Source organism: Misgurnus anguillicaudatus, chromosome 13, assembly GCF_027580225.2.
Source record: "Misgurnus anguillicaudatus chromosome 13, ASM2758022v2, whole genome shotgun sequence".
NCBI lineage: Eukaryota > Metazoa > Chordata > Actinopteri > Cypriniformes > Cobitidae > Misgurnus > Misgurnus anguillicaudatus.
In genome coordinates, this window is record NC_073349.2 from 11,762,120 (window position 1) to 11,980,049 (window position 217,930).

Here is a 217,930-nt window from a genome sequence, read left to right on the forward strand (position 1 = left end):
AGTCCTGTGGGTGAAAATGCCTTGTTGATGCTAGAGGTCAGAGGAGAATGGGCCGACTGATTCAAGCTGATAGAAGAGCAACTTTGACTGAAATAACCACTCGTTACAACCGAGGTATGCAGCAAAGCATTTGTGAAGCCACAACACGCACAACCTTGAGACGGATGGGCTACATCAGCAGAAGACCCCACCGGGTACCACTCATCTCCACTACAAATAGGAAAAAAGAGGCTTTAATTTGCACAAACTCACCAAAATTGGACAGTTGAAGACTGGAAAAATGTTGCTTGGTCTGATGAGTCTCGTTTTCTGTTGAGACATTCAGATGGTTGAGTCAGAATTTGGCGTAAGCAAAATGAGAACATGGATCCATCATGCCTTGTTACCACTGTGCAGGCTGTTTTCTTGGCACACTTTATGCTCCTTAGTGCCAATTGGGCATCGTTTAATTGCCACGGCCTACCTGAGCATTGTTTCTGACCATGTCCATCCCTTTATGACCACCATGTACCCATCCTCTGAATCAATGTCATGTAGAATTAAGGCAGTTCTGAAGGCGAAAAGGGGTCAAACACAGTATTAGTATGGTGTTCCTAATAATCCTTTAGGTTAGTGTACTTAGCATTGTAGTTTGTATGACGGTTTTGCTACCTCGAACCTGGTGACATAATCCTGAAATGATTGTAGTAGTAATTATACTACACTTACACATTACACAGGTGCTTTTCGAAATGTTATTAGCACGCGCATTTGAACCCAAAACTTTTAATGACCTACATTGAATGTTTTTTAATGTTGCTCCATAGACTCTAAATGTTCTGGTGAGCAGCGGAGGCGCTGGTGAGTCACAGACGGTCCCTACCAAAGTCCTGGATTGTGACACCATCACTCAGGTGAAGGAGAAGATCCTGGAGCAGACGTTAAAGGGCACATCATACTCCCACAGACCCACTGCAGACTCCGTTCATCTGGGTAAGAGTCGCTGGATCTGATCTCATATTTTAAGACAATGAAACAATCATCAGATAAAAACGAATGACTTCTGTTTTTGTTGGTGTAGAATGGAGAGCAGGAATGGCTGGTCATCTGATCTTGTCAGATCAGGATTTGACATCAGTGGTTCAGGGGTCCTGGAAACGCCTCAACACCTTACAGCACTACAAGGTCTGTTAAGCTTAAAGATTGTTTATTTAGAGTAAAATAAAAGATACACTTTTATAGGTCAGTGCTGATATGTATGTTTTCCCTACAGGTTCCCGATGGTGCCACAGTAACACTAGTGTCACGACAGTCCAAGCAAATCCACCATGACAGCCATGACTACATACCAGGAGAGAGTGAGTCTCACACATTTATTATCTAGATGAATTTCATTTAATATGTAAGATATTTGTGATCCTGCCTATGAAAACTCATCCAACATAGTGTAAAGATCATTCTGTGAAAAATTACCTTGATATCTTTAATATTGACTATGATATTATTTTCTCAGAGACTCCAATGTTGGAGGATGGAGATGATGAAGGAGTTAAACAATGGCATCTGGTGAAGGCCAATGAGGAGGCAGAACTTCCCAAACACAGACGAGGCAGTCTGAGAGATAAAGACCGTGAGAGAGCCAAGGCCATACCGGAGATCTACCTCACACGTCTGCTGTCTGTAAAGGTACCACATACAAATGCGACGCCCCTTATAGAGTACCTGCTTAATGGGAAAAGCATGGAGCGCTGCATCACTCTCACTCTTTGTTTTTAGGGTACACTGCAAAAGTTCGTAGACGATCTGTTCACTGTGATTTTGAGTACCAGTCGACCGGTTCCTTTGGCTGTGAAATATTTCTTCGACTTGTTGGATGACCTGGCGGCACAGCACAACATTACAGACCCAGAGACCATTCACATATGGAAAACAAACAGGTTTGTAAACTCCAGGTTTTTGATGAGCAAAGAATTATGAGTATTTTGGGTCACAACTTATTTTTGATTCTGTTTTACAGCTTACCGCTGAGATTCTGGATCAATATCCTAAAAAACCCTCAGTTCATCTTTGACGTTCAGGCCTCTGATAATGTAGACTCTGTGCTGTCAGTCATTGCTCAGACCTTCATGGACTCCTGTACCATCGCCGACCACAAACTGGGCAGGGTGAGCCAATCAGAATGAAGCATGATGAACCCAAAATATAGTATTTTTGATCAAATTAGTATTTTTATGTTTCATGTGTTGCACACGCAGGATTCCCCGATCAATAAGCTTCTGTATGCGCGAGATATCCCACGCTACAAACAAATGGTGGAAAGGTATGCATTTATATTATAAACAGAGGTCAATATATTTATTTCGTAAGACGTAATGTATAAGCAGCTGGTTGTTATTGCAGAATTATTACACAGCACTCTAAAATGCTTGATTCTGATTGGCCAGTTCTGACATTTGCAGATTTATTATTGCCAGATAGTACAGTTTAATATTACACAAAAATCAAGTATAAATATGTATTTTATTAACTTATATGACATTATATTTACAAATTATAAAAACAAATAGTGTGTTTGTGACATTTGTCTTGTCTCATCTTAAAACCGGAAATAAACGGATTTTCCTCGCAGAAGGTCTGCATTCATTAAAAATTAGCAAATAAAATATTTCAAATCAATATTTAATGTTCCTTACCTTACTTATGAGGTAAATATCAGTGTAATAAGCAGGATAATGTACAGACAGCCAGTTGTTATCGTGAAATAAACCCCTTCAGTGTGATACAAGACCTTCCACTTTGCGTCGGGTCCTGATCACACTGTTGGGGCTTATTTATGTGATATCAACCTGTTTATTACATGGCTATTTACCTCATTAGTAAGGTAAGGAACATTAAATATTTATTTTATTTTATTCGCTCAATGAATGCAGACCTTCCGTGCGTAAATTCCAAATTATCTTGTCAATTAAGAGAACACACTTCCCTGCCAAGTTTTTATGGCAATCCATATTTCTGCTTCGTCCACTAGGTGGCACTCTTACACAACTTATAAAACACTAAAGTATCCACTGATCCAAATACAGTAAAAAATCTGTGTATGTTTTGATCATCGTTCTGAATCTAATCTACAACAAAAGTTCTTTACAAAAATGCAATTTTCTCAGCTTTTAGGTCTGTCAAACGATTAATCGCGATAATCACATTCAAAAGAAAAGCTTTTGTTTGCATAATGTATGTGTGTGTCCTGTGTGTAATTTTTATGTATATATAAATACACACATACATGGGGCGATGACCTGACATTAATTATTTTGTGTCCATATGTATAAATTACATGTAAAAGGGTTCAAATTTTAAAATAAATTAGCAGATTTCTTGCATACATTCTCGTTTTTGAGGACCAAGTCTAAAATTTCTGGTTTTATTTCATTTTGACAGAATATTTGGGGGATAATTGCAAATGTCAATGTGGTGTAACCGGTCTGTGTCAATTGATGTAACTAGTATTTTTTTAAATGAAAATATAAATATATTAATTAAAAATGTGGAGTAAAATATAATGATCTAGTTTAGTGTAATATGATATTTTTACATACATTTTTACATCATTTGTCCAAGATTATTTAGAAAACAGAGCTGTTTTCAGCATATGTCAGGACAAATATTACAAAAACGCATTAAAATGTACATTTATAAATAATGAATAAAATGATATTTTAAAATTATTTTTTTATCATTACGCTTACATGCCATCAAGGTGGATAAAATATTTAATATTTTTCATTCTTTGGTGCAACTGACGGTTACACCATTTGACATTTTCAGGTCCATTCAGTCTTAACTTTTATAAAAATGGAGCAAATGTAATTTTGTATTGCATAAAAATAACATAAATACACTATGTGCATTGAAATAAACCTGATGCATGCTTTTAAAACAAGTTTTTTAAAAAGATTTTTGAATTTGTCATCTTGCCAAACGACCAACATATAAATATACACATTTCTTTTAAGTATATATCATATAAATACATATATAAATAATATATATTTGTAGTAATAAAATATAAAATATTTATATAATATACACACTCACGTAAATGTTTCTTAAATATATTTTGATAAATATATATATTTTTGTGTATTTATATGTACATAATAATTACACACAGTACACATGCATATATTATGGAAACAAAAAAGTTTATTTTGTATGCGATTAATCACCCTATCAGCTTTTTGCTCAAAATATGGTATTTTTGAAGAAACCTACCCATATTTGAAAGGTGATTAAAAAGAGAACAAATGAAGATAAGATGAAACATCTTTATTGTTTGTTTGAAATAATTAAAAGACATGTTTATATTTAAGTTTTGTGTAATAATAAACTGTACCTGTCAAAATTATTTGCAGCATGTTATTCGTTTTGACCGGTTGTTATCTGGGAATATGTAGCAACCGGCCAATCAGAATCAAGCATTCCAACAAGCCTTATAAAAATGTTTTAATATGCAACTACTATATTTTTGGCACTCACACTACCTTGATGAATGTATTTCACCAGATATTATTCAGATATACGACAGACCATCCCTGTCAGTGACCAGGAGATGAATTCTTCACTAGCTGAACTCTCAAGGGTAAGGATATTTAGCTTTCCTATACATACTTCACTTCACTGTATCTGATGTGTATAAATAATCATTAATAAAATCTTTGCCTATCTTGCAGAATTACTCAAATGAAGTGAATCATCTGGTGGCATTGCACGAGTTATACAAGTATATCAACAAATACTATGATCAGGTGAGACTTGATGCTTGTGGTTATATAGGGCTGGACACTCAATTGCTTCTAGACTAAACTTGTTTTACGATCTATGATCAGATTATCACAGCATTAGAGGAGGATTCAACGGCTCAGAAGATGCAGCTGGGATACAGGCTTCAACAGATCGCCGCAGCTGTGGAGAATAAAGTCACTGACCTTTGACCCGTGACCGCGAACAGACACTTTGAAAGACTGAAATAAAGACAGCCAATGAGAGAGCAGAGACCCTGCCCGGAGCAATGAACTCTCACTTCCTGCGGTTCTGAAGGATCCTGAGAAGAACAGAGGGGAAATTGAGATCTTTAACGCTGTTACAGTCGAAGACACAGCATTTGTAGATGTTATATCTGTCTTAGATATTACACACATACACTGTTGCTGGTCTGTAGAGTTGCTCTTTCTCTTTGCTTTTGCTGAAGGTTTCATGCATTCGCCACACGGGGTGCCCGACAAGATCTGTACGCTTTGCCTGAACGTTTTCTTTTTCTGTTGGTGTGATGTTTCTGATAGAGAAGCATCCGGTTTGCTAGTGCTTCAGATTTTTTATGCATTATCTGAATATTGCTCAAAGCAAGTCTTACGCAGACCAACATAAAGTTTGGGAGGGTGTTGTAAACTGCCACGCTCAATGTCTTAATAATAAGAGTTTATGAAGGATTGTTTATAAAGGACGTCTAAATTAATGATGTTACGTGATCCTGGTCTGAAAAATAATTTTTAGGATGCTTTGTTTTTATCCAAAACATGTTTATTTGTGAGAAACACTGGTTAAAGGGACCTCACCCTGACAGAGCCGTATGTACTGTTTTCATATGGCATAGATTACAGTATTATATTCATTAACATGCATGGGTACTCACAGAGATAAGTGGTTGGCACATGCATGTCGCACGTGTAGACCTCTTTTTTTTTTTTTGAGTCACATTTTATCAATGATGTAAATGGAAGGTTAACCTGATTAACACACTTGACAATTGATTTAGGTAAATAGGTTGTGTCATGTAACGTTCAACATGCTTGGTTGTAAATTTTACATAGTCTTCGATGGTTTATTCTTCAGTGTTAATGTGTGCTGTTCTGATGTTCTTGTTGGCTTACATCACTAAAACAAATATGGTTTACCTGGCTGTCCTAATGGGTACAGATATCTCCATATGGGTGATTGTGTAACTGCAGGTACATTTGGTGTCAAGTCATTTTTTCAACTGGTTATTATTTTAATAATTTGGTACCCATTATGACGAAATCACAAAATGTCACAGGCCATAGCAATATAATATTTAATGTAAAACATATCTTATTTAACTGAAAATCATGGTTTTCTTTTTTCTGAATTAGTGTCAACTCTGTTACTGTCAACGTCTGTTACCAGGGTTGTGTGTGTGTGCGTCTGTGAGTGTGAGAGAGATATTTTGTTTTCCTCTGTACATGACTGCCAGTTCTGTTGCATACTGTCAACACTGTTACTCTATTCTGGTAACAGAGTTAGACAGTGGCAGGGTTGACAGTTGTGTATATGTGAGAGAGAGAGAGTTTGTGTGTCTTTTGTGTGTTACTCTACCTTGGTGGCAGAATTGACAGGTATGTATATGAGAGAGAGAGAGAGTGATAAAGTTTGTTTCTCTGTGCATGACTGCCAGTTCTGTTACATACTGTCAACACTGTTACTCTTCCCTGGTAAACGAGTTTGACAGTAACAGTGTTGACAGTTATGTATGTGAGAGAGAGAGTTTGTGTGTCTTTGTGTATGACTTCCATTTCTGATAAATACTGTCAACACTGTTACTCTACCTTGGTAACAGAGTTTGACAGTAACAGTGTTGACAGTTATGTATGTATGTGAGAGAGAGAGTTTGTGTGTGTCTGTGTATGACTGCCAGTTCTGATATATACTGTCAACACTGTTACTCTACCTTGGTAACAGAGTTGTAACAGTGTTGACAGTTATGTATGTGAGAGAGAAAAAGTGATAAAGTTTGTGTTTCTTCGTGCATGACTGCCAGTTCTGTTACATACTGTCAACACTGTTACTCTTGCCTGGTAAACGAGTTTGACAGTAACAGTGTTGACAGTTATGTATGTGAGAGAGAGAGTTTGTGTCTTTGTGTATGACTTCCAGTTCTGATAAATACTGTCAACACTGTTACTCTACCTTGGTAACAGAATTGACAGGTATGTATATGAGAGAGAGAGAGTGATAAAGTTTGTGTTTCTCTGTGCATGACTGCCAGTTCTGTTACATACTGTCAACACTGTTACTCTTCCCCGGTAAACGAGTTTGACAGTAACAGTGTTGACAGTTATGTATGTGAGAGAGAGAGTTTGTGTGTCTTTGTGTATGTCTTCCAGTTCTGATAAATAATGTCAGCACTATTACTCTACCTTGGTGGCGGAGTTTGGCAGTGGCAGAGTTGACACTGACTAATTCAGACAACATGAAATTATCATTTTCAGCTATATAAGGCACAGGAAGTATTATATTCACCCTGGCTTGTCACATCTTGTGATCTGTGGAGATTAGTACTAAATTATTAAAAATATAACCATTTGGGACACCAAATGTACCTGCAATTACATAATCACTCATGTGTGTACGGTACATCCCTGCACATTTGGCTGAAATGGTTACGACTGAAGTAGTTTTTTTATTTTTAAGCGATCATGATCAACATTTCTTTTAAACTTTTCACAAATTGTGTGATTTTTTTTTTTTACACATCATGACTAACATAGAGTTGCTATTTGGAGATGTGCTTTTATGTGCTTTCAGCAATACAAATTAGATCAGATGCCAAATTGTAAATGGCTAAACTACCTGTTTCATCTTTCCTTATTTACAGAAATAGCTAATGTTTGGTAATTGTACAATATTAGTAAATGAAAAGGTAATGTAAACCAGTTGCCCAGCAGTTACAACCTGGTTAATCCCCGAGTGTTTTTAGTAAGCACAATTCGTTCCCTGCTTAAGATGATTTGCTGTATTTTGGAAAATGGTAGGTAGCTGGTTTCTACTAGTTCAGAATGGTCAAGCCAGTGGTTTGAAGCATGGTGTCTGCTCGACCAGCCAATGTGCTGCGATTGGATGGCAACAAACCAGCTACCAACCACCAAAACACAATAACTGGCATAAGTTGCACACTGTTGGAGTCACATGCTGTTCGGCTGTTTCTGCATTTATGATCATGGCTCGTTCAGCTGTTCTTTTGATGATTGACAGTTCAGCTATCTGTGTTTTTACATAGTGCGAACACTGAATGCACAAATGTAACCTGAACTAAATGCAGCTGCTGCCTCTTACACTGAGCATTGCTTACATACAGTAATTGATTTGATTTCTATATATTTATTTATTTATTTTGTGTTCAAAATGGATTGATGTACAGACCAAATTTCTGTAATTATGACATCCCCCCAATTGTTTTTTTTTTATAAGATTACCTTTAATCTGTGGCTGAGAGCTATAGGTTTCAATATCTTTGAACATTAATGCAGGATTCTTTTCGCTGTAGTTCACTGTTATGCTGGCCTTTTGGTTTGTATGATACACAACTGATTGTTTTGTAAGTCTTGCAAGGGACGTGCTGGCTATTCGAGGCTATTGTAAATTGTTTGATCTCCTCGCTCTTTTTACCTGTGCATTTCTACGCATTTCTGTAAATAAAATGTGCGATCATAAATGTTTCATAAGCCGTTAAACTGAAGCAAACGTCAGTTTTTATCAGCTGTTCTGTAATACACTGTTGAAAAAGTTTCATTTTAAGACAGAATGGTTAAATCTTCGCATTAAAGGTTTAGTTCACTTAAAAGTTCAAGTTCTGTCATTATTTTGTTAGCACCGTACATGACTTAGTCTCTCTGTATGGACCAGAAGGCATGAGGCAGGATGTCAGCTGCTTTTATCAGTGAATCAACATGAATTTTAGTCTCTTCCTCATAGCTATTACAGTAAAAGATTTTGAATACATGTCACAAGTTGACTTTCTTTGGGGTTGGAACAATGTAAACTGTAATAGTTTAATTGGCCTTTTTCAACAGGTTGGCTTGTGTAAGTTTAAATGTGACCTTGAACACAAAATCAGTCTTAAGGTGCACAGGAGTATTTGTAGCAATGGTCAAAAATACATTATGGGTCAAAATTGTGCTATTTTTATGCCAAAAATCAATAGGACATTAACAGTAAAACTGTATTTACCTAGGCATAGATGAATAATACAAACTCTGTGTATGGTCATGAGCCTCAACATTCTTTCCTTCTTCTTATGTAAATCTCGTGCATACAAAAGACTGCTGGAAAACAGGCCAATCTCAACATAACACTAACTGTGACGTTATAGTCGAGATGGACACCCCTAACATTAAATGAAGTAAAATGTCAGTAAAATGTTGCTATGCTAAAAACAAATTTGTGACTGCTGATTTAGCGCTATATGCTAGTTAATGCTATATGATGAAGTTTTACTTTTGACATTACAGTTACGTTTTGCAGGTTCCAAAACCTAATGGAAACTCCAAACAATTAGTTGTTTCTCAAAATCTGTATTTTGGTCTGATACAGGCTTAAACATAAGGTCTGTTTACACACACAAAGCTACTAAAAAGAGCCGTTCTGCGAAACAGCCAATCAGGGCAAAGCTCAACATTATTATTCATGACCCTTTCAAATAAGGAAATAATAGACCATTTTATTCTGGGGGCAAATCCTAGGGTTGTAAATAGACATGTCTGGATAATTTTGCTCTTAATAAAGCCACATACACTGAAAAAAATGTTATGTTGAATTTACTTAATTTTATTATGACAAGAAGATGCACACAATTAATTTATCTAACTCCAGATATATTTTTTAAGTTGAGTGTACTTTTAATTTATCAATTGAGTGTACTTATATTATATTATAGTAATTTCAGATTAATTATATTCATAATTATTTCAAGTAGAATTTACTCAATTTTTTTATGTTCAGTACACTAAAATTAATTATGTGCAACCAAATCAATTTAATGGTTTAATTTCTACATACTAAAATGAAGTTAATCCAATCGCTTTTTAATCTCTTATTCTATTTAACTTTCCACATTTAACTGCCACATTATGTTGAGCAAGTAAGAAGAGACTCAATAGGTCTCAGTACTGGCATAAGCACTGTTTACATCATGATTTTCATCGTGTCACTTATTGTCTATACACATGCAAAACTCAAAACAGAAACAGAAACTCTTCTAAATCTCAAAGATAATTTAACCTGAAACACTAACAAGTCTTCCTTTTTTGTTAAAAACACAAAAAAGCGTTTAATTTCAAATTTTATTCTCCAAATGCAGTCCCATGCAAAGCATGCTGGGAAGTACAAGCCCACTGCCTAGTTTGTTATATTTACTTAAATAATTCAAGTAGTTTCAACACAAAATTTCCTTCTTACAAATTTGGGTGGATTTTACATAATAAAATTAAGTGAAATTTACTCAATAATTTATTAATTTAGAATTAACTTACATTTTTTGTGTTATTTTTACTTTTTACATTTTTTTAATAGAATTTAATAATTTCTTAAATTTAGTAAAGTTAAATTTACTAAGGCACAGAATCATTTTTTTCAGTGTAGCTTCTATAGGTAGATATCAGAAAACAATTTTAACATATTGTATCAATGCATTCTTTGGCACCTTTAAGTAAAGATCATGTTCCATGAAGATTTTTTGTAAATGTCCTACCGTAAATATATCAAACGTGTATTCATCATTTGTAATATGTGTTGCAAAGGACTTCTTTTTGACAACTTTAAATAAACCCCACTGCTTCGCGGGGCTTATTGCTTTTATAAAACAGTTACTTTATATGCATAGCAGGTTTTCATCAAATAAAACACAAATAAGTTGTAATTATATTAGTACAAATATTAGTCTTCCGCCAAACAAAGTAGTTCCTCAGATTCAAGTGTGACTGATACAGAGCGCAGTTCACAACCAACACAGACGCAGCAAAGACACAATGAAAATATCATTTAAGACTGTGATGTTTATTTTTATAAATCAACATTCATCTAATTTTTAACATTTATATCGTGCAACTGTTGAAGTGATGATCAAATATGCTTGGAAGCATGCTGAACTCTTTCCCCGTCAGTGTTTTTTTTTAAGTTGCCACCCAGTTTTAGTTTAATGCCTTACAGAAAAATGATCTTCTAAAATATCAAATGAAAGAACAGACCATCTGCTTTCAAACAACAACAAAAAAACGTTTCATCCTACCTTCATTTGTTCTCTAATCACCTCTCAAATTTTTAGCTAAAATATGGTCAAATATTGTCTTATCCTAACAAATCATACATCAGTGAAAAGCTTATTAATATTTGAGATGATGTATAAATCTCAATTTCAGAAAAATTACCCTTATGACTGGTATTGTGGTCCAGGGTCACAAATATGTTGCACCATTGACCCGTGAGGCACATTTCATTCCTGTGGAATGACAGACATACTTGAATGTAAACTTGAACTTGCTCTACATATCTCCATACAGTCTCTCTCTCTCTCTCTATTAGAGCAAATGTTTGTATGTCCACCAGTAAGATATTTTCAACTTTATCATAAAGCCCCCTATGGCGAAAAATAGGATAAAATGTAACATTTGTCCACAAAGTGTCCTACACATTACATTAACATTTAGGCATTCAGACGTAAGGAAACAATCAAGTGATTTGGCAATAATGCAAGAAGTGTTTCAAATTAAAGAAAACAGACTTATATTTTTAGTTTAAAGTTTTCATTTCTCAGGACCGGTAAGTGGTCCTCAGGTCATGATTGTAATGACATACGCCAACTTTTGTGTCAATATGCCAAATCCTTTACAGTCTATGCATTTGGCAGATCCTTTAACCAAAGTGACTTACCATGCATTTTATACATTTCTTTATATTGTTTATGAACCAGTTTTTTATTTAACATGTTTTTTGGTAGTGAATCCCTCAAATTCTTTCTACATATAACTGTTTTAATCAAATAGCAAGTTCAGTTTTGCATTTGCAAGGATAAGAATAAACACAGATTTACTTTTGACTCATGATGCAATCTTGAACCAGTGCTCAATTTAGAGTGCAAGCCAATGGGGGACTGCTCGAGAATTGAGGGAAGACCTTCATTCATGAAAACTCAAAAATCTGACCAGCTTTAATGAAACTTTCATAATATATTCATAGACTCTAGTTTTGGTTATATGTGTAACATGTCATATGTAAAACCCATTATAGTCTATCTATTTACATTCGTGTTTTATCCCCCTAATACTTCATAATCCTACTGTTTATCATCAGATCTAACACTATGAGTAATGTGTCAACAGACTTCATTTAACCCAGACAACTACTGTATGTCCTTGCATCGCTCTGATTGGTGACTATTTTTAAACTCTAATTTTAAAACAAGACAATCTACAGGAACCACAGTCAGCATAACTGTACGGCACGTGATGAATTCCTCTGTCTTTTTATAGATGCTGATGTCACGTTTGAGTTTATATTCCATTCCAAATATACTGCTTAATATTTACTGCCCTAAATACTGTTAGAGACAAGCCCTAACCCCATTACCTCAATATCTCTAATGGTTTCATTTTTAAAACTTCTCAGTATACTTCAAGAAATCCTGGGTTATTTTCAAACCAATGTTGGGTTGGGTGAAAAAGGCACGAGTTCAGCTGGTTGGGTTGCAATTTAACCTGTGCTGGGTTGTTTCAACCCAAAATGCTGAGTTTTAACCCATTGTTGGGGCAAATATAAACCCAACAACTGGGCTCGTCCCTTTCTGACACAAGGCTGGGTTGAAAATAACCCAACATTTGTTCGAGTGTAATGGTACTCTGAAATGATTTATTGTAACTTTGGTCTTCTTTGTGGGTTCCCATACAGTAAAAAAAAAATTTCTCTGGGCAAAAATATTTTTAAAATATATGCTAAATGCATTTTGTAGAAAGTAAAGCTTCATTAAAGTATATTTTGAAAATATATTTAGTTTAAACCTTCATATATATTAAATATTAAATTCAAGAGCAACAAATAAATATATAATTTTACAACCCATACGACATTTTCCTGGACAAATATAAGTATGTATAAAATATAAAACTTTATAAAGTATAAGTGGCAGCCGGTGACTTCTTTAATCGTGCACACGATCCGAGCTTTGTCACAACATGTATGTAGCCCGTCATGTGTGTGGTTCGTCATTTCAAAATATGTGTTCGGCGCGTCAAGTGAACCTGTGTGCATCACGTGTCTTGTCAAAATAAGTGCCTGCTGCAGATGCATCTAAAGGGTTTATGATAAAAGAGACGCTCGCGTTTGCCAGATACTCGCATAATCTCATGCGTAATAATCAGAGTTTACTGTTAAGGGAGTGTCTTGCGTGTATTTTGTGAACGTGAGCATCTCTTTTATCATAAACGGTTTTGACGCGTGTGCACCAAGCACTTATTTTGACAAAACACGTGATGCACATGGTTTACATGATGCAACAAACACATGACACTCCAAACATATTTTGAATTTGCGCCCCTCGGAAGAGCAGCCACCACTGTAAAGTGTATTTTTTTATATTTTAAAATATATAAATTAAATATATATTTATTTTTTACGTATTTTTCCAATAAATGCTTTTATATAAATACATTTTATATTTCAAATTATACAAAAAATTGCCAGAATATATAGGCCTATTGGTAAAATATATTTCTGTAAACACAGTCCAAAATATATTAAAAATTATTATTTTAGCCATTTTGGTATATTTTTAAATATATTAAAAATTATATTTGAATTATGTTTGCTTTATGTGTTTTCTTTTTTTGTTATCTGGTGTCATCATAAAGTTTGGTTTGTTTATGCTTCAGTTAAAATGAGCAGGACACCTGTGCCCTCAGAATATCTTTCATCTCTATGTGTGTGTGTGTGTGTGTGTGTGTGTGTGAGAGAGAGAGAGAGAGAGAGAGAGAGAGTTTATAGAGGAAATCCCCTTCAGCATGAAGCCAGAAGCCTAAAGCCAAGACAGAAGAGCATCTACCAGCAGCTTCTTACTTCTGATGAAATCATGCAAACAAATGTAGGATATCAGATCTGCTCTAAATCGTGAGTACAACTAGTTACTAGGTCAACATACAGTACATGTTTATGGATATTTAACTATAAAAGCTGTCACCAAAAACAATCTCAGTTCTGCTTGTTGGCACTACAAGTGCGATTATGTGTGTTAAGCTTTTTATTTTGAACGAATACAAGGAATTTGCCCTGCATAGATTTAATGCAGTAAGAATCTGCAAAACTATTTTATAAACACAAATCATTAAACAATGCATGCATTAAATTTTTACTATAGAAAAATATTGGCAAACCTACTTTATGGCCAAATAGTTTGCACGGCAGGTGATTATGCACAACTTTAAATTAGCCATAGAGGAAAATCTCTTTCATCTTGTCTATGAAAGGATTACATGAGCGAGATCAAAAGGTTTGGTTATATTTGCATGTCTGTGGTCATTCTTTGGCAGCTGATCAGTGTTGGTAAATATAAAACCCCTCACATTATGTATGACTGTTTCAATTATTATTTATTTTGACTTACTAGAGATAGTGTATTGGGAAAGAGTTTCAAATGATAAATCTCATCGGGTTCATGTATGCTAAATTTATTAAAGTGTACATATCCCAAACAATACATTATTGTAATGGTTCATACACTGCAAAAAATTATTTTCAAGAAAAAAATATTTTTTTTCAGTAAAAATATCTAAAAATTCTTACATTAAGATGCTTTTTCTTGATGGGCAAAATGATCTAATAAACTAAGTCTAGTTTTTAAACCAAAAATATAAAAAATGTTGATATTTTTACTGAAAACAAGACAAAAATACTAAGAAAATATTTTCTTGAAAATCATTTTTTTGCAGTGTATTACCATAACCCTGTATGCATGTCAACTTGATTTCATGATGGTATGATACTGATAAGTTTATATATTGATAAGAGGAACGTTTGTTGTGGAGGTCAAGTTTACAAATCTGTTATTCCCAGTACAATGGTCCAGTTTCTTTTCACGTTTCACTGTATTACAAACACCTAGAAATCTCAATGAGGTCAATAAAACCTGCTGTGGGAATATGCCCCTCATGGCATCTAGACCGAAAGAGGCTTAAAGTATTTTCAGGTCATGTTGGATATCTTCCCATAGACCCTGCTGTAGTGTAAGGGTGTAAACTGTCACAGCAAAGAGTGTTGAGATCTAAAAGTGGTGCGGTCGTATCTGACCTTCAGTGTGTCCGCCTGTACTGCCGTTTTATGATCCTCTAAAAATACTCATTGCAGATTTAGTCTTTTGTATGTGATCCTTTACGTCAGTCTGTCACTGTATGTTTTCTCTTATTCAAACGTGTTTATGAAGCACATCTAATAATGTCTAGATCTCTCATTTGACCCTTTTTGTTCATCCAAATATGTTTGATTTTGCATGTGTGAATATTTATGTCAGTCTAATGTGGTAATATGTGGGCAGGTCTCATGTGGACTCTAAGCAGAAAACAGTGAGGAGATATGAACATCTTGAACCCAATTGCCAAGAAGATCAAGAAGATTCAAGCGATTACTGCTATGGTGAGCCCGAACTATCCTGTGATTCATCTTAATGGTACATATTAGGACCTTATAAAAGGGTACCATGACCTGTCCCACAATGTAAATAAATGCAGCATAAAGTAAAAACATCTTGGTTTTGCAAGTCAATTCAACCTATTATTTTAAGTTTTAGTTGTTTAACTTAACTTTAAAAATGAAGTTAAAGTAGCATAAACATATATGTTTTGACAAAAAAATACATTTTGAGTGTGCAGTGACAGTGCAGTGACAGCTTGTAACCAGTATTGGGGGTTTTTTTGTAATTTTTTGATAGTATTTTTAAGTAATAGTAGCTCTTCTCTACAAGACTGACTTAATATTATCATCATTTATGTCCATAGCTCAAACGTACGGAGGACGTACGTAGGGGGACATGGAAGAAAAGTTAAATAAAGTTATGTTTCGCATGCGCACGTAAAACGTTCATGTGCTCATGCGAAACCTTCATGTACAGTGTTTTTTTAAAGTTTAGTTTTTGAAACTTTCGCGTGCCCACATGATAATTTCACGTGTGCACGCGAAACTAAACTTTAAAAAAAACTATGCACATGAAACGCAAAAGTTTCACGTGAGCACATGAAACTAAACTTTAGATTTTTTTTACTCCAATGTCACCTTAGGGGCTCGGTACAAATGGCCCAGTGCAATGCAAAAAGATGAATAACCCAAAATAAAGTAATAATAAGAAACTAAGAGTAAAACGTTGGATCAAATAAAAAATACTTGGTAACATCTAAAAAAAACATTTTTTCAACTTATATGTTTAAATGAAAAATATTTAAGTGAAAATTTTATTTGAAAAAACTTAAAAAACAAAAACAGTTACACACTGTAAAAAGTTGGATCAACAAAATACTACCGAGCCCCTAAGGTGACATTGGAGTAAAAAAATCAAAAGTTTAGTTTCATGTGCTTACGCAAAATCTTCATGTGCAGAATTTTTTTTAAAGTTTCACGTGCGCACATAAAATTTTTGTTTTCACGTGCGTGCGCAATAGTCTACCTACTACCGAGCCCTACGCATGCTCACGTGAAACTTACATGTACTCACACGAAACCTTCATGTGCAGATTTTTTTGTTTTTTTCAAATTTAGTTTCGAGTGCGCACGTCAAACTATCGTGTGCGCATGTGAAACTTTTGTTTGCGCATGTGAAACTTTCACGATAGTTTCATGTGTGCGTGCGATAGTTTCACGTGCGTGCGCGAAAGTTTCACGTGCGCACGTGAAACTAAACTTGATTTCATTTTTTTCTCCATGTCCCCTTAGGGGCTCCGTAAAATACTTCAATTGGTAACACTTAAAAAAAATTTTATTCAACTTAAAATTTCACTTTAGTTTCACTCATTTTTAAACTTTTTTTTTCAACTTTTACAGTGCAGTGTAATATTGATACATGAATTAGAAAAGCACAAATAACAGTCCGATAAGTTAACGATGGTATCCTTTTCTGTTTTTTTATAGGTGGGTATCATCCAGTCCAGCTGGGAGATGTTTTTAATAAAAGATACAAGGTTCTGTCAAAGCTGGGTTGGGGTTATTTCTCAACTGTGTGGCTTTGTATTGACCTCAGGTACTGACTCTTAAGGATGTTTGTGTATAGCCTCCACTGTGTTCACATCAGAATCTATGTGCTTCATTGTTTCATAATATTAATGTGTATCTGTGCTCATGTTTGTGGCTGTACAGGTCAGGCAGGCATGTGGCAGTGAAGGTGTTAAAAAGCGGTGCTGGATTTACTCAGGCCGGTCAAGATGAAGTGACTTTATTGCGCTGTGTGAGTTCTTTAGTCGATTGTTTCTCTCTTTTTGTATGTGTACGCCTCAAAATCATTGTCTGCTTTCTTTAGGCCAGTGGTCCCACAGCCCGCAACCCTCTTAGAGAACGCATAGTGCAGTTACTGGATGAGTTTAAGATAGCTGGAGTCAACGGGATTCATATCCTTTCATTATATTCAAATCCGCTCCTGAAGGACCACAGCAGAGTTGCAGTTGTCTGTAATTTTTAGGGAAATTTTTTGCTCACATGTTGCCCTTTCATAGCTCAGAAGATTCAGTACTCATTTAAATATCAACTTAGTCTCAGATGTTTCCAAAATTGCTGAGAAAAATAGAGACAAATGAGACTCTGTTTAATACGTTAAAGGAACACGCCCAGATTTTGGGAATTTAGCTTTTTCACTGTATCCCCCAGAGTTAGATAAGTCCATACATACGTTCTCATCTCCGTGCGTGCTGTAACTCTATCTGACGCAGCCCCCGCTAGCTTAGCTTAGCACAAAGACTGGAAGTAAATAGCTCCAGCTAGCATACTGCTCCCAATAAGTGACAAAATAACCCGAACATTTTCCTGTTTATGTGTTGTGATTTGTGTGGTCACACCGTGTACGGGTAGCAAGGCCATATGAGACACAGCGATCTTCCAACAGTATACACACTGGGAACTACATTCTCAGAAGGCAAAGCACTGCCACTTGGGCGGAGTGATTCGCTTAACTCTGACCAAACCCTCTGCTCCTCACCAGGGGCTTCTAGGTTGCTGCGAGCAAATCACTCCGCCCAAGTAGCAGTGCTTCGCCTTCTGAGAATATAGTTCTCAGTATGTATACTGTTAAAAGATGGCTGTGTCTCGTATGACCTTGTTGTTTGTACACGGTGTGACTATACAAATCACAGCACATAAATAGGAAAATGTTTGCGTTGTTTTGTCGCTTGTTGGGAGCGGTGTGCTGGCTGGAGCCGTTCGCTTCCGGTCTTTGTGCTGAGCTGGGCTGGCGGGGGCTGCGTCGGATAGAGTTGCAGCACGCACAGAGATGAGAGAGATATTTATGGACTTGTCTAGCTCTGGGGGATACAGTGAATAAGCTAAATTCCCAAAATCTGGGTGTGTTCCTTTAAGGGGTGGTTTCCCATACAGGGATTAGACTAGTCCTAGACTAAAATAAATGTAAGAGCTGTCCAAACTGAAAACCACTTGCACTGACATATTTGAAAATACATCAGTACCATTTGTTTTGCCTCAAAATGCACACAAGTAATGTTTTTAGTAAGGCATGTTTGTTCAAACTAGTTATATTTCCTAATTAAACTAAGGTCTAGTCCTGGCTTAAGCTAATCCCTGTCCGGGAAACCACCCCTAAGAGTACAGAGCTGTAAAATTATACACTGTAAAAAATATTTGTTAAATAAAGTAAGTGCTGCCTTAAAATGTAGTTAATTTAACTTTAAAATATTAGTTAACAAAAAAGTTGTGTAAAAATGTTGCGTAAGCTACTATTTTTAAGTTTAATTAACTAACATTTTAATACAGAAGCCGAGCCGAGAGAGGTTGTGTACTATATTTATTTTTGCTTGCTTGTTTTCTCGTGATCACAACTTAATTTCTCGCTATCTCGAGATATCAAAATTTTTTTCTTGTGATCTCGACTTAATTTTCTTATGATCTCGAGATAACAAAAGTTATATTCTTGTGATGTGATTAAAGCTTACGTGTACTCGATAGAACCCATTGTTTTGTTTGTAGACAGCTAAAGCACATTTTGCTGAATTAGCATGGATGAACAATTTAAATTTTATTCGCACAAGCTAAAATTGATTTGTCAATACTGACAATTTAATAGTGGTAAATTTAGGGACTGTCTCCAAAGTAACTCCATAATAAACACGTTTTTACTTTAAATAGCATGTGGTTACGGCGAAGACCCCAACTCATATCTGCAGTCCATTTCAAAATACACAAAATATTATGGACAGGAAATTACATTATGACATTTGGATTTTATCAGGATAAAGAGAAAATAACTTTTGTTATGTACAAGAAAACGAGCAAGCAAAAATAAAAATATCAATGACCTCTCTCGCATTCCGTATTTTAAGGCAGCAGGAACTTTATTTTTTTAAGTTAACTCAACAAATCTTTATTACACTAGTTAAATTTTTTTATTTTTTTTTTTGATGATAAATTGAAATCTTTAATAATTGACTTTTAATTGTAGACTTGACAAATCTCTTTTCAGTTTGTGATATTGTTGAGAGCTCTGTTGTAGATATTTTTGCGATTTTTCTCTGTAATGCAGGAGACCATTTTGATATAATTTGCTCTCCATGTAATTTCACCGATTTCTCAGAGAAATTGTTCAGATTATAAAGATATTTCATCTGTTATTTTCTTATGGGATTGCTTGTTAGACTTGTTTGATTAGGGTTGAGCTAAATTCTGCAGAATTCTGCAGAACTTATTTTGACACCATGTCTAAAGTGCTCCTCAAAAACTATAAAATAACCACCAATCAAATAATAAATGCATAACATTTTCCTATAGTAACATTAGCAAACCCACTTTCATATTTTATTTGCATAGAAAGTAAAAATTCCAATATACAACGGTACATCTTACAATAAAAGGGAGCATTATTATTAAACTTTGACTTTTTGAGCAGATATATGTTTAGTATTGGAGCTGCTGGGTCCAGACCTGCGCTGTTGGCAAGTGTGTTTTGGTAATCCAGGCCTCTCTCTCACCTGTGTCAAACGTGTCATCACTCAGGTGAGTTATGCTATTTGAAACATCATAAAGTCATATACAGTATAAATCACCTATCATTTTAAATAACCCGGGACTCTGTATCTTTTTAAGGTGCTTGAAGGGCTGGTGTATCTACACACCCACTGTAAGATCATTCACACAGACATCAAACCTGAAAACATACTGCTGTGTCTCGAGTCGCAATCCTCACCTCACACTGCAGGGGGCGCTCGGTCAACATACTCCTCAGACATTAAAGCTGCAATACTACAGATTCCTGGTAAGAAAACCATAAAACGTAGATACATCAAATTGCATCACTGTAATGAATGTAACAGTTATACACAAACAGGATCAGCTGTGAATCCTGGAGCTTTGGAGAACCTCAGGGTGAAGATCGCAGACCTTGGAAGCTCATGTTGGGTGGTGAGATGTATTTCTCAGTTCAAACTAAATTTGTTTCAATTGTTTTAAACTATATCTTTATCTGGTTTTGTATCGGTTGCAGTATAAACACTTCAGCCAGGAGATCCAGACCAGACAGTATCGTTCACTGGAGGTTCTTCTGGGTTCTGACTACGGGCCTCCAGCAGACATCTGGAGCACGGCTTGCTTGGTAAATTTTTTGTTAGGAAAAAATATATTTATTGGATAATTTATTTATTTATTTTTGCACTCCATGCTTTTTCACATGATTTTTTATTATCATTTCCTAACAGGCATTTGAGCTTGTTACCGGCGATTCCTTATTTGAACCCAAAGCAGGGCCGAATTTCTCCTTAGCGGAAGGTAAGCCTTTTATAAGCAATTCGGAACATTGCTATTGAGAAATAAAGTGAAGATTTGAGGTATTGACAGCAGCTATGATTTGTAGATCATCTGGCTCATATTATTGAGCTCTTGGGAAAGATCCCAGCATCCGTGGCTCTGTCTGGCAAACACTCCTCTGAATATTTTGACCGCAAGGGTGAGTTTAACCAATGTTGCAATATTTGAGTCTTAAAGGAATAGTTCAGCCAAATATTAAACATCTATCATAATTTATTCATCCTCATGTCATCACAGATGTATATGCATGTGTGTCAGAACTTATATGTGGTGGGACAAGACACACCCACTTCTTAAGATCAATGATATTGGACCCACTCACTTTTTCGCCAATTTAGCACATATGTCTGTTCACAAATTTTAACTACCTTCGCCTGCCATCCACTTCAGTCCGTGGCAGTACAAGGTAAACAAAGTTTTTAGGCTAAAGCAATTGTTTAATTTAAAGGCACCAAAATATGAAAAAAATGTCTACTCCAAATGTTTTGGACCCACCCAAATTTTTTGGCTTTCAAACCCGTGTGTATACAGTTGAAAGAAAAAGTATGTGAACCATTTGGGCTTACTAGGATTTCTTCATAAATTGGTCATAAAATGTGTTCTGATCTTCATCTAAGTCACATCAATAGAGAAACACAGTCTGCTTAAACTAATGCCGCACAAACATTATACGTTTTCATGTTTTTATTGAACACAACATGTAAACATTCATAGTGCAGGGTGGGAAAAGTATGTGAAACCCTAGGCTAATGACTTCTCCAAGAGCTAATTGGAGCCAGGAGTCAGCCAACCTGGGGTCCAATCAATGTGATGAGATTGGATGTGTTGATTAAAGCTGCCCTGTCCAATAAAAACACACACACCAGTTTTGAGTTTGCTGTTCTGAAGAAGCATTGTCTGATGTGAACCATGCCTCGCACAAAAGAGCTCTCAGAAGACCTACGATCAAGAATTGTTGACTTACATAAAGCTGGAAAGGGCTACAAAAGTATCTCTAAAAGCCTTGATGTCCATGTGTCCACGGTAAGACAGATTGTCAACAAATGGAGAAAGTTCAGCACTGTTGCTACACTCCCTAGGCGTGGTTGTCCTGTAAAGATGACTGTAAGAGCACAGCGCAGAATGCTCAATGAGGTGAAGAAGAATCCTAGAGTGTCAGCTAAAGACTTACAGAAATCTCTTGCACATGCTAACATTTTTGTTGACAAATCTACAATAAGGAAAACATTAAACAAGAATGGACTTCATGGGAGGACACCTCGGAGGAAGCCACTGCTGTCCAAAAAAAAACATTGCAGCACGTTTGAATTTTGCAAAAGAGCACCTGGATGTTCCACAGCACTACTGGCAAAACATTCTGTGGACAGATGAAACCAAAATTTAGTTGTTTAGAAAGAACACACAACGCTATGTGTGGAGAACAAAAGGCACAGCTCACCAACATCAAAACCTCATCCCAACTGTGAAATATGGTGGAGGGGACATCATGGTTTGGGGCTGCTTTGCTGCCTCAGGCCCTGGACAGATTACTGTCATCGATGGAAAAATGAATTCCAAAGTTTATCAAGACATTTTGCAGGAAAACTTAAGACCATCTGTCCGCCAACTGAAGCTTAACAGAGGATGGACGATGCAACAGAACAACGACCCAAAGCATAGAAGTAAATCAACAACAGAATGGCTTCAACAGATGAAAATACGCCTTCTGGAGTGGCCCAGTCAGAGTCCTGACCTCAACCCGATTGAGATGCTGTGGCATAACCTCAAGAGAGCGATTCACACCAGACATCCCAAGAATATTGCTGAACTGAAACACTTTTGTAAAGAGGAATGGTCCAAAATTTCTCCTGACCGTTGTGCAGGTCTGATCTGCAACTATAGCAAACGTTTGGTTGAGGTTATTGCTGCCAAAGGAGGGTCAACCAGTTATTAAACCCAAAGGTTTGCATACTTTTTCCACCCTGCACTATGAATGTTTACATGTTGTGTTCAATAAAAACATGAAAATGTATAATGTTTGTGCGGTATTGGTTTAGGCGGACTGTTTCTCTATTGTTGTGACTTGGATGAAGATCAGAACACATTTTGTGACCGGTTTGTGGGGAGATCCGGGTGAGACCAGGGGGTTCACATACTTTTTCTTTCAACTGTATATGACTTCCTTTTTCGATCGAACACAAACAACTTATTTCATGTTAAAATGCCATCTCGTTATGTTTTAATATGGTACCCAATGTGGCGAAGCTTCAAAAAGCACACATTCATTCAAATATGGTGGCATGTCAATAGCATCAAATCTGGTTCTCGCATATCTTGCAACTAATCATGCAGGAACCAATGAGATTAGACGTTATTTGTGTAATATATCTGTGTGAACTATCCCTTTAATGCACAGATCCTTATGTTTCAATAGATTTGAGACGTAGGGAAATCTATGAAGTTCCAAATATTTGGGTGAACTATTTCTTTAAATCAGTGGTCTCCAACATGGTGCCCGTGGGCATCAGGTTGCCCGCACTGAGTCTGTTAGTTGCCCTCCACATTCTATTAATAGCCTGACTTTCAACTCTTTCCCTGTCATTGACGAGTTATCTCGTGAATTAAGAGAAAACATTTGCATAAAAAAAAACCATGTTCCTGAGGTTTTATGTTAATCTGTAATACCGCGATTATTCAAAATTCCTTCACAAAAAATGCAATTGTTTCAGCTTTTTGATAAAAAAAAAATTTTTTTTAAGAAAAATACCCATTTTTAAGAGTTTATAGGCAGAGAAAAAATATAAATAGGATAAAAGTTTTTTTTCCCATTTTGTTTGTTTGTTTATTGTTTGTTTAAAAGCAGAGGGTCTGTTCTCTCATTTGATATATTTGTATGTTTTTATTTTTTTTAGAAGAAAAATTTCTGTGAAAAATCAATTTTCAAAAAATGGCTGGCGAGGAATATGTTAATATTTATTTATTACATATATTTTATATTAGCTTGGCTTCTTTTATGTATGCCAAATAAGACATATCAACAAGTAAAATAAAATAAAATCAACAAGTAAAACAAAAAGTTTTGCATAGATTACATTAAAAAGTAGCCCTCCAGATTGTTTTATCCATTGTGGTAGCCCTTGCTCACAAAAAGGTTGGAGACCTTTGCTTTAAATCAATGTTATCCTAGTACAAAACACTATAAGCTTGTGTGTTTCTTTACCCACATTCTTAATTTTATAGGTGAGTTGCTGCGAATCGCTGCACTTCGTCCATGGGGTCTATTTGAAGTGCTTGTGGAGAAATATCATTTACTTCTCAGAGAGGCGTCACTATTCTCTGACTTCCTGTTACGAATGTTGGACTTCGTACCAGAGCGGAGAGCCACAGCAGCTCAATGTCTCAAGCATCCTTGGCTGCAACTGTAACCATACATTCCTCCCCTGTCATGTACTGTAATGTAATATGGTGCTGTTTTAGCCCTTGATTGGCTTTAAACTTGAAATTGCATTGTGCAATAGATCTTTGTTACTATTAAAGTGTTAATTTACGTTTAATAAAAGAAAACTACCAAATTAAAACATTTTATAAAAACAATACCTATGTAAAACACTACTGATGAGACCTTTAACACGGATAAAATGTGATTATTACATTTTTAAAGGTGCCAAAGAATGCATTAAAATAGTATTTTAAGTTGTTCTTTGATGTTTACATAGAAGGCATGTAACTTTATTAAGTGCCAAAAATATCCAGAAACATTTTTACATGTTCATTTACAACCCTAGGATTTGTCATTTGAATGAAAGGTCTGTTTTAGCCCTACTTGGAAGTGTCATGAATAATAATGTTGAGCTCTGCTCTGATTGGCTCGCTCTGCTCTGAGGCTCATTTCAGTAGCTCACATAAGTAAACATTTTAAGAACTTTGTTATTAATTTAATGTTGGGGGCATACATCTCGACTGTTTTCCAGCAGTCCTTTGCATACACAAGATTTACAACCCCAAAACAGAAAAAGTTGGGACACAGTAGAAATTGTGAGTAAAAAAGGAATGGAATAATTTACAAATCTTATAAACTTATATTTTATTCACAGTAGAATATAGATAACATATCAAATGTTGAAAGTAAGATATGTTGAAATGTCATCCCAGATATTGGCTCATTTTGGATTTCATGAGAGCCACACACTCCAAAAAAAGTTGGGACAGGTAGCAACGAGAGGCCGGAAAAACCAAATGTACATATAAGGAACAGCTGGAAGAGGGCCAATGTTTAGGAATAGGAATTTTGTCCTATTCTTGTCTAATACAGACTTCTAGTTGCTCAACTGTCTTAGGTCTTCTTTGTCGCATCTTCCTCTTTATGATGCACCAAAACTTTTCTATGTGTGAAAGATCTGGACTGCAGGCTGGCCATTTCAGTACTCAGATCCTTCTTCTACGCAGTCTTGAGTTTGTAACTGATGCAGTATGTGGTCTGGCATTATCATGTTCGAATATGCAAGGTCTTCCCTGAAAGAGACGATGTCTGAATGGGATCAAATGTATCTAGAACTTGGATAAACCTTTCAGCATTGATGGTGCCTTTCCAGATGTGTAAGCTGCCCATGCCACACGTACTCATGCAACCCCAAACCATCAGAGATGCAGGCTTCTGAAAAGAGCGCTAATAACAACTTGGGTTGTCATTGTCCTCTTCAGTCCGGATGAAATGGCATCCCAGTTTTTCAAAAAGAACTTCAAATTTTGATTCGTCGGACCACAGACCAGTTTTCCACTTTGCCAAAGTCCATTTTAAATGAGCCTTGCTCAGGGAAAATGCCTGTGCTTCTGGATCATGTTTAGATATGGCTTCTTTTTTGACCTGTAGAGTTTAAGCTGGCAACAGCGAATGACAAGGTGGATTGTGTTCACTTACAATGTTTTCTGGAAGTATTCCTGAGCCCATGTTATGATTTCCATTACAGTAGCATTGCTGTATGTGATGCAGTGCTGTCTTAGGGCCCGAAGATCACGGGCATCCGGTATGGTTTTCCGGTCTTGACGCTTACGCACAGAGATTGTTCCAGATTCTCTAAACCTTTGAATGATATTATGCACTGTAGATGATGATAACTTCAATCTCATTGCAATTTTTCTCTGAGAAACTCAGAAAACTATTTTTCGCTGCAGCATTGGGGGAATTGGTGATTCTCTGCCCATCTTGACCTCTGAGAGACACTGCCACTCTGAGAGGCTCTTTTTATACCCAATCATGTTGCCAATTGACCTAATAAGTTGCAAATTGGTCTTTCAGCTGTTCCTTGTGTGTACATTTGAATTTTCTGGCCTCTTGTTGCTGCGTGTCCCAGCTTTTTTTGGAGTGTGTGGCTCTCATGAAATCCAAAATGAGCAAATATTTGGCATGACATTTCAAAATATCTTACTTTCAACATTTGATATGTTATCTATATTCTACTGTGAATACAATATAAGTTTATGAGATTTGTAAATTATTCCATTCCTTTTTTACTCACAATTTCTACAGTGTCCCAACTTTTTCTGTTTTGGGGTTGTACATAAAAATAAGAAAACAAACATGTTTGAGGCTCACGATATGTCATTACCATGTCCAGAACTCTTATTATTCATCTATGCCTAGGTATAGTTTTTATTCTATGACACCTTTATTATTACCTTTATTTAACCAGAAAGAAAACTCATTGAGATTAAAAATCTCTTTTCCAAGAGCGTTCTGGCCAAGACAGGCAGCAGCACAAATTAACAAGGTTACAGACATAACAACATGAAACATGTAACATAAAACATAGTACAATAAATAGTAAAATTACAAGGTTATAAAATATCCAAGGTTTCATATATATATATTATCTCATGTGATAAACAACAGCAAGGATCATTCCAATAATCAATCGAAGCATTTACATCCATTTTGAGTAGCCTCCAAGTCATTTAAAAGTAGTTTAATGTGTATTTTGGATAAGTTATCATACAGCTGACTAAATATGAACAGAATTTGTTTTTGTAGACACTTCACTTATTTCAGTGCTGTGGCTGTCTTTTACATGATAGTTTTGTGTTTGTTTAAGGGCACATCATTATATCACTTTCTGGGGAAATCTAAATGTCTTCTATCACTGTTTGTCTATTTGCCTTTAATTTTGTTATGCCAGTATAGTATTCTCAGACTATAAAACATGTCTTGTTGTTGATATTTACAGTAAGACACTTAAAAAGTCTGTAGGTTTGAATCGGACTGTAATATTCAGTATAAGCACTAGTAGTTGTCTGTAGTAGTAGAAGTTTGAGTTGGTTTGAGGTTAAAAACGTATTCAGCGGATTGAACTGGTGTAACAGTCTCATTCTAATTGTATTGTCTATTGTATTTGTTTTATAAACCAAACTGAGTCAGTTTGCATGTGTCACCCGTTTCTTCACTCAGTTTGACATCTGTTTCTTTGTCAATGACCTCTATAATAATCGCAAGCTTTTTGTCTGAGCTTATCCATAAATCCTCCACTTTACTTCTTACTTTCTCTTTCTTTAAGCTGTTTGTAGTTCTAGTGCTTACTTATCTCCTTGGATTCCCTGTGGAATAAAGGGCCTATAACCAACAGCTCTCCAACGCAGTCTATTCTTTTTCAGTTCACCCCACAACAGGTTGCACTTCTTCATTTCCTCTTTGCAGGATCTTCTCCTTGTAGTTGTAGTAGTTCATGGTAAACAAAAAGACACCAGTATCAACATCATCACACCACAGGCACAGAAGAATCCATGAATGTCCACAAGTAAACCTAAAGATGAAACTAATCCATATACGAGCTTCTTGTATTTTATAACATTGACAAAAATCATTTAGACTACCAGATCAATGGGCCGAGCAGAGAATCGCTGGGTACCAACCAGATCCATCTGTACTTAAAACTTAAGGGCATACTTTCTCAAATCCCAGACATAATATCACTGCATATAGTAAGAGACTTTGGGAAAGAATAGAAAAAGCTGATTGAGAAGAAGGATCTAGACACCAACCCAGCCCCAGTCTCCACACGTGTTAAACATTTTAAGGTAGGTCAATTGGTTGTTGTTGTATATAAAATATAAAACTCAACTGCAAAATAATCTAAACAAAAATCTTACCTTTTCTGCTTTCTGCAAAAACAGCAGGCATGATGTGCTTATATGTATTTATTCTTATCTGATTTTACTTTACTTATCTTATTACGGTTTCTGAACTTCCCTCAGTTTGTGTCGTTGTGTGTTCTTCACCGTCTCTCCAGTAGAGGTCATTGTCGTGCCAATTAAGTAAACAGCGTTGCTTGCGGCCTACTGAAAGCCAAGCGCGTGCATTTACAATCGTGGCCTAAACACAATATTCACGGATTTATTTTAAAATAATGTAAATATCTATGTTTTAAATAAGCATGTACTATTTTGTACATTTACAATATTAAGGAAGAGCGCCGTTTTAAGGTGGTTCTCCTGACGTAGTTAACTATTACGTTTAGGCCTTTTATAGTCTGTTGTATACGTTTGTTTAAAAAAAATCTAATTCTGTGACTAGAATGAGTTACTTGATTATATTAAGAGACAGTTTGTCTAGTCTTACCAGTGATATACTGCATCAACTAACAAACATTAAAGGTAAGGACATTTAAATAGCACATTTATACACAAATAATTCAAAGTGCATTATATGTAAATGATTTACAAAGATAAATAAAGATGCATAATGAATACACATAACAAAAAAAAGCGAGCACATTTTGCATGTTAGGTTTGGGCACTGGCAGACGCTTTTATCCAATGTGATAGTTCATCTAAAAATCATTTCTCATGTTGTTACAAACCTGTACAAATCTCTTGATCTCACAAAGGAATATATCCTGAGGTCCAAATCGCTCATGGGCCTCATTCACTTCCATAGTATTCCTTTATCCTACTATAGAAGTGAATGGGCCTCATGAACGATTTGGTCCTCAAAATATCTTCCTTTGTGTTCATCAGATCAAAACAAAACTATACAGGTTTGTAACAACACGGGTGTAAATGATGACAGAATTGGTGAACTATTTCTTTAAAGCAATCAATCTTTACATTTTTTGTTTCCTGTTTCTGACATTTACTTTGCTATGGCAATGCACTAAAGCTACAGGAACACATATGACTAGACAAATCGCAAAAATAACATTTCTATGTTAAAAATTTGTATTATCAGTAACAAAGTGTTATATGAGTAATTGTTTTTATTACATAAAACATGCACAGAAAGCTATCGAGTCTGCACTATGGCTTTTTTTCCATAGCTGTGTCTCCTATTTCTCATCTGGCTTCAGTGGGGGAAGGGTTTAAACAAAGGCCTGCCGCATAACAACAACACCAAGCCCAAATAACTTCAGGGCTTTCCACAAAACTCGAGATTTACGAGCATATTCTGACGTTTAACGGTTAATCTGAGCGAACAAGGTGTTTTTTGGAGCGAGTGAGGCCTAGTTCTGTCTCTTTTTTTCTCTCTCTCTCTCCACTGTGCTCTTTCGCCTGCACTCGCAACTGATCCTGCCAGTGCTGAACAAAGATAATTAGTCAGGAAGCGCTTCGGCCAATCAGACGAGGCCTTACATCCTGCTTGTGGGAGGGCAGCCAGTCACGGCCCTGCTCTGAGCAGACAGGCCTGAGCTGTGAGTGTGGAGAGGAGAGCCCTCCCTTGTCCTCCATGTTTTATAAGTATTGACATTACACTCTTTCAGCCATGCATCCACAAAGGTAAGCCTGATATTTTATCACGTCTTCTCCTTTGTTGTCATTTCCTGTTGTGATCCACTGCTAATAACACTGTAAATTGCAGATTTGACTTTCCAGTGACTGGGAAGGCCTTGCACAGGCCTCTGTTTCAGAAAAACAGGGCAGAGGAAGGAGGAGGGAGAGAGAGACATTGAAAGAGTGTCAGATTCTCTCTCTCTCTCTTTTGAGCTTTGGCCTGTGTTCGACTTGGTCACATGGTTGCATTGCAAACTAAGTCACCTATCACTTATTGCTGAACTGGCAGTCATTTCACTGCGTTACAGAGCCGGGCCCACATATAGCTCATCTGGTGAATGTGGGGGCAGAAAGGATCATGGGGTTGATTTGGGGGAGGGGCGGGGGTTGGGTGATGTACTTTTGTAAAGCTGATTGTCTGTGTGTGTCACAAGCCACGCCATAGAAAATGGAGGCATCTGTTAGGGGCCTATTAGCAAACTGAGACCCAGCTGTGGTCATGTTAGACAGGGGCAGGATGGGTAATTTAGGATGTGATCTACCAACAAGGGTTAGAAACCATTCTTTTTATATTTAGCCATCTGTATGCATAAATATACAGGTTGTGGGACACTTTAGGCCTTGCATTTGGTAAGGATTCATGTTGACATTTGACCGTCTTTTATCATTTAATCAATACTTACAGTAAAATCTGCTTGTTTTTGGGTCAGAGCCTCATAAGAACGTCGATTTTAGACATTTGTATGTGTTTTGTCTGTTGCAGCGTGGTTGCTGTGTCAGGTATGCGTGTAAAAATACGTGCAGCGTTTCTGGTAACGTCTGTGGGTTTTCCGAGCGTGGATTATTTCTGGAGGTGTTTCATTGGGTTCATGTAAATCAGGCAAAATATGTTTTTTCCATAGACTGTATTTCCATCACCAAGTTAGCATGTTGCTGCTTGTTATTTTTACGTGGTGTGGAAAAGACAAGAGATTGCTTAATACTTTACACAAAATACAATATTTTAGAATAGTTGACATTATGTTCTTTTACAATACTCAATACTTTTGCACTGCATATTTGGATACATTGCCTGTGTGTGTGTGTTAGGGTTTCACTGATACAAAATTTCTGAGCCATTACCAATATTCATTACTTAAAAAGTGACGCATGTGTGTGTGTGTATTAGGGGTGCACCGATACACAATTTCCATACCGATATAAGATTTTTTTTTTAATGGCGTGTGAGTGTGTGTTAGGGAATGCACAGATACACAATTTCTGTACCGATATTCGATTATTAAAAAATGACGTGTGTGTGTGTATTAGGGATGCACCGATACACAATTTCCTTACCTATATAAGATAAATTTTTTTAAATGGCATGTGAGTGTGTGTTAGGGAATGCACAGATACGCAATTTCTGTACTTATATTTGATTACTTAAAAATTGTGTGTGTGTTATGAATGTACAAAATTTCTGTTCCATACCGATATTCGATTACTTAAAAATGATGTGCGTGTGTGTGTGTATTAGGGATGCACCGATACACAATTTTACATTCCGATATAAGATTTTTTTTAAAATGGCGTGTGAGTGTGTGTTAGGGACTGCACAGATACGCAATTTCTGTACCGATATTCGATTACTTAAAAATAGAGCCTGATATTATCAGCCGATATTAGGCATTTTCCAAACTATCGGTATCTGCATTCATGATGGCCGATAAATGAATATTTTTAAAAACCGGACGAAACAGCCTTTAACCATGTCATGAGTGTTGCCGTTGTACAGTTTGTCCACCAGAGGGTACTCTACAACCTCCCTGTTGGCAACACTCGTGTATAACGCGTCACATCCTGCAACCTGCTGATCCAGCCAGAGTTGGGCAGAGAGAACAACGGTTAAGTGAGTTCATGGTGAGTTTGTCACGAGACAATAAAAGAAACAAGTTTCTTTTTAAAATGCATTATCATATTATTTTAGTTAAAACTCATAAATAACTACAAATAAGTAATGTTAGGGAAATCTGTTAATGTTTTGTTGCGCGTTTCTGAAAAAAAATATATCAGCCGATATATCGGAATATAAGATTTTAAAACGAACAAACTTTTGTATCCGTATCGGCCTTCAAAATCCTTTATCGGTCGGGCTCTACTTAAAAATGATGTGTGTGTGTGTGTGTGTGTGTGTGTTAGGGATTCACTGATACATAATTTCTGTGCCAATACCGATATTTAATTTCAATTACTTAAAAATTAAGTGTGTATTGTGTTTCAATTTCGTGTGCGGCAATTTCATTGCCGATATCAATATTCGATTGCTTAAAATATACGTTTGTGTGTGTGTGTGTGTGTGTGTGTGTGTGTGTGTGTGCTTGTGTGTTTTTTTGCACGTGTGTATGTTTTTGGAATGGGCACGCGTGTGTGGGTGCACGTGTTTGTGTGTTTTATGAATTCACCAATACAAAATTTCTGTACCATACGATATTCGTTTACTTAAAATTATGTGTGTGTGTTTGCGTGTGTGTTTGCGTGTGTGTGTGTGTGCGTGTGTGTGTGCGTGTGTGTGTGTGTGTGTGTGTGTTAGGGATGCACCGACAATTTTTTTGCCAATACCAATATTTAATTTCAATTACTTAAAAATGAAGTGTGTATTGTGTTATACACAATTTCAGTGCCGATATCAATATTCGATTGTTTTAAAATGACGTGTGCGTGCGTGTGTGTGCGTGTTAGGGATGCACGATACAAAATTTCTGTGCCAAAACCCATTATCAATTACTTACAAATGACAAGTAACAATATAATCTGCCATGCTCATCGGCTGTTTTTTTAACCATAGTTCGATGTCCAACAGTGAAAAATAGCTTTTGTCTGCCGATACGATTATAGGCAGATATATTGGTGCATATGGTGAAGTAAGAAAATAGCATCACCTCACACACACACAGACAGACACAAACCGCTCTCAAAGCTTCGTTCACAAGACAAAACAAGGGATCACAATGCACACGGGACCAAAATCCTCCCATTGCATTCCCTATGGACCCTTTTCCTTTCTAAGGATATTTATGGCTGTGTATCAAGGAAACCCATCTAGTGCGTATCATATTTCACCTGTTTATCAAACAACAATCGTTAGCAAATGAATTTGCTGTAATTATGAACAATTAATTAAAGCGTCATCTAGCATTGGGATAAATGTTTTCTTTATGCTCAATTTTGCATGTAAAATTTTTAATTCATAACACTGCGACTTGGGTTTTGGTCTGGAAAAAGAGAACTGTAAACAATTGTAGTGATTGGCTTTGGGCCATTTAAAGGAAATGACCTGCAGTGGTTATGTTGCATGTGTTTTATTCAGCAAAATCATATCAACGTGGAAATCTGTCAGAGGAAATGACTGTACCTATTCTCACATTAACCTCTATCGACGTTGCCCTTTAAATGACTCGCAATGAAGTCACGATCCAGGCCGAGAGGAGGGTTGGCCTCGCCTGAACGGTGAAGCATTCGTTTGCACGTTGATATACTCGAGTGCATCGCCTCTTGTTTTTCTCAGCCGTGGCTCCTGAGACTGACCTGTATGGAAGGGTGTCTGTCTTTCTCTCCATGTTTACTGTAAGCTCCTGTGCCATTGACGTGCCAGAGCCCGCGTCTTTGGCCTAGAGGGAGGGGGGGAGGGCGAGCGTGAGCCGGGCGGTTGGGGGAAGGGAGGCTTTTCTCATTTCCTGCGAAGAGAGAAAAAAAGACCTCGGCTCACTCTCTGACCAGTTATCTCCACATTCACAACCGTCTTGCCTTTTTATTTGGTCGGTTTGCGAGAACCACTGATTTGTTTGGTCTATCTGCTGCATATACCAACAGTGTTTCGTCTGCTCCGATCCTTCCAGAAGATCCAGTTCTGTGAACACCGTTGGAGGCCGTTTGGTGGCAGACCGGAGGTTTTCTTTCTCTCCATTGGATCAGCAGAACGACTTCCTGTTTCTTTGATCTGGGTGTAGAGATTTTCTATCAGTGCTGATCAGTAGTTTGGATTTGAAGCCATGCAGTTGGCTTGACATTATTTGACCTTTCTGAAGCGAGAGGCCTGGTGGATGGGATCATTTTGGAAGAGTCAAAAATGGAGAGCCGTCTGGCCCTAGATGTGCAGTTAGCATCACAGGCCTTTCATATTTAAGTCATATTTTACCAGAATAACATTTTTACTTTCATATATGCAATTTTTTAAACAAGCTGGACTACTTGCTTGTGAGAAAGGTGAGTATTATTAATGATGGATAATGTGCCATAATTTTTTTATGAAGGTGACTGGATCTTTTGAAGACGGCTGTTGTTTGTGGATTGTTGGGCCTGTATTGACCAACCCTCATACGAGGTCATGCCATGGCCTGTCAACGAGAATCATGCCATCAAAACACGATTATTTGAAAGCTTAAGGTCTCATCGTAGCTTGATCTGTTCAAAGCTCTTAATCTTAACATAATGGAGGACCGTTGCTTGCGTCTTTTCTTCTTATGGTTCTGCACAGAGGCCAGGATCAAGGCCTTTCCATTGTACGGTTTTGTTTCTCGGGTGGGCCGTGGACCGCCTTTCCTCTTTCACCTGTCATTTACACGGTTCTTTTTGGCATCTTTTCCGTGATTCACGTAATTGGGAAGGTTTTTGTTTATTGAGCATAGTGTTTTTCTCCTATATGGGAGGAGTAATGCCTCACTGTGTGTTTTCATGAGATGTTCATCATGTTGTTTATGCACTATAATAAAAAAATTTTTTTATTTTTTTGCAAAAATAACATTTAATTATAGTTAATTATGCGCGAGTTTAAATGCACAGTTTATTTGGTCTGAATGGGGAATTATGCTCGCCCCTTTCTCCGCACGAGGCATTTATACTCTACGCACTCGCTGTTGTACTGGAAACGACAGGGGGTGATTCGAGTAATCGAGTTCAAAACCAAAACAAAGTAGAGTATAAAAGTCGTTCACTGGAACAACCCTTGCAGCTAAATTTATAAATATGTGAAGCACTTTATTACTTTTTTATTCCAATGCCCAATTACAGTTATTTGCTTACGGTCATTAATAGGAAAATGTGTTTTAATGGTTGATTGTTACACTATTTTTTTTTACTTCTGCGAGAAGCTGAATGTGCCGGCTCAAATTTGGGTATTAAAACCAAAAAATTAAATTTGACATTTGTCACACCTGTTCAAAATGGTGAAACGTTGAGACCTCTCTGGTAAGGAAAGAGTCCGCATTAAAGTACTTCACATTGTTGGATGGTTTTTCAAACGAATAGACAGGTGGTCTAATACATTTGTTGAAGTCGCCATGAGATTGAAATGAAAAAATTGATTGTAGTCTTTTTCATAGATGTTCCGATACCCTTTTTCTCTTCCCGATACCGATTCCGATACCTGGACTCGGGGTGTTGGTCGATACCAAGTACTGATCCGATACCTGGGTGTGTATCTGAATATACAGCTGTAATCTACTAGCCCTGTATAAATTGATTGAAATATTTAATAGTGTGCAACAAATACATACAGTGAATAAGAGTTTTTTTATTATTTGAAATACATTTGGCTGTAATATTTTTTTTATTTTTCTTAATTAAACAAAAAATTCAAATGCAGCCACAAATCTAACAGTGTAAACTGAAAGGGTATTTTTGTTTTAGAATATAACTGTATAAAAAAATTTGTGACAAATAAATATAGGGATATAAAAATATTATATGTGAATAATGTAAGAAAATAACCCCTAAAAACCAAAAAGTCCAGAAACAATTTTGTTACAATAAAGTGCAGCCACAATGTAGTGAAATAAGAGACTTGAGTAATAAAGCAGAGCTCATTCTTCTTTGCTTTAGCCTTTGCGTAACCATCGTGTTCTTCAGGGTGATGCGTCTTCAAATACTATATTAAGTTACTCGTTTTTAATACTTGTGCCACCCATCGAAATTGCTCATGGCATTTTAGACATGTCGCCATTTTACTAGTCTGAAATACTGCCAAACTGTGGACATACGGCTAGTTTTTTTTTATCTTCGCTGCTCTAAACAGTGGTTGCTTGTAGAAGAAGAAATGAGTTCCAATTTGCAGCTTTAGCCTTAGCTATAGCGGGCCGGGCATAACTAGGTCTTGATTTAAGAAAATGGTATCGGATCGGTACATGGGTTCAAGTACTTGCAGATACCGATGTCAGAATAGTTTGTGGTATTGGCGGCATTTCCGATACTAGTATCGGTGTTTTGTATAAATAACTTATCTGTGCACTTTTTTTATTCATGTAAACTTATATTTAATCAAAAACGTTAACCTCCTCCCCTTTTGGAAACGACCTCTTTTATTTACCTGTCACGAGGAACAGCGCAAGGGTGGGGCTATCGTTAAGTTGTTTTTGCATGCAATTAGCAACATGGCCCAACTTCCAACAATCCTATCAGTTCTCAAAAGTGTTGGCCGATATGCCCCATTTTGAGATCGTCTTGTCGTCAGCCTGTGATATCGCCGATACACGATAGTATCGGGGGGCGGGGCGTTAGTTTACTCATTTATTTATTTGTTCATTTTTTACGCGTCTAACAACCTGTCTGGTGCAAGGAAATATCAGAGTCGCACTTATTACAAGTTCAGGTGCTAGAAGGAGTCCATGCCACACGCGTTCAGGTTCGAGCAGGAGTCCAAGACGCGCGCATTGAGTCCACGTAAAGTAAAGCCCTCTCATGCGAGAAAAAGCATGCAAATGCGCTTGTTAATGTGAAACTATGATGATGATAATAATAATAACTATCGCCAACTATCGTCGTTAGTTGTCAACTATGAAAGCCTGCTATTAAGGATGATGATCGTTAATACACGATACTATCGTCTATCGGCAAACCCTAGTTCTCGATGGATAAATCAATTCCCGCCTTACATTTGTCTCATTTCAGAAGCGGTTTCACTCTGAAATACGTTACGATACCCAAAAGAAGACAATCACTACTTCCATTTCATGGTGACTTTAAGCACTGTAAAAACCTGTTATGCATTGCGAGGTTAACACATAAATTCAAGAATCATGGTTGAAGTAGTTTTCAGTCTGTTTTCTGTGTTATGCTAATTTTAGCTACCAATGGGAGTACAAACAGTGTTCACACCTACAAGCAAACATGAGCTTAACGCTGGAGTATAAATACACATCGTATATTTAAAATCCTTGCAGGATGTAACGTAAATCAGCTTTTGGACAAGTTTACCTGAAATTTGCTGAAGAACATTTAAAGAGACAGAAATGCAATGTTTTGAATATAGCTATGTCAATAGCTGATGGTATTTATGATTTGATTATAGTATGTCTGAATTTGGATCATGATACCCAAATCCTTCTGGATAAGGACTAGACTAATGAGTCTGAAAACAGTCTCTGGAGCGCTAATCTCCGGTGGGGGGATCTTTTCACGGCTGTATTCCCTGTGAAGGTGTTTGGTTCAACTGGAGGTGTTGAGAGATTTCTAGTCTCAATTAAACGAGCTTCTGTCACAAGGTTAAATAGGTTAAAATTGGGTTATAAGTGCACTCTACAAGGCAATGACTGGTTGCAGGGTGGGCCGTACAAAGCCATAATCACGAAAGACGTTCCTTGCCTACAAGTAGAAGTGATTTAGATGGAAAGAGGAATGGAAAAGGGCTGCTATGAACAACAACATAACTCTGGAGATTAGATTACATCATCCACGTCTTTTATCTCGGGGGGAGACCTCATGAGATTTCTGTTTCTTATTCTGTGGCTTTCTTCTGTGTTGATTGTCTCTCCTAACCGTATCTCCCTCTTCTTCATCTAGTTTGGCTGAGGAGGAAATAAAGACAGAATCGGATGTTGTCGAAGGGATGGAGGTCTCCATGCCACCCAAAGGTAATGTGTTTTTTTTTAATCTACGTAATGTTTTCTACTAACACACTTTTGCTGTAAATGTGTGTTGCATGGTTAAAATCTGCTGTAATGGACTACAAACAACAGATTATCAGATTAGCGCAAGAGTTGTGCGTTTGATCTTCCACATCAAATGTGGCATTCGACCTAATTTTGTCTTTGATCACGGCAAAGGATTATGATTTGGTCTTTGTGATCATAGCATAGTCAGACATGATATAGTACAACACTTTCTTTTTTATTCTTTAAGATTAAAGACATAGTGCTTATGTGGTCTCTCTTTGTAGTCGGGCATGTGGAGGTTGCAGGCAGTCTGTGTCGTTTATTCATTGAAAGGTCACAATCGCAGGGAGAGGTTGCCAGGAAGTCTATTGTATTATTCGGGTTTGCTTTACATATTAAAGAGGCTGTCGTTCTTTTGTCAGCAGTCCCTGATCTAGGATCAGCGGAGCAGGCACCGGCTCCTCAGAAGAGGAAAGCACCCAGTCCTCCACATTCCTCCAATGGACACTCTCCTTCTGACACGTCACCTAGTCCCACAAAGAAAAAGAAGAAACCTGGATTAGTCAACACCAATAAAGACCAAGTATGTTCCCATATCGGCATTCCCTTCTTCCTGGTGCCCATGTGATTTGTGTTGGATTTTATAACTAGATGAACAAAATAATGTTATGTTCAAATACTGTGGATTTAAAATTTGTGATGCACCGATACAAATTTCGGTGGCAATACTGATATTCGATTACTCAGAATGATACACACTGAAAGTTCAAATTATTATGTTGGAGAAAAGTGCGCATGTAAACGCGTGAATTGTAGTATTTTCTTAATCGAATGCAAAAATACCCTGTGCACATGCGTAGAACAATTGTGCTTAAAATCACATCTTATATTTACCTCTCATTTACGTATCACATGATTCTCGTTACAGAAATAGCAATGCCAATATGTATCATTAAGGTAATGGTGTCACGCGCCTTGCGGCGTTCATGTGTACTTTCATAACATTACATAAAGCAATAATAGTATCGGAACTTTCTCCAACTAAACTTTGACTTTGTACATTTATCCAGAGATAAAGCGTGAACTAGACGAGAGATGCTGTGCGCTGCGTTGCCATATCCTCTGCTTTTTGGTGGACCTTAGATTTGGGCTACTGTTTTATAACAGTGTTTTCACAAGTTGATTTTTTTTCTGTGGGTTAAAGGTGCAGTGTGTACATTTTAGCGTCATCTAGTGGTGAGGTTGTGAATTGCAACCAATGGCTCAGTCCACTGCTTACCCCTCACTACGGTAGCCTTCACTGGAAAAACATGTAATTGATGGAGACAACTTAGTAAAAAGTTTGTCCGTTAAAGGCTTCTATAGAAACATGGCGGCACAAAATGGATATTTCCACCAAGAGGACCCTCATTGAATGTAGATAAAAAGGTCTTATTCTAAGGTAATAAAAACATAACGGTTCATTATAAAATGTCTTTATACACCCCTGATAATATAGTTTTGTATATTATTTTGCATTTCTGTCAAGAGATCCTTTTAAAAATTACACACTGCACCTTTAAAGATCGAAGGATTTTGTTGATTAGTTATTGGTGTTTGGGCTCTGAATAGTCTTTGGGATGCTAATTTTGAATATCCATTGGGCTCGTTATATACGTGAATCTGGCAACCGTGGCTGTGCACTTGTGCAGACGTTTGGTTCGGATTATATACAATGTACATGTAAACTAACATTTTAATCAGATTGAAAGGTTAAGGGTACATGTAAACTGTATCGTAACCTGCAATCGGATTAAATTCAGTCGGATAAACAAAATTTTGTGCGTGTAAATATAACGGATGATGTAACCCAATCCACAGTAATCACACGTCATGAGTTCTGATGTGTTTTGGATAGTCAGGAAATAATCTGCCATGTCGATGTCCGATAATGGGAAATTGGCTTTTATCGGCCGATACCAATTGTAGGTCGATTTATCGGTGCATCCCAATTTAAAATGTCTGCATCATTTTAAGAAATTCTAAACAGACCATCAGGTTTAAACCCAAAAGTATTTTGCTACATTTAAGTGTAACTACTACACAAAATAATCAGGATTGATAGTGGCTTGTACTGTACATATTTTGCTGATGTGCAGTTTTACATGAAAAACAACAAATGCTTCGATTGATTTGCATGAACCCAGTTGATCCCTGTGGGAAATTCTGTTTAATAACCTACAGTGGCTTTTAAAAGCTTTCAAACACTTAAAAACATGAATTTCTTTACAGTAGACACAATTAAATATTTAACTCTACTATATCAAGTAGAGTTATTTTAGGAACGTTAGCACAGACAAAAATTTAAATGTTTTTTTTTTTTTTTTCAAAATTGAGGCAAAAGGTATTTGGAACTGGAACAGAGGTGTTAACATTTTTTGCATAATTTGTTTGCAGATTGCAATTTGATACTTGAAGAGCTCAGATGCAAAACCCTCTAAATATGTCTGACATGTTTTCTTGTAAATTAACATTTTCTCTTATGTTAAAGTTCAGTAATTTCACTTTAATGGCAATGAAAAGGTTTTTAGTCAGTAATTAAAATGCCTTATTTTCATATGTCACTTGAGTCATTTTATTGGTATTTAACAAATTTGACCTTTTTTGGAAAAAAAAGACATGGTACAAAAATTTAAGTTAGAAAATCACTAAAAATACGACTTTGCAAATGATAAAAGACAGAATTCAAAAGTTAAAAATGAGAATCTGAACCATACATTAGGGGGCGCTGTGATGTACATGACTGCCACATTTGGGTTATATTCAGGTCCAAGTACTCACAAGTGACTCAAGTTTGAATGTAATCCACAATCGATTTACATTTGAGGACTTTGTGGAAAATCTAAAAAATTTGGAAGGAGGAGTTTCGAACGGCGGGAGTGGCAAGTTACGAGTCAACACTTTATACAACACTGACTGAATAACTTATGATTCACTACATGTTCATGTTGTTTATATAATATGCACTTAAGCGCCTATTTCCAACATAACACAAAAGTCTTACTTACCGCATGCAACTCATGACCCGGTTGGGACTTTTCAATGAAATCCAGCGTTAAACAAACATACGCGCAAAACTCGGCTGCTATCCCGGATAATAAACTATATCCATTGTTTCCATATGGCTGGCTTTCTTCTCCTTACATACAAAAACTCACTTCTTCCTTCGTGTCATTGTTGAGTTTTGATATAAAACAAAGCTGTCGCATGAAGTGATGCCTGTAACTTAGCGTCCACTTTTTTTAGCGTTACAGACTTAGCTTCCTCTTTCTCTGATTGACGTGTGGGCGGGGTTTTCCGGGGAAAGTGCCCATAAAAACAAGTGATACGTATAGCTTACCCCTGAAATGTCAGCTGTACCCGTAATCGTAAAAAACTTTCCGAAACTTGTACGAACCCTGACTAAGTGCATACGGCACAGAAATACTCTGTAACATGTCCAACTGATTTTATGACACTTTGCATTTGTTTAGCATGAGGAAACGAACTCTTAAACTGTGTTAATAAGTCAGAATGCGTGAAATACCGTTTGAACTCCCCCTTTAATAAAGCCACAAACCTTCTATGTAGATATCAGAACAATTTAACATATTATTTCAATGCATTATTTGGCACCTTTAAGCGGTATTTGATGAACATATAATACGTGCCGAGAGCATTCGGTTAAAATCATGATCTAATTGTTGACAAAGATGGTGTTTAGATGGCATCTGTGCTCTTCATTTTGTAATCTAATACAATGACTATAACAGGCCTGCAATTAGTATGAATATTGTGACTAAATAGAAAGTCTTTTAGTAGCCACTGTATGTTCACATTATTTATGACAGCAAATAATGACAGTGCTCTTATGATTGAATGCTCTGCAGTCTTGGTGATTGTGTGCTGCAATGCTAATGAACAACGTTTCATACAGGATGCCAAACGCAGATTTGAATGTTGGCTCTTGAAAGCTAAATTTGGATAATTTCTAATAAGCACTGATAATTTAATATATTAAAACAAAACAAAAAATCCACATGAACTATCCAAAAATAGTCAAAGTATTACACGGTCTTTGTGGCATTGCTATTGACCCTTGATGCTGGTAATCTGTATTTGGCATCTTCGGCTTTGTAAATGAGCAAATTAGGATTTCGTTCCAATACCAGCCAAACACGCTTGATCTCAGACACCTTAGATCGTGGTGTGTTTATTGAAATTTGGAGGGAAATCCTGCACAATATCCTCCCGATTGCATTCCGCTACTTTTGACCCAGTGGTCACGTGACTGCTTACCTGTCTGTCCTTGATTTATTTTATTGCCTTGCTACGTGTCCCCTGCAAGTGTTGTGGCTTGTGTTTTGACCCCCTGCCCTGTCTCTCTTGCCTGCATTTCAGTGTGAGCTTAGACATGGTCCCTTTTACTATGTCAAGCAGCCCGCACTCACCACAGACCCTGTTGATGTTGTACCGCAGGACGGGAGGAATGATTTCTACTGCTGGCTGTGTCACCGCGAGGGCCAGGTGCTCTGCTGTGAGCTCTGCCCACGCGTCTACCACGCCAAGTGCCTCAAACTTGCCGCCGAGCCTGAAGGCGACTGGTTCTGTCCAGAGTGTGAGGTATTCAGAGTAATACGACTAAATGTATTGCGTCTGCTGTGTTGGATTGGTTTAGTCTTGTTGTGTGTGTCACATGACTGTACTTCTGTCAGTTCAAAGGTTCTGTAAGCAAAATTATTGTCGTAACGCTAATATCTGCCACACATCCTCTTTACATAATCTTGTCCGTCAATACCATCTCAACTAATCTTTTATGCCACAATGGCATACAATAAATTTTATCCAAAATGGCGGACAGAATTTATATGCTTGGATATGTTCCGGTACTGAAACAAATAGATATAAAATAAGTATAATAATATCTGAATGGGAGTGAAGTATTTGTGTGTGTGATTCTATATATTAAATACAATCATTTCACTATTTGCTTCAGAAAATAACAGTGGCTGAATGCATAGAGACTCAGAGTAAAGCGATGACCATGCTTAACCTGGAGCAACTGTCCTACTTACTCAAGTTCGCTCTGCAGAAGATGAAACAGCCAGGGGTGAGTAAACCATACCTCAGAGTCGGACGCCTGTAATTCATCGCTACTGCCTTTCACATTGATGGTATCAGTTTAAACGTGGCTGGGTTATATTGATTCAGCCCTTGCGCCGGTGGGTCTTCATGAATGATTTATCTTACAGACCGAGCCGTTTCAGAAGCCCGTGTCATTGGAACAGCACCCAGATTATGCCGAGTATATTTTTCACCCCATGGACCTGTGCACGTTAGAGAAGGTATGTGGAGGTTTAATTATGGCAAGAACCTTCTGACTGTCGTGTTTGTCAGCTTACAGTCGCCCCAAAATTATTTGGACAACCAAGTCCCATTGCACCATGTTTTAGTCCCTTTAAAAGGAATAGTTCACCCCAAAAACTAATTTATCTCATATTTTTCTCGCCCTTAAGCCATCTTATATGTATACATGACTTTCTTTTATCAGCCAAACACAGTCAGTTATATTAAATAATATCCTGGCTCTTTTCAGCTTTATAATGGGATTGGATAGTGCCCTATTTTTAAAGCTCCAAACAGTGCCACCATCCACCAAAAACGAATCCATACTGTTAATAAATGTCTTTTGGAGGGTTGGTGTGTTTCTGTAATGTTGGGTCAGACATCGCATATATTTTTTTGGCATTTTTGTATATTTTAAGATATATTTAATGTTTAAAAACTATATTTGCAAAAATATATTTTAGAATGTATTTACGTAAATATATATTTTTATATATATATTTTATTTCTAGAAAATAATGATAGTTTTTACCATTTTTTATATTTTATTATTATTGATTTAAAGCATTTAAAAATATATTTCGCCCTTTAGTCGGGAAATACGTTCACATACATGGAAGAAAAAGTTCAGTAACACTTTACAAAAAGGTTGTATTAGTAAACATTAGTAAATGCATTAACTAACATGAGCAGATATTGGACAATATTGTTTTTTAGCATTTATGAATCTTCGTATATGGTAGTTAATGTCAATATAGTTACCCGTGTTGGGTTATGGTTCATTAACTAATGTTAAGAGTTTCAATGTTCAATGTACTTTAAAAATATATATATATATATTATTTTTTTCCTTAGAAAATAATTATAATTTTTGTCATTTAAAAAAATATATTTTTATAATTATAGTTTAAGCATTTAAAAATATATTTCGCACTTCAGTCGGGAAATACGTTCTCATACATGAACAAATATTGAACAATATAGTTTTTTAGCATTTATTAATGTATATATAATTTTTTTTCTAGAAAATAATTAGAAAAAAATGATAATAAATAAATATAAAATAAATAAATTAAAATAAATTTAAAGCATTTAAGAATGTATTTTGCCCTTCAGTCGGGAAATACGTTCACATACATGAAAGAAAAATTTTTGGCGACACTTTACAAAAAGGTTGTATTAGTAAACATTAGTAAATGCATTAACTAACATGAACAAATATTAAACAATATAGCTTTTTAGCATTTATTAATCTTTGTTTATGGTAGTTAATGTCAATATAGTTACTTATGTTAGTTCATGGTGCATTAACTAATGTTAAGATTTCATTGTTTGATTTAAAAAAATGTGTTAGTAAATGCTGAAATTAGCATGAACAAAGATGAATAAAAGCTGTAAAAGTATTGTTCACTGTTAGTTATGTAACATTAGGTAACAAATTTGCTTTAATTAGCATAAATGTATGGCTATTGTATGGTAACAAATGTATTTACTTGCCCCGAAATACATTTTAAAATATATGTAGAATACTGTATATGAAGGTTAAAACTAAATATATTTTTAAATTCAAAAATACATTTCAATAATCTTTACTTGAAAATGTATTAAACATGTATTTAAAGCAGTATATTATCAAATATTTTGCTGTATAGGGTCAGCATTTCACCTGACCTTACCTCTCTCGTGAACACGTATACCGCCAGTTTATAAAGAAATATAACCATTTCCTTACAAAACCCATCACTTCACAACTATATGGATTTCTTTTTTAATGGATGGATGCACTTTTTGGAGCTTTAAAAATGGGGCACCATCCAATGCCATTACAAAGCTGAAAAATGAGCCAGGATATTTTTATATAATGGAGTTCATACACCTAGGATGGCTTCAGCAAGAATTGAATACAGGCTTGATTTCATTTTTGGGTGAACTATTCCTTTAAGTTCACACAGATGTGACATTAACTACTAACACGTTCCACTTTGTTTGACAGCCACCCTATAAAAATGAACCACTATAAATGCAGTTTTACTATGAATAAAACTAAAAATCCATGGTTATTATAGTGGTTATTATAACCATGGTAATTCTACAGTAACCATAGTTTAACCATATTTTTTGAAGTAAAACCATGGTTTTACAAATGGTAATATACCTTTACATATGGCTACTAGAGTTACACTATAATAAAACAATGTTTAATTTTCAAGAAGACAGAAAGTGTCCAAATAGTTGCATGAACGGCATGAAATATTTCAAGGCCGCTGTATATAAGTGTTAGTAAATGAGAACTGTCTGTGTCTGCAGAATATCAAAAAGAAGATGTACGGTTGCACTGAAGCTTTTCTGGCCGATGTGAAATGGATTCTGCACAACTGTATCATTTATAATGGAGGTCAGTGCTGGTCTGTTGCTATTTTTTATTTATTTTTTGGCTTTTTATCAGTTCATTTATTAAGATTTTTCACCATGTCATTTCCCACTTTTTCAGGGAACCATAAGTTAACAGCAACTGCTAAAGTTATTGTCAAGATCTGTGAACATGAGGTGAGTGTATGTAGTGTTATAAACACTTGTGAGACAGTATGTGGTGGATACGTACACTTTCACGTAAACCTGTTTAATGTACATTTTTATAAAATAAATGTGAGTTTTGCTAAAGTCTTCCCTCCAATTGATCCTCAGATGAATGAAATTGAGGTTTGTCCAGAGTGCTACCTGTCTGCCTGTCAGAAGAGAGACAACTGGTTCTGTGAACCCTGCGTAAGATGGCGTCTTTTCTATACGTTAATATCTTATAATCTCTATGTAGAAATAAAAGGATGATTAATATGGATCTAATCAGCAATATTTTTGTTATTTTTCTAAAGTCTCAACCTCATCCATTGGTGTGGGCCAAGTTAAAAGGTTTTCCCTTCTGGCCTGCTAAAGCCTTAAGAGACAAAGATGGTCAGGTGGATGCGCGGTTCTTCGGCCAGCACGACAGGTTAGCCTGTTACTCCATTTTTGTTATGTTTGGATACACCTGGATGGAAATAACATGCTTTTTTGTTCGTTTCAGAGCCTGGGTACCCATAAACAACTGTTACCTTATGTCTAAAGAGATCCCGTTTTCTGTAAAAAAGACCAAAAGTATCTTCAACAGCGCCATGCAGGAAATGGAGGTCTACGTGGAGAACGTGCGCAAGAAATATGCCGTGTTCAATTACGCTCCGTTCCGGACACCGTACACACCCAACAACCAGTTTCAGATGCTGCAGGACCCCAATAATCCCAAAAAAGGCCCTGTTAAACCCGAGAAAACGGACAAGGTCAAGTTTAACTTCGATATGACTGCATCTCCCAAGATGACCCCGGGTAAGGCGGTGATGTCAGGAGGAGGGACGGGGCGTCGGATCTCTACGACAGACATGCCCAGATCTCCAATGAGCACCAACTCATCGGTCCACACCGGGTCAGACCTGGAGCAGGACGATCGAGGGCCGAGAATTTCTTCGAGTCACTGTAGCGCGGGTGAAGACTCGATGGATTACACAGGTGCTTGACTAACTAACTCACTGCAAAACTGTGTGATAAAGCTCAAGGTTGAACTAAAAGCATGCCTTTTTGCCAACAGCTTCTCCTGCGTCTCTAAAAACAAGCGGCAGCCCCAAACCATCACTTCCCACACCGGTTAAACAGGAAAGGACTTCGGGCACAGGGGGTATCCTCAACCTAAACCTGGGTACATCTCCAACCCACCACATTCCACATTGCTTTTGAATTAACTATTGTTGAATGTTAAAGCAAATTGCGTATGATATTTTGGCAGATCGTATTAAAGCCGAAATGGACCTTAAGGAGCTCAGTGAGACTGTACAACAGCAACAACAGCAGCAAGCGTCTGTGCTCCTCACCTCTCCCAAAAAACCAACCAGGAGTTTGGATAAAACCATCGAGAGCTGCAAGGCTCAGCTTGGTAATGAACACTGAAATTTGAAGTTATATTTGTAAAAGTATATATAGTCAAAAACATTTGACGCTTATGATATCTCTAACTTAATCATGTAGTGATGTCATTGGTGATATCATCAGTGTCACATTCACTTGCTTGAACTTGTGCATTTTCACGATAAACTCTGTACTCTTATGTACACACAGGAATCGATGAGATCTCGGATGATGTTTATCCGGGTGTTGAGCACAGCGACTCGGACGAGTCCGATAAATCTGACTCGAGCGACAGTGAATACATGTCCGACGATGAACAGAAGCCTAAGAACGCTAACCACAGCAACAGCGTCCACAAAGACTCAAAAAAACCATCAAGGCATCCAACCGCTCAGGGAAAAGACCAAGACGTTGCCCCTTCAATGCCAGCAGCGGACAAGAAATCCTCAGATCTCCAAACCAAAGAGAAGATAAGTGGTGCTACAGAAAAAGATACTCAGGAGAAGAAGCCCCCAGCGCAGACCACAAGAGCGAGTTCCCAGGCTGGACAAGAAGGAAGAAGTGCCGGCCCGGAGCTGGATATGGATTCAGACTCCGAGCGCGAGCTGGTGATAGACCTCGGTGAGGAATCTGGAGGAAGGGAAAAGAAGAAAGCCAAGCGGGATACTGCAGCGGCACCCGTCTCCACACCTAAAGACCAACAGACAGGTGTTAAGACTGAAGGTAGATATCTCATTTTTTGGAAACAACAAAATTTCTGGTGTCAATTGTTCAATCACATCTCATTTCTGTCTAGGTAAAGCCTCGGCGTCAACCAGCGTATCCGCTTCTCCATCTACGGATAACACCTCATCTTCCTCCAATCTCGTTCCGAAAGACGCATCCACACCTGCCATCAAGCCACCAGCGCCGGTCACCACTGTATCTACCACTCCAGCCACCACAACCTCAGCCGTCGCTTCAGTTCCAGCAGCCTCTAATGTGGTAAAGAAACAGCGCCCCCTGCTGCCCAAAGAGAGCGCACAGCCGGCTCAGCGGCCTGCTGTGTGGAACCAGACCAGCGGTAAATTCCAGACATCTTCTCAAAAGTGGCACATGCAAAAGGTTCAGAGGCAGCAACAGCAGGGTGGGCAGGTTCCCCAGGTGCCGGCGCCGGTGTCGAGCGAATCACAGCCTCAGACACCAGACAACAGCTCAAGCACCCGTCGCCAGACCAGACAGTATGTCAAGGGTACGTATAAATTGTGTTTTCTTAAACCCTTGAGCTGAAAAACGAATTTAATACAATGGCCGCATTCTTGGTTACCCTGTTTAGTATTGGGATGCAAAATTCATGAAATGATATCTCTATGGTTTCACCAGCTGTTCAACAGAAAGATGCCTCTCCTGTTAACGCTGCATCCGGTTCCTCCACATCCAGTTTGGCCGGAGATTTCCTCACCCCTCCTGCCTCCGCAGATGTGGCCGCTGACATTGCCAAGTACACCACAAAGGTAATACACATGATCACTGAAGAGTTTATCATTAGAAGTCTATGAGAAGCGAATACTGTAGAGCAGGGTTTCCCAACCCCCCTGGTGGTTTGCAGGGGTATTGCATGAGATTCAATAGTTGCTAAATAAATTTTTTTAAGTGTTAAATAAATTGTTTAAGTGTTATAATTGGGTCCCCATTGCTTCTATCAACCTAGAAAATGTGATAAAGAACAACCCAGTAACTTAGTGCAGATTAAGGGGCCGTTTTATATGATAGATGATGATCCCTTTTTGACATCAATAGGGGAGCCAAATTCCCATGACCTATTTTTTCACATGCTTACAGAGAATTGTTTACCAAAACTATCCAACCACGACAGTGCCATTTAGTGCAGAGAGAAAATAATAACTGACAGATAATTGACAGCACAATTGAGTTTCAATTTAAACAAACATCCATTATGGCGATCAGTGTTTGCATTTCATCAGCTCATTTGCCATTAAAGGTGCCAAAGAATGCATTGAAATAGTATGTTAAATTGTTGGTGTAGAGAACCTTAGGGGGCTACCTAAACAAACTTTTATTAATAAAAAAAAAAACACATCAGAAATCTGGATTTAACTTTGTTGTGTTCCATTGTAATGGCAGATGATGGATGTGATCAAGGGAACAATGACAGAGATTTACCAAGATCTCTCCAAAAGCACAACTGGAAACACGATCGCAGAGGTCTGTGCACATCATTTTCACCTGTAAATTGATTCTAACTGTGTGTTTAAACGTGTAAACATAAAAAAGATCCTGAGGATTTTTATAGGATGCAAGCTGACATGAATGAGTCTGACTGAACTCTTCTGGTTTTTCTCTGCAGATTCGGCGTTTGAGGATTGAGATTGAGAAGTTGCAGTGGCTGCATCAGCAGGAGCTGTCGGAGATGAAACACAATCTGGGTAATCTGCCACATTGTGGAACTATTACGCAAAATTTTATAGCGATGGTTTCATCGGACGCATGATACGCGCCTGGCCCGAATTGAACTTCTGTTCTGTGTTTGTCTGGCTAGTAGCTAAACTGACCTCTGGAATAATACCTTGTGGAAAATAAACAGTAACGTTTGCACAGGGTAGTGGTTGATAAGCTTTGGCTATGATTCGATTTGAGCAAAGATAATTTACTTGTTTTTTTATTTTATTGAGCTTTTTATCAAAAAATCTTGAGGGACTCTGTTGTTATTGATTCTTTGTGGAAGTGTACCTGAATAAAGGCCACGTAAGCCTTTTATTTATGTTGTTGCTGCCGAAACCGTCTATAAACGAAGAACTTTGTATACATTTTCCTTCACTATGAAAATGGCGGGTTGTTTCAACCCTAAATATTTAGGCTGGGTCAAATATGACCTTGTTTATATGAATTTAACCAAACAGTTGGGTTGGTTCATGTATTCAACCAAGTATTTTGGGTTGAAACAACTTAAACACAACAATTGGTTTTTCCATATTTTACCCAGCCACAGATGAAGCAACCCAGATCAATATTAATTGATATTCATACAAAAATGTGTGGGTCCTGGAGCATTTAAATATATGTAGCCGCCGACAAAATTGAGACCACTCCAGTTTTGCCTTTAAACATAATTTCTACATCTATTACACCCAATTCCGTCCAATGTCTGTTGAATTTCAACAAAAGCAAACATCATGAGCGACATAAAGTCACTCAATGGTGAATGTGATTTCACCAAGTAAGATGTGATCCTGGATCAACACCATTGTTGGTCCTGGAACAACATTTTCATTAACCAATCAGATTGCAGGATTAAGATTTGTGTGCATGTTAGGTTTAGGTTTTGGTTAGGGGCTTTTAAGAAATACTCCTCAAACTATTATTTCACACTAATTTGAGGGTTTAAAAATGGTTAGGGTTTGAGTCAAGGGTAGGTTTGGGTATCTTTGATTGAAACGTTGATCCAGGATCAACAAAAAATGTTGATCCAGGATCACATCTTACTTGGTGAAATCACGGCGACCGTCACCCAACAGCCCAAAACGCATTAAAGATGTAATAAAAAATCAGGGTTAGTCCATCAAATGTATATTTTTGAAACTTTCCTAAAATACATGTAATAGCATTGAGAAAAATTAAACTTGTTTTCTCTGCAGTATTCAAGATTGGAAAATACTATCAATTTTCTGTAAATAAATGCAAATAAAAACATTATTTTTATTAGGAACTTGGTGGAAATAGTTGGCAGAATGAAAAAAAATAATTTCACTTAAACACATTCCTATAAATTTAGAAAAACTGAAAATAATCTTGAAGTGGTCTCTTAATTTTCCGTGGGTGTATATAGACGGTTTCTGCAGTAACAACATAAGCAAGTGGCTTTCGTGGTCAACACGTAACTTCCGGTAAACTCTGCTAAGAATAAATAACAACAAAGTCCTTTTAAAGACGTTTATTTATATAACAAGCAAAATAAACAACACGTAGATTACCTAGCAAACCAAAACGTGCTATTTTCGATGAGGTATTTGTTCAAGAGTTCAGTTTCAGCAACTAGTCAGACCGTTAAACAAACAAAAACCGGAAGTAAAGTTCTGACCAGACGCGTAATCGCGCACCTCACGTGCGTCCGATGAAACCGTCTATATAACCATCGAAGGTTGGGTTATAAATAAACCTTTTCTGGGATTTTGTTACCTAACCATGGGTTGAAACAACTTTCTAAATCCTGCCGAGCATTTTGGTCTCTGTTCTCCTACTCAAAGATACACCTGTGTTGTTAAGTACTTTCTACAGGTACATCCCTCTGTATCAAAGCCCCTTCCTAATACAGTAAGAGCTTTAAAATCTTAATCTTTCTAAATTGTGTTTGTGTGTGTAGAGCTGACCATGGCTGAAATGAGACAGAGTTTAGAGCAGGAGAAAGAGAGGCTGGTGTCAGAGGTAAAGAAACAGATGGAGGTGGAGAAACAGCAGGCGGTGGATGAGACCAAGAAGAAGCAATGGTGTGCCAACTGCAAGAAAGAAGCAATATTTTACTGCTGCTGGAACACAAGTTACTGTGACTACCCCTGCCAGCAGGCCCACTGGCCCGAACACATGAAGTCCTGTACACAGTCAGGTATACATTCATTTCTTTTGCTTTATTTATTTGTCATTTTTATTTTATATGATCTGCCAAACATAAAGAAATTATTTAAAATGTATCTAATAATGCAAAATAAATCTGTCAGCCACTCATGTGGTCACGTGACAACAATGTTAACACATAATATTAGCATTATCATAAAATATTACTTGACAGGGTGATCAGGAACCTTTACGCTGAATAGAGGGATTTGACCAATCAGAATCAAGTATTCCAGAGAGCCGTGTCATTATGCATTGTTGTTTTATGGTTATCGTGAAATAAACCCTTACAAGTACTGCGTTGGAAAATCGCTGCCTTCCATGCTATAGAGTAGGCGAAAATCAGTATGCAAGCTGTGTAGTATGTCAGAATTTAAGTGATTTAGGTACCAAAAATTAATTACTGGTCATTTAATTTGTACTTATTTAGAACAACCAAAACCATAATTTACTTATGAGTCACATGTGCAATGAAAATATGGTTGATGCAGTATGTCCGAAATGTATTCATACTGCAGCCAAACATACTACTGTATGTAAAACAACCTTTTTTGCGCCCCATCCATGGTCCAGGTCCCCTTAACACCCCCACCCCAAAATATTGCCTAAATGTCTTTCCTCCTGCCTTCTTTCATTTTATTGGCTGGGATTCATTCAATTACCTGGAATTAAAGGCGGGGTGCATGATCTCTGAAAGTCAATGCTGACATTTAAAATCACCTTCCCCTACCTGAATAGAATCTTGACCTTCTTTTGATGGACCCGCCCCAGACATACGCAACCCAGGCAACGATGTAATTTAGTAGACACGCCCCTTACTGCTGATTGGCTACAAGTGTGTGTTGGTAGTCGGCCTGACTCCCTTTTCCAAAGTGTTTTTCAAAAATCATGCACCCCACCTTTAAGAAACTCCTGTCGTCTTTAATCTGATTGGTTGGAACTCCTGCTCGGCTTTGTAATTTGATTGGCTAGAGTTTGCGCTCGGCTTCTGTGAACAGAAAACCCTGCCTTCTGTAATTTGATTGATCAACTTTTTTAATTTGAGGGAGCGCTGTTAGACCGCTGGACTGAGCAATTGTGTATTTTGAAGGAGGTAGAAATATAACAGCAGCTAGTTACAAGTGGGCCCAAAGAAAAAACACAGGTTTGTGATTGTTATTATTATTTCTTTATATGTGCATAACAGCCAGCTTGCCCAGCGGCCCACCGGGAAAACTCCCGGTATTCCAGATGGCCAGTCCCCTCCTGAGTGGGGGCAACCAGTCAACTTCTGACTCTCTCCCACATGCCCCTCAACGCTAAGTATAGGCAGCGATTTTAATCTGTTTATTAAAACAGCTTCATTGGGCATACACAACAGTGATAAAAATATAACTGTAACTTAACTGTTAAAATCTGGAAGCTATAGAATAAACATATTTATTTATAACTTGGTTATTTATTAAAGCCTTAATCTTTATAATTATTCATTAATAAAGAATATTTCATCATCATTAGGCACACAGCAGTCATATTTCGCATCATGGGGATTAATATATAATTTTCTATTTTTTTCTAATATTTTATAAAAGCCATAAAATGTACAAATGTTAATTATTAATAAACAATATGTAATGTAATAACATATTTGTAAGTAAATTATTAATTTTCACTTTATTTAATAAAATGTATTATATCACCACCGTAGGCATACATGGCAGTCATAATAGTTAATACATTGGATTGCAATTAAGAAGTTTACATTTACCGGAATGTGTTTTTATCGTAATACAAAAAAATCAATTGGTTTTTCATGATTCATTTTGAGGTATTTTCTTGATGATAAAGAATATTTATAATAATTATAATTGACATGTGTGGCTTTTTCAAATGCATGTAATAACCGACTCAAATTCTCCGTGATTTAAGATTGATAAGGACTTACTACTGATCAAAGGGCCGTAGTACATGAACGATTCAGAATCGATATCAGTCAGGTATATTAGTGTGTGTCGCAATTTATCGTTACACCCTTACAAATTAACAAGATGTACCAATTATTTAACGATATCTTTTTGCGCATGGATAACACGTGGTTCCTAAAAGACCGCTATGAATGCATGAGTTACAAAATGAAACTAACAGACATATTGCAGAATATATTCTTTTGCAAGTCATTTAAAGTTTAATCTTGTCTTGCAGGAGTTTAATCTTTGATGTAAAACTCACATGTGCCTCCCAAGAATTCTGAACTCCCTTTTGACATATCTTGCTTGAGCGCCCCCCGATGGTCTCTAAACGCCCCCTAGATAGTGTATTAAAAATAAAGCAGTATGTAGTTCATCTGATTCAGTATGTGCTGTCGCATTACATGATTTCGGATGCAGTCCTGACCCTTTACGCTGAATGGGGAATTTGACCAATCAGAATTAAGTATTCCAGAGTGCCGTGCCATTATGCATACTGTTTTAATAGGCGTTAATTATACTGCACTCTATCCACCTTATTTTCTATGTAAATATGGGCGGCGCCATCTTTGATCTGTTTTGTGTAAGATTTTCGGTGAACCACTAAAGCTAATGGTAGTCGTATTGCGAGGAACACGAGTGTGCCTTCTTGACTGGATTTTTAATGTTTATTTTGAAATCCAGGAAGACCGGCATAATTTGTGCAGTTAGGGTTGCCATGATAGCTGATACAAACGCAGTAAATCTCTACAAAACATTTGTTTTAACCATAATCCATGCACTCATGATCTGTATCCACACATCCATCCAGTAAAACCTTTCATAGAAACTACCAGTAAACAATAAATACAATAATTGTTCAAAAACAACTAATATTATGCTGATAAAAAATATGCTGATTTAGCTGATTTATATATTCTGCCATTATATATATTATTACAAAAATGTAATTACAGTACAGAATATATACATATTATATATATGGCAAATACTTCTTAATAGTTAATGTTTCTAATAGTTTGTAATGTGTTTGCGCATACTTTTTGTGTGTAAAATAAGCAATTAATTTCATAAGTTCATGTCTTCATCTAGTGCATGAGAAGCAATGTAATAATATTTTCATAAAACGAAAAAGATACTGAATACATGTATTAGTTTAATATGTTTATTATGGTTTGTTCAAATAACTTATAATGTGTTGAATGAGAAAGAAATTGCTGCTGACTGTCGGATCGTGTGAAGCTCAATGTGTTGCCATAAAAACTCAAACAAGTCAATATAAATATAAATTGCTTTTTAAAAAAAAACTCTCACTTGAGGGACAGTTGTGAAATTTAAAACATCGCCTGAAAAGGTTAAAAACACAAAGTCTTGGTATATTCCATATACAAACACTCGACTGAATTTCCCATTGTAGAGATACTGGTATTTTTATATTTGCGCATTGAAGACCCCTGAGCAACAACACGAAATGATTGAATATATCTTCATATATCAAGCCACTTCTTAATTTCACCCTCACACTGGTTCATACATGGCAGGTAGTAGATATTAACTGTTTAAATCATGTTTTATGCGCGCTCCCGTTACACTGTTTTCTACCGGCTGGCTATTGAAGCGGACGTCTCGCACAAAGAAGGGAAATACGTCACATCACTTACTTCCGCGTTCGAAAATAAGGTGGATAGCACTTCATGTACATTTACACATTTGGCTGCCGTTTTTAAACAAAGCAGCATGCAGTGCATTACATGTTATACATTTTATCTATATGTGTGTTCCCTGGGAATCAAATCGAATGTCCTGTTGCGGTATATTCAGCAAATAGTGGGCTGGTTTATTATTTAAAACACAGACGCTCTTCTTGCATTTCTAATCAATTGTTTCTCTACAGCCACAGCTTCTCAGCAAGAGACCGAAGCAGAAAGTACTTCAGACCCAGTGGGAAAACCTGTAGGACAGTCCCCTAAAACCCAACCTTCACCGGCAGGTGGCAAAACATCACCCGCGAACCGAGGACCTTCCCCTTCAACAGACAACACTAAAGGCAGCGCTTCCGTTGCTGTGTCGTAACCACAGAGTTGCCTACATCTACATCTTTTTTATCATCTGAATAGTGCCATTCAAGACACCACTGGACAACAGAGCTTGACTGTGTTTTTTGTAAGTGTGGTGGTCAGGACATGATGTCGGCACGCTTCCTCTTCACTACATCACACGCAACATTAGGAGAAATGCCTATAAAAGTTTGATTCATTTCAACGTACGTTGTCATTTCGTATTTGAACTCGTGACTTGTATAGTACAAAAAAGACATGCCCTTTGATATAAAATATGCAACTGTTATACTGTTCTTTTTTATACGTATCAACTTTTGTAAACTTCGGAAAACAAACATGCGTGTTTGATAGATTTCTTTCTGTAAATGTGAAAGATGCACTTAAAAGTGCCTCTGGAAAGGTTGGTTTACTTTATAACTAGGCAATGACGCATAAAGAGAGTGTTTGTACAAGGTCAAAATATTTTACAGAATGTCACTGTTAGCGTTTATGGAACGTCACTACATTTTTTTGAAAGATTTAAAAGATTTATACTCTGCATTCCTTTCTTTCATGAAAAGGCTTCTCGGTTAAAAAGTAATAAACAAACAAAAATCCAGAGGACTAAACGAAAAAGATGATACTTATTGTGGGCATGTTTCTTTTTTCATGTCTTGTGGACTGTTGTTTACATACTGTAAATAAAAAAGACTAAGCAGAGAGGATATCTGTAAGAAAAATAAAGTCTTACGTAAGACAAAAATATTAGTGTGTGTATTTATATAAGCAGCTGTATCAAGAATTATTGTTTACACTCTTTGTTGTGCATTTGACAAAATTCAAGCAGGATTTTACAGTTTACCTGTATTTTAATAATTATATAAAAAATTAAGGTACTCAAAATCAGGGTCATTTCATTAAATATTCATAAGGTTCCTCAAATAAATTTAAAAACATAAGAATTATATGGTTTAAAAATGTGTATAAATTTGTTTTCTTGCAGTATTCAAGATTTGGAAACATGCATCTTTTTGTTACTTTGTCAGGTTCCAGTTTTCTGCAAATAAAAGAATTTTTTTATTAGGAGTTTGACAGAAATACACATTGAATATGTAAGGAAAAATGAAAAGCCATTGAATTACTTGAAAATGACACACACGCCAATTATTCTGCTTATACCACGGTTACCACAGACATTGCTAAGATTTGCCCTGATGGTTATTTTAAGACATTTGACATGTCAGGTGTGTTTTATCGAAAAATAATGCATACATGTGAAAGATTTCACAACCAATCAGAATAAAGCATTCAACAGCCTTGTAGTATAAAAATATATACATTTTATAACACTTTAATAACACATTTTCATTATTCAAAATGGGTATTGGATAGTCTGGGGTAACTCATTCATTTTTATTTTTGTAAATGGTTTTGTGATGTAAGATCATTGGTGCCTTTTGTAACAGGACTGAAGTTTTTTTTAAGCATAGATTTAACAAATACATTAAATATAGCTGCATTAAAAATGTTTTAACAGCACGAGGACACTGAGCAAATTCTTAAAAAATTGTATTTTTAAAACAACATCTATAGATAACAGTATGTTAAGATTGACCCTCACAGTTATAGCTACAATATTATAAAATACACCGATTTTTTTTTATGGCCTTCAGAAAATTACAGATGATGCAAGGGGGAACATTTTGGGCTGAGTAAAAACTTGGGGGCCCAACTCAAATGTGTATTTTGCCTAAAAAATAAATTCAAACAAAGATGGGGCATGGAGGTACAAATTATGCAAAAAATATTTTGCAAGAAAGATTGTATGCTGTATATTTAAAGGTAACAAATAGAAAGAAAGCAATGACATTATCACACATCAAATCCAATTTATTCAGTGTTCTATGTTATTTTAATTCTTTCTTTTTAAACTATATAGTTTAAATTTGCATTTGATTAATATGCAGGAAGACCGTTTGCTTAATGTATTTTAGATTTCTTTTGCATTTTATATATTATTATAACGTTAAATAAATAATGTCCATGAATAAAGAAATGGCACTGATTTAGTGATTTGGCCCTATCTTAGGTATTAAGTTAAACAAGTTTAAAAGGTAAATGTTATTATTATTAAACTTACATTTACAAGTAATAATGTGAAAAAATCGATTCATGATTGATTTAATACTCTTAATTTGTCAGGTATTTTCCCACAATTCTTATTCTTGTCGATGAATCTCTACGTGATGACGTAAAACGTTCAAAGAACAAACCGACGCATGATCTGAGAGAAAGAGGCGCCGGCGAACAAGAGGTAAAACTGGTCTGAGAGATCCGAATTACCGTTAAATGTTTGTTGTCATCCTTTATTTCATATCGTTACGACAGAGATATAGTATTAATTGTTTTATATGTAGTACAAACGTATATAAAGGAATAAGATTTATTTTTAATGAGTACGCTGAAATCAGCGGTTAGCTCCGGTCGCTAACGGAAGCTGATGCTGCTGGGGCTGATGTTTTATGGGACAAAGAATTTACGCAGTTTGTCTGATATTTTGCCGGTCTTGTTAACTATGGGACCGGTATTTGGTGTTTTTAATAATATGTGTATTATTCTGGACTTCAAGTTATGATAAGTACCGAAATATAGGCCTGTTAGAACTGGTTATAAAGAAGAAGGCGAGGCCTGGGTATGGATGAGCAACAGAAGGCGGTGACTCGGGCTGTGGCTTAAAATCTTGCGATTTGCCTACATAGACAGCATTTTGTCCATTTAAAACCAGTTCTAGTCTAAGCTGCTTTTGTGAACAGAATTGTTATCAGGAATGCTATCTAGACAGAGGCAGCTTACTAGGTTTTAGGCAGTCAATGTAACTGAGATATTGCTGATGTTTTTACCGCATCTGCTCAGTTGTCTTGAGACTCATTGGCATTATGCCATTTTAGTACATTACAAGCAAGCTTGACTCAGAAATTAAACCTTGGAGCACTCGCTCACTAGCCACCCTTGTTATAAAATATGTGCCTGATGCTTAACTTGTCACAGCAGTGCCAGTGTTTCAATATTCCACATCAGCTTTAATAATAAAATCATCTTTTGGCAGAATAATAGCTTATAATAGTTTCTCTTTGACACTCGTTAATAAAGTTAAACTACTTGTCTTGACCAGTTTATTTATTCATATAAATGTCTTATTTGTTCCCTATTGCATTGTAGGACATGGCTGTTAATGTATATTCCACCTCGGTGACCAGCGACAATCTAAGTCGCCATGACATGCTCGCGTGGATCAATGAGTCTCTACAAATGAACTTTACCAAAATTGAGCTTTTATGTTCAGGTGAGTTGGGATTTTGGGTCTTATTATTGTCATTATCACTTGTGTGTTCAGGTAAAGAGTTTTAAGCATCATCTTTATAAGCTCAAAATTAAATCTCAAGCACAGTTTTACTTCTGTACTGTGGTATGTTTTTATATTAACTCTTTCCCCATCAGCATTAAAAAAAGCCAGCCAGCGCAAAAACTCGTCATTGGCAGGAAAGCATTTTCTCTTAATTGACGAGATAACTCGTCAATGGCGGGGAAAGAGTTAAATAGGATATTCAGTGAGACAATATAGTACATATGGGTTTATTCAATGTGAAAATTGGTTGGATCGCATAAATTGATGTTTCATACAAGAATGGATTTGGACCCGAATGCAAATTTTCTAAATCAGTTCCTAAATAGGTATGGGGCAGAATTTACTATTTTGAGTAAAGATGGCAGACACAACATTTATTTGGAATAACATTAACAGATGAAGCATTAATTATAAGAAACATTCATTTAAAAAAGTAAATGGTTTGTTTTTGCACTGTCTGATGTGTCTAATACTCTGTTTTCTCTGCAGGTGCAGCCTATTGCCAGTTCATGGACATGCTATTCCCAGGCTGCGTACCACTGAAGAAAGTTAAATTTGGTGCAAAGTTAGAGCATGAATACATTCACAATTTTAAGATATTACAAGCTGCTTTTAAGAAAATGGGAGTTGACAAAGTAAGTTGCTTTTCGGTTAATTTCTCTTCCCAAATGGTTATACAAGCAGTGTTTGTCTGGTCAGATTGAGTAAAGCAGAAGTTGAGAGCTCTCACAGGTTTTTTATAGAAACACAGCAAACTTTTATATCTATTTATTTTCTCTGTGGATCAGTTTATGTTTGATGTCTTGATGGGATTCAGTTGTTGTGGAAAAAAGCACCCAAAACCAGTCATAAGGGTCACATTTTTTAAATCAGGACATCTGAAAGCTGGATGAATAAGCTTTCCATTGATATGTTGTTGTTTTTTTTAGGATAGGATGAGATACAGCTATTTAAAATAATTTCTTTGAAATATTGAGAAAATCACATTTTAAAGTTGTCCAAATGAAGTCCTTAGTAACCAACATTACTAATGATTAATTCATTTTTAAATACTTACGGTAGGAAATGTACAAAATATCTTCATGGAACTTGATCTTTACTTAATATCATAGTGATTTTGGCATTAAAAAAATCAACAATTTTGTCCCATACAATGTATTTTTAGCTATTATTACAAATATACCAGTGCTTCTTAAGACCCATTTATTTGGTTTGATTTGGGTTGTTGTACAACATCGTCCTCTAACAGCTCTGCTATCAGTTTAATTTCACAGCAGTCCAGAATTAAACATAAAATCTCACTTGTTTATTCCTTTTACTTTTACCGCTGAAACCTCTGTTATAATTCAATAAAATAGTGTGCTTTTTTCCTATTCAGATTATTCCAGTTGATAAACTGGTAAAGGGAAAATTTCAGGACAACTTTGAATTCGTTCAGTGGTTTAAGAAGTTCTTTGATGCCAACTACGATGGCAAAGAATATGACCCGGTGGAGGCACGGCAGGGCCAGGACGCTATGCCTACACCCAACCCCTCCATGCCAGCCCTCAGCAAGCCCAAAAAAGTCTTGAATGCAGGTTGGTCACATTGATTATGTACTGTGTTTACACTGTGTAACTAGCCATATAGGCAGAAGTGATAGAATTAGAAATGTGCGAAGAAAAAAAATTTGATATCCTCCCAATCATGTAAATGTTAAACATGTGACCCTCCCTGTAAAAAAAACTGTTATTTACTGTTTCCTACAAAAAAATCCTACAAAATGTAAATAGCCTTAGCCCTAATTGTGAAAATATAACCTTGATACCTTTAATATTGACCGTGTAAGGTCATGTCAAAGATTGAAACTTTAATGCTCCTAAGAGCTCATACATAGATTTTGAGACTTTAGACTGGATTTCACAGATAGGGTCACACATGTAAGCTATACTGCATTTGTTAACATCCTGCAGATATTATAATATCGAAATATTTTCATTAATTCTTCAATAATGCATAATTAAAAAAGCCTATCATCCATACCAAACGTGTCCCTGATCATTAACTTATTTCAGTGCATCCATCCACTCCTAATAGGACAAGCAAACCAGCAGCTGAAATTGGTATGAAGCTCTGTCTTGGCACGTGGGGTCTTCATGTTGTGTAGGGGATTAAATGGTGGCCAAACACAGCTGTCATTCTCTTCTCACTTGGGTGTTGATCATGTGGTGTTACAGCCATCCAGCACTGAATGTTGTATGTTTGTGGCAGAGTTTAGTCTGTTTCTGGTGAAACCTCCCAGTGTTTAGAGAGAAATCTATATCGACCACTAGCCTGGTTTCCATCACAGTTTGCGCAAAACTTTTGCAATAATTTCCAAATCGCGATAAAAAAAATTGGAAAACGACAGCTTCTTGTAACTAAAACGTAATTCTCAGAACGCAACATGGAGTTTAAATCATAATTTATTTTACTTTCATAATATCATTTTGAAATATGGCATATTCAACCATAAATAGATGAAGGGTGGGGCTTGATTTTTAGTTGTGAGCATGATGGTCTCTTACTCTTGATTGTTCCCGACAGCACCACAGAGAGCGGCCGTGGCCAAGGTAACACCCAAGATGGCGCCTGCCTCTGCGCGGAGACCAGGTGCTGGTGGTGATGAGGAAAGGGCAGAGCTTGTACAAGAGGTGTGCTGTAGTATCCCACTGTCAAGTCATATTGCACTTTACTGTTACCACTTTTCTAAAAGTATTTGTTTGGTTTCTTTTAGTTAAACATGTTGAAGTCTACGATTCAGGATATGGAGAAGGAGCGGGACTTTTACTTTGGCAAACTGAGAAACATTGAGCTGATCTGTCAGGAGAAGGAGGGTGAGGGAGATCCCACCCTGCAGAGGATTGTGGATATTTTGTATGCCACAGATGTAAGTCCAACACATTCAGTCTGAACTCTGATAAATCATTAAAGGGATAGTTCACCCAAAAATGAAAATAATGTCATTAATGAATCGCCAAACTCGTAAGACCTCCGTTCATCTTTGGAAACACAGTTTATGATGTTTCAGATTTAGTCCGAGAGCTTTCTGACCCTCCATTCAAAATCTATGTACAGTATACTGTCCATGTCCAGAAAGGTAATAAAAACATCATCAAAGTAGTCCATGTGACATCAGTGGCTCAGTTAGAATGTGTTGAATAGGGCTGGGACAACGCGTCGACGTAATCGATGACTATTTATGCTGCGCTGCTCACGCTCAATTAAAGTGACAGTGCTTTGTTTATGGTTTAAATGCTTGTGGATTGACGCGAAAATGTGTAATTTTACCATAAAATCAAGAATGTGATGCCAAGTGTGTTTTAAACAGTTATGACTTTGAGCAATTTAACAGAAAGCAATGAAATATTTAAAAACACACTGTTGCCATAAGACTGCGCTGCCATTCACTCTCTGCCCAGCACTAAATGAATCCTCATCTACCTTAATAATCTTCAGAGAAATAGATACATATATAAATCAAAATCTTATGCTTATACTGTTGAAGGGAAACACGATCGATTGCATCATGCTGTCAATCACTGAGTGAAATGTTTCATTTTATCGTAAACTTAAGAGAAACCTATAATGTACAGAATAATGTTACATGTGCTTCTTAAGTCTATAATTGTGTTTATAACTGTCATTACACGGATTAAATAAATCACAATTATAAAAATTACACTGACCATCAAAAAGAGGTTTTGCACAGAATGCATGTAAAATAATGTGAACTTGAATTTTTTTACTGTTATTTAACTGCACAATATTCGCTGCAAAAGTTTTATTGAATACCTCTGACTAAAAATGCATTGCACTTGTTTAGTATTTTTTTATTTTGGATATTTAAGAGCCATAAACATATATTGCAATGTTAAGGATTTTTTTTATGCAGATATGTAAATCAACATGTATAAATTGCTATTAGTCCATTAATGGGGAGATAATCGAGTATCGAATCGAAATCGACTCGGACTGGAAAAAAATGAATCGTTAGATTAATCGATGCATCGAAAAAATTATCACTAGATTAATCGTTTATCCCAGCTCTATTGTTGAAGCATCAAAAATACATATTGGTCCAAAATGTAAAACATTACGACTTTCAGCATTGTCTTCTCTTCCTGGTCTGTTGTGAACCATGTGCACGACACTGCAGTGACACTGCTGACGTGTTATATGGTGCGCCCCAGCTTTTTTTGCACCCGAGCTTCATTTACAGTCTTAAAGAGACGCACGCTGACAAAAAAAATCTTTGCAAACATGTCTGAGGATAACACATCAGCTAGCCTGGTCCAACCAGACTCTCGTACATTCATTTAATTTGTACAGAGAGTCTGGCCACGCTCCATTTCAAAGCGTTACTTCCGTTAATGAGGGTCCTCTCTTGAAGTTTAAAACTATTGGATCTGCCCAGAGTCACAAAGGATCTGCCATAGGTGATCGCTAACGTGTGGTCGTGACATATCATGCGCCGAAACCGTGATCAGACCAACAAAACTTAGCAAACCTGGTTCTTGCTCCGGCTTTAACTTCTGTATATTCGGCAGATTTGCAACAACGGACCGAATAGCTTTTCTTACGTCTTTCTCCGCTGCCATTACTGAACTACAACTTAAACTGACGCACAACCTCAACGTCATCGTTCTTAGCCAACCCCCTCTGTTTGCTGATTGGACCTGCAGATTTTTGCAGGAGAAAACGAAACTCTACACAGCAGTCCCAGACGTAATACTGAAGCGAAATGAAGCACGTAGGAGGGCAGAGCCAGGCTAACACATCAGCAGCGTCGTATAGTAAATAAAAAGATTTAGTGTCCCATAGTCGTTAAAATCCTGGAATATTTCTGGATCCTGGAACTTTTTTTTTTACTTGAAATCTTAGTTGTAATGGCTTCGTTTAAAGCTAGAAATATAGTTCTGTTTTTACTATGGCTGTCAATTGATTAAAATATTTAATCAAGATTAATCGCATGATTGTCATGAGTTAACTCACGATTAATCACAAATTAATCGCGCATTTTATCTGTTAACTGAAAAAGTAATCAGACTGTCAGTTGAACACAAGAGAAAAGATGCTCACTGTTTCAGGAACTAGAATGCTGTGAGGGATGTTTCCTGGGTTTAAACATGGAAATGATTGGAATTTTTTTGGAAATGGTCCCAGGATCAGCATTTTTTTAGGCAATCACTCCATTTGATGGGCAAATTAAAACTTGACTTAACCTTAGGGTAACTTGGCTGATCACTAGCTTTAGTGGCACGGGCATGTTAGTACAAATTTTTTAAGCATGGAGAACACATTTACCCCTGAAATATAATCCAGAAAAAGACATTAAAGACACCTCTCTTATTGAAGGAGTCTTATTTCTTATCCACGACTTATTCTCTCCGTCTGTCTCTTTTAGGAAGGATTCGTCATACCAGACGCTGAGTCAGAAGACCAGGAGGAGTTCTAATACTTGTGACTTGTTGCAGTTTTACCCTCCATACTCCTGCCGTCTCCATACAGCCCGCTCTCATCCTAAAAGACTCCCACATCATTATGAATTTGGACTTTTATCTGAAATCCATATTGAAACATATTGTTTTGTCTGCTAAAGCATGAGCTGTTTCAGTTCTCTTAAGAGATGGCTGCCACGATCTCCCCGTTTCGCTACGAGGAGTTTGTAAAATACAATACTTAATATTGCTTTACCTCTTTCAGCAACCTCAGACACCCGCAAGCATATTTATCTTATTTTAAATGTCTCGGACACTTCAGTCTGTAGTGGTTTCTCCCCCTCTGTGCAATGGTACTGATCCAGTACCTTACACTGACACGATACAGAGGGACACAATAGTGTGTTAGTACCGTTCTGCCCAAGCGCCCCTCTTCCTAGTTTCCATTCATTTTTGGTGCTTGCTTTAGCATACGGCAGGTAGCAGTCACCACCGCTCCAGTGTATCCTTAGTGACTGTGCCTTATACAGACTGTCTGGAGGGAGTGGACCCAGTCTGATGTTTGTCTTTTGTTTGTTTTATGGATGTAGTGATGTATCGTTATGGTCCAGCATGAGTCAGGTTTTGCTGTATTATGTACTAACACTCAGTTTGTGTCACGTGGATCTTATTGGATCTTCGTGTCATGAAAATCTTATTTTATTTTTTCATTTAAAGAATTATATCCATATGAACATAGTTGCCACTACATTGCTGGACCCGAGGCCAACATTTTAGTTGACGAGACAAACACTGCCTGTCTCTGCATGGTCCTTGCAGTTTTCTACCTGTTTTTACTGCCTTATATTTAAAGCATTTTTTCTATCCTTTCATTCGCACTGTCTTGGCAAATATGTGTTATTCAAATTAAAGTTTTAAAGATTTAAAGTTTTCTTTTTGTTCCTTTTTAATTATTATTTGTAGAAGTTGCAGCAGAATTTATTTCGGATGGAGACTTGAGAGCGTTTTAATTACAGAAGACAAAAAAATACATTTAGGGACTATTTTAAAATATTGCACTCTTAAGACCATTCCCCAACATTGTCAGGCAAATGTAATAATAACACTAGGTTAAGGTAAGCGTACCTTTTCTGCAAAATAATGTTGAAAGACCTGCATGCCATGGGATGTCTGTGTTCTGAATTGATGAATTATGAGTTGGCTTAAGCATTGACCGCTTGTTTCAAGTAATGTTTGAACTTTAGGATTGTGTCTAGGGAAAATCATGACTTGACTTTGGATCACTGTGCAAATTTGGATTTTCTCTGACGTGTAGCTTGTATCAGTTTTATGTACACTGGTTATTCTCGATCAATATGAAAATTTCTCTGTGTGTAGTTACTTAATGTTGCATTTTAAATGGATAGCACGTGCAAAACCGGCAATCGAGAGTTTTTAATGGTGCTATTAAATACCTTGACCTCTAAGAAATTGCCTGTTTGTGCTAGAAAATCCTCCTCGCTGGTTGCTTTGGATCATTGGATTGCAAATATTGCTGAAATTGGATGGACTAAACTGTGCTGGATCTATACTAAACAGGAGAGTAGGAAAATCAAACATCTTTCATTTATGTATGAGAAAAGAGTTGTGACGAGACTGTATGTAAATTCATTTTCACCTTTGCTTTTGCATAGGCACAAGGTGGATGCAAGTAGCATCTGTAGCAAAGTCACATTGTTTTATCCACAACTATACTCTATCTCTCTCTCCCTGTTTTTGTACATGCAGGCTGTTAACAGTTACACATTTTAAACAATTTGTTCAAGTCAATTTCTTACAATAAAACAAGATTTACATGCTTTTGGTTTTTATCTCTTCTCATGTGGATCAATCTACAGTACTTTTTTTTTTTAAAGACATTTTGCTTTGTTTTCAAAAGTGTATCAGTATGGTATATACCGATTATTGTAGTTTTGCAGAAACTGTATACTAGTCAAAGTTTTTTTTACATTTATGATAATAAACTCATTACTTGCAATAGTACAAAAGTATAAAAAAACTGTGCTGTGGCCAACAAGAATGTTAAGCAAATTTACAGACTAAATAAATATCTTTGAGTCTATAGATTGTAAATATATTCGAGATATATTGGGATGTTGGTGTTTCATTCATTGTTAGCATAAATCACTGACCCATAAAAACGTCCACCCCTTATACAGGAGGTATTTCACCACTAGGTGGCAATAACGAACTTATCTTAATGACACATTCATACTAAAAATACAAAAACCACGTCAGGAATGAACGTTTTTATTCGGTTTATTCACTAGTAAATTAAGGTGTGGGTAAGACGAGCTGTTTAAAAATAAAACTTAAAAACTTGTTACCCAAAGGATTTGGCAAGTCTTTTGAAAACTACTTTATGTGTTTGCATATTGATGCAGTTGTATTTTAACATCAATAATGTTGAACAGATTTACAAGAGTAACAATGAATTTTGATCCATCTCATGTCTTGTGTTATCTATCGTAACTAAACATAATAATCATTAGTATGAATTAAAGGTAACTATTTCATTCATTAAGTTCGAAAAGCTTCACGCATCTTCCGTTAATAAGCGCATATTTCGTTCAAACGTTGCTGCGCAGCTCGAACGGCGAATGACGTCAAAATACCGCGAGATCTGTGTTTTCGAATTGCTCTCGCAGTATTTAGATGTCATTTGCCGATCAGTCTGCGCAGTGCATGGGGTCAGATGATGCGATGCGACCGTAAAGACGGCGTGGGAGCAAGCGTGATTTTCACACGCCTCTGAAACAGGTGTGCAACTTTACTCTGTTTACTCTGTCATCAGGCTGCTTTTATCTCTTCTAGTTGTTTCTTTTTCCTGACAGTGTTGGCTTTTCTGAAATGTTTTTTTTTTTCTGTACTATAATCATCTGTGACTTGAAGCAATTGTTTGTGACACCGCCTGCACTCATATAACAGTTTTTCGGTAGACAGGGTCGATTGCTGTATTTGTGACAACTCTGTTGTATGTGATTCCATCTGTTGTAGGTTGTTGTCTTGCTATAGTCGCCATTTCTGTTACATAGGTTCTGACAGACTGTTGTTTATGGCTGCTATTCTCAGCAATTTTGTCTTTTCTGTCATTATCGGGTCCATAGAGCTTGCTTGGGGAGGTTATTCATCTCGAATACTGACGTCACAAAAATGCATTTTCTCTTCAAGTCCGGAAGATGAGAAATTTCAGTGTTATAGATGTGAAATTGTCAGTCAAAAATGAAAATATAATTTCTCAGAGAATGCAATGTATTTATAACCAATATATTGAACCCCTGATGACAGAGTCCAGACATGAGAAGTATCTGTCTGTACTTAGTTTTTTTTAGATAAGGGAATAAAATAAGGGCACACGTGTTTGGGAGAGAACATACTTTGTAGGAGTTCTGTGAATTAAAATGCACAAACCAGAATCAACAAAAACCGTTAAATGGCGAAAGGATGGTTCTTCAAAGAACAAATAAAATTTTTTTGTATTTTAATTTATTTTAGAGCTGGCTAACGATTAGTCGCGGTTAATTTTTTGCAGAATAAAAGTCTTTGTTTGCATAATGGTGCGGTTTCCCGGACAGGGTTAAGATTAAGCCAGTACTAGGTTAAGTTAGGGTATTTAAAGAGCCCCTATTTCATTGCTTAAAAACAACGCTATTTTGTGTATTTGGGATAATACAATGTTTTCACGGTGGTTTATGGTTAAAAACACATTATTTTCCACCTAACGTACATTTTTGTAGCTCCAGATTTCACTCTTTTCACACGGATTTTGTACAAAACTTATCGATTTGAAAACCGCTGTGTCCCTGATTGGCCAGCTAATCTGTAACGTTGTGCTTGGCCTAAATACCTCTGATGATCTCATCTATCTACTCTTATCAGGGCTTCCCACAGCACTTTGCAGTTCGGGCTGCCCACCTAAGCTACCGCCTTAACTAGGTTTTCCAAAAAAAAAATCCGCTGCACAAAAGGCCATCAAGTGCATCTCGTAGTCGTAGAACACACAGTTGCTTAGTGCAGCGATCTACACCGTGCACAGTGTCAAAATGTTGACAAATCAAAATTAAAGTTTCTGTTCACAGCCGCAGTGAACGACTCCCAGCCAATCGAATTACATGACCGAGCAAGAATTTTAAGTTTTAAGAAGTGAAGTCGGTGTTTCTTAAGACAAACATGAATTCCAGACAATCACACTACAGAGCTGAGAAGCATTCCAACCAATTAAATGAAAGAAGGCGGGAGTTTATGTTCACTATGTTTGAGTGTTTGTATAGTGCTTTACACATGAATGCATATTGTTTCAAAGCTATTTTACAGAAAATGCGTCCTTATATTAAAAAATACAGATAATTAGCAAACCCAGAAATGCAAACTACTTAAATGGACAGTAAGTAGGATTTACTCCCATCTAGTGGTGAAATTGTATTTTGCATTCAAACGAAAAGTGCTCTCCAGCGCCTCGCTTTTCCAAATGGGTGATGCAACTACGGTAGCTGTTATGTACTCACTGATCTCCTTGTTCACGTGTTCTGAATGAAAACGCGCTGTGGAAACCCGTTGGTAGGCTAGTGCCTTTTGTCCCTCTCTGCTATTATAGTTTATCAATACGGCGGAACGACGTGGAGACCTTCTAGGACTTACCCGTTCAATGTAACTAAAGAGAAGAAATTGTAAGCTTACAAAGAAAAGTCAGATCACTAGCAGAGGTCATTTGACACCAACGAGGACATATTTGTGAATAAAGACATTGATTTTGATTAATAAAACGCTTAAAACCCTACTTACTGTCCCTTTAACTTTTAATTTAAAAATGAAATTTAGATTATTTGCCATGTAACGCTATTGCTGCAGTGACTGTCAGTCAAGCAAATAGAAACAACAGATGTTTATAGCATACAGTATAAGATAAAGTATTAATGTGTGTATATTGTGTATTAAATAACAATTGGAAGAATTTACGAGAGGCCAGAACTGTTATCACATGTAATAAAATGGTTAATAAAAAGCTTGAAAACGTAAACAGAGACCTCATATTGGTATTTAAGCCTCTAAAAATGGACTTCTGATAAGATGTAAAATTAATAAAGTTTGTGTAGATAAATTACTCTGTATTTGGGTAGATTCGATGAGAAATGTATAAGTTCACATCAGAAAGTCTTATCAAGGGTGAAGATTTGGTTTGAACATTGGGGGGTTTAATTAACTTTTAATTAATTATTTTGTTGAGTCAAGTTGTTATTTTGTGCTTGTTTTGTCAGACCAGATTGCATGTTCTTCTAGTGAGATCTGGCAATACTGCCTATTGGTCACATTTGTTTTCTATGATTGAGTGTGCACATTCTCTGTGAAAATTATATACTCCCTCACACTGAAGGCTATATAGAGTTGTCGAAATGCTTCGCCGCTCATTTAAAGAAACTTCCGGACTTTTGTTCCCTCTACCCTCTCAGATTTGGTCTTCTGTCGTGCAACTTCAAAGCAGATGAGCTTGGCAAAACTAATGGAAAAGAGAAAAGAAGCACTGTTTTGCTAAATTGGATGTTTAGGGGGCGCAAAAAAAAAAAATGGCACAAACCTGTAAATACATGCTATTTAGCCAGACATCTACGCGTCTAGTTTTCTACACACACGCATGCACTTACATGCAAACGTTATAGCGTCTTCAGGCAGTATTCCAAAACAATAAATGCTCATATTAGGAACTATATGCCCATAGGCTGTATTTATCTTTGACAGTGATGATGATATTTGTTTGGATTATGAACATTATTCAGAATGGTGCCAGCTCTCTGCTAAAAATACATTTTTGTGCGATAGCCTAGTCTGTTTAAGAGACTTCAATCCAGTATCCATTGTGCCCATAAGACTCTGGGATTAGGACCTAAAATCCATGTGTACAACTGCAACCATGTTTATTTCGGAAACATTCATCATGGATCTCTGCTAGTGGCCAAATGATATTTAAAGCCCTGTCTTTGCTATTTTAATTTATACCAGAAATAATGAATGAAGAAAACGTAAACTGGCAGGTCACCTTAGTATGTCACAGTACTTGCATACTCTTAATACACACATACGGGTGATTCTCGTGAAATTAGACTTATGAGGTGTCATGAAACATTCTGATAAAAAAGGAAATGCAAATTAAAAGTATCAAAATAAGAAGCATACAGTTACAAACATCTCTTCATGTACTGGCCCATGATTACAAACCATTTTTTTTTACAAATTTAAGGGGAATAATTTCATTACCGCAACGTGTCCATGACTGGATTTGGGATCTTTGACATGGAAATATTTATAATTAAAAAATCTAAAAAATAAAAAGCTTCAGTGCATGCTATACTATAAAGATTTACAGTAAAGAAACATGTGGTATTTGGTGATCATTGGTAAATGTAGAGAATTTTCTCATCCTCCGCAACAATTTTCAATCATTGTTTAAGCCCTCAAGGAACTAACATTTTCAAAAAAAATTGTTGGAAGGGACATAATTGACTGTGACACTCAAGATGGCTACCAGTTAAACAGTTCTTATTTTTTTTCTCCAGATAAAAGTTGAAATTTTCTTTGTCATAGTACCTGGACAATTTTTTAGTTCTCATTACCGAAACATGAGTTTGTAAATGCATATATTTAATGCAATATCATGTTGCGTTAATGATCATTTTTTATAATGATAATCTAAAGAATTTTAATAATTCTATAGGAATTTTTTTTTAAATCCTCTAAAAATAATGGTTATAGTTCAGACCTTTATCTTACATGTGCAACAACAAAACAATGGCTTCAAGGGCTTTTTTACAATTCTGATGCTGGACATCTTAAATCTGGATTTTGTGAGAATCACCCACTCGCATGTATGTATGTATTTACCCATCACAAAAATAATACACAGATTATTTAGTGCATAATATATAAGTAGGGAAATTGGGACACAGCAGCTGTTTTTTATTGGTAGAGCAATACCAGATTGTCTCACGTCTGCCGTCTCTCTTTATAAATGCAGAACTACAGGTGTTGAGATCACAGTTAAAATATTTACGTGTGGATTGAGGGCTCTGACAGGCAAAGCAGGTGGTGTTTTGTGTGTGCTAGACAAGGTTGACTCTTTCATTTCAGCATTTTTTCCCATTGTCTCACAGTAAATGCATCCGTATCTTTATCTAGTCATGCAAAAGCAAGTCATAGTTACTTCTCAAGTTTAGGGTTGGAGCCACATCCCCACTTGTTTGTGTCCTTAAGGGGATACTCCAGCCAAATGTCAAAATTACGATTTGCTCACCCTTAAGCAATTCGAGATACAGATGTCCTTTATTAACCCATTGAAGCTATGTGGATGCACTTTTCTGGGCTTTAAAGTCAGAAGTGTTCCCTGATCCCTGTTTTCTCCTATTATAAGCTTGGAGGAGCAAGGGCATTTACTTGGCATCATGATGGCAACTGGCAAGCTTGTATTTTATTAACAGAAAATATACAAATATAGCTTTCTTATCATATGCACATTTAGTTCATCCAAAAAGTCCATCTTATGCAGGTGAAAAGGTACTAGAAAGCATGACACAGTCATAGATCTAAGCTTCAATGCTTGCCTGATCATGTCTGTGGTCTGTTGTTTGAAGTAGTATAAGATACCACATCAGAGCTGTGTTTTAGACACAACACGGCTTCCTCTGAACTTCATCAAACAATCTCACAGACTCTTAACAAATAATTGTTTGTCTGAACGAGAAAATTGTATGTTTGCTAACGAAAAAATGACTTTGATTACTAATGATACATACTAATGTAGACACGCTGTTTAACTAGCAAATGTCAGATAAATAATCTTGATCTGTTTGAATTTCTTTGGGTGTCCATGAAGTTTAGTTGAATTAGGTGCAAGTTTCAGGGCTATTAGAGTCAAGAGGACTAGTAATACTCAAACAGCCTCTTTCATCTCTTGTCTTTCAGTTGACTCTCTTTGTAAAGGAAGTATGTCACAGCTGGACGGCATGTCCTTCATCTTTCTTTTGTTAGATTTGTATACGGTTCATTCAGTGTACCGGCCATGTGTAATGTGTTCTCGTTTAATAGTGAATTAGAGTTAGGTTGACTCTAGACTTCCTAAGTCAAACACTTAACTGAACCCTGACGGTTAGTTGTGATACTCCTCAGAGAGTGAAGTTCAGAGGTCAATATGTGAAGGACAGACAGTGATGAAGCTGAATATCAGTTTGTCAGTGTTAAGCATCCTTCATTAAAAGAAAACAGAAAAAGGTTGTAGGATGTGTTTTTGTTAATGGAAAATATGTATTTGTATACAGTATATGTGCTGTATGTATGTATGTATGTATATACATTACATTGTGTTTATACCTTGGGGCTGTTGAATGCTTTTTTCTGATTGGCTGAGAAATGTTCCATGGGTGTTGATTATTTTTCAATAACCGCACACCTAACCTTTAAAATTTCTTATAAATAGACACCAGAGCAATATTTTTGGTAACCTTGGTATAAGCAGAATAATTGACTCCGGTCCTTTGAATTATTCGGAAATAATGCACACCCGCAGTGTAACAGCACCCTGGTTCACGTTGTGCCGCATAACCACCTTAGGTGTGCATTATTTTCAAATAATTCAATGGCTTGTTGTCAATTATTCCTTACCTATATGTTTAGAGATGCACCGATATATCGGCCAATAATCGGTATCTGTTAAACTTTCAAATACCATCTTTAGGTTATAATAACATAACAAATTCAAATCCATAATTTGATTTTCAAAGATTTATTATAAAAACTTTTATTAATTAATAATAATTATTTTTTTTATTAATTTTAATTATTTTCCCCGCTTATTATGTAAATTTACGTATAAAGTGGCCAGGGGTTGTCGGGCTTTATAAAGAACCAAAACACCATCAGGGTTTTCACGGGTCCTTCAAATCCTTGAAAGTTTGTGTGTGGAAAAAATTCAAGGCCCTAAGAAGTTTTTGAAAATATACATGCATAGATAGATACAGGTCATTGAAAGTACTTCAATCTATTTTATGCAAGCAGTGCTAAAGCTAAACGCTTTAAATTCTTATATCTTCTATATGCGAATGTTGATTACCAAAATGCTTTTTTGCATAGTTGTGTTTCACACATGAAAACGTCTCAGGTTACGTATGTAACTGTTGTTCCCTGAGAAGGGAACGAGACGCTGCGTCTCCCTTGCCATACTTGTTTCACCCTGTCTTTGTCATTAAGCCTCACCATTGGTTGAAATGATATACACATTCAGACGCACTTACTGGAGGCATCCCCAAAGTGTCACCGCAGTGACGCAGTGCGAGTTCCCTCAAAAGGGACAAAGTAACAATGGATCACGATGTAACTTTGCTCTTACTTGAAATGTGTCCCCACATTTAGTCCTTGAATTTGGGGGTATTGGACCTGGAAAGTAATTGAAAGGTCCTTGAATTTGAAGTTGATTATTTACTTATCTTCACCTCCTTGAAAAACTCAGACCATGACATTACATTACCCATGAGACATGCAATAACTAATGAGATTTGGCGGCTATGGCAGAGTCTGTTGGTTATCGTATGTCTTCAAAAGGCTTAAGCACACATGTCTGCACTGATTTGAATGCACTTTTATGGTGCTTTTTTGCCCTTTTTTGAATTGGCCACCTGGTTAAATTTGTACGAATTGCTGTGAGATACGGCTGTGAATATGAGTTGGTTGTTTGTCATTTAAAGAATCTTGGCAGATGCAAACTGGCATTGGTAATAAGTTGAAAATGTGACTGTTGCCTCAGAGAGTTTCAGTAATTTTAACTTTATCCATGTGTCCCTCAACACGTTACTCTAATCATGGTGCCGTGACATCAACATGTGACTCTTGTTAGCTGCTTTTGTGTGCTCAGATTTTAGGCTTTTTATGGGTGTGATATCTTTGTGTGTGTGTTTTACGACTTTTGAGAGAGGCGCTGGCCAAAATGACGGAAGAAGAAAACACCTGCCTCTCTCTCTCTTTTTTGCTCTCTGCTGCACTGCCATTTAATTAAACCTCAGGTGCTGTAGACTGGAAAACGAAAGCCTGAGATTGTGTGAGGCATGTGAATGAGCTTTTAGGAATCCTCAGAGTCATAGAGTTCACGCTGGTGTAATGCTGCACGCTCTGGTGGAGCTTCAAACACTGCTAGTTTGTTGTGACATTTGATTTATCCTTTTAACTTAACACTGTAACTTTTAAAAAAGGACAAGCATCCATTGTGTTAATAAAATGCAATAATTACAATAAAATATCCTTTGAATGTAAGTACAAAGATATTCTTTAAACTTTTTGTGGTACAAAGTTTTTTGGAGTCCCAGAGAACCAGTTGATTTCATCATGTCATTGTAGCGTGCTATAGCCACAGTACTATTAATAAAAATAAATGGTTTATTATAGTAAAAAGTTTTGTAACCATGGTCTTTTCGCAGATTAATTTTCATTTAATTGTATTATAAATGTCATGGTTATTATAATAATGTCATAGGAAATTTGTGGTTACTTTTAATACAAATACCATAAACTTCGGTTACTGTAGTAAAACTATGGTTAGGGGCACCTTAGACAAAATTAAAGCATTGAAAATATCGAAATTTAAAAAGTAAACAAACATCATAAAAAGTAAACTCTAAAGCGTTTATTGAACACCTTTGTGCTATAATTGATCAGGGGTTCATCACTGACGCATCACCTTTTCATTGGGACTGTAGGGTGAGAGAGAGAGAGAGAGAGAGAGAGACCTCACATGCACTGCCCCTCTCTCTTTACCCATTAGCAAAACATAGGCTACGCACTGCACTGCACAGTAAGTCATAGAGAGAGAGAGAGAGAGAGAGAGAGTTGTGAAGGTGCCCATCGAATCAAAGTGCATTTTCTCTATTTTGGTGGGTTACACAGAGAAAGGAACCTCAAAAGCCTGTCGTTAAGTCGCTCTCTCCAAATGTGCGTCGTCAACACAATAATAAAGTCTCAGTGGATATCTGTATGAGTTTCCTCAGTGTCGAGCGCGCGGCACAGGTGAAGATGGCGAAGGGACCGTCACGCGGAATGTCGCTCTTCGCACCGGCGCTCGTGTGTTTATCGCTGCTGCTCGTGCGCGGCTCGTCGGCGCAGGATTTACCCACCGGCGGCGTAAACGGATTCAGTTTGCATCCACCGTATTTTAATCTTGCAGAGGGGACAAAAATCACGGCTACGACGACCTGTGGAGTGGACGAGAACGGACACCCGGTTCAAGACCTGTACTGCAAACTTGTCGGGGGGCCCGTGTCCGGAGACCCGAGTCAAACTATTCAGGTAAAAGTTGGGGGCAAACGTTATTTTTCTCATGGATATAGGCAATTTTTTTATTTTAAAGCACAATTTTCACGAAACAATGGCTACTGTAGTTTATACATTAATATTTAGCCTACTAAAGTTATAGTAAGGTGTAGTAGGCTAACATTCGTGTTTATAAACGTTTAGTGAAGATTAAATTATACTACAGTATTTACTTGTTTTTCGATACACTGAAGTTAATACTACAGAATATTGTAATATACAGCAAAGTATAGTAATTACTATAATATAACGCAGTAAGTCTGTAGTATGCATTTACTGTAATGTACTACTACTGATGTATTTTACAGTTTTGTTTCAGGATATTTGCTTGTGATGGTATTGGCAATACCACAGCACTTTGTTTTCATGGTACTTAATGATTCCCATATTAGTTTACCCTGTTATTTTCTTGGTACTTTAAAATAATACCTTAAAAATCTTAATGTTCATAATGCTTGATGGTAACACCGTCCTTTTTTTGGCACTGAGTCTATGTTAACTTGTATGTAAACAGAACAACAAGCCATAGGCTACTGTTTTTTTATTGAGAGCACCTGCTCAAGGTGATGGTGCCAACAACTGGCAAGAGACCTATAATGCTTTACCACCTCTGAAGCCTCATGAGCGTTTGGAGGCATGATTTGGCTTGTTGGAGGGTGGCTGAAATGTTTAAACATTGTAAAGATTAAGATGCAACCCCCGTGTAGCAATGCGACTAGGATATTCCTTGAGGAATGTGTGGCATTCCTACGTTAGACCTTGAGGGAGAGAGAAATTTGTGCAACATACTTATATAATGTTGCAACCTGTTGTTGGGTTGATTGATTTATATCAAATAGTATCTTTAACTTAAAATAAAACTTGTTAATTCAGATGCTTGTGAAAACCCAGCTAAAGTTATTATTTAGTGATTTACAGTTTTCTACATAAAATGGTCCTAGGTTTCCTAGGATTCTGTATGCAAATGTTGATTGCTTTTTTGCATAGTTGTGTTTGACACATAAAATGTCTTGGGTTACGTATGTAACTGTTGTTCCTTGAGAAGGGAACGAGACGCTGCGTCTCCCTTGTCATACTTCATTCGTCCCTGTAACGCCGTCTTTGGCAATATTTCAGGTTGTGATATACTTCCTGGCCCCTGCGTCACCCTGTCTTTGTCGTTAAGCCTCACCATTGGTTGAATATGATATACACATTCAGACGCACTTACCCCTGGAGGCGTCCCCAAAGTGTCACTGCAGTGACGCAGCGTGAGTTCCCTCGAAATGGAACTGTAACAATGTATCTTAAAAGGTAACACAATGTAACCTTGCTCTCACTTGAAATGTTTCCCACGTTTAGTCCTTGAATTTGAGGGTACTGGACCTGGAAAGTCATTGAAAGGTCCTTGAATTTGAAGTTTACTAAAGTGTGGGAACCCTGTAAGAACATTCTGATCTTGATATATTTAATACTAACTAAGACTGAAATGTGAAATTAATTGTTGAAATCAAATTTTTGATGCCTCTAATATTATCAATGGAATATAATGAGACTTTAGCTATCAGTGAGTCACATTTTGTTTGGTACTTACCCAAAAATAAATATATAGTTTTGTTTTACTACAATTAAACTGGTGACTTGGTTTGTTGTAATAGTAGCTTTGGTATTTTCTTAGATAATAACACAATTTTGCTTTATTTATAATCAAAGGCAATTTTGACTCATGAATTGCTCAGCGATTCAGCATCTCTCAATCTCTTATTTTTTGTGTTTTTTATTAAATGACTGTTATTTCTGGCCCTTTATCATCTATAGCTGTTACTAAGAGCAGTTTGATTGCCAGCAGTTGGATGACGGGAGTGAATTTATCCTTTCACATGTTTTAATGAGACTCCTGTCCTGACCATTAAACTCCCACAATCATCGGTCTACATAAGCAGAAAGTGTCCTAAGATGCTCTGACCGTTGCAAAGGATTATTGTTATATTGACAGCAACATGCTTTATCGTTTTAAGTCTGCAACTCTGCACTGCAAATAATGATTTTGACCCCATTAAATTAAACATAATTTAAATTTGCTCATTTAAATTATTAAATAATAATTTTTGGTTTTAATGATAAAAGTAAGTTGTTTCTAAGCATATCACATGTTTTTACCTCCTAAGACCCGAGCTTTGGTTTGATTTGCATTTTAGATTTTAATTTTATTTTAATCAGCTCATTTATGCCATTTTACAGGGCCAGTACTGTGACATCTGTACCTCCGAAGACACAAACAGGGCTCACCCTATCAGCAATGCCATCGATGGTACCGAACGATGGTGGCAAAGCCCTCCTCTTTCCCGCAGTACAAAATACAACGAGGTCAACGTCACACTGGACTTAGGACAGGTATGTTACCTCTGCGTTCCTTATATCTGCCCAACTCTTTTATCACACACCCACACGCACGTATTGAATTAAGATTACTCAGTGTACAGTAGGGACATCTGATACTGAGGGCTTTTGTGGATTGCACATTGGTGTTGAATTTCAAGGGTGGATCCAAACTTGAATCTAATCTATTCAAACTTGGACAGGATTTCATCTGCAGTTTTTTTTGCTAACAATGTCTTGGCAATGTTTATCATAGATTGTTGTTATTGCAGAATAGATGAATAGCTTTTGAGAGTCTCCTACACATATTCAGCTTCTGATTCAGCATTTCCAGTGGCTTCTGCATAAACAAGTGTGCACTGCTAAATATGTTGGCACCACCCCAAAAGTGGACAAAAGAGATTGAGGTGGGAATGGACATGTGGGTCTCTTGTCCACTTGTGATTCGATCAACCAAAACTTATCTTAATATCTTGCTATCTCTCAATTTTTCTTTCTAATTTTTTTCCTGAATGAAGTTATGTACTGAATTGCTGTCGTCTGTTATGTGCCTGCTGTTTTTCAGCATTACCTTAAAGGGTTAGTCCATTTTCTTAAAAAAATCCAGATAATTTACTCACCACCATGTCATCCAAAATGTTGATGTCTTTCTTTGTTCAGTTGAGGAGAAGTTATGTTTTTTTGATTTAAACATTCCAGGATTTTTCTCATTTTAATGGACTTTAATGGACCCCAACACCTAACAGTTTTAATGCAGTTTAAAATTGCAGTTTCAACTGAGTTTTAAAGGACTCTAACAATCCCAAATAATTTTTCTTGCCAAAAATGACAATCGTTTCGCTAGATATTGTGTTGGGGTCCATTAAAATGAGAAAAATCCTGTAATAAGAAAAACACAGTAAAAAGATACCTCCCGAAGGCCTACCAGAGAGAGAGAGAGAGAGGTTTATGAAATGTATATGTTAATGGAATTCCAACTCTTTATCTGAGATTTTGGGAATGCAGGTAGAGGGAGGGTCTGTGGCTGCTGTGAATGAACTTATCTGTGTGTAAACAGTCAAAGAGAAGGACTTTTTGTTAGACAGGTATGAGGCTTCTTTTGATCCCCCAGAGCCGAAGAATTGCAATGGAATGTTAGTTAACCCAACATCTGTTTCAACCTGTTCAGGGACCCTCCTCTTTACAACCAAAATTCATACCTCAATCTTTTTTTCTTTCTGTTAAATGACCTCAGGCACTCAAGAACTTTGCTTTTTCAAGAATTGAGTTCTCACCTGCTGCTGAAAAAAAAGTAAAACTCAATAATATTCATCTGGTTGTACTTGTGATAAAATGTAACCTCTTTGCATCGGATAAAAGCATCTGCTAAATGTATATCCTAAATGTAACCAGGTTTTTCTTATAAGGATAATTCACCCAGAAATGTCATAATCAAAATGTATACATTTTCTGAAAAATGTTTGTAACCAAGCGGATCTGGGGCACCATTGACTTCTATAGAATATTCTTTTCCTGCTATTGAAGTCAGTGGTGCCCCAGATTTGTTTGATTACATACATTCTTCAAAATATCTTAATTTGTGTTCAGAAGAACAAAGACATTTATACAGGTGTGAATCAACTTGACGGTTAGTAAATGATTACAGAACTTTCATTTTCAGTGAACTATCCCTTTAAGGGCCGTTTTACTAACAGCGATTTGCATTGACAAACTGATGTGAAGTCATTCATTTTAATCAGATGTCATGCTGACATTGGTTTGACTGAAATGTCTTCAAAGGGTGGGAGGAGGGGGGTTTGGAAGACAGCGTATAGTTGTAGGGATAAAGCTGTTTTAATTTTAGTGGAAGTTAGCCAACAACTGAAATTGCTTACAGCACCTTTAAGCTGAAAATGAGCTCCTATTTTACTCTCTCAGTCTCGGTACACAGAGCTTACAAAAGAGGCCAACAGACAAAACTCTTTCTCATAACTAATAGCACTTAAATACCTGGAAAATGGCCACGCTAATGTACTTGGCTAAGACTACTGATCTTATTTGCGATTACCCTGAAAATAATTACAGGTTAACAACTGAATACTTCAGAATATATGTAATGAATCATCTAGTTTCCATCCCATCAGGAAGGTATGAATTAAACCTTGTATCAATATAAAGACCAGTTAGGGTAACAATTATCACTTTTTAAAAGATATACCTTATAAATTTATGACATTTACATTTCTAAATATATTCCAAGCGTAAATAACTTGGCTTACTCTTATTTTCAATCCATCCTTGGGTCAAAAAGTGACTAACCCAATCTGTTAGGTTGTAATTTAACCTTTCAACACGCTGTTTGTTCAAATATTAAAATTTTCTGGGTTAATTTAACCCAAAGTGCATTCTTGTGCCCTCTTTTATATATGAAACAATATTTAAAAATAGATGTAAGCCTGAGCTATGTACACTGTGTGTGTGTTGTGGGGCGTGGGGTTGAATGCGATTCAATGGGGACTAAAGTACCCCATTGTGTGCCATGTGCAGTGATGGGCATGGTGCCAGCTGTAAGGGCCATACAGAAGTAAAGTTTAACTTTTCCTGCAATTGAGCAAGTCTCTCTCTCTCATCCACTTTTACTTTCTCTCTATTTATATGTATAACTGTTAGGAAAGCAATAGAAAGAAGTCATTGAATGTTTCTTCCTCTTTATTTAGAATGTTCACTTGTGTTAGCCTTTGTTCGGGTTTCCCAGCATCTTTGATATGGTTTAATGTGATCTGGAGCATGAGCTTTATTTGGTGCGTATATCAGGATTTGCTGTTTTCCATATATGATTGCTTGGATTTGTTTGACAATTTTGTGGATTTTTTAAATTTAGGTCTCTCACAAATGTGTGCATGAATTATTTGTGGCAGAAGTTTCAGGTACTTTAGTTTTTTATTGTGTCCAACTTTGTATGACAGTTAACTTGATATATGAAATTGTGGTCTGATTATGGCTCAGGTCCATGTTTTCATGTAATTAAAAAAGTTAGATCCCCCCCCCCCCCCCCGTTTTGTCACTCTTTATGTAAGGTATGATTTATGTCTGTTGTACAAATGGTGCAGTGTTAGGTAGGCCAAAATGTAACCACAATGGATGGTAGTTTTCCAATTTCCAAGTGTGTTATCCTCCCTCACATACAAGATCCGTCATGTTATGTGTGTGTGTTTCATAGTCTCAGGTAAGGGACAGCCCAAGCGTGGCTTGAATACTTTGGTAGACAAAGTTCCCATTGTGTACTACTAATGTCTTCCCTTATTTTCATTCACTTGAAATGATGGCACTGTTTTTATGTCAGAACTTTTAAACCATATCCAAAAATGAACACTGAGGGAGTCACTGAACTGTATGACCAAAAAAGTAGGATAGCTTTAAGATAAGGAAAGAGTTTATAAAGAGGTTATTCTTTGTAAAAGCTTGGCGTTCATCACAAATGTGAAGATTTTGTAGATCCACGAGAAGGTTTGACAAGAATATCTTGCATGTTAGAGTAAACAGTTACCTCATTAATTCAGAAGTAATTAGGAAACAGCAGGGATTGGAATTTCAGCCTCACTGATTCAACATTCACATCGATCACGGCAGAGGTTTTGTTTGCGGCTTTACTGCAGTCCCGACATCCTTGTCGGAGGTGACCTCATTTACACCTCCGATGCATCTATCTTTGTTGACACCTCACACATAGATGACCTCTGCTTACCTCCTATTATTTATTAAAGAAGCCATATTTTCCCCTTTTGTGGCATTTATTTTTCTTGAAATCTGCTTATAATGTTAGTCAAGGTTTCTTATACCAAAATGACTCTCCCTGATTTTGCTTCTGTACATTGAAGACTTCTTTATGCAAATGACCTCTTTTATAATTGTCGAGCTTCTGTACCAGTGAAGTTCATTTTGTTATTCATCAGGATCACTGTGCTGAATACTGAAAAGACCGCGATATATGAATGTGGATGTTCATATATCCCTGGATGTTCATGACAAAGGACAGGACATTTATTTAATTGGTTGGTTTGTGTTTTTGTGGTGTCGTACTGAAATCTCATTGGTTCAAAACTCTTCTCCACATGATCAAATATGTAGACATTGTCTAAGAGCATCTTCTTGTGTGATAGACATGTTTGTGTTTATGCGTGTTTTGACTCCATTTCGCTTAAAAAAAACAAGGTTTACAGATTAGACGCTTCCATCTTAACTGTTGTTTACGTACCCACTAGACCTAATCTCCGTTTCATCGGGAGCCAAGCACATGTGTAACCTCAGGTGTGGAGGGTTGAAATGCCAGTTTTATGTTCAGGTTTATTTTTTACAGTCTCTTTCAATGAGGCCGTTCCTAATTCTGGTTGTCCTATAAACAAATGAGTAACCGGGTGATTCTCACGAAAACTTGGTTTTAAAAATGTCAAGCATAAAATTGTAAAAATTGCTTAAATTTACTTTTTTTCCCACCAGACATTGAAAAACAAAGTCTGGAGTAAATGGGAACATTAATTTAAAAACTTTTACTTATCATTTAACACTTTTTGTAACATAATTTAAAAAATTAGTCCTAAAAAATCTCATTACCGCAACAGTCAGAAAACATCAACACTCACATATTTTCAAAATGACATGACAAACCTGAAAGAACATAATTTGGAGATTCTGCACATGCATTTAAAATCAAAGTATTTTGCTTCTATTAATTAAATGAACATTTAATAAGCATCTGTTGCGGTAATGATAATCAAAATGTCGTGTAAGCATTCTGACAAGACAATATTTCAAATTAACTGTAAAAAAATGATCTTACCTGGTAGCCATCTTGAAGTAACTGGTCCATGTGCTTGGTCACTCAAAATCAAACTTTATTAAAATTCTGTATGTGTGCTTAAACTGTTCTCAAAAAGTGTTGCGGAGGATGAGAACATCAGGCATGGACACATCATTTTCCTAATTTTTCTTCATTATTATTATACATGAATATTCAGTAAATATTTTTTCTGTCATCTAATGTAGTCTAGCAAAACATCCATTTATTTTTTTTCTTAATATTTTTGTGTTAATTTGATTAAATTACAACATAACGCATGTTCAAACACAGCCGGACACATTGCGGTAATGAGAATTTCAGCAGAAAATGAGATAAAATTTACAATTATAAATTCTTATGTTGAAATCACACATTGTGCAAGGTAGAACACAGTATTGTGTTAATTCTGATGCTTTTTAATGTTACTATATTACACATTTTAAAGCTAAAATCATTAGTGCCGTGGTGTTTCAATGGTTTCGTGAGAATCACCCAACCGTCCTCGCAGTAAATGTCAAGAGATGGATGACGTTAACTTTACTCTTATTCAGTGGCGGCTCGTGACTGCTCATCCAAGGGGCGCCAATTTTATATATGTGTTCGGAGTGTCATGTGTCTTGCTTGTGTTTTCAAAATATGTGTTCTGCACGTCGAGTGATCCTATGTGCATCATGTGTTTTGTCAAAATAACTGCCTGCTGCACACGGGTCAAAACCTTTTATAATAAATGGATGCTCACGTTCACAAAATACACGCAAGACACTCCCCTAACATTAAACTCTGATTATGCATGAGATTATCATAATTTTATCATAAAGCCTTTAGACGTGTCTGCAGCAGGCACTTATTTTGACAAAACACGTGATGCACATAGGATCCCTTGGCGCACCGAACACACATTTTAAAAAAGGAAACACACACATGCCGGGCTACATACATGTTGTGACGAACTTCGCATTGAGCGCCCTCGAAAAAGAAGTCACCGGCCCATTTGTAGTCACTCTTTAAAGTCACTCGTCATTTGCATAAAGTTGAACTGTACTCAACTTTGTCCCGTCCTGGTCCTCAAGGGTCATTGTCGCTCGTGGCGCTGGATGTCGCAAGCTTTACTCTATTACCGAGCATTCACACCCCTGATGGTGAGAGCGTGAAAGTGGCCGGAAGTCATTTATTTTCAATGTGAGCTGGTGGCGAGCACTGGCGTGCCGAGTCTTGGACGGTGTGAAGGTCGAGGAGAGTTGAAATCAGGTCAACTTTATGGTAATAAGCTTTGACTCGGTTTGGCAGCAACCAATCGAAAGGCGAAACCAATAGAAGTCCTTCCTTTTGAAAGGATTCCAGAGAATGCATTCGATTGTCCCAGCATTGGGTAATTTTTAACCCAGCATGTGTTTTGTCCAATATTTATGGGTCAAAAATAACCCAGCCATTTTTAGAATGTAGGACTGAGATCAAGAATGATTTGAATGATTTGGTCTCTCAACAGATTCTCATGTGTGATCATTTAGTGTTTTGGTTTAAAATCTTAAAATATTGGTCAGTGTGCCCTGAAACCATTCCATCTTGCTTGCTTTGACCTTGTCAACCAGTAGCACTGATTTTCATATCTCTCTACTTCCTGACTCCAGAACAGGTTGTTCTTATCTCCTTTATTGACGTAGCCGCAGGGCAGAGTTTCCTCCACTCCTCTCTCAAATATTAGCAGAGCGTTTCACAAGCATTTTTTTGAGACGTTGGGGGAGATGATGGAAAATAAGAGAAGTTTATTCCATCCCTAATGAAGCGTTGAAGAGGTTTGAGGAGTTCAGCGAGAGGAAGTTAAAGATTAAAAGAGATTAACGGGACAACAGTCAAGAATAGAAGCTGCAGAACGTTGCAATGAAGCATTCTCGGTTTTGCAGTGATTTTGGCTCAAACCTCTGGGTTAATAGTTGAATTTCGTTCGCATTCCAAAGAAGGAAAATACTTTTTCATTCTCTCAGTTGTTTTTCGTAAACACCAATGAGATGAAATGGAGAGCAAACCGGGACTCTGCTTAAACCAAATCAAAAAGATTTTTCTCCTGCGAATGAAATGTGAATCAGACATTTTAGAAGAGATCAAGATTTTAAACTGTGCTAAGATTGGGAAAGAAATCAAAGTATGAAACCAATGTGAGTGATTAAAATAAGTTAAATCTTTCAAGAAAAAATACCTGAACTATGCATGCACATTCATTTTATAGCTCTGTATTTGTATGACAACCGTTGTATCAATTGTTTTAATTAGAAGAAACATTTGAGATGGTGACTCTAATCTGATGTTATGTAATGGTAATGACAATGTTTTTTATTTTATAAATAAATATTTTATATCATAATCCAACAAAATCAGAACTGTCTATAAAGTATCATGTTAATGAATTTCAAGAATCTTCAGGTTCCTCATCGCTATGAGATTACAGAAAATGTGTTCGGCATTTATTCGGGATCGTTTAATTTTTGGTTTATTCACACTGCCAATGATTTTCCGGAATCTGTGTGTGTATTCGCACGCATACCGTAAAGATCCCATGAAGACACGTGACTTATTTAAAGTCTTGTACTTGTTAAGTTTTTCCACAGCATCTGAAGTTTGCAACCTGATCTCACGAATTTCCGTGGCCTAGTCACGGAAATTTGTGCTCATTTTTCCGTGGCATTCTCACGGATCTCCGCATTTTTCTGTGGCCCTGCTACGGACTGTCTTTTTCCGTGGCATTCTCACGGATTGGTTACTCAACTGTTTTGTCCTATTTTCTTACCATTTTTGCCATTTTGTAATGTTTGTACACAGTAGGCTATATATATAGTGTTAGCAGCATAAAAAAAACCTGACGTTTTTCCGTGCACGAACTAGTGCGCGTCGAGAGGTTAAGTTCTGGTTGCAATGACACGCACGTCCTCACTACAACATGCGCCATAACGCATTATTTCTGCATTTTGTTCACAAAGAATGCTTTACGCTTTACAGGAGCAATTCCAGAACATTTATGGGATGCATTTGCATTCACACAGAAGCCTCTTTGCCAGTTTTACAGACATTTTCTGGGACCAAAGTGCTGTGTGAATGAGGTTTTAGATAGTGATGGGGGCTGTGACGGTGAATTCAAGCAGAAATGTGGCAGAGTTCAGCCACAACCCCTGCTACATGTCAGGGCCTGTGTATTCAATCAAGAAAAATACCCACCTTCACTTCTCCAAGATCTCACAGCTCTGCAGTCTTGACGCTTTAATAGATGGGTACGCTGTGACTTGTCTTATCTGAGCCCTGTGTTCAAGATGGTGCTTTCACAAGTGACATGCCTACAGATAAAGTTTTAAAACCTGCTTCCTAAGTGTACTGATTACCTATCAGTGACAAACCAGAGCAGACCACAGGTGGTCAAATCAAAGGTGAAACTATTTGTAGATCTCAAACTTGCTTTGACTTGATGTTGGAGATCTAGAGTTGAAGCTAATCAGATAACACAGCTGATCCCTTTGGGTGCTGCTTAAGCTCTGAGTAGACGGTTTCATCATGGGTATTTTAGGTCATTTTAGTGATGATTTTTATCACTAAAAATGTTTTTACACTAAAAATGGTGGACATGCTTAGGTGGCCAACTGAATAGCCAACAAAATATTTTTTTTGTGTTCAGAAGAAAGTCAATGATGACAAAAGTTTTTCGGTAATTTTTGGGTGAACTATTAGCCAAGGTGCTCTTTCAGTCCTAAAAAGGCTGAACTCAGACCAGCTGGTACTTTGGCATATCTTTGGCCAGTTCATGACCATAAATGACCAGCTGTAATGGTCCTCGCTGGATTTTCCAGTTTGGTGAACTGTGTTTTTGGGTAGGTTGGCATGAGCACAATCGTCTTTAGACTTTTTATTGTGAGATTACTCTCTTTGCATTTCATCAGAATTTTCCCGAAATTGTTCAGCCCTCAGCAACTCTTAGTCACTGGAATGAATTGACATTATGGAGCCAGGCTATTAATAGGATAATGTTAATGCATTCGGGTGGCACACAAAAGTTTCTTTCTGCACTTTGAGAACGGTATCTCCAATAAATAGATGTGAATCATACTTAGTTTGATGTACTGAATTCTTACTTTCTCCGTTTGTTCTTCTGTTTTCTCGCCACAATGATGAATGATAGAGTTTATTGGAATGTCAAGCACAGTTTACTGAAAAGATGGGAAGGGTTGAGTGAACAGAGTCCTGGTCCGGTTAATGAGAGAGTAAATGTTTGTTTTTGCCAGGTCAACGAGAGCTGTTGTTGGAGTCTTTCATCCATTCAATGGTTCATTGGTTGGGTTGGGCCTGAGGGGGAGCTCTGTTTGTTGCGGATAAGGGGGTCACGTTGGTTAAGGGGGCAAATAGAGGGATATAAATACCTTTCCCCCCTCCTTTTGCCCTAAAGGGGGGAGTTTTCACTGGCCTTTCCCCTCCTTAAGACCCCACTTTTAATCAAGGCCGAAACTCTGCATTTTAGAAATCCGAGAAAGAGACATTATAAAGTGTTATGGACGGTGAAACAGCAAGTGGATTTCAGGGTCCATTACTGCCAATGAAACTGACCATAGTGTGTTTTATCTGTGTGTTCATAGCTCTTAAAGGAATAGTCTACTCATTTTCAATATTAAAATATGTTATTACCTTAACTAAGAATTGTTGATACATCCCTCTATCATCTGTGTGCGTGCACGTAAGCGCTGGAGCGCGCTGCGACGCTTCGATAGCATTTAGCTTAGCCCCATTCATTCAATGGTACCATTTAGAGATAAAGTTAGAAGTGACCAAACACATCAACGTTTTTCCTATTTAAGACGAGTAGTTATACGAGCAAGTTTGGTGGAACAAAATAAAACGTAGCGCTTTTCTAAGCGGATTTAAAAGAGGAACTATATTTTATGGCGTAATAGCACTTTTGGTAGTACTTCGACTCGCCTGAAAAGTCCGCTCCCCTTCTCACTCTCATAATGGGAGAGGGAGGGTATTACTGCGCCGAGTCGAAGTACTCCCAAAAGTGCTATTACGCCATAAAATGTAGCTCCTCTTTTAAATCCGCTTAAAAAAGCGCTACGTTTTATTTTGTACCACCAAACTCTTAAATAGGAAAAACGTTGATGTGTTTGGTCACTTCTAACTTTATCTCTAAATGGTACCATTGAATGAATGGGGCTAAGCTAAGTGCTATCGAAGCGTCGCAGCGTGCTCCAGCGCTTACGTGCACGCACACAGATGATAGAGGGATGTATCAACAATTCTTAGTTAAGGTAATAACATATTTTAATATTGAAAATGAGTAGACTATTCCTTTAAGGTCTCGGAGATAAAAGAACTGTCAATGCTTTACGCTTTGGCATGGATCTTAAAAGGGATTATTGGTTGTTAATGAGTAGTGACCAATCACAAATGCCAGGTTTAGTTGTGCCAGTGTTTTTGAGCTAGTTAATTGTAAATGTCGGTTAAATATAATACAGTAGATCCAATTACACTTTGTAACCACAGTTCTGACATGCTTTTGAACTGGTTTTGTAGTTTGCCCCCAAAGCATGACATCCCAGGAGGGTAAGACAGAGATAAATGCATCCCTCTTTCTATCTGAGATAAACAGTGCAGATAAACAGGCTAGAAAAGACCTCCATGTGGGAAGCCATAAAAGGCTGAATGTAAGAGGAGGGATCCAAATACAGATGACGAGAGACAACAATTCCTGAATTTGACTTGGGGGTACACTCTTGTAAAAGCCCAGCACCCCTCAAACACTGCGTTTTGTGAGACTTGTCCCTTTGAAATGCACCAGAAAATATCACAAATGTAGTAAATAAAGCATAAGATAATAGCTAAATAATTGCTGCATTCATTTTTCACGTAAAAGAGTTTTGAGTGATCTTGTCCGAAACTTTAGAGGTGCTACATGTAAGATTACTAGAAGCTTTCTTTCTCAGGAGAAATCTTTACATGTCAAGGATGTAGTAAAAAACACAGTTGTTCTTGTGTTGTTGAAAAATTTCACATATACACAACAACACTGTCAAAAAGATCAGCGGTTATATTCACTATGAAAAGTCAATATTATTACAAGTGCCAGGCCAGTAGATGGCGATGTTACTTTGTAAAGAAACACTACACACCTACGCACATATTCATTCTTCTACAGAGCCATAAATACAAACAATTAAGATAAAGAATTAATAGGGCTGTGTTGAAAAAATGGATTCACCGATTCTGAATTGATTTTCATATTAATTTCTGAAGATCGATCCGTAACTCAGAGGATCGATTTAATAATTAATAACTTAAACTTGCTGCGTCATTGATTCACACATGCGTGGAAGGACATTAAAACAATGAACATGGCGGTCAGTAACGTTAAGCAAGCGCAGGGGCGTCACCACAAGATTTTGCCGGGGCTTCAGCCCCAAATGTTTTGAGTCAAGCCCCGAATGTAATGACCTGGGCTCATTTCAGTGAGTTCACACGCCACACCTTGTATTTCTCACGCTGAGAGGTAAGAGATAAATTGTCCTGCTATATACAATTAATGGACGAGGCGCAGGCATACGCAGGACAGTTCTGTCGAGTTCAGCTGCTTCGAGTTTTTTTAAGTGTGCTCAACTTGGTTCTATGCTAGCTAGAGCGGGTGATCTAGGCTAGTGATCCCTGTATTTACATAAAATGTTCTGGGCTAAGCCCAGGATGTCCTTCAATGCTGAAAATGCCCCTGAGCAAGCGGTTGTTTTGAAAACTGTAATTCAGGTAACAGCTGGAATAAATGCTTTTTTCAAAAACACTTATCTAAATCTCAAAGATCGGATCAGATCGGATTGAATTAAATCGAATAATGATAATCGATTCAAGATCTTGAGAATCGGAATCGAATCGATTCTTGAAATTTGAATCAAAACCCATCACTAAGAATTAAGCATCGGGCAATTTTGTTTAGATGGACGATGAGGTGGGTTTATTACATCCAAGTGCTCTTGGACTACAACAGCGGTGGGGAACCCTGGTCCTATATGGCCACTGTCCTGCAGAGTTTAGTTCCAACCCTAATTAAACACACCTGAAAAGTCTAATTCAAGTCTTCAGGATTACTTGGAAATGAAATTCAGATGAGTTTGGTTAGGGTTGGAACTAAACTCTGCAGGACAGTGGCCCTCCAGGACCCAGGGTCCCCCACTCCTGGACTACAAAGTGGCAAAATCTTAAAAACTTAGTTAGAGAAGCGTTGTAGGCCGCCTTGTTGTTTTGGTTATACTCATGAATGCCTATAGACTGCCTTAACATATGCGCATGACATCATCGTTATCACAGATTCACGTTTGCCTAGTTTAAACGAAGACGGCAAGGCGTCATTATCAACAACTTCAAAAGTTTGCATTTTTAGGACCCCATTGTTGTGCAAACAGCCCCCTAAGTTACAGTCTCCATTTCTCTTTCTTCATGTCATTGCTGTCTTTGTGAAAAATTTGAGACTGAAAATGATCTAATTTGTGATTTTTCTTTGAAAATATGATAAGCTTGTGCTCTACTAGTTTACTAGTCTAAAATCGGTGAGCTGGATCTCGCCCCTGTTTCATTTGAGTGGTCAATCTGAAAGACTCAAACTCTTTTCTTTGATGTGGATGCAGATTTAAGGCCACACTTAAACTGACCACAGCTCAGGGTGAACCATGTCTAATGAAAGCTCTAATGGTGATTCATGAGGAGCTTCCATGAGGAGTTCCCAGAGGAGCACAAAAGACATTCCCACTGTGCCTGGCAGGAGGACTCTGCCTCTTGTTTCCTGTTTCCTCTTTTCAATGGAGATGGAGGTCCTTCAGTGATTCAGGGCACTTGGTGCTTGATCTCTGCTACACACAGAGTCCATACATCCACTTTTATTCAGACACTTCATTGAGCAGGGGGAGAGAGACTTTAGAGGTGAAGTTCATCAGTTCATGAGAAAATCTCAGCATGGCTTTTTCTATATAGTTGTGTTTTATTAGTTATTGAGGAATAGAGGTTTTAAAATAATTGTGACCCTTTCTATATAGACTATAGACTTGTATAAAGACTTAATACTGGATCAAACTTTGATTTCAAATAGTTTATTTTACAGTTTTTTGAAAGGGTAGCCTACTGCACCAGTGACAGCTTCCTTTTCTTAGACATTTGGCATATTAAGACTTATTGGCACAAAAACGTTGTTTTTATGTGCTCCCCAAACTTTAGATATACTCAGGACAACCAGGAACTTTGTACCAGACCAAGGAAGTTTCTACGAGGTCATCTATACATAGCATATTACCTAAAGATTTGAAGGCCCTTAAGTGCAAACCAATTAGGCTTGGTTTGTGGTTTTGTATGTTTTAAAAAGCCTTGAGAAGCCCATTGAGACCAGTGTATGTGGGAGTGTTAGAGCAGATGTTAGAAATACAGATAAGACGCTCCGGCAGGGATGTTTAATTAGAGTCTGCACAGCATCTGGAAAACCGAAAACACCCACCGATCTTTCCCAGACAAATGCAGGAGATGCCAAAAGCAAAACCAGTAGGTTCAACAGTGAACTACCAACAATTAAACACTTAACCTCCTGGTATGGGAAAAAAACATTTATAGCTCACTCCCTCTGACTTCCCATGTCATTCAAATGCAGCAGTAATTACACTTGCCTGGTTTTTACTTAGTCAGCAAAATGTATAGATGCTGATGTAAAGCAACAATTCATGTGGGATGAATCAAAATAATATTTGTTCATATGTTTCTCTTTTATAACTCTTTAAAAATATATTTTTATTGAAACTACTTTGTCTCTAGATTTTCTTATGAAAAGCATTAGATTTGTTGTTTTTGCAATGGTATAGTGATAATAATTTCTCAGTCTCTTTATTAGAATACAGACAGTAAATATGAAGAGTTTCATTGCAAAACGAGATAAATCCGTTTTTTTAATTGTTCAGAAATCTCGTTTTTTGGTTGTGCATTCCAATTAATATCAATTCAACTGCAGTTGGTTTGTTTTGATTTAAATTTTCATAACTTAAAAAATACAGCTAAGTAGCAACATAAAACAAAATAATAACATGATAACAAAATAATAAACATGTTTGACAAAAAATTAAAAAAATGGATTTATCTCGTTTTGCAATGAAACTATTCATATATGACATTTGTATTGATTTTTTTAAAAACTGAAAAAAAAAATGCTTTTCTAAGTGACAAGTATTTACTGTGACCTTTCTTTACACTTAAAGGAATATTCAATTTTCTTATAAAAAAAATCCAGATAATTTACTCACCACCATGTCATCCAAAATGTTGATGTCTTTCATTGTTTAGTCCAGAAGAAATTATGTTTTTTGAGGAAAACATTGCAGGATTTTTCTCATTTTAATGAACTTAAATAGAGCCCAACATTTAATACTCAACTCTACACTTAACAGTTTTTTTCAACGGAGTTTCAAAGGACTATAAATGATCCCAAACGAGGAATAAGGGTCTTGTCTGGCGAAGCGATTGTCGTTTTTGACAGGAGAAGTGAAAAATATGCACTTTTGGACCACAACTTCTCGTCTAGATCCGGTCGTGATGCGCCAGCGTGACCCCACGCAATACGTCAAGAGGTCACAGAGGACGAACGCGAAACTCCGCCCCAATGTTTACAAGTGTGGAGAAAGAAGACCGTTCCTACGTTGTTGTATGTGGAATAATACTAATTAATGTCTTTGTGTCAGTTTATTGTTTATAATGGTCCGCAAATGTGCGTTTCATATATGTAACACGTGACCTCCCTAAGTCACTACGCATTTACGTTAGGTCATGCAGGAAAGGACCTAGACAAGAAGTTGTGTTTTAAAAGTACATATTTGTTATTTTTCTTGTCAAAAATGACAATCGTTTCGCTAGATAAGACCCTTATGCCTCGTTTGGAATCGTTTATAGTCCTTTGAAACTCTGTTGAAAAAAACTGTTAAGTGTTGAGTTAAGTGTTAAATGTTGGGCTCTATTTAAGTCCATTAAAATGAGAAAAATCCTGCAATGTTTTTTCTTAAAAAACATAATTTCTTCTCGACTGAACAAAGAAAGACATCAACATTTTGGATGACATGGTGGTGAGTAAATTATCTGGATTTTTCTTTTAAGAAAATGGAATATTCCTTTAAGGGGACATTTCACAAGACCATTTTAAGATGTCAAATAAATCTTTGTTGTCCCGAGAGTGTGTATGTGAAGTTTAAGCTCAAAATACCATATAAATAATTTATTGTACCACTTTGTAGGTTTGAGCAAAAATTTGTCGTTTTTTGATATGTCTTTTAAAATGCAAATGAGCTGATCTCTGAACTAAATGGCAGTGCTGTGGTTGGATAGTCCAGATTAAGGGGTGCTATTATCCCCTTCTGACATCACAAGGGAAGCCAAATTTCAATGACCTATTCTTTCACATGCTTGCAGAGAATGGGTTACCAACACTAAGTTACTGGGTTGATTTTTTTTCACATTTCCTAGGTTAATAGAAGCACTGGGGACCCAATTATAGCACTTACACATGGAAAAAGTCAGATTTTCGTGAAATGTCCCTTTTAAGCAATTGCAGGAACTTGTGGCTCTATTAAACCCTAAATGGAATGGAACCTAATTTCTAATTCTCATAATGACCTCTGCCTCCCCAAAAGAGTTCAAGATGTGCGTAGTGCCAAGAGAGGTAAACGCTAAATACTGACTTTTGCCTGAAGAAGCCATTTGTTCTGAACATTATGATTTTGGTTTAATAGCCAAAGAGGGCAGATCGTCTCTCTTTCATCTACCACAGTGGCAGGACACATTTCAAATAGTTTGGCTTTTGCGTCTTCTTTCTCTGTTTGTTCAAAAAGAGAGATGTTTATGGTCAGGATCTAGGACAGAGACGATCAAGCGAAGGTTTGTCCGGACGTCCGCCAGACTTAGTCAGGCACGGACACATATGCAGTACAAATGATTTCTCATTCAAATGAGTACTTTACCAGAATGCCAGGGCAGTAATAATTCATGTTATTTATAGACCATTCACAAATTAAGGATAGAAAAGTGTTGACACACACAGTGTATTAACAAATATTTTTACTGATAATATTAATCGGTCATAAATTCTAACCTTCAGATAACAGTTAACCGGCCAGTATGAACATCCCTATCTCTGACTTTAGATTGCAAATTTTGGTTTCATGGAAAATCTGAGCACATCCCTTGTACACTGTGAAAAATTCATTGTTGCACTTCAATTTTTAAGTTTAATCAACTTAAATTAAATTTCATTTAAACTTTCTTGAGTTTCTGTAAATTGTACGAATAAAGTTGAATTAGCATAAGTATTTTTTTTCATAATTTATAGCAACTACTCTCTATTCAAAGAAGTTGAAATTAATTGTAGTGCTGGGAAAAGATGAATTGCGATTAATCGCATTCAAAATAAAAGTGATTTTTTGCATAATATATGAATATGTGCTGTGTGTAATTATTATGTATATATAAATACACACACATTCATGTATTTAATAAACATTTACATGTGTGTATATATATGTATTTATATTTTTATATATTCTATATTAAGTATATAAATTAAAAAATCTGAAATGACTATATGTATATGTGTGTGGTTAAATATACATAATAATTACACTCAGTACACACACATTTTATGCAAAAAATTACTTTTATTTTGAATGCGATTAATTACGTTTAATCTTTTCCCAGCATTGTAATTTCAAATTGACTATACTTAAAAATGTAAATGCTACAAGGAATTTTTACAGTGTAGGGACTTGCAAGACACGTACGAGATTGCATGGGTCTCATGAGGAAAGTCTTAAGTAAAAGCTTCCTTTTTCTCTCGAATTAAGAGAAACAATTAGAGATACAAATTGTAGAGATACTAAAGAGGCCTTTCCAATGAAAAAGCCAAAACACATGGAGATAAAGGGGGAGGCAGGCTAAATCACAGGCATTCTAGGAGCTTTAGATCTCAGGCGATTATAAGACATAACAGTAATTACGCTTGGAATTCACAAACCACGCCCCCTCCCATACCCTGCAGTCGCCATACCCAAACCCCGTCCTGGTCCTTAGAGGACCCCCTAATCAATGCTTTTGGAATGCTGAAATTATCCCAGACTGATAGTAGTGTAGGAGGGGAGGGTGAGAGTCAGGCATGCGGAGCAGGTGTGAACAGATGACCACCCTACAAACCCATCTCACCCTTTTTACACGCCTCAGGGCTAATAACACATGCACGCACGCACACACACATCATCTCTGACAGTCATCTGTCTCAAAGCCAAGAACCAAAGAACGGTGTGTTTTATTTTCCATATGTTACCGAAGTGTCAAGGAATGAGGTAAAGCTCACAGTTCTTGTGCAAGAAACACCAACACCTGTATGTGAATGTTGCTGTTTGTTATTTAAGTTTGCACTTCTGGACATGTTTATAGCATGTGGTTTAAACTCAGTTTTTAGGTTCTGACTGTTAAGTTTTGTTTTCTGTGTGCATATCACTCACATCATATCAGATTTAGTTTGGAAATACCTTAAGCTTCTTCGGACAAACATCAAGGTTAAGACAACTACATGGTAAATTTGTTTGCAAGGCAGAAAGCTATGTAGATCGTTTCTGCGCCCTGTATGTTTTGTTAAGGTGCAAAATTTGGAGTAAAGATTATGTTGGCGCTTGTTCACACTTACAGTAGCTTGCAATAGTGCATGGGGTCAAACAAGATGCTATGGCACACAGCCATGCATTTGCATGCATGCATTTTCAGCAGTCTAGCTAGAACAAATCTTTTGTTTGCCAAACTCTCATCTGCATTACGTGTCTTTTCGTATTCCTTATGTTACATCACTCTTTTGTCTTGTCACAGTGACATCACTGCCCCGAGGAGCTAAAAATGTGTTACAAGAATCATTGGCCCTCATTTATCAAAAGTGCGCACACCAAATTTCCAGCGTACACCTGGCGTACACCCAAAACCACGGTGCCTTTGAGATTGTGGTTTTTTTTTTGCAACATGAACTTCAATGTTTAATTTGTGTGACTTTACCAAAGCATTTGATTTGTATGCATATTATTATTAAGTTGCGAGCCGCTTCAGGTAATACCATCAGAGCGCCTTTTTCCGAAAATTCCGCTCGCTCAGCACCGCTCTTTAAACCCAGAACGCCCTTTGATAATTTGCTAGTTCAAGAATCTGTAAAAACATCTAGCAGTAAGTTATGGAATTCAAGCTTTATACATAAATGTAAAGTAAAAATCAAAGTTAAGATTGGACAGGAAGAAAACATTGAAAGGAAGTGCGGAGAGACGTTAAAACGTAAAAGTTAGCAAATATTCATCCTGGAATCTGAAGCGGCACATTGCAAGCACAAGGATGTGCTACGAAAACATGGTAATAATGCATCAAAAGGTAAGCTAGTTACATACCATTCGATGATAAATAAATATCTACACATGAGTAGGTAAGGTAAAATGCTTGTGTTGAATGGAGCCATAAATCCGATCATGATGACATGCGGACAAAATCATGGCCACGAATGATCTTTTATGCTACATTATGGACACTTCTTTTTCTTATTTAGTCTAAAGTATGGCCATAAATTTAGAATTCGTTCCCAATATTCAACAGTTTGTTCCTTGGAATTGATTATTATAATATTTCGTTATTACTATTACAATTATTATTACTTCAAATTATGAATAGCTTAGAAAAGCATGTGGATGTCGTGGAAACAAATTGTTAATTTGAATTATATCCGGAGCTCCGTATCAAACTGGATCTTAGCTAACAAACAACTGTATGTAAATACAGAAAAACACACTACAAAAGTTACTACATCATTTAAAAATATTATTAAAAAAAACTTAACCGAACCATTAAAGGCACACCAGGCAAGTCTGAATATTATTTCTCTACTAGCTCCCCCTAGTGTCTGGGAGTAAATGCTTTCTATATATGAGACTTTACGAGACTGAAGGATACAGCGAACTTGCAAGTGGGGTATTCTTCCTACAGACGGTAGGGGGGGGCGAGAGGGTCTTCATTCGTCATGTAATGAGTCATTTAACCATATACCGACTCACAAAGATAATTTATTAACATAAAAATGCTGCCTTGTGTCCCTTTAAGAAGACATAGAATTTAGAAGTAGGTGGCGGTAAATAATAATAATGATAAATAATTATTCTTCTAAATATCAATAAGCGTCATTAATAATACAAATAATAATACAAATATTACAAATTGTTATGCAATTATTAATGTGTCTTTAATCCCACTCTTTAAACTCCCAAATAAAACAATTTTGTTTCTTTTCACTTCCCCGGTTTCCCTTCTTTTCCGTCTTCCGTGTGTCATTGTCGTAAAATGTGTTCGAAATATGCGGTCAGGTCAGTCATTTGTGGATGCAGAACCACGCACAATGTGCACTTAGCATACACCCACACAACAATAAGGTCATTTTCGCCATTCGACACCAACGACGGATACGTCAAGTATAAACCAGTCTTCAGAATAACAGTGGAGTGGGCTGACTGACAGATAAAGCGTGCTGTGAACTTGACGAGAAATCCTCTGCTTTTTGGCGGAGTTCAGAGTTGGGCTACTTTTAAACCTTTAAAAGTAGTTAGATTTTTTTCTGCGCATTAAAGATGAAAGGATTTTGTTCATTAGTTATTGGTATTTATCCTCTGAATAGTCTTTAGGATGCTTTTGGGCTTCTTTTAAATGGCCATTGGGCTGGTTTTGATATGGAAATCTGGCAACCCTGGCTGTGCGCTTGACGTTTGGTTCGATTAAATAGGATGTACTGTACATGTAAACGAACATTTTAATCAGTTTACAATGTTTAGTGTGCATGTAAACTGTATTGTCGTAACTTGCAAAAGGATAAAATTTAGTCGGATTGACAAAATGTTGTGCATGTAAACATAGCCACTGATGTCAGATTGTGTTGCCGTATGATTTTTTTCTTCTTCTGAGTGATCAGATATCCGGATGATAGGGAAAAGCTTTTAGACTTATATTGGAGGGTGGCCTAAATCATACTTGGGTACCAGAATATTTTTGGAAAATCCCAGCAACCACCTACTGTACCCACTGTAGAACTCACTCCCTAGTGCAGTGTTTCCCAACCCTGGTCCTCGGGCACCCCCTCCCAGAAAGTTTTAGATGTCTCCTTATTTAACACACCTGATTCGACTCATCAGCCTCCTTCTAAAATGGTAAACATGTGTCCCTAACAAGCTGATGAGTTAAATCAGGTGTGTTAACTAAGTAGACATCTAAAACTTTCTGGGAGGGGGTGCCCAAGGACCAGGGTTGGGAAACACTGCCCTAGTGCATAGCAACACACCTAGCACCTGCTTAGCAACTTTTTGACAACACCCTGGCAACCTTTGACATCATGGTAATGAGTTTTGCCCAAGGGAGCACTCAAAATTCTTGAAGAAAATCTAGTTAGGTTTTCTAATGCAGACTGCAGAGGAAAAGGATTCAATAAATGGAGCCATGGTTGATGTATCAGTCGTTTGCATGATTTAAGAAATCCATCACTCGTGGACAGAAGATACTCTACTGTCTGTGACTGATGCTTTGTGTATCTCTGTGACAGTAAATTAAGAGCTGCAAACATGGCTCTCGCACTTGGATCTGTCTCTGGAGAGCAACAGCTGTCTTAAAGCTTTGAACCCTGCTGTCTCTGGCGTGACCCATCACAGGTTCATTCACCCACCCATGTGCATACCAGCCAGCATGCCGATGTTCATTTGAAGCATTTGCACACACATACACAAAGATGGATGAATTTAGGACATCCATCTTCAGGACTTCTGCAGCTGTTGTGGCATCCAGCGTTTCTATGGTGATACCTCCTCCTCCTGCTCTAAGCATAAGCAGACCATTATTCCCTAGCTTGTCCGGCGCAGGAGTCGGAACACAGAGGTGGCTGAATGTCTGCAGAGGATCAATTCCCACCATTCCCAGAATCCCTCCAGAGCAACACTGACGCCTCAGCACAGACGGTAACTTGCGTCAAGATAGGATGTGGTGTGAGGATGAAAAATGAAGCAATGCAGATGAATAGGTGTGAATTGTGCTCAATTCCACATTGCTACTAGCCTGGTCCAACCAGACTCTCGTACATTCATTTCAATTGTACAGAGAGTTTGGCCACGCTCCATTGCAAAGCGTTACTTCCATTAAGGAGGGTCCTCTGTTGAAGTTTAAAACTATTGGATCTGCCCAGAGTCACTCTGAATCTGCCATAACCAATCGCTAACGTTTGGTCGTGATGTTTATCTTGCACCGAAACCGTCCGGAAACAACAAGTAAGAATAATCAGACAAACAAAACTTAGCAAACCTGGTTCTTCCTCCGGCTTTAACTTCTGCATATTCGACAGTTTTGCAACAACGGACCGAATAGTTTTTCTTACGTCTTTCTCCGCTGCCATTACTGAACTACAACTCAAACTGACGCACGACCTCAACGTCATCGTTTTTAGCCGTCATCTGTTCGCTGATTGGTCCTGCAGATTTTTGCAGGAGACAATGAAACTCTACAGAGCAGTCCCAGACGTAGTACTGAAGCGAAAGGAAAGTTAAGCGGAAGCACGTAGGAGGGCGGAGCTTGATCTGTAAAATCCAAATACATAGCTACACAATACACTTACTGGCATAAACATTAAATTTGAAACTTTGATAACAACTTGAATTACTTAGACGTTTCATGCTATAATGGTTTTAGAGATGACATCTCTGTATAGTGTTAATATCACATCAGTGCAGATGTGCTTCAACAGGTGTGCCAGCTAATGGATACCCAACTGTAGCAGAACTGAATGTTGATGGCCTCTCACATGGCGGTAACAGATGAGTCACAGATGCGTAACACATAGTGATGAGTAGCTTCTGCCCACCTGTCTGTGTGGTGAACGGCCATGACCTCTTAACAGAACAACATTTCTGATATTGACTCTGAATGTATGCTTTCTTTATGTAGACTTTTATCTGTCACAAATCCATGAAATCAGTAATTTCACTTTGATAATTGTATGCCCCCTTTCAGCCCCCACCATCACCTCATCCTACATACCATATCTTGTTGGGCTTGTTCAATCATGCACGGATAACCTCATGCATTCATACATACAGGAGGCATCGATAGCGCGGAAACATTTTAAAGAATAGAAACATTTTACAGAAAAGTTTTGCACTCTCATGATAAATATAAAAATGTTACATACACTATATTGCCAAAAGTTTTGGGACACCCCTCCAAATCATTGAATTCAGGTTTTCCAGTCATTTCCAGTGAAGGGAACTGGAATCTTCATCGTATGACATTTTTATGACAAGACATTTTGGACAATTTCATGCTCCCAACTTTGTGGGAACAGTTTGGGGATGGCTCATTCCTGTTCCAACATGACTGTGCACCAGTGCACAAAGCAACGTCCATAAAGACACGAATGAGTGAGTTTGGTGTGGAGGAACTTGATTGGCCTGCCCAATAGAACATCTTTGGGAACATCTTTTGGGATTAAAGCGGGGGCTACAAGCGAGGCCTTCTTGTCCAACATCAGTGTCTGACCTTACAAATGTGCTTTTAGAAGAATTGTCAATAATTCCCATAAACACTCTCCTAAACCTTGTAGAAAGTCTTTCAAGAAGAATTGAAGCTGTTTTGCTGCGTTCACACCAGCCGCGGTAGAGGCGTCAAGCGCAAGTGATTTCAATGTTAAGTCAATGTGAAGATGCGTTGACGGGCGTCTGGAGGTCTCGCGGCGCGAATGAGCCGTTTAGCGCGGTAGACGCGATTCTGCCTCATTCAAGTGTCTAGTTCGCGCGAATTGAGTGTTGCCGCGGCAAACGCGCGAGTTGACAGTTTTTTTTACTTTCGCGGAAAAACGCGCTGTGATAACCAATCAGGAGCTTACTCTTCTAGTGACGTGAGTACAGGATGTGAGCGGAGTTGCAGAAGCCCCTCCCATGACGCAAATTTCCACTTGACTGTCTCGATGACTAGAATTTCACGCGCGGCTTTCACGGACAAATGAAGCGAGTAAGCTAAAAATGTTCAAGCGACAAACTAGACGTGGTAGACATGAATTTGACACCTCAAACGCGGCTGGTGTGAACCCACGGTTATAGCTGCAAAGGGTGGGCAAACTCCATATTAAACCATATGGATTAAAAATGGGATGTCATTCAGGTTCATGTGCATATAAAGGCAGGTGTCCCAAAACTTTTGGCAATATAGTGTATATTGTAGCATTTCTCATATTGTTTAGGATGAAATGTGTTATTGTATTGCTCACTTTTGTAAATTGCTAAATAAAGTGTATAAATGTACCCAACGGACCATGACACTATTTTAAAGTTTACATTTATGCATTTGGCATGCGCTTTTTATCCAAAGCCACTTGCAGTGTATAACAAGTTATATCTTTTTCTCACTATGAGTGTTCTTTGGGTTTGAACCCATGACCTTTTGCATCTACGCTGTACAGGAACACCTGTATCTAACCTGTGATCTAACCTGGTTTCAGTGTCCATTTGACCTGTTGTTATGTTGACCAAGGTGTTGACTGTTCCTTCAGGTGCTTAATAATTGGCCAAGCACTCACAGTCACTAAACCTGTGTCCTCTAGCTACGTTTCTCTGTTCTTATCACTATGGTTACACAAGGAATGCAGAAAGCATTCAATGGAAGAATTTGTGTAATCATTAAGCCCGGGGGACTCTGGACATAACTGGACTTTTATTGTATATTTCAAACGCACTTGCCTCACGCTAAAGCAAACCAAACAAAATAAAAGGCTGTCATAACATAAAGAAATCAAATTCAGATTGTCATCTCCCAATACATGTTGGAGGAGCTATAAGAAAGAAGATCACAGTCATTCCAGGCATTTTCTGCAGGTTTATTTAGGTAAAAAACTTGGAAACTTGTACTTGGGAATGGATCTGTTTATAGTAGAGGTGTTACGGTTCACAGAAGTCACAGTTTGGTGCGTACTTCAATTCGCGTTTTGGTACAGGTCTGGGAAAAAAGCATTAAACACCAAATGCCTGAAATCTTTTTATTTATTAATAGTTTAAAAAAGGAATAAAATTGACATGTCATAGCAGCTACTTTAGGCTTTCGAACAGCTCTTAAGAATCCCAAGTAGATTACATACAAAGTCAATGCAAAGATGCGAATAGACACAAATTTGCGCGGGACGCTGCGCTTAACTAAGGGATCAGTGTTGTACCTATTTTTTTAAGCTAATCTCATGCTCATCTCGAGCCTTCCTGTCTGTTGTAAGAATCACGTCAGATCTCTCATCACGTTTCTGTATAGACGCACACAGGCCACTTGGATTATAGCTCTTCAGTCTGAAGTTCATGTTCATACACAGCCCTGTGGCCATCACCATATCAGACAGACGGAAGAAAGAATCAGATCTCCAGATCAAAGCGTCCACCTTACCTTCTCCGCCACCCCCCTCAAATATTTCAACAAATGTTGTTTTGTTCGCCGTATCTGCGAAGTGGCTTGCGTTGACAAAGGACCAGACGTGGCTGAAGTGGTTCTTTGTAGCACAGGTCTTGGGGTTGTGTTGCATTAAGGGGTTGTGGAAAAGTTAGTACAAGGGGGGATGGTTTGTGCATGTGGTGGGTTAAGGGGGATAAAATGCTGTCACAATTAAGGGGGGTTAGAGAGGAAATAGATCGATGTTTCAACATTAAGCCTTCAGCTTGCTTGAGGAAGAAGCCCTTCCAGAGAGATTAGAAGAAGAATGCTTGATATTTCTAGTGGGACGATCCACTAAGGATCTGTCTTATTTTTTATATGTATGTCACAGATGAATAATGTTGTGTTGCCATTTTGTATTTTGTATTTAGTTTCATGGCTACGGGGAACCAAAGATCCCATGAGAATGTAGCTTTCGTGTTTTGAGAAAAACTGAGATAGCAGTATCACAAATCAGTTGCAAACTACTGCCGTTGAGCAAGAAGCTTAGAGATGACCAGCTAAGTTTGGGTTGAAGAGATAAAGGTTGTTTGGGGGGTTCTGGTTAAAATGGGAGTGGATTGCAACCACTTTTAAGCTTCAAAAGGACTTAAAAGTGTTATTAATAACTCCACATGAAGCGTGTCTTATATTTGGAGAGTCTTGAAGGCATGGGAATAGATAGATTTGATGAACTTAAACTTAAAAAATATTTTTTTAAAGAAAGTATTGACTCAACAAAGAGAATTGTGTAGGCCATGACCATGGTAAAATAGCAGATGTTAGCTTTTTTTGGCATGGTAGATAAGTTCAGATTGTCAAATGGTATGTACGTAAAATGTGTTAGGGATAATGTAGCGGCAGCCGGTTGTTATTGCAGGAATAAGCCCCAACCCAACTTCAGTATCACACTGAAGGAGCTTATTTCGCAATAACAACCGGCTGCCTCTGTTATCCAACTTATAAGTAAAATAAGTAACATTAAATATTGATTTGAAATATTTTATTTGCTCATTTTTAACAAATTTAGCTTACTTTCGGTTTTAAGATAAGACATTCAAATGTCAAAAACATGCTTATAACCAGGGTTCCCACGGATCCTTGAAATCCTTGAAAGTTTGTGAATCTGGGGAAAAAAATTCAAGGCCCTGAGAAGTTTTTGAATATAAACATACATAGAGACATGTCATTGAAAGTGCTTGAATCTGTTTAGTGCAAGAAGTTTTCGGGAAAAAATCCATAGTATTCCCTGTGTAGTGTAGGATAACAAAATAAAAATTCTAGACTGTTTAAGCACACGTGCTAAACTGTTCTTTTTAAATGCTTATATCTTCTGTATGTGAATGTTGAGTCATACCAAAATGCTTTTTTGCATAATTGTGTTTGACACATGAAAACGTCTCGGGTTACGAATTAAACTGTTGTACCCTTAGAAGGGAACGAGACGCAGCGTCTCCATTGCCATACTACCTGCATCCCTGTAACGCCGTCTTAGTCAAAATTTCAGATAGCGAAATAATTCCTGACTCCTGCGTCACCCTGTCTTTATCGTTAAGCCTCACCATTGGTTGAATTTGATATACACATTCAGACGCACTTACCCTTGGAGGCGTTCCCAAAGTGTCATGGCAGTGACGCAGCATGAGTTCCCTCAAAAGGGAACTGTAACAATGTATCTTAAAAGGTAACACCATGTAACCTTGGTCTCACTTGAAATGTGTCCCCACATTTATTTCTTGAATTTGAGGGTATTGGACCTGGAAAGTCCTTGAAAGGTCCTTGAATTTGAAGTTAGCTAAGGTGTGGGAACCCTGAATAACAAACCTGCAAATGTCGTGACTGGCCAATCAGAATCCAGCATGAATCAAGCATCCAACGTATTCAGAATTAAGCATCCAACGAGTCATGTAATAAAAATGGGTTAAAGTTGTACATCATGGGATTATTTTCTAGTGTTTCTTTTTCTCAAGCCTGAAACTGAATGATTGTGTATTGATGAAGTCGTGCAGATGGCATGCAATGAGGAAACACAGATCACATATAAAACTATTTAATTTGTGTCTTTGATCAAGTCAAGGGTGGGAGACCATCTGTCAACCCCAATGACCTCATCAATTCATCAATCACTAAAAACAACATTACTTAATGACATTATATTAACTCAAAGCCACAATACGATTATGAATGCAGGGCTACTCCCATCGTACAGCCTGGGAATGGAATTGATTTTAATAGAAAGTAATGTTTGAGTTCATATGTAATGAATTAATGTGATTGCAAAATACCCAAAAAAGGTTAACAGGTTGAGTTTCAGTTGTATTTTTACTATTGTCTTGTGAGTTTTCGTTGTTAGGGGATATTTGTCACGTCATATTTAACATTTTACTAATTTTCTCTCTTTTTTTGTGTGTTTTCCAGCTCTTCCATGTTGCGTATGTGCTTATTAAGTTTGCCAACTCCCCACGGCCGGATCTCTGGGTTCTGGAACGCTCCATTGACTTTGGGAAAACTTACCAGCCATGGCAGTTTTTCTCATGTATGTATAACCAACACGACCATCCCATTTATTCACTGTTGTGATGTTATGTTCTTTTCCTGTTTTTATTGTACTATTTGGTTTCAGCAAAGCTCTATGGACATACACACAGTCTTTTGGTGATTGGAGAGGAATGCATTTTCAGAATAATAGTGTGGGTTAGTTGAGAAAGGTCAGATTTTGGGCTATTGTGCCCGTTCTCTGAATTTGGGATTTGGTTGTACGCACAAGCTTTGTTGTGTTGTTGTGCCACTGAAGGCTATATCAGTAGTACTGTAGGTGGCAAAACAATCTTTGTCACAGTCAAGGAAAAAATATACACAATACATTTCTGGCTGGCATTTGCATGCATGAAAAAAACTGTTTTGCCAAACCACAATCCACTGGCCCTGCAATCCAAGTGACAATAGCAAATTTGTTTATGCTGGTTAGTGTGTTAGTGTTATGTTTTAAAGGGATATTCAGCTGATCTCTGGGTCTGGCGCTAGCACTTTTAGCATAGCTTAGCACCATCCATTGAATCTGATTAGACCACTAGCACCACGCTCAAAAATAACCAAAGAGTTTCAATATTTTTGATGAAAATAGTCCCCTGCCATTGAAAGTAACCAAGGGGACTATTTCCAGGCAGGGCGTAATATCACTACGCCTGCTGCAGCCATGATACAGCAGTAAAGTCCTTGATTATTACACCAGAATGAGAGTATAGTTCATAGCCATATCTGCCTGCAACTTTTAATTTTCTTAGTATACGATGTAACTACAGAAGAGTCAAGTTTTAAATAGGAAAAATATTGAAACTCTTATTTTTTAGCGTAATGCTAATGGTCTAATCAGATTCAATGAATTATGCTAAGCTATGCTAAAAGTACTAGCGCCAGACCTGGAGATCAGCTGAATGGATTTCAAAACGGCAAAAATCAAACGTTCCACTCCAGGGGAGCTGGAAAATTAGCATTTTTTTCAAAAAAAGTGGAGTGTCCCTTTAAATCTACTGTACTGTTCTTGTTTTAATGTTCACCTCGGCAAAGCTTCATTTAGCCATTTGGTAACTAATCGATTTGAAAAATAAAAATAAGTAGTTTTGCACCAATTTACTACAATTACACATTCCTGGCCATAGTGCCGATTGTTGTCTATATTTATAAAAAAGTTGTTTTTACTTTGTTGATTTCAGCTTCGAAGAGAGATTGTATCGAGCGGTTTGGACAGAGGACTATCGAGCGTATAAACCACGATAATGATGTCATCTGCACGACAGAATACTCACGTATAGTTCCTCTGGAAAATGGAGAGGTATAGACAACCGACATACTTTACTCTTTTTTTTCTCTCACAATTGTAAATTCCTTTGATAGCTGATCTCTCTCTCAATTGTTTCAGATTGTGGTGTCTCTAGTGAACGGGCGGCCGGGTGCCATGAACTTCTCCTATTCTCCCGTGCTGAGGGATTTCACCAAAGCCACCAACATTCGCTTTCGGTTCCTGCGCACCAACACACTGCTGGGTCATCTGATGGGCAAAGCTCTGAGAGACCCCACAGTCACACGAAGAGTAAGTTACGCTCCACTTTCCAAAATTGGTGTTTATTTCCACAAAAAATAACACTGTGTGTTTTTTCTGTAGTATTATTACAGTATTAAAGACATCAGCATCGGTGGAAGATGTGTTTGTAATGGCCATGCTGAGGCTTGTAATGCTCAAGACCCCAATGACCCGTACAAGTAAGTGAAAGCTTATATGCAAATGTTGCCAATATGAAATGCACCACTTATCTGTCACCATCTGCGCATGGTTACAGTGTGTTTATTTTAATAAAAATGCCCCGAAGATTAATGTGAGGTTTAGGTTTAAAGGTAAGCCTGGGGAATAGAAATTAGCTCTTTATAAAAACAGTCAATGGGAAATAACCCCCGGCATGATAGAAAAGCAAACGTATTTGTGTGCCAGAAATGACAACTACAGTAACTGTGCAACCATTCAATCTGCCTGAAGGGACACAACATTGAGTTCCACCTGCACAGCAGTCAGCTTACACAGGCATATACATGCTGCGCTGACTGCACATATCTCTATGCTTGTAACCTCAGAATATCAGTTGTTCTTAAGATCTAAGCTTTCATAAGAGCTATTGCATAATCCAGAGTCATAGAAAACCAATGATAGCACAGGGAAATGGTGGATCACTGGATGTTTTATGTGAGATCAATGGTTCTTCATGTAGGCATGTGTCTCAGGACAGTGAGTGATGGTGGCTGGGTTGTGAAGCCTTCCAGGCGTCTGGATTTATGAGCTTGATTAAAGATTGTCATGCATTGGCTCAGCCAGCACACTTGTAATTATCTATGTATGTATTTAAAGGGTTAGTTTACCCAAAACTGAAAAGTTTAGGTTGAACCAACCATCCCTTAACTTGCTATGTGAACAATAAAGAGTCAGTTCACCATTGGCTCACTTTGAGGGTTGACCATAGACTGTCTCCATAGACTTCCATTGTAAAAAATAGTGATGCCAAAATATCTAAAAAATGGCCACACATCCTGCGCCGATTACTTAATTTGGAGCCTATGGCTGCCTCTGCATACTGTACAGTACGTACTGAATGAGATGAAGTACCTACTTACTGACCGTTAAAACAGTAGGTATTGTATAGGATGAATCCTGGTAGTATGAATAAGACTCAGACGTACTACATCCGCCATGTTGATACATCACGTAACATACGTAGTAATCACGTCATGCTATTCCAGCGCTAAAACAGCCACCTGCCTCTTCTTCTTCGTTGCATAACTTCTCTCCCGGGGCATCATGGGATCGTGAAGTGTCCATCGTATGCACACTTCAAAATCTAACCGGAAGTAATGGGTCTTCCGGGTACTTTTTGCCTGCTGTTTTTGGAATACTATGAATTCGGACATACTACTCGCCTCGCCTACTGCTTTTCGCCTACTATATAGTATTGAAGTAGGCAGTTTCGGACGCAGGAAAAGTCTGTGATCGTGATGTGGAGCCACGGTATCAAGGTCCCGCCCATTTTCCCATTTGAATCAATTACAGATACACAAATCAAGTCGTCACACCTCTTTTTAACTAACTTTAACTAACTAACTTATTTCTATGTTATAAAACAAACATAGAAATACATCAACAGGATAGGAAATAACTAAAATAATAGAAACGATAATTGGGAAAAATTTATTTTAAATGTAATTTTTTTTTTTAGCTTGACTCACATCCCATTCGTTTACACAGAGAGGGCGGGGCTAAACGGGCCGTTCACATTATAACTGTAACTATAAAAAGTATAGTTTTAAAAATTGGTTTATTTTAAAGAGAATAGCAAAGTTCACACCACAATCATAACGATAAAGATACAAGGAACAATATTGTTTGGATCACTTACTGAGCCATTTTCCCCCCAACTGATGAACGATAAACCATTGACAGCCATTGGAGAAGTGGCGGGACAAATATCACAACAACCAACTGATGCATCGTACAACGACTGATAAACAAAGCCGAAGTATCACAGCAACCAAAGCGCTCAGCTAAAGAAAGCTGGCAGTCGGCGCCCGCCTGGCTAATTTAGCCGCGTTTAAAAGTTTTGGTGTGCACGCCCCCTAAATGCAACAAGACAGCATATTTATACATTTAATAACATGTGAACAACTACAAGTGTTTTTATTAAAGGAAATATGCTATATTAGTTAATGCCATTGAAGGGAAATGAGTTGCGCGAGTACTACGTCTCGTGAGCGAATTAGCATAAAGTTATTGTAAATGGACTGCATTTATGTAGCGCTTCCAACAGACCAATGGCAGACCAAATCATCCGGTGGTGTGAATGCTAATATAGTTATCGTTATAGTTAACGTTATAATGTGAACAGCCCTTAAGACCTATGCTGCAGCCAGCCACCAGGGGGCGGTCAAAAAGTTTTGGCTTCAGTTTTCAGGACGTGTGTTGGTCGACACTATGAACAAGATGACTTTGAATATTTAATTTAGGTCAGTTGTAAAATATTGTGTTTAAATTGTTTGAAACCGCGAATAAGTGGAAACATTTCTATTTGTTCAGTATGTTTTACCAGTTACTTAATTTGTGTAATTGGTTTGCTGAAATGAACTGAATTCCTGGCTGCTTTTGATTTACTCTGATCACGTTCCAAGATAAAGGTCGGAAGTTAAAGTGTAGGGAAATCTTGTAACATCTTTATGAATGTTGAATGTCTTCGGACATGAAGCAGGTCATTCAGTTTATCTTACTAAGGTTTATTTAACATTTTAGGAATTGTAAAAAGTTTTTCTCAGCTCTTTGCACGCGCAGCAATGACGCAGTTAAGAAATATCCACCGGTTGTAGTTTTTTGTTCCTGCTGATATATAGTCTGTTACCCTATTAGGTCATTCTGCAAATTCTTGCAGCAGTCTGTATGAGCGAATCTGAACCACCTGGAAGGTGTCAAATCTGTCAGTTTGAAAAAAATCCTTTCAATGCATAAGACATATCAAAACTATGAGGGTTAATAGAGATCACCAACTAGAAACAGATGCTAGCATTTCATGTGGATGGGAATTTAACCTTTCATTCATCTCTCTTAAATCTGCAGCGATTTCCTGTATCAGGAGGTTTCAGTGCATGTATGCATGTGCGTGTAACTGATATTGTGATCTAAATAAAATGAAGATGCTTCGAACGCAGATGTTTTCTTTTGAGACCAATGCACCTGTACATTTCAAAGCAAACGTACAATGCACGTCTTTTTTGGAGACTTCCAAGTCTGCTTGGAACAAAGATACATACTACACTCATACTATAAAACACCATACTATTAAAAATAGTTTTAACAGTACATTTATGCAGTGATAAACATTTCAAACAGTAGCTCGGTACATTGTTTTGTCATAAAGTTTGAATGTAGAATAAAGAGTGAAAAATCACAAATATTTTTTTTTCTTTTCTTACATGGATTGAATGACGGTGAAAGTGAGAAGGGTCAATGAGAAGTTTAGACACTTGAATATAAACACTTTTGTCTGGATCTTTGTTGGCTATCGACATAAAGTCTGCTTCAGTATCTGCATATATTGGCCTTTTAAAATTTAGATTAAAAAGTTTGCCGTATCAAATACATTAACTCTGTCCTTTACTCTGTCCTAAGCTTTTCAGTATTTATACTGTAACTAGTTTGGTTTCCTTTTCCCTGCAAATGATGTGAAATAGCTGACCCTTTGCATTTTCTTAGGTCATCAGATTTTTGTACCTGAATAAATTACAATAGCCCAAAAGCATTTTGGACAAACAAAAAGTACCACAAACTCTTAATGTTGGTCTTTTCTTCTCTCGTAGGCTTCTATGCGACTGCCAGCACAACACTTGCGGCCCATCGTGCGATCGCTGTTGCCCCGGCTTCAACCAGTTTCCATGGCAACCAGCCACTACTTACAGTGCCAATGAATGTGAAGGTAAGTTTTACTGTTTTCGTCCAACAGCAAAGCAAACCGATTTAGTCCCTGCCGGGTCTCACCTCGACACACAGTTCACAAAATAAAATTTATCTCAGGGCTGATGATGTTTTTTCCTTTCTTGATAGAAAAGCATAATTTTCTGTATTCTTTCAAACAATGCTGTCCATCTAACCACTAACAACTAAGACTTTTTATGAAGTTGAGAAACTTAAAGTTCTAATGAAATCAAAACAATTTTTATTTTTTTAAATGTAATATTGCAGTTTATTATAAAAATGTGTCTGTGTAAGTAATAATTTTTTTTTAAATTCATGTGCCCTCATAAGCTTAGCCTGAAACCAGACTATTCTCATAGAGAATGAGACGTGGTCCACATATTAATTTTCTCGTATCTGAGGCATTGTTTACGAATGTCCAGAGCCATTGATTGGGCGCTACAAATGTCTATCAAATGCATCTGTACGTATCTCATAGCCAATCGTTTTAATTATACCCGATGACGCATGTAGAGAGACATAAATTCAAGCGTCAACAACTTTTTTCGGTACATGTGGACACAGCTGAAAGCTATGCAACTAAACCGGTAGCTGTATATTTATATTGAAAAGCAACACAACTTATAAGTGGCACTGTGACAACCACAGTACAGGCATAATGACAATATGATATTAATAAATAACACTTACCATTTATAAGTTAAATGGACTTCGTCGACGATGAGGCCTAGCAGTTTGGTCCTATAAAACTCCGTGGCTAACATGTCTTGCCATATACAAACTTCCTTCTTGGATTTATAATTGTTTAACGCCAAAAGTAACTCTATTTTTAAAATAAACTTGCGTTCAAAACTACTTCGAACACTATCTAAGGCTGCATTGAAAATTAACTTTGGGTCTGTGCCCGCGTTGGATAAACAAAACTGCTTTGGTGTGTCACATAGACTTCATCATCGTCTTGGTGCCCCCTCCCCGTTCTGTGATTGGTTCCCTATTTGAGGCAAAAAATTGGTCCATGGTTTCCATGCTAGACTTGCAGCATGAATAAATTTGCGCGGAAGGCAGCATGAAGAAACCCAGGCAATCATAAGCTGAAATAAAATTCTGAAAATGTACTTCCACCCTTTTTGTGACAAACGTTCGCTGATGACGTCAGTTAGATGGCATGGGCGAGAGCATTCGTTTACTCCGCCCCCTCCAACTTTTAGTCTGCTGCCAGTTCCAATTCTGAATGAAATGCCTACTTTTCTATAGCCAATCAAAGCACAGTGGAAAACATAAGCCATGCCCACCATTTTCCTTGCGTGATATTCAGTTTCACTCTGAAATATGTCACAACATGGAAGTTATGTCGACCGCGACTTCCGGTTCATGGGGACTTTAAGCTTTGCACTTTATATACAGACAATCAGAAAGTTTTTCTTATAACTTAGACTCATTGTTATTGTGTCATGTCAGTAACATTTACATTTTTATCCTACATGAACAAATACTGTATTATTTACTGTAGTTAAGTGTAGTATACAGTACAGTATACTGTATATAGTATACTGTAGTGCATTATATTAAGTACTAATTTCGTAGTACTACATATAGTGAATTGATAAACTGTAGTACATGCTGTCGTATAGTTTAGTGTTTTAACCTTAACATACGTAGTAAATACTAAAGTAGGAATTTTACTACAGTTGTGCTATAGTAAATACTTAAGTAGACTATATTAGTATTTTTTCATAGGGACCTTTTGTAAATTAGTTTAATTTTCTTTACACTCAATGGAATGGTTATCAAACATTAAATTCTTAGATTTAAAAGCAAGGATATTTCAATTTGACCTTCTTGTAATGTAAATAATTCTGAACTTAGTCTAAACAAATACGCCAAAGAGACTCCACAACTCAAAGATAGTCTAAGTAAAGGATATAAATACTTTGTGCTGCGAGGGGAAACTGTCTGGAATCTCCGTCAGTAAGACATCACAAAGTGTGAGTGAATAAGGAAAGCCGTCAGTCTTTGTGAACACTGTCTGCCCATTGAGATCTCAGGCAGACATTAATCCAGTTTGGCTTCTCTCACACACAGTAAAAATAAGTCCCTTGATAGACTTCAGTCTCGTTCTATGGGTGTGTATCTGTGAACTGGGAGCAGTTTCAGTCTGGAAAACGTATATTGTTGGATATCCGCTGTTTCTTGCTTAATCTAATCTTTGAGTTCCCAAATATATAACCACCCCTTTGTGAGAGACCCTCAGACACTATCTAAACCCTGAGCGAGGTTTATAGCACATCTGTGAGTAAACCCAGAGAGACTGTCCTCTCTGTCAGAGCTGTTTCATCTCACACCAGGTCATCATGTTGTCATCATGATGACATTGGACTGAGCCTTTAACAAAACACAGCTAATCCACAATACAGGATCTGTCACAGACTCTACAGGAGAAGCATGCATTGTTTGATTTTGAGAGTTTGGTGTTTCTTGCGTTTTTAATGATGGATTTGTCCATACAGTGTAAAATATTTAGTTTTAAACTACAGCCAGTTAAACTGTTAAATGTTTAAGAGGCTGTTTATATCTGGTATTAAGATTCGCTATGGTCGATCAGGTCATAAGTGGACGTGAGAGATACATTCACATTAACACCTGTTTTTTTTATCCGTCTCTTGTCCACTTTTGAGCACTTCTGTCCTAATTACTTTGGGGGGGGGTCTGTGGGCGAGTCCCTCTGCGAGTCCTATAAACGCGAGCGGAAGAAATTACGGGTTTAAATTGATGCATACTAATATTAAGTCAGTGTTTTATACATGTATATGTAAAAGCTTTCTCTGATATTTCAGAGTAGTCGATGAAATAAGCTCATGCAACTTCCACACGCTCACAAAATGAAAAAAAATTTGAGGCGGAGAGTAGCCATTTTAGTTTTATTAATGAAATCCTAAAGATGGCGCTGTACACTGTGTGTTTGCGCTAGAAGTCAGGTCTGATGTAAAAACATTGTGCTATCTACATCACGCTAAATCAATAGGCGGAGAGTAGGCGTTTTTTTTTTGTGGCTGCTCAAACACATTCGACCACATGCGCGCCTACACAAAAACAAGTAATTCGGTCGAAAGTGTTTTCGGCTACCTGAATGTGGTCGATAGTGGACAAGCTCAAAACGTTTCACACCCCGTTTATACCTGTATTTAGCGTCATCCACTTGTGATTCGATCAACCAAAACGCATAATATAAGGTGTAAACAGCCTCCAAGGCTATGCTTACACGATAGCAATGTAGTAAAAATTGAAGTTTTTTCTAAAAAATGAAAGATTTCACGTACACACGACAGCACTGTCAAAAATATCTACGTTTACATAGATCCTGAACCTGACTAAATATGCTGCAAGGACAGTAGATTGTGCTGTTACTTTGTAAAGAAATACTAAACACCTGCACACATACGCATTTTTCTACAGAGCGATAAATGTAAACAATCGAGCAGTTTTGCTTAGATGGACAGTGAGGTTGGTTAATTATTACAAGTGACCCTGCCTGGACTAAAGTGCCAACATTTTGTTAGAGAAGCATAAACAAGCGGCTGTCGTGGTCCGCACGTAACTTTCGGTAAACTCTGCTAAGAATAAATAACAACAAAGTTCTTTAAACGTAGTTTATTTATATAACAAACAAAATAAACAACACACAGATTACCTAGGAAACCAAAACATTTGTTATTTTTGACGAGGCATTTGTTCAAGAGATCAGTTTAACAACTAGTCAGACCATTAAAAAAAATGAAACCGGAAGTAAAGTTCCGATCCAGACGCGTATCTCGTCAGCGCACGTGCGTCCGATAAAACCGTCTATATACTGAATTTACACATGCGCATGACATCATGGCTATAACAGATTCACTTTTACGTAGTTTACACACGCCAAGACATCATTATCAAAACTTGCATTTTGAAATTCATCTTCAAAGGTTTTAATCGTCAGGACCCCAAAGCACTGAGGTTTAAATGAACAACCAAACCGCAATAAAAACTTGTTAAAAACGTTCTCATGTAAATGGCCTCTCAATGTTTAATAAAATAAAACAGCTGGTCTCACTGCCTAACTACCTAACAAGTGCCATAATGTTGATGATTGTACTTGGCTAGTACTATTATTCAAAATTGTTTATTGTATGATTCTATTTATTTTTTATTCATATTTACCAGTGGTTATTATTATCTATATTACTCTTTATTATACTATCTAAACTGTGGCACTATTTAGGCAATAACAGTGGTCTATTTAAGACGCTGTCCGTTATGTGTGTCTATATGTTTGCTCTCCTGTATGTAGTATTATATGCGAGTTGATATATGTTATTATTTAACTGTTTGTGATTTTGAAGATCCAGCGTACACTAGAAAAATTTCTCTAAGGGGACAATAAAGCATCGTATCACATCGCACCCTATCACACCGTACATTGCACCGCATCATATCGTATCGTACAAATGCCCATAACTCACTCTACAATATATACAGTATTAAAGTATGTATAATTCATTATTTATTATAGGTAGTCTTTGTTTAGAGATGGTTAGAGAGTCGGGCTCGTAACCCAAAGAGTCGACGGTTCAATTCTCCCGGCCAGCAGATAGCGACTGAGGTGCTCTAGTGCAAAGCACCCTTAAATATTTACTATGGTAGAGTTCAAAACACTACAGTATCTAGGAATTTTACTACAGTTTACTATAGTAATGTTGACTAAAATATTTTATAAATTTGGACTGCACCTCTTAAACAAACGCAGACATACTTTTCATAGGAAATAATTATAGTTTGGGAGATTTAAATATATGTCACTGGGAATAATTATGGTAATTTGGCAGAAAATATGTTGGTACACACAATACCACTTTTGTACAGTGCTGTATGTAATTTTGTCATTATGTTTTCATTTGTATCTTTCACTATAATCTATCATTTTTATAGTTTTTCCATGCCAACTTCACTCCTGGCTAACCACTGTTACCTTTTCTCTCTTTCCTATTCCTCTGTGGACAATCTGAACCTTTCAGGTGGACACTGATGTATGTTCAGCTCTGTGTGTTTCTGTATTTTGCATGTGATTGTTTTAATCTGTCTTGCTTATATGTCATTCTTGACTGATAGACAAGCCTTTAACCTCAGCATGTAAATTCATCATCTCTGATTCCTTAAAAGTGATTGTATGGTGTTGTAACCGTGTTGTGTGTGTATTTACAGCATGTAACTGCCATCGACATTCATCGACGTGCCACTATGAAGCCGAGGTAGAGCAGCAGAGAGCCAGTCTCAACATGCAGGGTGAATACAGGGGCGGAGGAGTGTGTGAAGACTGTCAGGTGGGCTCAAGTGAAGATGTCTATGTACATAAGGACCGTCTCATAAGAAAGTCTCATTTTATCGTTCTGTTTCTCTCACAGCATCACACCACAGGTTATAACTGTGAGCGCTGTGTACCTGGCTACTACAGGTCACCTGACCACCCTCTGGAGTCTCCATTCGCCTGTTCAAGTGAGTTTTTAATCATGCACACCTTTAGGTCAAAACTAGATATACAGTCAAACATCAGATGTGTTTCTATGTCACAGAGTGTCAGTGTGAGTCTGAGTTCACTGACGGCACATGTGAAGATCAGACTGGACGCTGTTACTGTAAACCAAACTACACGGGTGAGAACTGTGACCGATGCGCTGAGGGATACGAACACTTTCCCACCTGTTACCGTAAGTCTGCCTTCAACTTTTAGTGAGGATCTGTTTATCTTCTATCACACACAAACAATCATAAGCATTTCTTGCACCTAAATGAAACAACTGCCAATTGTTACAATCTGATTTTGTTTTTTTTTCTGTCAGAGGTCTACATCAGTGGAGAGGCCAAACCTGCTGGAGAAATCATCAGTAAGACACTTATTTCACTTCGCTTCACATTGCATTGCTTTGCTTTACTTCAGTTCACACTGCTTTTCTCCACTTAACTTGCTTTATTTTGCTTTACTTCACTTTGCTTGGCTTCACTTCACTTTTCTTCACTTTTCTTCACTTTTCTTTACTTTTATTCACTTTTATTCCACATTGCTTCAGTTTGCTTCACATCCCTTTGCTTCACTTCAGTTCACTTTTCTCTGCTTCACTTCACTTTTTTTACTTCACTGCACATTTTTTGCTTCACTTCACTTTGTTTCACTTCACTTTAGTTTGCTTTACTTCGCTTTATTTTGCTTCACTTCACTTCACTTGCTTTGCTTCACTTTACTTTGCTTCACTTCGCTTTATTTTGCTTCACTTTACTTTGCTTCACTTCGCTTTATTTTGCTTCACTTCGCTTGCTTTGCTTCACTTCGCTTTAGTTTGCTTTAATTCACTTTACTTTGCTTCACTTCGCTTTATTTTGCTTCACTTCGCTTGCTTTGCTTCACTTCGCTTTACTTTGCTTTAATTCGCTTTACTTTGCTTCACTTTGCTTTATTTTGCTTCACTTCACTTCTCTTGCTTTGCTTCACTTCACTTCACTTTGCTTTACTTTGCTTCACTTCGCTTTACTTTACTTCGCTCACTTTGCTTTACTTTGCTTCATTTTACTTTTATTTACTTTTATTCCACATTGCTTTAATTCGCTTCACATCCCTTTGCTTTACTTCAGTTCACTTTTCTCTGCTTCACTTTACTTTTTTTGCTTCACTTCACTTTTTTCACTTTGCTTTACTTTGCTTCACTTCGCTTTATTTTGCTTCACTTCGCTTGCTTTGCTTTACTTCGCTTTAGTTTGCTTTAATTCACTTTACTTTGCTTCACTTCGCTTTATTTTGCTTCACTTCGCTTGCTTTGCTTCACTTCGCTTTACTTTGCTTTAATTCGCTTTACTTTGCTTCACTTTGCTTTATTTTGCTTCACTTCACTTCTCTTGCTTTGCTTCACTTCACTTCACTTTGCTTTACTTTGCTTCACTTCGCTTTACTTTACTTCGCTCACTTTGCTTTACTTTGCTTCATTTTACTTTTATTTACTTTTATTCCACATTGCTTCAATTCGCTTCACATCCCTTTGCTTTACTTCAGTTCACTTTTCTCTGCTTCACTTCACTGTTTTTGCTTCACTTCACATTTTTTGCTTCACTTCACTTTGTTTCTTTCACTTCACTTTACTTTGCTTCACTTCGCTTTATTTTGCTTCACTTCGCTTGCTTTGCTTCACTTTGCTTTAATTTGCTTTAATTCACTTTACTTTGCTTCACTTCGCTTTATTTTGCTTCACTTCACTTCTCTTGCTTTGCTTCACTTCACTTCACTTCACTTTGCTTCACTTTGCTTTACTTTGCTTCACTTCGCTTCACTTTACTTCGCTCACTTTGCTTTACTTTGCTTCATTTTTTCTCTGCTTCACTTCACTTTTTTTGCTTCGCTTTACTTTGCTTCACTTCACTTTATTTTGCTTCACTTCACTTCGCTAGCTTTGCTTCACTTTACTTCGCTTGCTTCACTTCACTTCACTTTGCTTTACTTTGCTTCATTTTACTTTTATTCACTTTTAGTTCACATTGCTTCAATTCGCTACACATCCCTTAACTTTACTTTACTTCAGTTCACTTTTTTTGCTTCACTTCACTTTGCTTCACTTCGCTTTATTTTGCTTCACTTCACTTCGCTTGCTTTGCTTCACTTCGCTTTACTTTGCTTTAATTCGCTTTACTTTGCTTCACTTTGCTTTATTTTGCTTCACTTCACTTCTCTTGCTTTGCTTCACTTCACTTCACTTTGCTTTACTTTGCTTCACTTCGCTTTACTTTACTTCGCTCACTTTGCTTTACTTTGCTTCATTTTACTTTTATTTACTTTTATTCCACATTGCTTCAATTCGCTTCACATCCCTTTGCTTTACTTCAGTTCACTTTTCTCTGCTTCACTTCACTGTTTTTGCTTCACTTCACATTTTTTGCTTCACTTCACTTTGTTTCTTTCACTTCACTTTACTTTGCTTCACTTCGCTTTATTTTGCTTCACTTCGCTTGCTTTGCTTCACTTTGCTTTAATTTGCTTTAATTCACTTTACTTTGCTTCACTTCGCTTTATTTTGCTTCACTTCACTTCTCTTGCTTTGCTTCACTTTACTTCACTTCACTTTGCTTCACTTTGCTTTACTTTGCTTTACTTCGCTTCACTTTACTTCGCTCACTTTGCTTTACTTTGCTTTATTTTTTCTCTGCTTCACTTCACTTTTTTTGCTTCACTTCACTTTGTTTCACTTCGCTTCACTTTGCTTCACTTTGCTTTACTTTGCTTCACTTCGCTTCACTTTACTTCGCTCACTTTGCTTTACTTTGCTTCATTTTTTCTCTGCTTCACTTCACTTTTTTTGCTTCACTTCACTTTGTTTCACTTCGCTTTACTTTGCTTCACTTCACTTTATTTTGCTTCACTTCACTTCGCTAGCTTTGCTTCACTTTACTTCGCTTGCTTCACTTCACTTCACTTTGCTTTACTTTGCTTCATTTTACTTTTATTCACTTTTAGTTCACATTGCTTCAATTCGCTACACATCCCTTTACTTTACTTTACTTCAGTTCATTTTTTTTGCTTCACTTCACTTTGTTTCATTTCGCTTTACTTTGCTTCACTTCGCTTTATTTTGCTTCACTTCACTTAGCTTGCTTTGCTTCACTTTACTTCGCTTGCTTCGCTTTACTTCGCTTTACTTCGCTTTACTTTGCTTCACTTCGCTTTACTTTGCTTCAATTCGCTTTACTTTGCTTTATTTTGCTTCACTTCACTTTGCTTCACTTTACTTCGCTTGCTTTGCTTTACTTAGCTTTACTTTGCTTCATTTTGCTTTACTTTGCTTCACTTAACCTAACTTTACTTCGCTTTATTTTGCTTCACTTCACTTTGCTTGCTTTGCTTCACTTTGCTTTACTTTGCTTCACTTTACTTTGCTTCACTTTGCTTTACTTTGCTTCATTTTACTTTTATTCCCTTTATTCCAAATTGCTTCAATTCACTTCACATCCCTTTGCTTTACTTCAGTTCACATTGCTTTTCTCTGCTTCACTTTGTTTCGCTTCACTTCACTTTTCTTCACTTTGCTTTACTCAGCTTCAATTTACTTTTATTCACGTTATTCCGCATTGCTTCAATTTGCTGCACATCCCTTTGCTTCAGTTCACTTCGCTTTACTTTGTTTCACTTCCCTTAACTTTGTTTCAGTTCGCTTTACTTTGCTTGCAATTCACTTTACTTTACTTGCTTTACTTTGTCTCACTTTTATTTGCTGCACTTCCGTTTATTTTTCTTCAACTTCAAGTAGACTAAAATGAACAAGCTGAATTGACTTCACATGTAACATGGGTATGTTTTGTTGTGTAGACTGTGAGTGCAGCGCTGCAGGTACTGAAGGGAACTCCTGTCGGCCAGACCCTCGCACCAATACATGTGTGTGCAAACCTGAATTCACTGGAGACCATTGCGACGCCTGCGCTCATGGACATTTCGGCCTTAACTGCCAACGTAAGACACAATTTAACATACTATAAGGGCTGTCACCTTTAAAAACATATGCTACCTTTTGTCTAGATTACAGCTGTGCTGCATCGTGGGATGCTTTTTATAAAAAATTCAAGTAATTTCTTTGTTTTCTAGAGACTTGTTGGCTGCTTTATTTTACTGTCAAAGTAATTTTTATATAGACAAAACATATGTGTCTTGAAAACAAACTGCATGTGGCATTAACTTGGACTTCTCAGCATATACTGTATATATTTTAACAACGTGAATATGTGCATGTGGAGTCTTACATCCAATCAGCTGTTCAGTTCTGCCCAAGTTTGTCATTTCTCTCTAAGCCACGGCTGCAGGTGACAAGCACAAATGCATTGTCACATTTGTTGTCTGTTTGCTAAACTGCTGTTGGTCTTGTGCATATTTTGAGAGTTTATGAGCACAGTAAACCACCCAAAGACAAAGGCAACTCACTTATACCCACATTCATGTTCGCTTCCCTTCCCCCCTTAGGCTGCCAGTGTTCAGGCCAGGGTTGCCAGGATGGGTCATGTGATGCAGTAACGGGTCAGTGTACGTGTCACCACGGGTTTCAGGGTTATTCATGCGAGCAGTGTGCGCCCGGCTACTTCAACTACCCACTGTGCCAATGTGAGTGCTTGCCAACTCTAATCACACTGAACACAGAACTCCAAAATCCCCATGAGCACTGCCAAACAGTGCACTTTACAATGAAGCCACTATCACTGTTTCCTGTTGAGTCATTTTAACCATTTTACAGCTGAAACAAAACTGACTATATTTACTTACCTAAAACTTTCTTTAAAGGTTATTGCAAAGATAAAGGTTTCCTTTGTAATCTTTTATAAAAATGCGCTTAGGATAATTCATCACAAGATCAAGCCCCGCCCCTTTTGTCAGAACATTCTGTTATACTTACAATCATGCCATGTAATAGAAGTCAAATGTGTTATGATCACACTTAAATGTTGACTGTAAAACTGAAAATATGTTTTATGCACATGATCTCTCTCTTTGTCTGCAGATTGTGGCTGTAGCATTGTAGGCTCTACTCCTGAGATGTGTAATTCAGCTGGTCAGTGTTTGTGCAAACCGGAGTTTACTGGTCCTCGCTGTGAGCAGTGTCGCTCTGGCTCCCACTCGTACCCAGACTGCGAAGGTGAGACACACACACAGTGATTCAAACTCCCTGTCTGTGAAATACAAACAGTAGACGACGCCAGGCCGGATCCGCACCTAATTCTGCAGATCCGGGCCGGATCCGGTGTAGATCCGGCCTTGAAATTTGTCTGCTGTCTGGCTCATAATCTAATGATAAGGAGCATCAATTTTGATTTCGCTCATTGATTTCACATTGATTTGAACACGACCTTAACTCTTTCCACGCCATTGACAAGTTATCTTGTCAATTAAGAGAAAGCATTTGCATGAAACAAACTTCCTTTGATGAGTTTTTAGGATAATCTGTAATTTCACATCACAAAAATTATAAAAAAACTGAAGCAAAACATTATTTATTAATTTTACATTGCGTTTATGTTTTTATGAACATTTGGAATCTGATCTCTGAACAAAATTCCTTCACAAAAATGCAATTATTTCAGCTTTTTGCTAAAAAAACAACAACCCATATTTAAGAGTTTATAAGAAAAAATATAGATAGGATGACACATTCTTTTCCCATAGTTTTGTTTGTTTTACTATTGTTTGAAAGCAGAGGGTCTGTTCTTTCATTTGATATATTTATATGTTTATATATTTTTAGAAGAAAATTTTCCTGAATTAATTTTATTACTTTTAAAATCACAAAAAATGCTGAAGGGGAACTTTAAAGAAAAGTGTAGCGCGAAATGAGTTAATCAGTTAGTATTGAATATATCAAGGATATATTTGGTTACATTATGGGTGCTTCTCAATATGCTTTCTCGTCTCCTCGCTCCTACGTCCTACATCCTACGACCCGGAAACTGATCGAGCTCCACCATCATGTAGGACATCTCAATTCTTTAATTGCACCGCCAGGATTATTTATGTATAAACCACCGATCTATATAAGTGATCATGTGATTAGGGGGCGGTTTCCCGGACCAGGATTAGCTTAATCCAGGACTAGGCCTTAGTTTAATTAGGAAATATAACTAGTTTTAACAAACATGCCTTACTATAAACATTACCTGTGTGCTTTTTGAGGTAATACAAAGGGCACTGATGTATTTTAAGATATGTAAGTGCAAGTTGTTTTCAGTTTGGAGAGTTTTTAAAAGTGTTTAAGTCTAGGACTAGTCTAATCCCTGTCCGGGAAACCGCCCCATAGACATATATATTAATTTTACAGCACTTTTAAGAATGTCTTTATTTTAATGTAGTAAGGATATGAACTATAGCTCAAGTACAGTATTGTTCAAAATAATAGCAGTACATTTTAAGGCATTGGAGATCATTTTAGCTGAACAGCCTATCATTTTTTGCACCTCTTTATAGGTTTTCCCCTCTCCAATCAACTTTTTAATCAAAGTACGCTGTTCTTCTGAACAATGTCTTGAACGACCCATTTTCTCAGCTTTCAAATGCATGTTCAACAAGTGTTGGGTTCATCCTTAAATAGGGGCCACCTGATTCACACCTGTTTCTTCACAAAATTGATGACCTCAGTGATTGAATGCCACACTGCTATTTTTTTGAACACACCCCTTTCAGCTAATTCAACTAGTTGCCCAGTTGCACGGCCTTGAGGGCGTGCGTGTCGTGGGTGCTGGGTCTTGTTTGTTTTCTGGGAATCTGCTGAACCTGCTGGTGGCTTGTTTGCCATGTAGCAATAACAGGGTATGCTGGAGGCCTTGATTGTTCTGGTTAGTCACATTGTGCTGCTGTTGTTTTGAACAATACTGTATTATTTAACTTTATTTTATTAAATATTTGGGTTGTTTTAATGCACTTGATTATTTGATAACAGATAATAAACATTATAAAGAGAGTAAGGAAAGAGGATATCATTCACTTAATACTTCGTCTCATCCATCCTTGCATCTTTCCTCGCTTGCATCCTGGGAGGGTGGAGCTAAGACGCGAGAAAAGGAAGCAAGGAAAGGAAACGAGGATGCACAAATAAGAATTGAGAAGCACCCTATGTATGATGATTTTATATAGCAAGCAAGGACTTTAGCTGGGTTTTATAGGCAGGGTCACATATTTTTAGTCTTCGTCTAAACTCGTCCACTTTATCTTATTTTTTACATTGAATTCCAGGGTGCACTTGTGACCCCCGTACGTCTCTGGACCCCAGCTGTAGCGTCTCAGGACAGTGCTACTGCAGGCCCAACTACAGCGGGCCCAAATGCGACCAGTGCGCACCAGGATACTACGGTTATCCCAGCTGCATACGTGAGTTTGATCTTTGTTTAGTGGAAATTTGATTTAATGTGTTAGCGCAACCGATGCTTCGAAGTAACGTGATTTAAGGTTTATCTTAACGCTTTCGCTTTTTTTAGCATGTCAGTGTTCAGCGGAGGGTTCTCGATTCAGTTCCTGTGATTTAGTGTCTGGTCAGTGTGTGTGTCTGCCAAACATTGTGGGGCAGAGGTGCGATAGCTGCAGTCCTGGATCATACGACTTTCCAACCTGTGAAGGTAATCTAGCGCATACCAATGATCAAGTGATTTAACTATTATAGGTGACCCTGTATGTCCTATATAGCATCAAAGTTTGATTTCATTCAAAAATGACTTTAGCTGGGTTTTCACAGACTAAGTCACATCGAAATCTTGATTTTTCTTTGGTTCCTTCCCTGATTTGTGCTTTAGCTGGGATCTGTAATCCATCAGGCTCTGTGCAGAATGAAATCCTGCCATCCGTGGTGAATATAAATAAGCTTTACACTACATTAAAATTTAATACATCCTATATTTCATTAGTTTTAAAACAATTTTAAATTAATTTTGGAGATTGTAGTCTCATTTACAGTCCTAATGTTTTTTGTTAAACCTCAGGGCTCTTGTACATGTCGGCCCTATGTAGAGGGGGTGGCGTGTGACCGCTGTAAGCCTCTTTACTGGAATCTTTCTCCTGATACACCATATGGATGCTCAGGTAAGCATAAAAGCATAATGTGTGTGTGTGTGTGTGTGTGTGTGTGTGTGTGTGTACTTGTATGGTCGTCGTGATTTCACCAAGTAAGATGTGATCCTGGATCAACATTTTTGGATGATCCTGGATCAACGTTTTAAAAAAAATACCCCAACCTACCCTTAACTCAAACCCTAACCATTTTTAAACCCTCAAATTAGTGTAAAATTATAGTTTGAGGAGTATTTCTTAAAAAGCCCCAATCCTAAACCTAAATCTAACATACACACTAATCCTAATCCTGCAATCTGATTGGTTAATGAAAATGTTGATCCAGGACCGACAATGGTGTTGATCCAGGATTACATCCTACTTGGTAAAATCACGTTCACCGTACTGGTATGTATTTATGCACACAAAATCCGTTTTAAGGGGCAATTTTATTAATAAATACGTTTTCCATTGATGTATGGTTTGGATAGGACAACATTTGGCAGAGATACAACAATTTGAAAATATGGAATTTGAGGGTGTAAAAAAAGCGAAATATTGAGAAAATCGCCATTAAGATTGTTCAAATGAAGTCCTTAGCAAAACATATTGCTAATGATAAATACATTTTGATAAATTTACAGTAGGAAATTTACTTTACTAAAAATCTTTTTTAGCTTTTGCTACAAATATATCTGTGCAACTTATAAACTGGTTTTGTGGTCCAGGGTCACATATAGATATACATTTTAAGTGTTAATGTGAACTCTGTCTGTTTTGTAGTTTGTGATTGTAATACAGTAGGAACTCTGAGCGGGGTAGCTGAATGCACTCAGGTACAAAAACATTTTCATACCATCAATAATTTTATCATCTTACAAATGAGTTTTAAAGAACACACTTATATCAAATATGTATGTGTGTGTGTGTTTCAGAGTACCGGCCAGTGTTACTGTAAACCCAACGTGTGCAGTGGAACCTGCTCCGTATGCAAAGATGGATACTACAATCTGCAAAAAGACAACTACTTTGGGTGCCAAGGTACAAAATCAGCCATAAACATTGATTATCAGTATATCAAAAAGGAGATAAAGAATAATCCTAGTCCCTGTTTGTATGTTTAGGTTGTCAGTGTGACATCGGAGGTTCGGTTGGACAGGCATGTGATGACAGATACGGCCGCTGTCGTTGCAGGCCCAACGTGGAGGGACCCAAATGCAACCAGTGAGTATCACGCGAAAACGATAAATTGTGTAAAGTTCATAAATGTGAGTGACTGGTTAATCGGTGTTTGTTTAGACCCCGGCCAGATCATTATTTCCCTGACCTGCACCACATGAAGTTTGAGGTGGAGGATGGCACCACCATGGATGGGCGTTCGGTGAGGTTTGGTTACAATCCTCTGGAGTTTGAGAGCTTTAGCTGGAGGGGGTACGCACAGATGTCCGCAATACAGGTGAGATATATGTACACACAGACATCACAGAGAAAAATATATATATAATCACAAATTTTATTATTTAGAATTTAATTTGAAATTATTTATTTATGCCATTTTTATGCATGTGTGTACAATATTTGCCTTGCACAATACAACACAGAGATGCTAAGTTGTGTCATTTGTGCTGTTTCTTTGGCTTGGCTAAGGGCTTTGATTAAGGTTTTTGCTTGCATATATTGGGCTCTTTGATTGGCTGGGTGCTATGATGCTGGTGGTGGTTTTAAGCAACAGCTTGCATTTGTCTCTTTCTGTCTGTCTGTCTGTTCTGGGTCGATCTTTCTTCCTCTAGCCACGGGTTCTTGTTGAGGTGGTGGTTGGCTCCCCAGACCTGTTTCATGTGGTCTTGCACTATGTGAACCGCGGTGGCATGGACGTCAGGGGGCGGGTCTCTGTGATCGAGGATGGCAGGCACTTCATGTGTGGTAATTGTAAGTTTTCCCCTCTGCAGAAACCATTTGCTCAGTCCTCTTCTTTTCCCACTTCCTATAAGAGATTGGACAACTGGTGACTTCCTGTTCTCATTGATTGAAGTCTTTCCCATCTTCCTTCATCCTTTTTCTCCTCTTGTGCTAAAGACACAACAACCTGCATCTCATATCCATAACAACCACACACGCACCTTCATCACCTTCAGAAAAATCCATTAGTTAAGGTCTTTAACACAGACCATGTTATTTGCTCTACACTTTCCCCCCTCCCCTTTCCCACTTTTTTCCTGTCCCCCCTTTCTACCTTGTCCTTCATCTCAGAATACAGTTAAAATGATGGTGCACGTACGTGAAGCAGACGTGTATCTCACGCGCTTCATCCTCAGATACATAAACACGCAGCCGGTCGTGTCGAACGGTAAAATCACAGTCTATCAGAGCAGCAGAAGAGGTATGTCCAATGGTTCACCTTTTATGAAACTTTAACTTAACAAATTAAGCTCAACAATTTCAACTTGTCTTTCTAAGTTATGTCAACTTATCACAAGTCAAAATTAAAAAAAGTAAGTTGAATTGTCTTGCATAATTAAGTTGTTTAAAAGTTCAGAAAAACATTTTTTTTCAGTTTTTCTACATTTTAGATAAATAGTAAACTCGTCAAAACTATTGAATAGCACAAATGTAACTATGGGAATTATATTGTGACTAAAAATCCAAAATAAATAAAAAATTATGTTTTTTGTATCAAGCAGCTTCTGAGATGTTTTAACAGTATTAAACAATTTCCATCTACTCTGAGCTCTTATGCTAGGTACACACCAAACATGGGGCATCGCGTTACTCGCTCTAGATTACTCGCTGGATAAAATTTTGTGTCATGCAAATTTTTCGCTCTAGTTGAATATTTTCAACTTGGGCAAAGACGCGTTTAAGGTCAAATAGCGCGTGTTTTTGCAGCAAATGCGCCACCCATATCTTGCCATTAGCATCGCCCCACGTGAGGATGCATCTGATTGCATCTTTGCATTGACTTTGTATGTAATCTACTTGCGCAAATCGTTGAACTCTCATTTGGTGTGAACCCACAGTTGTGCTGCGTTCAGACCAGCCGCGGTAGAGTCGTCAAGCGTGAGTGATTTCAATGTTAAGTCAATGTAAAGACGCATTGACGCGCGTCTGGAGGTCTCGCGAATGGCGCGAATTGAGTGCTGCCGCAGGAAACGCGCGAGTTGAAAAATTTGAACTTTGGTGGAAAAACGTGCCGCGTTAACCAATCAGGAGCTTGCTCTAGCAGTGACGTGATTACAGGAAGCAAGCGGAGTCGCAAAAGCCTATGGAAGGCCCTCACATGACGTGAATTTCTCGATGACTAGAATGTCACACGCGGCTTTCATGCGTGAATGAAGCGAGGAACTCAAAATGTTCAAGCGGCAAACTAGACACGATAGATGCGAATTTGACACCTTAAACGCGGCTGGTGTGAACCCACGGTTATGGGCTGTTTATTTAAAGGAAAACACCACCGTTTTTCAATATTTTACTATGTTCTTACCTCAAATTAAAACATACCTAGCTTTTTTCAATGTGCGCACTTAATCTTTGTACAGCGCATCGTGAATGTGTTAGCATTTAGCCTAGGCCCATACTTAGGATCCAAGTGCATGCATCGATAAAAGATAGGTATCAATTCGTCTAAGTTGATGTAAGGACATAGTCAAATGTTGAAAACGGTGGTGTAAAATTAATTTCAAAATTTAAACATATGCCTTCAGATTAAAATATTTTTATATCATAAAAAAATCTGTATTTAACTACATTAACAGTTCTGATTTATTAGTATTAACTGTGCTGACATACTGTGCGTTTCACAAGCTTAGCCACATCCACGATAACCAGCTCTTTATTTTTATCTCTGTAGGCTCTGAGCAGTCCAAACAAATCGTCTTTGCACCCAGTTTAGAACCCACATTTGTCAACGTGCCCCAGAACAGTTATGTGGAGCCATTTGTCTTGAATCCTGGCACCTGGACTGTTATTATAGAGGCAGAGGGTATTCTGCTGGTAAGACATACTCTCCATTATACTAAATGCTTGTATCATTCCTAAAGAAGCATTAAACTTTTACAATCATCTATCACTAAAGGACTATCTGGTACTGCTGCCCAGCGCATATTACGAAGCTCCCATCTTGCAACTGAAAGTGACTGAACCCTGTACATACAGCCAAACGCAGGATGCCAGTCAAAAGTCAGTAGCTATTTTTTGTGTACATAATGTAGGTCATACGCTGTACCTATTGTGTTGAAAGCGACTCAAGTAAGTGGTGTTGGGTTGTGTTTAGCTGTCTGCAGTACATGTATCTGTCTCTGGATGAGTTCCCGTCTATCTCTGGAAATGAGGCAAGCTGTAGGTCTGATAATCATCTGCCTCGGCCCTGCCACAATGAAAAGATCACTCCTCGACATCCAAGCATGGCCATATGCAGCGGCAATGATATAAGTTTGTGTGTGCGTTGCTGTGTTGCATTTAGACTGTGTCATAAAACCTAGTCACCTGGAAAATGCTACCTAGGTAGACCACTCACTACTGTAGGTTTGGGAGCTACAAAGCTATGGTGCTCCTAGTATTGCTATGTGAATGAAACGCAGCTAAAGCCATTTATTTGTGATTTACTGTTTCCTACATAAAATCATCCTACGTTATGTAAAGAACATCCTGTGAAAATATAACCTTGATATTTTTGAATTTTGACTGAGTAAGATCTTCAAAGATTGAAATCATTGAGTGAAACCAAACTTTAAATCTCCTAATCCCATATATATATAGATTATGAGACTGGATTTCCTGGATGCTTTCACAAATTTACACTCCTATAAATGTGATGACTAGCATGATGTATGTCTGTGCGTTTTCAGATAAGTGTTCAGCTGCGGGGTCGTGTGCCTGTTCCTGGAGATTATGTTTTGGTGGTGGAATACGCCAGTGAAGATGAAGCCCCTCAAACACTCGTTGTGTCTGTCAACTCACCAGGAGAACGAACTCACCAAGAACAAATAACACTTCCACACTGCAAATACAGGTGTGTGTGTGTTAGGGCTGTGATGGTGACAGTATTTTACCACCGTGGTGGTAATGCATCAATTCACCATGGCGGTTATAAGATGTGTGTGTGTGTGTGTGTGGCCGCACACGTGCATGCCCGTATGGGTGATTCTCACGAAATCCAGACTTAGAAGGTGTCCAGCGTCAGATTTGTTTAAAAAAGCCCTTTAAGCCAATTTTTTTTGCACCTATAAGATTAAGGTCTGAACTTACTATAACCATTATTTTTAGAGAATTTAAAAATATTTCCAATAGAATTATTTAAATTTTTTAGATTATTATTATCAAAAATTTTCATTACCACAACATGATATTACATTAAATATATGCATTTACAAACTCATGTTTCGGTAATGAGAAGTAAAAAGTTGTCTAGGTACTATGACAAACAAAATTTCAACTTTTATCTGGAGAGAAAAAATAAGAACTGCTTACCTGGTAGCCATCTTGAGTGTCACAGTCAATTATGTCCCTTCCAACATTTTTTTTTTGAAAATGTTAGTTCTTTGAGGGTTTAAACAATCATTGAAATTGTTGCGGAGGATGAGAAAATTTTTCTTGGACACATTTATATTCCTTATTATAGTCTCTACATTTACCAATGATCACCAAATACCACATGTTTCTTTACTGTAAATGTTTATAGTATAACATGCACTGAAGCTTTTGATTTTTTAGACGTTTTAATTATAAATATTTTCATGTCAAAGAACCCAAATCCAGTCATGGACACGTTGCGGTAATGAAAAATTTCCCCTTAAATGTGGAAAAAAAAATTGGTTTGTATGATGTCATTTGAAATCATTTGCAAAATAGTACATGAAGAGATGTTTGTAACTGTATGCTTCTTATTTTGATACTCTTAGGGCTCAGTCACACCAAAAGCGTTTATGGCAGTTGCAGGCGCCTTTTTTGAATGATATTCTATGGGCAGGGCGCGTTTGCGCGCTGTTTATGCGCGCCGAGCGCCTTGCGGTTTTCTGCCGCCTGCCGCGCACGCGTTTTTGAAGGAGCGCTGAGAGCGGAGGAGCGCCTGACGTCATTCGCGTCTTCCATTGTCCAATCGAATGAGGGGAGAGGCGGGCCTTACGTTGTGGCGAGGGAAGTTTACAGTTGCTTTGAAGAACCGGACTCCACTCGCTCACTCTCTCTTGCGTGTTTGTGCTCCTCTTATCCTCAAACAAGGTCAGAGCAAGCGCCCTCTTTTTAAAGTTTCTGCTAATATGACAGTTAACAGCAAAAGAGCGCTCACGCTTCAATATTTGATTGACAAGACAGCTGACTCGGTGGTTGCTTAGCAATATGAAAAGCCGCGCTGCACTGCTCTTTTTTAATAAAGGCAGTGCGTCGCGCCTTGCGTTTGCAAGCGTTTAATGCGCTTTTGGTGTGACTGAGCCCTTACTTTGCATTTACTTTTTTTATCAAAATGTTTCATGACACCTAATAAGTCTAGTTTCACGAGAAACACCCGTATGTGCATGCGCGCATTGATGCATATAAGCTTTTTAGGGACACTCCACTTTTTTGAAACTTTTTTTGGACTTTGCTGCCGTAACACGGGTGCAGCAGGTGCAATGATATTACGCAGTGCCCAAAAATAGTCCCCAGCTATTGAAAGTTACCAAGGGGACTATTTTCGGGTGCTGTGTAATATCATTGCGCCTGCTGCAGCCATGTTACGGCAGCAAAGTCCTTGATTATTATAAAAAAATCACAACTTTTAATTTTCCGTCGCTCTTAGCACATGATGTAACTACAGAAGAGTCAAGTTTTAAATAGGAAAAATATTGAAACTCTTTGGTCATTTTTAAGCGCGATGCTAGTGGTCTAATCAGATTCAATGGATTATGCTAAGCTATGCCAAAAGTGGTACCGCCAGACCCGGAGAGTGGCTGAATGGATTTCAAAACGGTAAAACTCAAGTGTTTAACTCTAGGGGAACTGGAAAATACGCCTATTTTTAAAAAAGTGAAGTGTCTCTTTAACTGTTTTTAAGGCAGAATATCTTTTGAACGTTGGAGTCAAGATAGTACATGACATTTATTTTTAAAGAGCACATATAATCCTGTATTTCCATGTCATTGTTGAGTTGCCTAATTGTTATGTGTTTGTAGTTTCCTGTGTCGCGCCGTGTCTGTAGACGACATGAATCGTGTGGCGGTTTTCACTCTCTCCACTGAAGCTGATATCCAGCTCATGGCAGACATAAGCAGTTTCTTCCTGGTGAGAGGATTTCTCTGCTCGCTACCATTAAAAGCAAAGTGTCTCTATCACAAACATGTATAATTTACATCTGTATTTGTTTGATGTCCTCTCCAGCACAAAGTGTTCCTCATCCCACGTGCTGAGTTCACCATGGAGTACCTGAAGCCCAAAGTTCACTGCATTAGCACACATGGACACTTTTCTCCAGATAGGTGAATGATTACACATACGTCTGGACACATACTTAACGTCCTAAGTATGTAGTCTATATACTGTAGGTATTATGCTCCTCTAAAACCTCCTGTGTTTTCCCTATCCTTCAGTGGTTCCTGTATCCCGTCTCGCTTCCAGGATCCTCCTCAGTCTCTGGTTCTGAAGGAGGGTCAGGCCTCCTCTGTGCCCGAGCCAGTTTTGGCTTCAGCCCCGGACCCCTCATTCTACGGAGACAGACCCTCAACCTCCGTACCACCAAATGCAGCTGATAACAATGAACACATGTTACTGGACTCTAGTCAGGTACACATCACTGCATGCTATACTTTTGATGATGTCATTTTCAGTAAATCACCTAATTGTCATGTCTTTGATTTCCCAGAATGCAGTGGTGTATTCGACACGTGTGCACACATTGGGTCGTTATGTCTTCATTTTGCACTATCATCAGCCCTTGCACCCAACCTACAACCTCCAGGTGTACATCAACGGAGGACGCATTTGGCAGGGTGAGCAAATGCGCACACACAGTCAGGGCTTTTTTAGCAGGTGTTTCTTAGTGCCACTGTTTTCATGCTCTTATTTTTTGTTGTAGGTCATGTCAACACATCATACTGTCCACATGCCTATGGTTGTCGTAGTGTTGTTATGTCAGAGAACCAGATTATTCTGGATGTGACTGACCATGAGGTCATTGTGACCCTGCGTGTACCAGACAAAAGGACATTGTGGCTGGTGAGTGTCTGTCAGCACTTAAAGCATGTACCTGACAGATATCACTGAAATAACAGGGTTCCCACGCGTCCTGGAAAACCTGGAAAACCTGGAAAATGAAAGGCCAATTTTCCAGTACTGGAAAACACATAAAAAATGGGGGGAAACGTCAAATGTCCTGGAAACGCTTGCGTTGTCCTGGAAAATTATTTTCCCTCCTGGTAGGATGAACGCAAACGGGTTAAAAATGTTATGCATGAATGTCTGTTTTGACCTGCCTTTAATGTGTAATATTGGGCTGGAGCGCTTTCTTCCTTCATTTCCGCATGTAGCCAGCACACCGCCCCACGTGACACATACCTGCCAATGTACGCGTTTGCGTAGCAAGTGCGCAATTTGACGACATAGTACGCTGGTAGGACTTGCCCCTCTAAACTACGGACATGTGAGTTCTGTGGCAAATATGCACGTGCGGTACTCCTGTCTGACAACACGATTCAGCAGCATGGTGAAGCAGTTTCAGCTAATCATTGTAGAAAAGTAGAGAATAACAAGTCTACTGAACCTACAACGTAACATTCCCGTCCCTCTCCTCCTCCCCTCTGCCTCAGCACCGCTCTACTCAATGACACTGCTCTGCCTCACTCTCTGTACCCCGTTCCCCATTTGCTGCAGTTGGGCTTAAAAAGGTAATGTGTGTGTGTACGTGTGTGTGTATGTGTGTGTGTATGTGTGTGTGTGTGTACGTGTGTGTGTACCTGCCAGCTTTTGGTAAATGTGAACCGTTACACGTAAGGATTCACTGTGAAAGCATTCGAGTCGAAGTCTAAGTGAAAAAATAATGTGTTCTGTACAGTAAGTATAATACATAAAATATAGGGGTGTGACGAGATCTCGTGCGATTAAATATGTATCGCGAAATTAATTATGTCACAAGATTTCTCGGGGAGGTCAAATGCTGGCCGTTTCTTATACAAAATGCTGCATCCAGAGGTTGCATTTGTAGACTGCATACGTCATAAATTAAATGCATTATATTCTGTGTTTTACTGCGTTTGCTTTTTAAAGTAAGTATCATTTCTACTGTAAAGAATTGGACAAATATTAAAGATTTAAATGGATTTAAACGTTGTTTGGCTAAAAGCATCCGTTTAAAATTAAAGTATCTGAAGTGGGTCATTTACCGCCCCCTGTAGGCATTTGTTATAGTACATAATTCTGTTTTTTTAGGCTATATAAATGTGTTTACTAGTTTTGATACTTTATTTGGACGAATTATTATTGCATTGTCATTATTATGTAATGTTAAAGGTTATTATTTTATTACCAAAAATATCAAATGACTTCATTATCAGTTAGCAAAATAATTGTTAGGGACAGTCCTAGATTAGTTAAAACATTTCAAAATAATGTGATTTCAGTTTCCCAATCATTTATTTTATCATTGAGGATTTCTTAAAAAAAATGTAAAAATCTCATCTCGTTCTCGTGAACCCAATCTCGTGTCTCGTCTCGTGGATTTAGTGCCTCGTCACACCCCTAATAGAATATGAAAGATATGAAAATGCTAAGGTATGAAAAGTAGGCCTAATTTCAGTAATCAGTCAATATAAGTAGTTTTAGACTTTCAAATTTCTGTTGTCCTTTATAGGCAGGAGTTAGTGACGATGTCAGGAAGACAGAGCAAATTCAAAACTGAGTGAAAGGAAAACCCCCAGTTCAGGGAATGGCTAGAAAAAGTGTCTATGAATAAAATGAATAAACATTTTAAGCAATCTGGTTAAATGTACAAAATATAAGGTACAATTGTAGAAAATAGCAAAGCTTCTCCAAAGCTTGGGATATATGATATACTTCAGATCCATTTCATACACCAGTAGGCTAAATGGATTTTGCATTTAAACACATTTAGCTTTACAAAAGGTCTATCCATTTCAGCAATATAATTGACAAAACAATTACAAAGATAGGATAAATCAAAATAATTTAGAGTCAAAAACACATAACTCATCAGTTTATGCTATACCAGATGCGTAATGTGCCTTGGTGCGAGCAGATGCAATTAATTTAGAAGTCCGATAATAGTTAATATTTTCTAACGTTAGTGACTGATTGCGAATACAGCTTGACTGTGAGAGTTTGGATTTTTAAACTGATATCAGCAATGATGATATGATACTATCACTACTACCCAGCCTAAGTTGTGATAACTTGACTCACACTGTAGCAGCTGAAAATGTCCTGAAAATGTCCTGGAAAATCTTTTCAAGAAAAGAGTGGGAACCCTGAATAAGTGTACTGATAAATCACATCTCTCTCTACGATAGCCCTTATTGTCAATTAGAAATGCTATGTGCTTGTGAATTGATATTCATGTTGATGACATTGGGATGCCTGTTGTACATTTTAGGACTATGTTCTGGTGGTACCGGAGAGCAGTTACAGCTCCAGCTTTTTGTCAGAGGAACTTCTGGACAAATCCTATGACTTTATCAGCAACTGTGGACAAAACAGCTTTTATATCAAGTAAGATATCTGTACATATGGAAGCACATGCGCTGTTTAAATGTTCTAGTGTGTGTTGTTATTAATCTTTACTTTTTTCTCTCTCATTTCAGTCCTTCCACAGCGTCTCCATTCTGCCGTAGCTCTGCTGCGTCTCTGTCCTCATTCTTTAATAACGGTGCTGTGCCCTGCGGCTGTCATGAGGTGGGCGCAGAGAGCGACACTTGCGAGACCTTTGGTGGACAGTGCCGATGCAAACCCAACGTGATTGGCCGAGACTGTTCTCAGTGTGCCACAGGCTACTACGGCTTCCCCAACTGCAGACGTGAGTATCAACAAAAAGATGTATGGAGGGCTGAATGGGTGGTTGGTTGGATGGACGAATTAATGGATAGATGGATGGTTTATTGTGTGGATAGATGGTTGAATGGATGGATGGATGAATAAATGGATGAATGGGGAGATGGATGGATGGATGAATGAATGAATGGAGGGATAAATAAATAATTGGAGGGATGATTTAATGTGTGGATGAATGGTTGGATGTACGGATATTTAAATAAATGGATTGAAGTTTGAATAGATGAATGGATGGAGTAGATGGATGAGTAAGCTGCTGGATGTATAGGTTGGTGGTGTTTGTATAAGTAAATGGATGGATAGATTAGTTGGTTGGATGAGTGGATAAATGAATGGATGGACGGTTTAATGTGTGGATAGATGGTTGAATGGATGGATATTTAAATAAATGGATGGAAGTTTGAATAGATGAATGGATGGAGTAGATGGATGAGTAAGCTGGTGGATGTATAGGTTGGTGAGTGTTTGGATAAGTGTATGGATGAATAGATTAGTTGGTTGGATGAGTGGATAAATGGATGGATGGATGGTTAAATGTGTGGATAGATGGTTGAATGGATGGATGGAAGTTTGAATAGATGAATGGATGGATTAGATGGATGAGGAAGCTGGTGGATGTATAGGTTGGTGAGTGTTTGGATAAGTGTATGGATGGATAGATTAGTTGGTGGTTGGTTGGATGAGTGGATGGTTTAATGTGTGGATGGATGGTGGAATAGGTGGTTGGATGGATAGATGGATGAATAAATGGATGGATAGATGGTTTAATGTGTGTGTGGATGAATGGTTGAATGGATGGATGAATAAATGGATGGTTGAATTGATGATGGATAGATTGAGGGATGGATGGTTGAATGGACGTATGGTTGAATAAATGGATGGAAGGATGGATGAATAAATGTATGGATGGTTGGCTGGATGGATGGATGGATGGATGAATGGAGGGATAGATGGTTTAATGTGTGAATGGATGATTAAATGAATGAATGGTTGAATGGATAGATGGATGGTTGCATTTATTGGATGGATGGTTGAATAAATGGGTGAAAGTTTGAATTATGAATGGAGAAATGGATGGTTTAATGTGTGGATAGATGGTTGAATGGATCGAAGGATGATTGAATAAATGTATGGAAGTTTGAATAAATGAATGGATGGAGCAGATGGATGGGTGAGTGGCTGGCTGTATAGGTTGGTGGGTGTTTGAATAAGTGTATGGATAGATAGATAGATGAGTTGGTGGGTGGTTGGATGAGTGGATGGATAAATAGTCCAATGTAAAAGTGAATGGCTAGATAGATGAAAAAATAGATGAAGGATAGATAGATGGAAAAATAAACAAGTAGATGAATGGGTGGATGAATAGGTTGGTGAGTGGATAGGTGACTGGTTGGTTGAATGAGTAGGGGTAGATGGATGAGTGGATGGATGGGTAGATATAAGCTAATTAAATGGGGGGGATAGGTGGATGGATGGATGATTGCCTGGAGGGCTATGTAGATTAATAGATAAGAAATTGAATGGGTGGTGAGTGGATAGGTGGGTGGATGAATATATGCTAACTGGATGGGAGGATCGTTGGATGGGTAGATGGATGGATGATTGGGTGGATGGATAGGTAAATGAATAGATGAGAAATTGGATAGGTGGTTGGTTGGATGAATGGATGAATGGATTGGTAAGTGGTTGGTTGGATGGATGGATGAGTGGACGAATGGGGGAATATAGGCTAAATGTGTGGGAGGATAGGTGGATGCAAGTGGATGAATTGATGGATGGATAGATGCATAAGAAATTAGATGTTTGGTTGGTTGGTTGGTTGGATGGATTGATGATATTCTTTCCTCTCCAGCATGTAACTGTGGTACACGTCTATGTGAGCCCATCACTGGTGAATGTATCTGTCCTCCACGAACCCTGGAGCCAGACTGTGTCACCTGTCAGCCCCAGACATTTGGCTGTCATCCTCTGGTGGGGTGTGAGATGTGTAACTGCTCCAGACCTGGAATCACCTCACAGGACATCACCTGTGACACAAACAACGGCCAGTGCAGGTACACAACACACATACTGCCAACACTACTTACTTACACATCATTTAAATTTCAGGATCCGTATTTGGTCTGTCTGCCAAAGAAAAACTTCACAATTCTGACAGAAAATAAATACTGCTGCGTTTCTGCTCTATTGTAAAGAATGCATCTTTTTGTTTACACTTTTGGATTGCAAGGGAGACAACATAACTGATCACTTTTTTGTGAAGCGCTGCCTAAAGGGCTGTTATTATTAACTGCTATCTCTCTTCACAAAAATAGTGTCTATATAAGGATAAAGTGGAGAAATGTTCCCTCATTAGACCATGTTTAACATTCAAAGGGAGGAATTTTCCATCACAGTCCGAGCTAAACATGATCTGCTCTGAATCTCTCTATTCATGCCTTCACTATGCGATAATGTCACAAGTTCTCACAATTTACACATCATAATCTCTTTCTTTATCTTCTTCTTTGCTGTTTATCCACTATTTGATACAGTCTCCATACGGACCCTGTAACACAGAGGGCTGAGGATCTGTTAGGGTCAAGAGATTATTTTTATATGATCAGGATTTTGGAAACACACCAGAGTTCCAAACTTGGAAGCAGCATGTTCATACATAGACAAACTGATGATGTTACAGCTGCTGCTTTATTATGACTGTTGATGCAGTCATGCATTGAGTTCACATTAACTTAAAATAGTCTTGAAAATATATGTTGAAAATATTAGACAATATTTATGGATGAATACAACTTTCTTTTTGGATTGAAATTCAAACTCAAATATGTTGGGGTTAAGGGGATCCCAATCATGGCAAGGAATTCCTGTCTTGCTTTTCCCAGTTTGTTGCTGTGTAATTCCACAGTACACTGTCACATTCCATAGTCACATTTCCACTTGACTGTGAAAGCTTGTTGATTCTGCCCAGACATGACACAGTATATATATCAGAGACCAGAAACATGTCAGTATGGCAGTAGGCTCACTCACAGCTGCAGTTGGCACTGACATGGTGCTATGGGCTCTGAATTAAACGAAACCTTAAAGGCGGAGTCCAAGATGTTTGAAAGCCAATGTTGATATTTGAAATCACCTAAACAAACACGCCCCTACCCCAATAGAATCTGGACCTTCTGTTGATAGACCCGCCCCACACATACGCAAACCGGCATTTGATTTGATTTGATTGGCTATAAGTGTGTTTTGGTAGTCGGCCCGTCTCCTTTTCCAACGCGTTTTTCAAACATCGTGGACTCCGCCTTTAAAGGATTAGTCAATAAAACAAATCCAGATTATTTACTTACCACCATGTCATGCAAAATGTTGATGTCTTTCTTTGTTCAGTCGAAAAGAAATTATGTTTTTTGAGGAAAACATTCCAGGATTTTTCTCATTTTAATGGACTTTAATGGACCCCAACACTTAACAGTTTTAATGCAGTTTAAAATTGCAATTTCAAAGGACTCTAAATGATCTCAAACGAGGCATAAGGGTCTTATCCAGCTAAACGATTGTCATTTTTGGCAAGAAAAATTAAAAAGATGCACTTTTAAACCACAACTTCTCTTCTTCCTCCAGCTGTGTGACGAGTCAGCGCGACCTCACATATTTGCGTAGTGACGTAGAAAGGCCACGTGTTACATATATGAAACGCACATTTGCGGACCATTTTAAACAATAAACTGACACAAAGACATTAATTAGTATCATTCCACATACAACAATGTCTGAACAGTCCTCTTTCTCCTCACTTGTAAACACTGGGGCGGTAGTTTCGCAAACGTCATCCATGACCTCTTGACGTGATGGTTTAAAAGTGCATATTTTAAATTTTTCTTGCAAAAATGACAATCGTTTCGCTAGATAAGACCCTTGTGCCTCGTTTGGGATCGTTTAGAGTCCTTTGAAACTGCGTTGAAACTGCAATTTTGAACTGCATTAAAACTGTTAAGTGTTGGGGTCCATTGGGGTCCATTGAAATGGGAAAGATCCTGAAATGTTTTCCTCAGGAAACATGGTTTCTTCTCGACTGAACAAGGAAAGACATCAACATTTTGGATGACATGGTGGTAAATTAAGTAAATTATCTGGATTTTTTTTTACGAATATGAACTAATCCTTTAAAGCTTGATTGATCATGTTTCTCGGACGGATAGTCAAAATACGTCATATCATTTACAAAAATTTTAATGCATTGTTCTCTCCCCAGATGCAAAAACAATGTCGTCGGGCGTCAGTGTGACAAGTGTGCCCCGGGTTTCTATGGGTATCCAAACTGTAGACCGTGTAACTGCAATGAGGCGGGAACTGAGAAAGAAGTGTGTGACCCCTTCTCCGGACACTGTTTATGCAAGGTGATTTGTCCATTTTTATCTTATTTATACCTTATACCATTAGGCCTGTTACTTTAACGTCTAAGTAATGAAACAAACAATTATATTAATGAACTCACTCTCTCTCTCAGGAAAATGTGGAGGGATCTCGCTGTGACCGGTGCAAACTGGGAACGTTCCACCTGGACCCCACTAACACCAAAGGCTGCACCAAGTGTTTCTGCTTTGGAGCTACAGACCGTTGCCAAAGTTCTGATAAACGCAGGAATGAGGTGCACATTATACATGACGCATATTTTCATTTAACCTCATGCAAATTAGGTAGTCTATAAATCATTTTGCACCCAATCATGTAAAATAACTTGTTACAGATCATGGATATGCGTGGTTGGGTGCTGTTAAGAAGTGATAGACAGGAAGTGCCTGTATCTGTGCACAACGATCAAGAGCTGATAGAGGCCGATCTCAGTGACGTACCTGACGTCTCACAGGAACTCCATTGGCTCGCTCCCAGCGCTTACCTCGGTGATAAAGTGAGTCTGTGCATCAAAACACGATCTGTTCAAATCCATACATCATCATATACAGAAGAACGTGTGTGCTTACTAAACAGATAGCATCTCTAAGAACTATTAAAACTTTGTTAGTCATCACTTTAGTCAGTAACTTGGTACAGAGGCTTAAGGCATCTGATCTTCTGTAGACACTTCCTATGCTTTGTCTTTGGTGTCATTGCAGCTGCTGTGAGATGGGTTTCAACCAAATTTATGGTGTTGTGGGTTAAACACTTTTGTTATCTATGGCTCAGACAGTAAGGGGCCAGACAGACTGTTCACAATAAAGCTTTAGGCATCATAAGGGTCAGACAAACACAGCTCCACATTATAATGTGGAGGACACGCACAGTTTGGTCTGATAAGTGGAGACACACAATGTTTGGTCTGGTGCTAAATGTCTTTGATGCACAATATCTGATCAAACACTGGTTTATTTAAAATGGCTTTGACTACACATATAATCTTGTATTAACCTGCCTGTAAGCTGCTTTTAATTTTGCATGCAGGTATCGTCTTACGGAGGATATATTCGCTACCGCTTGCACACGCAGACGATGCGGGGTGATGCTTTTCTCCCGGCAGAGACCTCTCGTCCTGATGTTATACTTAAGGTACTGTACCTGACTGTAGGTTCACCTACTGAAAAGTATTTAAAAACAATTGCGATATGATTTCTAAGCAACTAATAGATAAATTGATAGATAGATAGATAGATAGACAAACAGTTAGGCAGGCAGACAGACTGACATGTAGACAGACAGACAGACAGGTTGATAGATAGTTAAATAAATAGACAGACAGACAGACAGACAGACTGACATGTAGACAGACAGACAGACTGTCATGTAGACAGACAGACAGACAGACAGGTTGATAGATAGTTAAATAGATAGACAGACAGACAGGTAGACAGACAGACAGACTGACAGGTAAACAGATAGACAGGTTGATAGATAGATAGACAGACAGAGAAACAGAGAGGTAGACAGACAGGTAGATAGACAGACAGACAAACAGTTAGGCAGACAGACAGACTGACAAGTAGACCCACAGGTACTAACAAACAGTTAGACAGACTTACAGACAGGTAGATAGATAGACAGACAGGTTGATAGATAGATAGACAGACAGGTTGATAGATAGATAGATAGATAGATAGATAGATAGATAGATAGATAGATAGATAGATAGATAGATAGATAGATAGATAGATAGATAGATAGATAGATAGATAGATAGATAGATAGATAGATAGATAGATAGATAGATAGACAGGTATATAGACAGACAGACAGACAGACATGTAGGCAGACTGACATGTAGATAGATAGGCGGACAGACAAACAAACAGTTAGGCAGGCAGACAGACTAACAGGTAAACAGACAGACAGACAGACAGACAGACAGACGGATGGATGGACACAGACAGACAGACAGACAGACAGACAGACAGACAAAATGACATGTATATAGACAGACAGACTGACTGACAGGTAAACAGACAGACAGGCAGACAGGCCGATAGATAGATATGCAGACAGACTGACAGGTAAACAGACAGACAGACACGTAGATAGATAGATAGATAGATAGATAGATAGATAGATAGATAGATAGATAGATAGATAGATAGATAGATAGATAGATAGATAGATAGATAGATAGATAGATAGATAGATAGATAGATAGATAGACACAGACAGACAGACAGACAAAATTACATGTATATAGATAGAAGACAGACTGACAGGTAAACAGACAGACAGACAGACAATCAAACTGACAGACATGTAGGCAGACTGATATGTAGGTAGATAGGCAGACAGACTGACAAACAGACTGACAGGTAAACAAACAGACAGACACGTAGATAGATAGATAGATAGATAGATAGATAGATAGATAGATAGATAGATAGATAGATAGATAGATAGATAGATAGATAGATAGATAGATAGATAGATACAGACAGACAGACAGACAGACAGACAAAATGACATGTATATAGATAGAAGACAGACTGACAGGTAAACAGACAGACAGACATGTAGATAGACATACAGGTAGATAGATAGATAGATAGATAGATAGAAAGATAGATAGATATGTAGATAGATAGACAGACAGACAGACAGAAAGACAGACATGAAGAGGGATAGTCAGACAGAAAACAGTGAATCTCTAAAATATGTTTGTATATAAAATGTATAGATAAATAAACACAGTTAAAGTCAACAATATGTTCCTTTAGATGCAAAATGAAAGAGTTTATGATAAGTTAATGTGTGTATGTGTGTGTACAGGGAAATCAGATGACTCTGGTGTATATGGAGAGGGAATATCCTTCCCCTGAAGATCCCCATGAAGGAATTGTCCATCTGGTTGAGGTGAGTAGATAACCACATGCCACGAAACAACATCATACACTATCTATCCACAAGCGGAAATATTCAAAGCATCTATTGTTCCTTTGACTTGTTTTTTTTTTCTTGAAGACCACCCTGTCAAAGTACTGTTTGTACAGGATTCTATACATGTCTGTACATGAAGACCAAACGCTTCCACAAGTGCTCAGTGCTTATAATTTCAGCATCCTGTCTGTCATTGCAGGAGAGCTTCAGGCATGCTCAGACGGGTAACTCCGTGTCCCGTGAGGAGCTGATGATGGTGTTGGTGGCCCTGGAGTCCCTGCAGATCAGAGCGCTTCATTCTCAATCTGCCCAGTCGGTGTCGCTCCGTGCCGCTTTGCTGGAGGGGGCCGAAAACCTGCCATCCGGTCGCCATGCCAACAATGTTGAGATTTGTCTTTGTCCAGGAAACTACCTGGGAGATTCCTGTCAGGTAGCGTGCTTTAACACACAACATGCATTTGAAACCTGTTCTAATTCCTTCTTCCTATCAAAATTAACACTGCACCTTTGTGTTGGCCAGATGATGTTACATCTGCTTGTTTTTTTGTTGTTGTTTTTTTTTTTCATTTTTCTTCAAGCATACCAGGACCTTCACTATGACAAAACCCAATATGATTTTTTTATGGATGTTTTATAGGCAATAGAGCATTGCATGTTATTTTAACACATCTCCTCATCTCACAGAAATGTGCCCCAGGCTACTACAGGGACACTAAAGGACTGTTTCTTGGAAAGTGTGTTCCCTGCAACTGTAATGGTCACTCTGATGAGTGCCTGGATGGATCGGGTATATGCGTGGTGAGTTCTGCTTACCGAATCAGATAGAAATCAACATACTGCTAACTAAAAGTCATGGAAGCAAATTTATGAATCGTAATTTAAGTCATGGCAAAGATTTCCCAAATACAAAAATGTGTATATTAGAGCAAAATCTTAAATGTCTAGTTAGGCCATGTGCTTAAAACCAATGTAAAATTCAGGATGTTTAATTTTTTTATACACAGAATTGCCGTCACAACACCGCAGGAGATCATTGTGAGAAGTGCCAGGGTGGCTTTCATGGCAACAACACTATTGATGGGCATGCAGTGTCTTGCTCCAGCTGTCCCTGCCCAATGCAGGTGGCATCAAACAAGTTAGTGATCTTCTGTTTCTGCGTTTTTGTCCATCTATTCTTTTTCTTATAGCTTCTTTGTCTTTACCCTCAATGAGAAATTGTTTCTATACTGATATCCCAGCATGCATTGCATGCTACACCCACTGCAAAAAAAATGAGTATGTTTCTTAATTTACTTCAAGTTTAAAGCTGTAATCCATAACATATTTTATTAAAAGTCAGTTATTAAGCAAATTCAAGGAAATCGGTGTTCAAAACTGTTTCTCTACCTTATCCTGGTTGGCAAATATAATTTGCTTGTCGGTACATAAAGAAAGTACATAAAGAAAACTTCAATTTTATATTTTAAACAATGATGGCGATATAAAGGCAAAAGTTACAGAGTGCAGCTTTAGGAAACTAAATTGTGTAGATAAAGATAAAAAGACAGAATATACAGTATGTAAATATTTTTACGTTTTATAGTACTTTTTTTATCTTACACAATTGGCTATTTTTACATGTTTAAATATACAGAAACTGGACAAAATTTACACGTTTTAATGTCGGCCCAAGGTTCTTTTGCCGATTCTGTACCCCCTCTCCCCCCTTTACTTTTTTGTCCTCTCCTTACATACTGTCTATCAAAAATGGCCAAAAAATTTTTTTAAAAAGCGATTGGGTAAGAAAAAAATCTATTAAATTAGTATTTATTTCTTATATAAGTTTGCTTCTTTAATAAACCATTTAATGTAGATATACAGTACTGTGCAAAAGTCTTAGGCCACATCACCAGCTTTGTTGTTTTAGCAAAGTCCAAAGTGCATCCATATACATTTTTCATTCTTTTTATTGAGGTACAAACAGAAAATACAGGAAATATGTACACAAAATTGAAAACAAAACAATTTTCAGAACTAAATGTCTTCTTCAGGCATCAGTCAGTATTTAGTGTGACCTCTCTTGGCACTAAACACATCTTGAGCTTATTTAAGGAGACTGAAGTCCTGAAGCCATCTGATTAGAATTAGAAATTAGGATTTAATTTTATTTAGGTTTAAAATGACATTCCACTTTTTTTAAATTATGCTCATTTTCCAGCTCCAAGGAGTTAAACATTTGTTTTTTACCGTTTTAGAATCCATTCAGCTGATTTCCGGGTCTGGCGCTAGCACTTTTAGCATAGCTTATCACAATCCATTAAATCTTATTAGACCATTAGCATCGCGCTATCAAATAACCAAAGAGTTTTGATATTTTTCCTATTTAAAACTTGACTCTTCTGTAGTTACATTGTGTACTAAGACCGCCGGAAAATTAAAAATAGTCCCCTTAACTACTTTCAATAGCAGGGGACTATTTTCGGGCAGTGCGTATATCACTACGCCTGCTGCAGCCATGTTACATCAGCAAAGTCCTTGATTATTACGCCAGAATGAGAGTATAATTCCTAGCCATATCTGCCTAGAAAATAGCAACTTTTAATTTTCCGTTGGTCTTAGTACATGTAACTACAGAAGAGTCAAGTTTTAAATAGGAAAAATATCCAAACTCTGATTATTTTTTAGCGTGATGCTAATAGTCTAATCATATTCAATGGATTATGCTAAGCGATGCTTAAAGTGGTAGCGCCAGACCCGGAGATCAGCTGAATAGATTCCAAAACGGTAAGAATCAAATGTTTAACTCTAGGGGAGCTGAAAAATTATCACATTAAAAAGAAGTAAAGTGTCCCTTTAAGAGATCCTGTAGCTGCCTGCTATTGCTCAAGTTGAAGGGGAGTTTACCCTAAATACACTTCAGCTTATACTTTTATACTGTTTTTAATACTACATACAAATTTCCTGTATCTTCTGGTTGTATTCTAATAAAGAGACTGAGACATAATTATATATGACCCCTATACAACTCAAAAACAACCAATCTAATGGTAGCATGGTGGCCTAAGACGTTTGCACAGCACAGTCTTATTGCGGCTGTTTAGATATTTCTACTAGACAACAAGACAAATATGCTGATCCTGAGATGTTCTTATAGTAAAAGATGTTTTATGATCTTGCCAGTTTTGCCATTCGCTGTGTTGAGAGACGCAATCTTATGCAGTGTCTGTGCATGCCTGGTTATGCTGGATCCAAGTGTGAAAGGTACAAATGTATTTTTTATATTTATTATTGTCAATTAGATTAGAGCAAATTTTTTTGAAATATCATGTTTCGACCTAATACAGGTGCGCACCTGGCTACTATGGAAACCCTATGGTGATTGGCAGTACGTGCCAACCATGCAACTGCAATGGAAACTCAGACTCCAACATGCTGTTCAGCGACTGCCATCCTTTGACAGGAGAGTGTCAGAGCTGCATGCACAACACTGCCGGTGTGCACTGTGAAATCTGTGCCCCTGGTTTCTATGGTGACGCTCTCATTGCTAAGAACTGTACCAGTAAGCACATTTAAATACGGTATATAATGCACTCTGTAACCTAGATTATAGTTTTAAAGTTTTTAGTGACTCATTTTTTCCCTTAACTACATTACACAGGATGCAACTGTTCCCCCTGTGGCACTGCGCATTGTGACCCTCACACCGGGCAGTGTCACTGTAAGCCTGGTGTTGCAGGTGCCCAGTGTGACCGCTGTGAGGTACTTGAGCTGATCTGCTTTATCTTCATGTATTGTTTTCTATGTGTAGCAGCTTAATGTATTGATAGTAATATCTGTTGATTGTTTCAGAACGGTGCTTTTGGGTTTGATTCATGCACTGGCTGCCAAAAGTGTGATTGCGATGCGGCGGCGGCACTGGTTCAGCCGTGTGATCCTGTCAGCGGATCGTGTTCCTGTCAGTCTGGAGTTAATGGACCAAACTGCCGTCAGTGTGCACCAGGGTACTGGGACTATGGTCCTAATGGCTGCAAGAGTAAGTGCAAACACACACATGCACAATGACATCTATACCAGTTTTCTCTATGCAGCGATGTTGATCAGAAAATGGGCACTGCCCATTTTACTCTGCTAAATTCACAAGTGAGTTTATTAATTGTCATTGTGTGTGTTTTTGTAGAGTGTGATTGTAAGGGCAGTCGCTGTGATCCTCGCACAGGAGAGTGTCACTGTGGAGAAGGTCTAACAGGAAAACAGTGTGACACATGTGTTGACAGACACAGTGTCCCGGTGCAACACGGAACAGATATGTACTGTGAACGTGAGTATTGCTTCACCACTAACTGTATATTCACACACTCATTTACTTGCACATTCACTCTCTCATTCATCCACTCATTCATTCCTTTATTTATTTACTTATTCACTCATACTGCCCTATTACTCACACAAACTTGTTCACTGACTTTTCCATTGACTGATGCATTCTTTTTTCACAGTCTTTCTTCTCATTCATTCCCTCACTGATTCACTTACTCATAAATTTTTTCACTCACTCATGCATTCACTCATTTGCTCTCTTAACTCGACGATTCACTCATTAATTCACTAATTCACTCCCTCACTCATTCACTGATTCACTCACTCCATAAATCACTCATTCACTCACTCCCTCACCCATTCCATGATTCACTTACTCCCTAACCCAATCACTGATTCACTCACTCATTCACTCCCTCAGTCATTCACTGATTCACTTATTTAATCCCTCTGTCATTCACTTATTTACCCCCAGATTTGCCTTCCCTTGCTCATTCACTGATTCAGTCCCTCACTCATTAACTGTTTCACTCCCTTACTCACTCACTTATTCAATTCCTCACTCATTCACTGATTCACTTATTCCCTCTCTCACTCATTCACTGATTCACTCACTTATTCCCTCTCTCGGTCATTCTCAGATACACTCCTTTACTCATTCACTGATTAACTCACTGATTCACTCATTAATTCACTAATTCACTCCCTCACTCATTCACTGATTCACTCACTCCATAAATCACTCATTGATTCACTCCCTCATTCATTCACTTATTCACTCACTCCCTCACTCGTTTACTGACTCACTCCCTAACTCGTTCACTGATTCACTCACTCCCTAACTCAATCACTGACTCACTCATTCACTTATTTAATCCCTCTGTCATTCACTTATTTACCCCCAGATTTTCCTTCCCTTGCTCATTCACTGATTCAGTCCCTCACTCATTAACTGTTTCACTCCCTTACTCACTCACTTATTCAATTCCTCACTCATTCACTGATTCACTTATTCCCTCTCTCACTCATTCACTGATTCACTCACTTATTCCCTCTCTCTGTCATTCACAGAAACACTCCTTTACTCATTCACTGATTAACTCACTGATTCACTCATTAATTCACTAATTCACTCCCTCACTCATTCACTGATTCACTCACTCCATAAATCACTCATTGATTCACTCCCTCATTCATTCACTTATTCACTCACTCCCTCACTCGTTTACTGACTCACTTACTCCCTAACTCGTTCACTGATTCACTCACTCCCTAACTCAATCACTGACTCACTCTCTCACTCATTCACTTATTTAATCCCTCTGTCATTTACGTATTTACCCCCAGATTTTCATTCCCTTGCTCATTCACTGATTCACTCACTTATTCCCTCTCCACTCATTCACTGATACACTCACTTATTCCCTCTCTCTGTCATTCACAGATACACTCCTTTACTCATTCACTGATTAACTCACTGATTCACTCATTAATTCACTAATTCACTCCCTCACTCATTCACTGATTCACTCACTCCATAAATCACTCATTGATTCACTCCCTCATTCATTCACTTATTCACTCACTCCCTCACTCGTTTACTGACTCACTTACTCCCTAACTTGTTCACTGATTCACTCACTCCCTAACTCAATCACCTGCTCACGCCCTCACTCATTCACTTATTTAATCCCTCTTTCATTCACTTATTTACCCCCAGATTTTCATTCCCTTGCTCATTCACTGATTCAGTCCCTGACTCATTCACTTATTCACTCACTTATTCCCTCTCTCTGTCATTCACTGATTCACTCACTTATTCCCTCTCTCTGTCATTCACAGATACACTCATTCACTTATTTAATCCCTCTGTCATTCACTTATTTACCCCCAGATTTTCATTCCCTTGCTCATTCACTGATTCAGTCCCTCACTCATTAACTGTTTCACTCCCTTACTCACTCACTTATTCAATCCCTCACCCATTCACTGATTCACTCACTTATTCCCTCTCTCTGTCATTCACTGATTCACTCACTTATTCCCTCTCTCTGTCATTCACAGATACACTCCTTTACTCATTCACTGATTAACTCACTGATTCACTCATTAATTCACTAATTCACTCCCTCACTCATTCACTGATTCACTCACTCCATAAATCACTCATTGATTCACTCCCTCATTCATTCACTTATTTACTCACTCCCTCACTCGTTTACTGACTCACTTACTCCCTAACTCGTTCACTGATTCACTCACTCCCTAACTCAATCACCTGCTCACTCCCTCACTCATTCACTTATTTAATCCCTCTGTCATTCACTTATTTACCCCCAGATTTTCATTCCCTTCCTCATTCACTGATATAGTCCCTCACTCATTAACTGTTTCACTCCCTTACTCACTCACTTATTCAATCCCTCACTCATTCACTGATTCACTTATTCCCTCTCTCACTCATTCACTGATTCACTCACTTATTCCCTCTCTCTGTCATTCACAGATACACTCCTTTACTCATTCACTGATTAACTCACTGATTCACTCATTAATTCACCAATTCACTCCCTCACTCATTCACTGATTCACTCACTCCATAAATCACTCATTGATTCACTCCCTCATTTATTCACTTATTCACTCACTCCCTCACTCATTACTGAGTCACTTACTCCCTAACTCGTTCACTGATTTACTCACTCCCTAACTCAATCACTGACTCATTCCCTCACTCATTCACTTATTTAATCCCTCTGTCATTCACTTATTTACCCCCAGATTTTCATTCCCTTGCTCATTCACTGATTCAGTCCCTCACTCATTAACTGTTTCACTCCCTTACTCACTCACTTATTCAATCCATCACTCATTCACTGATTCAATCAATTATTCCCTCTCTCTGTCATTCACTGATTCACTCACTTATTCCCTCTCTCTGTCATTCACAGATACACTCCTTTACTCATTCACTGATTAACTCACTGATTCACTCATTAATTCACTAATTCACTCCCTCACTCATTCACTGATTCACTCACTCCATAAATCACTCATTGATTCACTCCCTCATTCATTCACTTATTCACTCACTCCCTCACTCGTTTACTGACTCACTTACTACCTAAATCGTTCACTGATTCACTTACTCCCTAACTCAATCACTGACTCACTCCCTCACTCATTCACTTATTTAATCCCTCTGTCATTTACGTATTTACCCCCAGATTTTCATTCCCTTGCTCATTCACTGATTCACTCCCTCACTCATTAACCGTTTCACTCACTCACTCCCTTACTCACTCAATTATTCTATCCACCACTCATTCACTGATTCACTCACTCATTCCCTCTCCCATTCACAGATTCAATCCCTCTCTCATTCACTGATTCACTCACTTACTGATCCCCTTCCCTACTCATTCGCTGATTCACTCATTCACTGATTGACTCCCTCACTAATTCACTGATTCGCTCACTCACTTATTCAATCTCTCACTTATTCACTGATTCATTTACTTACTCATTCATTCCCTCACTTATTTAATCTTTCACTCACTCACTCACTCACTCACTCACTCACTCACTCACTCACTCACTCACTCTCTCATTCATTGATTCCCTTCTCACTTCACTGGTTCTCCCACTCCCTCCTTCATTCACTGATTCACTCCCTTACTAATTCACTGATTCACTCACTCACCTATACAATCCGTATCTCATTCACTGATTCACTCACTCACTTATTCAATCTCTCACTCATTCACTGATTGATTCACTCACTCATTCATTCCCTCACTCATTCACTGATTCACTCTTTCACTCATTCACTGATTCACCCACTCCCTCACTCATTCACTTATTCAATTTCTCTCTCATTCACTGATTCACTCCTCACTGATTTACTCACTCACTCTTTCACTTATTCAGTCCCTCACTCATTCACTAATTCATTCATTCACTCACTCACTCACTCACTCACTCACTCACTCACTCACTTATTCACTCATTCACTGATTCAGTCCTCACTGATTCACTCACTCACCCACTCCATCCCTTATTCACTGATTCACTTCCTTACTAATTCACTAATTCTCTTACTCGCCTATTCAATCCCTCTCTTATTCACTGATTCACTCACTCACTTATTCAATCTCTCACTCATTCACTGATTCATTCACTCACTCATTCACTGATTGACTCTCACTCATTCACTGATTCGCCCACTCCCTCACTCATTCACTTATTCAACCCCTCTCTCATTCACTGATTCACTCCCTTACTAATTCACTGATTAATTTCAATTAATCAATCCCTCACTTATACAATTCCTCACTGTTTCACTCATTCATCCCTTTTTCATTCATGGATTCACTCCCTCACTCATTCACTGATTCAATTATTCACTCCCTCATTGATTTACTCTGTCGCTCATTCACTGATTAACTCACTTTGTTCCTTGGTTTGTGTTGTATACCAAACATTCATTTGTATGGTTTATTTAGTTAATTTTTATTATTATTAATGTACAGACAGTGTGGATGTGTTTTCTATTAATCCTCATAATGTTAATATTAATCTCTCCAGTAATTTTACAGAGCTTGCTGTTGATTACTGAATGATGATTTGTGTTGTTTTGTAGCATGCGACAACTGTGTGATGGTTCTGCTGGCGGATCTGGACAAAATAAATCAGCTTTTTGAGTCTGTTACTGATCAGATGACCAATCTTAATGCTAGCTCCATGGCCTGGACTCAGTTAAACCAACTTAATGTGTCCATGGAGGATATTGCTGTAAGTCTCTCACTATCTTTCTTTCTCTCTCTCTCTCGCTCTCTCTCTCTGTCAGACACAAAAACACACATGTGAGTAACACTGTTGTGTGCAATATTTAACTAACCAGAAATCAATTTTTCAGAATGCTATAGCAAACTATAACAGCACTCTGGATGAGAGCAGAAATCGGGCCAACATGCTTGAAGCAGACCTTCAACTCACTGATTCAGACATTAAAAAATTAGACGAGAAGGTAAGGAAATATATTTTCAGTGATCATTATAATGCCACTAATATAACAATTATACCTGAAAAGTAGTTTGTGTGTGACTATATTAACTCACATCTATGTTTGTTGGTGTTATAGGCCTCAGTTACACAAAAGAAGGCAACAGATGTCGTAGACAGCACCAACTCAACATACAACAGAGCACAAGACTTACTCGGCTTTATCAAGGATATCATGGGAAATGTGCAAGGTACAATAACAATAACAATCTAAAGCTAAAAGAGATGCTATAAAATCAATTCAACATAACACTTCATACGTACACATAGAAAAATATAAATATTAAATCAGAATTTATTTGTATTCGTAGTATAGACAAACCCAATATACAAAGCCATAAAGTACTGGAGAAATCTGGTGCCAGTCACATTTCTTCATGTTTTATTTAGTGAACAATATATTTTCATATCTTTTCAGACATTATACGACATGTGAACCTGACAGCACAGAATGAAAGCAAAACGATGGATGACAATGAACTTGCTCAGAAGATAGATGAGGTAGAGTCGATGCTCAGAGACATGCGCTTCAAGACATTTGACTTTCAGAAGACACTAGCAGGAAATGAACTGGACAACGCCAACGACTGTAAGTTACGACTCAAATGTTTACTATGCCCAGACTATTTTATGTATATATAAGTTGGAAATGTATAACCTTGAGTACTTCAAACTTTCAGATTGGAAAAGCAAACAATTTTCATGACCTTCCCGGTGTCCATGGTTTATAGTATGTTTGGGTGCAATATGAATACATTCTGGGGAGATAACCAAAGATATGGAAAATAACAAGATTACTATAAGGATTACGACTATTACTATAAGGAGACACTGCAACGTTCAATATCCCGCCTTTCATTTAAAAGAACCAATCAATCAATAAAGGCTAATGATTCTCTGGGGTTGGTCAGATCTGTCAGGTTTAATTGTTGGTCAGAAATATGTTGTTTAATTGTGATTTTTTTTGTGTCTTTTCCCATTTAAGTAGATAGGAATTTAGTTTTGCATGACTGAAATAATTGCCCGGACGCATGCAAACACAGCTGCCGAGTGGTGTGACTTTGATACTACATTCGTCATGTTTTTTTATTGTCTTGTATGTTTGTTCACTCATGACAATGCTAATAATTTACTCAGGTGTTGTTAAATAAGTGTGATTAAATAGCCATGAATTCAATTTTCGGTAACTATATCACTTATGCTTGTTAAAAAGAGCTCCCTGTCTCACAGTTTTTCACTATTTTTAATTTATTTACATTTTAAAGGGGGGGGGGGTCAAAGGTATTTCATGCACTTTGACAAATTAACACAGCTTAAGGGTTGGTTTTCTTATGGTAAACATAGGCAAAGTGTGTGCGCTTCGCCAGGGTTCGTACAAGTTTCGGAAAGTTTTTTTAAATAAGGGTCCAGCTGACGTTTTAGGGGTAAGCCATATCTTTTTATGAAAAACACGACCACACGTCAATCAGCGGGAGAGCGAGAACCGAGGACACTAGAACTCACAGGCATCACTTCACGCGACAGCTATGTTTTATATCAAGACTTAACAATGGCACGAAAGAAGAAGTGTGTTTTTGGATGTAAGGAGAAGTAAGCCAGCCTTATGGAAACAATATAGTTTGTTTATCGGGGTAGCAGTAGAGTTTTGCATTTGTGTCCAAATGATATAAACCAGTGTTTCTCAACCCTGGTCCTCGAGGACCCCCTTTCAGAAAGTTTTAGATGTCTCCTTATTTAAAACACCTGAACCAACTCATCAGCCTCCTTCCAGAATGTTTCCCTAAAAGCTAATGAGTTAAATCAGGTGTGTTAATTAAAAAGACATCTAAAACATTTTGGAAGGGGGTCCTCGAGGACCAGGATTGAGAAACACTGATATAAACGGCACGAACATGTAGTGAATCATAAGTTATTCAGTGTGTTGCATGACTCGTGACTTGCTCCTCCCGCAGCTTGTAACTCCTCCCGCAGCTCGTAACTCCTCCTTCCGAATTTTTCTGTACGTTATCAGAAAGAATCTGTAAAGCTGATCTGTCTTTTATAAATCTGATACAACTCTTTGGAGATATAAATGATGTAATACTACTCTATAGGTACTCCAAATTAACATCAGATACGCAAAAACAGCTTGTGTTATCGGAGCTTTAAAGCATAACTAAACCCTAAAGCAACTTTTTTTAGTTAATGATCTGTAAGAATGGGGCTTTATTAGTGCTGTTCATTGATTTGAGTAAGTTTTTTGACATTTGGATATAAAGTGTTTTAGTACTACAATATATGGTGTAAAAACGTCTGAGTGCTGCCCTCTTCAGGTGGAACGGTGGCTACTGCAGTTGAATTTTCCTATTGGATGTTGGGTCCAAAAAATACCTTGTGACGTAAGCAGGTTCAAGCTCACCACGCCCTTGTTACAATCTCACCACACACTTGGTACGAGCTTAGTCTGTCCCCTCTATCTCCGTTGGGATCTGCCCACTTTTCTTGCATTTTTCAAATATTGCCAGTGGGTGGAGTTAGGCTCTGACCAGGGGTTTAGTTACGCTTTAAGTTTGGCGGCTCCTCAGCTCCTGTATCTCATGGGATAAAAGATTGTCCATCCTGTACATGCTGCGAAATCTCAGCTGCGTATTTTTTGTATGATGTTTTCTGCAAACTGACAATTCAAATTGATGTAGGCAATTGTGGACAAAGAAATAGTCTCCTTTCAGGACTCCCTGGAAGAAAATATTGCTTCATATTTCAAAGGGACCTTTCTGGAAAAATAAAGGTTAAATAAAATATTTTTGTCTTTTGTAGTGGTAGATCGTGTGGAGAAAGACATGGCCAACCGTACACTGAATAATGAGGCTCTGGCAAAGGATGTCAAAAACAAACTAAAACAGTTTAACCAGCAACTGATGGACCTGAAAGACGCTCTTAATGAGGCGGTCAAGCAGACAACACAAACTGCAGAAAACAATAAGAATAATGAGAAACGCCTGGATGAGCTTCAGGTAAAATGCACACCTTAGTCTGTGAAAACCCAACTAAATCAATTTTCTACACAAAAATGAAAAAAGGAAAATATAACCTTGATATCTTATATATTGACTGAGTAAGATCACATCAAAGATTCAGTTCAATGAGTTAAATCAAACATTTGATAAAACATTTCGGATAAACGATCCTAAACTTTTGAACGGTGTTGTTTCTCTCTCTTACACATCTGACTATCTAGAAAATAATCAATAAGTTGCTGGAGAAGCAGAAAGAAGTGGAGCAGCAGTTACAGATGGCAGAAGATGATGTCACCAAAGTCAATGATCTGCTTTCAATGCTTAAGGACTCTAAAGAGGTACACGCAAAAATCAAACGTCACATCGCTGCTTATCACACACGTATCTTGTTAAGCGCACCCTTCCACTCGTGTGTAACCACTACTTCCTATCTGATGTCTGTCAGGAATACGAGAATATGGCTGCTGAGCTGGATGGTGCGAGGACACAGCTGAATGAGACGTTGGAGAAGAACGTCTCATCTGACAGTAAAATCCCCCTGGTGGAGAGTGCAGAGAAACACGCTGAAATGCTCGACCAGCTGGCCAGGAATCTTTCCAGGTGTGTGTGTAAATAAAGTGGACTTTTTAATAGATGATGATAATATTAGCTAGCAGATGGTCACTGACTAATGTATATTTATTTACTCTAGCTCAGTTGGTTAGAGTATTGCATTAGCTGCACAAAAGGCAACACTGAATATATGTAAATATATAAATATAAATGTATATATCTTTGAATGCACTGTTAGTGTGTTTGAATAAAAGCGTTTGCCAAATTCATAAATGCAAATGTAATGTTATGCAAATGAGACATTTGTCGAATGTGTTTTTAAACATATCCCATTTTTTTCTTGTGCAGTCTGATATCAGGCTCAAACCAGGATGGATTCATCCAGCGAGCTCTGAATGCATCTCGTGCATACACCAACATTATAGACAGTGTGCAGGAAGCTGAGGTCGCGGCTAAGAAAGCCAATGAATCTGCAACAGAGGCTCTAAAGGTGCAGGCAAACAAACACACTGTCACTCAAATTTCCCCATTAAAGGGCCCATATTATGCAAAATCCACTTTTACAAGGTGTTTGGACATAAAAGTGTGTTGGCAGTGTGTGAACACAACCATCCTACAATGAAAAAAATCCCCATTAAACCAAAGCAGTTTCATGCTGTTTTGTTTCTCTTGTTAATGTGATGTCACACTAACAAAGCCCCGCCCACGGTCACTGACTGATTGGTTAATTTTACCTCTAAATTTGTTTGTTTGGACGTTGTAGCACTAATGCGGCTAAAGATACTATTGTCTTAGTCTGTATTCACAGGAATCAGATGTAATTTTAACCAAAAATGTTCATTGTCTGTTGGTAAGGGAGTGATTGCATCATTTGCATTTAAAGGTACACACATGAAAAACTTATTTTTTTGATCCCACCCAATTAGGGGCATTTTGGACATGCTATAATAAATGATCTGTAGGGTATTTTGAGCTAAAACATTACAGACACATTCTAGGTAAACCTGAGACTTATATAATATGTACCCTGTAATGTACTGTACCACTTTTATTAACTATCATAAAGCTCAAAATAAAGTACTGACATCTCTTTCACTTCTGTAAATGTCTGTAAATGTATGCATTATTATTATTTCTGTACTTGATCCAGAAAATAAATGACAGCGATCTGGCCCAAACCGCTGCTTCAATGAAGAACCAGAGTACTGATCTTCTGACAAACGCAGAGGAGCAAAAGAACATCAGTGAAGGTAAAAGAGTCAGAACAAGCTGTTCTCAAAATCACCTCCTGAATTATACGCGAATCGATGATGTTTGAAATTGACTCGACAGGTCTGAAGCCCCTCGTGGATTCCATAAAGAAGAGTTTGAAGAAGGCTGTGAACAAGAAAGACAAGATGCTCGAAGACCTGAAGAAGATCAAAGACAACCTCAACATCAGCCGAGGTCAGAGCTCAGTCTCTGTCATTGTCTTAGTCATGCAACAATGCATTTAGCCTTGCCAAATACATCTGTATGTGTCTAGAGCCAACTTTTTGAGACATTTAAAGGGATCGTTAAGCCAAAAATTAAAATTATTTATTCATCCTCAAGCCATTCGAGATGTACACTCACCTAAAGGATTATTAGGAACACCATACTAGTACTGTGTTTGACCCCCTTTCGCCTTCAGAACTGCCTTAATTCTACATGGCATTAATTTAACAAGGTGCTGAAAGCATTCTTTAGAAATGTTGGCCCATACTGATAGGATAGCATCTTGCAGTTGATGGAGATTTGTGGGATGCACATCCAGGGCACGAAGCTCACGTTCTACCACATACCAAAGATGCTCTGTTGGGTTGAGATCTGGTGACTGTGGGGGCCATTTTAGTACAGTGAACTCATTGTCATGTTCAAGAAACCAATTTGAAATGATTCGAGCTTTGTGACATGGTGCATTATCCTGCTGGAAGTAACCCTCAGGATGGGTACATGGTGGTCATAAAGGGATGGACATGGTCAGAAACAATGCTCGGGTAGGCCGTAGCATTTAAACGATGCCCAATTGGCGCTAAGGGGCCTAAAGTGTGCCAAAAAAACATCCCCCACACCATTACACCACCACCACCAGCCTGCACAGTGGTAACAAGGCATGATGGATCCATGTTCTCATTCTGTTTATGTCAAATTCTGACTCTACCATCTGCATGTCTCAACAGAATTGAGAGTCTTTAACTGTCCAATTTTGGTGAGCTCGTGCAAATTGTAGCCTCTTTTTCCTATTTGTAGTGGAGATTAGCCGGTGGGGTCTTCTGCTGTTGTAGCCCATCCGCCTCAAGGTTGTGCGTGTTGTGGCTTCACAAATGCTTTGCTGCATACCTCGGTTGTAGCGAGTGGTTATTTCAGTCAAAGTTGCTCTTCTATCAGGTTGAAGGCCCATTCTCCTCTGACCTGTAACATCAACAAGGCATTTTCGCCCAAAAGACTGCCGCATACTGGATGTTTTCCCTTTTCACAACATTCTTTGTAAACCCTAGAAATGGTTGTGCGTGAAAATCCCAGTAACTGAGCAGATTGTGAAATACTCAGACCGGCCCGTCTGACACCAACAACCATGCCACGCTCAAAATTGCTTAAATCACCTTTCTTTCCCATTCTGACATTCAGTTTGGAGTTCAGGAGATTAATGAGAAATTGAACAGGTGTTCCTAATAATCATTTAGGTGAGTGTATATGACTATCATCTTTCAGACAAACACAGAGTTATATTAGAAAATGTCCTGGCTCTTCCAGGCTTTATAAGTAGTAAATGGTGCTTTTGCTTTTAAAGCCCAAAAAGTGCATCAATCCTTTACAGAAGTAATCCACTCGGCTCCAGTGGGTTAATAAAGGCCTGCTGAGGGTAATCTGTGATTTTGTAAGAAAAATATTAATTTATTTAAAATTTTATAAACTATAATATCTGGGATAGTCAAGGGATATTTTCATTTTTCACTGAACTATTCCTGTATTATGGAAACTCAAAACTTGAAATGACCTGGATGCCGCAAACATGCGATGTGACCTCATAGAGTGTTTGGTCCCCATGATAATTTTAATTGCAGTGGCATTGATTTGGACTATCTTCTCCCAACTTCTTCTTGCGTTAAGAATTTAGGTGTTCTCTGGGACCACAATCTCAAATTTGACAAACAAATAAATGCGCTGATTAGCTCCTGTTTTTTCCAGCTACGTCTTCTCTCTAAGGTCAGATCCTCTCTCTCTGAGAAAACCTTAGAGATTGCTGTCCATGCGCTCATTACATCGAGGTTGGATTATTGCAACTCACTTTACTATGGCATATCCAAACATTCTATTGCCCGTCTTCAATTAGTACAGAATGCTGCTGCAAAGTTCATTAAAAGAAAACGTAAGTTTGATCATGTTTCACCGATCCTAAAATCACTGCATTGGTTACCGGTACATTTTAGAATTGAGTTTAAAATTCTTGTATTTGTTTTTAAATCTATTCACAATCTGGCACCGACGTATTTGTCCGACCTTCTCCGTCCTCATAATCCCTCACGAAACCTGAGGTCTGGTGATCAGAGACTTCTGTTTGCCCCTAGGGCACGGTTAAAGAAAAGAGGAGATAGATCGTTTGCGGTTGCTGGGCCTAGGCTGTGGAACAGTCTCCCCATTTACATTAGAACAGCTCAATCTTTAAATGCTTTTAAATCCTCTCTTAAAACATATTTTTTCTCTTTAGCTTTTAACTCAATGTGATTGCTTGTTATTGAATTGCTTTATATTTCTGTTTTTCTTTTATTGCCTATATTGTTCAGCACTTTGGTCAGCCCTGGTTGCTGTGTTTAAATGTGCTATATAAATAAACACAAACTTGAAACTTGAAACTTGAGTGTTTATTTTTACTAGGTTGTTTTGGTATTTTTATGCGTTAATCAAAAAGTCTCATGTAATCAGATTTTAAATTTCAGGTCACTATTGGAAGTCTAGTATCATTAAAGGCGGGGTGCATGATGTCTGAAAGCCATGTTGACATTTGAAATCACCTAAACAAACACGCCCCTACCCCAATAGAATCTAGACCTTCTTTTGATAGACCCGCCCAATACATACGCAACCCAGGCAACGATGTCGGTTAGTAGACACGCCCCTTACTGCTGCTACAAGTGTGTTTTGGTTCTCCGCCCGACTCCCTTTTCCAAAGTGTTTTCCAAAAAACATTAAAGCGAAACCTTGATTTGATGTGATTTTAAACCCTGATTTGATGTGTCGCAGACGACATAGCGAAGAACATCGCAGACGCTAAAAGCGCAGTGGAGCAGGCTAACAACACGGCAACTAACGTCACTGACGCGCTGGCTCCATTAAAGAAACAGCTGGAGGAATGGCAAAAACAATACGGAGATTCTAACGCAACCAACGATGATATCAACAAAGCGCTAAATGACGCCAACGCATCAGGTGCGTGTTCATGCGGTTGCGTGTTTTTGCACCAGCGTGCAACTTTTTTGTCCTTTCTCACTGGGTTTTGTGCATTTCTGCAGTGACGGCTCTGAGCGACACTCTTCCAAAGCTCATGAAGAAGCTGGACCGTCTGCAAAACACCACACTTCAGCCGTCCAACATCTCAGACAGCATCCAGAGGATCCGACAGCTCATCGAGCAGGCTCGCAATGCTGCCAACAAGGTACAGCTCCTCTACAAGTCCATTTGTTGTGTAGTAATATCCTTAATATCACTACATTGTCTCAGACGATTACATGTTGTCCTGTGGTGGCTACCGTAGCTTCTCTATGCGTTTCGAGCTGTGAACTGAGTCTCACCACTAGATGCCACTAAAATCCTACACAGTGGACCTTTAAAACAAATGTTGATGTTTAAATAAAATGTGAACTCCATGAAGTCTCCTGAGCTATGAGAGAGCACCATGTTAACAAGATTTTGACTGTTAACAATAGACGAACATAGTCAAATAACACACAAACAATGAATTTGTAGAGGTAACCATATATTGTTTTTCCCTATCAGGTGGGCGTTTCCATGCAGTTTAATGGTAAATCTGGAGTACAGGTGAGGACGCCCAGTAATGTGGCTGACCTAGCAGGATATTCAAATCTACAAATGTACGTCAAGCTCCCTCGTCCCAACCGCAGACGGCGGCAGGCCGAACCCGACAAACCCCAGTTTGTCTTCTATCTCGGCAATAAAGACGTAAGTTAAGCTCAATAAACATTTATATATTAAAATATAAATACAAATATTAACCCCTTATGTTATTGTACTTTATGTGTGTACTGTAGTCTACTAAAGATTATATGGCAATGATGCTGGAAGGTGCAAATCTGCGCTGGTACTTTAACGTGGGAGGAGATACAGCTAATGTTTTAATGGAAATTAGTGTGAATATGGATTACTTTAACCATCTCGTCCTAGAGAGGTGAGATATATACACTTTGCATCATCCCTTGTTTTTATTTTTTTAAATATTCACACTACTTATTTTGTGTTTGCAGGACTCTCCAGTACGGTCAGATGGGAATGGCCACTGATTCAGAAGGCACAAAAATAAGAAAGGCAAGCGTGAATGCAGGAGGTGAATATGGCTTACTTAACCTCCCGGCCGAGGAGACTGTATTTTATGTTGGCGGTTACCCCAGCACCTTTAATGTAAGTCATTTCTTTTCATTCAGCAGTTTATTATTATTGCAGATTTAGATTTAAATATATGTGCTACAAACCACAAATGTGTTAAATATTTGAACCAAATGTTAAACCGGCAAAAAGGACCCCACATTTAGTTTTCAGATTGTTTATGATGAAATAGAACGGTTTTGACTGAAATTTGGACATATGATGCTGGACCGAGAATTTTCGGTTTCTGTTGTATCACTCACCTCCCACCTCTAGAATGGCTGCATAGGTGCACTGGAACAATCCTTCATAAAATGCATTAAACTTTAGTTTACAAAGACGTGAAACTCACCGAGTGGTCAGGGGTATTCACTGATATGCTCACACAAAAATCGCTGCAAACAGGTGTTTTAGCATTCGTTGTAAACTTGTGGACCTATTTTTTCAAACGCTTCACACCTGTATATTCTTCCGTTGAGAGCTTGAATAATAGACACTCCAGCCCAGTTGTTGGCGATAATCCACCTTTGCCAGTTGCAAGAATACAAACAACGTTCCCGGCGCGGAATAATACCGTACCTCACAGCACATCTAATACAAGTCAATAGAGTTGGCAAAAACTACGATAAAACCTGTTGGAAAGCATCTTTTGCAGCGATTTTTGTGTGAGCATATCAGTGAACACCCCTGACCACTCGGTGAGTTTCACGTCTTTGTAAACGAAGGAAGGAAGGAAGGAAGGATTGTTCCAGTGCACATATGCAGCCATTGTAGAGGTGGGAGGTGATACAACAAACACCCGAAAATGTTCGGGCGAGCATCATATGTCCAAAAATTCAGTAAAAACCGTTCTATTTCATCATAAACAATCTGAAAACAGGGCTTTAAGTGTAAAATACCAAACTTGTCCTTTAATGAGGAGTGTCTTCAATGCTCTCCATTTTCTGATACAACCAGACGTGTCAATCCAGACTTGTCAATAAATTCTTCATTGACTAGCATTGAGCTTGCGCGTAAGACATGATTTAGGTATGAATATAGCGCGTTCACTGCAATTGTGCCATCCTGCGTCTATTTGCGTCTTTGCATTGACTTGTAACATCATTGACTTGCACATATACTTACATTCGCTTTCAGTGTGGACGCACCATTAGAAACTCTATAGCAACTTCCTGGCAACAACCCACATCACCTAGCAATAGCGTTATGGCTGCTAGTTTTGCACACGCAAGCAAAAACCAATAAAAATATTTTATACATTTCTAGTTTGTATGTCCTTCAGAAGATAATCTTCCAACTATGCAAATATAAATTTTTCCTCTTCTCTTGCACACGCACAGCCTCCAGAGATTCTGAATGCTACGACATCGAGCTTCTTCAAAGGCTGCATTGAGTTGCTGAGTCTGAACCAAGAGCTCCTCAGTCTCTATAACTTCGATCAGACGTTTGAATTGAACACCACAATTGACCTGCCTTGTTCAAGGTGGGAGGCGGTCTAAATGACACTTATATTAACCATCTGTTATCTGTTGTATTAAAGACCAGTACTGTATCTGTGTCATTATATTCAGTTTATTTTGGTCTTTCCAAGTGGCCTTTTCCATCATAGTATTTTGTTAAATATTAGTCACTTTTCAATGTATTTTATCCTTTCCAACTCATTTTCCTAAAACATAACCAGGAATGTGTGAATATGGGTTGGAGTAGTGAGTGTCCGGGCATTTATTGTTCTTATTACTTCTCTTCTTGTATTAAAACAGGAAAAGGCCAGTAAACACACCAGATTGGGTTGTTGACGGTGTGTATTTTGATGGCTCGGGTTACGTTGAAGTTTTGTTCAATGTGCAGAGCGCTGACACGCAGAGGTTTGAGCAGCAGGTCAAACTCGTCTCACAAAACGGAATTCTCATGTTGTTCCTCAATGGGGTGAGGCGCTGACATCACTTTCAAAGGATTTATGACATTCAGACAGTTATGATCGTTTATTAATGCTTTTCATCCCTGTGGATTTCTTCTCAGGATAAGTATGTGTGCATTGCCATGCATGAAGGTCTTCTCAAAGTCTTCTTTAATGTTAATGGAACAATGGAACTAGACGCTATCAAAGAGTTGGATTCATCTAAAATAGCAATTGGTAACAGTCAGTCGAAAATTGTAAGTAAACCACTCTCTATTCTAATACTTTCCCGGTGTTTGAATACTTGCAAAATGTGTTTTATACTTGAATTAAAACTTAATTGTACATCGCACTGTGTCCTAACCAGATGTGACACTTCACATGATAAACTGTTTTTAACTCTTTCCCCTTCATTGACGTGTTATCTCTTCAATAAAGATTAAATGCTTTCCTGCCAATGATGAGTTATTACGGCAATGTATTTTTTTTCTATTATTCACTAGGTCTCTTACCCAATTTATAAAACAAATGAAGATAGGATACAAGATTTTTTTTTTGTTTGTTCATTTTTTGGAATATTAAAGCTCTGTGAGAGTCCGCCACTGCATTGTAAATACACACACTCATTAATGTACAGTTGAAAGAAAAAGTATGTGAACCCTTTGGGCTTACTTGGATTTCTTCATAAATTGGTCATAAAATGTGTTCTGATCTTCATCTAAGTCACAACAATAGAGAAACACAGTCTGCTTAAACTAATACCGCACAAACATTATACGTTTTCATGTTTTTATTGAACACAACATGTAAACATTCATAGTGCAGGGTGGCAGGGCTGGACTGGGACAAAAATTCGGCCCTGGCATTTTGGCCCAAACCGGCCCACACTACACTGCAAAAAATTATTTTCAAGAAAAAAAAAATCTTAGTATTTTTGTCTTGTTTTCAGTAAAAATATCTGGAAATTCTTAAATTGAGATGCTTTTTCTTGATGAAAATTACCCAAGAAAATAAGTCTAGTTTTTAGACCAAAAATATCAAATTTAAGTGATTTTGTGCATAAAACAAGCAAAAAAATCTTAAATCTTAAAATTTTTGGTGTAAAAACTAGACTTATTTTCTTGGGTCATTTTGCTCATTAAGAAAAAGCATCTTATTTTAAGAATTTTTAGATATTTTTTACTGAAAACAAGACAAAAATACTAAGAATTTTTTTCTTGAAAATATTTTTTTGCAGTGTATAATTACAAATACCACCCATCTTTGCACGCCTTTAAATATGTATAGCAATAGCAACTCCAATTCCATAAAAGCACTAAACCCAATTAATAGCAGAAAAGAGTGAGAGTTGACACAACAAACACTTCTAGAACATGTTATTTATTAGTTTAGTTTAGTTTAGTTTAGTTTAGTTTAGTTTAGTAATCCACACTTATGAATCTTAAAACAAGCAATATGCAGTTGGCAAAATTTGCCATTGAATTGCTGACTTTTTACAAAATACAAGTGCTGCTTACAGTAATATTGAAAACTGATTATTACTTGCAGTACTTAGAGGAAGTATTCACTACATTCACTGAACTAAACTTGTGTGATTACAGTAAGAGATTTTTAAGATTATCTGTCAAGTGTGTTGTTATATACAATAAACATATCTTTTTAGATCTCCTGGATTGTTTGATTTTGCTTGAAGAGAAATGATACGTTTTGAAACAGACAATAAACGAAAAATCTACGAATCAGATACACTCTCGTAGTCACAGAGCAAAGAGTGCAATTATTTTATTGCAGCTTTATCACCATAATTTTCTGTTTTTGACTCAGTTTTATCAAGGGGTATCTATCTAAACTTGTGTTTTGAAAGCAGTACTGCTTACCGCAGGCACTAACGTTACACTCACTTCTCCCGCGTCTCTCTCCCTCTCATCACTGACACTTTGCGTGCTGGAGCTGCCAGTGCCACCACCATCAGCATCATCATCATCATCACCAGCGACGCGAGTTGAAGGTCCTGCTGTGTTATTTTAACACATTTTGTAGCGTCTGCTAAAGAGCATGTTTCTTTTGTCGCGCAGTTTATCTGCGCGTCCCTTGCGTGTTTTCTCCATCTCTCTCTCTCTCTATTTTGACACGTGAACTGACCGACAACGCATGCTCGCTTGCACAGAGACCAAAGCGGTGATTGGGCCAGCTTAAATGTCAATCAAAAATAACCAATGGGCTGCTGAGTGGGCCGGTCTATCTAGGAAAAAAAGGACGATGACTGGGCTGGGCAGTCATTGGGCCAGCTTAATGTCATTAAAAAAATAATAACCAATGGGCTGCTGCTGAAATGTCAGTGGGCCGGTCTGTCTAGAAAAAAAAGACGCTAACTGGGCTGGTCAGCAGACAAAGATAGTATGAGATGTAGTGGCCCAAAAAGTACGTCGGCCCACCGGGAAACTGCCCGGTTTGCCAGATGGCCAGTCCGCCCCTGCAGGGTGGAAAAAGTATGTGAACCGTTGGGTTTAATAACTGGTTGACCCTCCTTTGGCAGCAATAACCTCAACCAAACGTTTCCTACAGTTGCAGATCAGACCTGCACAACGGTCAGGAGAAATTTTGGACCATTCCTCTTTACAAAAGTGTTTCAGTTCAGCAATATTCTTGGGATTTCTGGTGTGAATCGCTCTCTTGGACTCTGACTGGGCCACTCCAGAAGGCGTATTTTCTTCTGTTGAAGCCATTCTGTTGTTGATTTACTTCTATGCTTTGGGTCGTTGTCCTGTTCCATCGTCCATCCTCTGTGGTCTTAAGTTTTCCTGCAAAATGTCTTGATAAACTTTGGAATTCATTTTTCCATCGATGACAGTAATCTGTCCAGGGCCTAAGGGCAGCAAAGCAGCCCCAAACCATGATGCCCCCTCCACCATATTTCACAGTTGGGATGAGGTTTTGATGTTGGTGGGCTGTGCCTTTTGTTCTCCACACATAAAGTTGTGTGTTCTTTCCAAACAACTCAATTTTGGTTTCATCTGTCCACACAAAATGTTTTGCCAGTAGTGCTGTGGAACATCCAGGTGCTCTTTTGCAAACTTCATACGTGCTGCAATGTTTTTTTTGGACAGCAGTGGCTTCCTCCGAGGTCTCCTCCCATGAAGTCCATTCTTGTTTAATGTTTTCCTTATTTTAGATTTGTCAACAAAAATGTTAGCATGTGCAAGAGATTTCTGTAAGTCTTTAGCTGACACTCTAGGATTCTTCTTCACCTCATTGAGCATTCGGCGCTGTGCTTTTGCAGTCATCTTTACAGGACAACCACGCCTAGGGAGTGTAGCAACAGTGCTGAACTTTCTCCATTTGTAGACAATCTGTCTTACCATGGACACATGGACATCAAGGCTTTTAGATATACTTTTGTAGCCCTTTCCAGCTTCATGTAAGTCAACAATTCTTGATCGTAGATCTTCTGAGAGCTCTTTTGTGCGAGGCATGGTTCACATTGGACAATGCTTCTTCAGAACAGCAAACTCAAAACTGGTGTGTGTTTTTTATCAACTTTAATCAACACATCCAATCTCATCACATTGATTGGACCCCAAGTTGGCTGACTCCTGACTCCAATTAGCTCTTGGAGAAGTCATTAGCCTAGGGTTTCACATACTTTTTCCACACTGCACTATGAATGTTTACATGTTGTGTTCAATAAAAACATGAAAACGTATAATGTTTGTGTGGTATTAGTTAAAGCAGACTGTGTTTCTCTATTGTTGTGACTTAGATGAAGATCAGAACACATTTTATGACCAATTTATGAAGAAATCCAAGTAAGCCCAAAGGGTTCACATACTTTTTCTTTCAACTGTATGTATTGAAGAATCATTTACGTGTGTATATTTATTTATATTTTATATATAAACAATTTTTTAAGTGTACACGGCACACACACATATATTATGCAAAAACTCACTTTTATTTTGTATGCAATTAATCGTGAATAATCGTTTCCCCAGCACTAGATTGAATCAAAATGTAATCAAAACGTATTTATGCTGAACGTTTGTTAAGAAACCTTATGGATTATTATTTAGTTTCATTTTTTAGTTAATAGTCATGATGACTAAAACTTAGAATTATTTTTAGTTTATTAATTGGATAGATAGAAAATAGGGAAAGTAATGCTTGTTGATAAAGTTAATGGGTCTCATTCACAAATAATTGTGTAAATTTTTCGTATTTATAAGCACATTTGACCTTCTCGCGAAAACGTATGCGAATTTGTCTATAAACTCTTTCTTGCGTTAGTGAATTTGAAGTGTACTGAATGAGCGGCCACGTGCACCTGGTTAGTAATTTGCATACTACACGCAGGGACGTTGAAACAATTATTTTGAGAGGGGGCAGGGATTAGAACCCCCCAAAATTATTTTAGCCCCCCTAAAAATATACACATACACATACACATACACATACACATACACATACACATACACACACACACACACACACACACACACACACACACACACACACACACACACACACACACACACACACACACACACACACACACATACACACACACACACACACACACACACACACACAAATATAATATAATAATGTAAGTATTATATATCAAAATTATTATATACATTAAAATTATAACCTAGTATTTTATTATTGCGTACATGTGGTATAAGCTGAAAAATTCTTCAATTTTTCCTACATTTATTAGAAATTTTAGTATGAATGTTTTTGTTTATACGCACATTTCACGCAAAAAATTTTTTGTTATTTTTTAGTACGAATGCTTAGTGAATGAGACCCATTCTCTAACAGTCCTGTGTAGTCTTACTTATTTTAACTTTCTCGTCTGGGTTGGTTTCAGATGAATGTCTTAGTTCAAAGAAAACAAAAAATGATAGTGAGGATAGATCGTGTCAACATCTACATCCTAAAAAGCGATGAACTCAGCTTCCCAGGCCGCTACTTCCTGGGTGGAGTGCCTGATGATGAGATGCCAGAGGGGTAAGCATTTAAAAAAGCCACTGAGAAGTCATTCAGCAGAAAGCTGTGAATTTCACAGTTTGTGTAAAACCTATTTGTGTGTGTTATTACAGGCTGAGGAGTATTTTCCCTAATGGTGGCTCCATAAAGGGCTGTCTCAGGCACATCAAGGCTATTCAAAGCTTCGTTCAGATTAAGATCATGAAGAGCGCAGGAATCAGCTACGGTTGCCCCGAAGATCTCCTGGTGAGAACAGGCAACACCCCACCATCTTCATACACCTCCTCTTTAATAATGAAAGTGAATGATGGATAATGCATCACATATTGTCAATTTAAAAAAACTGTGTGTGTGCTTCAGTTAACTCGTGAGGCTCATTTCACCGGTGATGGTTATCTGGGATTACAACTGGCTGATGTACCGGATATCCAAGACAATTTTTATGCCGGTGTCGGCTTCAGAACAGAGCACCAGGACGGGCTCATGTTTTATCATCAAGGCCAGGTACAAACTCGTAGTTATACATACTTGAAATTATGAGATTCCTGATTTACATTTTGATATATTGTGTTTTCTGTCCTCAGAGCGCCGTGTGTCAGGTTCTCTTAGACAAGGGTCATGTAGTTATTAACAATGGCAAAAAAGAGGTCCGGTCACAGAAGACCTACAATGACGCCAACAGTCACTATGTAGCCTTTTACAGCAAACCAGATGGGTATGTTTAGATCATTAAACCAAATGTATTACAAATAAAAATTGTACAGGGTTGTGAAAATCCTTTGCTTTCTTTAGGTTGCGCATTTATATAGACGACGTGCTCGAGTCTGGTGAAGAGACCGGGGGTGACAGCAGAGTAACCAGCAGGGCGGCGCTGCAGCCTGATATGACTTATGTGGGTGGCCTGCCTGAATCAAGCGACATCCCCAACATCACCGGCTGCATCAGCAACTTCTTTGTAAAGAGGTGTGGGATTCATCATGTGTCATTAAAGAAAAATATATTGGTTGTTGAGTAAATATGCGTGAATGATGGACATGTTGTTATCATTTATTTGTGTTTGTAGAACGGTTGATATGCAGAACGTGGAGGATCTGATAAAAGCTAAAGACAGTAAAAGTTACGCATTTAAGTGTCCGGCATCGTCAAAGCCACTGGAGATTATAGACACTCCACGGAAAAAGAGCACAAAGGTACTGTCATTAACATTTTTGTCAAATCAAAACTGACCTTTAATTTACTTAAAGGTGCAGTGTGTAATTTTTAGAATGATCTCTTGACAGAAATGCAAATTAATACACAAAACTATATTTTTAGGGGTGTATAAAGACCTTTTATAATGAACCGTTATGTTTTTATTACCTTAAAATGAGGCGTTTTATACACATACACCGAGGGTCCCCTTACGTGGAAGTCACCATTTTGTGCCGCCATGTTTCTACAGAAGCCCTTAACGGACAAACTTTTTTACTAAGTTGTCTCCGACGATGACGTTTTTCCGGTGGAGGCTACCGTAGCTTCTCTATGCGTTTTAAAAGCGAGGGGTGAGCATTGGACTGAGCCGTTGGTTGCAATTCGCCACCTTACCACTAGATGCCGATAAAATTTACACACTGCACCTTTAAAGGGACTCTCCACTTTTTTGAAAATATGCCCATTTTCCAGCTCTTCTAGAGTTAAACATTTGATTTTTACCGTTTTGGAATCCATTCAGCCATTAAGACAGAAATTTCATCGGGGGGCCGCAGTGCTTTTTTAACGTTCAAAGTACAATATTTCTGTAAATGTCATGTTTAATTTCTATTATTTAATGTATAATAATACATGAAAATATATAAGCAGTGGTTTTATCTTTTTAATATACATTACTTTATAAAAGTAAGTAAATCTTTTCTTGACCTTATCTTAACTAAGATCTATTATAACCTTGCACTAAACTAACAAATTACATTTCTGTATACATTTATAAACTATTATAAAAAATTACCACCAGAAAGTGTTTCTGTTTTTATTTATTTTGGATTGTTTTCAGTCATAGTATTGACTTCATTATGTTCTTTGTTATTTCAGTTTTAATTAATTTTCTATTATATGTGGGAAAAATATTAATAAGTGAAAGTGATCCCATAACTTTTGAATGGGTAGTCCATGTTATATAAGCTAGTTGGACAGAAAAAAATAATAGTACTGCTCTATGTGTAATTGAATAGTAAGCTACATGATAATATATTATACTTCATTATATATAGCAGTATACATACTTTTATCTTCTGAACATTTCTTCTCATCTTTCCTCTTTTCTTAACCTGGCCACTTTGATGGCTCTTTTTCTTATCTGTAGTTTATGTGTTGCATTACATCTACCGCTCTGCCTCTCTATGCGGTGTCTCCATTAGAAGCTGTGACTTGTGAACTAACCCCACCGCAGCTCGATCTTCTCTGAGTAACAGCTGAGTTTCCACCCGGAAGTAACAAATCTAAACACTACAAAGTCCCGACCAGATTAACTGATCGCATGGTGACAATGATATGATGGACGCGAGTTTCAGTTGAGGAATTAAAATCCGATCACGCATTCCGTTATCCTCGACATACGGAGCGCGTGGTTCATGGCTGCGTAGCAACGGGTGACGCGACCCACGCCACGGAGCGCAACTTCCGCTCCCGAGCACTTTGGAAAGTAAATGCTTTGACTCGTTTTAACGCGTTGTTAGACGCGACATGTGAACGAACACTAGAACGTTTAAATCAAAAATCAAACGAAATATAAAACAAAGTGAATGAAAATTTTTCTGCGGGCCAGATTACGTTATATTTTTAAAAGGTGACGCGGGCCGCAGAGAGGGGGACGGCGGGCCGCAAAGGGCCCGCGGGCCGGGAGTTTGAGACCACTGATATAGATCATTATAACATGTTAAAATTGCCACTTTGTAGGTGTGAGCAAAAATATGCCATTTTTGGGTGTGTCTCTTTAAATGCAAATGAGCTGATGAAATGCAAATACTGATCGCCATAATGGTGATTTCTTGAAATTAAAACATTTATGCTGTTAATTATTTTCTATCTCTCTGCACTTAATCGGAGTGCCTTGGTTGGATAGTGCAGATTAAGGGGCGGTATTATTATAATAAGATCATCTTATGACATTCACATAGTTGCAGAGAATGGTTTACCAAAACTAAGTCACTGGGTTGATCTTTTTCACGTTTTTCACATGAAAAAAGCACTGGGGACCCAATTATAGCACTTAAACATGGAAAAAGTCAGATTTTCATTATATGTCCTCTTTAACATATATCAGTGCCATTGTTTTGTCTCAAGACGCACATCTGTGTATTGTTTTTGTTAAAACTACTTATATTGCCTAATATAACCAATGCCTGGATTAATCTAAACCCTGTCCGGGAAACCACCCCTTAATGTTCTCAATGGGTTTTATGGGTTTATGTTATTCATAAGAATTTTTGGTAACACTTTACTTGAAGGGGTGTTCATAAGACTGACATGACACCTTCATAATCATGACATGACACATGAAGGAGATTTTATGCACGTTTATGACAACTGTCATTAAATGTCATTTTTAATGCAAAGATGACATTGTTTGAGATGTCTTTGTTATGACAACTTGGCATAAACCAATGCATTATAACTTGTCAGAATAATTATCAAACTTAAGAAACTACCTAGCTTTATGGGTTAACATTACATTAAACTGTCATTTAAATATCATTAAGTGTTAGTACTATGTCAAATAAATTCAAATACCTTAACAAAATGAAACAGACACGTCAAAAGATTATGCTTAACTTTATGTACTGTATGTGCACAATACATAAAAACACTGATAGAACTTGTTCATCCTCACGCAGAGGTCATAGAAGACAAAAATTGTAATTCATTAATTGAATGTAATTAACTGTTTTTGCAGCTATATGGAACCAACACTGCACGACTTAACCAATTATTGTACTGTTTTTATTTAATTTTAGGTGAATCTGTGTCCAAATGCAATAAAATATAATTTTATCAATTTTTATCAATTTAAAAAAATATTATTATTGGATGATTGATTTTATTTTTTAAACACATGGAGGAAATAAAAAACATTATGAACATAATAATATTCATAAAATATTCATATTCATAAACCATTAATATGTATATATAAAACCATTTATATATATATATATATATATATATATATATATATATATATATATATATATATATATATATATATATATATATATATATATATATATATATATATATATATATATATATATATATAGTATTAAAGGAATTCAATTTTCTAAAAAGAAAAATCCAGATAAGTTACTCAGCACCATGTCATCCAAAATGTTGATGTCTTTCTTTGTTCAGTCGAGAAGAAATTATGTTTTTTTGAGGAAAACATTGAAGGTTTTTCTCATTTTAATGGACTTTAATAGACACCAACATTTAACACTTAACAGTTTTTTTCAACAGAGTTTCAAAGGACCACAAACGATCCCAAACGAGGCACAAGGGTCCCATCCAGCAAAACCATTGCCATTTTCGACAACAAAAACAACAAATATACACCTTCAAAGCACCACTTCTCGTCTAGGTCCGGTCGTGATGCGCCAGCTGACCCCACGCAATACGTCATGACGTCAAGGGGTCACGGACGAACGCGAAACTCCGCCCCAGTGTTTACAAGTGTGTTGAAAAAGGACCGTTCCGACGTTGTTGTATGTGGAATGATACTAATTAATGTCTTTGTGTCTGTTTATTGGTAACAATGGTCCGCAAATGTGCGTTTTATATATGTAACACGTGACCTCCCTACGTCACTACGCATTTACGTTAGGTCGCGCTGGACCGGACCTAGACGAAAAGCTGTGGTTCAAAAGAGCATATTTTCCACTTTTCCCGTCAAAAATGACAATCGTTTCGCTATAGATAAGACCCTTTTGCCTCGTTTGGGATCGTTTAGAGTCCTTTGAAACTCTGTTGAAAAAAACTGTTATGTGTTGAGTTAAGTATTAATTGTTGGTGTCTATTAAAGTCCATTAAAATGAGAAAAATCCTGCAATGTTTTCCTCAAAAAACATAATTTCTTCTGGACTGAACAAAGAAAGACATCAACATTTTGGATGACATGGTGGTGAGTAAATTATCTGGATTTTTCTTTTAAGAAAATTGAATATTCCTTTAAGACTTAATGGTCAATTATATTTGTACCACTGTAGTTGAGGTCAAGAAAAATATTCATGATGCTGTTATAAAACTATTTGACAGAGTATTAACACTTAATGACAAATTATATTTGTAGCACTGTAGTTGAGGTCAAGAAAAATATTCATGACATAAAAATGACATAATTAAACAAATGACGTTGTCGCAAACGTGCATAAAATCTCCTTTAAATGTCATGTCATGATTATAAAGGTGTCATGTCAGTCTTATGAACACCCCTTCAAGTGTTACCGATTTTTTTTTTGTTTAATTTATTTTCATGTGATTAATGTTATTTTGATAAATGTGTGATTAAACAGAAGCTTAAAGCAGTTTCAAGAAGTCGTATGGCACAGGGTTCCTGCCAGCCTGAGATGTCTGTCGAGGAGGCCGACGCCCTCCATTTCAGTGGCTCCTCCCACAGCCACCTGCGTTTCGATGATCTTCCTCAGGCCTTTAGCAAATCGTGAGTATTTCAGACTCTTTTTTTTTACAAATATTAAAAAAGTAAAAATATCTTGTATGCAAATAGATAAATGTTTTTCAACAGGTTTAAAGGTGCATTGTGTAACTTTTAGAAGGATCTCTTGACAGCAATGCAATATAATCTATATTATCAGTGGTGTATAAAGACCTTACATAATGAACTGTATTGTTTTTATTACCTTACAATGAGTCGTTTTCATCTACATACATCGCGGGTCTCCTTACATGGAAGTCTCCGTCATGTTTCACAGTAAATAAACGATGACAAAACTTTTGTCCTAGACGATGACATGTTTGTCCTGTAGCTGCTACCGTAGCTTCACTATATGTTTTAAGCTGTATAGTTGTTGGTTGCAATTCACAATCTCACCAATAGGTGATGCTAAAAATCTACACACCTTTAGCTAACTTTTCAATTTAATGTGCAATCTTTCTGCAGATTTCAAAACAGATGTTGTGTAAAAATCTCAACGACAAAAAAAATACATTACTGTGCTATTATGCTACATTAGTTACCTGTGAACATTGAATAGCACATATGTTTAAATGTAACTCTCGAGATCTAAGGTTTGATATGCACCCATTTGAAACATTCCCAACATTTATTTGAATCAAGATGATGAATCTGTTTTGCCCAGGCCACACATCTCTCTCAGCATGCGTGTGAACTCTTCGAGTGGGATGATCTTCCATGTCGCCGGAGGGAAGAACCAGAGAACCATGACGCTGTCTGTGCATGAAGGCAACCTGATGCTGCTGGTGAACGGAGGAAAGAGGAAGACCACCATACGCAGCAAGAAGAAATACAACGACGACCTGTGGCACACGGTATGTGACTGTGCTTTTGGACACAAACTCTTATTCATCTATTCCTCTCATCTTATTTTTACAATGAAATTGCGCAGGTGTTCGTGAAAGTGGAAGACGACCGGGCGTCTCTGACGGTGGATGGAATCGACGTTCAGAATAAAAGAGCACCAGGTGGAGGAAGAAACATATTGGGAGGTCCGCTTTACATCGGTGGACTTCCTTCAGACCACACTGCAGCTACGGTAAATTATCAACAATACAGCTAGTTAGTGTGCTGCATATTTACTTTAAAAAAACATGTATATTTTCTGGGGATCAAAGGCACAATTTGTTATATCGTTCTCTGTCTCTTTCAGCCTGGTTTTATTGGCTGTGTGAAGGATGTGAAACTGAATGAGGTGGCGGTACAGAGGCCGTCTCACAGTATAGGGGTGATACCCTGCTACCAACAACCCCTCCAGCCCGGTGTTTACTTCTCCAGTCAGGGAGGACATCTGATCATTGACGAGTCAACTTTATATCAAAATACCAGCGTAGATATAAGAAAGCTCGTTTTTTATTTCATTCTCCGCATGTTTATGATAGACGAGTCGCTGGTGTTGGCTCAAGACCTGGAGATCCTTTTGGAGGTCCGGCCCGTTTCTGATTCTGGACTCCTGCTGCACGCCGGAGCCAAGAAGAGTCAACAGCTGAGTGTTTACCTCGATCAGGGCCAGGTGACGCAACCACACATACAATCAATATGTTAAATGAGATTTACTGTTGGTTTATGTACATCTGGATTGTTTATGACATGAGGTGATTTGTATATGCTAATGTGATTTCTCACACATGCAGGTGACCGTGTTAGTGAACAGTGGAAGTGGAGAGTTTTCAGTGAATCTCAGACCAGAAGAGTCCATCTGTGATGGAGTTTGGCACAGTCTTGCAAGTGAGTCATGATCTTCAACATGTTTACATTTATTTAGAACAATTTCCATATAAATACTGATTTAAAGAGATAGTTCACCCAAAAATGAAAACAATGTCACCAATGACCCACCCTCATGTCGTTCCAAACTTGGAAGACCTCCGTTCATCTTCGGAAACAAAGTTTAAGATGTTTTAAATTTAGGCAGAGAGCTTGTTGACCCTTCACTGGAAATCCACGGTACACTGTCCATGTCCAGAAAGGCAACAAAAACATCATCAAAATAGTCCACGTGACATCAGTGGGTCAGTTAGAATGTGTTGAAGCATCGAAAATACATTTTGGTCCAAAAGTAACAAAAATTACAACTTTATTCAGCATTGTCTTCTCTTCCGCGTCTGTTGTGGATCGTGTGAACGCGACTAGAGTCACGTGACTGCAGTGACGTGGATGACGTGTTATCCTCAGACATGTTTGCAAAGTTTTTTTTTCAAACTTACAGCGTGCGTCTCCCTCAGACTGTAAATGAAGCCCGGGCGCACAAAAAAAAAACAACATCTGGGGCGCACCAGATAACACGTCAGCCACGTCACTGCAGTCACATGACTTTAGTCCCGCGCATGTGCTTCACAAGAGACACGGAAGAGAAGACAATGCTGAATAAATTTTGTTATTTTTGGACCAAAATGTATTTTCAACACATTCTAACCCACTGATGTCACATGGACTACTTTGATGATGTTTTTATTACCTTTTTGGACATGGACAGTACCGTACACAGATTTTGGAGGGTCAATAAGCTATCGGACTAAATCTTAAACATCTTAAACTGTGTTCCGAAGATGAACAGAGGTCTTACGAGTTTGGAACGACATGAGGGTGAGTTATTAATTAATGACATTATTTTCATGTTTGGGTGAACTATCCCTTTAAAGATATAATTCACCCAAAAATTAAACCTTTTATAATTTATTAAGCATTAGGCAATCTGAGATGTAGAGTACAGTAGTGGCCAAATACGATGATGATGGGTGGGTGGGGATTTGTACACTGTTTGCCGGTAGGTCCCCCGAAGCACAACCACAAAACTCTGCCTATGAGTTGACACATGAAACTAGTGCAGCTTTGGTATAATGTCTCACTTTTATATTTTTTGTTTTAGTTGTGAAGAAAAGTAATGTAATCCAGTTGCATGTGGATGCATCGAGTGAACATGGAGTCGGTCCCAAACTAAACCGATCTAATGGAGGCAAAGAGACCGTCTATCTCGGGGGTGTACCAGGTAAGACTCCTTTATTTCATTTGATTAATAGCGGATGTCAGAGAGCATTAAAGCTACATTCACATTTGGGTGATTCTCACAAAATCCAGATTTTAGAAGGAATCCAGCATCAGATTTGTTTTTGCGCATATAAGATTAAGGTCTGGGGCCTCATTTATAAAAGTGCGACGTAGGAAATGTCCTAAATTTCATCTAAGACCATTTCTGAAATGATCGTAAGTGTGATTCAGAGAAAAGGAGCGTACGCACAAAAAACCGTGCGTACGCCTCTTTTCCAGATGTGCGGTTTATAAATCACAAATGATCTTAAAATTGTGCGCAGCTGAATGCTTTTAGAACTCCGCCTTGTAAACGCCCCTAATTTAATTCATTAGCATATAAATATTAAATTTTCAAAGGCCAAATTCAATGACTGCTACAATGGCGAGTGGTAAGAAAACATATTTGTTGTCGTTTGCTTAAGTTTTTAATATTTCTAAATTCTAACATGGAAATTTTATTGACATCACTCAAGTTAAGGCGATTATTAGTGGATCTTTCAATTCACGGGTTTCATTTAAATATAGTTTTACACGTAGGCTAAACGTAATATTTGTGTCTTTAAAGTTTTGTTTCAGTTTGCCATGCATCCTGCGCGGCGGTGTTAAAATAAGATATTTTCGACTTTAAAATTCAAAGATCCTATCTTAAACTGTCGGAATATATTCCATATGGATTCATTTGGATTTACAGATGATTAACATTAAAATCAATGCATGGGAATAATTTATATTAATTTTTGAAATACCCTCCACTCTTAAATGTCACATGTCCCTTATTGTAGATCAAGGCTTTACAGTTTAGTTCCTTTCACGTCGTTTTAATCATTAAATTCGATCGGTTTTACTTTCATTCAATAAAGCACATGTTCTGTAACATGTACATGTGCGTTAAACACCGCAAAACAATTTTGCTATATTTTTAAATATTTTTTGAAAAGATGACGAACTAGAAAATCGTTTCCTGGACATATCTTGGGCACATTTTTTTGCATTAGAATAGGCCTACATTTTAAAATATCAAAATAGGCCAACATATTTTAAATATATTCTAAAACCTGGTTAAATTATTTTGGAGTAGCCTAGTAGGCCTTCTCCACAGTTTGTTCATTTTCTGTGTGCATCATTGTTGCATGTTTTTAGGTTATTCTGAATAAACAAACAGCGCAGTTTACATGCTTCGTCCTTGTTGCATTAGCTCATTAAGATAATTCTAAACAGATTTCTGTAATTCAAAAAACTCTGAATTGTAGTTGAGAACGTCACGGCGCACTGTTAAAACATTGTCGGTAATGTGTCGGTCGGGCCGGGCTCGGACACAACGTGCAGAAGCTTCGGTTATGGTTTTTTGTGCCCGATCTAAGCTCTAATACAGATGATGTTGACGCTGTAAAAGTTTCGAATATTTATTTATTTTTTATCAAACATATTCAACACTTTTTTTACATTAGCCAGGGGATGAAAGAGAAAAATAATTAAATTAAAACATGGAAATGCTGACATACATTAATACACTTAGCAGCTTTCTTGTTTATCAGATTATTAATAGATTTTAGGTAGCCTATAGAAAAATACGGAATAATGGTTTATAATCACCATATTTACATTTATTTATAATAAACGTTGCAAACAAAAGTAACACATTAATCAAATAATATTTCTTATGTAATAAGATATCATAAGAGAAAAAAACTAATTAAATATTTTCCAAAGTCTTAAGAAAAATATATGAATTCTAACAAAAGAGCACAAATCTAACCATTTTTTTTTTTAATAAGGACAACTCCAAAACAAATGAAAAAATGTTTCTGCATGTTGACCACAAAAGGAACAAAACAAAAAGTTTCGAATATGCCTACCTGCAATACTGCAATATTGCCACAAGGAAACGTACGTACGTCAAGTCGGAACCTGACGTGGAGGTAAGTACTTTTCCACGTCAAAGACAAGTTTTATAAATCTGAGCGTTTGAGTGGATTTGAGCGTACGCACGGTCTTAGATCAAATCTGTGCGTAAAAACGCTTTATAAATGAGGCCCCTGGACTTACTATAACCATTATTTTTAGAGGATTTAAAAAATATTTCCTATAGAATTATTTACATTACATTTTTTTTAGGTTATCATTATAAAAACATGATATTACATTAAATATATGCATTTACAAACTCGTGTTTCGGTAATGAGAAGTAAAAAGTTGTCTATGTACTGTGACAAACAAATTTTTAACTTTTATCTGGAGAGAAAAAATAAGAACTGCTTACCTGGTAGCCACCTTGAGTGTTACAGTCAATTATGTCCATTCCAACAATTTTTTTTAAATATTGTTATTCATTGAGGGCTTTAACAATGATTGAAAATTGTTGCGGAGAATGAGAAAATTGGTCTTGGACACATTTATATTCCTTATTTTTGTCTCTACATTTACCAATGATCACCAAATCACACGTTTCTTTAAATGTTTATAGTATAATATGCACTGAAGCGTTTAATTTTTTTTTTTTTTTATTATAAATACTTCCATGTCAAAGAACCCAAATCCAGTCATGAACATGTTGTGGTAATGAAAATGTTCCCCTTAAATGTGGAAGAAACAACAAAATTGGTTTGAATGATGTCATTTGAAATCATGTGCAAAATAGTACATGAAGAGATGTTTATAACTGTATGCTGCATATTTTGATAGCATTTACTTTTATTATCAAAATGTTTCATGACACCTCATAAATCTAATTTTGTGAGAATCACCCATTTGGCATTTTATCTAAAGCAACTTAGTCCATTGGAACTTTATGGCCTAAAACCTTTACAACACATCACTGTTAAAGCAATCATCTTTATTTCCCAAGTGTGGCTCTAATGTTTTTTTTTTGTGTGTGTTCAGGTACAATCGAAGTTCCGGGTCTTCCGTCGGATCTTTCGTCTTTCCATGGATGTGTGAGGAAGGTCAAATTGAATCACAAGGACATCACGCTCTCAAAACCTCTTTCAGTGTCCGGAGCCGTGGGGACTCAAGGCTGCCCCGTCTCATAGTCTACAACTACATTACCCATTAAAACACACTGACACTATCAGATCAGAAGGTGGTGGGTTACAGTTTAATTTAAACTATTTTAAAGATATTTATATTTTCATGACACCCATGTATGCAAGTTTTTATTCCAAACCAGCACTATAAGTGCAGAGAAGCCACTGATAAATATATCTGTTTAAAGCAGGGCTTCATATGAATACAGACACCGATATTGTGCCAGATTGAAATACATTCCCTAGATACAATCATGAATCAATTCGCTCATCTGGATATTAACTGTGACCATTCACCATGAAATGAGTTTTATGGTACTTTTTAAAACACTGGAGTTCAGTTTACTGTGGATGTGATACTCTGAGATACCTCATTTACTGTATGGCACCTTTATATTTTATTATAAAAATAATAATAATAATCACTGGAGTTAAAACTCATTTGATATTTTCTCTCATTCTCTTCCACTATAGCTACTGTATTGACAATAAACTGTTTCTTACAAAAACATATTTGCATGATTTTAACCATCACACAGACAGAAATGGCTCAGTCAGTTATTTAATAGCGTGACTTTTTAGACATACAAAACAGTTAACTAGATCAGTGATTACAGGCATACATCTCAGACTAGAATGTTACTACTGATTCATATCAGAGAGAGAGCGCAAGAGGAAATCTGTTTTGCAGAGAAAGGTCATTTTAATCCAAGCTCATATCCTCATCATCATCCTTCTTGTCTTTAGAATCACCGTTATCATCCGTCTTTGTATCACTGCCCTCCATGGCCTTAGCAAAAGCCTCCACATCTACACATAAAAAGAAATGACATCATAAACATTCAAGTTACAATGACAACACCAGAAACAAAAACAAATGTTTGTTGTTGACATTAGGGCTGTCTCAATAATTAAATAATCGTCTCATCACGATGATTTCAGATCACCGCAATGACTCTTTAAAAAACACAAGAGGGAGCTGCAGGGCCTGTATAAATGAGACAGTATCTGATGGCGCTCCTTAACTGACAGTGTGAAACTATAAATTGCAAGCCATTCAATACAGCATTGGAAAAAACTTAATTTAAAGAAATGCTGCAAAACTTTGATAAGCAGTATGAACTGCCAGGTAAAACATACATTTCCAAAAGAGCAATTCCAATTTTAGGGAAGTGAAGGACACTATAGGATTTTTTTTTTGCAGCCACTACAGACATGTGGTTCAGTACTAATATGACCTGTTCTGGTATAATCAGTTTATTTTTATTGCATTTTTATTTATTTTTTAGACACTTTATTGTGTTTATTTCTTATGAAGAATTTTGAGTTTTTTAAAAAAATACATACATTTATTTAATATTGACTGCCACGTAAACCTTGCAAAATATTTAATTAAAATAATCACAACAATGTGTAAAAATTATTTAATGAACAAAAAAAATGTCTGAGAATTAAATTTCAAAGCAATAAAACAGGCAATTAATCGTCACAATTTATTAGGCAATTAACCGTTAGCCAACTTTCATAATCGTGACAGGCCTAGTTGACATCGTCTGCTGTGACACGCTGCTCTCCATAACATTACTTTATATAGCAGTGGTTCCCTACCTTTTTCCTTGGACCTCCCTAAGTACATATTTGACAATTTGACCCCCCAACCCTCCACATTTGTCTTTCCATTTGATTTTGCCGTCACTTTGAGCAAGCAAAGTTAAAATTATTTTACATTATTTTATATGATCTTTTATAAAACTTTAAAGTAAAATTATAAGTTAAACATTTTATGCATCTTTATTTGAGCTCAAAGCATATCGGAAGGTGAATAGTCATTGGGATGCTTTTGGATTAATTTTGAATAGCCGTTGGTTTTGTTACGCGGATCTAGCAACCTTGACAGGACAATGACAGAAGCAAAAGTGCAAACGAACGCTGGTTAATAAAGGTTTATTTTCATCCTTTAATAAAAGTGAGTATGTATTTGTTTAATTGTTGTTGGGTTTTCATAAAAATTGTAATGAACCACAAACTAAGCATCTGTTTTTAAGTAAGGGGGAAATCCAGGTTTTTATTACTGTAACAACGCAACAATGTAGGCTATTACTTTCATATCATATGGCTTATTTATTTTGTGAATAACGAATCATGTTAATACTCATCAAGGTTTAAAGTTGAAGATTAAAATGACTTTATTCATTTGTGCCAGCATATTCCTGAAGACTCAATAATGGGGGTGTAACGATTAACCGTGCAAAGGCACGTTTTCTCAATGAATGAATTTGAATGAATTACCGTGAAATCCCGGCACATCCAAAAGCCAGGGATTAGCCAACGCTATTCCAGGAAATGTCTCCAGGAATATTTATATCGCTGTTCTTCAAATTGTTTCAGGTATTTTCATGATAATAAAGAATATTTTGAATGATTTTGCTTAACGAGTGTTGCTTTTTTAAATGCACATTATAAACGACTCCGACTCATAATGATTTTAGATTGATAAGACTTTCTACTGACCAAATGCCGTAATACACGCACAAGCTGTGCATGAAACACCAGACGCGCAGCTCAGCTCAACTCGGAGGTATCGTACACCGGAAGTGCACATTAAATAGCATGAGCTTAGGCAGTTAGCGTCTACTTCAAAACGCAAAATATACGTTAGCAGCCAATGTTAATTGTTAATTATTTGGGACAAATATCATGTTATTTAATGTTAAACTATGTGAGTGGTGCGACACGGATTAGAGCAACTTCCTGAGTCATAGCTTGGCGCCGCGGACGTTGTGTGCATGTATACTCATAGAAAACAATGTTTTCGATTTTTTTAGAACGTGTGCGCTGAGCTGCGCGTCCGGTGTGACCCCCTTTATTTAGCTATAGGTAAAAAATTTCTAATTGAATAAATATATAGGTTTTTTATCAGATGAGTCAATTAATCGAGAAAAACAACAACCAAAAATCGCCAAATTAATCGATTATGAAAATAATCGTTAGTTGCAGCCCTAATGTCAACTAGTCGAGTCTGCAAGTTTACCTCCTTTATTAGCAGCGTCAACGGCTTCAGACGGCAGGCCGAACTGATTCATGAGAGGGCCGAGCTGACCAGAGGCCAGTGCGCTGCTGAACATACTCATCGCCTGCACACACACCCACACAAACACACGACAGGTTTTTTTAAAAAGAGGAACATATGGATTACTGTATACACAAAGGATTGATTTCAGGCATGTGTGTGTGTTTGTGACCTGTTGAAACTGTGGAGAGGTCAATGTGTTCTGGATTTCTTCTGCACTTTGTGGCAGCGATTCTCCCGACGGCAAGTAAGGCAAAAGTCTCTGCTGGACTTCAGGATTGGCCAAAATAGGAGCCATGACATCAGGTGTCAATACGCTCGCCAAGTCCACTATAGAGAAACAAGATATTGAAGGACAGAGAAGTGAGCGAACATGGACACGGGACAACAGACGATTTTCAATTTTACTAGCACTATTAAAGGTCCACCGTGTAGATTTTTAGCGGCATCTAGAGGTGAAACTGTGAAGTGCAACCTACGGCTCAGTCGATAGCTCACCCTCCCTTTCGAAACGCATAGAGAAGCTACAATAGCTGCCACAGGACAAACATGTCAGTGTCTAAGACAACGTAGTGTCAAAATGCGCTCTATAAAGCAGTTTGTCCATTTAGGGCTACTGTAGAAACATGACAAACTGATTTAAGATGGATGTGCCTCGAATTATTAGTTATTTGTGAAGGTCTTTTAATAAATTCCTATTTATGAAGCCATGGTGTGCAGACCATGCCTTGTTTCAGTTGTTAAATTATTATTTTTTGGTCAAGCACTCATTTAGGAAACTTTAATTATGGTTTTTGTGTTTTCCTAAAATGATTTTGTCCAACATCATTCCATGATTTCCAAAAAAAGCAATATCTCACCTCCCTGACCCTCAGCGGCTGCAGCAGGCACATTCATGGTGGCCAGAATGCTCTGGAGGTCACTCAGCTGAATAGGCTGTGAGCTGGAGGGAGCACCAGCAGGCACGGAGGGAGTCTGGGCTGCAGGGGTGGTGGGGGTCACGGTGGGTGAACCGGTGGAGGTAGCAGCAGGAGTAACAGGTGTTGTGGGGGCCTGAGTGGAGCTGACTCGAGCCGCAGATCCGGAGGAGGGAGTGGCAGCAGCCGATTGGCTACGGGAGCTGTCGAGTTAATACAAATCTTCAGGTGTCATCCAAGAATCGCATCAAAATAGTGCTATTATATGGTAATCAATTGAAAAACATACCTTGAGGTTGAGCTGCTGGTAGCTGGGCCTCCGCTGCCTAAGAGACTCGCCAGACCTGGACCAGCTAGAGCACCGAGCCCTCCTACAACACACATTAACAAGGACGTGTATGATCTTAAAGGTGCACAATATCTTTATTTGACATAGTGAAGCTTTTATGAGTAATTTTAAATTGATATTATATTAAATTGTATTTTGTACACTTGTGAAATAAAGTTCAAAAGCGTTTGGTGTACACCTTTTTCAAATCATAACATGGGATCTTAAGAATCACTCACCAAGCCCACCCAGTCCTGTCGGTCCAATCAGCTGCATGAGTTGATTGTGGCTCATATTACCCAAAAGGCTTTGCAGTCCACCTTCTCCTCAGCGAAATAATAAAAAGAGATGAGTACTGGCTAATTTTCGTATGTCAATAACATCGCATCGCCATCTTCAATAACTCACCAGACAGTTCATGGCTGCCACCGCCACCACTACCCAGAGCTCCGGGCATGGGCGGATTATTCAGGTACTCATTCACTTTGCGACAATATTCCTCATCTTTGTCCGTTTTGGGTTCCTTCAAACGAGAGACACGGTTTCATAAAGCAATGCATAAAGTGACTCGGAAGCTCAACAGTGTACAATTTTGCGCTCACCTGCATCCAAAAGAACAGCCTTTTAGATCCAGCCTTAAACTTAAGCACATACACACGTCCTGTGGTACACTGGTTTACTCTCTTGAACTCGCAGTCATCTGGGAATATGATCAGATCCTGCAAATATCAAGATGGTGAAATGTGAATGCGTTTACTTTGCACAAACAATCAAAACAGGTTTGACTCTCATTGCATCGTCACTCACATCCTCCACGTTTCCGCTGGTTCGGTCCTTCCAGCAGAAGTGGATAAGCGAGTCATCTGTCTGCTGGATGTAGACGGTGCCCTTGCGTTTATCTGGGGTCACGGTGCTCCCCTTCAGTGTCATCTTACCGGCACGAAACTCAACCAGATATTTACTGGATGAGCTGCGCGAGCCGGAGACCAGACTGGGAAACAGAGCTCCGGATGACATCTTCACTGTTCAGGAGAAACAGATAAACAGAAATATTTTTTTCTAATTAATAATAAATAAAATAATTACAATAAATAAAATAAATAAATATACAAAATATATAAATAAATAATAATAAAAATAAAACAATAATAAAAATATTAAAAAATAATAAATAAATAAATATAAAAAATAATAATAACACATGTATTATTTATATAACAAATAATATAATTACAATAAATAAAATTAAATAATAATAAAAAATTATTCAAAATAATAATAAACAAATAAAAATAAATAAACATTTAAAAAACAGATAATACAAATACAATAAATAATAATAAAATAAATATAAAAATAGATAAATAAATTAATTATAAAAATAATAAATAAAAATAAATATTTATATAAAATATATATATATATACACACACACACACGTCCTTTTTCGTTATAAAAGAAACTAATATGTTGGCACAATAAAATGTCTGTCTGTAAACTTATTTTAAAAATTTAAGCAAACGCCTTAAGACCAAAGCTTTGACAGGTCAAGAAAAACATTTTTACCATGTGGCCCTAAACTTTAAACAGAAGATTAAATCAATATATGTTTAAAAACATATAAGAAAGCTATTCGTCATCCTAACGAACAATATGAAGATATGATGAACAGTTCAAGGTGGGCACACAGCAGTAAGTGTTAGCAGCTAGCTTTAAAAGCATTTCGTTTTTGTATATTTGTACAAAGTTTAACTAACACATATTGTGATCGTGTAACATAGCATTACAACTGTCACACTGTCAAAATCGGACTGAAAGTTTGTTCATTTTTATCGCTTCGCCTTAAAAAAAAAAAAAAAAAACTCTGCAGTGCGTTAGCATTAGCTGCCATTTAAACAGTTCTGCGATGACTGTGCATTTATGTGCAGGTCTATATTTGAACTAAGTATATTGTTATTTATCAAATATATTTGAAATTGACATAAACATGCATCCTACCGTATATTAAGCTTCGTCTTTCACAGATTATTGGAGTAAATACGTGTCCTGACGGTCTTTAGCTGGACAGCTGCGAGTGACTGCTGAAAAAGTAGCGGATAACTTCCTGGATCCTCCCATTTGTGTTTCTATTGGTCCGTTTGCGACTCAATGCAGAATTTCATTGGTTGAATAATATGTCGTTCATGGCGCTGCTGGGTGATGTAGCAAAAGATTATAAACCTTTTTACCCAAATGTAAATTTATGCTAAACCGTGTCTTTTTGTTTTGGTGAGGATCTTAAGTCCTACCTGGACACTCTCATTGACTCCAGTAACTTAAAAGAACTTAAAACTTTATAATTGTGTAATTTGTATGTTTTTTGTGTATTTTTTTGCATTATGTTTGTATGTTGACAAAAGTAGATATGAAGAGTTTGGTTCCAAAACGAGATAACTCCTTTTTATTTATCAAAAATCTCGTTTAGATTGTGTATATATTTATATCAATCAAACTGCAGTTGGTTTGTTTTGATTTCATAACAAACAGAAAAACAGCTAAGAAGCACAATAAAACTCAATAAAGACAAAAATAAAATAAAAACGTGTATAAAGATTATAATCATACAAGGTGCCCCACTTCTTTTACTATGAATGGGTGAACGTGAAACGGAAGTCCCGCCTTCTAGTTAAAGGAGCCAATCGTTGATCGTTAAAGAGGAGCTGTTGTACGTTACGTCATAACGATAGCCTTATTTCAGAATATGAATAATTATAAAGTTAACTGTTATTCCAAGTTAATCGTAAATTGTTGTAATATGCGTATGAATTGCGAATGTAATGCTCAGTTAACTTAAATAAACCAGGCTTGATGACGTATGCAGCCTGCATATGTGTGACCTTAGAGCAACACCTGTTAGCGAATTTTGAGCTTAGCAAAAACGGTGCTGTTATGTCAAGTTAATTGTTGGTTGAAAATATGTTGATTTATTGATACATTAAAGAGTTCAAATCCGACTTCATTCTAGTAAATAGAATTTGGTCTTGTATGAAATAGCTGCCGGAGACATTGCAAATGTGGTGGAGTGGAATGACGTTCCTTAAAACGTCTTTGCTTCGTCCAGATTAAAATAAAAAAGTGTTCAAATTTAAGTCAGTTTCTCAAATTTTTTTGGTAATGCCAGACTGAATAAAATAAATTAAAATAAATAATAATAAAAAATAAGTTACACTTTTGTTCTTAAACTTTCACTATTCAGCCAAAAAGAAGCAGGTCTGTTTTCCAATTAACACCAAATACACACACACACAAAACTCAGGGCGCTAATATTAGTTGTGCTAATGCGCATGCTCAAAGTAATGCAACAGAGAGATTTCAATAAATGTAGTTTTTATTCCAAAAGATGCAACATATTCAGACTAAAATTGTAATTAGTATCACTTTCTTGCCGAATTACAAAGCAAACTCTGTTGGACATTGTATTTTATTGTAAAAATACCATTTGACACCGTTCCAAAAAATTAAATACTATAAAAATAAATCATTGCACAAAATAAGAACCTATGTGCTTGTGATTTAATTTTGGAATGACTGACACAAAGCCGCATAAAAATAAAATCTATTTTAATCATGGAATATGAGTTTTAACGTTAGTTTTTGAATAATCCAACGTACATTGAATGAATAAGCAGACAAAATAAACGACACATAGTAGTGTAAATTTCATGTGTGTATCCAACAAACGGTGAGTACATTTTAACATTCCTATTTAGACATTCACAAAGACCAAATGTGGTTAGAAAAAAAATCCAATAAAATGTCCAACGTACTTAAATTTTAAAAATACCCTCAACATTTAGCGGGAAAAAGAAAAAGGCACTGTAGCAAAGAAAACATGTTTGTGTAAACAACTGCTGTAACATCACTGCACACTTCATAAGTTAGATCCTCTCTAAATGAAAGAAAAAACTTCAGTGGACTGAAATATGTCATTAAATCATAAAAGTCTTTTTAAAGCAAAAACCGAAAGCAACCAAGAAGCAGAATATGAATTGAATGACACTACAGTTACTGTACTTAACAGCTGCCATTCTACACAATTTGTGATTATTAAGCCTGAACTATTTAAGCATGAGGAATTTTATCTGTTTGATGGGTTGCATAGATTTTGTTAAACATTTGTGGATAATGTACTGTACAGTCTGTTTTGGGGAATGTACATGTGAAGAGATGCAAATGCTGATAAATAAAACAACCCATGACACCCTCCTCTACATAAAACAACCTAGACAGTGCTTGAGGAACAGTGGCACAAATACAATACAGACTTTGTGCATTTACAACAATAAACAATGAATTGACATCATTTGCTAATTATTTAACATTCATTTTTAATACATCCAGCCTACTTTACATCCCACAAGTCTCTGTTGGTGAGCAGGTAGTGAAAAGAAACAATAAGAGCTATTACAAACTATTTTAAAATGCTTCATAATAATTTATTGATGATGAAGCGATTTAAATTGAGGACTGGCATTTAATCTGAACCTTCCAGAGTGTGAAAACAGAAATCCAAAGGCAAAACATTGTACCATTAAAACAAAATCTATGGCTTTTTACATGTATTCCCACATTGCGCGCACACACAAACAGAGGTTATTATTAATGTTAAACATTATTACTGTTGTTTTATTAATTCTTGATCACCTTCTTACTCTCTCTATCTCTACATACAGCTAGACCAGGACACTTTTGTGTCTCAGTGCTCGCAAAAGATCTGTTTTTAATGTTGTTTTAATACATACGTGTATAATAATAATAATAATATGAACACTGCTGTGGAAAGTAGCTGATGCACTGAGACTTGAGGCAGAACTCTTGTGCTTGTATGCAACTTTCCTCCATTGATAAACCTGCAGGGTTAATGTGACATCAAGCAAAGATGCTTAAGAACAAAAACATGAAATCCTTAAAATGAGTGCATATAATCCAATCATCTTCCCCTCTCATTTCCATCCACGATTAAACAAACATAATAATGACTGACGATCCTCTGGTGCCATAGAAGATCGCAGGTGAACAGTATGAGGGTGAGCAGGTGTTGAACGAGAGCTACAGTGTCGCTGTCACTTGAATATTATGTGGTTTAGAGCAGAGGAAGATGCTGTAGGTGGAGAGAGATAAGAAGGTGGTCTTTCTCATCAGTAGATATCAGGACAGTCTGTGTAATTTCTATTAAAGTAGCCTCCGGTGTAAAGCCAGTCCTGTGATCCTGTATAGGGGTTTGTGCCTGACTGAAACCACCTTTAACAATCAGAGAGGTAACAGAAAGTTAAGAAACACACTTGAAGGGACACTCCACTTTTTTGGAAAATATGCTCATTTTCCAGCTCCCCTAGAGTTAAACATTTGATTCTTACCGTTTTGGTGCTAGCATTTTTAGCATAGCTTAGCACAATCCATTGAATCTGATTAGACCACTAGGCTTGCGCTAAAAAATAACCAAAGACTTTCGATATTTTTCCTATTTAAAACATGACAGCCTTGATTATTACGCCAGTTTGAGAGTAATAATTCCTATAGCCATATCTGTCTAGAAAATCGCAACTTAAATTTTCCGTCTGCCTTAGTACACGATGTAACTACAGAAGAGTCAAGTTTTATACAGGAAAATTATCCAAACTCTTTGGTTATTTTTCAGTGCGATGCTAATGGTCTAATCAGATTTAATGGATTGTGCTAAGTTATGCTAAAAGTGCTAGCGCCAAACCCGGAGATCTTCTGAATGGATTCCACAACGGTAATAATCAAATGCTCTAGGGGAGCCAGAAAATGAGCATATTTTCCAAAAAAGTGGAATGTCCCTTTAAGAAACACAACATTTTGATTTTAATGCTGTATGTATGTGATAGATTAATGTTACCTAGTGGACCATTCTTCAGCATCTTTGGCTCGTTCTTTACGAGCTGCTCTCTGTTTCTCCTCCAGTCGCTCTTTTTCGCTGCTGGCTTCGTCCATGCAAACACAAAATTGCTTTATGAAATCAGGGTATTGAATTTAGGATACGTTCGGTAAGTTTTTCATCCCGATAGAGCTAGTGGTTTTGGACTTTATATCGACACCTACTGGCCTGGATGAATGAGTTAAGTAATGTTTTGCATGAATTAAACAGCAGGGGGCACCGCAAGAGAGTTTTAGGGTTTAAAAAACTTAATTACTTATGTTGCCATGGTTTTGGACTTTATATGGACAACTACTTGCCTGGATGATTGATTTAAACGGGAGGTTAAAGCTATTTCATGCATTCTGACATATAAACACCGTTTAAGAGTTGGATTCCTCATGCTAAACACAGGTTAAGTGTCAAAAAAAGCAGTTGGATGTATGACAGAGTGCCAAAGTTTTTTTCCCCAACATGAGAGGTTCATACATAACAATCTTGCTTTATTTCTTTCATGCACTGTAAAAAAATTCCGTAGAAATTACAATGTTATTGCAGCTGGGTTGCCGGTAATTTACCGTAGATTTAAATTTATGTTATTTACTGGCAAGAGTTTGTTCAAAGTTAAATACATTTTAAATATTAACAAGTCTTTATCTTTACAGAATAAAACTATACAATAACAGCCTCATGCAAAGCATTCTGGGAACCTGAAATCATAATTTCTCTGTTTTTTGCTTCAGATTTTGTTTCCAGGAATGTTTTGCTTGATGCTGTTTTTTTAGATTTACTCTGTAAAGACAAAGACTTGTAAATGTTTAATGTTTATTTAACTTTGAACAAAATGTTGCCAGTAAAAAAACATACATTTAAATGTACGGTAAGTTACCGGCAACCCAGCTGCAATTTCTACGGAATTTTTTTACAGTGTGGGAAATTTCAGTGCAGAAGGTACAGTGGAAGTCCTTATATGGGCACTTCACCTGGAATAGCGCACAAACAAACCAACCAAGAGCTGACACGAACAATGGATATAGTTTGTTTATCCTGGGTAGCAGCGGAGTTGTGCGTGTGTATTTATTTAAAGCTGGATTTTGTTGATATGGGGCGGTCCTAACTGAGTCGGAGGCGGTAAGTAAAACTGCATCAAATGTCTGTGTTTTGTTGGCAATCGTTGTGTAAGTGCATATACATTTATACCATGGCCTGTTTAAATACTCGATTTTGATTGGCTGAAAGGTGTGCATTAAAACCGTTTAATGCACAGGTCGTTCCAGTCTGTTTGATTACAGTTGCATTGGTAACCATGGTAACACAGTTACACTTGCAAACTGAGTGAGAGACACATATGAAAATGTTTATTTAGGTAGACTAAATGGATGATTTTGCATACTGTTTAATTTTTACGGTGAATATGGCAATTTTGAAAAATGGGCCCAGGCACAAGACGAAATAGAAGACTTGGAGAGAGGGAGAGAGAGAGAGAGATGTGTGCGTGCATACATAAATGACACAAACATGCAGTGAATCATAATTTATCCAAAGATAGTTGGATAATGTTTTGTGTGTGTTGCTTGCTTGCGCCACCCGTGGTACACCTCGAGGGTTGGGTTTTTCCGAGAAAGTAGCAGTACAGCTGATCTGTCTTTTATAAATCTGATAAAACTAAAGACTCTTCAGAGATATGAAGGATGCAGTACTACTCTGTAGGTACTCAAGATTAACATGAGATTAGCAGAAACAGACAGGGCTTAAGCTAGTCCCAGACTAAAATGCTTATTTGAGATGTCTTAACTTAAAACAGCTTGCTCTAACATATTCAAAAATACACCAGTGCCATTGTTTGTCACACATGTAATGTTTTTTGTAAGATGTGTTTGTAAAAACGACTTAAATGTCCAAATATAACTAAGGCCTAGTCCTGGCTTTAGCCCCTGTGTGTTATGTGACCTTTAAGTTATGTTTTGCATGTATTAAACAGCAGGGGGCGCTACAAGACAGTTTTAGGGTTTTGCTTAAATGACTTCATTACCCATGTTGCCATTCTCCATGGCTCTGATGTCAGGCCGTAAGCGGCAGTCTGTTGGTGCCAGCACTCCCTCCATGCCAGGTTCCAATTCGTTCAGTGTCATCGCAAAATTAGTGAAGTTATACATCTAGAAGTGAACAAAAGGAATGCAGAAGTTTAAGAGTTTGTCAACTCTTGAGAGGAAACCAGAATTTCAACTTTGGCATTTTGTATTGATAAATCTATAAGTGTCAATAAATGATGTGTGTGTGTGTGTACCTCTGTTGAATGAGGTGGTCTAGATGATATTCTCCAAAGTAATGTGCTGCCAGGAATCACTGCCACGGTCTCCTGTACCTCAGGCATTTCATCAGCATCCTCATTGACAGATCCATCTGTCTCCTCCTATATGAATATACAGTATTTACAAAACAGTTTCCAGCAAGAAAAAACTATTATTTGACGACAGAATTGACCAATCAGAAGAAAGTATTACTAAGGGCGGTGTAAAAATACTTTATGGTGTGAATAACATTCACACAATACAGTCATTCAAATTATCTACAGACATACACAGAGAGTGACAAGAAGTCAACTAAACTAACTATTCACATAAAATAAATGAGTCACTCTTCTAAAGGGACAAACATTTACAGCTACACACCCTGAAGAATAAGAAATGCAACTGTGTGCCTCTCTGGTCCCGTCCAACACACAATTGTTGTGTACACACATTAGCACATATCTAAGCTATACACACCAATACAAACAGTCAAGAATACCTTAAACTTCATTATTCTTTAAAGGATTTAAGATGTACACAAAGTATGTGGACATCCCTCTGTATTGCAATAAAAACTTGCTACATATACACTAACGTCATTTCGCCTCAAACCTTGCTGTAACAATCTGGGTTGATCAGTACACAAAGTAAGGTCCAAAAAAAAATGTTTTACTAAGTCTTACAAGAATAACTGAAATACGTTTATTACAAGACTGAGTCTGTCCACAATCTGTTGGCCATAAAGTATCCATAACTGCCTCTTAGCACTACAGTCAGGATATCATGCTGGCTTCTTGAACAAATGCACAACAGAAAGTCTACTGGTCTATGTCACTATGTTACCATGCTGTGAACTTACATAGAAGAATTAAAAGGGAAAACAACGTAAATTACACTAAAACTGTGTCTGAAATAGCCCTCTATACCCTCATTCACTATTCCCTACATTAGGTCCGAAAAAGTGTTTAGGGACACTGAAGCCAGGATTATTAGTTCGTTGTTATGTGTATGTGAGCGTACGTGCACGGTTGAAGGCACAGCCATGCAAAGCATAGTTTATGTGACTCGTACATTGCGACAAAATGCAATACCTCTCCTGTACTACACTCAGATAAAGGATTATTAGGAACACCTGTTAAATTTCTTATTAATGCAATTATCTAATCAACCAATCACATGGCAGTTGCTTCAATGCATTTAGAGGTGTGGTCCTGGTCAAGACAATCTCCTGAACTCCAAACTGAACGTCAGAATGGGAAAGAAAGGTGATTTAAGCAATTTTGAGCGTGGCATGTTTATTGGTGCCAGACGGGCCGGTCTGAGTATTTCACAATCTGCTCAGTTACTGGGATTTTTACACACAACCATTTCTAGGGTTTACAAAGAATGGTGTGAAAAGGGAAAAACATCCAGAAAGCGGCAGTCCTGTGGTCGAAAATGCCTTGTTGATGCTAGAGGTCAGAGGAGAATGGACTGACTGATTCAAGCTGATTGAAGAGCAACTTTGACTGAAATAATCACTTGTTACAACCGAGGTATGCAGCAAAGCATTTGTGAAGCCACAACACGCACAACCTTGAAAGATGGGCTACAACAGCAGAAGACTTCACCGGGTACCACTCATCTCCACTACAAATAGGAATAAGAGGCTACAATTTGCACGAGCTCACCAAAATTGGACAGTTGAAAACTGGAAAAATGTTGCCTGGTCTGATGGGTCTCGATTTCTGTTAAGACATTCAGATGGTAGAGTCAGAATTTGGCGTAAACAGAATGAGAACATGGATCCATCATGCCTTGTTAGCACTGTGCAGGCTGGAGGTGGTGGTGTAATGGTGTGGGAGATGTTTTCTTGGCACACTTTAGGCCCCTTAGTTTCAATTGGGCATCGTTTAAATGCCACGGCCTACCTAAGCATTGTTTCTGACAATGTCCATCCCTTTATGACCACCATGTACCCATCCTCTGATGGTTACTTCCAGCAGGATAATGAACCATGTTACAAAGCTCGAATCATTTCAAATATGTTTCTTGAACATGACAATGAATTCACTGTACTAAAATGGCCCCCACAGTCACCAGATCTCAACCCAATATAGTATCTTTGGGATGTGGTGGAACGGGAGCTTCGTGCCCTGGATGTGCATCCCACAAATCTCCATCAACTGCAAGATGCTATCATATCAATATGGACCAACATTTCTAAAGAATGCTTTTAGCACCTTGTTGAATCAATGCCATGTAGAATTAAGGCAGTTCTGAAGGCGAAAGAGGGTCAAACACAGTATTAGTATGATGTTCCTAATAATCCTTTAGGTGAGTGTATAAATCAAGACATGAGTGTTCATTTGGCACGCGATGAACAGTAGGGAGTAGCTATTGAGTATACATCATTTGTACACTCATTATTGCAGTGCATTATGGGACTGAATAAGTGCAATCAAGTTGGTAATGTCGACTATAATTTCAGACACAACTACAAAATTGCTGTCACCTTAAATAGTGCACTCTAAGGATACAGGAAGCTATTTCAGACAAAACCTACGTGTTAGCGGTCAAGGGTAAAACTGGCTGTTACACGTCTGCTTGTTATTTTTCTTCTCACCGGTTTTTGTTTTTTAGTGTCTGTCGTTCCTTTCTTCTCGAGTTTGCGGTGGGCGTCATACACCTGTGGGTCTACGCTCCACATACACTCCGTCCATTTCCCATAGATCACACAGCGCTTCTTCTTACTGCACACAAAACATACACATAGGAAACAGCGTTTGTTAGGATGAGCATTTAAAGGTGAACTGTGTAGATTTTTAGCGACATCTAGTGGTGAGACTGTGAATTGCAACCAACGGCTACAAATCCACAGCTTCGACATGCATAGAGAAGCTACGGTAGCCACCAAAGGACAAACATGTCGTCGCCTAAGACATCGTAGTGACAAAATGCGCTCTGTAGAGCAGTTTGTACGTTTAGGGCTACTGTAGAAACATGATGCGACTTCAATGTAAGGAGACCCGCAATGTATGTAGATAAAACAGCTCATTAAAGATAATAAAAACAATACAGGTCATTTTGTAAGGTCTTTATACACCACTGATAATATAGTTATGTATATTATCTTGCTTTTCTGTACTGCATGCACCTTTAATACTATACAGTTATATATATAATATTAGGATATTTAAAATGAATAAACAGAAGCAATATTTACATAGTCCTGCTCTGCTGTATACACAAGGTGTTACTGTAGCCAGAACATTTGTAGCCAAGTATGCCACATCGGGTCAAAGTTAATAAGTAATGTGCTTGGTTATAAAACCTCAGGTTCAGGATGTTTTCTAATCATTTAAACGATTGAAAGATTTGATAAAAACAACAGACCAAACATTGGTCACGCGATTCATGTGATGCAAAGACCAGCGATTGAACCGCTTTTATTAGCAATATCGTTTCTAGAACAGGGTCATACGTGACTGAACATCAGATATACAGTTCGATACCATGAATGATCTCACCTTTTGTCCTGGATGTAACCTTCAACTCTGTGCAGCTCTTTTCCAAACATCCCACAGGGTTTAAAGTTCAGAACACATTTCTCTCCAGTACTGAAAAAAAATCACAGAAAAACCCACATCTAAAATTGTACATTCATAACATATACAAACATCTCAAAGTGTAGGTGTGGCAGTACTGTGATTGACAATTTCTACAGTGCCGTATTGCTCAATCCACAGTTTACCCAGAATGACGTTGTGTACACAACAGAAAGGGTTGGTCCATGTATATGCCTCCTTATGGCTGCGAAGACACATGCACATGTGAGAAGGCTGTCGATGTGACTCATCCAAAGAGCATCTCAAGCATGCAATTAATACAGCTTTTATTAAAACACCAGGAGAGCTGGTTGTTCCAGACTGTACAGTAAAACAACAACAACTCACATTTGGCATCAAGTGGTAACAAAATACGGACCTAATGTTCGTGACGTCACCCAAGAGCATTTTTAAAACCAATAGTTGGCAAAGCCTGCTGTTGCCTTGTTGGCAGTGTCACTTGGCACAACCCTTACAAATAAACAAAAATGAGCAAAGAGGCTGAAGCTGAGGTGGCTGGTTACAGAAACCACACCTGTCTAGGGATGGTTGCCCCTTGGTCATGACCCATCAGGTCGCTTTACATGCAGTGCTAACATATGTGTGTTCGACTCACTTGAGAAGCTCTAGCGTGATGGTTCCTTTCGGTTCTGCCTCCACGCTCTTGCCCCAGAACTTAAGTTTAGGGTAGATGGAGCCATGGAACACATAGTCACCCGTCAGACCCTCTGTGTGGAAGGCGCTGATGGGCGGATGGTGACTCACCTGTTCCGAGATCAGCCTGAAACCCTGATCCTCTCTGTAGAGCAGAGGAAGGAAACGTTATGGGGAAGGAGAAGTGAAGTTGCATAAACGTATAGAACGGTCAACCCGCAATCTTGATCTAACATCCTCAAATCTCATCGAGAGAGTTTCTGTTATTGTCCTATTGTCTGTACCGTGTAAGTTCGTAGGTCTCTCCTAAAAGGGGGTTAAAGGGTTTGCCAGTTCTGTCCCATTGAGAGGCGACTGCAGACACGGCGAAGGCAGCTATCGTCTTGGGAGAAAAACAGATGATGATGTTCTATTAAAGCGAATGATGGCTGTGTTTCAATTGTAATACTAGCATACTGCACAGAATAAACATCTTCCTATACACACACACACACAGTTATATGAATCAATACGTGATGACACTTAAAACTACATCAGTAAAATGGTTAATCTGCAGTGTAAGTTTACTTCACTTTTTCCTGCAGTTTATATGTATACACCAAATCAACATACTTCATCCCACACAGTGTTTATTGAAACGCTTTAGGTCATCCGAAGGTTCCCACATACAGAACAACATGGTAATAGCCATTGTGACATTATAAGTGCACAGGTAGATTAAATGTATGGTTTAGATTTGTAACCATGGACCACAAAACCAGTCTTAAAGGGACACTTTAAAAAAAATGCTCATTTTCCAGCTTCCCCAGAGATAAACATTTAATTTTTACTGTTTTGGAATCCATTCAGCTGATCTCCGGGTCTGGCGGTACCATTTTTAGCATAGCTTAGCATAATTCATTGAATCTGATTAGACCATTAGCATCGCGCTAAAAAAATAACCAAAGAGTTTTACAATTTTTCCTATTTAAAACTTGACTCGTCTGTAGTTACATCTTGTACTAAGACCGACAGAAAATTAAAAGTTGTCATTTTCTAGGCCGATATGTCTAGAAACTATACTCTCATTCTGGCGTAATAATCAAGGACTTTGCTGCCGTAACATGACTGCAGCAGTCGCAATGATATTACACAGCGCAGAAGAGCCAAGTTTCAAATAGGAAAAATATAGAAACTCCTTGGCTATTTTTTTGTGCGATGCTAATGGTCTTATCAGATTCAATGGATTATGCTAAGCCATGCCAAAAGTGGCACCGCCAGACCCGGAGATCGGCCGAATGGACCCCAAAACTGCAAAAAATTAAACGTTTAACTCTAGAGGAGCTGGAAAATGAGCATACTTTCCAAAAAAGTGGAGGGTACCTTTAAGTTGCACAGGTATATTTGTAGCAATAGCCAACAATTCTTTTTGAGGGACAAAATTATCTATTTTTCTTCTTATGCCAAAAATCATTGAGATATAAAGTAAAGAGTGCTACCGTAAATATATCAAAATTTAATTTTTGTGAGTGGATGCAGTTGCTAAGGACTTCATCTGTACAACTTCATAGGCGATTTTCTCAATATTTTGTTTTTTGCCCCCCCCAGATTCCAGATTTTCAAATAGTTGTATCTGAGCCAAATATTGTCCTATCCTAACAAATCATACATCAAGAAAAAACTTCTTTATTCAAATTGATGATGCACAAATATAAAATTTTTTATGACTGGTTTTCTGGTCCAAGGTCATATGAAACACAAAACAGGAAATGAATGGTCTAATGAGAAGAAAACCTGCTCTTGCCATTACATGACACAAAGGCATAAATTCTTGATCAGCATTATTTTTTACAATTTTATATGAAAGGTGCATGTGTATGGTGTTACCTGCATCCTCTCTATAGAGTCTGACTGGTCGCAGGCTTTTTGAATGAGGTATGTGTGCTCCATATACTCTGCGATTCTCTGTAGAAAGCTCAAGGGCTCGTTGAACACAATGGGCATGGTGATCTTGGACAGTTCCTATAACATCACCATAAAAACAATATGAGCAAAATCAACCACAGCAGCTTTAAGCAGAATGCTAAACGAACATGATTTCATTGCAATTCATATTTATTTCACAAGGATCGTACGGTAACTTTACAACATCATTCATGCGTTTTAGTATGATTTAGTAAACCTGCTTTCACAGGTTTGACATGCAACAATAGCAGCGTTTCTATGTGCGCAAAACTTTAGCATTATTTTATAAATGTCAACAAAACACTATTCCATTAACCGATGTTATAAAAAAGTAATTTTGTTGATAAGTCATTTCAAAAACCATTGCGACAGGTGTGTTTAAAGGGGCTGTATGTAACATTGACCTCTAGCGGCTGAACTTGGTATTGCAGTCTAAATTCAAAATCATTGAGCCATTCACATGCCGTGCCAAAAAACGCTAGGCGCATCGGTTCTTGTCACATGACCTGCGATGCACTTGCGGCATTCTGAAAAGTTGAAATGTTGAAATTTGATGCGGCGTGGACGCACCTGGAAAAAAACGGTTCCGTTAAAAGCAGCCATACCGCGCGCCTACATTTGAAATAACGAACTTGAGCGCACAAAAGAAGCGATATGTGAATCACCCCTTAAGCTGCATTCACATTAGCAGCGACTAGCAGTAGCAGAGCGACAATCTCATTGATTTCAATGGAAGCTTTACGACTTTGCGACACAAGCGAAAGTGACTGTTGGCGACCGGATTGGGCGTGTCCAGTCGCGCGTCAACGTTGATAAAAGTTTAACTTTATGCAAATGATGAGGGACTTTCTGGAGCGACTACCAATGAGAGTGAAGCAGTGGAGTTCACGTCATCAATCTCTTGTCAGTTACTGGAGTGGACATTACTTGTTTGTTTATGACACCCAGATTTAAAACACCACCTAACAACCTCGTTGAAAGAAACGAGCGACACACAGCGACAAAGTCGCTTGTAATGTGAATGCGACTTTATTCTCCCCCCTCTCTCGGGTTGCCAGACACACACAAAAGCGCAAATAAGATTGAAAGTTTATCTGCTAAATTTTAAGTTTGCAATGTTTTTGTTGATTGCAAATTCCAAATCCGCTCGTGTGCATATATATATACCTCGTTCTACGGCTTATTTTGGAGGTTGTATTAACCAGAGGTCGCATTTATGGTCCATTGGCGTCTCATTTAAAGATGCCAAAGAGTGCATTGAAACAATATGTTTAATAATTGTTCTCTGATATCTAGACAGAAGTTTTTTGGCTTTATTAAGTGCAAAATTTTACATGTCCATTTACAACCCTAGAATTTGCCCCCAGAATGAAAGGGTCTATTACCACCTTATATGAAAGGGTCATGAATAATAATGTTGAGCTCTGCTCTGATTGACCGTTTCTCAGAGCAGCTCTTTTCAGTAGCTATGTGTGTGTGTAAACAGACCTTATGTTTGATTCAAAATCTTACATCCAGCTCCTTTATCTTAATATGGTGTAGCCCAGACTAATATGCGGATGACATCAAAATACTGCAAGAGTGATTCGAAAGCATACAGAACAGTCAACTCCCCAATCGCTTTTGTTGTATTTTGATGTCATGCGCTTCGGTTCTTGTGACGCCACATTCGAACACACCTTTTAAAAGAACGATCATGTGACTTTTGCGCATGTCAGGTGACCTGTTCATGCCTGAAAAACCATATCACCCATGCATAAAAACAATATAATTTTTGCGATATATGGGAGTTTATGCGAAATTAGGCGCATTTCAATTTGCGCAATTTGAAGAGTAATGGAAACGCAGTTAGTGTTTTACAATATTCATGAGTTACTGTATACAATCTTACTAGGGATGCACCGAATATTCGGCCACCGAAAATTTTCGTCCGAAAATGGCGCGTTTAAGTGCCCTCAATAGTGCACACACGAGTGAGACGTAAACAAGCGAACGTAAAATCTTTCTGTTATTGACAGGGCACATATAAACAAAATGATCTTCAAAGTATTCTTTTTCTAATAAAAACATTTGTTTATGTCTTAAGTGTATGTATAGATTACAGTCATAAACCAGTCTCTGCTTATTTAAAGAGACAGTAACCTCAATTAACCTACTTAAGTCTGTGTCATTAATGTTAATCAAACAAACCAAGACAAAGAAAAAAAATCACTTCTGTAGCTCTAAAATTAATATTATATTTAATGTATACAATAAAGACAGTGTTATGGCTCATTTAATTCGATTTCTGTACCTAATGCTAATGTTAGCACTTATTAATGTGCAACTTTGTTCTTTTTTATACATGTTTGCAATTTCTTTATTTGTTATTAGATTTTCCCCACCCCCTTTTTGCTGATCTGAAAAATAATCCGATCTGTGATCCGTCACACACCCCTAGTAAAGTTAGTACACAGATAGCAATAAATGCATTTGTACTAATAATTGGCATAATAATTTATTTCGGTTTCGGTTTTTCTGCCTTGATTTCCTCTTTTTCGGATTTCGGCCAAGAATTTTGATTTCGGTGAATCCCTATATCTTACCAGTCCAATACACTTCTTGAGGATGCTCCATATGCTAAAATCCGTTCTGGAGAACATAGGGGCAGGAAGACACAACCTGATGGGCAGAGGAACAATATTTTTTCATTGACACAAACATACAATCCCTTCCCAGTGAAAAGTATGCCTGAGATACAACATATGATCCATGAAGAAACCCATTAGTGGTAAACAAGAAAAAAATGCAGTGACAGTGAAACAAAGCAAAGAGATAAAGAAAGATTAAAGCATGAAAGACAACTAGAAAAAGATCAGGGACATGGTTCGGCGCTCTGGAATCTGGCCATACCTGCGGTTCTTGATTCCATTCTCCTGAGGAACCACACCATTGTTCTTCTGAGTGACTACAGCATCTTTAAAACTGCATTCTGATGTGCCTTCACAAGATGCATCTGAATCCAAGCCTGATAGAGACAACAAATCGTAAGATGACTCTTAACTTCATTTCTACGTTTTTAAACACGCATTGACCTACCAAAGTCCTTTTTTATCACTTAGTGTTTGTTTTAATCGCATTGCATCTCAGTAATGACAGAAGCCATCAGACTGTCTGAACGCTACATAATTGAAGCCATCAACAGAGGTAAGCCAACACCAGATCAGCGTCCCGTGTCACGGCCGCTCTGCTATAACAAACACACGGTCGACGGCCAAAGTCAACAGTGTCCAAAACACTCACAATGGGGGCCAAATGAGATCGTCCATGAAACACAGCTGTTGACTCCTGAGCTACAGTTGAATGAATGAACGTGACGTTTTCTTGACAGACTTGCGTGACTGAAGTGATATTACATCCTAAATACAATTTAAGCTTCCTTTCAGAAACAGATTAGTCGACCAACCGTGCTTTAGTTAGTAGTGCTGAGCTTTTGGAGTTAGTCCTCCTGTGAAAATTTGTATCTTTAAATTCATATCCTGTATACCATTGCACTATTAGGCATAAACATTACATTTATGGATTTTATCCAAAACAACTTATTGTGCATTCATACATTTTGATCAGTAAAAGCGTATCCCCTGGGAATCAAACCCTTGACCTTTGCTGACACAATGCCCTACCAGTTAAGCTACAGGGATACAAATTTACAAATCGTCTATAAAAACTATACCACACTTCCTTTAAAAAAAAACGTTTGGACCAATCCAAGCAACTTGTTCCTCAAAAAAAAAGAAGGGCACATCCGGAGAAGTCCGAATATATATGTCAATGTGGATATCAAAAAATGAGTCCTCACCTGTGACGGCATCATAAAACTCGTCCTCATTGTTCATTGTAGAAAATGGGCTTCCAGCACGGGTTTCTCTAAAACATGGTCTCTCTCGCTTTCCTTATCTTCGGCTTCCAGTGAAGCTGTCGCCTCCTAAAGAAAAGGGACACCTGTGGAGAGAAAAACCAAAACATCCTATCAACTAAATCTTGTAGTAGATTTCCACACAGGACATGTAGAAGCAGAGCTCAGCCAGACAATACAAAAGTCCATCAAACATACATGAAATAAGTCCTGTTTCACCAAAAATCTTAGCGTCTTAGTTCATTCGTGTACTCATTCATTTGTCATCCCTGGCTGAAACTAGCCGGCTGCTTTAAAAAAAAAAAGAGAGATAGAGGTGGAGACACACACCCATGGGCGGGTGGAGAACACATCTGATAGAGGAATGAACTTTAGACTCTGTCTGCTTTTAAGGAGCGTAACCTGCAGGTGACAGACACATGCAGGTACCGTGACGCACGTGGATCATAGTTTGAACCTATCGTGATGTAGACAAGACCCGAGGGAACGCTTTTAGCACAAATAAAGTCTGTGGAGCACAGAATTAATTAAAAGAAATCCTTCTGAAATGTATTCTCCTTAGTGAGACATTACCAATCTGTACCTCAAGGTCTATTCAGGCTCGCAGAGAATAAATTAGCTTACAAAATACGCACAATGGCAGTTTTATTAAAGTCCTACACTAAGACCTACAGTAAGACAACGCTAATGTATGTAAACCACTCAAACCAAACGGTTTAGTTTGCGTCAATCGTTTTGAGTTCTGATTACTGACAAACAAAGTCAAGTTCAACCAACAAACTATGCCGAGCTAAGAGTCGCTCACACTATGGATGATAAAATAATGCAGTTTTGAAAAAAAAAAACACACCACAACTATAATAATAAAGATGCAAGGAACGATATCGTTGGGATCAGTTTTGGAGTTAATTTTTTCCTAACTGATTAACAATTGGCGGACAATCAAATCTATTCGAATTTAAAGTGCACGCATATTTAAAATGGCAGATGACACTGTGGAGAAGCTCGTTGCTGAGGTCCACATTGCAAAAAATTACTTTCTTACTGTAATGGTTTTGTTCTGTGTTTACTTGTGTTCTGTGTATTTTGGACTTTTATTTTGATACCCTGCTCTGTTCTGACTTTTATTTTGATATTCATCATGCCATGTTTCAGTTCACACTTCCTGTCTGTTTGGTATATAGTCACTTCCTGCTCACCTGTTCCCGGCTGAATATTATACATAGTAAGCCCAACCTGTTACCTGTCTGATTCTGATATCTGTTGATCTGTTAAACCTGTTACCTGTATCTGTTCCTGTTTTTTGACCATTGCCTGTATTTTGGATTCTGCCTGTTTTGCTGCCTGCCTTGAACCTTTGCCTGTACTTGGATTCTGTTTGTGGATTACCCTGTTTGGATTTGGTTGCTGGCCCTTTATGGGATTTTACTTAATAAACACCTTTTGCATATGGATTCACACTTTCTCCGCTTTCATTAAAGCAACCCCCGTTACAGAATATTCAGCCATAACCCGGAATCCAGCGAAGGTTTGTAATCTCCCACCAGCACCATGAAACCCATTTTTGCCCTGCTTGCACTACGCCAGAACCACCGCCCCATTGAGGAGTATGTTAAGGATTTTTTGGACTTGAGTTACAAGGTACATTTTGATGACATTACTCTGAAGAACCTGTTCTATAATGCTTTGGACGAATGGTTGCGTTTATGTATGCCCCATGATATGTCTGCCTGGTCCCTGGAGAGTTATATTGACTTTGCCCTGCTGTTGTGTGGTTCTCCGTTCACTGTGGGTGTGGTGGATAATGAACCTGGGAATATTCACCACACACCTAGCCATGTTCTGCCCGTTCTGCCCAAACCTGTTAAAGTCATGCCTGATCACAAAATGGCCGCCACCATGCCTGCTCCCAAAATGGCCGCCACCATGCCTGCTCCCAAAATGGCCGCCACCATGCCTGTTCCCAAAATGGCCGCCATCCTGCCTGTCTCTGCACTCGCACCTGTTTTGGAGAGAGCTACTGTTATCCCTGCACCTGAGACTCAGAGGGCCATCATCACAACCACACCTGCACTCATGAGGGCTACTACTCATCCAGCACCTGACGTCCAGATGGCCACCCTGCTTGAACCGAAGACCACAGAGGTATGTCTCATGGACTCTGTTATTTCTGAATTTGCCATAGCCCTGTGGTGCGTCTGGTCTGCCTTCTGCTCGTTTGTCCCCTGTGTTCCTCCAGGCTCTGAATCTGACCCACCGGAATCCTCTGCCTCATCTGACCCATCTGATTCATCTGATCTGCCCGACTCATCTGATCTGCCCGATTCACCTGATCTGCCCGATTCACCTGATCTGCCCGATTCACCTGATCTGCCCGATTCACCTGACCTGCCGGATTCACCTGACCTGCCGGATACACCTGACCTGCCTGATTCACCTGACCTGCCTGATTCACCTGACCTGCCTGATTCACCTGACCTGCCTGATTCACCTGACCTGCCTGATTCACCTGACATGCCTGATTCACCTGATCTGCCTGATTCACCTGATCCGCCCAACTCCTCTGATTCTTCTGATTCATCTAATCCATCTGATTCATCTGATTCGTCTGTCCTGCCCGACTCATCTGATTCGTCTGTCCTGCCCGACTCATCTGATTCGTCTGTCCTGCCCGACTCATCTGATTCGTCTGTCCTGCCCGACTCATCTGATTCGTCTGTCCTGCCCGACTCATCTGATTCGTCTGTCCTGCCCGACTCATCTGATTCGTCTGTCCTGCCCGACTCATCTGATTCGTCTGTCCTGCCCGACTCATCTGATTCGTCTGTCCTGCCCGACTCATCTGATTCGTCTGTCCTGCCCGACTCATCTGATTCGTCTGTCCTGCCCGACTCATCTGATTCGTCTGTCCTGCCCGACTCACCTGTCTTGTCTGATTCATCTGGTCCACCACCTGGGACATCGCCACCCTGGGCTTTGGGAGCTTTCCCAAGTTTTTTTTGGGGGGGGGTAGTACCCGGACACAGGGAGGAGGCAGAGGACACCAAGGCGGAGACCGAAGTGTGCTCGGACCCTTCCTCTCCCTGTGTTCCAGGTCTATTCCTGCCCCATGACCCAGGTCCTAGCCTGCCCCATGATATAGCTCCAAGCCTGCCCCATGACCCAGGTCCTAGCCTGCCCCATGACCCAGGTCCTAGCCTGCCCCATGACCCAGGTCCTAGCCTGCCCCATGACCCAGGTCCTAGCCTGCCCCATGACCCAGGTCCTAGCCCGCCCCATGACCCAGGTCCAAGCCCGCCCCATGACCCAGGCCCGCATCTGCCCCATGACCCAGGCCCGCATCTGCCCCATGACCCAGGCCCGCATCTGCCTCATGACCCAGGCCCGCATCTGCCTCATGACCCAGGACCTCTCCTGAACTGTCCTGCCATTGCCAAGAGGTCCTGGCCCGCCCGCCCACCCTCTATTGGACTTTATGATTTGTTTGTTGGGCTCCGGGAGTCGCCCTTTAGAGGGGGGGTTCTGTAAGGTTTTGTTCTGTGTTTACTTGTGTTCTGTGTATTTTGGACTTTTATTTTGATACCCTGCTCTGTTCTGACTTTTATTTTGATATTCATCATGCCATGTCACGCTTCACACTTCCTGTATGTTTTGTATATTAGTCACTTCCTGCTCACCTGTTCCCGGCTGAATATTATACATAGTAAGCCCAACCTGTTACCTGTCTGATTCTGATATCTGTTGATCTGTTAAACCTGTTACCTGTATCTGTTCCTGTTTTTTGACCATTGCCTGTATTTTGGATTCTGCCTGTTTTGCTGCCTGCCTTGAACCTTTGCCTGTACTTGGATTCTGTTTGTGGATTACCCTGTTTGGATTTGGTTGCTGGCCCTTTATGGGATTTTACTTAATAAACACCTTTTGCATATGGATTCACACTTTCTCCGCTTTCATTAAAGCACACCCTGTTACACTTACTTAGTATTTTTGTTTTGTTTTCAGTACAAATATTTAAAAATTCCTAAATTAAGATGATGTTTCTTGATGAGTAAAACGACCTAAAAGACTCTAGTTTTTAGACAAAAAACATACATTTTAAAAGTCGCCATGAAAATAAAATGAAAAACTGCAATTTGTTTTGTAATATTGTCGTATTTGTTTCACAAAAATGCTTAAAACAAGCAAAAAATTTTGCCAATGGTGTAAGAATAGATGTGCAATTTGTGATTTGAATAAATGCATAAAGGTGAATGGTAGACACTAAAGTCAAGGAAACTATTAGGTTAAAGAACAGTAAATAAAAAGCTGTTGTGCAAAACAAGGTTTCAAACAGCAGGTACGTTGCATAACTTCATATTGCCGTTTAATAATAAACCTTATCAGGCACTTTCTTTAGACAAATGCAACAAAGTAATGTGCAATATTACAAAATATCTCTCAAATTAAGATTTACCGGTAAATCTGTGCTACAAGTGACAATTGAAAAACTTTGACAATTTTTTAGTAATAACTTATTTGTTACAGCAACCAATTGCACATTGGCAGTTTTTTTAACCCAAAAGATCAACCTTAATCCGTGAAAGATATTAGGGGTGTGCATTTTTGCACTGCTCTCACAATTCGATTCAATTACGATTCACCAGGTAACAATTCAATTCAGACATAGTATATAGTATAAGGGATGCTTGTATGTGGGATTTTCTCTTAAACATACAGTTAGGGCCGGTTGTTAAAATAGGCAAAGGATCAAAGAGACACCACTGGGTCCCCTGAAATCCCAGAAAGATAGAGAGTTCATGTTTACCTGGTCAACTGAGTCAGATATGTTATCTCTAATGCACTTTCACCCACTTGGGAAAACATGAAGCCTGTAATAAGTTGAAATGTTAAAATAGCAGAAATGTCTTATTTATCCTCCCGAGACATCGTGTTGTGTTGTGGTAATGATCACAGATCTGGCAACAGTGTTTCCATGAGCAAGCAAGGTTTCCAAACTGGCTAAGGCCACATTCACACAAAGCCAGAGTTTTCCCTATCCAATCTTTTATTCCTCATTTAAAAAAAATAAGTCCGTAAACACGCCGTCGTCTGAAGAAATATCTGCATACACAAGAAAACCACTGAAACCATATTAAAAATTTTTAGATACAGTACACTTCATACACTCATACTGAGATGTGTAAGCTACATACACATAATGTAGGCTACTTATATCTTTTGCACGTTTCTCCTTATCTTTCCTCTTTTCATAACCTGGGCACCTGATTGAATTTTTCCTCATCTGTAGTTAAATGTGTTACATCTCCCGGTCGCACTACTCATGAGGTGTCGCCAATGGAAGCTGTGACTTGAATTAAGAGGCTGTTTACACTTGGGATTAATATGCATTTTCGTTGATCGGATCACAAGTGGACGACGTTAATGCCAGGTGTAAACGGTGTTCAAAACGGTTTGAGCTCGTCCACTTACGTCCACTTTTAACCACATTCAGAGGTAGTCGAAAACCTTTTCGATCAGATTGCTTTTGTAGTGTAAATGCACATGTTGTTGAATGTGTTCGAACAGCCAGACGGACTGCGTTCTCTCTGCCCATTTATATAATCTGAGGTACTGAAAACAACGTTTTACGTCTTTTCTGACTTCTGGCGCGAAAACACGGTGTACAACGCTATTTTTAGCCTTTCATTGATTAAACTAAAGTGGCTGATCTCCGCAGTTTAATTTTGCAAGCGTACGTGTGAAAGTTGCGCGATCCTATTTCATCAATTGCGCTGAAAATTCAGAGAAAGCTCTAACATATACATGTACAAAACATTGTACAGCATGTTTACTTACAACAAAAGCAGTGGAGTCTGACATAATATTAGTTCGCATCCATATAAACTCATCAATACTCCCACTCGCGTTTAAATGACAGCAGAGAGACTCGCCCACCGTCTCGAGTCTCTTGACAGACCACCCCCTCACAGTATTCAGGACAGAAGCGGTCGAAAGTGGACAAAAGAGTACCAGGTGTAAACGTGATGGGTCTCTCTCGTCCACTCATGATCCGATCGACGAAAACACATCTTAATACCAAGCCCCTAAGTAACAGTTGAGCTTATTTGATGGATCAGGTATTAAAGGAATAAAACTTGACAAATTAAACAGACAAATCAAATGAACTTTCCAAACATCGTTTCACTGAAGAGATGCTGTATGCAAATCTCTACATAGTAGAGGAAGAAGAACTGCTACCTTAAAGGGCATGTTTGCATGATAAAGTGACTGTACAGTGGGTAAACACAAACACCCACAAGATTGCAGAAACCAAAATGATGCTTAAATTACTTTTTGTTCACACACTTTTGGAATGCTGTCTGTTTGGGAGAGGTGCAATTAGCAAGGATTAGCACTAAAGATGTTTTCTATTGGCCCGGTTAAGCCAGTGGTTCAAATTTTTAGTGGCCCCCACTGCAAGAACTACAGAGAACTTCTGTTTTTGACTACAGCCCTCTCGGATAAATTACGTCAATATAAGAGTTTTTGACTAACCTCCGCCCTCAGGAATGTGCCAGTCACCAGCTAAGCTAAGCTGCTGTCCAATCAGAACACACTTAACCAGCTACACAATCAAAGCGCATTATGCAAAATCACCCTTTTTATTAATATTATCATGGTTTTGTGAACAATTTCTAGAAATGTAATTTATTTGACACTTTTGTTCGCATAAACATCAAATAATTAACATGAATCATGGCACATTTGGGGTCATGAGATTGGGGTTCATCTAGTTTAGATAAAACACAAGTGAGTAAATCAGATTTTCATATAAAACCAAAACAAATCCGCAAGCATCTGTCTGTGTATGTCTACTTTATGGTCCAGGATTAAAGGAACACGCCCAGATTTTGGGAATTAAGCTTTTCACCGTATCCCCCAGAGTTAGATAAGTCCATACATACCTTTCTCATCCCCATGTGTGCTGTAACTCTGTCTGACGCAGCCCCCGCTAGCTTAGCTTAGCACAAAGTCTGGAAGTGAATGGCTCCAGCTAGCCTAGCAAACTGCTCCCAATAAATGACAAAATAACGTGAACATTTTCCTATTTATATGTTGTGATTTGAACAGTCACACCGTGTACAAATAACAAGGTGATATGAAAGGTATGTATGGACTTATCTAACTCTGGGGGATACAGTGAATATGCTAAAATCCCAAAATCTGGGTGTGTTCCTTTAAGTTGCACAACATCTACGCTCACAGCAATCGCAGAAGAAACAAACAGAGTAGAAAGGAGCATTAAACTCATCATCAGATCGCATCATTTTATGTAAAATGAATAGAAAAGATGGATCTGTCTTGGTTTGTCTCACGTTATTGCTTAAATTGGCTGATGTTGGACGGGGTTTTTTGAGCCGTGACACTGGCACGGTTAAACGTATTTAAGAAATACACAATAATACTATCTGTTCAACATTTTTATCGCAATTAACCATTAAACTGTTAAAGGCGGAGTCCACGATGTTTGAAAGCCAATGTTGATATTTGAAATCACCTAAACAAACACGCCCCTACCCCAATAGAATCTGGACCTTCTGTTGATAGACCCGCCCCACACATACGCAACCCAGGCAACGATGACGGTTAGTAGACACTCTCCTTACTGCTGATTGGCTATAAGTGTGTTTTGGTAGTCGGCCCGTCTCCTTTTCCAAAGCGTTTTTCAAACATCGTGGACTCCGCCTTTAATCGTTACATCTCTATACTTTTGTATGTTAGTTATGTCATATTGTAGTTATATTAGACACAAATATTTTATAAAAAGATCATTATACTCCATTTCTAACCACACTAGTTGTCAATAACTAGATTCAAAACAAACCATGATTTGGCAAGAGGAACACTTCAAATAGTCTTTTCGGCACCAGCACACACATAAATCAGTGACACCCCACAGGAATGTTCACTGATACCCATCTACAGCTTTCTACAGACATGCCGTGAGCTACAGATAACACAATAGGAGAGGAAATTACTGATCAACTAATCAACAGTCCACCTGGCAAACTCAGTGTACACTACTAAACCTCTTAACTTACTTTTTTAAACAAAAGTAATAGATATTAAGGCCTAAGGCTAAACAACAACACCCATATTACTAGGCAATTTATATTAAACAAAGTCATCAATGGCCAGTTGCGTAAACTGTAAAGACTAGTCTTACAAGCTACCAGTCATCAATTGTTTTTTTCACTGATCTCATTTCAATCTGAAAAGTAAGTCTGACAACAACTGGTTTGTTTATGCAACTATGTTTATGCAACTATGTTCATGCAACTGGCCCCAGATGTTGGTGCAATTTAACACCAAGTCAACAAGACATAATGCAAATAAATCAAACATTGGGTGAACACACACCCCATTAGAACAACCCATTGACAAAGCCTGAAATTCTGATAACTTTGGCCAAATAGGTCTGTTATGAAGTATTGATGCTTGTAGCTATGACAACACTATTCATTTTCTGCCTTTTACAACATAATATTAAATAAATCAAGCACTTGAATAGATAAACACGTTTATACTTTAAGGCCAGCTCTAAAAAAACAGATCTAATGGCATTGTATGTTGTTGTTTAAAGCCCCAGTGGACATCACCTGCTCTTATTATTGCATGATATGCACACCTAAACCCTTGAAAATAGTTTGCAATAGCTAAAACATAAAACGTCACTGAAATGACAGCTGTTTAGCCCTCAAACAAACAACAGAACAGTACACAGTCTCAAAACACTAGGGTGGATTACGCTAATTTGGGACACTTTGCATTCAGTGTCCTATTCAGTGTCATACTTTTCCCCACAGTGAGAATCATCCCCTCGAAAACATCACATAATTTATAAAGCTAAAGCCAATTTTGCTATTTAAAAAACGGTGTGTTTGAAAGTTAATGGACTGCCTATCTAGACAGCATGTTTCAAAGATTTTTGCCGTTGGTAACGATAGTTGTATGTCTGAAATGCTGTCTATTAGGTAGCTTACAGGGTTATGACACAGCCAGGTCCTGTAAACAGATGCTAACTGGCTAAAGCTCCAGCAGCTAACACAACTTAACACAAACTCAATAAGCAACGGTTGAACTCAAAAGCTTTGAAATGCGTAGATTTATGAGTGATGCGTGTAGATTGTTACATTTAAAAAGACGCCCTGTTACCTGCGATAATATCTGGATTTCGTTGCCTACAGCTGCTGTGCTGTCTGGTAGGGATGCTGCTGTTGCTGAAGACTGACACACAGCCGGAAGAGGACGATAAGGGCTGTTTGATTGACGTGCGTCTTGGCCAATTATATTAACGGAATTTAGTCGCCTGACAGTTTACGTCAACGCAAGACATTCTGCTTTGTAGTTGCACAACAATGCTAGATTTGTAATAATAATAATAATAATAATACAAAGTTAATTAAAAAATGGATTTAAATTTAATACTATGCTTACTTTTACTTTAATATATGTTTATTTAACTTTTTCGTTGTTCGTTGTGTCATATTGCATTGTATAGTTGTTATTGTGTGGGAAAAAAAGGGTGGTGGTGGAAATGACAGGGTGTTGTGGAAATGACAATGAATTAATGTAAACGTAGAGAAACAGTAGAGATGTTCCTTAGAAAAATTCTTAAACTCATTGCACCCATTAAACTCAATTCACAAAGTCATTAAACATAACCACACCGTTTTTTGTGTAGTGCTGAGTTTGAGTCTCCCCTGCCCCTCTCCCACTCCATCCACTTCCTCATTGTCAGCTGATGACTTTTGAAAACTTCTTCACCAACAAAACATAATTTCCATTCAATTAAATCCATCAGACGTTGGATCTTGACATCGGATCAAGCACAAATGAATGCATAGAAGACGCCGCTCGACTAAAGCAGTTGACAGAGAAATTGTGAAATTAAAGCTCATTTTACATGTATTGGTTCTGCAGACACGAGAAGAGGTACAACAGTATAGCTTAATACAGATATTATGTCTGCTTTTTTGAACGACTATATGTACAATAGGTGGTGATGTCACTACATGCGAGAAACCTGACAAATCTCCAAAATCCCATATAAACGCAGTTTTCTGCATATTCTTTCTTATTTATTTCTTATAGTTTTCTATAATAAGCAGATTTTTTGATAGTTATCTGCTTATTCTGTGCATGTAAACGCACTCAATGTCATTTCCACCACAATTGAAATGACGGTGGTGGTAATGACATTTCTGTAGTTTTTGGTGAAAAAAAACAACGATAGCTTTACTGATTAGTTTTGAATTAATACTTAGCACTTTATGTATGCAAAATTACTCAACTTTAAATTTGTAGCTTTTTAAAAATACCCTTAAAGGTACACATGTATAATAAACATATTTACTGATAAAACAATATTTACACTGACTTTTTCTTGATTTGTTGTTGATGAAAATTACCTCCATGTCCAGCATGTTCTTTAATGTCACTAAACATTTACATAGAAACCCACTAAACAATCTTTTATACAAACTTTTGCTGTGGTGGAAATGACACAAATACTGTGCGACAGCTATATTTTGTATAATAAAAAGTAATATTAATAGTGGTCTTACATTAAATATTATAATGAATTTTACTTATTTACTAGTGCTTAATTCAGGTATATTAATAGATACCAGATAAGTCATATTTTTAAACTGTATTTTCATTGTTGAAATGTAAAAGTCTGGATGTGCGACAAGGAGATAAATTTGACACCTATAAGGAGTTTAAAATGTATGAAAAAATCATAATAGAAAGGTTGTAATTTTTTTAAGGTGGTTTCATTGTAAGTTTGACAAAGAAAGAGGAGTTTGTCCAAAATTATATGTGTTTTTGAAAATATGACCAAAGTCTAAGAATCACCCATATATAAATATTGGGACATATTTTTTTTATTCATTTTAATGTTTCCCAGCATCTCGTACTCTCAAGCATGGTGCACAAGCATTTATAGATGTGATCTTGGTGGAGATTTCATTTGAAACATTTTGTTCACAGAGCAACACCTGTCCCTCATTCCAGTCATTTATTACACATTATCTTCACATCAAGTTATTGAACTGAGCATGATAATCATTCTTATCATTTGTTTTAGTCTTTTCTCTGAACCAACTTTCAGGCTTCATTTTAGCCTAATACTAATTCCCAGTAAAAAGGTTGAGCATTCGTTCAGTACAGAAAAACATTAACCTGCTTGTGTGCTATGATCCAGAAATCCTGAAAGCATGACAAAGATTGGGTATAATGAAAAGGCTGTGCATTATTAATGTAAGTTTGGTCTGTTTGTTTAATCTCTGTCATAAATAATGGAGGCTGTAGTCACTGATATAGCACAATGTTCTTGGAGCAGCTCAGTCTATAATGACAGCATAATAACTGACCTGAACTGACCTCACTTAATTGTATATTGTACGTTTTAGATGAGTGTGAAAAAATACAAATAAAAGAGTCATCTGTCCAGTCCTGTTGAACTTTAAACTTCGAATTATGTCAATGGGTTTGTCTAAGGGGTTCCTTCTTTAAGTACACTAGGACGGTACCCTTTTAAAGGGTCCTCATATGTACCATAGGTTCAAATTTGGTATGTATTTGCTCAGGGGTGAAATAAATGTGCTGTCCCTGTTTCTACCCAGAGTCACATATTCATTCACAAAGAACAGCAGGCACATAATAAACCCTTCATCAAAAACCACCCTACAGTTTTGGACAGCATCAGTGTATAATCGTTCCTGCAGTGTTGTTTCAACAAAGAAGTTAAAGAGTGGGACCAGAGAGCATCTACAGTAAAAAAAGACTCTTTCATTCAGCATTACACACGCCAATTACACCCACTGACACTGTTTAACATGCCTTTGTTTTCAACAAAGCTCTTTTTATCATTGATGCATTTTTATGCAAGTATATATTTTTAGCATAGTAAGATAAATGTAAAACATGATAGCTATATTTCACAAAGCAATGTAATTTAAATCTAAATTTTCTTTTGTTCAAATTTCTGACCCTTCTGTTCCTCACCTTAAAAATATTTTTGTACCACTCACGTTGTGCTTGCTTAACTTGACCATTAGGGGGCACTAGTGTTTAAATTAACACAAAATGTTGAAGAATTGTTTGTTATGAAACAACGATTCTCTTTAATTAAATAACAGTCAATAAAACTCACTACATTTATATGTATTCATTTAGCAGACATTTTCGTCCAAAATGACTTAATAAGTGAGCATTCAGCATTTTGTAAGTAATGCATTATAAACAACCACATTCATTTTCTCATTTTTTTACTCAAGAAACAGCTTTGGATTATACAAACACACTTGATTCATGAATATATAATATTTATAATAGTTTATACTTGACACATTAATGTGTTATAATGGTAATTCTAAAGCCAACAGTACTGTCAATTTTGCAACTGGCCACATTATTGTCTTTTCACCTGTTGTAGTAGTTCTTGTACATGTGTTTATTTGTGTGTACAGGTACATAGCAGTGATGTCTATTATCTATTATGTCTATGGTCTGTGGAGAAAGATTCAAGAAAGTTTGTCATGGTACTTGTTCATGTGTTTGTTCATATTACAAAAATGACTTTGAATATCCACATTTTGACATAGTTACAGGAACAGTATGTAAGAAATGTATATCAATGAATCATAAAATGGCCCTGATATGTCACTAGACATTAAGAAATCATTTTCATGTCAAATACGTATATCACTGACAACAGTGGTCTGGCCAGGATATTTTCATTTAAAAACTGGAGTTGCAGCCCCCAAATGATGTTTATGCTGTCATTTTGTGTATTGGCCACCAGTTGTGTGATTGCAGTACCAGTTTTAGCCACAAGTTTTGTGATTGCAATACCAGTTTTGGCCACAATCCTACATACTGTTCCTTTAATGCTTTAATTGAATTCAAGTGTATTAATATAGCCCTTTTCATTGTTGCAAAGCAGAAAACACAGTAAAACAAACATAGAAAAAATCAATCAAAGCACATCTGGGGCACCGTTGACTTCCATAATAGTTAAAATAATACTATGGAAGTGAATGGTGCCCCAGATCTGCCTTGTTACAAACATTCTTTAAAATATCTTACTTTGTGGTCAGCAGAACAAAAACTTGGGGATGAGTAAATAATGACATAATTTAAAGTTTTTGTGAACTATTCCTACGAAAAATTTAATATTAATGCAATATTAAACCCAAGATCAATGACTAAATGTTGTGTTCACGATGACTGCAATATGTCAAATTTGATGTTGCTCCAAAGCTGATGCAATATTTTATTAATTATAGTCTCAAAGATTTATTTGAAAGATCATTTAATCAGAAAATATTATTTTAGTAATTTTAGGTTATTCTGAAGTCGAAGCTTCTTTTAAACTCATTCTACATAACTTCAGACAAAACCATGAAATTTCTTACTAATTACTGCCATTGTCACCACCACAACCATTTCACTGGAGACTTGAGGACTGCAGTCCCAGACTTCACATGCATCCCCACAGACAAAGCAATGACATGAATCCTACTGCTAGTTTCATTATGACTTGTATTTAGGCCAAGTAGATGAAACAGGGGACTTAAATACTGTATTACATTAATTAAGCCCACAATGAAATACAATATATTCTGGAGTGATGAGGATATTGTCTATGTCTCAGGTGGGTTGAATTTTTAGTCTTGTGGCAAGACTGCTAACAACCGTAACACTCATTAACAAAATCCCTAAACAACTGAACACTTGACAGATAATTGCCGTCTTAAAAAATTAATGTAGTCAATTTTACAAATGTAGATCCATATAATCTTATAAATACATTTTATAGCAAATAGTGATGGAAGACACAAATAAATCATTATACAATCAAAATAAACTAAAGCAAATAGGTGCCATTATATGATGATGCTTTGGATCCCTGATTCAATCATATAACATCTACACTGTAAAAAGTAAAAGTTGGATTAACTCACTTTTTACAGTTTAATGCACACCATTGATAAAAAACGCAGTGCAAAAAGGGAACAAAATGACTTGTGCGTTGTTATCAATCAATAAATAATTAAATCAAGCCTCTCATTGATCTGAGTCTAAAAGACTTTAGAAGTTTACCACTGATAGATTTTACATCAGGTTTTTACATATGGAGTTATTAACCACTTTAATGATGTCATCCGGCCCCTCGTCCTATTATATCCTCCATCCACCAGGGTGATTTTGCACTTTATGAGAAGCTATAGTGGCACCTGTGCAAGAGTCCCTGCAGGGCCCCTTTAATTAAGGCCCAGATGCATTCGGCCAAGAGTCTGGCATCCGCATAAGCAATCATTACAACTAATTACAGTGAATGGGACCTGTGTACACATTCCTGCCTCATCACCACCTCCCACTCCACTACTGTAGACAACCAAACAGTTTCAAACACAGCAGTACAAGGGCTTTGGCAGAAGAAAACACACAAATAGATGAGACAGAGGTGGGAAAGTTTTACACAGGACTCAGTATAGTTACACATGTCACTGTTGTTTTTCTTCAAAATAGCTCATCTTACTAAGCTCTGTGATTCACGGGCATTCTAATTATAAGGAATTCAGTTATATGGCAGTATATACTGTATACTATTTTAAAGATAATCTTACAATATTAAAAACATTTTTTTTCTTGTTGGTCTGTATGGTTCAATATAGAACTTTTACTGAAAAAGATGAATTAAGATTTCACTCTAAAATGTTATTTTTGACCCATGGGTAAATACTGGACAAAACATGTGCTGGGTTAAAAATGACCCAATGTTGGGTTGTTGTTATGCAACCATAGGGTATAATAACCCAGCAGTTGGGTTGAAACCACCCAGCATTCGGTCAATTTTAACCCAGCGGTGTGTTCTGTCCAGACATTTTTAGAGTGTTGGAAAATCAAAAAAATGGTTTTTATGACATCACCATTTTAGAACTTGAGTGTACACACAAACCATATTCGTTATTTATTTGGTGTTATACTCTATAATTGTGTTATAAATTACAAAAAAGCCTGAATCTTAAGCTGTGCTCTCTTCTGTTTCAATAAAAAATGGGGAAAGCAAAAAACTAAAGCGAAAGATACAAAGTCATTTCAGTGATACAAGTAAACTGTGTTAGGGATGAAAGCAAAATTGCAAATAAAATGAAAATATGTTTCTTCATTCAGAATTTAATTCAAATGTTTAGTATGTACATTGTAAAATAAATATGTTTCGATTAAAATACTTTAAATACAAATCTGGGACTATTATAAAAAATTTGCACAGCCAAAAAAAAAATGTTTGAAAAGAGCTCCGGTGGGTTTTGAGTGCTGCTTTGGGGAAAGAAATTAAAAGGACTTTATACCCTGCCATGGGGGGTCTTTGGCCCCATTGTACACAACTTAAGCTGACCCTCAAAGACCCCCCAACCTTAACCCTATCCCATAGTCCTAAAAATGACTTCAAGCAGCCCCTTTGTGTCTCCCTGTGAATCTATCAAGCATTGAAGACTTACCAGTAAAGTCATATGCATTCCTCATGATGAAGAGTTCTCTATTGTAAGAGTTAAAAGTATAAGAGTTAAAAGTGTAAAAGTTAAAAGTATAGCACATTATATTAAAAGATTAATTCTGATGTTATATTTGAATATCTCAATGTTAATTTAGCAGTATACTTGTGTTAAAGTGGATGATGAGGACTTTTATTATGACGAGGGGGAGACGGAGAGTAAGGAGGAAAGTAAATAAAAGAGGGGGAAAAGAAACTCGTCCGTGTCAGAGGGTTTTATTGATATATTCTTAAAGTTATATTTAGTTTTAAGCCCCGAGAACACCCACAAGCAACTATTACACTATCTACACTTTTTGGAGAAA

At 37.7% G+C, this 217,930-nt stretch overlaps 7 protein-coding genes across 31 annotated transcripts in view; 5 read left to right on the top strand and 2 right to left on the bottom strand.

The window, feature by feature from the left end:
- The window catches only part of plxnb1a (plexin b1a), a 132,587-nt gene extending 126,658 nt beyond the window's left edge, over positions 1–5,929 (top strand). For all 4 annotated transcript variants that reach the window (XM_055187620.2, XM_073875015.1, XM_055187621.2 and 1 more), the window contains 10 exons: positions 807–972; positions 1,061–1,164; positions 1,253–1,337; positions 1,493–1,665; positions 1,756–1,916; positions 1,997–2,144; positions 2,235–2,299; positions 4,543–4,618; positions 4,710–4,784; positions 4,866–5,929. In XM_055187620.2, coding sequence (XP_055043595.2) covers positions 807–972; positions 1,061–1,164; positions 1,253–1,337; positions 1,493–1,665; positions 1,756–1,916; positions 1,997–2,144; positions 2,235–2,299; positions 4,543–4,618; positions 4,710–4,784; positions 4,866–4,970 — 1,158 coding nt within the window. In that variant the 3' untranslated portion in view covers positions 4,971–5,929. The remainder of the gene's footprint in view (positions 1–806; positions 973–1,060; positions 1,165–1,252; positions 1,338–1,492; positions 1,666–1,755; positions 1,917–1,996; positions 2,145–2,234; positions 2,300–4,542; positions 4,619–4,709; positions 4,785–4,865) is intronic.
- A 7,833-nt stretch (positions 5,930–13,762) lies between these two features.
- Positions 13,763–24,754, top strand: LOC129430576 (SRSF protein kinase 3). Of its 2 annotated transcripts, XM_055187903.2 has the most exons (12): positions 13,766–13,926; positions 15,347–15,444; positions 16,930–17,038; positions 17,155–17,242; positions 17,315–17,402; positions 19,904–20,010; positions 20,101–20,269; positions 20,342–20,415; positions 20,498–20,605; positions 20,709–20,778; positions 20,864–20,956; positions 24,037–24,754. In XM_055187903.2, exons 1-12 carry the CDS (start codon positions 13,889–13,891, stop codon positions 24,219–24,221), a joined length of 1,227 nt encoding a protein of 408 aa, XP_055043878.2. In that variant the 5' UTR covers positions 13,766–13,888; the 3' UTR covers positions 24,222–24,754. The 2 variants fall into 2 exon arrangements, with proteins under 2 accessions (XP_073731117.1, XP_055043878.2); XM_073875016.1 differs by having other exon boundaries at positions 13,763–13,926; positions 20,101–20,415.
- A 3,352-nt stretch (positions 24,755–28,106) lies between these two features.
- prkcbp1l (protein kinase C binding protein 1, like) lies at positions 28,107–56,107 on the top strand. 15 transcript variants are annotated; one of them, XM_073875028.1, is made up of 22 exons: positions 28,107–28,440; positions 29,360–29,559; positions 37,366–37,436; positions 37,880–38,040; positions 41,877–42,098; positions 42,472–42,585; positions 42,728–42,820; positions 45,129–45,216; positions 45,313–45,368; positions 45,507–45,584; positions 45,692–45,807; positions 45,883–46,358; positions 46,438–46,545; positions 46,633–46,779; positions 46,962–47,474; positions 47,548–47,982; positions 48,114–48,244; positions 48,876–48,956; positions 49,099–49,177; positions 51,112–51,351; positions 52,546–52,661; positions 55,200–55,395. In XM_073875028.1, exons 2-21 carry the CDS (start codon positions 29,546–29,548, stop codon positions 52,659–52,661), a joined length of 3,339 nt encoding a protein of 1,112 aa, XP_073731129.1. In that variant the 5' UTR covers positions 28,107–28,440; positions 29,360–29,545; the 3' UTR covers positions 55,200–55,395. The 15 variants fall into 15 exon arrangements, with proteins under 15 accessions (XP_073731129.1, XP_073731118.1, XP_073731130.1 ...); XM_073875017.1 differs by lacking the exon at positions 52,546–52,661 and having other exon boundaries at positions 28,109–28,440; positions 55,200–56,107; XM_073875029.1 differs by lacking the exon at positions 52,546–52,661 and having other exon boundaries at positions 28,109–28,440; positions 41,955–42,098; positions 55,200–56,107.
- Positions 56,108–57,524: 1,417 nt separating this feature from the next.
- mapre1b (microtubule-associated protein, RP/EB family, member 1b) lies at positions 57,525–66,047 on the top strand. 3 transcript variants are annotated; one of them, XM_055188533.2, is made up of 8 exons: positions 57,525–57,658; positions 58,564–58,687; positions 59,240–59,385; positions 60,129–60,327; positions 60,805–60,852; positions 61,316–61,422; positions 61,506–61,658; positions 64,176–66,047. In XM_055188533.2, the coding sequence occupies exons 2-8, from the start codon at positions 58,567–58,569 to the stop codon at positions 64,224–64,226; spliced, it is 825 nt and encodes a 274-aa protein (XP_055044508.1). In that variant the 5' UTR covers positions 57,525–57,658; positions 58,564–58,566; the 3' UTR covers positions 64,227–66,047. The 3 variants fall into 3 exon arrangements, with proteins under 3 accessions (XP_055044508.1, XP_055044507.1, XP_055044509.1); XM_055188532.2 differs by lacking the exon at positions 57,525–57,658 and adding an exon at positions 57,743–57,887; XM_055188534.2 differs by lacking the exons at positions 57,525–57,658; positions 60,805–60,852 and adding an exon at positions 57,749–57,887.
- A 9,027-nt stretch (positions 66,048–75,074) lies between these two features.
- lama5 (laminin, alpha 5) lies at positions 75,075–179,926 on the top strand. Its single transcript, XM_073875035.1, has 79 exons — positions 75,075–75,564; positions 77,809–77,961; positions 104,702–104,819; positions 105,997–106,115; positions 106,203–106,373; positions 106,446–106,543; positions 110,168–110,283; positions 115,518–115,636; positions 115,718–115,808; positions 115,886–116,020; positions 116,153–116,197; positions 119,656–119,796; positions 120,301–120,438; positions 120,833–120,967; positions 123,055–123,189; positions 123,297–123,434; positions 123,609–123,661; positions 123,795–123,894; positions 124,645–124,697; positions 124,797–124,902; positions 124,986–125,085; positions 125,161–125,317; positions 125,652–125,790; positions 127,709–127,851; positions 127,934–128,037; positions 128,132–128,297; positions 128,718–128,869; positions 131,007–131,115; positions 131,212–131,309; positions 131,421–131,613; positions 131,693–131,819; positions 131,906–132,045; positions 134,435–134,550; positions 134,643–134,854; positions 136,742–136,943; positions 139,139–139,283; positions 139,394–139,534; positions 139,634–139,795; positions 140,326–140,430; positions 142,123–142,206; positions 142,430–142,660; positions 142,915–143,028; positions 143,235–143,365; positions 145,390–145,470; positions 145,554–145,768; positions 145,868–145,968; positions 146,059–146,242; positions 146,387–146,527; positions 151,169–151,320; positions 151,445–151,555; positions 151,670–151,781; positions 152,009–152,179; positions 154,387–154,583; positions 154,808–154,924; positions 155,032–155,186; positions 155,487–155,628; positions 156,289–156,388; positions 156,471–156,584; positions 159,402–159,587; positions 159,671–159,813; positions 160,155–160,337; positions 160,427–160,563; positions 160,640–160,793; positions 162,098–162,240; positions 162,518–162,683; positions 162,777–162,911; positions 167,525–167,664; positions 167,757–167,889; positions 168,004–168,147; positions 168,228–168,358; positions 168,436–168,606; positions 168,707–168,833; positions 173,184–173,329; positions 173,988–174,177; positions 174,255–174,401; positions 174,516–174,875; positions 174,997–175,090; positions 176,232–176,351; positions 179,273–179,926. The coding sequence occupies exons 1-79, from the start codon at positions 75,253–75,255 to the stop codon at positions 179,419–179,421; spliced, it is 11,139 nt and encodes a 3,712-aa protein (XP_073731136.1). The 5' UTR covers positions 75,075–75,252; the 3' UTR covers positions 179,422–179,926.
- A 33-nt stretch (positions 179,927–179,959) lies between these two features.
- adrm1 (ADRM1 26S proteasome ubiquitin receptor) lies at positions 179,960–185,886 on the bottom strand. 4 transcript variants are annotated; one of them, XM_055187577.2, is made up of 10 exons: positions 185,729–185,885; positions 184,538–184,752; positions 184,333–184,449; positions 184,139–184,253; positions 183,970–184,050; positions 183,692–183,773; positions 183,346–183,605; positions 182,658–182,815; positions 182,447–182,549; positions 179,960–180,225 (listed from the first exon to the last, which is right to left on the bottom strand). In XM_055187577.2, the coding sequence occupies exons 2-10, from the start codon at positions 184,745–184,747 to the stop codon at positions 180,119–180,121; spliced, it is 1,233 nt and encodes a 410-aa protein (XP_055043552.1). In that variant the 5' UTR covers positions 184,748–184,752; positions 185,729–185,885; the 3' UTR covers positions 179,960–180,118. The 4 variants fall into 4 exon arrangements, with proteins under 4 accessions (XP_055043552.1, XP_055043551.1, XP_073731134.1 ...); XM_055187576.2 differs by having other exon boundaries at positions 183,970–184,053; XM_073875033.1 differs by having other exon boundaries at positions 183,970–184,056.
- A 1,429-nt stretch (positions 185,887–187,315) lies between these two features.
- Positions 187,316–211,370, bottom strand: osbpl2b (oxysterol binding protein-like 2b). Of its 2 annotated transcripts, none has more exons than XM_073875032.1 (14): positions 211,214–211,370; positions 201,962–202,104; positions 201,016–201,130; positions 200,709–200,784; positions 198,046–198,180; positions 196,464–196,561; positions 196,142–196,324; positions 195,618–195,730; positions 195,448–195,532; positions 194,544–194,670; positions 191,935–192,060; positions 191,680–191,803; positions 189,630–189,720; positions 187,316–189,010 (listed from the first exon to the last, which is right to left on the bottom strand). In XM_073875032.1, exons 2-14 carry the CDS (start codon positions 201,996–201,998, stop codon positions 188,908–188,910), a joined length of 1,413 nt encoding a protein of 470 aa, XP_073731133.1. In that variant the 5' UTR covers positions 201,999–202,104; positions 211,214–211,370; the 3' UTR covers positions 187,316–188,907. The 2 variants fall into 2 exon arrangements, with proteins under 2 accessions (XP_073731133.1, XP_073731132.1); XM_073875031.1 differs by lacking the exon at positions 211,214–211,370 and adding an exon at positions 202,217–202,371.
- Between the last annotated feature and the right edge of the window lie 6,560 nt (positions 211,371–217,930).

Coding starts and splice junctions, on each gene's coding strand:
- LOC129430576 (XM_073875016.1), top strand. CDS start 13,889: ATGCAAACAAATGTAGGATATCAGATCTGCTCTAAATC. Junction 20,416..20,497: donor TTGGAAGCTCATGTTGGGTG/GTGAGATGTATT, acceptor TATCGGTTGCAG/TATAAACACTTCAGCCAGGA. Junction 20,606..20,708: donor TCTGGAGCACGGCTTGCTTG/GTAAATTTTTTG, acceptor ATTTCCTAACAG/GCATTTGAGCTTGTTACCGG.
- prkcbp1l (XM_073875017.1), top strand. Junction 45,217..45,312: donor CTGTATCATTTATAATGGAG/GTCAGTGCTGGT, acceptor CCACTTTTTCAG/GGAACCATAAGTTAACAGCA. Junction 47,475..47,547: donor GACAGGTGTTAAGACTGAAG/GTAGATATCTCA, acceptor ATTTCTGTCTAG/GTAAAGCCTCGGCGTCAACC.
- mapre1b (XM_055188532.2), top strand. CDS start 57,867: ATGGGACAAAGAATTTACGCA. Junction 59,386..60,128: donor AGAAAATGGGAGTTGACAAA/GTAAGTTGCTTT, acceptor TTTCCTATTCAG/ATTATTCCAGTTGATAAACT. Junction 60,853..61,315: donor CAAACCAGCAGCTGAAATTG/GTATGAAGCTCT, acceptor TGTTCCCGACAG/CACCACAGAGAGCGGCCGTG.
- lama5 (XM_073875035.1), top strand. CDS start 75,253: ATGAGTTTCCTCAGTGTCGAGCGCGCGGCACAGGTGAAGATGGCGAAG. Junction 139,284..139,393: donor CCGGACACTGTTTATGCAAG/GTGATTTGTCCA, acceptor TCTCTCTCTCAG/GAAAATGTGGAGGGATCTCG. Junction 173,330..173,987: donor CCTCAGGCCTTTAGCAAATC/GTGAGTATTTCA, acceptor TGTTTTGCCCAG/GCCACACATCTCTCTCAGCA.
- adrm1 (XM_073875033.1), bottom strand. CDS start 184,747: ATGTCATCCGGAGCTCTGTTTCCCAGTCTGGTCTCCGGCTCGCGCAGC. Junction 184,450..184,537: donor CCAGCGGAAACGTGGAGGAT/GTGAGTGACGAT, acceptor TGATATTTGCAG/GATCTGATCATATTCCCAGA. Junction 184,057..184,138: donor TGGCAGCCATGAACTGTCTG/GTGAGTTATTGA, acceptor TATTTCGCTGAG/GAGAAGGTGGACTGCAAAGC.
- osbpl2b (XM_073875032.1), bottom strand. CDS start 201,998: ATGAACAATGAGGACGAGTTTTATGATGCCGTCACAG. Junction 195,533..195,617: donor AATTGTCAATCACAGTACTG/CCACACCTACAC, acceptor TTTTCAGTACTG/GAGAGAAATGTGTTCTGAAC. Junction 189,721..191,679: donor CATGGAGAATGGCAACATGG/GTAATGAAGTCA, acceptor GTGTTTGCATGG/ACGAAGCCAGCAGCGAAAAA.